The 243,793-nt window shown below is 36.3% G+C and overlaps 2 protein-coding genes across 3 annotated transcripts; one reads left to right on the forward strand and one right to left on the reverse strand.

Moving 5' to 3' along the window:
* Window positions 1–33,990: 33,990 nt before the first annotated feature.
* On the reverse strand, window positions 33,991–182,976 carry LOC145683797 (uncharacterized). The gene is made up of 8 exons (XM_081755382.1): window positions 182,867–182,976; window positions 82,215–98,463; window positions 77,400–77,592; window positions 73,767–73,950; window positions 69,910–70,046; window positions 55,425–55,865; window positions 46,752–46,844; window positions 33,991–41,692 (listed from the first exon to the last, which is right to left on the reverse strand). The coding sequence occupies exons 2-8, from the start codon at window positions 98,183–98,185 to the stop codon at window positions 41,480–41,482; spliced, it is 17,232 nt and encodes a 5,743-aa protein (XP_081611508.1). The 5' UTR covers window positions 98,186–98,463; window positions 182,867–182,976; the 3' UTR covers window positions 33,991–41,479.
* Window positions 182,881–238,889, forward strand: LOC145683803 (lipid scramblase CLPTM1L). 2 transcript variants are annotated; one of them, XM_081755395.1, is made up of 12 exons: window positions 182,881–183,036; window positions 188,805–188,982; window positions 193,840–193,940; window positions 201,178–201,379; window positions 207,110–207,246; window positions 208,163–208,306; window positions 213,657–213,798; window positions 217,209–217,397; window positions 223,186–223,382; window positions 226,281–226,416; window positions 228,220–228,335; window positions 233,237–238,889. In XM_081755395.1, exons 2-12 carry the CDS (start codon window positions 188,827–188,829, stop codon window positions 233,379–233,381), a joined length of 1,665 nt encoding a protein of 554 aa, XP_081611521.1. In that variant the 5' UTR covers window positions 182,881–183,036; window positions 188,805–188,826; the 3' UTR covers window positions 233,382–238,889. The 2 variants fall into 2 exon arrangements, with proteins under 2 accessions (XP_081611521.1, XP_081611529.1); XM_081755403.1 differs by lacking the exon at window positions 182,881–183,036 and adding an exon at window positions 183,123–183,254.
* Window positions 238,890–243,793: the final 4,904 nt, after the last annotated feature.

The raw sequence follows: 243,793 nt of genomic DNA on the forward strand, positions 1-243,793 counted from the left end.
AAATGCACATATTATTCTGATGCATGGAACTCTAGAGCACATTTAGTAATAACATTTTAGTGATAATTGTAAGATTTGTAGAATAAATCGATAAAATGTAGTGGTCGGACAATTACTTATGAAATATTCTTTGTTAACTAGTGCTCGACCACAGGATGGTCGAACACTGAAAAATTGTAGAAACGTCAATAACGATTAACTTTCGATTCGTTTGCATGAAATGAGTTCCTAGTTGTCAATTCTGAAGTTATAATGATGTACAAAAACACTTTCTAGTGTTCGGCCACTACTTTTCGTAATATATTTGTAATGATCAAGGATTAACTTTTTTTTTTTCAGTGTCTGACCATGCTTTGCGTTTGTATTTTCTTACAGAATTCCTTGATTCAAGTATTAATTCAGTGATCAATTTACATTTGTATAAGCATCTGCTGAATGTTACTGTTAGTAACTCAATATTTACCGAATGGCCGAGGCTTAATGATAGTGGTCTCGGGGGTCAGGCTACAATCCTGAGGCGACAATCCACTTGGGGTTCGAATCCCTTTGAAGAGCAAGGTCGTTTCTAACTGTCCTCGATATTTCTGTATTCGTGTCCCTGTCGTGATTGGATTACGCCAAATTGGCGCGAGGAGCCTTGAGGCTGAATGTCCCGGTTGAGATGAAATTTAAAAGAAAATTGTAGAGCGTTTGCTTAGCATTCGGGAGGTCCTGGGTTTGATCCCAACGGCCGACTATCCTGATTAAGGTTTTTCCTCAGTTACACCAAGCCCTCCTCAGTTACAACTGCTGGCATGGTACCTACAAAATAAGCCCTGGCCGTCTATCTTCCAACATCTTCTCCCCCATTCTATCCCGGCCGCAACCTTAGATATCTAAAGACCATGAAATAAATTCAAATTCAAGTAATTGAATATTCATGCAGTTTCCCAAGATTTTCTTGCAAAATTATGGGCACTGTTAGAGTATGACATTTCATTTGAATAATAAATAATACTATATTTGGTGGCTCAGTGGTAGAGCGTTCACTTCTGGTGCTTGGGGTCCCGGGTTCGATCCCAGCCCCCGCCAAGTGAACTTTGTGGTGGACAAACACCGTGTGCGTGAGTGTTCTCGGGGTTCTCCCGTTTCCTCCCACTTTCTTCATTCCACCATTTCATTCATCACTCATCATCACCGTCTCCTTTAGCCTAACCGGCATATGAGAGCAATTAGGTATTTTTGGCTTACGGAGGACGACTAGTGTGGCTGACCACACATTCTCGCCTGTACGTTATTTAAACTTGGGTAATAAGAGGCGTAATAATTTTTACTTTTAGTACCTATCCTGGCTGTTTCCCTATGTGCATGTTATACTATGTTCGCCGACGGTGTTAAACGGTGCGCTGACCACACTTCAAGAGGATCAGAGCTGTTTTTTTTGGGGGGGGGGTTCTGGCCTAACTGAACCACGCTAGGAGGCAACAAGAAGGCGTGCTAATTCGCACGGATATATGAGTACAAACTTAAGGGATTTTGAACCGATATGGGTTTTAGTGGAATGATCACGTAGGAAGAGTCCTCGCTTTAGATCCAGAATCGTAAAAGAATTGGCGGTTGGTGATGTAAAACGACTCGGCACTTGGTTACTCTACTAGACAAATATACGCGTTCTTCTTAACTCAATGGAGGGACAAAGGGGCAGTGGAGCTTTCATTGAACAAAGGGGCATTTGTAACCCAATAAGCAGGCAAGTATTGAAGTAAAAAGTACGGTAGGTAAGGAGTTGTAGATAGACAAATTTCTTATTGAGGGGTTTGGCTATATGGGTCTCGGGCTTCAGTTTGAGAATTAGTTCGACGAGTGTTTTATAACTCACAGGAAGACTTCAACCGAGTTATATAACTGCAATCCTTTAGATGATAGAAGCGCGTCACACCACTTCCGGTAAGTAGCGATAAACTGCTTCAGGTTTGGCATTTGTCACTACGCGTGTATGCTTTTCTCTCCGTTACGGAATCGGGAGGCGTTGAGTTCTTCTCATTAGGGATGGCCACATTTTTTCGAAAAATACTTTTTCGAAAACGAAAAACGAAAAATTTTTCGGAAAACGAAAAACGAACAATTTTTCGAAAAAAACGAAAAATTTTTCGAAAAACGAAAAACGGAAAATTTTTCGAAAAAGCGAAAAATGAAATTTCCGAAAAACGAAAAACAGATTTTTCGAAAAAGGCCATCCCTACTTCTCATTACAGCTGATGCTTTCGCTTCACTGTGGCTTAGTCAGCGACCGATTGCGGGAAGGGAGGGAGAACCTTCATCCTTTAGATAAGCGTTATCTTTTAACTTCATATAAGTTGCTATTGTTCTGGGATTTAAATCTCTTCGTTATTTTTATGAGGTTAGTCTAGTCATTCCTAATAGAGAGAAAGAGAACACAACAAAAAACTATTCTGTCCTCTTCCTTCTTTTTATAATTTGGATTGCTAATATTGCTTGTTTTGTTCATTCGCGTAATTTGCATCTCAAATTGCCAACTTAGGAAAACATATGCTAACATCTACCAGAATTTTCCATAGTAGTTTATTTTATAATACCAATTCCAATAATCTTATAATCGGTTTTCAATTACTCTAAAATTTGCTTGCTAGACGCTCTTTAATCAAGATGAAACACAATAAGAGTGTGATGATCAACTATCGAAATGTAATCTTGCCAATACACTTTCTTCTTTGCAATCGAAGGATTTCTGCTATTTTTACTCTATATGAAGTATGTTAAAAATTTTTTTACCACTTACTTTAACCAAAAAGAACAAACAAAGAAAAGGGAATGATACATTATACTTAAGCGTGCTTTCCTGGATTCTTTCGCTTCTTCTTCTTCTTCTTCTTCTTCTTCTTCACGGCGTCGGCTTCTCAGCGTAGATCGCTCTTCCTCTTAAGTTGCGGGTGGTTTTTCTCAGCAGCCATGAGCTATTTCCCTATAAAGACACTTACCAACTAGGAGGTTTCTTATTCTATACCGAATATTAATAGGATTCCTGATTCTTAGGGTATGTTTTAACACTTTTGTTTGGATATGTGCCAACTGGAGAGTGTGATGATGATTGAGTTTCCATACTTTTGAATTATTCTATAAGTAGTTTAAGAGAACACGTCAGAGTCATTAGCTTTCCCTATGAGACTATTATATCATTCGTTCATTTTATTTTCCATCATACTGGTCCGTTGTCTCTTACTAGTGCACAGGAAGTATATCTCCGTATTACAACTAATTATCAGCTAAGTGGTTACATAGCAGAGGCTATAATATTATATATATCTATATATATAAAAGAGAACGTACAAAATCCTTTGTCCGCTCATCACGCTAATACGGCTGAACCAATTTCTTTCATTTTTGGGGGGTTATTAGGATTTGGACCCTAGATGGTTTTTATCATATCACTTTAATTTTTAATTACCAGTGTCTTGAGATAATTGACCATTCAAGTGTCCATAACGTACAAATCCTTTGTTATTAGTTCATCATAGGTAAAAATAAACGTATTTATATGCAACCCGCATGACCGTGTCACTCGGCGGGTTAACATAAATGACAGGCGATATACAGCGGAAAATAGCTTGAATCTTCTGTTTAAAATTTTTTAATTGATTTGCTTATTTTTACAGACACTTTTACAATATGCCAGCACCGGGATGACCGCAGCGAAGCGGGGCGGGTTAACATAAATGACAGGCGATATAATGTTAAGATTTACTGCAATCTTCTATGGTTTTTATCATATCACTTGAAAGCGAAAAAGTAAAAATTATCTAAGTAACAAAGTTTATTGCGTTCCGGGGTGACCGCAGCGAAGCGGGGTGAACGCTGCTAGTATATATATATATATATATATATATATATATATATATATATATATATATATATATATATATATATATATATATATATATATATAGTGCTCATGGGTTAGAAATATGTACAATAGAGATTGAGTAGTACACACATGAAACAAAATATGTATAATGACGATTATAAAGGTAGCAAATAAGCAATCGTATCAATAAGCAGTATTAGCGACTAGAGAGAGAGAGACAGCGCAGGAAGTGACTGGAGAAAAAAACAGGGGGTCTAAATATTTACTATTGTGCTGCCAAAATGTTTTGAGCCGTGGCAAAAATGCGAACTAAAGCTCACACCCTCACACACCCACGCGTTGAGCCAATAAGGGTTCAGCTGTTGCTAATGGGGCGTTTACACTTAGTCGATTTGCGTTCGATTCAGTTGAATTGACGTCACTTTCAACTTAATCGACCGTGTAAACGGGACTTCAATTTAATCGCTTGTTGATCGAAGGCGACTAATCGACTGGCAACTGAATTGAAATACGTTCTATTTTCTTCTGCTATAACACCGCAAATTGTACCAATTACTGCTTGCTTGGACATCTTTAAAATTGCCAGTCGATTTCGAATCGACCAGAGGAGAGTGAATCGACAAGCAGCATTCAATTTCGGTTGAAACAATTGATACATCCATCGATCTGATTCGGCCTAGTTGCTTCGATTTAGTCGCAAATGCAACGAGTCGATTTAGCCGTGCGACTAAATCGACCAAGTGTAAACGCCCCATAAGCGATAGAAAGCGAGTGGAATTCCTTCAGCCGATAGCAGCGCTTGCAACGGAAGACTAGGGATCAAGTCAATGTGGCATTAGTATAAAGAATTATGTAGACGCTTCTTTAATTTGTACAGTTTTCAGCACATGTTTTACCACATCTTTTAGAGAATGGCTCTGTATTCGGTGCTCAATTCCACAAGGATAATTGCATAGTTTATATTATTTTTTTCTCCACGGTGCCAATTAGTCTAATGTATTTGCATATTATTCTCTTGGTTCAAGTAATCGCGTAGGATCACGCATGATCTATCTTTGCATCAAGTACTATGAGGATCGGTCAGCCTCCCCTTCTTTTAAAGGTAATCTATCTCTTCCGTAGGCATTATACAACATATATCATTCCCAATACACAGTATTCCGCCCGAGGTTCCCCGCAAAAAAATATCGAACGGCAACCATATTGGACTAGATAGGAGAAGGGAACTAGTAAGGAGTGAGCTCTTGAGCGCTCGGCGGAAAAACGAGATTACGTAAAAAAATAAAGTAATACCATGACTGCCAAGGATGATTGATCTTACAATAGGATGCATAATATGCCAGCAATAAAAAAAATCATGTCCTCATGAATTCCCTGCTTGCAGCGTCAGAATAGAAGTTGCGAAAAGAGGGTCGGAAAAACGGACGTGCTCTTAAAGAAACAGGATGTGGGGAAGATCTTATATCCGGCTGGATAAGAACTAACGTTACTTATGCTATAGTTTAGTTAGAAATTCAGTGAGCAAGCAATGTATGTAATACAAGCCCGCCGACAAAGACAGTTAGAATTATTTGCAGATTGCTGGTGGCGCGGCAACACCACGGATTGTGTCGGGTGGCGCCCGACACAGCAGAACGGTTCCGACGCGATTGTTGCGCTTCGGTTTTGTATCTATGACGGGTTTCTCGCCGTCTGGCGGGAATTAGGTGTGTGGCTGCGGAACTTCCAGGAGTGGTTCCGGGTGACGCGACCACTCCTGGACAGATGGAGAGTCCGGCTCCCTCTAGAGGAGGGAGGCCCACCTTTACAGTGGCGCTTGGAGTAAGGTAGGATATACCAATACTTTTAGTATCTTTTCTTCCTTTGTTATTTGATTCGAAACTCACTACAGGTATAACTGACGGCGCTGGACCACGAAGGATGTGCGACCGGAGACCCAAGTCTCCGTCGTTTTAGTTAAGTGCATTGATTGCATTAGCAGCACATCCGTCGTGAAGGATGAATGAAATAGATTGTTGGGACGAAGAGATCTCACGAGCGGAGTACCGCTCTATTATCTACCATACAAGAACGACACGTGGTTCCTTGTAGTGGAGGAAAGGATAGTACGAGATGAGATCACATTCTTGTCCGGACACATTCATTCAACAGAGATTTCGAACACTACAAGGGAAGCATGTCTGAGTCTATTTCCAGGCTCGACTTATTAGGCGCTGGTGATGCTGGTCTCAGTGGGTTGCGCACCCCCACTGGGGTTAGTCCATCAACAAAAAAAGTAATAAACGTCCCTATACTCATTCTATTGAATCAATGGTCCAGCACCCATAGGTGGTTGCTGGCATGTTTTTTCTTTTTCATTCTTTCTTTTTTTTAGCCACTGGTGACTACAGCACATTGTTCTACTCAACCATGTTCGTTAGAACTTCAACCTATTCACTAGCTATTTTGACAGACAGCATTGTATACATACGTAAACAACATTTGTCGCACATAGCAGAAACAGTGTATGGAGCATAGCGTTTTATCACATATTATACAATAGGATGTCCTTACCACACCCGGTAATGATTGACGACCATTATTTCCATCTTAAAAAAAAGAATTAAAACGAAAGTAAAATGACATAATAAGAAAAATAACTTAACATGCAACTAACGGAATTGAGTCTTTGTGCTGAAACATTTTATTCTCTGTCACGGTTTACTATCCACCCCAGCTTACAGGGCGGCTGAGCGCATTTCTGAATGGCTTCAACGAGTGTAGGATGTAATTATTTTCCCGCATGCTTCGTTTGTCCCTCATCTCTGGAAAGTGTTGAGCTAATAATAAATCAAAGTATTTGTCAAGTACTTTGTTAGATGATAACTGGGCGATCGGCGTAGTTTCCACAGGTCGTAATTTTACACAACCCGCAAATTCCTGCTTTACATCCGAATCAGCTATCGGGCAATCTATTTCAGATTCAGAGTATTCTGATAGGGTATCCCATTCATCAGAACTATTAAAAAATTCCGAAAGAGAAGGAGGAGTAACGGGGCTCGGTATATCAACCGAGTCGAACTGTTCTGGTTCTATTGATGGGTCTTTTATTACTGTATTATTTACTTCTGGCAATAATAATTTAGGGCGTTTCATCCCTGTTTGATCTGGGTATCTAGGAACGGAGTCTGACATTGAGGATCCCGAGGGAATGGGAACATCTTGCTTGTCCCTATAATCATCCGTAGCGGGGTCCTCTCTCGGAGACGGAATCAGTCGGCCAAACACCAGGCCTGCTGGTAAAAACTGACCGGTATCTTTTGAACCTATGCTTAATAGCGGTATGCTAATTTGTCTGGTAGGATTTGTAACTGTTAATTTCGGGAATTCGCAACGGTACCACGTTTGTATGCCACTCGAAGGTTGAAAGTCCCAGTAATATATATATCCTGCCGAGGGATGTCAATTTTCATTGTACATTCGGTGTTATAACCTAGCTGAACACTATATGGTAATGCAATATCGAAGATTGGCAGACCATCTACTGCATGCTTGGTTACCACTGTGTACTGCTCCACTAAAGTGAACCTGTACAGTTGTCATCATCATTATAAATCTGCACAGTTGTTATGTCAGTACGATTTCATATTTATGTTGATATTTAAGTTTATTTTATTTATTTACTTTCATGTTTTAGTTGTTTCAAGTTTTGTTGTAATATTAATCCAGTTTATAGTAATGAACTTCTAATTTGTTTTCTAGTTATAATAGTGTTTTCAAACATTAGGTGATATGTGTATAAATTCTGCACCTGAATACGAAAAAGAGAAAAGCAAGTTAAAAATTTAAATAATATGCGTATAAAAATGGTTCGTAATGTATGAAGTTTGAGTGTTCTTAGTGAAACGTCGATTTTTAAGTAACTTCGTACATTCTGTGGTTTTGTTATTGGAAGGAGAAATATAATTCCAAAAAAAAATATAAAATTCAAGTTAGATGGAAATTTGATGGACTTTGTGAGTACCAAAAATGGAATTATAGCTACGAAGCAAAACCATCGGTAACTTGTATTTTTTTTCATATTATATTTAAAGCTATTTGAAGGGGAACATTACAAAATGATGTTTAGCTAAGCAGTTTAATCTTGTCCAGGAGGTGAAGCCTCCTGAATACATAATCTTTCCCCAAAATGAATCTGTACTAAATTTAATGAAGTTATAAGACTAACTGGAATTCTCAACTTTAGGTCTAACAGCTAAATCAACAGTTTTTTTTCCGATAGAACATGTTTTCATTTCATATCATATTCAGTATCCCAGGATAATACAGCAACTTAGGTAGATATAAACAATCCATTGACAATATGATATATTTTACTGTACGTTGAATACTATGGAACTAAATATCGCCGTATTTTAAAATAAACAGCAGTAAATAATTATATGTAGTTTATAATATATATATCGTCATTTCATCATCTATCATATACATGACGTAATTGCTATTTAAAATCAAAAAAGATACTACGAAATGAATAATAAATAAAGCAACAAGGAATTTATGATGTATGGAATAATAAGTAAAATGCATTATACGTAAATGAGTAATTGTAGAAGAAGTATATAAAGAAGTATATATATAAAGTAAATAAATGGAAGGGAGCTATTTGATAATAATAAACAAATAGTAATTGAATAGTTTGGTGATTATGACGATTGAATTTCCATCATAAACTATGACCATAGTTATGGATGTGATAATTTAGTTCCATTGTTTATTATACTTTAATCTAACGAATTATCAGGTTAAGTTGCGTACATGGGAATATGGTTTGCTTACCTATACTTTCTTATATAACCTATTATGTATGTTCTTTACTTATTTGTTTGAGATTCTGTAATATATATATCAAATTTGATTTTGTATGATGTCTGCTAATACGTTTCATTGCAGCAATAATTTTCGAAATCCATGTTACATATGTATTGTGATGTAATTATTACATCGATAACATAATTTCGATAAAGTAATCTTACAAATCCACATTGTGAAATTCTGAATATTTATTATTCGTTAATACATGCCTCTGATAAAATTTTTGTTTACATTTTGTTTACTGATAAGCTGTATTTTCAATTCTGATGAGTCGTACATGACTTCTAAAACTAATATCTTGTTCGTCCACCATCCGATGGACTCAAGATAAACTTCTTTCCGGAGAACAATCCGGTGGCGATCTATGGGCCGTGTTTGATGTTCCTAGTTCCAACAATTGTGTACAGAGGGCGTCGAACAGAAAATCGCCGTTGCGCAACAACTGCCACCTTCAGTCCGATGTAATGTCACACGTCTGTCAACGGTAAGGATGTTTTCGGGGCTGCAGACCTGGACATCGGAGCCAGCGCTTGCGTGACCGGCATTACGGGCAGTGGGGTAGGACAGAAAATGGCGACCCAGCCAGGATGTTCAGTATCGTTAATTTGGAGCTAAGAATTTGTAAGAAGTCCGTCGAGAAGTTACGACAACATTAGTACGCTCTGAAGAAAGTTCAGTAAGCAAATGCCGTTTAAATTAAAATAAATTTATTTGTAATGAAAATAGATTTACGTGATTAAAGGGGAAGATTGTATTCAGAGGAATAGCCAACTGGAGAAGATTTTTTAAGAAAAAGTGTATAATGGCGTTATGTTCGAAAAGTAAGGACAATGTGGACAGTGAATTAGTGTATACATGTTGTAATATTAGTATGTCAGCCGAACAGATAAATATGTCGGAAGATGCAAAAGCCATTCAATGTGATGAATGCCAAGGCTGGTTTCATTTTTCGTGTGTAGGAATTCCTGATGATGAATATGATCATCTTAGTGAAGAAGGTGTTAGATGGTTTTGTCCGAAATGTAGAGTAACTGATGTTGCAGAAGGAGATAGTTTGAAGTTAGGAACAGAGAAAGAAACACATGTAATCAGTACGGAAGTTGACAATTCTATGGAGAACCAGAATGTTGTTGTTGTTGCGCACAAAACTGGGAATGAAAATGAAGAATTGGATGACAATCTAATTATATTAGATGAGAGAGGAAGTGGTTATACAAATGATAATAATGGAAAACCAAAGGAAGCTTTGAACTCAAATCCAGACGACATCCTTAAGTTGATATTGCAACAGTTTACTGAACTGAAGTGTGAAGTTACCTCGAAGTTCAACAAAGTAGTGGATATAAACAATGACTTGAAAAGAGAATTGAAAGATGATATTAGGAAACTGAGGGAAGAGATTCGAGGAGATATGGACCAGACAGTACAACGATTGGATGGAGAAATCCGAGATATTAAGCAGAGAGAAGAAGAACGCACTCATCGTATTGAGAACATTGAAACGAAGCTGGAAGATATCGTAGAGTGTCAGGAAGTCTCCGAGTCAAGATTGGAGAATCTAATAAAGGAAAACGAAGACGTAAAGAAACTAGTTACTCAGAATTCAGATGATTTGAGGAAATTAGAGGATGAAATGAAGACAAGGTTGCAAGAGGTTGAGAAAAAAGTGAATGTACTCACAAATGATCATGCTTCAATTGTAGTTCAACCGAGTGTCACAACCACTAACACAATAGTTCAACCGAGTGTCACAACCACTAAAACAATAGTTACTACTACAATTACTAATACTGTGAGTACGCTTAAACCCATTGTCAGCCCAACGTTGTGGCCAAATGTAAACACCGTTCCCAGCTATCAAACGATAAATTATATTAATGCTACTTCACCACCAATTAGTAATGAAGATACGCCAGTCCCTAATACGTCAAATTCAGAGCACGTGCCGGAAAACATGTTGATATCAAGTAAAAATCAAAATAATCCCGGAATTAATACCTCATCTGCTTGCTTAAATAAGATCAAATATAAAGATTTACGTGATTTTCCACGATTTAATGGACAGAATTCCGGAGCTGCGAAATCATTTCTAGAGGAGTTAACAGAAACAATTGAATTGTTTGAGCTACATGAGAAAGAGAAGCTAGTCATAACCCAACGATGCCTAACAAAAGGTGCAGGCGCTTGGTTTAGAAGCTTACGCCAGGAATTTAATACTTACGAGGATTTTGTCAAAGCATTTAGGCGTCAATATTTATCACCTCGCCTAGAACGCGCCCATAAAAGACAACTTCAACACATGCGTTATGATAAGTCAAGATATGCCTCAGTTTCTGATTTCGCATGGGATCTTGTTGAGCGATATCAGAGTATTTCGAGTACCCCTGATGATGATGAGCTTATGGACCTAGTTTTAAACAGCATTCCACCAGCTGATGCGAAAATTTTACGAGCTACACCAAGTAAGAATTTGGACGACTTAATGCTGAGATTAACTGATATAGAAGAAGTAGATGATAATACTTTCAACTCGTTTAGTAGGTACAGTCACAACCGAGACAACAAAAGACCTTTCCTTCGATCTCCAAAGGTAAATTATGTTAAGAGATTTCGAATTGATTCCTCAGTACAAACGGATATTGCTGGAAATGAGCTTAATGTAAAGCCGCCAAGTCCCACGTTGGCTTCAGATTATAATCGTCAAGGAAATGATAATTGGAGATATGGTAATAGAAGAGGACACTACCGAGGAAGCTATGGATTTAGGCCATGGAAAAGGCCATACGGGAAAACTAGCGCTACACAGACATGTAGTGTAAACGAACCAAAGACTTCCTCAGGAAATGGAAATACGGAACAGCATTCTACCATATCGCCTGCGTTAAACAACACTACCAGTCAGGTAAACAATTAGCGCAACCAATTGTAAAGGGGGAAATCGGTTGCGTAAATGAACATATACCCCTTACTAAACAAGATACGTGTGCTATTAGCTCTAAATATGACACAGAACTATACTATCAGGTATACTTTGTAATTGATGAAGATACAAATAGAACTATGAACCCTGAAGATTATTGTTTTCCGTCTCCATCTGTTAAAGGCAGTATTGGAGGTATTCCGTTAACTTGTCTTTTCGATTCAGGAGCTGAACTCAATTTATTGTCAGAAAGAATTTGGAAACAAGTAACAAATAAATTTCCATCTGCTAAACTTAAACCGTATTCTAACGTATTTTTGGGAACGTTTGCGGGTAAAGAAAATTTCCAAGTTCAAGGATTACAAATAATTAATGTTAAAATTCAAAATAATCTGTTTGAAGTTCCAGTGTTTGTAGTTAAAAATATGAAACCGGATCTATTACTTGGTAGTCCTTTTCTTAAAAAGTTCAAATGTATAATTAATAATGGAAATCAGAAGATTATTCTTGAAGATAACGTAGGTCAATCCGTAACCATCGATGTTTCGCAACCAACGTTTATGCAGCTGTCATTATCAAATACGAATTCCACATATGATAGTTGTTATTCTTATATAGTCTCGGAACCATCTATAAATGATGAGCATGTACGAATACCGGAACCCAATGTAACAGAAGAAGAATTGAAGAACTTCGTGAACGACAGAGCGGATTTAGGAGAAGATACGAAGTCACGATTACTATGTTTGTTGTTAAAATACCGGCACATGTTCACCGAATACCCTCGGAGGATTCGAACGGAACCTTACAAGATACAATTGACTGACGAAGAACCAGTAGTTGGGAAATTGTACAGCGTTCCTCAGGCAATGAGAAAAGAATTCGAAGAAGAGCTTGGAAAATGGGTGCAACATGGTATCGCGGAAGAGATATCCTCTCCTTACCGAAACCCCATGCACTGTGTGCGAAAATCTTCAGGAGGTGTTCGTCCAGTCCTCGATTTGCGGGGATTGAACAAGAAAGTAATTGCACCTAAAGTTCAAGTAGAGCCCATTTACGAAATATTGGCACGTCTGTCAGGTGCAAATATATTTTCATCTTTTGATTGTACATCGGGATATTACGGTCTGGCGTTGCATCCATCATCCTATATGTACACTAGTTTCGTCTATTTAGGCCGTCAGTACTGTATGAAAGTACTTCCTATGGGTCTGCGTTCCTCTCCTGCTGTATTCCAACAAACGATGAACAAATTCTTTAATATGAACACGAGGTCATTTGTTACTGTCTATCTAGACGACGTGTTATGTTTTTCTTCTAGTTTGGACGAACATTTCGCTCATTTGGAAAGAGTATTTGATATCTTCGATCGAGCTAACTTTTCCTTAAATTTCAGGAAGTGCAAGTTTGTGCTTAATGAAATAAAGTTTCTAGGACACATCGTCAGTGGTGATAAAATACAAGTTGACCCAAAGTCCAATGAGGCTATTAGAAATTTTCCAGTGCCCAAGACCCGAAAACACTTAAAATCCTTTCTGGGAATATTAGGTTGGAGACATCGCCATATTGAGAAATTTTCTGAATTGACAGCACCTTTATATGCTTTGTTGAGAAAGGATGTTCCTTTTAAATTTACACCTGAATTGTTTGAAAAGTTCGATAAACTACGACAGCTGGCAAGTGAACCACCAGCATTAGGACAACCAAACTTTGACCTTGATTGGCATCTTTTTAGTGATGCATGTAATGAAAATTTAGCAGGTTATCTCGCTCAATATCAAGACAATTCTGCTGATCCTACCATAATAGCTTATGCTAGCAGACGTGTAAAAGTCCATGAACTGTCTATGTCAATATTTCAATTGGAATTGCTAGCAGTCTTGTTCCTTTGTGAACGATTTTCCAGTTTTATTCTTGGACGAAGAACGATTGTTCACTGTGACAATCATGCTGCAACATATGCTTTCTCTCTCAAGAACTTAGATGCTAGAACTACGAAGATAATATTGAAACTTCAGAGGTTCGACTTAACTTTTGTGCACATAGCAGGGAAAGAAAATTTCGTAGCGGACACCTTAAGTCGATTCTCGCCAGAATTATCGAATTCCGTAACGCAATATTATGTCAATAGAATGGACGAAATAGCAGCCTTTACGGATAATTCTGTGGAAACCCAACATCTTTATCATCCATCTAAAGATATTTTCCTATACTATGGAAATTTTATTTTTAAAGAGAACCCTATATTATTAAACTATAAAGAACTTCAGGAAGCGCAACAAAAAGATCTTTATTGTCAAACCTTGAGAAAGAAATTGGAAAACTCTCCTAACAATACGTACATCAGATTACATCATTCTGTACTTTTTGTGCGAAATGTCAAAACAGGAGGTTGGTTGCTTTTGGTACCAAAAAGTTTGACTGAAATGATAGTGACGCGAATACATGATAAAGGTCATTTTGGACAGGCTAAATGTTTAGCATTCTGTAAATCCTTATTTTTCTGGAAAACTATGAAATCTGACATGGTTAGATGTATAAGAAATTGCTTGCAATGTGCGAAAACGAAATATAACAATCTAAAGGTTACTAGTAAGGAATATCACTTGACTGCTAATTATGCTCATCAGCGATTATGTCTTGACTTGGAAGGTAAGCTCCCTATCAGTCGTGGTTATCAGTACATTCTATCTGTTGTCGACATTTATTCACGCTTTGTTTGTTTCTACCCAATTAAGAAGTCGCATACACCAGAAATAATAAAAACATTGGAGAGAAATTACTTCTTTGTCTTCCCATACCCAGAGAGTATTATCACTGATCAGGGACCTCAATTTTTGTCTCGTACTTGGAAAAAGTACTGCGAGGATCACCATATCAAACATCGACAGACATCTCCATATACACCTCAAGCTAATGGTATTGTTGAAAGGCGCCATAGGGAGTTGAACAGATTGATGAGACTTTATTGCGCACAACACCAATCCAACTGGAGTCTAATGTTAAAGCAAGTCCAGGAACTGTTGAACAACACTGTCAACACAGTAACTAAACAAATACCAGCAGAACTCTTCCTGTCATATTCTGCTGTAGAAACATTTAAAAGGCAATATCAGTGGCCAAAAGAGTTGTATCCGCTAGATTTAAATGACCGCCTCTTAGCAGTACAAAATCCAATACTCGAGAAGGACCACCAATCTTCAAACTCTAAAGAAGTAACCTTCAAAACTGGAGACTGGGTAATGCGAAGAACTCATTATCTATCATCTGCACTTAAGAAAGAAACAGCAAAGTATATGCCTTGTTATGTGGGACCATATATAATCGATAAAATCCTGAGAAATTGTGCCACACTAAAAACTTTAGACCAACAAGCTGCAGGAACACAGAACTTTCGTAACTTAAAACTGTACAATTTATCTGATGACACGAAAGCTGCTTTATTGGAGAAATATCTAACAAAATAAAATACATCTTAAATTATGAAAAATCTTTACATAAATATAACATTTTTCATTTTTCAGCAGGGGGAAAACTGTACTGCTCCACTAAAGTGAACCTGTACAGTTGTCATCATCATTATAAATCTGCACAGTTGTTATGTCAGTACGATTTCATATTTATGTTGATATTTAAGTTTATTTTATTTATTTACTTTCATGTTTTAGTTGTTTCAAGTTTTGTTGTAATATTAATCCAGTTTATAGTAATGAACTTCTAATTTGTTTTCTAGTTATAATAGTGTTTTCAAACATTAGGTGATATGTGTATAAATTCTGCACCTGAATACGAAAAAGAGAAAAGCAAGTTAAAAATTTAAATAATATGCGTATAAAAATGGTTCGTAATGTATGAAGTTTGAGTGTTCTTAGTGAAACGTCGATTTTTAAGTAACTTCGTACATTCTGTGGTTTTGTTATTGGAAGGAGAAATATAATTCCAAAAAAAAATATAAAATTCAAGTTAGATGGAAATTTGATGGACTTTGTGAGTACCAAAAATGGAATTATAGCTACGAAGCAAAACCATCGGTAACTTGTATTTTTTTTCATATTATATTTAAAGCTATTTGAAGGGGAACATTACAAAATGATGTTTAGCTAAGCAGTTTAATCTTGTCCAGGAGGTGAAGCCTCCTGAATACATAATCTTTCCCCAAAATGAATCTGTACTAAATTTAATGAAGTTATAAGACTAACTGGAATTCTCAACTTTAGGTCTAACAGCTAAATCAACAGTTTTTTTTCCGATAGAACATGTTTTCATTTCATATCATATTCAGTATCCCAGGATAATACAGCAACTTAGGTAGATATAAACAATCCATTGACAATATGATATATTTTACTGTACGTTGAATACTATGGAACTAAATATCGCCGTATTTTAAAATAAACAGCAGTAAATAATTATATGGAGTTTATAATATATATATCGTCATTTCATCATCTATCATATACATGACGTAATTGCTATTTAAAATCAAAAAAGATACTACGAAATGAATAATAAATAAAGCAACAAGGAATTTATGATGTATGGAATAATAAGTAAAATGCATTATACGTAAATGAGTAATTGTAGAAGAAGTATATAAAGAAGTATATATATAAAGTAAATAAATGGAAGGGAGCTATTTGATAATAATAAACAAATAGTAATTGAATAGTTTGGTGATTATGACGATTGAATTTCCATCATAAACTATGACCATAGTTATGGATGTGATAATTTAGTTCCATTGTTTATTATACTTTAATCTAACGAATTATCAGGTTAAGTTGCGTACATGGGAATATGGTTTGCTTACCTATACTTTCTTATATAACCTATTATGTATGTTCTTTACTTATTTGTTTGAGATTCTGTAATATATATATCAAATTTGATTTTGTATGATGTCTGCTAATACGTTTCATTGCAGCAATAATTTTCGAAATCCATGTTACATATGTATTGTGATGTAATTATTACATCGATAACATAATTTCGATAAAGTAATCTTACAAATCCACATTGTGAAATTCTGAATATTTATTATTCGTTAATACATGCCTCTGATAAAATTTTTGTTTACATTTTGTTTACTGATAAGCTGTATTTTCAATTCTGATGAGTCGTACATGACTTCTAAAACTAATATCTTGTTCGTCCACCATCCGATGGACTCAAGATAAACTTCTTTCCGGAGAACAATCCGGTGGCGATCTATGGGCCGTGTTTGATGTTCCTAGTTCCAACAATTGTGTACAGAGGGCGTCGAACAGAAAATCGCCGTTGCGCAACAACTGCCACCTTCAGTCCGATGTAATGTCACACGTCTGTCAACGGTAAGGATGTTTTCGGGGCTGCAGACCTGGACATCGGAGCCAGCGCTTGCGTGACCGGCATTACGGGCAGTGGGGTAGGACAACTGTCAGGTGTTTCTGTTTGAGATCTTTTAATGCAGAACTAGAAGATTTCTTAGTAATTTGTAGTTGCCCTAAAGAGTTAGTTATCTTAACCGAGTCAGCTTGTTCTTTAGTTCGCGCTGCGTGAAGATTATTATTGATTTCCTTGGAGGAAGACGGTCGTGAAAACCTTTCCTTTGTAGGCAGATTTTGAGTAGTAGCTTGTGTCACTTCCGTGTGTGTGTCATTCTTACGAGTTATAGTAATGGTCCCTTGACTATTCAACTCATGTGCGTTGGTTTTACCAAGTGGTAAAGTGGTACAAGGGTGATTAGGTGTGTGAGGTCCAAATTGGTGGGGGGTAAGTATTGTTTTATCGTCCTCTTCAGGACTCACAGTGACCTCTGTTGGGATGGTCCCAGTAAAATTCACACTCTCAACCTGCTCCTTACCGTCTGTGGTGTCCTGCCTCTTTAGTGGCACCGACAGTTCACCAGGAGCTGGCTGCAAAGTGGAGGAGGTCACGGGGGAGAATTTCGGGAAGTTGTCCTTCCAAATTCTGGGGTTCGTCCATATTGGTGCATTCCCCTCAGGAGATGCCGTGATCCTCTTTACAGTCAGTTCAAAGGATTGAGCCCCCAAAGAAGTCAGCTGAAGTATCCCCACCGGGGATGCTCGCTTTCCCCCTCAAACTATGCTTAGTATAACTCCAAATTTCACTGATTTTTGTTATTTCTTGTAAATTTAATCTTCTAGCTGTATTTCGAAATGATCGATGTAAACTGTTCAGTTTTGGTCATTTCTACTTACCACCTAATTACCCACTATTTTCAACGTTGTTTAGTAGAACTATATTATTATGACTACGGTTGTTACTTGCAACTGTACCTTCGTACCCTTCAGTTCGTCATCGTTTGTGAATTTGAATGTACTAATTGCGTATAACAAAGCCACATATAGATTTATAAATGTTCTTAGCGGTTGGCCAAGAAGAAGTAAACAAATAGCTTCTTCTACCATACTTGGCGAAGTTCGGATATGTCATATTCATCCTCTATATTTGTATCGATTATCATCTTATTTTAATTTTTGTTAAAACATGTTATTTCATTTTCCAGTGTACTCTTTGTTAGCACATGGTCTTCATTCCCTAGTAGGTTGTGTGTATGCAACTCAAAAGTTGCATTTAATTTGTGATAATTAGCATAGTAATCACTGCTTTTACAGTTTACGGAAATGAACTTTTGAAACTGTACTCAAAATCTGAGATATAGGTATTCTCTCGTAAGTATACACGCTGGGGGATACGCTCCTAGTGAGCAGACATGTTAATGAAGGTGATTTTTAGGTGAATAAGCGAATAATTCAAGATTTGTTTCAGCATTTGTTAATACGACTGGTTCTCCGTGTCTGTATAAGCATTTCAACTGGAGCGGTTTTTTTTTTAAAGTTAACCCTTCATTTTTCCATCTTTTCGCTGTACAGTTTGCTGTCCACGCAATTAATGTTGTCTCTCTAAATAAACCTTAGAGAGCTACGGGGACAAGAATGAGTACAACATTAAAACACGTTCAGAAAGGTTTAGTGGGGTGTGTGTATGTCAGACAATATATATGTGCATAGTTATTGTCGGTAGATTTATTAAATTAATAAATCTCTTCTTTATTACAGATGTCACACACACACACACACACACACACACACATATATATATATATATATATATATATATATATATATATGGGGGGGTAAGGCATTTATTGTCTCATTTTGAAATTTGAACCTTCAGTTTATGTCCTTTGGCCTAATTTTATCCCCCCCAATATAGATTATCTAATTCGCACACTGGAAATGGGGATGGAAGCTGTCGGGCAATCTGTTCAAGATCGACAGCAGTAAAGACGTCATGACGCGTAAGGTAGATACAACAAAAAGTAACAGATTGTCTTAAGAAGACACGAACAGCTATAAGCTGGAAAACACTATTCACATGGATGAGAGCAGAATGGTAAGCATCAGAGACCCCGATTGCTACACCACCTGCTGCACGACCTGTTGGCAGTAAGCTGATCATGACGATATACAGTGTAACCAGAGAGAACTGAGTTGCTAGTAGAGGTAAAATGCGTTTCCTGAAGACAGAATATGGTAGGATGAAACAATGTCAATAACTGCTTAAATTCCTCGTAGTGAGTGGAATAGCCATTTAAATTCCATTGAAGAAGAGACATGTTCAACGAGCATCGAGAACAAGAAGCGAGGTACTGCGCTTGCCTTTTTCACGGCCTTCCACAAGGGTAAAATTATCGAGCTCCTCCATCATATCATCCATAAGAGACTCGTCATCACTAGGTGGACTACGTGACGTATGCTTCTGTTTCTTCGCCCCAGGTGGGCTAGAAGACTGGGTGCGTGAAGATTTCTTCGATGCCTTGGTAGAAGAAGCTGTGGAGGAGGGAGAGGCAGCCTTGGAAGCTTGAGCCTGGAGCTGTTTTTTCCGTTCCTTCTTAGTGAGGGGTTTGGTAGGAGGCTGGCTGTTTGCTTCAAAAACTGGGTTATGGAGTGATTAGGGGCAGACGAGATAGAGCCAGCTGCCGGAGCGGCAGGAGGCTGAGAAGCAGGAATTGGCTTAACGATTCGTGGAGGCGAATGATCATTCAATGGAAGCTTAGGCTGCGAAGCGGATGATGATCGGTGCTTCGTGCGGGATAGTCCTGGGTTCACAGAAGAAGCAGTGGTACGGGACGCCTTGGAAGAGACTGGCGCACTGGGAACCTCAACGTCAGTCTGGGTAGCAGAATTAACTGTCTGAGTAGCTTGTGATCTGCTGGTCTTTAGAAGGGAAGAGAAACTGGTACCGAAGGTAACTTTTGGCTGTAGCCTTCGTTTAGCCTCAGCTGCGGAGATCTTCTCGATTACCATCAGTTCACGGATCTTCTTCTCAGCCATAAAATTAGGACAGTCACGTGACCAAGCTGGGTGACCACTTTTACAATTAGCGCACTTCGATGGGGCCGCACATGGGGCCGGACCATGAGCTGCGGAACTACAATTGCCACAGATGGCAGAGGCATGACAAGAAGGGACTGAGTGGCCAAAATGTTGGCAGTTAAAGCACCGTAAGGGTAGTGGTATGTACGGGTGGACCTTCAAACGGTGGTAAGCAACGTTCAAATGCGTTGGAAGGTCAGATAGAGCGAAAGTAATGATATAGGAATCTGTGGGCTGTACTGTAACATTTCTCTTCGTAGTAATTCGATGGACGTTTGTCACATGGCTATCCGTAAGTTCGGCACATATTTCCACCTCTGGTAACTCTCTCAAATCGAAGCATGTGATGACTCCTTTGCTAGTATTTAACTGCCGATGAGGCTCAACCAGAATAGGAACAGGTCCTAACTGAGTACTAGCTAAAAGTAATTGAGATTGTTTTTCTGGTGTCGTTTGAACAAGTAGCGTCCCATTTCGTAATTTACGAATATGTCCAGGAGGAAACGTTCCTGTGGCTATATGATGAAGCTGACGATGAACTATAAAGGGTGACAATTTACTTAAGGCTCCAACTGTGTCAGTTGATCTGTCTTTGATAATTAAATATCTTGGTGCAAGACCAAGCTTTTCCCCTCTCTCTCTATCCTGGGTGGGTGGTTGATGCGAAGCCATAACTGAAGAAAGCCCAAAATCCTCTCAGCTTCCCCGTCGTGGTTCGAAGCGGCCAACGAGGCTGGCAGGTCCTACCTGCATGACCCTTGTCAGCAAGCTAAGCTGTGACACCAAGTCAAAATGACAAGGAGGCAGAGCCACTTGCACCGGCAACTGATAGGTACTTTTGAGAGGACCCACGTCCCACCGTGTAAGGGGAGGGACCAATGGTTCATTGGAGATTCCCGCACCGCAGACTCGCAGCATTCCCTTTCAGGGCATCACTCCTTCCGGTCCTGCTGGGTGCGCATGCGCTGCACTCCTCCGTCCCACGGCTCCGGGTCCAGCGTCGTCCAAGAAAATCCAAAAGCAAAATCAGTCCATAGCAAGGTTGTCTTCTAGAAAGAGCAGTTCATATCCGAGGCTTATATTTTAACGACGCTCGATCGCAGGTTTTAAAGGCCGGGTGATCGGCCCGGCACAACCCCCAACCTGGAGGACCAGTGGCTGATTGCAGTTCCGAAGAACTGGGTGATGGGGGCACCACATCCAACATTAGCACTTGAGTTCTTTGGTTAACGGTTTTAATTATTGACAACGAATTCACATTTCTTTAACAACCATGTACTTGGAACATTATTGATATTTCAATAACAATGGCCGCCTATGAAGGATTTGCCCTGTAAAACCAAAGTGACAGTTTTTTGAGAACAAACTGATGTTAAAGGATCGGGCAACAATGATTTGTTCGCAAAAGTTATGGATGTTAGGTTATAATGAATTAAAATGTAATTAACACATCCGATTTTTCGGATCATATGCATTAATGGGATAATGCGGTCTCCAATGTTGCACTACCTTCACACGAAAGCCTGTTATTTTGTGTACCGGAATTACTTGCCTTTTCATCCTCAGGATCGTTTCTTTTATTAAAATATAGTCTAATGTCCATTTCCTTATAACGTGCTTGTTAACGAAGAAGCTACCAATTAACAACTGCAGTGACTGTTCACTGATAACTGAAAATGTTTATTGTTATTATTATTATTACTGTGCTACTCAGATGAAGAATGATAAGCAATGGTATCAGCTGCAAGATTTTCCTTCTAGAAACAATTCTATAAACAAGACCAACATAGTTCGCGACAATAAACATACTAAAAAAGTTTAAAAAAAAACATGAAGTTGAATCATTGTACTTTAAAACAGATTGTATAGCCTAAGAAAGGTGGAAAATGTCTTCCCAGGCTGGGAAGACTAAATTAAACGTAGAGACAGGGAAACCAAAACTTAGAACGGGGGAAATTCCCAGGCTTCAAATAAATCCCTGCTCTGACTTGTTTGTGGGGGGTTCGATTTCTGCCGAGAGCGTCGCAGAATCTGACCTTCTTACAACCCTACTCGGTGATGGTGATTCTGAACTTTGTTCTGGTCTAACCCCTGTATTTTCCAACTTTGGTACCACTATCTGTGGGCGAGCCTGCACTACTAGGTGGAGAGACAAACGCTATTTTCAGGGGGTCACACTGCCCGATTTCCTGATACTTCCCCATTTCTTAGTAGCTGGTGAATCGCTAATACTATGTTCTGAACTGATATAAGGTGCACAGAATAAACTACTACTGGGTCTGGCACTATTTTTGGTCTGAACTGTATTTTGCGAAAAAGAAGGGGGTGAAGAAAATTTTGGTTTTTCAATCTCTTTTAAAGATACAATTGATGGCGCGTATTCGGCATATTCAAATATTTTTCCAACATTCTTGATTCCGACCATGATTCGTTATTGTTTGCATGCATTTCTTCCTCTTCGTGGTTGGGTGATTGAGCGGAAGAAAGGTCCTCATTTTCCTTATCTTCAACGACTGAAGGCCTCGTTCCAGTGTTGAGGTTAACTTCTTCCTCTTCTTCGCTATTCCTACTGGACACAAGATCTCTGGAGCGTTGATGCTACCAGGGGGTCCCAATTAGAATACGTGAGGTCATCTCTTGGGCTCCACGGAGGTAGGGAGGTGCCTTCATTACTGAACGAGGTAGGAGCTAACTCTAGGTTTCTTCTGTGGGAATGCTCTTTTTCTTCCTCGGAGAGGGATTCTTCCTCAGCTTGCAGCCTATTCAATTCGTATTCTAACCAAGATTCCCGTAGGATATCGTCGTCTCCGGATTCGGAAGTACTAACGTTTCCATCCGACCATCTAACCTGTTTAACTACATCGAGCAGATTGTCTATACTATCTAGGTACGCCAGTTTCTCTTCCAAAGACATATTTGGGTTAAACATTACAGGATTAGTTTGAGTAGTAATGCTTCGTAAAAATTTTAGGTCAGGATTAGTTTCAATTCTAATCATTTTCGGAAATCTAAAATCCGTCTGAACACTAGCGTCTGTTCTTCGCATGGGAGAATCAGTTTGAATCTCAATATCAAACTTCCCTATTATATGATCTGTGGGTAATAAGTCCTCGTTGGGAATAATCAGGTCTGTCTGAAAAAGCAATCCAATCCTTTCTACACCCGGGTCCGAGCAACGAACCACGGTGGTCTGTACCTTTTTATTTTTCCTTCCTTTAATCAGTGGTTGTATTAGGGCTCCTATCACTGGCGATAGGTCAGTTTGTAATTATGTTCTGAGCTGTTCTATCATCTCATCCTCCTGACTTATTTGAGCAATGCTTTTCTTCCTGATCTGTTCTTTGTGTGCTTCCTGATCAGAGGCTCTGGGTTCGGTACCTGTTTCAGCCAAATAAGACTGAACAGCTACACCCGCGTCTTTAACTACATTCTTAATAACAGTCTCAGGAGGCTCCAAATCAAACTGTTTTGACACAGATTGAGATGGAATCTCAGATGGCTCATATTTCACTGGAAAATAAATCGCTTCCGGACTGACAGGTGTATGCGAAGAGAGTAAGTTGTCGTTCTTACTATCATCTTCGATTTAATGAGTTTCAGTGTTTGTAATTTCAGTTTCGGTTTCTTTGATATGAAGGGACATAGAAGTCTGCTTGACCCAGGCTATGTGCAGGGCGAGGCCGGTCACCAATTCTAAGTTCGAAAACTACATCTTACAGAAACACTCAGCGCAGCGGCTAAGTCCACACATACCTAACTGGTATCGGAGACTACCAGAGCACGTCTGATCGTCTTGGAAGTCGAAGAAGAAATGAAGACCGAAAATGATCAAGGCCGTTTCCGACTCCTTATATAATACCTGTCCAAGGTCGATCTTGAACAGAAAACGGTGGGGTGGGAAGCCACAAAAAAGAATGGAAGGAGGGAGGTGGGGTGTGCTTCGAGCAAGCTACACTAGCGCCATGTTTCAACCTGGTGGGTAAACGGCTAATCCAACCGACTTTATTGGCTACAGAAATGCTTCACCAAGGATATTTTTGATATTACGCATTTTTTTTTAAATTTTTTATTTGTTTTCTCATTTTTTTCTTCACTTCCTTGTTTGTAACCATTGTGTTACACAAGGTACAGTACGATTTATTTTAATTATTTATGCATAATTTCCTCAGCCCTGAAGCCCCTTCTGTCGGCTTCAGCCGGCTGGAGGCCTATGCAACCAGGTTAACAGAAGCAAATAACTCGTTCCCCGATACAGTCATCCCGAACTTCCTCCGTCCCATCAATGCCTCCACGTTCCCCACAAGGAGCGCGGAGATCACAATCCAGGAATCGAAAGCCGGCCATCAGGCTTACGCGCCTTATGTAACAATATATAGACATCATCAAAATTACTAATTAATTATCAATCATTAAGTTTCTGTAAAACTGCACATCGTAGATAGACAAATACTAGAATAATTGTGATAGCTCGAACTGATTTTACATACCTACTCATCGAATTATTAATTTTTAGGTCTAAACACAAATACAATTTACAGTTGTTTTTAGCTTTCGAAGTTTGATCCGAGGTTTTACTCGTTTACAGATGCATATTTCTAATATATATATATAATTAGTCAAAATCACAAATATCTTTGCCATATTCATTAACATGCCATCTTTCCGTTTCAATAGTTTGTTTACTAATTTCGATACGAAAAAGTTGATTTCATTTAGCATTTTAAATTTTTTAGATCATCCGATACAAATCGGTTTCCTCCTCAATATCTTCCAAAATGTTATGTAATACGACGGTTCAGCTATATTATAGCGGCGCATTACACATCATTGCTACGAGAAAGGCCAAGGTATATTATTTCTTCCACTTGCAATTTCTCCTCTACTCTGTCTCAGTTTTTATAGAACTCTGCGTCGCTTCCTTGTTTCGTATTTTCCATCACGGCTGAGTGTCTTGTCTTCTCAAACTAGTACCATCGTTTCAAAGCTACATCCAACACCCTGATATTGCAGCCCTTTTCAGGATTTTACCCTGTGAAAAGCAGACGTTCAAGTATGAGATTGGGAAATGTAATGAAAGAAAAGAAACACTTAAGCACTTCAAAATTAACTTCTATATTTCCATCCAAAGTGCATTGTTTATTTATATAGTATTTGTAAATATATATCTATAGATAGTTCTTAAAAATGTTCAACCATTCTGCCATAGTTATATGTACAAAAGAATTTTTAACGCTGACCTGTCAACAGTTTTTTTTTATTTGTTTTTGCATAGTTACATATTTTCATTTTAATTCATACAGAACTTACATTGAACAGACAATAATAATCAAGAAGCAAGTACACCTACCCTGTTTGCAATTGTAATTTTTTTTTAAATATACATATATTTTCATTATCACAGAACACTTTGGTGAGGAATTACATAACCAGACCAAAAGCAAGTGCAGTTTCCCTTATTCAAATAGAACATTCAACACATTTCAGAAATTGATAATCAAAACTTTTCTTTTAAAAAAGTAAATAAACAAAAATGAAACAAAGAAGAAAGCATTCACCACATTTGTTACACTTAATACACGAGGGTTCGTTCATTCTTTTTTGTGAAGTTCGAGGTTGGTTTGGCCATTTTCTTTGAAGTTTCTGTATATTCACCTAGCAGGCACAAAAGTAAAATACATGTTACACTTGAAGAGGGTGATATATGCACTAAAGTAACTTTTATGACTGAAACTGTATTGTGCTGCACTTTAACAGCATTGAGGTTATATAAAAACTCAACTTATATGTAACTCTACGGTATTGGCTACCTAGGAATTATGCTAGACGATACAAATATGACTACTACACTTCGAAATCATGGCATTACTTAATCAATGAATCGCAAAACAACGTTACTGGTACACGCATATTATAGTCAGTTCTCAAAGTTACAATTTCATTTCAGTATCAAACTGAAATTCAAAGTATTTTTTGTTTCTCAAATTTCCTATTTTTTCTTCAAAATATCTCATCTTTCTTCTTAAAAAAATTGAGATAAGATTATTGTCGCCAAAGGTTGTTGAAAGGGCATAATTGTACAGTCGGCACCAATAATGGATACCTACTTCAAAAATGCTCTTTGGACAATAAACGTTTTTGAAATTGTAACTTTATTAGTTACCAAAAACTGTACCTGAATTGTTAATTTGTTCTGGACATTGTATCGTTGCCTTGGAGAGTGTATCCATGATCAATAGGCATACACTTTTACTTACAGTTTGAGTTTTGACTAGAGCAATTTATTTTATTTACTTTTTGTACTATTTCGCGTCTAGATAATGAGTTACATCGTAACGAATTAAAACAAAATACAGAAACAGAAATTTGTGTTAAGATGCAATATCTTGATTAACACGAATCTAGGAAAAAAAAAAAAAACTTAAAAAATCTAAACTACGCAAAAAAGAAATGTAATGAACACTCGTGTATTATTACATAAACCACAAATGAAGTGCAAAAACACACCACCACATACAACACATTTTTAGATAAAATTCTTCAAATATTTAGGTATATTATTCCATGTATCAGAATCGATTTATGTCCCCTTCCTTTTTTTTTTTTTTAAAAAAAAAGCTTTTACAATTTTTTTCTGATAAGGAACATTATACAGACGTTTTCTAGGAAACCAGTTACAGAAAAGGCTAGCTCTGTTGGTTTTAAACTAGTTTATTTCAAAGAAAACTGCAAATACTAGATTTATGTTTGATAGCAGAGTAATATAAAGAAGGACGTGTCTGTTTCAATGCATACTTTATTTCTTTAAAAGAAAACTCGCTAAGCTTTCCTTGTTTTTAAGGCACAGTTCAAAATAAAGATTTTTAATTTGCCAACTATGTAAATTACTACGTATCTTTCAAACTGTATACTGTACAGTAAGGATCCTACAATGTCTTGGTGAAAATATCCCTTTGAATTTCTAACACGGGAAAACATGATAAACTTTTAATTTTTTTTTTTTTTTTCGCACAAGTGTTAAAATTTTACTTTCAAAACTTCTTTTTACATGTTGGGGAGGAAAAATTTTCAACTATAAATATAAGTACTGAAAAAAGTTATCTTCTTATAAATATGTCATGAACAAACTTTGATTATCATTGTAGGCAACAACATTTTTATTATTCTTGAAGTCATGAAATTACAGTTCTTTATTTAATGAACACAACTAGATTACTTTTTTTTATGTTTGTTGGATTTTCATCAAAATTAAATTTATTCTAACACAGAAATGTCAATGAAAGTTTTATCTATGTTAACGTCTAGTTTTTCAGGCTGGATTAGGTATCAGCGTCAACTGAACTCCAGATTGTCTTATCCAAAGATATTACAAATAAAAGAAGAGAAAGTCGCTCCATTTATTATTATTATTATTATTTTTAAAAACCCTGAAAAATTTTATCAAATATACTAGTAAAAAGAGTTGTGAAGCTTGAAAACGCATCAAGCCAACGCTGCGATTTTACAATCTCTATCACTGTATTTTCTACTTTCTGAGCTGTAGGATGCAATGTTCTTGTACTTTAGTTATTTTGAAGAAAGAAAAATAAAACTTGGAAATAACAGTTAACATTAATATCGATTTTGTCGGAACTACACGTACCAGAAGTGAGCGTGTAGTCAATATAATTATATATTGACTAAGTATATAACATTTGTACAGAATTTGATTATTTTCAGTCATTGCTTCCCCTAGATCTTCTTGCCTTACTCACACGGGAGTTAACTCTTCAATACAATGAAATTCCTGATTAATTATGCCTATTAGTCGCACAGAAATGTATAACCACCTGTCGTGAAACCACTTTGGGTTCATTCGTAAGAAGAATTGTATATAAAACATTTTCTTTAACTATATATAATAAAGTAAATTTAATTTTAAAGTTTGAAATCATTGGTACACTCATAATACCGTTTCCAATATGATTTTTATTTATAATAATAATAGTTATTAAAAAAAAGGTTTTATTTTAGAATTGGAATCTAATTGAATTGCAGAATAATTTTAATTTTTCTTTAAATGGATCATTGGATGACAGCTTTACGTTTAGTAAGATTTAAGTCATTAAAAATATTGAACCTATCATTACGCAGTTTACTTGGATTCAAATGAAACTGAATTTAGATAACATTTAAGCTGGATTAGGCACTGAATTGGGTACATTAAACTGTGTTGTTAGAGGAAGTTTTCCGAACACTCGAATCCTTTTTCGTAAGTTGAAATCTGTACGGTTGTTTGGTGGAACTATTCTTACCAAACTGTTTAATTATAGATAACTTAATTACCTATTACTGTAGTATTATTAACCTCTTGCGTATCAGAGACATTCATGAGGATGTCATGAAAATGTATTCCTTATTAAGGGTCATATTAATCCTGGAGATGATGAAATTTGTTAGTGGATGACTTAGTTCTACTATTTCCCCTTAGGTGACAGCACCTTACTGACTGAAAAGACAAAAAATGTTCTGTCTCAGTAGATGGGATGCCTAAGAGAGTAATTCAATTACAACACACACGTGTTTGTTTTGACGATAAACAATTAGCAACTTCGAGATCTATTTCAAGATTGGGAAAGGTAAAACTCTGTCTTTGATCTCCGGTCAGTGTTGTCAATCTGAAGCAGCATAAATCCCTTCAGAACATCAGAATCTCCCTTTTTCAGTCCAAATGTTCCATAATGCAAATAATTGTTTTTATCTGTAATGTGAATGCTCTCCTCACATGCGCACAAAAGCTGTCCTAAATAACGGTCTAAACAGTCTTCTAACATAAATGAAACCGGTATTACAACACGTACATATGAAAATGACACCTGGAACGCAAGAGGTTAATTAATTAATAATAGTAATTATAGATAATTAATCTATAATTAAGCAATTATATATAAATTATAGATTTTTTTAGGATTAAACCATACAGCATTTAGCTACCATAAAACTAACTAACTGTTTACATTGAATTTTAGAACAAACTGCTCCAAATAAGCATGACTCATATTTCATAATGTTATATTTTGCAAACCAATTAATGTAAAACTTTCACTATATATATTTATATATACATCTGTGAAGTCTATATATACATCAGTAATATATATATAAACATAGTTTCTTTCTTTATATCTCTATATATACAGACATGTAGATACAGTTTAATTGCAATATACATAAACTTTTGAAAATAAAACGAAATACATAAATATATCTACCTAGTTATAACATACAATAAACTATCTTCGCTAGGCGATTGCCTCAACATCAATAGATTTTCCTTATAAACTTCTTTGAAACAGTTAACAAACAACTAAAATAAAATCCACAACATTTTCTCTATAGATCACAAGCACTAAATCCATGCGGTGTTTCTTCTGCTTTATGTTTGAATCACGAAAGAATTAGAATACATTTTTAGACCGGTGTTTATGAAGACTTGAAGTAAATAGAGATCTAAGTGCCATACGCAAACTTTACACGAAAATTAATTTTCTTTTCCTTTAAAACATATGAATACGCTATTTATGCATATCTAACGTAAGGACCAACAACTACATTTATACTTCGATTCTCCTGCGCATTATCAAGTATTATGTTGTTTTACTGTCAACAGCCCAAATCACAAAATGGCATTTACACCTATACTTACTCCAATTCTTTACATAATGTTATTTTTAAAGTATATCAGGTACCTATTGACAACTTGTTGCATTACAACCTTTGCTGTATAAATATGATTCAGATTTCATACCAAAATAAAGTAACTTTTATAGTTCTGCATGTAAGCTCTCTATTAGAATTTCATTATAGAAACGAACTGTTGAATTCATTTACTATGATTTGGACTTGTTATTATAAAAGTAGCGTAGAAAACATGTTATTAATTTCAATCTTATAAAAATACACATTGTTTCTGCAACTTTTTTTTTTTTTTTTTTTAAATAACAGAAACATTTAAACTAATTTTGATACGCTACTCAAGTTACATTTTGATTATTTGACTTGCATAGGAATATTACTGTATCAATTAACGTGAGAACAAGTTTTTAAAAATCTAGAACTATAGAATACTCAAAGAAATGTAAATATAAACAATTTTCTAATGATTTTTTTTTTTTTTTTTTTGTTTTTACAGAAATACGCATCATAAGCAATACTGATTTGTTAAGAATGCATTACAAATTTCAATGGACGTTACATAATTACATTTTCGACATACCTTGAATTACTTTTAGAAATTTAGTTTACAAATATACGATTTTCCATTACGGTTCTATAAAAAATATAGAATTCTTACAAACGGTAAAATTATGAGACAGTTTCATCTGAGGTAGGTAGGATACGGATTACACAGATTACAAAAATTATGTATGCTGAAAAGCTTTCAATGCATTCAATTTTTCTATAGGCACAAAAAAGAAAGGAAGTTATCATTGGACGGCTGTTAAGCTTAGAGAGTAGTAGAATCATAAAGTTGCTAGAAAACACAGCGTTAATACAAGTAAAAGATGAGAAGATAGTTCTATGAAAATTGTCATTGTTGGGAAAATATGTGTGATATAAAATAGCTATCCTGCGTGTAACCCCTAAACAAATGATTGTTACTGATTAATAGGGAAATTTTATATATGTATAAACCCTGGTTTACATAGAATGTTATTCTTTCAAAAAACGTTAATTTTGATAATGGGATTTGTAATACTTAAACAACTGCCTGCTCTCTTAGGTATCCATCAGAAAGGAACAATTACAAACTTCATAATGCGTAAATATTTACCCCATTTCTTCTTAAAAGCCTCTTGTTGATTTACATTTAACTCATACGTAATCCATACTCTTTACGCATAGTCTGTTACTTCAAGTGCACATTATAGATATACAATCCAGTTTTCCATGTGGTAATGAGTAGTTCTACCTACTCCGATTTTCTCAGTTCTCACAAAGCACTTCCACAACCAAGTGTATCAGCTGCACCACTATTACAGTTCAATATACAGGTAAAAACCACTTTACTACTAATTATTTAAAAAAAAAAAAAAAAAAAGTCACGCGCACACAAAAACAAAACACTATGGTCTCAGTTCCATTAATACATTTCTGTTATGATAAAAAAAAAAAAAAAAAAAAAATCTTCGATTCATCTCTCAGAATAATGAAACCATTTCTGATTCGTTAGATCCTTTCAGTTTTATTTAGAAATGTCCAGGATGGTATGATTTGTCTTGTTTGAGACATTTCTCGAAGAATAACCACACAACAGATGCCACACACAACACTGCAGTTTTCAATAGAAAGCTAATATATTTTCGCTGGCCACTGTATGTTCTGGTGAAAAGAAGTCAGCTTACAACAGTGACCATTTGGCAGAGAAATAGATATATTTTTTTCTCCGTACTTCCAGAAAAATATGGAAAATTATGTAAGTAATCACGTAATGAGGGTTGCCGACATAGCAGGTTGTTCTGTACTAGAAAAAAAAAAATCAATGCTATCTGTATTTTAAAACACGCTTCAAGAATTAGTACTGGATAGCTTGAGTTTGAAGGATAGCTGTTTTATTCTCACATATTTCACATATACACTTTAAATATATATTTTTTTCAAAATAGCCACACGAGATAAGCCAATCATATATTTGTCCATATACTGACGAGTACTTAAGATATACAAAAAATATATATATTGTAGGATTTTACTTAAGTCAAATACAGAACAAGTGCTGAAAAAACAAGTGTGCTACTGTTACTATTTTAGCTAAATTTATAATAACTTCATGAATCATATTTTGTGAAAAGAACAAAACACATCAAATAATACGGAAATGCTAAGAAACAAAACTATATACAACAGAGAGAAGTTTCAGACTTTACAACAAAAGTAATATTTTTAATTTGCTTTAATTTTCAATGTAATACTACGATCTCCTGTCAAAAGTTTCATTGTTATTTTCCACAACGTAAAACTAAATTATTATTATTATTATCCATCAAAGAATTGATCCGGCATTGCTAGTCAAATTATTATGTATTTGCCGCTAGCAGAAATCTGTAAATTCTAAATGTTTTTAACGTTCTCTTATAGTTGTAAAAGTTAAAACTGGTCTAATCTTTGCTAATGCGGATGCATGTAAGTGATTCCGAGATTTGAATGATACTGTCACTAACAGACGTTAATATTTCCTTACAAAATCTTTTATGAGTAACTTCGGACAAAGTAAACAAAACTGAGTAGTTCTCGGCAACATGGAGAGAATTATTGTAGATCCTTCTCACGTCAAAAGAAAATTGTACCCAAGTTCGCCGTCAATTTATTCCCAAGTTATTGACAAACGAACAACTCAGAAGACAAAATTTATTTTTGCTAACGACTGTACTTCTAGAACAGATTCATAATCGTTTTTCTTACTCATTAACTGCTAATTGTGATCTCAAAAGTAAACTTATCTGAATTAGTATGTAGTACATTAGCACCTTGACAAATATCTTTCATGAATAGAAGCCAGCCATTGGTAAACATTTTTAAGGTTCTATAGTAACTTGTAAATGCTCTAGGATGCATATTTAACATAGACAAGGAACTTATTGCATCTGGTACTTTTTTCTTTATCCTTGTTAAAACTTAACATTTGATGCTTTAGCCTGCGCTAGGATCATGATCGTTAACACATCTACCGTAAACTGGAAAAAATCAGTGACACATAATGAAGTTTTCAATTCTGTACTAATGAAACACTCCAAGTGTTTACAAAGCACTAAAAAGTATTTAACACTTAACAGTCCGAAGTATGTCCATTCAGTTTTAAGGTGTAAAATGTATTCCAGAGAAGATTTGTTTTGTTTAATATTTTTACTTCTCACTATTTGTTTCACTATGTGCACTATTTCCTTAGAATTCTGTTCCATTCAAGTCTGTTCATCTGTCTACAAAATTTATATTTGGTTATGAAAATGTTAATTATGTACTTACAGTGTAACTAAAAATTTTGTTAAGTGCAGAATACTGTTGCTAGAAGAAGGTGATTTATGCCTTTTTATGAATTAAATAAAAGTCTATTTACGTATGTACTAATGAAGAATAAAATTTATTTTGTTGTTGATAAGTCAACCTTAAAAATGAACGGACAAAATTCGAATTGTTAAGCGTTAATACTTTTTTTTTTTAAGTGTTTTGTGGAGACCTACAGTGTTTCATTAGTACAGGATTAAACACTTTATTGTATCTCAGGTGTTTTCTTCCAGTTGGCGGTAGAAATATTCCGTGATCATAGTCCCAGCGCGGGCTGGAATATCGAATACTAAGTGTTAACAGGGATACAAAAACACCAAATAAAGGTGACTTCATTTTTTACCTTTAAGGTTGGCTCATGATTACATTCAAAATCAAAATATATCTTACTGATCCTTTTTCTTTTATATATGTATTGTAGTTGAACATTACCACTTAAATGAACACGAACCATACGGACACATTCTTAGATGCATTCAAATCTCTCAGTTCTCATTGCTGTAACAGAATGCTTTTAACTTCAAAGGAACGTGCTTAATTTACCAGTTAATTGTAATTTTCCTGCAAGAAATCATAGTAACTTCTTAGTTTCTTAATGTATATTATACAAATGTTACTCTTCAAATGCACTTAATTATCCGAAAATTAAGCTACTTACGAACATTATTAGCTACGACGTTAATACACTGAACATTATAACTAATCAATGCTAATACGAAGCACAATTTTCGGACAAAAATTATAATAATAAAAAAAAACTGTTTTGTCAACACAATAGAATTTTAGTCTTTAACATTAACTAAAAATACAAATAACTTTAAACTGCAAAAAAATTCTTATATACACAAATTTCATTACAAGGAATGTTAAAATAATTAAAGAATTTATATATATATATATATATATATATATATATATATATATATATATACCAAGTTCAAATTATTACGTGTGGATAATTAATTATTCTTTCATAGTGTAAAACAAAACATTACACACAAAATAACGTAAATTACAGAGAAACAAAACAAAATAAACACTTGCTGTAAAATTTTGTCATTTTATAATACCATGTTTGTTTTCTCTCTAATTAATTGCAATTTATTTACACAAATATCTTTAACTTTTACCTTTTTAATATTTTGTTTCTCTTCTGCTTAAAAAAAAGTCTGTTCTGTCAGTAAGAATAAAGCATGACATTTTCTCTAGCCAAAAGCAGAGAGTTTTACCCGAAAGCTATTCTAATTTCTAGGATATGATTTTCGGAATCATTATATTATTTACTATGACTTCTGAACAATAAAAGGCTAAATTACGTTATTTCATATCTTGTATCTACCTAACCGAAACTGCTCTAACATCTCTTTCTACTTCTTCCTGCTGCTCTAAATGTTTTAATGAAATAATCAAATTTGTACCGAACAAATGATAAGTTATGAATGAACACTTGTTGGTAGAGAGAGAGAAAAAAAAAAAAAATCGTCAAGGCAAAAAATTCAGAATTCCAGGTGGACTCTTCCCGAGGACATAGGATGAGGTAAAAGTCCAAGGCACTTCATTAAGAAAAAACCCTACACATTACAGATCCAACATTTTCTCGCGTGAAATTTGATTATTTTAAAGTTCTAAATTTAATCTACATCAAGGATAATTTCATAAAATGTCTCACAAGTATCATATTAATCTACCTATCTTTTTTCTTATGACAAAGTAAAAAAAAAAAAAAAGTTATGTTTAGAGATATCATTTTCACTTCTTAAACAGCAATACATGGAACTATTATTTCAGTTAAGAGTTAATTTGATTTTAGGTTTTCTACTTTAGAAAATCATTTTACGAATAATCAGGTACTTGACGTGAAACTAATTCAAAAGTATAGTCATCTGCAAAAAGAATATGCCAATCCCTTAAGCTATCTTCCGAAAATATGTACGAATATGTGTACAGCTTTCGATAACGTGCAAAAGAATTACATTCTTTATACATAAAAAGAAATTGTACTTAGTCTCATTTCAGTTAAAATTTACGGAGATCTCTCTTAGATAAGACACGGTACCGTCAAAAACTCTTTAAAATGGCAACTTTTGAGGGTGCTATACACATTAATAACGTTTTCTATAGAATCAGGGAAAGGTACACAGGTAAGATGCATGTCTGACTAAGAGGATTTCCATGCACTAATAATAGAAAAAGTTTGGTATTGGTATATTCTTATATTGTGTACTGATTTACTAAGATGTTCTACTACGTATTTTCAATTTTTTTCTTCTTTATCAGTTTGAAGTTACAAGGTATTAACCACGGTTACAGAGACTAAATTGACTACATGCGTAAATAACATGAAAGAATACTTTCACATTGAAACTTGAGTATCCATGATTTAGCTGATCGCTTGATCATGTGTGTGAAGCATTAAATTCCATTATTAAATTTATATGTTGTTTTCAATAATACTCCATAACACGTATTAGAAAAACACTTGCCAAATGGTCATACGACAACACCACGGAGTATTTGACGAATTACTTTTCCTACAATTTACGTTGTGTATCATGTGGATTTTCTATATTTAATTCACAAATTAAGTATGCGGGATATCAGAAAAAAGAACAAATCTAAAGGTTTCTAAGAAATGTAGTATTATTTAAAAATCGATACTAAAATTATTTAAATGTCAGGGCTCGATACAAGCTGTCTGTAACTTTCAAATTTGCTGCGTGAAGTGTTACGATCTGGCATATACCTGAAAATGTCACAGAAGAATATTCAACATGTTACTATACAAAGGAAAATGAAGCAAACGCGAACTGATTTAAATAACCACAGAAAGACGTATTTTCACAACTACCAGACTCCGTATCATTCAGTTCTAGCGAATTACGAGATGTCAAACCTCATCGGTCACCTTTAGGCAATAACGCTCCTCCAAAAAATATTAACGATTTTAACGTAATATGAATAATTTTGGTAACATGAATTTATGTTTTTTTTTCTTCTTTTATTCCGAAGAATACATATTACTAATAAAGGAACGATAAAACGATCTGCCAAATATATTTTTCAAAAATAAACAATACTAAGTATTGCGAAAATCATGATGTACAAGGAAATAAAATGTAAGTTTATTTTCTGAATTCTGGACACGGATATAAATAGAAGATGGCTTTTGACAGTATTCACCCTACAGTCTACAATTGTTTAACTTCAAAAAATCTGGCGAATTTAACTTCAGTTTATTTGTAAAACTTCTTTACTAAGAAATATAATTTTCGACGCCACACCTAATATAAGATATAAAAGTAATATCTTAATTTTATTTATTTATTTAAAAAAAAGATACTTTCAATATATAGCATGTCCATAAAAATACTATCATAGTTTAACGTGATATTAGGTCGCTTTGGATAATAGTATTTAAATGAAATGCCTCACATTTGAAAGAAAAATTCGAATATTTTTATGCATGGCAATAATGTACAACACTGCCAATAATGGACAGCATCAAACAGAAAAAGTAAATTCACTCATGATTACTTTGTGATTAGTGGATATGGATTCATTGTTGGATATTTAGCAGGCAGTTGCTGTTTCTGTTGGAGGTCACTTGGGAAACTTTTATGTTTCTGTATTGTTTTGCCTTAATGTGCTAAAGTAAATTTATTTCCTTCTGTTGTGTTGTTATTAAAGAATAAGTATTAAGGAGTTATGACGACCCCATGAGAACGAAGTTGATGTGTTTTGGAATATCAGTGCACGCAGAGCCTGATGCAGGTTCAGCGTGCTTTTAGGTGAAGGTTTCAACATCAGGCTCCTACACAGACGTCAATTTTGAAGTGGTACCGTGATTTTGTGGATCGTGGCTGCATATGTCATCAAAGGAAAGACCATTCAGGGAGAAAATCTGTCAATGCGGGGAATTATGGAACAAGTGCGAGAGGCCACTCGTAGGGCTCATATTCAATGTCTATGAGGTATAGTAAAAATATTTGAGTTTTTCTTTGAAGTGTGACCAATTTCATTTAAATACGATTACCCAAGGCAACGTAATACCACTTTAAAGTAGGATTAGTATTTTATGGACACGCTGTATATATCTGTAAATTTTAATGTAGTTTTCATTTTAACGATACTTGTCCTAAATTCAGAGATGATGAGATTTACTTTTTAGATTGTAATACTTATTAATTAAATGATGAAATCTTGTCAATATGTATTTCTGATGTATATTTCATGTTAAAGAGTTAATATTTTTAAACTGACACATTCAAAGTAATCCTTAAACAGTTAAGCCTGTTACGCAATGAACAATTTTAAGCCGCACTTTTTACTACCGTAAAGAATATGTGATTTGTGTTTGTATGTATGTATGTGTGTGTGTGTGTGTATGCGTGCTGGTGTTACTTCATGATCAAACCGTTTGTAACGAATCAAAAATATGGAATCATTGTTTTTGCTTCACAATTTTTTAAAATCAATTATCAAACCACCACCAATACCAGAAAATCACAGTTAAAAAACAAATTGCTTTAAACTAAAACAAACCTTAAGAGTAGAAAATCCAGTAAAAAAGAGGTGTAATTTCAACAAAGTATATATTGATAAGAAGTACGTTCAACAAGTCAAGTCTTATAAATCATGTTTCTATTTTAGTAAAACCATGAAAGTTTTTAATAGGTTGCACAGACTCCCAACGACATGAGACTTAAAAGTTTTTTTCTTTTTTAATTTGAACTGTCATATAGATATATTATTATTCTATCTAAAGGAAAGACATTTAAATAGCGAAACAATGCAAGTTTTTGTACCAATGTTACAGAGATTCAATGAATTTAAAATCAACAATTAATGAAGTCAAATTCTATGTAATTAACACTATATACATAATTAATTCTATCTATCAGTATAATGTCAATATAAATAGATATTGACATTAGATATACACTGCAAACTGTACATAGAACTTTGTTTATATGTTATTACAGGAAATGCAGTGGTTTGTATTTTGCATAATTTAAATGTTTATTAAAGTTGGTTATACATTTTGAAGTGAAATCTTTAGTTTTACGTCCCACAGTTATGCCGGCTAGGCTAAAGAAGACGGTGATGATGAGAAATGAATGAAATGCTGGAATGAAGAAAGTGGGAGGAAACGGCAGAACCCCGAGAAAACCCACGAGCACGATAGCTCACTTGGCGCGAGCTGGGATCGAATCAGGGACCCGAAGCACCAGAGGTGAACGCTCGACCATTGAGCCACCACGGCCGAAAGTTACACATTTTATATTTGGCTTTATATGTATCGATCATTACTACAATTTTATTTCTAGTGACATCTAAATAAGTTTATTACAGTTATTATCAATATTTTCTTGGTAAAAGGTACGTATTTAAATCTGAAATAATTACTATATTTAAATCTGAAACTATTTGGCATTGATGGGAAAATAAACATTACTCAGCTACAAAATGTAGTAATTTTCAAATAAAATCTTTGAACAACATATACGTAATATTTCGAGCTCAAAATGAGGGTAATTTACAACATATTGCAAAAGTAATGATTTAATTTTCGATGAAACTAATTTTAAAAAATGCTACTGAACTTTCTGGGGTTAAAACCATTTACGAAAGACAAATACTTAATAGGAATTTGTATTTAACTTACTTAGTGAGGTTTATTTAGAACGTATGATTAAAGCTTACATATAGGTCTCCGTATCCTCATGTGTAATGCGCTAACATTATAACAACATTCAAGTCCAATTAAGATTATTTTCCTTTCCTCAAGAGAGAACGTTCGTCAGTTACATTAAGTATTAATATTAAACAATACTTTGAAAGTTTCAAGGAGTCCAGTAAACTTATTTGAGAATGTCTCGGGAGACAAGTTTGATGCAACGGAATTGTTAATTAATTTTTTCATACGAATGGATTTTTAGTTTAAATACAATAGTACTGTCAAAACTACTTCGTTTACATTTTAAAAGAAATTCTGGTTTTCCTTTTAAGCCTTAATACACCAAAATAGTGAAAAAATAGTTCATAGTTCACAGCTTCTCACGATATTCATTTTCTTTCTTCACAAATAGTAGAAACACGTATACATGTACAATAGCTTAGCGACTTGACTCGTTGAGAACATTATATCTTATCAAGATTTCGACACATTTACATATATATAAGCAATACAGAGAAACAGTACTGGCTCAGCGCTTCAAATTATATGATAAAAAAAAAAAAAAGTGTTCTAGTCAACAATAACAAAAATTTATGTGTAGCAGAGACTCAAAACCAAACTCTCTTATGTTCGTTTCTCAGTGAAATTGCAACACTGAAAAAAAAAAAAATAATTGCGAAACCATTTAGATTAAAAAATAAAATTACATTTAAAAGATCCCCTCTCTATGTACGCTACTTTGTGAGCAGAAAGTAATAATAATAATAATAATTAAAACAAGAACACAAGTTGCTTGTAAGCGACTTAAAAATTCAGGCACATTACATAATGTAAGACTTATATTTGTATGTACAGAATGGTAACGCACGGCACATAATCTACTCTAAACAATCAGTTATTGCAATAACAAACAAAAATGCTTTTATTTATATATATATCTAAATAATTAACTAACTATGTATATATATATATGTTTATGTATATACATATACATATATATAAATTTGAAACAATATTTTTCACAATTGCATATAAATCTCACGAAATCTTTCAGTGTTCAACAAACGAAAAAAAAAAATATTACATATATTCTTACACAATGGAACATACATACACACGTCCGCATACATACATACATATAAAAAACAAAAGAAAAGCTCATTTTGCATACAAAGTATACGCAAACGCACATACAACGCATATATGCATCTTTTAAATATAAAAACAAACTTAAAAAAATGAAGGGAATAAAATCTCATATCCACTGGAAAACAATTCTTTTTATCACTTTCTTTTTCAAAAAAATGACCACAACTGCGAAAAGCCAGAAGCAATGTTCTCCGCTTGTAGTCTCAAATACTGCTACTCAATTTTACAAGTGGTCAAGCCTTAGTTCATCCTTGCAATTTGTGCCCTTGAAGACAAAACTTCACACACATTTTAAATTTTTTTCTTCTTTCTTTTTTTTTTTGTACTTTGAAAAACAACTAAACCGAAACACCAAAAAAAAGCTAACATCTTCATACACACACATACAAGGCACAGTTCCTTGCCTCCATTTCTTCTGACAAATTTCTATACTTCTGCATATACATGTACGAAAAAAAAATCTCTCGTTTGTAGGTTCACACTGCACTCCAACTGACAATTCTATCTATTGCACTTGTGAAATTTCTCACAACTTTACTTTGTATAGATACATATATATATTTACAAGATATTCCTACGTACCCATATGCCAGTTCTCGAAAGAAACCTTAGTGCCATGTTACAGAAATGTTCATCACGTACACCAATTAACAAGATAATAGTTAACATTTTTCATTCTTGTTTTCAATACAAACTTGTTTTCCTTTCTTCGCAAGTCACACGCAGCTCAAACTACACGGTGGAGACAAAAAATATGTGGCTATGAAGTGGTTTTTTTTTGTATTTTTTTTTTTTTTTTTTGTAGTGAGACAAGAAGAACATGTGACCAATATAAAAGTCAACAATCAGCAAAATATAGCTTCTCCGCTAGCGAAACATCTATACATATCTAGTATATTGAAAATAAATTGCTTATTTAGTTTAAAAAAAAAAAAGTTCTATAGACTGAATTGGTCCGCAAGGAACAATAGGAACTTACTACTTTTTAAATCATCATTATTATTATCATTATAGAACATTTTATCGCAATGTACCAGTCAAGAAAACAAAATATGGTCCCACACATTGAGCATTTGTCTTTGGTAATCAAATTTGTATATTGTTAAAATAATTTTCTACATAAAAACTATTTTCTTTATCGATGGAAATATATTTTAATATTTTGTTTTCTTTCTACGGTAGTTTACTGGAATTTTAACAAAGCTTTGGTTTTATTTTATCTATTCATAACCTTCTATGAGGAACAATAGGAATGGTAACTTTAGTAATACATATGTATTTCTTTTTTTTAAAAAAAAAAAAAATTCCTGATACTATGTATTTAATGCCCCTTTGTTTCAACCAGCTTTGCTGATTGTCTGTTAAAAAAACCTATACCACTAACATTGTGTAAAAAAGTGAATTCACACTCATATATATACATATTCAATAAACATCTGATAATTACATAACAACAATAGCGAATACATATATACATACACACCCGCATTCATTCATATACATATATATATATATAATAACTCTAAAACGGAAAACAGTTCAATAACATTATTTTCTAACTGTGCAACAAAAACAGATTAAGAAATCTGCACTTAATCCTACCGTGTGACTCTCACACTGTTAGTTAAGTCTAAAAGATCTAAGGAAGGATCCCTATATGAAACTGCAGACACAGGTGGGTCCACGGGGTGAGCCTGGGGTCCAATTGGATCAAGTCCTAGGCCAGAACTGCAGTCATCTGTCTGTGCCATTAATAATCTTGGCCACAAGTCTGTTGTAGAACTATACGTATTCACGTGTTGATCATTTTCCTGAAAAAAACAACACAATGTATTATTTTATGGGTTTACGGTTATACATACATATTCATTTAAAAATACACTTTTCTGCAATCTGATTATCACAAGCAAATATAATTATCTATAACCAGGAGAGGGAGGGACAAACGTATGGTCAGAGGAAGAGAAAATCGAAGACGTTAAGACGTTCCCCTATTTAGGAAGTGTAATATCCTCGGACGGAAGAAGTGAAGAAGACTAAGTTCCAAAATAGCGCAGGCTAAACAAGCATTCAATAGGAAAAGAGGGTTGCTGACATCAACAAATGTATCGTTGGATGCTCAAAAACGATTTATTAAGGCCCTGATATGGAGCGTGGCGCTATACGGATCAGAGACATGGGCACTGAGAAAAAACTGAAATATCCAAGCTGGAAGCATTTGAAATGTGGTGTTGGCGCAGGATGCTGCGCATAACGTGTACCGAAAGGAAAAGGAATGAAGACACACTAAAGGAAGCTAATGAAGAACGACAGGTCATGAAGGCAATAGGTAAAAGAAGAAACAACATGCCTGTTCATTTTATTCGGTACTTCGACTGGAAGGCAGAAGGAAAACCAGGAAGAGGAAGACCAAGGATAGAATATCTAGATGCAGTTACGAAGAAGAGGTCTTATCAAAGTATAAAACAGCTCTCCCAAGGGAGAGAAAAGTTTTAAAATTTCCATGCTGCCCACCAATCTATGGTTGAGGAAAGAAAGAAGATATTGTACCAGATTATATACAAAAACGGGTGTCAAGACACCTTAACGACTAGCGATGTGTCTTGTAACGAAGCTCTTGGAGCTCTTTAGTGTGGTGGGGAATGCCTATACTGTGACGATTGATCTTGCATGATGGTCTGTGCACCCGCCAACTGCATCGGTCATGGTTCGAAACCCATGTTAATTATACGAACGTAATTTTTAAAATCGGATCAGTCGTTTGGGCTGTACACTCTCTTTGCGCCCAATGTTAAATGAAAATGCAACGTTGCCATTTATCTGGACCCGCAACATAAGTAAATGAAGTTACTGTCTTTTACGCTAATTTGTCCATGGCCAGCCCTCACCTACTTGATGTTGTAGTTCCAAGTTAATACCAACGTTGCATTTTCATTCAATATTAGGCGCATAAAGAGTGTACAACCCAAACGGCTCGTCTGATTAAAAAACTTCACTCATATTTGGAGACGGTTTCCCCTCTTACATTTTATTGTAACTCTGATAATAAAAGAATTACCCTATGTCAGGAGACTTTTGAGACACCTTGTATATTAGCTACAAATACATACACATATACATGATAAAAGGGAGACAATATATATGTTAAATGTAACTCGATTTGTGTTTCTACTTTACACATACGGTTCTGTTTTGCCGTCTCAAAACAGTGGTGGAGATCCTCATTAGTACCTTATTTATAATCCTCTAGTAAGTAGCATGTTTAGGTGCATATTTTCTATATTAGCAACATTGATAATTTATGATGTACTTTGAGCTACTATTACCAATCGGGAATTATTCCAAGTACTCTACATTGGATAAGGCTACATTCAAACTTAATTTTACAGGAGTTATAATCCAGATTGACAATATTATGGAAATATGCTTTCAGGTCTCTTTAAATGTGTTTTGCCTTATGCTTAAATTGCACTTGGTGTGATATAACATCGGTTATTTTCTCGGTTTATCATATAAAATATCTACCTCATGGAATAATTAATTTTCCGAAAGTAAAGATCAGACAAATTTGAGGTAGAAACCAGTAAAACAAAATCTGTAAAACCCCGTTTAATATAAATGAAAGAAACAATGAAGAATAAAGAGAATATTTTCTAATATACCGGGTATCCGGGCTGAATTTAACAGTTACTGATGACAGGCGATAACAGGGAATATCTGCATCAACACGCTCAGCATCCACAACTGCCTCGAGAAGACTACGAAATCTGGCATGCAGCACGCACGGTTTCCCGAGTGACAACCTCAAACGTTGCCCGAATCCTGTAGATCAGCTGGCTCTTGATGTTACAGGCATTGTGGTTGGTTACTCTCTCAACCACGCTACAAACATAATAACCCATAGGATTGTAATCAGTAGAGTTAAGGGGCCACATAGTTCGACTGGTGAAATCGTAAAAAAATTGTGACAACCTCTGCTGAATTTGCAATGGTGTGACAGGGAGCTGAGTCTTGATGTCACACATAGGATCTTTCGGCAACCATCTTCCCCATCCAAAGGCTTAATCCCGGTGTTTAGCAACTCCACAAATTTACTAGTACTTCCGGTTTAACGTTTTTTTTTCCACAGAGCAAACCCGGTAAGAGATATCGAGAAGCGATGTTTTGACACAGATTGAACATCCCAGGAATGAGTTTATCTTGACTTTTATCAACCTGTTCAAACCGGATGTGGTGAAAATCTACGATTTCCGGTCACAACACGAATCGCATAATGGATAAAACGGAAATAAATATCAACAAGCAGCTTTTCTTTTCTTTTTGATACGAATTTAGTACCGCAAAAATACTTCCGTTTATTCCTCTACTGCAATTGAAAGCGATAGACATCCAAATCCACTATCAATTAGCACTTTCAATTTAAATATTAATCTCCATACCAGGGTTCCCCACAAGAAAAGTAAAGATCGATTTCCCTGACACAAATTCTTGATTTCCCTGACAAATTCTTGAATATAAATGGGAAGATATGGGGCAAATTTCATCATACATTTTATTAACGGCCTCCTCCATCCCCATACCCGTCCAACACGCTTCTTTAATTACTATTTACATATTTGTTATGTTACATATGAGTAATTGTTATTTCCACAAAATTTATCATGTAAATATATAATAATATATGTATGATACACTACCACATACCTCAACATTGCAAATCAGACTTTTTTTGCTTGAAAAAATAATAAAAAGTAAAAAAAAAAGAAAAAAAATGCACTCAAGAATATATTGCCAACTCTATCTGAGACCTATTACTATCAGTCCTAAAATGAAATGAAATGGAATGAAATCTTTTTAAGTTTTACATACCATGACTATGCCGTCTAGGCTAAAGGAGACGGTGATGATGTGAAATGTATGAAATGGCGGAATGAAGAAAATGGGAGAACCTCGAGAAAACTCACACACCCGGTGTTTATCCACCACAAAGCTCATATGTCGCAAGCTAGGATCGAACCAAGGAACCCATGAACCGGAGGTGAACGCTCTGCCACTAAGCCACCGTGGCCCACTATCAGTCCTAATATTACCAACTCTGAAACATGTTCATCCTCATATTTACGTTTTTTTTTTTTTTAATTTTGTTTTGCTTTCGGTTCTTGAATTTGTTCTACGAGAGCGTCTTGTTCTTGTTCGTAACATAATTCCATTTGTTTCTTCTTTGCTTCCAATTTCTTAGTTTCAGTATTCAGCTTTCTTTTCTCACCTTTGATTTTAATTTCCTCTGCACTTTTGATTCGTTTCTGTTTAAAGTATTCATCATAGCGTCTTCGAGCTGAACGAACTGAGAGAAGCATTCTTCGATCAACATCAACAGATTCTACACCTCCATAGTACAGGGTGATCCGGAAGTGGGCGTACCCCCCTTCAGTTTCAACAGTATAGTGTTAGTTATGGTAGAATCTCTGTACACAGTTACTTCAAAGTCTTAAAAGTCATAAACATCGATATGATCACCATCCATGTCATAACACAGCTAAATACTGCGCCAAGTTCTCGCAGATGTTTTGCGGAGATACTCCGGAGTCACGAGGGTGAAGGCTTGTTCCACAGCCGCTCGTAATTCCTGTGTGATATCGAGTGTTTCTTACTTGTTGCTTTATGAAACCCAGAGAGCATTGTCTGGTGTCGTCAGATCGGGACTTCTTGGGGGCCAGGCAAAGGAAGCAATGCTATATGGACTTTGATCACACACTGTTGATTACTCCAACTTCACTACAAATAACAGTTACCAAGCAGGAAACAGCAGAAAACAAATGAACATGGATAGCAATGTTACCAGACAAAGCCAAGCAATGTTACCAAACAAATGTGGGTAAAACCTAGAATCGTCAGAAAACACCAATTAGGGGTACGCCCACTTCCGGACCACCCTGTACATAACTGCATCATGCACCCGCCTCTGTGCTGCCAGAGAATCTTCGATTTGGTTTTCTACAATCCTCCACCGATACATTGTAGTGGGATGACATTAAACATTTTCACAACATTAAACAAATCAGAATATTCTTGTTTCTTGGACATTACCTTTGCAAAGAAAACATCTAATCTGATGTTGCCCATCTTCCCTTCGTATTCTCTGAACTCATGAGACCCCTGAATTTCAGTACAGAAAGACATAAATTGACACTTTGCTATCTCAGCTACGGAATCAGATATTCTGTTATGCTCATGCAGAGTTTATAGAATGCGTTTCATCCTAGTCTGAGCAAGTTCTGGATTGTTCTTTTGTGACCTGAAATCCAGAGTTGACAGAGCACGTACCAGTTTGTATTTCAGAGGGCTCTTTTCCACAATCTTCTTGATCGTGCCCAGCAAAAAGTTTTGACAGTCAAGCCTGAAAGCTAGTTTGTCTTTATCTAATGCTTTCAGTGCTTTCAGTAGTTTTTCTGTCTTAAAACCGATGTCCACGAAGATGACAAGTCATATTTCGATTTTTGCTTTCACATAATCAATTATTCCCCTTCTGTCTCTCACACAAATATATATATATACATCAGTATCTCACTCCCTCAGCATGAAATAGCAATATTGCATCATTGTCATCATGGGAATGCTGTAACATTGTGGTCCCCTTCACGTGCCAATCTGTACAACTGATAAAGAGGAAACTATGCTAGATTGAAAACAAGGAATGCTACATTTGCACATTTAAGTTCCCTAACTTTCCATGACATTTTACGCAAATTAATTGGTTTTAAGTAGAATTAAAACGTTAGATATTGGTTTTAGACTCATGCTCTCTATTGTAATAAGCAAAAGAAGCTCAACTAATATGACATAAAAAATATATTCCTTTTATTTACTTACGGAGAGGGTTTTCTCAACAGACGTAATAAACTTATCCATGAGATCTGTGGCTCGCTTTTTGACGGAGTTCTGAGTTGAAACATTAGTAGATGTCTGTAATTGGAATAAGAACATTAATTATATTTATTCGTAGAAGAAGGAAAACTTCTGCAAAAAAACATCAGTTACAGTGATACTTTATAATAAGCTGGAATTAACTCTATAATGGAATTAATATTCTCATGTTTTGAACAATTCCTCAACGAGTTAAAGAAGTATGGAATCATTGTACATCTAACGTTTAATCGTCGATTTATGATTATAACAACACCCTTCACAGTGTCTGTTACAAATGGACAAAGACTTCTACAAACAACCACAAAATCGTTAAGTCTTCATAAAAATCTTCAGCATACATCTTTCAAAGCAATACTTTCAGAAGAAAGGGTTTCTAGTGTAAAGATCTCACATTACCATATTAACAAGTTTTCTGATGTCTCCATTATTTACTATATATATATATATATATATATATATATATATATATATATATATATATATATATATACAAAAAAGTGAAAGATAACATTTTAAGAAGTAAGAGGAGTTATACGTGAGTTGCCAAGATTTACTGAGGAAGGTGTGAGGGACACCGAATAGCAGTTAGTAGTACATTAACCGCTTAACTTATAATTTTCTTCTCAAAAGTCGTTCCAAATTTTATATTTTTTTTATTGGTTATTTTTTTTTTGTACGTTGAAGGTAGAGGTATGTGGAAGTAAACATTACTAAAACTGTCTAAAATTTAAGCTCGAATTAGGCACTTGAAAATCACCGATTTTAAAACCACTAGTATATTCGTTCGTAATAAAAGCAGATGTATCTTATTGTGAGTTTTACTTTTTTGAACACTTTTTGTGTACATGAAGCGACAACGAATCTTTTAAAATGTTTTATTCAGTTCGTTCAATTTATTTGAACTACAAGCTGATCAAAATTGAGATTTAAATTTTTCCGCAAGAAATACTAAAATCCCGAATATGTATGTTCCACAATAAACATTACCAAATTACACTAGCATCTTGAGAAAACGAAACAGTGGGGAAAATAAGTACAGTATACGTATATATTCCATTCAATCTACTACGAATTTTTGTATTCTTTTTGCAAAACAATACCATCATTTCAAAGAGAAATAACAGACAAATGATTTCTCGGTACAATGTAGATATGCTATTTCAGTTCCGTCATTTCGTCAATAAGCATTGGCCTCCAATGCAAAATATTAGCCGAAAATAGTTAAATGAATCTTACCCAAGGGCGCCGATCCTGGGGGGCGCGCCCCCTCCCCTCAAAGCTCATGTGGGCTCCCCTAGTGTATTTCTAAATATACAATATTTGGCATAATTTGAATGCAATTTGTGTTAACATCCTTATATATACACCTTCTGCGTCTGAGTGCCCCCCCCCCTCCAAATTTACAGAGAAATCGGTGCCCTTGATCTTACCCACATCTAGCGGACACCCATATACTCAGGCCAACGTAAGGAATCGCCGTTTAAATCTATACTCACATCTTTTTTCTTTGCACGAATATATTCGTGATCATAGTTTTAGAAAAAAAACTGTAATAATTAGTATGTTTTAAGTTAAGCTGTTAAACATTTGACGCAGAAAAAAAAATCCTATATACTTACGATTGGTGACAATAGTTCTGGAAATAACCTCGGAAATTATATCAATATGAGCATTCTTATCAAACTAATGCTATATGAGTGAAAACTTCCACGTCCATTTGTACGTAACGTATTACTTTTTCGTCTTTTTACAATGATTTTAAGATAGAAGCACCTGTATTGAGCTTTAGAAACAACAGCTGGTGAAAGCGTACGACCGATAATCTCATCTTGATGTTAAAATCAAGACCTGAACAATATACATATAGCATGCTTCAGTGTACGTTCCACTAAGTCCAGACTTAATGCTTTTATTGTATCTGTAATATTTGAAACTAAGCGAAACTCACATTTAATGTTTAATAAAAATTTAAAATAGACCCTGTCCCTGAAAAATTTAATCTTTCAGAGATGGGCGTGGCATATAAACACAGTGCCGATCATTCTGTTCAAGGATGTGGTTTATAAGCCTCATTTGTTCCATTTCTCAAATAAGTCATTCAATAACCCATAATAGGCTTAGATGGCTTTCAGCGAGTCCATTTCTCTATTTTTGAAGAAAGACGGATACTTGTCCTTAAAGAAACCCTTTAGAAACGGGCGTGGCATATAAACACAGTCGATCGTTTTATTGAGAACGTGTGGTGTATAAACATAGCATCTGGATCGAGAGGACGGCTGTGGTTGATAAGACTCATTTGCGTTATATTTGTCAAATAAATTATTCAATTACCCAATCATAAGCTTGAATGGCATTTAGGGCGTCCATTTTTTCATCTGTGAAGAAAGACTGATAGTCGTCCTTAAAGAAACTCTCTAAGAGACGGACGTGGCATATAAACACACATTCGATCGTTTCATTGAGGACGTGTGAAGTATAAACACAGTATGTGGGTGGGGGAGGACGGCTGTGGTTGATAAGATTTATTTGCGTTATATTTGTCAAATAAATTATTCAATGCCCAATCATAGGCATAATGTCATTTAGGGCGTCAATTTTCTTGTGGCTCGGGAGAAAGACTGTTATCTATTCTCAAAGGGTTAATCTATAATTTTCGTCCGTCATTTGATTTCTTTCTCTATGAATGAACTGATAAATATAGATATCGTTTTGGATAACTTCTCCTAAGATAAAATAAAGTTTCTCGCTCTTCTTAAAAATTAAAATATGAATGCAAGTGCCGTAAACACTTAATGGCTTTCTATCTAGTTTAACAGCATTACTGTTGAATAATAAATTAAAGAATGGAATGAAATTTCAAGTGTTTCTCAAGTACCAAAAATTTCTTGAATACGCATCGGAATTTACAAGTAGTAGGTGCATAATTGTAAGGAGTATTTGTGTCACTGTTAGGAACATTTGTGAGAAAAAGATAAACAACAATACACTCTGCTACTTAACAGCATTTTTTATACATATACAGTGCATACCTATTCTATCAGGCCTTGTTTCAATATTGTCAAACTAAACATAACAACAACACACTAAGCAAGGCATGTGATAAAAATATACAGGGTATTTCAAAACAACACCGACAACGTTTGGGAGGTAATTCCTGACACCAAGATAAGACAAAAAGTATAGACCAACCTGGGTGCACAAATGCTTCCTTTCGGAGTTATAGGCTGCTGAAAACATGAAAAAATGAACTTTAAAGGCCCATAGGAAACTATGGGGCCTACTGTAGTCGGGTCAAGACTTTACTAAGGAACTAATATGTGCTCTATCCAAAAATACATGCTTCAGAATCCTGCACTACTTCCGCAACAATGTTTATAGAGGTAGTTAGTGAGTACTTCAGATTATATTCCCGTAACCAAACTGCCTGTACAAAAATTGTGGCGTGAGTACCTTAGGATTATACACACTCCATTCCAAAAGAAACCGAACGTTTTAAAAAAACAAAAAAGCAATGTACATTTTGGAACAAATCATTTTTATTAATCAATGTATTCCCCTTCTGCATCGATACACATATTTGCACGCTCCAACAAGTTGTCAAACGACTTCTCCATGTCCTGTATTGGAATGGTCTTTAGGACGGCGGTCGTCGCCTTCTCAATGGCATCAATCGATGCGTGTCACTTTCCTTTCATCGCCAAATGCAGTTTCGGAAACAGATAGAAATCGCACGGAGCGAGATCTGGTGAATAGGGCGGATGATGCGACCGAATAATGTGATTTTTGACCAAAAATTCAGTTACAAGTCGCGAACGATGTGATGGTGCATTATCGTCCAAAAGAGTCCAACTGCCGATTTCGCGATATTCGGGCCGAATACGACGAATTCTTGCCAGCAAACGCTTCATGACGCCCAAGTAAAACTCTCCAGTGACTGTCTGGCCGGGCTGAACAAATTCTTTGTGGATAATTCCTTTTGAATCGTAAAAACAAATCAGCATCACCTTAACTTTTGACTTCACCAAGCGACTTTTTTTGGGTGTTCCTTCATCCGGCTCTCCATTCAGCACTTTGCCGCTTTGTTTCGGGCTCATATTCAAAACACCACGTCTCGTCACCAGTTACAATCGATTTCAAGAAGTTTCGATCCTGCCGAGCACTTTTAACGATGTCTTTGCAATGCGCAATTCGATCAACTTTTTGGTCTTCGGTGAGTTTGTGTGGTACAAACCGCGAATTAACCTTCTTAAGGCCCAAAACTTCGGTCAAAATGCGGTATGCGGTTGTTTGAGGAATGCCTAATTCCATTTCAATAACTATCACCGACGATTTTTTGTTATGTTTGATGAATTCACGCACTTTTTCGATGTTTTCTTCCGATAATCCGGTTCTGGGACGGCCTGATCTTTCGTCATCATCCAGCGTCTCTCTACCCGATTTGAATCGCCTGAACCACTCGTAAACTTGCGTACGGGATAGACACTCATCACCATATGCATTTTGTAGCATTTGGTGCGTTTCAGTAAAAGTTTTACCCAGTTTAACACAAAACTCAATTGCAGCTCGTTGTTTGAAACTCATTTTCCGACCGATGTACACAACACACTGACAGTTGAAACGCAATAACTTTGTTGCCGTGCATCCAAATGTCATGACATTTATACCAGTTGTCAATGAGGGACTACGCCATCTACCGGTAAAATATTACAACAGATGGCACTAGTGGTACTATTTGTTTTCAAAAGTTCGGTTTCTTTTGGAATGGAGGGTGTATTTTTGGATAGAGCACATATTAATTCCTAAGTCAAGTCTTGACCCGACTAAGGTAGGTCCCATAGTTTTGGAGCTATGGACCTTTAAATTTAATTTTTTCGTGTTTTCGGCAGCCTATAGTTCAGAAAGGAAGCAGTTTTGCACCCAGATTGGTCTATACTTTTCGTCTTATTTTGGTGTCAGGAATCATCTTCCAAACGCTGTCGGTGTTGTTTTGAAACACCCCGTATAAATATGTAACAGTAGCTGTGTCTTCATTAGACTTCCACTCCTGGCTACTTGGGAGTTGGTCACCTCTTATATACTTTCCGGAGATCAACTTTTAATTAGACTCCGCCCCTTCATTAAAAATCAAACTTATGTTTTTTTCCACTTTCACTTGTTCAGGTATACAGAAAGAGGCAAACCGCAGGATACACTGGGAAAGAGCAGAGGTCCCAGAAACAAAGAACAGGACACTGGTGAGAAAATGGAAAGAAGTCAGGGAAATCATGAAGGCAGGAGACAAGGTTATGAATTAGAATGGACGATTTCCTATAAATAAAGAACGGGAGAGGATTTTAGTTAAAGAAGAAATGAAAAGGAAGAAGAAAGAACGAGGACAAATTAATAAGGAAACACAAACAAGAATAATTAAAGGACAAGAATGTATCCAGCAAAAAGGTTTATTTTTAATTGGTGAAGTGTGCAGCTGAACAAGTGAAGGTGGAAAAAACATAAGTTTGATTTTTAATGAAGGGGTAGAGCCTAATTAAAAGTTGATCTCCGGAAAGTATATAAGAGGTGATCAACTCGCGTGTAGCCAGAAGGAGTGGAAGTCTGATGAAGACACAACTAGTATGTTGAAACTTACATGACTGTGCTTTTATATATTTTTAATACATAGGCTTACTCAGTGTGTTGTTGTGTTTAGTCTGACAATATAGAAACAACGCCTGATATAGTAGTTATAGGACATTTTATACTCATGTATATCGTTCTATTTAACTTAATGAGATCAATCCAATGGTATATATATATATATATATATATATATATATATATCTTCTCTTTGGACATCCCCCGGCCATACAGTAATAATATTGAAGAACTTTAAAATTGAATTAACGATACTCACTGGTGAGAAACCAAGTAATTTTTGGATTTCGTACAACTAAATTCTCTGACGCTACAGTCCATAAGATGCACCGGCCGGTAAAATAACACACATTCAACCACCATATGATGCGTACTCAATACCATCTATCGCCTCTCAGTACCACTCTTTCCGGATTTTTAGACTTGAGTTCGCTACCATTTGACGTAAGTTGCTTCTCAATTACTTTACGAAGCTGGTCTGAATCAAAAGAAAACTCCGTATTCCTAACGGAAATGAAACCCGCGTACTGACTACTAAGGACACGAAAGCACTAGTTTGCCTACATTCATATTGAAACAAGAATTCTCTGGCTTTTAAAGCACAGAACATTCACTGATCAAAAGTAAAATACTGAGACTGAATGTACTTTACACGATACATGTTCGTTCACAGGATATAGAGGATCTGTCTGTGTTCATGGAGAATTTCTTTAAAACATTACTTTTGGAAGTGGAATGAAAATACTGACTTCACTTATTAACAAGACCTACCTGAGTACAAAATGGCCAAGTGAGTTTGTTGATGTTACAGTGATTGTATTGCCCAAGAAAAAGCAAGCAAAGAAGTGAAGCGATTACAGAACCATTAGCCTTATTCCTCACACAGAAAGATTATTGCGCGTATACTGAACAGGCGGCTGAAAAGTAAGATACAAGAGATATTGGAGGAAGATCAATTTGGAATCCGGAAAGGAAAAGACAGCAGAGATGCTATTGGGTTGATAAGAATTATACCAGAACGAATTCTTGATGTAAAGGAAGAGTTGTCTTTGTGCTTCAACGACTGGCAAAAAGCTTTCGACCGGGTCAATTGAACCAAACTTTTGAAAACTTAAAAGAAATTGAGGTCAACTGGAGAGACCTACGAGTCATTTACAACCTGTACATAGGATAACGAGTGAAGTTGTGCTTGCATGAAGGAGGAACCAACAGTGTAGAGATTGGGAAAGCAGTAGACAAGGATGTAATATGTCGCCCGAATTATTCAACATTTACAGTGAATGTTTAATGAAGAAAGTATTAACGGGAATTGAAGATTTCAAGATTGGGGGGCAGAGTATTAACACGATTAGGTACACAGATGATACGGTTATTATACCAAGAACCGAAGAAGAACTACAGGAGATGATTGACAAAATTGACACGGGAAAACTACATGTAATTGAAATTAACATAGAAAAATTGAAAGTTGCGAGAATATTCGGTGGAAACGCGCCCTTACAGGTTAGGGTAGAACAAAGAGAACTTGAAGAGGTTGATAATTTCAAATATATGTTTTTTTTTTTTCTTTTTAACGGAAGATGTTTATTGCACCAAAAATATCAGATCCAGAATTGCCATAGCCAAAGAAGCATTCAACAAGAAGAGATCGCTCTTAACTAGCAGGCTTTAATACTGGACTAAGGAAGAGGTTGGTCAAGTGCTATATATGGAAAAAATGAAATGAAATCTTTGAGTTTTACGTCCCACGGTTATGCCGGTGAGGCTAAAGGAGACGGTGATGATGAGTAATGAATGAAATGGTGGAATGAAGAAAGTGGGAGGAAACGGAAGAACCCCGAGAAAACCCACGCACACGGTGTTTGTCCACCACAAAGTTCACTTGGCGGGGGCTGGGATCGAACCCGGGACCCCAAGCACCAGAGGTGAACGGCTCTACCACTGAGCCACCGCGGCCCTTGCTATATATGGAGTATTGAACTTTATGGTTCAGAGACTTGGACATTGCGGAAGTTAGACAACATAAAATGGATAGAGAGAGCAACAAACGATGTTTAAAAGGGATAGGAGAGAAGAGGATACTTTTAGGCAACATCCTTCGTAGGAAGGTCAATTGGATTGGACGCATCTTGCGAAGAAATTATCTTCTTCATACTGCCATACAAAAGATGGAAGGAAAAGTGAGGAAGAAGAACACAAGTGATCGATGATTTGAAAAATAGAAGAAAATATTCGGAGTTAAAAGAGGAAGCTGAAGATCGAGAAACGTGGAAGAAACATTTCTAGGCCCAAAACTTAAATAAATAAATAAATAAATAAATAAATAAATAAATAAATAAAAAAGTCCCATTAGTTCCTGAATCTGCCGAAAGGCAGGATACTTAATAATACTAATAATAATAACTTACTGTATGATAACGGTCAATGAACAGCGACGTAGTTCGTATAGGAACATTAACTTCCTGGAAAGTTTTATGCTGAGAAAGGCAATAACTCTTTGCTGAAACGCTCACTGTGTGATCTGTAACTTTGGTAAGTAAAAGTTTTAGTACTTCATATGCCCCTTATTAAATCATTTAGCAATTTCAGTTAACTCATTGCGTCCCCTTGGCAACTTAAGTTGCCACGGCAATTTGTCGTCATAGTGCAGAAACTCATGGATTGGCATTGCTGGTTTTAACCGTGAAGTAACTTTGGAGTGTGTTCCGTCATAACATTGTTGCATTTTCCTTGTATGATATATTGGCTTGAGGTTAGCACTGTTTTCTGGATATGTGTTTTGAGGAGAAAGGCTCAACTGGATTGATTTGAAAGACTCCAGAAGGAAGAATTGAAGGTCTGTAAAGGAAGGACTGATTCGATTTTAATAGTTATGTTTCTGCAGTGTATTTTCTCCCTCAAAATTGTAACTTTTCAAAATGTTCCATTTTTTTGAATATGTGTGTGGGGAATTCTGGGCACTAATGGGTTAATGAATCTACTTACCGTTCCATCACTAAAACTCGTTACTCCTGGAGAGGTATACGGAATATCCTTCGTAACTGCGGGTGAACAACTGGTAACAGATGAGCAACTAAAACTATCCTTTGTCCGGGAAGGGGAAGGTGAAGCGGTCACTGTCAACGGGGGAAGCATCACTGAACAACCAGAAGAAGGGACAACACTCGCTACCTGAGGCACTGAAACATCACTACTTGTGTCCATGTGGATGGATGCAACGTCTTCGTTCCCAGACGTGTCGGGAGAGAAGGAATGGCTGGACACCGAGCAATTGCTGTTGGTGTTTTCGGACGATGTGCCCGTTGCCGTGGAGTATACAGGTGTATCTGTCATGGCTCTTTCTACCGGAAACCTTATCGACGGCTCTCCAAATCTTCTGTGTTTCACTCCCAAGCCACCACACTGAGCTCGCCTCCATATGAGATCCTTCAAAGAGAAAGAATTACATTAATTTCATCTGGGACTTTCAACTCAACATAAACTACCACAATTTTCTGGAAATCTGCTTCTATCGCAACTTCAGGCATTCCACTACTGATTCTCTAGTAAATGCTTTGACAACAATGAGATTTAAGTACCCGCAAATACAACTATTAAGTATTCTCTAATTAACTTATTTGCTGATTACTATATAACGGTCCTCTTTTCAGGAACGAGAGATTAATGAATACATATCAGGCAAATCCTGGATTGGATCGCCAATTATAACGGTCCGATTTTACGGTATCAAAAAAAATCAAGGTTATATTAGATTTAATGTTCAGGTTGCATTAACTTTAGCAAAAGAAAAGAAAGACACAACGATAAAGCTATTATTTATCATCAGAAGTTTCCAGATTCTTGTTTTGTGGCCAACCAAGAATAAGAGTCAACATTGTCCAGATTAATTAGTATATATATATAAAGAACATAAACAATTAGAACCGTCTAAGTTCAAGTTTATGAATTGCATTTGAAATCATAAAGTCAAGTTCTCAAGACTAATTTATTTGTGCCATTAGTTAACGATTACATAATAACAGATTTAAAAGAAATTTGTGTCATTAAACATTTGCCTCTATCATGATATCTCAAAGACACTCTATCAACATCTTATATGGAAATATGTTATCATAGTGGTTTAACATATTCATATTATCAACATGTTTCTCAACATTGATACATATAGGAAACTCTTAATACTAAAACAAAATCGGCGATCCATCCTCTCTACTTCTATATTTCTAAATAAACATCTTAATCAAGCGTTCATTCTTTATAGTATCCCTGTCGTATATCAAATGAAATACAAACATAGGCCATATCATTACTACTACAACGTCATTCTTTTAACTTAAAGTGAATAAGTAGCATTTTCATACTTCACATTAGCCTATTCATCATTTTTATAATACATATAACGTGGAAAAACACTGCTATTAATGAAGAATGAAATATTTACAAATGTGTAGTGAGTGAAAGAAAAAAAAAAAAATTAATCTACTCGACAGGTTCAAATATTGAAACGCCTTTCCAACTATTATCATTTTAACTTATTATTGTTTCTGTTCATAATCAGTTAAGCTTGAAGAGGGATGGATACGCGTAAGGAATCATATTCTAGTTGGGTGAAGCAAGTTGAGACATATTCCAAAGTTATTGGTTTCGATGAGGCAAAATATATATGTTTAATGAACAGGCACATAACTATAATCATGGCACGTTCAAAGTAAACATCAACGTTACACGAAGTGATAGTTTTAGAAATAATGATATTAAATCCGAAAATATGTCCAAATAAAATTTCACCGGATCAGCACAGGCCGATATCAACATCAAAGAAGCTAATTTAAAATATATGTTGCGAAACAACGAGTATATTACTAGATACTATGAAAAGGGCACATCACTAAATAATAAAACACGTTCAAAGCACAATTTTCCCGATTTCACACGTATTGCGCATGCAGAAATGTATTACTAATCAGTATAAAAAAAAAACACACGATGAAATATGGAAAGCGCACATACAAAATATATTACGAAATGATATCAAAAGAACACACGATATGGAAGAACACGTTCAAAGTACAATTATCACCGGCAATACACTTACGATATACTTTTCCCTAACCTACACAAATGTATTTTTAAAAACAAAACAGTAGTATATAAATGAAGGCACTCCCAAAGAAATTTCATCATCATTAACATTTATCAATGGCATACGTTACAGAGCATTTAATATTCTAACATAAACCGTCAAGTTATCACGAGTGCGTTCAAAGTGAAGTTCACCCCGAAAAAAAATAAAATATATCACATGGCAAAACGAAAGGCACATATTAGATTTGAAATCACAGGCAAAATTACATTCTCTAACCTAACCAAAATATTATGGGACACATCTTTCAGATTTAACCTACCTACAGACACATATTAAATTCGAAAGCACGGACAAAATTTAATTTCCTAACCTAGCCGACATAAATAACCTACAGCAAATATTTCACGAAACAAAACACTATTATGGGACATAATGTATCAATGTATTTAGACTAAGCCTACCTAACCTAAACATTCAAAAAAAAAAATCTCAAAGCACATTACTATGGAGGAGTGCGTGCAAAGTAAAGTTTATCATGTCAACACACAAAATTTTCAGGTTCACGTATCAAGTACATAAGATTTAATACTTCGATCATACATGCTTATGGCATGCAATTATAAGTACATGAGTGGACTATGACAATGAGCTTGAAAGACGCGTAACGTTTTCTATTTAACTACGCATGGTGATCTTGAAGCACTTCATAACTGAACAAGAAAACAAAGAAAAGATGTTACCAGTTAGGAAAGTTCCACAGATTATGCGAGTCCAATCCTTCCCACTTCTTACACTCCAAAATTGATTCCACTGGATCACCAGTTCGGTACCCTACAAACGCAGGAGACCGTCCGTGTGGCCCATTGTCTTCAACTTCGAAAAATTACATCCCCCTTGCCATCACTATACTTCACCAGTAATGGCGGAGATGGTACTTGGCGGCCTTGGGCCTAACGGTGTTTAAATTAATTTTGAAGTCAGGCTCCTCGGTTAATTTCTTCACTTTCTAATTGTCTCGGTTCACCAAAAGATTAAAATTTAGATAAGGTTAACTTCCCGAATATATACTTTAGCTATCAAATTTCCAAATTTAAAGGAGCCTAACTCAGACCGCCTTCTATGTTCTTTACTTCATGGTGGTCAACTACGTCATCTTAGTCGCGTCACCGGACCTTAATAAGCGCGATTTTAATATCACATATTCAACTACGAACTAAAATAAATTTATATGTCTTCTGTTACTATACAAAACTCTATTCAAATAAGCAGCCGTTCTATCTATTAAATGACATTTCATAGTTACCGGAAATAACCACATAACATAAATTTTCAAACTCACCTAGCCACGTCTTGAAAACATTTCCCGTTGCCGTGACGACCGCTGTTCTCACTGTTCCAGCAGGTCGCCATTTGCAAAGTAAATGCCCGCATAGCGATTCAAACGCCCTCTTGTAGTGATAGCCAGAATGAGTAACAAATAAACATCAGAATGAGTAACAAATGAACATCAGGGCGCATAACAAATGAAACACGAGTAGTATCACGTGAATAATTGACAGACATACGTATATGAGGTAAGGTAAAATATAAAATAAATTTGTACTATATTAAACTATGAATGGAATCATTACAATAACGCGAAACAGTTGTAGAAAGAAACAGTTCGAAGTTTTAGTGGTAAATTATTGTTGCGTTTGCGTATCTCATATAAAACTGATCACTTTTCGTGTCCTTTATTTCATCTGCAACAAACCAATTAACGTCAAAACGAATCTGAAACGAATCTTTGGAAACACTAGGGTGCAGTATTACAATACACGAACCAACTTTAACGCTGCCTCAAACAACCGGTAAACATTGCAATACGGGTAAACATTACAATCCGGGAGCCAATTCAAATAGAATGTAAACAACCGTTAATCGGTCTGTTACATTTTTCCCGGCGGCTTTAAGAAAAAAAAAATTTTTTTTTTAACTACTTAAAACATCAACATTATATTTTTCTCTTTTTTTTTTTTATTTTTTTTTTCAATTTTTTTTTTTATTTTTTTATATGACTACTTAAAGTCTTTTAACAACTCTTCTCTCTTCTCTGGAGAGCAATTGAACAATTTTACATTCGATAGATTTTGAGTTGGCACTTCTCTCCCCTCCAAATCTTTTAAATAAACTGAGTTGTGATGCACTCGAGTCGCAACAAAAGGCCCTGTGAATACAGGCATATACTTATGCGTGATCTTTTTAAACGCATCCGATTGAAAATGGGTTTTAACCATAACCAAATCCATTTCCTTAATTTCAATCACATTATTTTGCTACTTTCGTTTTCTTTTTGATAACAAACGGGGTTCCACCTGAATATGCCGTTTAGAATTTTCTACTGTTTTCAATTCAGAAGGCCATGGAAATTTTTCTCGAAATCTATCAGCAGCCGAAAAAGAAATGAACACCTCAGCAGGCGTACATCCAATGGTGCTATTATAAGAATAGTTTAACAGATCTTGTGCCGTCTTTAGCACTGTTTTCCACTTAGTGTGGTTATGGCTGCACAATAATCGAATAATTCGATTGAGTTCCCGGTGCGAACGTTCAACGACGCCATTCCCAGAAGGGTTGTATGGCGAGACCAAAATATGCTGAATTTGGTGATCATTGCAGTAATTCTTCCACGTGTTCGAGAGGAACTGTGGGCCCTGGTCGGATATGATAAAATTCGGGTAAGGGAAGAGATAGAAATATTCCTTTTCTAGAGTCCGAACAATCTCAGCAGCCGTTGCAGTCCTCAACGGTAAATAACATAGAAACCGTGAATAGACATCAACAATTGAGAGAATGTAATAAAATCCATAACTACATGGCAATTTTCCCACGAGATCTATGCACAGCTTGATATGTGGCTTATCTGATTCAATATGTAGATCCTCACGAGCAATAATTCTGTTGGAGAACTTCGTTCGGGCACACAATTCGCAATTATTGATGAACTTTTGGAACGTACCTTTTTGTCCCTTCCAGAAAAACAATTCTTGAACTAATTTCAAACATTTACTAACACCAAAATGCCCCGTTTCATGAACCTTCCTAATCGTTCTCTCAATCAATAACTCTGGGATTACTAGCAGCCAACGCTTTGTTTTTGAATTTTGAATATAAACCAAATTGTTCACTAGCCGAATTCGAGAATCGGTACTGTCTGACATTTTCGCCTTTAATTCGTTACAGTACCTATCACCCTCTTGCATTTGCATTAACTCATCTACAGTGAACCACGTACTATCATAAGAAACAAAATTAACAAAATTAACAGAATTAACATGGTATTCTTCAGGTTCGGCAGGGAGTTCCGGAGTATTGCGACTCAATATGTCGGCTATTTTATTGTCCACTCCCTTAATGTGCTCGAACCGAAGATCGAACCTCTGTAACTTCAGCAAAATTTTTGTGGTTCGGGGATCTAGGTTCTGTAACGTAAAAGCGTATGTCACTGCGCTGTTGTCACAATGGACCGTGATTTTTCTACCTAAAATATAATATGAGAAATGTTCGCACAGAAACAATACCGCCAGCAACTCCAGTTGAAAAATCGAATAGGAAACTTCATATAACTTTAATTTTCTACTTGCGTATCCGATAACGAGAAGTTCTCCAGTGTCATCATACTGAGCCAGATAACCAGCCAAATTTTCTAGAGACGCATCTGAAAATAGGTGAAACGGTTGGTCGAAATTAGGTTGACTGAGCGCTGGAGGCTCACTCAACAATTCCCTCAATTGTTGGAATCTATTCAGCAATTCCTCAGTTAGACAATATTTCTTGTCTTTCTTTAACAAATCGAAAAACGGCGCTGTTAGAGCGGCGAACTGAGGAATGAATTTTCTCCGCCAAGAAAGAATGCCCAAGAAGGATCTAAGTTTCTTCTTGGTTTTCGGTATCGGAAAGTACTTTATCGCTTCGTTATGTTTGGGATTCGGCTTTAATTCCTTCCCATTCACAATGTGTCCCAAAAACAAAATTTCAGACTTGATGAACTGACATTTCTTGAAATTTAGCGCAAAATTTCCAAAGGTTAAAAATTTTCAAAGTGACTTCCAAATAATAATATGTTCGTCCAAGGTAGAACTAAAGCACATCACAAATCATAAAAAGAAGTAAACCTATCAATAGTTCAGCCTTCATTCCTAACTATAAGTACTGGTATACTAGAGGAAGACTATCTTTTTCCCGAAACCGCATTTTAAATATATACTGGGCACAGGTCAATCTTAACCGAACGAAAAGAAATTTAGAAAGTTTGCCAAATATTATAATTTAGGTATATCCAGTTCAGCTCCTATGCTCAGAATACATTTTATTTATATTTCGATTTGCTATACTTCCTTTTTCTTCCTTCAGAATAAAGTACGTCGATAATTCTTAAGGAAGGCAATACAAACACACTTCATCTCGAAACGAATTCATTTACTTTCAAAATATTGTTTTGAGGAGAGAAGTTCAGTCGAGCTACCATCGCTTTCTTTTAATGACGCCTGCTCAATCTGTTTTCACGAATTAAGACCGAAATGGCTAACAAAATGGGAGACTTTATTGTTATTATTGTTAATGTTATCAACCAATTCTGTTGCGACCAAAGAATGTGGCGATACAACGGAGTGGTACGTTTGAAGAAGACAGAGGAATGATTATTGGACCCGAACGGAATTAACTAACAGGTAGGTTTATACTGTTAAACCATACATTTCCGGTACCGCATACTATACCGGTACGTAAACTTCTGAATATTCTGAATTAGTCCTAACAATCCCTTTTAAACAGAACTTATTCCGCGGATTTAGCCAAACCGGAGGATTTATTCATTTATTTTCTTTAAGCTGAAATTATTATGCCCACTGATCGAAAGAACATGACTCAACTTGCCACTCCTTTACAAAATTTCAGTTCTTCAGTTAAATAAAACCACTAAAAGAGAAGTTTACAAATCAAGATTCTAAATCCCCATTTTGTTAATGCATGTCTATTTATAATATTTTACCTCCTACGTTATTTATAAAACATCATGAACATAACTTAAACCAATAGAAACACAACAAAAGAAAAGGAAAACAAAATTCAAGGTTACAAGTTCCGTTGTAGGAGGAGCTAATACAGGCGGTGAGACTTTTGCCTGTCCTATCCTATGGAGTGCTTCTAGCCACTTCCAACAATATTTTCCAATTAGCTTATGTCTCCGCCCCTGGCTAGAGCAATTTCCAACTAACCACATAAACATTTTAGATCTATTTACTTTAACATCCATAAATAATATCAAGTTAGGTTTTCCTATCTCCTTTCTCCCTTTTCGAGATCTACCTACTCTTTTGTCATCAATGCAGAAAGAAATATCAACGTCATCACGTATATAAAACTTTATAGTCTTTGCTCGACTACCATTCGCTACCCTATCATATGGATTCTTTTTATAACCTGTATACATCCAAGAGCTATGCTTTACGTTATCATGCATTGTCTGGGGTTCACATAACAAGTATTTATTGACACATATACAATATCTACTACTAAACACTAAATCTAAACCTACATCTACATCTACTTCATCATTAGAACAATCATCAGTCTCATCATTTAAATTATCATTACTAATATTTGAATGAGACCTAAGTTCAGGCGCTTCTAACGCAGCCGTATCATTTTGCACATTATTATCTATCTTATCTAAGACATCACAAGAATTATTATTTGCTAATTGTAAATCTGTGCCCTCAACATTATCAGTTTCACATAACCCCACAGCTCTGATTTCTAGTTTGTGATTAGCGATTATAGTTTCAACTTCTTTTCCAGAAGTCAATGTTGATGACGTTATAGATGACCCTTTAGATGCTACATTATTTTCCAGTTCTTGTTTAACAGTGGATAAATCCGACTGTACACTGGAGAGAGACTCTTTAATTGTACCAATGTCTACCTTCAAGTCCTTATTATTAGCATCTATTTTATTATTTAGCTTGTTTATATCAGATTTTAAATCATTGTTACCAGCATCCATTTTACCGCTCATGACAGACATTTCTGTTCGCAAGTCTGTAATGATATCAATCAATGTTTTAAGCAATGGTTCCCCATTAAATTCAGTTTCAGGGTTCTCAACGGGTTGTTCAATTTCTGCAGCTAACACACTATCCAGTTTGCAATCAAAACAAACCCATTTATTATCCGTGGTGCGTAAAATGTCCTGTTCTTCCTCAGGAATATTGAGGCACCGGATATGGAACCATAGGCTACAAGTTTCACAGCATATGGATACACTGTCACTGTACTTGTTTTCACAATATTTAAAATGTTCGGTAGAACCATCTACACTAAGACTTTCTTCACTCATTTTTGCATTAATTGGGTCACGCGTCTACTAGCTCATTGTCATCAATCCACTCATTACTTCACATACTTATCTCAGTTTGGCACACAAAACAATAATTATAAAAATATTAATACATATCCTAACACAAATTATCAACTAAACAAATATCCTTAAAGCTGAGGTCGCCAATTATAACGGTCCTCTTTTCAGGAACGAGAGATTAATGAATACATATCAGGCAAATCCTGGATTGGATCGCCAATTATAACGGTCCGATTTTACGGTATCAAAAAAAATCAAGGTTATATTAGATTTAATGTTCAGGTTGCATTAACTTTAGCAAAAGAAAAGAAAGACACAACGATAAAGCTATTATTTATCATCAGAAGTTTCCAGATTCTTGTTTTGTGGCCAACCAAGAATAAGAGTCAACATTGTCCAGATTAATTAGTATATATATATAAAGAACATAAACAATTAGAACCGTCTAAGTTCAAGTTTATGAATTGCATTTGAAATCATAAAGTCAAGTTCTCAAGACTAATTTATTTGTGCCATTAGTTAACGATTACATAATAACAGATTTAAAAGAAATTTGTGTCATTAAACATTTGCCTCTATCATGATATCTCAAAGACACTCTATCAACATCTTATATGGAAATATGTTATCATAGTGGTTTAACATATTCATATTATCAACATGTTTCTCAACATTGATACATATAGGAAACTCTTAATACTAAAACAAAATCGGCGATCCATCCTCTCTACTTCTATATTTCTAAATAAACATCTTAATCAAGCGTTCATTCTTTATAGTATCCCTGTCGTATATCAAATGAAATACAAACATAGGCCATATCATTACTACTACAACGTCATTCTTTTAACTTAAAGTGAATAAGTAGCATTTTCATACTTCACATTAGCCTATTCATCATTTTTATAATACATATAACGTGGAAAAACACTGCTATTAATGAAGAATGAAATATTTACAAATGTGTAGTGAGTGAAAGAAAAAAAAAAAAATTAATCTACTCGACAGGTTCAAATATTGAAACGCCTTTCCAACTATTATCATTTTAACTTATTATTGTTTCTGTTCATAATCAGTTAAGCTTGAAGAGGGATGGATACGCGTAAGGAATCATATTCTAGTTGGGTGAAGCAAGTTGAGACATATTCCAAAGTTATTGGTTTCGATGAGGCAAAATATATATGTTTAATGAACAGGCACATAACTATAATCATGGCACGTTCAAAGTAAACATCAACGTTACACGAAGTGATAGTTTTAGAAATAATGATATTAAATCCGAAAATATGTCCAAATAAAATTTCACCGGATCAGCACAGGCCGATATCAACATCAAAGAAGCTAATTTAAAATATATGTTGCGAAACAACGAGTATATTACTAGATACTATGAAAAGGGCACATCACTAAATAATAAAACACGTTCAAAGCACAATTTTCCCGATTTCACACGTATTGCGCATGCAGAAATGTATTACTAATCAGTATAAAAAAAAAAACACACGATGAAATATGGAAAGCGCACATACAAAATATATTACGAAATGATATCAAAAGAACACACGATATGGAAGAACACGTTCAAAGTACAATTATCACCGGCAATACACTTACGATATACTTTTCCCTAACCTACACAAATGTATTTTTAAAAACAAAACAGTAGTATATAAATGAAGGCACTCCCAAAGAAATTTCATCATCATTAACATTTATCAATGGCATACGTTACAGAGCATTTAATATTCTAACATAAACCGTCAAGTTATCACGAGTGCGTTCAAAGTGAAGTTCACCCCGAAAAAAAATAAAATATATCACATGGCAAAACGAAAGGCACATATTAGATTTGAAATCACAGGCAAAATTACATTCTCTAACCTAACCAAAATATTATGGGACACATCTTTCAGATTTAACCTACCTACAGACACATATTAAATTCGAAAGCACGGACAAAATTTAATTTCCTAACCTAGCCGACATAAATAACCTACAGCAAATATTTCACGAAACAAAACACTATTATGGGACATAATGTATCAATGTATTTAGACTAAGCCTACCTAACCTAAACATTCAAAAAAAAAAATCTCAAAGCACATTACTATGGAGGAGTGCGTGCAAAGTAAAGTTTATCATGTCAACACACAAAATTTTCAGGTTCACGTATCAAGTACATAAGATTTAATACTTCGATCATACATGCTTATGGCATGCAATTATAAGTACATGAGTGGACTATGACAATGAGCTTGAAAGACGCGTAACGTTTTCTATTTAACTACGCATGGTGATCTTGAAGCACTTCATAACTGAACAAGAAAACAAAGAAAAGATGTTACCAGTTAGGAAAGTTCCACAGATTATGCGAGTCCAATCCTTCCCACTTCTTACACTCCAAAATTGATTCCACTGGATCACCAGTTCGGTACCCTACAAACGCAGGAGACCGTCCGTGTGGCCCATTGTCTTCAACTTCGAAAAATTACATCCCCCTTGCCATCACTATACTTCACCAGTAATGGCGGAGATGGTACTTGGCGGCCTTGGGCCTAACGGTGTTTAAATTAATTTTGAAGTCAGGCTCCTCGGTTAATTTCTTCACTTTCTAATTGTCTCGGTTCACCAAAAGATTAAAATTTAGATAAGGTTAACTTCCCGAATATATACTTTAGCTATCAAATTTCCAAATTTAAAGGAGCCTAACTCAGACCGCCTTCTATGTTCTTTACTTCATGGTGGTCAACTACGTCATCTTAGTCGCGTCACCGGACCTTAATAAGCGCGATTTTAATATCACATATTCAACTACGAACTAAAATAAATTTATATGTCTTCTGTTACTATACAAAACTCTATTCAAATAAGCAGCCGTTCTATCTATTAAATGACATTTCATAGTTACCGGAAATAACCACATAACATAAATTTTCAAACTCACCTAGCCACGTCTTGAAAACATTTCCCGTTGCCGTGACGACCGCTGTTCTCACTGTTCCAGCAGGTCGCCATTTGCAAAGTAAATGCCCGCATAGCGATTCAAACGCCCTCTTGTAGTGATAGCCAGAATGAGTAACAAATAAACATCAGAATGAGTAACAAATGAACATCAGGGCGCATAACAAATGAAACACGAGTAGTATCACGTGAATAATTGACAGACATACGTATATGAGGTAAGGTAAAATATAAAATAAATTTGTACTATATTAAACTATGAATGGAATCATTACAATAACGCGAAACAGTTGTAGAAAGAAACAGTTCGAAGTTTTAGTGGTAAATTATTGTTGCGTTTGCGTATCTCATATAAAACTGATCACTTTTCGTGTCCTTTATTTCATCTGCAACAAACCAATTAACGTCAAAACGAATCTGAAACGAATCTTTGGAAACACTAGGGTGCAGTATTACAATACACGAACCAACTTTAACGCTGCCTCAAACAACCGGTAAACATTGCAATACGGGTAAACATTACAATCCGGGAGCCAATTCAAATAGAATGTAAACAACCGTTAATCGGTCTGTTACAACTATTGTACAGGAGGAAAAATCATTTTTGTTGATTTTTTCGATTTTTTAAAATTTAAATCAAATCTTTCTCCTCGTAAAATATGTCATGAACTGAAGAAAAACATTAGAAATTAGTATTAAATGCTAATTATGCCATTTAAGTGAAAGTATTGGGGTTGAATTTTGAATTAATCCTCAATCGTTAGTATATTTCAATCCCAAACAATATTTCTTAAGCATTAAGGAAAAAGTACAACAACGTTCATCAACATGATCTTTTTTCTCCCCCCACAAACGTTACTGATATTTGGCAAGGGCATATTTTTAAAAATCGGAACTACCTTGCGGCGTAAAATACATATGAAATACATAAATTTCGCCTAAAGTTATAAAATCTTAGAAAAAAATTAAGTTTCGGAGGAGGCATTGGACCCCTTTAAATATGCCCCTATTATCTGGGAACAAACAGACGCGCACAGAAAAGAATTTTCGTTTCAAATGTCGATGGTGATTTCTCCGTTGGAATAGTTAACGATTTGCAAACCGTATGTTACGAAACCGTCTATGTCCCGTTACCGTTCAAAACGGAATTTTCCCTAATCATCCACTGCAAGAAACATTTGTTTTCATACTGTGCTGTACATACATTTCAGTCTCATTGTATTATGATTATTATCTTCCATAATCGAAATAACAGACAGAAACGGGATTTTACTTATTTTCACTTTAAATTTATTTATTCCGAAATTTGATTTAAATCAACGATTTTTATTTAAAAAATCAAGTGATTTAAATCAGACTGATTTAAATCAATCCACCCTGCTATTTTACTAGAAAAATCTAAATTTTAACTTTCAAAAAGTTCTTACTTAGGCTATAACTACGGCTTCACTCATATTGTCATCTCACTATCACTGTTTATCAATTGTGTGAGAATTTATTGATCTCAAAAACTATTATTTATGTTAAATGTACGAAAGTTATATTGTAAAATATTAAAATAAAATTAAAAAAAAAAAAAACAAAAGATGATAAAGACCGGTAATGATTAAGTACACTAAATGAAAGATACTAACATTAATAATTAATACTCACGTTGATAATTATGTTTAATGTACTTATTGTTCTGAGATTATTACAATAATGATTTTATTACAAATTTGTTAAATGTAATATATCGTGTAAAACATTAAAATGTAAAAGAAACGTTACTGAGTAGGACAATTACTTAGATTAACTGCTTCATTGGACATCATTGCTGCACTTATCGGCTTCTCTCAATAAATAAGCAAAACGGGGTCAAAAATTCCCATTTCCTACGTAAAATCCGCATTCTTCTTTGGATATTCCAGGTTAAGTATAATTTTTCCTGACATTTTCATATCATTTTTTGTCCCTAACTTTACAAGGATTTCCCTGCTTTCCAGATTTTTAATAATCCTATCACTGATTAATAGGGAGTTACTTTTCTCTGTTCCCTTGGAAATCAACGAGAATTTTAAGGATTTGATTTTACTGGTTTCTTCATCAAATCTGTTCAAATTTCCCTTTGTCGTGAAGCATGTAGTAGAAAGTTCGCTCCATATCCCGTTAATTTCCCCTTTGTCCGCTCCATATCCCACTCAATCCAGATTAAATGCAGGAATTTATGAATGTAAAGAATCCTTAATTTTACGATGCCGCATTTGAATAGAAAGAAGAATAACAACAGTGAACAGTGACTAGCATTGCAGTGATCAATGAGGGTTCATTTATCATAATGTTCGGTGATCTGAAAAATCTTTGAGTTTTACGTCCCACGGTTATGCCGGCTAGGCTAAAGGAGACGGGATGATGAGAAATAAATGAAATGGTGGAATGGAGAAAGTGGGAGGAAACAGGAGAACCCCGAGGAAACTCACGCACGTCGGTGATCTGAAGTGGCGTATTTGTTTCTAATTGCGATTTTTATATCCCTTTATGTTTTCCTTTTTTTTTTTTTTTTTGCCGTTTTTTAAAATCCTTTTCAGACTTACAGAAGCTGATGATGAGGACCATGAATCTCGAAAATATTCTTTAGTTTTAGGTCATTGCAGTGGGTATGAAGATTTTTTTTTTTAAATTTTCTATTGTGACTATCATCATTGCTCGCAATCTATTCTATTGAAAATGAAATGTCTCAGTTTATTATCCTACGATCATGCCCTTTAGGCTAAGGGAGACGGATGATTAAGGCAAGTGAATGATGATGGAAGAATTGGTGGAATGAAATGTGGGAGGAAACGAAAGTATCCCGAGAAAACTTACAGACACGATGTTGTCCACCACAAACTTCTTTGGCTGGGGAACGAACCAGGGACCCAACGCACCAGAGGACTCTAGACTGTTATATGTTGACAAGTATTTGAGATAGTAAATGAAACAAACGTAAGTCATAATCGTGGTATTGTCAAAGCAGTAAGAATAGTAACAGATATTTTTTCACTAACCTGAACAGCTAGTTGTAGAGGCGTTGCTTGGTGATAGACTTGAGAATTCGGCGCACTAGAAATAGGATTGTATTGGTATTGATTTATTAAGGCCAACTCCTCTTCTGTCAATGGCTTCAAAGAAGGACACTCCTCACCTAGAAACAAATCAAAGGAACATACATTAGCAAAGAGCACAGGATATAGTTACTTAACCATGATATAAATTATACATAGTATACAGCGCACAAGTCCTCTCTAGAAGGCCGAGAATCTGTATTTTATTTCTAATTAGTATATTAGGAATGAACAATTGGAGTACTCTTCTTGAATGTTTAATTTCTGACTTTTTTTTTAAAAAAAATAATAATACGTTTTTTTATTGGTATCAGGAAATTACAGACACAATTGCAATTTCGAACAGGTAATACTATATATATATATCAGGGCCGGGTCCAGGATTCTCTGAGGGAAGTGCACCAATAACTACCAGTACATTTTAATTAAATTTGAGTTTTTAAATGCCTTTAGGTATCTGTGATATGAATGAGGAATTCCTTTGGAAATGTTAAGTGTTTGCTCTCGATGAATTCTTTTCCTTCAACCTTCAGAAAATTTACTTAAACTACTGATTTTGCAAAACTCACTGCTAGCTTCTCACTTTAGGTAGTGTAAATTTACAACGAAGATGTGTGTGCACGTGTACCCCCCCTAAATCCGTCCCTGATGAATATATATATATATATGAACATAAAGATACATTAAGTAACATACAGAATAGACATAATTAAAATATAAAATACAGCAATAATAATGAATCATACACAGACGACAATAAAATAACATAAAATAAAAAACGAATCAATGCAAAACAATACATTATAACAAGTGATAGGTTATGAATTGTCTCTGAATAGAAAGAAAATCAGCAGTAAAAATATTAATATGTGAGTAGTTGTTAGCATTCGTCAAACATTTATATACTGAGACATCTCTAAGAATAGGATTACATTTAAAAATTTTGAAATTTCTTATTGATATGTTAGGAACATAAATATTTACAACCTCAATTAATGGTAAGTTGCCCATCAAAACAAGACAAAGAAGTTCAATATCAAATAAGGTTCTTTGTTCTGATAATTTAAGTAAGCCAAGTAGGTTCCCAATTTCGTCAAAGAGTTTCTCTGATACGAATTTAAATTTAAATCGTAACCATGAGAGAAACAAATTTTGAACTACTTCGGTGTCTTTTTTTTTTTTTTTTTTTTTTTTTTTTGAAAATATTGGACACCTTTATTACAAATACTCGTTTAGTATTTCACATGGCTTCTTACATTGGCATAAGATAGTATTAAATAGGTTTTCAAAGACGAGAAATCTTTAGAGATCCATTATATAATTCCTAAGCTAAAGCTTTCGAGACTATACATTCAAGATATATGTTAAAAAACAATTTAGAGTCGAAGGTAATACCCAGATCCTTGATAGACACAACCTTCTTAACAGGAATACTATCAATGCCATAAATGTAATGTACCGAATTAGTTTTAGAAGTAAAGGATATACAGAGTGTATTTATTAAGATTCAAAGGTAAAGTATTAATTTTTCAGCAGGTGACAACAGAATTCTTCTTCTTCTTCTTCATCTTCTTCTTCTTATTATTATTGGAGAACAAGATCCTGAGACCATTCGGACCCGAGACAAACGGGAATGGGAATGGCAGAAAGTTCGTAACGAGGAACTACATAATTTATACCAAACACTGTTAGGGTTATCAAGTCTGAAAGGCTCAGATGGACAGGTCATGTAGCCAGGATGGAAGAAAGTAGGAACGCTTTCGAAGTCTTAACTGGAAGACCAATCCGAAAACGACCATTAGGAAGGCCTAGGCGCAGATGGGAAGACAACAAATATTAAGATGGATCTAGCAGAAATAGGAATACAAAGTACAGTGCGCGCGGAAAGTATTGACGCGACACAAGTGAAAGCTAGAACCACAAATAAAAAGACGCCGAACACAACACAAAATAAAATTTAGTCAGTATTTTGTTAACCTTCTTTCCTCTTGTATGCTTTTAGTCATTCTGGAAGACTCAAGGCGACATTTTGGCAGGTAACTAGTGGTAAATTGTCCCAAACCTCTCTGACCTTCCAGCAGAGACAATGTAGAGATGTCCATACCCTGTAAACGTCTCTTTATGATATACCATAGCTTTTCTATGGGGTTTAAGTTTAAGTCTGGACTTTGCCCTCGGAAATCTTCAAAAAACGTGTCACAAGCATCTTTAAGCCAAGATATCACACTTTTGGCTGTATGACAAGGAGCCTCATCTTGCACAAAAATGACGCTTCACTTTTTGCAAAGGACGATTTCAATGCATCGTTTCATAGCTCGAAATAGAGAAACTGATTCATAGTCTGCTTTCTGGGGTGGATAACTAACTCTTCTACACCACCATAACTAAAGGAACAACAGATCTGATACTGGCATGGTTTTACAGATGGACAAGTGCACTGAAGAAAGGTGTGATCAGGATTATGATGACAGTACATTCGTTGGCAATCAGTGCCACTAACAAAAAACGTGGCTTCATCCATCCACAACACTTTTTATCAGTCATTAACAGTCCAGGTACCATATTTATTACAGAAAGCCAGTCTTTTCTTACGATGATTCTCTGCAAGAAGGGGTTTTCGGCGAGCTCTGTAACTTCGTCGCCCTAAGTCGTCATGAATTTTCTACTGCATTGTCCGAAGGGACACATTCCCAAGCAATGCAGGATTGTTTTCATTTAATTCACTAGCTGTTAAAGAAGGTTGCTCCTTCAGCTGCCTTTTCATGATCTTTAGCGTTCTTTGAGACAGTTTCCTAGGTCTATAAAACTTTGGTCTTGGGTGGGGCATTTTGACTTCTCCTTAGTCCTTAAAGCGTTTCACCGAACGTTTATACTGTTTTCAGCTTCAAACCCGTTTACCTAGAGATATCTTTGGATTTTTACTAGCATTAAACAGGGCAATCACCGCTTCACTTTCATTAGACTTCAACGCGTAGTAAGGCATCTTGTCACAAAGAAATGATATCACAACACACACACACATTGCAGCAACAAAATTACACGAAATACCAAGAGCACGTGCACACGTCAAGTAATCCCATCGATCCACCAAAGCAAGATGAAAGTTGTTACTACACAGAAAGAAACACTACAGGTGGGTCTTTCCTGCCAGCGAACAACAATACTTTCCACGGTGTCACTAAAGGAATACGCGGATGGTGTGTAAAAACGCGAAAAATATTGACGCTAAGCTTTAGGCGTCAATACTTTCCGTGCGAACTGTAGAAACTGGAATTAGTTGGCTAAGAATAGAAGTCAGTGGAGAGCTTTTGCGAAAGCGACATTGAACCTCCGGGTTCCATAGGCCATACAGTTAGTTAGTTATTATTACTATTATTTGTAATTTTACACTATCATGAACATTGTTAATAGTACAATTAAATCTTCAGATCATCCGCGTACATAAGAAACTGACGGTTAATAATTTCTTTTAAGTCATTAACAAACAAGAGAAACAAGAGTGGATCCAAGTTAGAGCCCCATGGAACACCATTATGTGTATTATAAACGCATTTATATTTTACAATATATTTCCTACAGGTTACATACAAAATAAACCATCTAATAAAATCTAGCGATAAATCACGCAATTTTAATTTGTTAATTAGTATATCAAGAGGAAGTTTGTCAAAAGCCTTAGAAAAATCAAAGTATATTACATCAACTTGTCCTTGAGTCTTTATTCGAGGAAGAATATCATACATAAATAATAATAGTGACTTAATCATGTTATTTGACAAATAATAATATTCGTTACTTACCCGTAAAAACCATGAAGAGGGTTTGAATTGTTCGTCTTTGAGTCTTTTCGAGCTGAAGATGTTCTCGACTTTGCAAATGCCTCTGAAACCACTGAGCAGATGAGAAACTTCGTTCACACAGCACGCAATAGTGTTGTTCTTTAGTACGAGGGTGATACATGGACAGATGAGCGCTCATTTCATCCTACGAGAGAAGAAAGAAATCAACACATTGTTTATTGACATTTGACAGACTTTAATAATAATAATAATAATAATAATAATAACAACAATAATAAAACAACAAAAAAAGAGTACTAATATAAAACACAGTGTAGATATAAGTCAGTTAAGCAGAAATAATTCCTCGTCAACGATGTAAAAATTATCAAGTTCTCCATCTACCTAAAACAACGACAAGCTAAGAACAGCAGTTTTAAAATTACATTTTAGCTCAATGTCTTTGAACGTCGTTGGCTAAAAACTATCAGTCAGATGTCATAAAATTTTCACTTGCTTAATACAGGAAGTCTAAAACGAGCTTAAAGAGTCTGTCAATCTTTTTAAAAATTTCACATTTCCAATTCAGAGGGACTAGAATCGTGCTATTTCTTATGTTATGTTTGGGTACTTCAAAAACTATATTTTGTAAACAATATTCACTGATATAAACATTATCCAGTATTTTTTGCATGCATACTCTGTCGAAATTTTTCTTCTATTCATAAGAGTTTCCCAACCCCAATCATTATTCCAATATTCATAGCTATGTGAATAGCAGCTCAATTTTATCTTAAACCATAGCAGTCAAATAAAACATTTTTGCACAGATTCTATCTTGTTTTTCAAAGTTTTAGAAATGCTATTCTAAATTACCGAACAAAATTCTAGCTTTGGTTTCACGAGTATTTTATACAGATATACATATGTTTAATCTCTTTGAAATACAGGACACTATTTAACCCTTTAACGCACCATTTTCCGACCAGACTGATATATATATATATATAAATATATATATATATATATATATATATATATATATATATATATATATATTAATTTGGAGTGGTTTCGGTGTAGGAAACACGGGATTTAAAAAAAAAAATAATGCAAATAATATGGGGTCTATGGGATATTTTATGGGGTTTGCATATAGGGTCTATGCAAAGTTGCGCGTTGATATCTGCAAAGTCCACTAAAACCAGATAGAACCAATAAAACACGACGAATATCAGCGTACAGCGGACTCATTACACTTCTGTCTAACACAGAAAAAATCAACAGTTCAAAACCTGTCCATCTAAACGAGCAAAGAACGCTGAGAGATGACAAGATGACAACTCCTCGTGCAGCAAGTAAGACAAAGAGTAAAACGTTGGCTTACTATGACATCTAGCGGTAAATTCAGAACTTCATTAGTGAAAGGGCATCTTAGCTGATACGCAAAGCTGCTCTTCTATGTCCGAACTAGAAACTACATGGTGCAATACAATTTCAAAGTAAACTTTGCATATATGCAAAGCTGCACGTTAAAGGGTTAAAATTAAAACCTATTATCCTTCTGGCACTTTGTACAGTTCGCAGCAAAAAACCTGCAACATGAGCAAGTAAGTTTATTGTGAAATGACGAAGTCTTTTGCTCCAAAATAAGTGTGCAGGGGAGGACGAAAAGGTTTCTCCTGGCGTGATTCGTGCCACTTAGACGTTATGTTGATTCCCTACGCTGTTAGACGTAGTTTCACAATAAACTTACATGCTCATGTTGCAGGTTTTTTGCTGCGTACTGTACACTGCAATTTGTCTGGTAAGAAGACTTTAACTGACCGTCAAATGTGATACCTAGGTCTTTAATAATGCTTACTTTCTCCACTTGTACACCATTAACCTCATATTTACTTACATAATATTGAGTGTATGTATAATAATAATACATAAATTATATTACATTTAGCATAACTTTAGTAATGCTGTAAATTCAAAATTTTACATGAACCTACAGAAGTGCTCTTCCGTAAAAAATTAATACAATCTTTCAAGGGCTATTCTGTCTCTTTTCTCCGGACTTAGATTTGTATCTAAAACATTTATTAATAAATAAATAAATACACTGTTAATTAAACTGAACTATCTGTATGCAACTGTGTAAGCATACACTTCTACTAATAATATCCATTCATTAAACATTAGAAAAACTATTGTTATTTATCAATTAAACAGTTATTATTATTTACACTTAAAAAATATACATTTATTAAAACGCACTAAAGCAAAAAATAAAACACTAATTTGTTATATATACAAATTCATATCAATTTAACGGAAACACATCACAAGTCTGGAATGGCAACGGTCAGGCGGAAACAGCAGCACCGGACTACTGGTAGTGATTAATAACACTACAATCTTATAAGGCTCATTAACATGACACTAATAATATTACAATATTACAAGTACTACGCGCTTGATTCTAATAAGTAATGAAACTCCTACTACAGTGTATTTTCTCATACTAACATAATATTCCATAAAGTAAAGTTCCTCAGTCTACCTTATTAAAAAAAAAAAAAAAAAAAAAAAAAAAAAAAAAAAGTTAGTATATTTGCAAGTATAATTCCATCGATCTAATAAAATCGAAAACAATAAACAGCAATGAATATACGTCAAGCCACGACAAACCTAAAAAATCGAATAGGTTACAGAGAGCAGGAACTTTGTTTTTATAGGTACAATTCTGATATATATCATTGAAGAGTTTCAGTTAACTAATTATCCATAAATTAACCTAATCCCTTTTCTTAACTAACTAGGCTCTAAAAAGAAGAAATTTTGCAAGAAAAACCGATCCAGATATGAGGAAGGTTCAGAAACTAAAGTTACAAGGCCGATATTTCTGGAGTTTCGTCTCTTATAGAGGAATGAAGAGTGTGCGATAATTTTAATACATGGAGTTGGCAACTATGCAGTTTGAGCCACCTACGGCGCTAGCTGTAAGTAAACACAAATGGCGACTCGTTTGGAAAACTGATCTCGCGAGAAAATCCGCTTAGTTATTCGATTTCTGTCAGCGAAACATGTATCTGCGACTGAAATTTACAGGAAGCTGGTAGAGGTTTACGGAGAGACTGTAATGTCTCGTCAGCCATGTCGCAGAATGGTGCCTAAAGTTTGCGGCTGGTAGAATAAACGTCACCAATGAGGAGCGCAGTGGCTGATTTAGGACAACACGAGGATAACGTTACAGCATCTGATGGCAGAGTTGGGAAGCCGTCGCTTTGCTTCAGACAAGGAGGTGAAACACTTCGTAACAACGTGGCTAAACACGCAAGGACAGGAGTTTTACCAGGGGGAACTCTTCAAACTCATCCCACGATTCAACAAGTGCATCAACTGATATAGAAACTATGCCGAAAAATAACCTAATATATGTATTATCTGTTGGCTGTATTGGTTGTATGAAATAATATATACACGTTTCACTGCAGGCTTTGTAACCTTACTTTTTGATTACTCCTCGTACATTACATTTTTTTTTTTTTTTTTTTGGCAATAATGTATCCTATGGCAAGTATTTCAAAATATGGTCAGTGTTTCTAATGTTCTGAGGTCTATTATTTCAAGCATTATGATTAGCTAAAATTGATCCCTACTTACATGAGAATGGAAGGCAACGACGCACCGTTGGCAGTGGAACTGATGTTGCCTTATATGCATCATCTTCTCCGTCTTATTCGAGATAAGATACGGACACTCTTCACACATTTCACCCGACGATGACGTTGACGCTGCTCGACGCTCTTCATATTGTTCTTGCCATCTTCTTGTCCAATCGAAATTTCGATGAATTCTGGGCAAAGAACATTCTTATAAGGAAGGACAATAAGTACTTATACATTACGTACATTATTAACTTCATACATAATTTATATATTACATTCTCCCGAGAGAAAGTAAGTTAATTACTCTTGATTTTCTCCATAAATTTTATGATCAATATTTTCATTTATGGAATTCAACGTATGGCTGAATACATTCAGAGAATTTATGATCAATATTTTCTCTTTATTTATTGCACTCAACATATGACTGAATACATTCAGAGAATTTATGATCAATATTTTCTCTTTATTTATTGCATTCAACATATGACTGAATAAATTTAGAGAATTTATGATCAATATTTTCCCTTTATTTACTTAACACGACTGAATACATTCAGAGAATTTATGATCAATATTTTCTTTTTATTTATTACACTCAGCATATTACTGAATACATTCAGAGAATCTGTGGTCAATATTTCTTTTCATTTATTGCACTCAATGTATGACTGAATACATTTAGAGAATTTATGATCAATATTTTCTTTTTATTTATTGTATTAAACAAATGACTGAACACATTCAAAGAATTTATTATCAATATTTTCTCTTTATTTATTGCACAACATGTGACTGAATAAATTTAGAGAATTTATGATCAGTATTTGCTCTTTATTTACTTAACAGGACTGAATACATTTATTTCCAATAGCGTATTCCATATTTAGTTATTGAATAATTACTGAGTTTAATAAATAAATAAATAAATAAATAAATAAAACGAATCTGTGTCAGTTATTGAATCAAACTTGCAAATGAGGTTGGGATGAACTCCCCAATAAGTATTGTCGTGTAAATAAACGCCACAGATCTCTCTTTAAGGTCATATTCTCAAACCCTGTGTACAATAATTGCGTATTTTGGTTTGAAATAAAGATTTAAAAAGAAAGTTAATACAAGATTCGTATTTCCCTGATTTAATTCCGTTTTTATCAGTGTTAGAATAGAGGAAGAAAGGACAGAGAAAAGTGCAATTGGAAGGGGAGTTCGACAGGGATGCTGTCTTCCGAAAACATTATTTAATATCTATCTAAAAGAGATAGTGAATAAGGACCTACAAAATGAAGACGCCTTTTCAGTAGAGTTAGAATGAATAGGTGTATTCGGTTTACAGATGATATGGCACTTGTTGCAGAATCTGAAGAGAAAATCAATAAGATGCAGGAAAACTTGAGGAAAAGCTCTGAAGAATATGGGATGAAAATAAATGTTAGAAAAACAAAAGCCATGGTGATTGGAACGAAGGGGTCGGTGTCAAATATTGAAGTAGGAGGGGAGAAAATAGAACAGGTGACTAGTTTGCGATACCTGGTTGGTATTATTAGTAATGATATGAAATGCGAACGTGAAATAAAAGCAAGGGTAGGAATGGCGAGAAAAGCCTTTAGAAGGTGGAGTATTGTACTGTATGGGTCAGAAACATGGACATTATACAAAGATGATGGAAAACGACTGGAAGCTTTCGAAATGTGGGTGTGGGAAGGAATGGATAAAATTGGCTCGGTGAAGCGGAAAACGAATGAGAGGATGTTAGAAGTGGTGGGGAAAAAACCCACCAATTTTAATTATTATTAAGAAGAGGAACTGGTTTTAGACATTGGCTGAGAAGAAACTGTCATGAGAGACGTGCTAGAGGGTATGGTGGCAGGAAAGAAAGGGAGGGGGCGAAGGAGACTACAGTTAATGAACGACATCAAAATAGAGAAATCGTACGTGAAGATGAAGAGGTCAACGGAAAACTGAGTCAGTTGCAGTAAGTGACCTACTGCAGTAATAATGTCAGAATATCTATTATTATTATTATTATTATTATTATTATTATTATGGATGTTTCTAACCACAAAGGGGTGTTCAGATTTTTTTTTACGAACAAGATTATTTTACACATTCGTTCCCCATTCATTTCAACTAAACGATTTTACTGAATGGTTACACACTGAAAATCAGGCATCGGGTCAGTGTTTTCTAATACTCGATTTCGTCTGCTTGTCTCGCTCCAAGCAGACGAGCACCACATATTTTGCTTAGAAACCTAAAATCCTGTGCACAATTATATGAAATTAATGAATGGTTATCAAAGAAACGTCCTATTAATTTTTTTTTTTTCAGACTTAAATCTGATTTAAACTACTCGTCGAGCAAAACAATACGTTTATCGTAAAAAAAATATTAACGTGTAACAGTTTCGCCAATCTTCCACTTTGGCTTCATCAGACACTATGAATACACAGGTAGTGAGATTTAATATATACGAAACCGAAAAATTCCCTGATTGGTTACCATAGGCTACGGGGATTGGCTGTAGCAGCCTATGGTAGCCAATCAGGAATCTGGAAATCTTCTGCTGTCTCTTTTTATCATATTAAATCTGTCACTACCTGTGTATTCACAGTGTCTGATGAAGCCAAAGTAGAAAATTGGCGAAACTGTTACACGTCAAAATTACGTCAAACTGTTACACAATAAACGTATTATTTTACTGAGCGAGTAGTTTAAATCAGACTTTTTCAGACGTATTGTAATTTCAATGTTCTCCGATCACAATATCGTAAACAATTCTTCTCTATACTATTTCCTTATTATGAACCTTAGTTCGTTTCAAACAGGCAGCCTTTACAATTATAAACCATGAACCTTTATTATTCTACTACCATAAGTCACATATATACTTAAACATCAAAATTTCTTTATTAATCTACACGAACATTATGTAATTCCACTATTTACAAACCAATATTCAAAACCAATCAACTACAACCAGAGAATAACATAAAAACCCCGAATTTTCTTTTCTTCTTTTGGGACATGGGGACTTTTATTAACATTCACTTACTACAAGACTATGTTAACCACTTAAGAGCGTGACATACTAAAAATGATACAAAATTTACCATTTTCCTTTTGTTTCTTTTTTCGTAAGTGAAAGGATATAATGAAACGCAATTTACCACAATCATAGGTAATGTTATTCTACAACAGAAAATATGAACCTGAAGAATCTTCAGTGTTGTCATCCATAGAAATTATAGTGTTGCCAGAATAACATGTCCCCCAAAAATCTAAGTTAAGGCAGTAACTAGAGGAACGAACTCAACTGCATTTGATTACGTATTATATGTTGGTTTTGGTATCCTATGAACTACTTTTTTAAATAACATTATTTAATTTTAATAGCTGTATGTTAAAACTATTTTGTTTATTACAAACTAAATACAACTATTGTTTAAAAAGTAGTTCACAGGATGCCAAGACAACATGATATGTAATCAAATGCAGTTGAGTTCGTTTCTCTAGTCGCTGCGTTAACTTAGATTTTGGGGGACATGTTATTCTGGACACACTGTAATTTCTATGGATGGCAACACTGAAGATTCTTCAGGATCATATTTTCTGTTGTAGAATAACATTATCTATGATTGTGGTAAGTTGCATTTCATTATCTCCTTTCACTTATGAATAAACAAGCAAAAGGAAAATGGTAAATTTTGTATTATTTTTAGTACGTCAGGCCCTTAAAGAGCAACATTACCAATAAACTCAACAGGACTCATCTCGATCTTTTAAACTATTATAGATTATTAAAATAAAGCTTCCATAAGGCTATATCTTCAGCGTACGCGTCATCGGCGCGGAAGACCAGAATTCGATTTCCGGCATGAGCTCATGTAACTCAAATCCCACAATAAACCTGTAATCTCATAGAACCTCAGTGCTGAAAGAGACGATAAATTCTATCCTATCCTATCCAATCCAATTTTTAACATTATTATTATTTTACAATCTCTAATAGTTTAGAAGAGCAAATTGTGTATCTTTTGACTTTATTAAACCCAAAATGATTATGGAAAAAAAGTACTTGGGGCACGGAGAAACACAGAAAAAAATTTCACACAGTGTTTCGCCACACAATATATATATATATATATATATCGTGAAATATGAATACCAGAGAATACTTTCAACGAGACGAAAAAAAAAAAAAACCTTCCACGGTGATTTGAACAAGCGCTTAGTCTACGAAAAACTTTCAAGTTTAAGTACATGGCCTCTTTTTGGAAAAAATTCAATCTCAAAATATTAAATTAAATACTTTTTAAATGTCAATTTATAGATTTCTTTTTTCCGCATCACAAGGTAGTATTAAGCTTCTGTTTAACAAATGTAGGGGAATATTTTAACTGCGCTCGTTGTAACGATCTGAAAAAGGGCAAAATGCGTGTTTAAAATTCAGCTTGTAGAAGAAATACAGCTCTTTTAAAAGAGAAGTGAGTAACCAGGTTCTATAAAAATACGGCTGTACATATTTATCTGCTCTGATTTTCACTGCACTGCCTGTGCAAGGAGTGAGGAAAAGCTACTTTTTATTTAGTCTCTACTGACATGTTCTATATGCAATTTTATCCAAGATAAATTAAACCAATGAAAACGTTAATCAGTTTCGGAATCGATCTTCTGGTAACAAGACTTACGTCAGTATTACGCAAAAAGACCTCAGAATGAACACAAGATATCTGCATATAATCATATTTAGTTTTAACGATCAGGGATCAAATTTATCAATGCGAAAGAAGAGAAAGTATGTACTCACCGATATTTGTATACGTCCCACGGCATCTCCTGCTTATTTCGGTGGAACTTCATTTTCAAGCGTCCATGTTTTCTGTGTTTTGTCCTTATCCGCTCGGCTTCCGCTTCCTCGAACATGTAATCCATTATCTTCTGTCTCTTGTGCGCCATTCTTGAAGCCAGCTCATCAATCTTTATATTTCTCTGAATACGTACCACAGGCTGCCACTTGGGACTCTTCACGTCTCCGAACGGGGAGACGATCTCTGGTTTGTAACTACTTGCATTTGAGATCTCACCTTCCGCCTGGCCATACGCCACTGCTGTGGAGGAATCAATGTTGTAGTCATGCTCGCTTTCAAGGTTTTCTACTTCCATGTTATAATCTTGATCCGAAGAGCACGAGTCTCGTAAGAAGCTTCGGTAGTTCGTACCATTAGTTTTTCGTATAATCACCCGTGGCAATATTTTCTTGGCTTCCTCAGGACAGTCAGGAACCTCTGTATGACTTAAATGCTGTATGCCTAAATTCCATTCAGGGTCTCTATACTGATGCATTTCATCCATAGAACTCTCACTGACATCGGTGCTAGCCTCTGAAATTAGAGGCATTCGTCTATCACTACAAGAGTTAACTGACTGCATCCATTCGTTCACAGATGCTGATGTTCCTTGAAGGTGACCTGCACTCCCACTGAAATTAGATCGAGGCACGTCGGTAAATCCTACTCCCAAACCTGCATCATACGGTTTCTCACCAACGTAACGTAACCCGAGATGACGTATGATAGCATCGTCTTTAGGATAATCCACTTGAGATCTTGGAATATTTGATTCCTTCGGGCGTAACTCCTCATAAACTGGAGCGCTGTCTGTATCTACACTTTGATTAAAGCCTGTATCGCTTCCGCTATATACGAAGTCTGGTTTCGTACCTACAACGGTTTCTGCTAAAGGCAACACTGGTGTTGGCTCATTCAGAGTTTCTGTAATAATCTGTCTGCTGAGCTTCTCGTAACTGTTCACATCTAAATCAGGATCAAAAATACTTCTTTTGGATCCGAACTTTTCCCAGCCACCCACAACGCTGTACTGGTCTTGAGTTTTGCTTCGATTTTCTTTTGGCTGATTGGTCGGAATATCAGGTAAGTTCGTAGAAGCTTCATGAACATTGCTTTCTATATGTGATTCAGTGTTCTTTTGAGGTACCTTCTCTACTATCGTGTTATTACAGCTGAACTTTTCCTTAACAAGATTTATTTCTATCTCTTTGGTATCGGTATCTTGCACGGCTACATTTGTAATATCGTTTGATGCTATGTTTTCCTCTACAACATCTGAAGTTTTCACGGTGTTATCGGTTAAGTCTTCCCCACACTCAACAACACCTGTATTGTCAACTTCTACTGCAATTTCTTTTGGTGACGTTACACTTTCCTCTGAATACTTAGTGCTTTCAATAGTGTCACGGTTCTCTTCCTTGTTAACACCAGGTTCACAAACATTAATTTCTAAGGCTCTATCGGTGGAGGTCTTTGTATCACTTTCTATGTCGGCGCTAAATTTCGCAGTATCATCTTCTTCGTTATCTAACGAAGTACTGCTTGTGATTATGGCTTCCTTAACTGTACCTACTGTTTCCACCTCATTTACATCACCTTCAGAATGGCTAATATCAATTACTTCAATTTCAGTAGGCCTATCTTCATTATCACGTGACGTAAGAATTTCTGGTGGGGAAGTGGTTACTTCTATATCTTGCACTTCGACTTCCCTTTCAGCGGATATGGCTTCCGCTTTTTCGTCATTGGTCAACGAGGTACTATTCTCTTCATTCAAGCTTTCATCAACTATTGGGTCACAACTTTCACTAATGGTCACTTTCTCCGATTCTACTTCATGCTGCAGACAACTTTGTTGATCTTCACTCGAAAGAACATTCGAAACCTCATTATTTTGATCGATTCTTGATTCGTAAATGGAATCTTCAGGCGTTTCAAGATCTACCTGGTTTTCCTGTTCCACTAAACTATCGGAAGTATCTTTAGTATTTTGGAGATCTAAATTCTCTTCTTGCGTTTCTAATTTTGCAGAATCAGTCATTTCAATGTACGTATCATCTTGTGCACAGCTTTCTGGATTCATAGTACTGGTTACCTCAGATCTTTCTATATTTATACCATAGCTTTCATACTCGGTAGGGCTTCCCATTGCTAGAGCTTGTGAACTATCTCGAATTCGATTCATTATGTTATTTGGCGATGAGTAACCGATTATCTGAACCTCATCATCATCATCATCATCATCTTCATTATCGTTATCATTTGTCTCTAGATGAGACCCTGATACTTCTTCCGTAGTTGTTTCAAGGTCAATTATTTCGATATCATCATTTTCCTGTGATTCACATATTTCCTGTTCTGAGATTGTATTACTATGTGGAATGTTTTGAACAAGATTTTCTTCGTTCGTTACTTGTTGCACAATTGTGTCTTCATTGTCACTTTCAAGCTCTATTACCGTCTCTTCTTCATTTGCTGAGAAAGCATTAGAACATTCTTCGATTTCTTCCACAAGATCGAACTGGCCTACTTCATTCAATATCTCATCTTCTATGATTTCATTATTTTTTTGGTTCATTTCGCTGTCTACAACAGTTGATGAAATTTCTTGTTCAGCAAGTTTCTGTGAGCTATGGAAATCGTCACTATTGCCTAGTTTTACTCTTTTGGGCTCGATTTCATCTTCTTCAGTATCATTACTTGACTTTCTTTTCCTTTCTGCAAATTCAGAGGGATTTTTCAATCTTTCAATATCTCTATTGTTAAACGATGATTCCTCGCTTAGGTTATCAATTTTAGGCTCCGCTACATTTTCTTGAACGGTTTCTAAATTTTCTGATTGATCACTCTTTTTATCTTCTGTAATATCATCAGTTGTCTTCACTGCTACAAATTCAATATCTGTTGGTATTTCATCAAGGCGTGAATCATGAAAATTTTGAGAACTTGAATTTCGTGCTGAATGTAGAAATTTTGCTGGTTTTTCATTATCATCATCAGAATCTGTGGAATATTTTCGTTTTAGTTGCTTTTGTGAATTCTTTTTTCTATCAACAGTTTCACTTTCAACCAGCACTTTTTCTTGTTCTTCACACTTAGTGATATCATGTGCTTCAGTTAATACAACTAAGTTCACTTCTTCCGATGGGGCTGAAGATGCTGACAGACTTTCTATTTCTTTATGTTCTTCCTGCCGATCTTTATAATCCTGCTTTTCATTTTCATTCTGTTTCACAGATTCTTCTTTGCTAGAAATTTCATTACTTTTAATGTATATTTGAGAAGTTAATGTAGCATTTTCTAAAGAATTCCGTTCTAAGATATCAATACCTTTTTCCATAACACAAGTTTCATGATCTGGTTTTGATTCTGGGTTTATAGAAGATGAATTCTCTTGGACTGGTTCTTTCTCGTTTAGTTTCTCAGCCGTATTCGATTCAAACGTTGTCACTTCTGACTCGGAGATTGAACACAATTTTGTATCTTTAGAGACATGAGAGGATTTTCCTTGGACTATATCTTTTTCATTAAGTTCCGTTACTGTGCTCGATTCAAAAGGTGTCACTTTTGATTCAGAGCCTGAACACAATATTGTATCTTTAGAGACATCATGGGAATTCCCTTGCACTGTTCCTTTTTCATTAAGTTCCATCACTGTACTCGATTCAAACGTTGTCACTTCTGACTCGGAGATTGAACACAATTTTGTATCTTTAGAGACATGAGAGGATTTTCCTTGGACTATATCTTTTTCATTAAGTTCCGTTACTGTGCTCGATTCAAAAGGTGTCACTTTTGATTCAGAGCTTGAACACAATTTTGTATCTTTAGAGACATCATGGGAATTCCCTTGGACTGTTTCTTTTTCATTAAGTTCCGTCATTGTACTCGATTCAAAAGTTGTCACTTCTGTCTCCGAGATTAAACACAATTTTGTATCTTTTGAGACATCATGGGAATTCCCTTGGACTGTTTCTTTTTCATTAAGTTCCGTCATTGTACTCGATTCAAAAGTTGTCACTTCTGTCTCCGAGATTGAACACAATTTTGTATCTTTAGAGACATCACGGGAATTCCCTTGGGTTGTTTCCTTTTCATTAAGTTCCGTCACTGCACTCGATTCAAAAGTTGTCACTTCTGTCTCCGAGATTGAACACAATTTTGTATCTTTACAGACATGAGGGAAACTTTCTTGGACTGTTTCTTTTTCACTAAGTTCCGTTACTGCACTCGATTCAAAAGTTGTCACTTCTGACTCCGAGATTGAACACAATTTTGTATCTTTAGAGACATCACGGGAATTCCCTTGGGTTGTTTCCTTTTCATTAAGTTCCGTCACTGTACTCGATTCAAAAGTTGTCACTTCTGTCTCCGAGATTGAACACAATTTTGTATCTTTAGAGACATCATGGGAATTCCCTTGGACTGTTTCTTTTTCACTAAGTTCCGTCACTGTACTCGATTCAAAAGTTGTCACTTCTGATTCAGAGCTTGAGCACAATTTTGTATCTTTAGAGACAGCAATGGCATTTCCTTGGATTGTTTCTTTTTCATTAAGTTCCGTCATTGCACTTGATTCAAAAGCTGATACGTCTGAATCAGAATTTGAACATAATTGTGTATTTTTAGGGATATCACAGGAATTTCTTTGGACTGATTCTTTCTCCACTGTACTAGATTCGAAAGTTACCTCTTCTGATTCAGAGCCTGTAAGTAATTTTGTATCTTTAGAGGTATTACAGGAGATTTCTTGGACTGGTTCTTTATCACTCAATTTCTCTACTGTATTTGATTCAAAATCTGTCACTTCTGATTCAGAGCCTGAAAACAATTTTGTATCTTTAGAGGTATTACAGGAGTTTTCTTGGACTGGTTCTTTCTCGTTCAATTCCTCTATTCTATTAGATTCAAAAGATGTCACTTCTGATTCAGGGCTTGAAAATTTTGTATCTTTAGAGACATCATAGGAATTGCTTTGGAATGATTTCTTTTCATTGAGTTCCTTCATTGTACTCGATTCAAGAGCTGTCACTTCTGATTCGGAGCTCGAAAATAATTGTGTATCTTTAGAGACATCATGAAAATTATTACCTACTATTTCAAGAGAGTCTTTGATATTAGCACTAGGCTCTTCAATCGTTGCAAAATCTTTCTCATCTTCAGATTGCTTTCTTTCTTTTCTGCTGATTGATAAATTAACATCCGAAACTTCTGCATTTTCCCGCTTCCTTTTTGATGAAGGTCCTCCTACACTGACCCATGTCTTCTCAGTATCTGTCCTAGTTTCTCCTAATGGTACATTGGATAATATTTTTGTTTGACATTCGTCTGCTCTTTTAATTTCAATTTCATCATGTACTGAGGATTTGTGCTCATTTAATTCTGTTTTGTCAGCAATATTCTCAATTTGTTCAGAATGTGTTCCATACCGATCCATCGTAACGTTTTCAGTTTCGTCATCAACCTTTCCGTTAGTGGAATCGTTTCCAGTTTCTTTGTCTCTAGTTTTTCTAGCTAAAGGTTTATCAATTAGTGAGGATCTTTCAGGCGAAAGCTTACTAAGCGACGAGATCATTTGCTTCTTTTTTATGCTAATTGACCAACTGTCAACCGATGGTACCTGAGATAGGATTTTGAAAACGGTGCTATTTGGATCACTCGACTGAATAGATGCTTGAACACGTTTCTGGAGAGATTTTATATCAGAAAGAGATTTACTATCTATTTTCTTAAATTTGTTGCAATTTGGACATTTATAAAACGTTAATTGTTTCTTGAGAGTTTGTGCCAATTCTCTTGCTGTCTTTAATCTTTCTGAATTGGTTCCATTTAAACATAACCTTAATATGCGTTCACTTTCTTTCATTGCATCGTTTGAATAGCCCGGTTTGTGAGAACTTTGTGTTTGTTGTCCTTCCTTCTGACACAATTTCGAAATTTCTGAGACGCTCATATCTGATTTCTCTTCTTTGTTAATTGCAGATATAGTCTCGTCAGTTTCTTTTGGCTGTATTGTATCAATTGGCACTTGTTCTATGGTTTTACTTTCAGCACTGGATATTTTATGCTGAATAGTAATCGGTTTTGCAGCATTTTCACTGGGTGGATCTTTTGGAATAACAGCTTTTAAATCTTCTAAGGATAGCTGTTTCCTGGATGTTACATGACTCGGAAGAAGTATCTCATGTGGATTCTCATTAGTTGGTGACAAATCTTCTTTGTGAGTTTGTTCGAGAGAGGTATCAATATTCTGTGTTGAGCTACCTGAGAATCTTTCTTCAGTTTTATTCAGTTCTTGGAGATTATTGACTACAAGTAGGGTATGATATTTCTTTGAGGAAGACGTATCAATTCTCCTTCGCGTGAAATACTTTCTTACTACGTTTACGAAGTTTCGAGGAATTTTACATTTCTTAGATTTAAGCTCTTTTAATTTCCTGCTCAGTGATAATCTCTGTTTACTTTGAAACCATTTTTTACTAAATGGTTTAACATATTTTAGATTTAGTGCCTGCCTTTCGTGCTTGCTTCTCTTCTTATAGCAGTAGACATTGCATGACTTCAAGTTTACTGGAATCACTGGATTAGTTTTATTATCAGAAGAACGTGTTTCAGTTATGTCAACCTCTTCAAACTTAATAGACTTTTGTGCAGCTACTTCTCTACAAATGGTGTCTATAGGTTCCATTGTTTCATCCTCATTCTGAGTCTTGATATGGGAGTTATCTTCGGGAGAATGACGTTCAAGCTTAGGTAGGTTAAATGATTCACTGCGTTCCGTTTCTGTATTTGATCTACGGCGTTCATCAATTATTAATGGATAAGGTTGGTGAGTGACTTTTATATCCTCAAATTGTTGAGAACTTTGCGCCAATTTAATGTTTTCACGCCAATCTTGAATTTCTACTTGTACATTGTTAGTATTTTCACCTAATGTAGAAGACACTTCATTAGTAACATAGCCGCTAACGCTTTCAATTTCGTCCATTTCGTCAGGAAAACACTCTATCAATGGAGGCGGACGATCAATGATATAATCTTCGATGTTATCTCCATTTTCATCCAACAATTTAACGCTCGATAACTCATTGTTTTCCGCTTTTTCTGTTGGGCGTTCCAAGTCCGTCTTCTCAACTGTCTTGATGTCGGTTGTGTCGTGGCTTTTAGTTTCTATTTTTACTAACGATATTTCCGAAGAGATTACAGGTGTAGGCAAATGTAATTTATCGCTTTCTAACGATACTTCCGAAGAAACTTCAGATGAAAGCGAATGTAATTTATTGCTTTCTTGAGGCATATTTACTGAAACAACTCTGGAATGAAGTTCGTCTGTGTTCGATTTGGTAACACTTAAGTTTAAAGCTTGTATACTCGTATTGGAATCAATGTTAATTGCAGCTTCCATCTCAGATTTGTTTTCGCCATCTTCAACCTGGATGGGACAATTTTCGGACGAACTCTCTCCGTCAGGTGCTTCAACTATTTCTTCATTTGGTTGCTGTTGAACCGTCGAGTTCCCATCAGTGTCTTCAATTTTACACGATAATGTTTTATCGAAACTATAACTTTCTAATTCTTGCTTCTCTGTTTTCACCTCCTTTTCTTGATCGCAAAGGGTTACGTTACGCCGAACTTTTTCATTATCTCTTATTTGAATTATTGTGCTTTCACCACATGCGTCTTTACCCACTTCTACAGATCCGTCTTCGGGTAGTTGTGGACTAAGCACTTTCTCATGATAATCTTCGATTATATTTGGTGGAGCTTGCTCTTGTGTTTGTGATTTGATTTCATTACTATCATCTGTTAATGGGTTGTCATGACAACGGGTATGTTCATCTGGCGATATACGATGACTTGCGGATAATGCCGGTGTCACTTCTGTGTTCTCGGTTCTCTTCTCACCATCTTGATTTGATTGAAGCATCTGCTCTTCGCATTTGTTTTCTGTGAGTGTTGCGTCACTCGTCTCATTAAAATTAGAAGTATTATTCCCATCATTTTCTACAGAGTTATCTATGGAGTCATTTGATTCTTCAGATGTTCTGGTCCTTTCATTTTCCGAAAGAATATTTCGATTACCTATTGAATGGGGTTCTGTAAGAGCATCCTTGTTTTCAAATTCATCATTGAGCTTTTCAGATTCCTTATCACTGACTCTTTCTGTAATATTTATTTCCGTTTGGTTATTTGAATGCGATTCCAACGTAATTTCAGCACTTCTATTGGTGCTTTCGAGAATACCTTCCGTAACTGTGTCTTCGCTTGTATTATTTTCCTCTGATACAATGTGATTATAATCGTCAGTGTTTGTCTCAATATCTTCTTGAAGTTTAGTTATTGGTACTTCTATAATCTGATCCTGTTCTTTGACTGAAGCAATTTCTGTAAAACTATGGGGAGTAGTTGCTTCATTCAATTCCAAAGACTGACTGCTGCTTTCTGTAACTTCCATATTGTCATTGGGAAGATGTTTTTCTTCCATGGGCCCTTCATCTGTGTTACTTTCAGTTAACATATATTCAAAATCTACTTCATGAATTTCTTCAGAGAGAGACTTGATTGTATCGGAAAGCCTTCTTGATTCCACTTTTAATCTATCTGTTCTGACAGCAATATTTTCTTCCACTTTATCAATTGCTCTGTCTTCAGAATCATCATTGCTTTTCAGCACTTGAGTCTCTGTATCACTTTTGTCCGATTCTTCACTCTTTTCTGACAGGTCAACTGCATGTGGGCTCAGGAACGTATGAGAACGTTTAGGTGAAAAGTATATTTCGCCGTCTGATTCAGTTTCAGATTTTGAGGACTCTTTACTTCCTTCTTCGAGGGAGTACATACTTCGATTTTCTTCGATGGTAGATGCAACTGATTGATCATCATCTAGAGTTTCAGATGATAAACTAGCGTTTCCTTCATCGCCTACAACAACATGAGTATTTTCATTTTCCTTCACAAGCATGAGCGTTGGTTTTAGTTGAATAGTTCTTGTCTCGTCATGAGTTGCTAAATCGGAAGTCCCTTCCTGATCAAGCTCTTCAACAGTTTCCTCTGACTGTTCTTCAGATGATTGTTCTGCTTCTTTGTCATCGGTATCCAATGAAGAAACGCTAGGATCCTCTTCGTTTTCACTTTCTTTAAGTTGTTTCTCATCCGATTTAGCCTGTTCCTCTTCACTGTCGTCTGATTGATACTCACTTATGAGGTCCATAGCATTACTTTTCACTGATTGATAAGCATTGGTCTGGTAATCTTTACTAGTAGATGCTACCATACTAGATTGAACTGAACTTGAATTATTAGTTGAAATTTCACGAATAGGCTTTGGTGGTTTATTTTTTAACCATTTCCAACTTTCTCCCTCATCTGATGTAGACGACTGGGAATCCTCGTCGCTTATCGTTTGAATAACTAACTTCTTCTTCTGATCCACTTGCTTCCGAGTTTCCGTAGTGGGTTCTCTATTCATAGATTCCCCTAATTTATTTTGTGATTCAGTAGTCTTTCCTATAACTTGCTTAGGATTAAACCATTTACTTGATTTCGGATTTTTCTTAAGATCTAGAATTAACTTACTTTCACCACGGACAGTATCGTTAATTTTTTTACCATTACTACTATCAAGGGTGGTACTTGCACTGCTAGATATTGGCAGAGTTTTCAAATTACTCGCTTCTTTATTAAGATGCTCTTTTGGGTTTCTAGGTAGAGGAATTTCTTCCATAATGGTACTTTTGTACACGCCTCCTTCATTTTTTATCTTAATTTTACATCCATATGATTCATTTTTATTTAGTTTCTTATCAGTTGATGAGTTTGAGTTCAATTTGTCAATCTTTTTCTCATTTTGAGTTCTCCTCTCATCATTTTGCCTCACTAATTCCTCTTTTTTGCAACTTATTTTTTCCTTCGTATTTGGTTTATTTGAGTTTGTACTCTGTTTTGGAACATTTATAGGTTTAGACGAATCGACTTTTTCTTCTTGACCGTCCGATTTTTTGGTTAATTCAGCTGACTGTGGTTGAGTCGTTTGTGAACACTCGTTGGACTGAGAATTTCTTTCTATTTGAACTTTTATTTTAATTGCTGCGATTGGTTTTCTTTCTCTCGCAGAGACACGTCCTCGTCGTGGGAATTTGAAAGACCCAAGGGAACGTTCACGATCTGCTTTTGTATTCATTACTTCTCTTAGCTGACTCTTCAACTTCTCTTCATTGACCGTTGTAGAATTTGGCCCAGACATAGGACTAGATATGTAATTTCTTATTTCAGCTGCAATTGTTCCTGCGAGTTTGTCTGGTTGAAGATCAACGGATTTTGGAAATTTGGCCACTGGAAACTTCTTGCTTTTGTATGAATTTGGTTTATTCTCTCCGAACTCAGATTCTTCCTCAAGTGACGACTCCTCACTGTCTCCTTTACCTACTGTTAAACCTGTGTCTATACTATCTGAAACAACTTTATCTTTGATAGGATATTCTGAAAATGTTTCTGTTTTATCATCACTGCAGACTTCCTTGTCTTTACCAATAGGCACAGGCACGGGAAATGAAGTAATATCAGAAAAATCATGTAATAATATTTCACTGCCTATTTCTGGGACATACTCATCAACATACGTACGGAATGAATCATTGCTTTCACGATCGCTATCCTGAATAGATGGAATTGTAATTTCATCTGAGATGTTGCTACTGCTTTCATCTGCGGTGGGTAAATATTTATCGGCTATAATTTGTGAAACCTCTTGAGTATATGAATCATCTACAAACGGAGCAGATGCCTTGTCACTTAAATCGTCATATGTAGTGGGATTATACTCTTGATCATTGATCTCATCTGCTATACTTTCTTCAAAATTTGATTTCATCTCTTCATCGTCACTGTGGGGTTGGTCCTCGTTAAAATCGCTCAGTTTGATCTCTAAGGAACTGGTCTCTCGCAAGTCCAGTGATGATGGACTAACTGCAAGAAATATATTTCCTTCCTCACCATCTTCGGTGTCATTTGCTTGCAATTGTAGCATAGTTTCTGAATCTACATAAATAGCTATCTGTGTCTCCTCATCGTCATTAACGTTATGAACTTCTAAGTTATTTATATCAGACGTGTCCTCTTTCAGGTAATTTTCATCTTCAGACATAGGTTGTACAACGATTTTTTCGGATGTTACTTCGACTCCTGATTCTTCTTCTTCTTCTTTCACAACTGAACCAGGTTCACTTTCGACGATCTCTTCAGTCACAACTTCTGTTTCTACAGGATTTAGTTCCGATTCTCTCTCCGCTACAGCAACGCTATTTTCAACGTCTTTACTTTCCATTAACTCTGGACGAATGACTTCACTTCTTGTCTCTTCTGGCTCAGGTTTAAGGTTTTCTTCTACATTTAGTACATTTTCATTACCCTTCGATTGCGGAATACTGGATTTATTGCTATCAATATCACTCACTACCGAATAATCTACACTTTCCTCTTTCTTAGTATCACTACCTATTACTACTGTATCATCTGTACTGTTCTTACTCGACTGATCTGTCGTTTCATTCGAGCCATTATCATTGATTACTGAATCAGAAAAAGTTGAGTCTATGAAGCTCTTTAGAGCTGGGACACCTCGCTCAGTTGTCTCATCATCATCATGGTACGTCATTGGCTGTTCCTCATCTGATCTATCTGCCTCACTAGAAACAGACAGAACACCATCCTGCGGAAAGCCGACTGTATTCCCATTGCTCTCTTGAAGGTGTGAAAGAGGGGTTAACAAAAATTTAGGTTTCATGTCAGCAGAGGGATTGCCGTTCTTAATCTTTTTAAAAATCAAAGCATCCTTCATACTTCTATAGGTTTTACATTGTTCTGCTGGATTTTTGCATATACTGTTTGTAACTACTGTTCTCACTGCTGGAGTCTTCTTTTTGATCTGCAGAGTTCTTGGTATGAAATTTGCAGTGCTCATTGGAATTTTGACTTTGGGTTCGTTATACAGAGACGTAAATGATAACGAGGAATTATTTTCCGTTGTGTAACTATGTTTCTCGCAATGTGCTTCATCGAATCGACTGTTACAAATATTAGTATTGTGATCAAGCTCCTTATCAATAGATTCACTTGTTAGTTTAAGCTCGGAATCAGATATCCCTTCTGTTTTAGGACTCTTAGGTTGTGTGCTATTCAAACTTTCCGAAGCAACTTCAACAATTGATGCTGGTAAGGATTCTTTTTCAGACATTGAAGTTTCAGTTATATCCGAATCAGTAAAAGGAGATTCAATATTTATCTCAGATTTCATTTCTCTTATCTCATTGCTTAGTGTATCTTGTTCGATATTCCCCATTGGTAAACAGTCGCTTGAATCTTGAGAATCTTCTGAAGAAGAAGTGAAGTCATAGCTTACTACTTGATTTATTGGAATGCTATCTATTTTATTAGATTTCAAAGACTTTGTTTTACTCGTACTGACGCGGCGAGAACTTTTCACTAGATTGCACTGATCATCTGATACCGACAAACTCTCTGAAGTTTTCAAGCTTTGTGTCTTTTGTTCCTCAGTAGTCTGCTTTTCACTTTCTGCTTCATTGAATGTTGTCGAGGTTTTTGTCTCCATAGCACTGATAGAAGTATGAGCTATATCTGACAATGTTTGTAAGACCTCTTTAGAAACAGTATTATCTTCGCTATTCTCTTCATATTGCATGGTATTCTTCAGCGAATCCCCATCATCATCCCGAGTTATCAACTTCAGAGGTTCGTCCTCCTGTATATTCATTGGAGATAATTTCCCTTCATCCCTGATATCCTCCTTTGAGGGCACACACTTTCTTTCAGAACAAGCCTCGACGTCCAATTTTGAGCTGCGACCACTCCCGTGCTCAGCGTAGATTTTTGCATACGATGTTGAATTGCTTAGATTATCTGTCCGATTGGTTTTATGATCGGAAAGTTCCATTCGAGAGCCTTTCTTCTGATCACTATCATTTGAATTATTTGTGATAGTACCTGTACCTGACGCTGAATAATCAAATATTCCGAATGAAGGTACTTCGTCCTCTGTTCCTGTTTCTATGTCATCATCTAAAGGAGTAATGATTGGCATATCCTTCGCACATGACTGTGAAGGTGAACTTCCTGTAGTCGCGCTCTCATTTCTCGACAGATCCTCTGCCACTTCATCACTTAAGGACAAAATATCGGATTTTTGGTCTCGTGTTGTTAATTTATCTTTGTTGCTTAACAGCGACTTTTCCTTTGATTTCTCCATCCGTGAAATTTTGTTCTCATTTCCTATCAAATTTGAAATTCGCAACAAATTAGAATTTTCATTTCTGTTGTACTCAGAAGACGTAAGTTTATTATTGAGAATATCTAAAGACTTTCTAATATCGTTGACAGAATGCTTATGTGAGTTATCTAATGCTGAAGATTTGTCAAGATTGGTCTTATCTTTTATATGGTCATTTCGAGTTATTTTTCTAGTCCGCTCAACGTCAGAATGCCCAACTGATTTATCTGTTTCTAAAACATCTCTCGATTCAGTTGTTAATTTGGACACAATGACGCTTGTTCTATTAACCGCTGGTGTACGTATTTCTTCGTCTTCTTTTTCTTTCATAGTATCACGTCCATCGTTCTTCATAGCAGATACTTTCTTTTCACCCTCTTCTTTTTGTCTATTTGACTGATCAGCGAGTATCAGCTCAGACTGACTTGAGTGGCTACTTCTACTTCCGGTTTGTTGTTTATCAGAGTTACCCATTACTATAGGACACTCAATATTGCTGCTGTTAACTTCGGCTTGCACATTATTACTATTTTCCTCCGCTCTCAATTCTTGATAGAACTGAATGACAGCCGACTCAGTAGAATTTTGATTGACTGATTTCTCACATATATTATCAAGTATATTCTCATCTTTCGCCACCACACCACTAATCAGGAATATTGGTCCATTTGCGTCATCAATTATGATTTTCCCAGCCTGTGTTACATCCCTATTTGAGGACTCACTCGCAACAATGTCAGGTGTACCTTCTCTGCCTTCATCCCAAGTTGCTATGAATTGTCGCAAGTCTTGCACTGCGCATTGATCTTGCCTTGGTCCCCCCGTACAACTTTTGTTGGAGTTCATTTGACAATTCGTTCCAGTAAGCATTGAGTTATTGTCCGGATGAAGCATTCCTGATGGAATAGAACTTTTCGGCACAGATGACGCACTATCGCCTGCCATTCTCTCCCGCAGTGACATATTCGGGACTTGCGTATGGTGACTACCATAAAACAAATTGTCATTGTCGTTTCTACCAGGAGGATAGGAGTTCACAGACGCCATAAGTTGTGTTTCCATGCACATACTCCCCTCTGCATGCTCGTACGTTCTTACTTCTGAACGTCTTCTTGCCATGAAACACGCTCCACTCCCTGCATCACTGTATTGTTCCTGCATTGTATAACTCCTATTGACATTCATTGGTGGAACTGAGGGACGAGAGCCATGGACGGTTTCTGTCAACTTTTTGCACGTATTATACTCAGACGGTGGGGGTGGAGGAGGCGGTGGTGGCGGAGGAGGTGGTGGAGGTAGAGGGGGATGATTTAACACATTCATGGCTGAGTCTGTAGATCCATACAAGGAGTTAGAAGATTTTCCCAAATGCATAGGATTTTTATACATATCTGTGTATCTATTACACGCATACGTCCCACTGGGAATGTCTGCACCGACTCCGAAGTTGTTGTAGTATCCAAAGTCGGATGGATAACTTGGAACGTTCATGGGGTGAGATGTTTCCCCTTGCGGATTAGGAACAGGTTGCGTATCTGCACTTCTCATGTAATTACTAACATGCTGACTCTTCCTTTGCACCCAAATTGCATGCATCATCACTTCACTATGGCTTGAATCATGAACTACCATATGATTGACTTCGGTGCTTGTAGGCTTTGGAGCTTTGAGACTCATTTCTGCAGTTGGCATGTTAGGATGCATCATTCCAGGATGTGGAGGAAAACTCTTAACTTGTGGTCCCGGGGCTTCTTCCATCCATCGACATGAATTCGGCGCACCATTAATGCAGTGTCCAGTCATGTGTCTTTTACCAGTTTTCATAAAATCCATTCTCGCTGGATGTGACATCATTGACGATCCCATTGGTCGAAAGGTGTTATGAACCTGGGAATATCTCTCCTGTAGATGTGAGTTACAATGTGGCCACTGAAATGGATATGTTGGCGCTGCTGCAGGTACTTGGGTCTCATCCGGTTGTTGATGTCCGTTCGTATAGTCTCTCCAATGCGGAAAGCCTGTCATGTTTTCTTTGGTTGAATTACTAAACTCCGATGCCGATTGCATTGTACTTCCAGGAATGTTAGTAGCTAAAGACGACGGATACCTAAAATTTGATGGCGGATGATACATATTTGAGGTATGATTTTCCGAATGACAGCCTCCGTACGAGTTTAACATGGAATTCGAGACACTCTGTATGTGATGTGAATTCGGATACGAGATAGGCACATTAGCCCCTGAATGAGCATGAGAACTACCAGTAAACGCTTTGCAGTCTTGCATAGTAGTATTGTATGGTTGTGGCAGTTTATTGGACGCTGAGGTTCGATTGGGTGGAAGAGGATACGATGGCACATTGCTGTTGTACGGTGGTAACATATCAGAACTGTTCTGAGAATTCCACATATTAGGCTTGGTCCCTTCCGACGGAATGTTTCCTGGAATATACGCAGCTGTGGAATGATTACCTGACATATCGTATGAGGGGAACATCTCCCTGCACTGTTCATCCCCCCTCTCTTGCTGTGGTCCCGTATCGGGAAGATACGGACCGGGCCTCCTTGGTGTGTAGGCATCCTGACAGGAAGGCATTCGGGGTTGGTTCCTGCCATAGTGTTGGGGCATCATGTCTGTATAACCATACATGATCAATTACACTGACCCTAAAGAATACTCACTTTCTTCCATTTTCTTGGATTAAATCTTACGTTTGTTTTTATGTCAGGTTGTTAGTAGTTACACGCACTATCACAATAAGTATCACATTTTGAAGATTTTACTCCAGAAGTTAACGAGTTCAAGTAATTGACGCACATATATATATTTACACACGCATACGAAATATCTTGGCTTAAACTTAATCAAAGTAGTGTCTGAGTCCTGTCACGAGAGATCAAAAGCCACTCCATCTGCTCACCAATAACCTACAACGGAAAAAAAACAACAATCAGTTATAAATAAATTATAGTAATTTGTCATTAACGGTAAACATCTTCTGAACAGACTGTACAAATAAAGTATATATATCCCTACACTGACCCTTACAAAAAGAAATGAGTAAATACACTAGAATTCGATGATTTGCACCCTAAAGTAAAATATATAGGATTATTAAGGAGGCGTTTCTGGTAGTAAGGGCGAACTCAAATACAAGCAATTTTTATACTTATCTAAAGGAATAATTGACAAAGGAAGGTTTTGTTGAATTTGCCCAAACAAAGGCAATTTAAATGCATATTTTTTTAAACAAGACTTTGCTGACTTCGCCCTTACTTATCCGGAACACCTCATATGCATATTATATATATACACAGGGTGTTAATGAACTATACCGACAAACTGTAAGAGGTGATTCCTCATATCAAAATCAGTCAAAAAGTTCCCATGGACCTGTGGGGAGAAGTGCATAGTTTCAGAACTAGGGATGTCCAAAATCGCGAAAAAGCCAAATTTCAAGAGGCCCTATTTCGAATTCGAGAAATCGTGGAATAGTGGTCCTTATCAGCGTAAAGGAAGTCACGCATACACAATCCAAAAAAATATATTTCATTAATGTTCAATGGATGTGCGGAGTATTCCCTGCAAGGTGAAATTCCCAGGCATGTCATCAACCGAATTTTGAGATATGCGCTGACTTTATGATTGGTCCAAAGTAGGCAAACGATAAGCCTTGACAGCAGTGAAGACGGAATCCTTTGGCGCGATGTCGGAAGTGTGAAGGATCGTCAACAGCACGGTCTCTCGTATTCGGGAAAAGGCATGCTGCGATGTTTTCTTTCATGCTTGTAAGTGAAGAAAACGTGAAATATACTGTGATGAAATACATCGCATCACACGTTATTCCGAACAGAAAAGAAAACATGGAGCTGCCGGTTCCTAACACTTCCTATTGCCCTCCAAAGTCCTGGATGTCGATTGTAGTCAAGGCTTACCACCTGCCTACTTTGGACCCTCCTTGAAATCAGGGTATATCTGAAAACTCTATTAAGAGCATATTTGAGAATTATACCCTGCACATCCAGTGAAAATTGATGTAATATGCATTTTTGGATTGTGTATGCGTGTCTTCCTTTAAGCTGATAAGGACCACCGTCCACAGTTTCTGAAATTCGAAATAGGGCCTGTTGAAATTTAACTTTTTCGCGATTTTGGACAGCGCTAGCTCTGAAATTTTGCACTTTACGCAATAGGTCCATATGAACTTTTTGCTTATTTTGATGTGAGGAATCACGTCCTACAGTTTGCCGGTATAGTTCATTAACACCCTGTATATATACACACCCATTCATTAATTTATGAACACCCCTGAAGTTGTTTTTGTCAAACAAATTATGTTATTTGCTATAACATTTAAAAAAATCTGTGTTTCCCTTGCATTTTCTGAAAAAAAATTCAAATCATAACACTTTTTTTTTTTTTTTCGACACACGATTAAATTTCTATTTCATCAAAATATCTAGTACAAGCTTTGATCACCGCCTTGGAAACTTAAAAGCTCATGTTGAGATACAATTATTGTGACAGCGCTTGATGGCACTAATGTCGTTTCTCATACGCGAGAAACGATAGGTCTCACTTCCGCAGTCACCCTACTCATCAGATATGGCTCCTTTGGAAATCATGCGCGAAATCGCTCAAAGTGAATTACACACTTATGCAAGATGATTTCGGAGACAAGTTTAGGAGTGACAGAGACCCTGGAAAGACTGGACTGCTGCGTAAGGCGATTAGTTTGAAGGTGATAAATTGTAAACATAGATAAAGTACTTTTTTATAAACGGAACTAATTTTGAAACTGTTTTTGATGCTCCCTCGTAAATGCAATCATTTTTATTACCTTTTTGAAATGCTCCTTAAACATCTAATGCTGATGCTCTATAATAAAACAAGTATGAGTGACACGAAATGACAATTAGCAAAATTATCCAACATTGCATTTCCAGTTGAGAAAATAGTTGAAAATTATTATTTTTTTTTAAGCTACTGAATATTACTGATTTATCATTTTCTTTCATTAGAATATGTGTTCTTAACTTGCTGATTCATATAGTAATAAAAAAATGTACTCTTCTCGTAGTGATAACGAACTGCTCACACATATCAATGACACCAAAGCCAGAGCTTTATTCGGTCTCCTAGATTTCGGGAAGAATCTAAAGCTCTAGGTGGGAGAAAATATTCATCTCCTACAAGCTACACTTAGATCTTGAATTTTTTTTTCGAAAAGGAAATGAATTCCCCTAACATCTGGATATAAAACTGCTGAAACTAACAACGTTTAGAAGTTAACATTAAAAGCCTTAAAATGTTCTTACGCGTATTTATACATTTTCATCTGTAAATTTGCAAAATTAAGTTGGCAACCCTACTACAAGTTGTCTCCCAGGCGGACGGACATGGTACATACAAGGTGTTTCAAAACACCGACAACGTTTGGGAGGTGATTCCTGACACCAAGATAAGATTAAAAAAAAAAAAAAAAAAAAAAGTATAGACCACAAATGCTTCCTTTAGGAGCTATACGCTGCTGAAGCCATGAAAAAAAAAAAAAGAACTTTAAAGGTTCATAGCTCCAAAACTATAGGACCTACCGTAGTCGGGTCAAGCTTTTACTTCGAAACTAATATGTGCCCTTTCCAATAATACATGTTTCAGAATCCTAAGGTACTCACGCAACAATTTTTATACAGGAAGTTTGGCTATGGGCATATAATTTGAAGTGCTCACCAACTACTCTATAAAAATTGTTGCGGAAGTACCGCAGGATTCTGAAACTTGGATATTTGGATAAGGCGCATACTTGTTCCTAAGTGAAGTCTTGACGCGACTACGGTAGATCCCATAGTTTTGGAGCTATGCACCTTTAAATTTCATTTTTTCATATTTTCGGCAGCCTATAACTCCAAAAGGAAGCATTTGCACCCAGGTTGGTCTATACTTTTTTGTCTGATCTTGATGTCAGGAATCACCTCCCAAACGTTGTCGATGTTGTTTTGAAACACTCTGTATATATAAGAGTCTTGATACACAGAACTCTTTAAAATCTTGTTCTTTTTTATCATACAAAAAGTGCTTATACTAATTTATTTCTCTATTTAGAGCTATAATATTAACTTTTCAGGATATTCGTCTCATCTTAACATGGAAAATGCTCCTACCTTCAAAAATATGTTAGGAGTCACAAACAGAAATGCTAACTGCACAAACACCTTGAGAAGATTTTATGGAGCTGACGGGAACGCCAATCGAACCCAGAACCGTCTTACCAGGACAACCATCCTTCAATTAAAAGACCCATTTTAGTTAAGCTACCAAGTGCATATCAATAACCATGACCCGGTTGTCACAGGTCCCCCTGCGAGCTAATGTATCCTAGCAACGGACAGTGAAAGGTATTTATAAAAGACCCGTTGTTTTCTTTATTGACTATACTCATGTGGTAGAAACATGGATCATCTATCGTCCAATCACTTAGTTTTTCGCATGCTTAATTTTAAATGTAACTTGTGGCATTTATCTGCCTATCCGACTGTACGATTTAAGATGGAATAAATGTATCACTTAGCAATCATTGAAGTATGAAACAAACCGGGAGAAATGAAGGCGTGGTAGGGTCATATGGCACATTAGATAAAACCAAGAATTGACATAATTTAAGTTACGTTGAGACATATTATAGCTTCCGTCATTTATCTTTAACTGTTAAGAAAAAAACTATTATTAGCACTTTCAGTAGGGTGCACGGTAACATATTTATACCGTAACAGAAGGTCAGGATCCGACTCCACGAATTATGTATACTATGGAGTTTTCGTAAAAAGTGAATTTTCCAAGTCCCTGTAGGGTTACCACCCGTCCGGGTTTGACCCGGACATTCCGGGAATTAAACAATTCGTCCGGAGCAATATCTACTCCGGACGCCAAATGTCCGGGAATATGAAAATTTATAAATCTACATTTCATATCTACAAGCAATTACTAAATTAAATTTGACCACACAGACAAATGTGGATGCGCTGTACTCTGAATTTGTTTCGGTTATAAAAGGTCTCGCTAAAACCATCTGCAGGAAAAGAGATAGGCCATGTGAAACGAAGTGAAATCTCTTGTTTCAGAAATGTGGAAATGAAAATCTGCCAAACTTGTACAAGTTGGTTCGGTTTGTAATTTGTATTCCCGTACGTAATGCTTTTACCGAATGTGTCTTTTCTATTATGGGAAATATTTGGTCCGATAGTTGCAATCGCCTAGATGTTAAGAGTTGTAAAAGCAGAGATACAGTGTAAGTTAATTTTTCTTAAAACTGCTCAGAGTTTTATGACTATTTAATGAAAAAAACCTAGCTTCTTGAAACTACGAAAAGTAACAGAAAATATTCATTTTAAGTATAAGCAAACTTAAACGGCATTTAACTTTATATATACTAATATGAGCTTTGAGATCATATTTGAAGTTACTAGGTAAGCATTTTAGTAATGTTTCATATAATGTGTATGTCTAACGTAACTGAATTTCATCCTATTTACATGTTTAATTTCGATAAACTAGAGTCACAAAGGAGAAAACGTAAAACCTTTTAAAGCAAATGCAGAGGATTGTTCTCTTTAAAAAGTATAATTTCTCACTTACTCTCTTTTACCTTGTCACGCTAATAACAAATAATATGTTTTTAATATTGAGAGTCTACCCTTGCGTGTGGGTGTGTAAAAGGGATGCATTATTTTGCATGACTATCTTTTTAACTTAACTTCAACTCTCGATATGTCCGGGATTTCTTCAGATGAAAGGAGGTAATCCTAAGTTCCTGAGACTTGTAATACTCCCCTGTGAGCCAGCAGCTCTAAGTGCATGGTCCGGGATTCAATTTGGGTGTTAAAAAAAATGCAAACCCAAATAGTGGTTCGGACCCCTTTTTGCATTGGCCCTGTGCTGTAGAAGGAAGTTAACCAAGCTCCCACACCAAAAAACGCAAATAATAATAATAATAATAATAATAATAATAATAATAATAATAATAATAATAATAATAATAATATAGTGATACATCTTTAATATTTCCTAGATTTGAATAAAGAGAAACACGGGTAAATATGAATAAGGGTTGCACTGTAAAGAAAAAAATTTTGGCCAGCAGAACTAAGTTTCCTTTAATATAAACCTGATCGAAATACACACTGTCAGTGGCGTATTTAGGGAAGTGGCTATCGTGATCAAGCCCCCTGAAACAAATTTGGAATATCCTATGCACAACTTCATTAAAATGTATCGGCACCCAAAAGGAAAAATATAAGTGTTCATTCACGTGTTGTGCATAGCCCTCCCTGAAACAAAATCCTAAATACGTCACTGCACACTGTTCAGAATAACACTGCATACATCACTGCAGTACAAACTGACAAATTCGAATCCAGTTAATGTAACGTAACTCTGTACGATACATCACTGAGGAACACACTGACAAATTCGAATCTAGTTTTCTGTAACTTAACTCAGTACGATACATCACTGTGGAACACGCTGACAAATTCGAATCCAGTTTATGGTAACGTCTGTACGATACATAACTGCGGAACACATTGACAAATTCGAATCCAGTTTTCGGTAATGTAACTCTGTACGATACATCACTGTGGAACACACTGACAAATTCGTATTCAGTTTTCGGTAACGTAACTCTGTACGATACATCACTCTGGAACACACTGACAAATTCGAATCCAGTTTTCGGTAACGTAACTCTGTACGATACATCACTGTGGAACACACTGACAAATTCGAATCCAGTTTACGGTAACGTAACTCTGTACGATACATCACTGTGGAAATACTGACAAATTCGAATCCAGTTTTCGGTAACGTAACTCTGTACGATACATCACTGTGGAAATACTGACAAATTCGAATCCAGTTTTCGGTAACGTAACTCTGTACGATACATCACTGTGGAACACACTGACAAATTCGAATCCAGTTTTCGGTAACGTAACTCTGTACGATACATCACTGTGGAACACACTGACAAATTCGAATCCAGTTTTCGGTAACGTAACTCTGTACGATACATCACTGTGGAACACACTGACAAATTCGAATCCAGTTTTCGGTAACGTAACTCTGTACGATACATCACTGTGGAACACACTGACAAATTCGAATCCAGTTTTCAGTAACGTAACTCTGTATGATACAGCAAACTACGTAAAGATTGCAGACACTCTATATTTTCTCTCAAACTACTGGACTGAATGGATATTTAGTTTGTTCATGATGGCTTGCAAGCTGAAAAAAGAATATATATATGTGAAATCTTTAATCGAATATTCCACGTTATGCCCTGTAGGCTAAATGAATCAATTTGAGATTAAAGATTGACGAAAGATTCTGATTACGAAGGAACTGGTGGAATGACAATGTGAGAGGAAACGGAATAATCCACGAATACGCCACCACAAGCTCACATTCTCGCTGAAGATGAAATGGAAATCATCATCATAGATATTCGGCCATTATTGGCAGGTCATTTGCTGCAACTGAGAAGCTTTCAACCTCCATGGTCTTCAGCTAACCTCTTCAACTTCTCTGTTTTGATACCGTCCATTAAGGGTCTTCACTACAGCAAAATTAAACTACCGCTAATATTAGTGTTTTTCCTTAATATCTTCAAAATAAATAAAAATATTGGAAAAGCAGGAACGTAGTGAACTGGACAATACGATTTTGCATGTGATACTGTTATCACAACTCATCTATCTGCTTTCGATTTGCAACTGTAGATAGATTTAGCACTTTCTGCGGGTTCTGTAAATAGCGACATAGCAAAAGTAGATAGGTGAACTGTGTAACGGTATCACATGCAAAATCGTATTGTCTAGTTCACTACGTTTCTGCTTTTCCAATATTTTTTATTTGTTTTGAAGATATTACAGAAAAACTCTAAAATTAGCGGTAGTTTAATTTCGCTGTGGTGAAGACCCTTAACTGTTGCCTCCTTCTCCCCCTCCCTCTTTCCTGCCACATACCCTCTAGCATGTCCTTCATAGTACATTTCCTTCTTAGCCAATGTCCCAATCAGTTTGTTCCTTTTCCTAATAATATCTAAAATTGTTCTCTTCTCCTCCATTTCCAACACACTTTCATTCCGCTTGAGTCAGCTAATTATTTCCATTCTTCTCCACGCCTACATTTTGAAAGCTTCCAGTCGCTTTTCACCACTTTTGCGTAATGTCCATGTTTCTGACCCATACAATACAATACTACACACAAAGCATTTTATGAGTCTTTTTCTCAACTCTTTATTCAAGGTACTACAAAATAGTATTTTCTTTCTTCTAAAGACTTCTTTCGCCATTCCTATGTTTGCTTTTATTTCACGTTCGAAGGACAGAAAAACAATTTGCGGAATGAAGTGTAGGAGTACTTCGACGAATTTCATGGAAACATTGTCGTTCATCATAACCTCACATGGCCTGGGTCGAACCAGGAACTTGTATTCCCTACTTCAAAATTGATCATTAGGGGAAGATTGTATGAACGTAATCGAAGAGAATGATGTTGAGTCAAATTCCACCTATCAAATAATCAACCCACTTCCATCTAATATATGCAGAATTGGCTCCATGTAAAGATTTGTTTACGACTATATGTAGCTGTTAAGCATAATATACAGGGTTAGCATAAATGATTCGTTTTGAAAAGGCTATATTTTCAAAAGTATTACACATACACACATGAAAGATATGAAAAGAACCACAAACTCACAAAGTTTATACGCCCTCTACAAATGTTCAATATGTGTCTCTTTGGTGACACGACACACGTTCAGACGATACTCGAGCTCATTCCATACATTTTGTAGCATAGTCCTGTCAATCGTCTGGAATGCAGCGCTGATGCGTTCTTTCAGCTCGACTAAGGATTGCGGTAGTGAGGGTACGTAAACTAGGTCCTTAACGTACCCCCACAGGAAGAAGCCGCAGGACCGTTAAATCAGGAGATCTGGGAGGCCAGGAGAACAAAGCTAGGTCATTCTCACAAGTACGCCCGATTCAGCGATGCGGTATGTGCCAATGAGGGGGTGCCCCGTATTGTGCCCACCCTCGTGCTGCCACTTAGAATACACAATACAAACCTGGTGAGTTTGTGGTTCTATTCAGATATCTTTTATGTGTGTACGTGTAACACTTTTCAAAATATAGTCTTTTCAAAACGAATAAATCATTTATGTTAACCCTGTACATATAGACGGAGGTGGGAGGGAGAAGAAGAAAAACTTATCACGGATCTGACGGATAATCAAAACTCATATATCATATATAGCATAGATCGGAAACAGATCCTCCACAGACAGGATTATATGATGTGAATATATCTTAATTTAATTTCTGGAAGGTTAGTTTATCAACATTTGTTTCTATTTTTTATTTTCCAAATATAGATACAATACTAGTATTATAACTTCTATAAAATCTAAAAAAAAAAAAAATCTTTATCAGGGTATCGAATTTCTGAGCTTCAAATCTTCTTGTTGTTGAAAGTGCAATCTCAAATCACATCAACAAGATTCTTTCGCTTTCTTACTAAAGTAGTCTGGATATTCATCAATAAAAGTCAATACCAATTACCAAATTGATTCCTTTATAATTTCCGGTTATTTGACAACTTGTCACATTTCAGGTTGACGAATAATTTGTTGTATTTCTGTTCATGTTGCGATTTGTCACTACACGACAGAATAACTCTGAGGATTATTTAGTATTACCAAACTGACTTTTTGGGCCCAAAATCATGAGCTGTAATCATAGACTCACACACGTTGTATTTATAAACTTCTTTTACAATCAGAACTTTCTGAACAGAGAAGATGAACAGTCTCTCTGCAAATCACTTTATCAATTAAAATGTGACAATAAATTTTATGTTGCACAATACTTTTATTTTTCACGCTCGTGGCCGAGAGTGCGATGCAAGAAGGATCAGCAAATGATATTGCAGTTGACCGGAGATACGTCCAATTAGAATGCATAAGTAGCGTAACTGAAGGTAAATAGAGATTTGCGATTCTTTTTTTTTTTCAATCTAACATTTTGTAAACAATAATTCCTACTTGAAACCAGAACACACAAAAATACTTTCAATAAGAACTTAAATTCTTTACAATTAAAATTTACTGAAAACCAAAGTTCTTTATTTCTCTCGGCCAACAGTATGGGAAACACTACGAAAACGTATTGACAATGGATTAAAAAATATATATATTAAAGAAATTTAATGTATTATAGTTCCAGTTTTTCAAGGAACCATCTATCAGAATGCTATACAGTACTTGTTAATGTTATCTTTTGTCGATCTTTGGTGAGTTGCTTTCTCGGCCATGAGCAGGAAAAATAATTCACATGTCATTTTTAAAGTAGAGACTAGGAATGGCCACATTTTCCGGAAAAACGGAAAATATATTTTCCTGAAAAACTGAAAACGGAAGACGGAAAATTTTCCGGAAATGCGGAAGACGGAAATTTTTTCACAAAAGCGGAAAATGTGATTTCCGGAAACCCGAAAATCATTTTTCCGGAAATGGCCATCCGTAGTAGAGACATTACAGTGAGATAGTGATAAGGAAAACTTGCTCTTGACACCTTGATTCGATCCCTGGTAAAATGAGTTTAAGTGGACCAAACCGTGTGCGTGAGTTTCTCGGAGGTCTTCCGTTTCCTTCCACATTATTATTTCAACAATTAGTTCACGATCATTTAATTTCAATAATCATCCATCCTCTTTCGGACTGAACGGCACAAGCATAGGACGTACACTAGAATTTTCATTTAATTTTACTTTTTAGTTTTAATGCATCGAGTCTATCGTAGACTTCCTAAAGTGGATTACGTTTACTAGCTGAGTTTGCAGTACGAAAAATGGTCCACTATTCCTTCTGGAAAGCGTTCACAAGTTATATGCTTCAAATCCGCTGCGAACACAAACTACAGTCGGATAAAAGTGGTCCAATGACGTATTAAATCAGCTAAGTTACATTCTGTTGGTGGTTTCCATTATTTTGGTAACTATCTGTATGTCATGTATTCGACTCATAGGACGAGACAACAGTTAAGAGTTAGTCCAATAAGATAAATTTGAATAAGTGTATAAAGCAGCATAATAATTTTTAGGAGATACACAGACTGTGTCACGAGTGGCAAAAGCTTCATTAAGAGCAAATAATGAAAAAAAAAAAGCGAAAAGAAGAAAGAAAGAAAAAGGGAAATCGATTTATACGACGAAAGGTGGTTATTTTTTCTCATTACGAACCATGTATTTACTGTTAATTAATCTCTTGAATCGATTCTCCCTGCTTCTTTCCCATACAAAAACAGTAGCGACAGATGATTTGCGACGAATAATGTCAAAGTCTTTTGATAGTTATATTAAGACAAGATGGCTTCCCTCTTTCATCTTCGTTATTTGTACACTGTTCAAACATGAAACGCGCCATACATCTTGGAAACTAAATTTGTCGTTGATTCAATTTTGAGGGCAGGGTTAGTTCAGTGGCTGGATGTTCGTTTCTGACATCAAGGGCCTCTGATTCAGATCCTGGTCATGTAAGCTTATCATATTATTTCTTGTATCAGAAATTTAAATGAAGAAACCATATTCTATACCACAAAAGAAAAAGTAAACTTCCAAATTATTTTATTTTGGAGCGTAGAAAGATGTGTTAATTAGACAAAAAATAGGTCATTCCACAGAGAAAAAAGGCCAAACCTGAAAGCGGCAATTCTCTAATTCCATTAAATGATATACAGGGTGTTTCAAAACATTTCGGAGATGATTCCTGACACCAAGATAACAAAAAATATAGACCAATCTGGGCGAACAAATGCTTCTTCTCGGAATTATAGGCTGCCGAAAACATGAAAAAATGAATTTTAAAGGTCCACAGCTCCAAAACTATGGGAGCTACCGTAGTCGGGTCAAGACTTCACTTAGAAATTAATATGTGCGCTATCCAAAAATACATGTTTCAGAATCCTATGGTACTCACGCACCAATTTTTATAGAGGAAGTTTTGCTACGGGCATATAATTTGAAGTACTCACCAACTACACATAGCAAATAGTTCTTCTTGTCCTTAATCCTTATAGAAACTAAAAATATTCACTTTTAGCAATTTAACCAAACTTCGTCATTGTAGTTCTACCGGAAGTTTTTAATAATTATGGGATGTAGGAGATTCTTTTGCTCTTCATAAAACCTCATCAACGTTGGAAAGTTTTATTTTTGGCGATTTACCTAGATAATACTACACAAACCTACAAGCAAACCAAACTTGTACATTTCATGCTACAGATTTTATTCCAATTTCAATTACCTAAAACAAGAGATTTAGTGTTAAAAAAAAGGCCATTAAAATAACACGGACATTTTTTTCATTTTCTCTTTCTACATTGAAAATATAAAAAATATACTTTTAAGAATTTACTGGTGGATTCTCCCTTAAGAGTCTTCATCCCGGTGAAATTAAAATACCGCTAATTTTACAGTAATTATGTGATATCTTTAAATAGATAAAAGATAATCGAAATGTGGAACAAGAGCGCCCTACACAATATTATTTTACATGAGATACCGTTATCACGACTCACTTATCTGCTTTCGATTTCGAGCCATTTTGAATATTTATTTTCGCGTTTCTAAGCAGCTGAAAACGGAAAGCCACTAGGTGACTTTTGATAACGGTACCTCACGCAAAATAATATTGTCTAGGGCGCTCTTGTTCCATATTTCAATTATCTTTTATCTATTTGAAGATATCACATAATTACTGTAAAATTAGCGGTATTTTAATTTCGCCGGGATGAAGACTCTTAAAGTTATAAGCATGCAAAATATTCAAAGTATCACATCAACCGTGATTTTATGTCAGTAAGGGGATTTAAATATGGATGACCATACAATAGAAAGAACATGAAAGTATCTTGGCACGACAATCACTGAAAACAATAAAACAACAGAGAAGATACAAGAAAGAATAACAAACGGAAGTAAATGCTATTACGCATTACAGAATGTATTCAAATTTAGGAACGTCAGGAGAAAAACAAAATTAAGCCGGTACAATACGATACTAAAACCAATAGTCATTTATGGTTCGAAAAGTTGGGTAATAACCACGAGAGAGGGCAAATGTTTAGTGAGATGGGAAAGAAAAATAATGCGAAAAATATATGGACCAATAACAGAGAAATGCGAAAAATATATGGACCAATAACAGAGAATAACACACGGTGCATTAAGACAAATTTAGAATTACAAGATATATACGTCCAGCTAAATAGAACTATAACAATCAAACAAGGAAGATTAAGATGAGAAGGATATGTGCTGCGTATGCACGAAAGTAGAACGGCTAAGAAAGTGTTCATAGGGAAACCAGACGGTTAAAAGAGAAGAGGCAGACCCAGAAAAACATGAATAGACGACCTAGAAGAGGACGTAAAGAAATTAGTAGGTGAAGAAGAAAAGCAGAGAACCGAGAAGAATGGAGGAGAGTGGTTAGGGAGGTCGAGGCTCTTCAAGGGCTGTAGCGACGACCAGTAAGTGCGTCAGTTTATGTAGCTTTATACACTTCAGATAAGTACGATTTGCTTTCTAATAGGACTTACATTACATTATTAAGAGAGAGAGAGAGAGAGAGAGAGAGAGAGAGAGAGAGAGAGAGAGAGAGAGAGAGAGAAAACGCTAGTACGCTTCTTTCCGAATAAGCTGATGCGTGTCTCTACATTTTGCTTTGGAAAGCTGAAATGAAATAAAATTTCTAGTATAGCGTCCCACGATTATGCACCGAGTTTAAGGGAGATGGTGATGATGAGAATGAATAAAATGATGGAATAAAAACGTGGAAGGAAACGGGAGTGCTCTTGGAAACTTGCTTGACCGTGGATCGAACCATGGACCCCACGCACAAGAAGTAAGCGCTCTGCTACTGAGCTATCGCGTCCTCCCCCCTTTTTAGTCGTAAGACTCATAGTATCAGCATTAATTGTGCCGAAAGTGTAACAATCTATATTCTGTTGAACGAAATTATCATTGATGAATTTTGCCATTATGAACTAGAACTTCCCTCTCCGGTTGACACTACTTTCACGAAGTCACGTTTAGGTGTCAAATAAGGTTTTTCACGAGACAACACATTCGTAATCTCGTCGCCCAAACGACACGAAGTCCACATAAGAAGTATGTTTTTAAATTCGAGACGAGAAGAGACATTTCGCGAGTCTCTTAAGTAGAGATGCAAAAAAAAAAAAAAAAAAAACAGCTTTTTTGAATCGATGGTTTTTTGCACATAAAAAGCCGGCTTTTTTGGAAAAAAAACGAAAATTTTGGAAATTTTGTTTTTTTTTTTTTTTCATTTTCATGATTTTTCTATCTAAATAGCTTTCTTATAGTATATTCTATAGTTAGATAAGAATCCCATGACCTAAATGCCATATTTCGATCTGAAATTCACTATCAAGATGGATGGAGCACATGTTTTACGAATTAAAGCTAACATGAAGAATGTAGTATTTGAGGGCAATTTTAGAAGCTATTTAACTTTATTTTAACTTTCGAGTTATCGACTTTTTTCTTCTCTAGATAATTTTAGTTTGTCATCCGTGTTTCATTTCTAAGAGGTTAGTACTTCAGCTTCTAGCGCAAAAGTTAAACTTACGTTTTTCTATATATCCGTCAAAGCGTACATCTTAACTATATATAAAACTACATGAGCTGACATAAATTATTGAGCACTTCCTGTAGGGCGACAATGAATAAATTTGGCATGATTGTAGCTTTCAGGAACTAACCCACAAGAAAATTACCAAAAGTGAATATTTTTAATTTTTAGGGGGTCGAAAGAGGGGATGAAAAATTTCCCCATGTTATTTAAATGGGCCTTTTTTTTTACCTATAATCTCATGTTTTAGGTACTTAGAATTGGAATTAAAATTTGAAATTCGGTATGCTTGTACGTTTTCGTTAGCGTTACCAAAATGAATCATCAGAAATAAAAATTTTCAATCGTAGAGTGGTTTAATGGAGAACTGAAAAATCTTTCACATTATATTTATATGGAACGTCTTCTACACCCCAAAATGTTTAGGTACTTCCGGCAGAATTAGAATGATGAAATTTGGCATGATTTTAGCCTTCCGGGACTAACCCACAGTAAAATTGTCAAAAGTTATTTTTTTTTTAATTTTTTAGGGGTCTAAAAAGGGGATGAAAAAATTCCCATGCTATTTAAATGGGCGTTTTCTTGGGATACAAAATCTTATCTTTTAGATAGTTGAAAATAGGAAAAGAAACAATAGAATTGTGGGTTCAAGAGGTGGGAGGCCGTAGGCAGACTAAACTCGGGAGTCTGGGGGCGGAGCCCACAGCTAGCCAAAGGCTAGTTTTTCAATATATCCTTTAAACCATACTTCCACATTTCTGTTATACCGGTACTGTAGCTGTGCAATGATTTAGCAATAATTTTCCGGATACAACCTTGAATACCAATTTATACAAATAATCAGTAGCGGATTTAGAAAAGTACTTTGGGAGGGGTTTCTCTGATTGTTTCGTTTTCAAAAAAGACAATAAACCCTTTTACTTTTAGGGGTGCTTGAAGTTTATGAGTACAGGCATAACTAATATTACGTTTCGTTTATATGTTTAGCAATAATCTTCCGGATACAACCTTGAAGATCATTTTATACTGAGAATTAGTGGCGGATTTAGAAAAGTATTTTGGGAGGGTTTTTCCTTATTAATGTTTAGTTTTTCTAAACATTCGTAATTTTTATTTGACGGGATCTTAAAGTTTATCAGTAAAGACATATCTAATAAATATTTCGTTTGTTTTAGACATTCCGTAACTTTGGGGAACAGGCTTCAATTCGAAAGACCGCCCCCCTAACCTTCGCAAAACCGTCAATGCTGGTAATTAGTAATAATAATAATAACGATTTAAAAACAATAAGAAAGGAAGTCGACTAACTCACAGTACACACACTATTTCTACATTCACAGATGGAATGAAGAAAATCTTTGTCAGGATGGTCGAATGCTGGGTTGAATCCCGGACTTCCCGATAGAGGCGCAAAAGCTAACCACGCAGTCATGTTTGTTGTGCAGTTGTATTTAGCTTAACTTAAATATAATGTAGTCCTTTTTTTTTGGGGGGGGGGGGTCCGTAATGATATGTGGAATCCCTCTTGTTAAAAATTCAGAAAACTTGAGGATTGGGTAAACCGTAATGGTGGTTATATAAAACTTAACTGTAGAATGTCAAGAATATACAGAACCCAAAGATCTAGATGTGCAGCCTTTAAGTGTATCATATAAGTATTTCTCTTGTGTTTTATTTTAATTTTATTTTGTTTCAAAAAGAGGGTATGGAATATTTTGAAGTATTTTTCTTAAAGAAGTGCTTATTTTTAGGGTTGGCTGGTTTACACTAGCTGTTTTTTTTAAATATCTGGTTTAAACCAAAAAAAAAAAATAATAAAATAAAAAAAATAAATAAAATAAAAAGAACGAAAAATGCGAATCGTATGAACTTCATGGTGACGTTTTCACATATCAAACCATCTGCATTAGTTTTATTTCCTTTTGACCTTTTACTCAAGGTGTCCCATGTTCAATTCTCGGTCGAACCACAACCCTCCTTTCATGCGTAAACCAAGTAGCGGTTCGGATGTCACTTTAAGCGAAAGTCTTCTCTTTGATAACCTCGGTATTACGTAAGGATGTTAAGCCTAAACATACGAAATAAAGCCAAGGTTGCTTAAATATATTGATAAAAATTGGCAAAATTTATCGATTGCCTAAGTAGCTTCCAACATTAGCTTGGATTGCACTTTCAATGATATCTGCATACTAAATTTGTAATTTAATACCTCAGTTTTAATGTACTGATTATGATACGTTGACCTTTAAATTTTACATGCAAAGCAATAACAGGATTTTCTCGTTATTGTTTTACATTTAAAATAATGACGAGGTTTTCCCAATGGCTAGGGCGGGAGTTTCTCAATTTAAGAAATTTACTGACCGGGCTTCTTTAAGCTTATGGGGCCTCTTCCAGCATAACCCCGTTGTTGCATAATAACCAAGGCGAAACAAACCTATTTCTGTGAATATGGAATATAAGTACATAAAGCAAAATATCTAAATCAAAAAACCTGGTTTAAACTTCCCCCCAAAAAACGGTTTTTTGGCATTTTCAAAAACAATCATGGTTCTTGCCAACCCTGCTTACTTTTGTATATAGGAGGTTAAAAAATTCTTATTATATACATTAGTTAATCCTTTGGGATTCACAATGTAAATATGTTGAAGAAAAATTACTTGAAATATCTTTTCGAAATTCATGGTTTATTTTCGAGGTTTTATATTATTATCGGCATCAACCAGTAATTAAATGACTTTTTGAGTTATAAAGAAACGAAACAAAGTCTGCTTTATCAATTTAAAGCAGAATTTTGAAAAAAGCCCAAAATTTCCCAAGCAAAAAAGCAAAGCAGAAAAAACCGTTTTTTTTTTTCCCCAAAACAGCCGGTTTTTTTCCGAGCCCTTGCATCTCTACTCTTAAGTAATACTAATTAATCCAAGTCTTAGATCTCCATCATTATTTTAGCGTTACACGATTCGTAATATTAAAAAAAAATGTAACTTGATAAAGTAACTGTACGAACACAATGAAGAGTGTTTATCAATGTTTTAAAATATATCAAGTTGTTACACAATATGCTCCTATAAGCGTCCACCCAGAAACTTTGGTTGAAAGGGTCCAAGCTTTGGAGGGAAGGGTCCAATACTACAAGGCACTTGGTTGGAAGGGGTCCAAGCTTTGGAGGGAAGGGTCCAATACTACAAGGCACTTGGTTGGAATGGGTCCAAGCTTTGGAGGGAAGGGTCCAATACTACAAGGCACTTGGTTGGAAGGGGTCCAAGCTTTGGAGGGAAGGGTCCAATACTACAAGGCACTTGGTTGAAGGGGTTCAAGCTTTGGAGGGAAGGGTCCAATACTACAAGGCACTTGGTTGGAAGGGGTCCAATCTTTGGAGGGAAGGGTCCAATACTACAAGGCACTTGGTTGGAAGGGGTCCAAGCTTTGGAGGGAAGGGTCCAATACTACAAGGCACTTGGTTGAAGGGGTCCAAGCTTTGGAGGGAAGGGTCCAATACTACAAGGCACTTGGTTGGAAGGGGTCCAAGCTTTGCAGGGAAGGGTCCAATACTACAAGGCACTTGGTTGGAAGGGGTCCAAGCTTTGGAGGGAAGGGTCCAATACTACAAGGCACTTGGTTGGAAGGGGTCCAAGCTTTGGAGGGAAGGGCCCAATACTACAAGGCACTTGGTTGGAAGGGGTCCAATCTTTGGAGGGAAGGGTCCAATACTACAAGGCACTTGGTTGAAGGGGTCCAAAGCTTTGGAGGGAAGGGTCCAATACTACAAGGCACTTGGTTGGAAGGGGTCCAAACTTTGGAGGGAAGGTCCAATACTACAAGGCACTTCGTCTATGTAGTACCGAACGGGTATTATTCTCCACCCGAAAGACGGTAAGTAATTGTAAAATACTTCCACCTATATTATCAGAAAAAATGATAGAACTAGATTTTTCTTGTAAGATCAAATTTTCATGCTACATCAATCATTTCATTGTTAAACAAGTATAGTTTTATTGAAAAAGTGCACAAATTTGTTGGGTTAGGAAGTGTTGGGGGAGAGTCCGGTCCCGGTGGAATCCCGTACGTACAGTCTACAGTAAAGAACCTGCAACATGAGCATCATAAGTTTATTGTGAAACTACGCTTAACAGCGCAGGGAATCGCAATAGCGTCTAAGTGGCACGAATCACGCCAGGAGAAACCTCGGCGTCCTCTCCTGCACATTTATTTTGGAACAAGATTTCGTCGTTTCACAATAAAGTTACATGCTCATGTTGCAGTCTTTTTGCTGCGGACTGTACAACCCTGTGCACCAATAATAAATCAAATTTTGTTGAAATGTTGCTGTATCACACTGTTCATGGATTTCTCGTGACGCAGAATAATTTTGATATATTCTAGATGAAATTAAGAAAATAAATATGGGCATTTTTGTACATAAATTTACAAAAACGAGACGAGACAAGACGAGAAAAACATTATTTTTTGTCTCGTGCGCAAATACTACGTGTCGAGTGTGGACAATTACGTCCTCCAGGGATTGGCAGTAGTTTACCACAAGACGGTACGATGTGGTATTGAAAATCAATAACGACAAAATATGGAAACTTGATTAGTAATCGAAATATCAAACACAAATAAACAAACACACAAACACACAAACACACACACACACACAGAGAAACTACATATTACACAATATAAATCCAATACCACAAAGTCCAATACAAAAAATATTAAAATATTGGATCAGCGGAAACTTCATAACGAGGAACTGCATAATTTATACTGTTTACCAAACATTATTAATGCCATCAATCCAGGAGGCTCTGGTGAGCAGATCATGTAGATAGAATGGAAGAAAGTAGGAACGCTTTCAAAGTCTTGACTGGAAGACCAATCGGAAAACGACCATTAAGAAGACCTAGGCGCAGATGGGAGGATAATATTAAGACGGATCTTGCATAAATAGGAATGCAAAAATGAAAATGAAATCTTTGAGTTTTACGTCCCACGGTTATGCCGGTTAGGCTAAAGGAGACGGTGATGACGAGTAATGAATTAAATGGTGAAATGAAGAAAGTGGGAGGAAACAGGAGAACCCCGAGAAAACCCACGCACATGGCGTTTGTCCACCACAAAGTTCACTTAAGTAGGAATACAAAGTAGAGACTGGATCCAGCTGGCTAAGGATTGAAGTCAGTGGATAGCTTTGGTGAACGCGGCACTGAACTTCCGGTTCCATAGACCATAGAGTTAGTACAGGATATCGCAAAATATCAATGAGTAATATGTTTTAAATATCTACATTTTTTATATTTTGAAAATATGGATTGACTGATCGATATATTAAACAGGTTTGGGGCTTTTCAAGGCTTTTCTGTTACCTCCCACTTTCTTCATTCCGTTACTTCGTTCATTATCACTGTCTCCCTTAGTCTTGGAGCATAACTGTGGTTAAATTGAATAAAGCAGTTACACGGGAAGTGTCCTAGGGGCCGGAAGCATTTTTTCCAGTGGTCAAGCTGGCGGATATTATAGTGATTACTACGGATAAGTCCCAAGCGTTGTCAGAGTGACTTTAATAGTTACAACACTGCGATGAGGAAAGCAATGGAAAACTACTACATACATTTCCGTAATTTATAGCAAACGTACAGAAGAAAATACATACAAAATCGCGCACAAGGCAAAATAAAGCTTCAGTTACTGAAATCTCGTGAGTATGATGTCTTTGGAAAGATTGGATTGGACAAGAGCATAAAGAGGGAAATGGTAAGTCAGACCACATAAGGATAAAACGTGGAAAACATAAACATGGAATATATGTGTTATATTACAAGAAAGGAACTCAGAAAATCTCAAAGAAAGAAAGAAAAAATAGATTTGATACGAATATGCGAACTTAAATGGGAAGGTGGTTGGGAAAGTACGAAGCGGAAACTACGCAAAATATTTCATAGTACATATATGCTATTTATATAAAATTCTACAGTTTTCATATAAAAAAAATAAGTCATTTCCTCCCATTCTATTTGATGGATAAACGTTGTAGTTTTTGAGAAAGGACACAATGACGAGAGTACCGAAGTTATTACACATTACGTGCTGAAAGAAATTTTTCTTAAGAAGACGATTCTGGTTGGAACTGAAGAAAAGTGTCGCCCCGCCTTCTTGTTTCAATTATCGTAATTGTGTTTGCGTATGTCACTCTTTTTTTTACAAATGTAAACGACATTGAGGTTTTATAAATGTTAATCTGCTCTCATTCATCGGCGACAATGAAATTCATCAATATTTTCCCTTCGTTCACTTATACAAGTTTTCTCTGAGAGGAGTGTGGAGTTCAACATTGCCACTAAATAAAATAAACTTTAAAGAAGAACTTATATACACACTGATCTATATATAATATGATGATGTTTTACTGTATCACTCACTAACAGGCGTTGAATATAATTCTTTTAGCGTTATGTAAAACGTTTTGTAATATTGTTTTTAGCTCAACTTCTTTAATATCTTGATTTGAACATGTAATCCAATGTTAAAGAGATACGATTATTAAGGCCAGTACTTTTGATAATTTATAAACTCAAAATCCTCAAACAAAAATGTTTGACTTTTTTTTTTTTTTTTTTTGGCTGTTTATATTACATATTTACAAATTTTATAATTTTAAGTCTGCGTGCTTTGATGAAATGTTAATGATGGATAATTTTAAAATTTACTTGAATATTGCCCACTCTAGCTTATGAAATACATATATTTTACACAAAAATAAAATCTGACCGAAGACAACATCTATATTTTCATAGCCTGTGTGACAGTTTCATCAATACATTATCGCTTTCGTCAAATAATATGTCTGGTGAAGGAAGTGAAGCTTATTAACATAATGGTATTTACTTTGCCCAAATCTTGTTTAAATTTTATGCAGCATGCTGTTCACGGATGATTTCGTTGTACGCAAGGTTTGCCCAAGTGGGCCCAGTCCGAAAAAAGACACCGGGTTTTTTCGGATTGGAACCACCTGAAAAAACCCACTTTAAAACCCATCTGGGTTTTTGAGCTTTTTGTTACTATATTATTGGTACAACTATGGTGACCACTTTGCAAGTGATTTTTATCAGATGTTGGACTTCCTATGAGCAAATTAGATGCTTTCGTGTTAAGGTATACAAAATTCAACATTAAAGCATGCAATTTTATATTTAAAAAAATACTTTCTGTGAATCGTGTGCTCGCCGACGTTATCCTTCATACGTTTGACGAATTTAAGGCCATAGTCACCAGTACTACCAGTAAATATTTAAATACATTAGTAAAACTATTAGTATTATTTCCTATCTTTGATGATAATACAAGTATTCTTCAGTAAAATTTGGTTTTCCAACAACAACAGTTAAGTTCAGACATTTGTTGCTACTCTTCAAATAAGCAATCTGTAGAACCAACACCAGCAACATGATAAAAATTCTTGTCAAATTTAAGAAGCTTAATGCTCGGAGTTCCGAAGACTGTGTAACGCTTACTATTTCAAGTGCTGAATCCAAACTTCCGTACTAGTGGAAATTTCGATGTACAGTAAAGAAAGCTGCATTTTCGGGAAAAACCCGTCGTGAAAGAAGTGCTCGGGAAATTTCCGCAATTGAACACAAAAAGCATCGGAAATGAATACTTCAACAATAAGACTATTTATTTTACGCTGGAAGATATTTAATTTCATTTTAAGACATTTTGAAACATTTATTTTATAAAATATGAATTATGAATTATATCTTCATTAATTGCTTTAAATTAATTTTCGGGAAAGAACCGTCTTGCAAGAAATGCTCGGGAAATTCCCGTAATTGAACGCACAAACCATCGGAAGTGAACTTCAACAATAACACCATTTATTTTACGCTGGAAAATATTTGTTTCATATAAGACATTTTGAAACATATATTTGATATTCTTACTTGTCGAAAAAATGAAATGAAATTAAATCTTTAAGTTTTACGTCCCACGGTTATGCCGGTTAGGCTAAAGGAGACGGTCTTACTTGTCGAACGTTACATCTACATTTGTTCGTTCGTTTGTCTGCCTGTACCACACACACACACACACACACTACAACTTTCGGGCTTGTAAGTTTAAATTTTTAGGGGAGAAGCACGAGACACTCAAAATTTCCTGTATAGATTTTGGCGACGTACGAACATAAAATTTCAAAATGGCGGTTATTTTTTTTTTTTTTTCAAAATAGTGGGTATCTACACTACAAAGTGCAATTTTCGGTCTTTTAAGTTTAAATTTTCCGAGTAGAAGCACCTGTCACTTTAAATCAGCCATATATATTTTGGAGGCAATCCAAATTAAAATTTCAAAATGGCGGCCATTTTTCAAAATATCGGGTATCCACTTTACAGGGTACTATTTTCGAATTTTTAAGTTGAAATATTGAGGATAGAAGCACGAGACATTCGAAATTTGCTATATAGATTTTCTCGACTATCCAATGTAAAACTTTAAAATGGTGGCCAGGGTGAATGTGCCAGTACTCAGCCTCCTAACTCAAATTTTAAGTTCGAATGTCATTTTTGATTTTAATTGTGAACAGAATGAGACTTCTTCATGATATATGTATTCATTATTTAGTCTAGTTTACAATGAAAGGAGTGTTTTTAATGTCATTATTAGGATTTTAACAATATTTATAAATTTCCTAAAAATGCCGAAAAATACCAGTACTCAGCCACTACATTCTAGAACTCAGCCATTAACGAACCTAAAGTCAGCCAGCAAAATTTGAAACTAATGATAAAAACAGATGTAATATCATGGAGCGTTTTTTATTTTGCTACATGACACTACAAATATAACAGATTACATTATAATTGTCTAACAAAAAAACACATTATTTTTTTCTCGGAAAAACAGTAACAAAATTGTATTGAGCGGACCCTTCGTAAAAATATAAGCAACCATGAAGCTAAAACATTTCAAATAGAACTAAAGTTGTTAGATCATAGCTAAATTTCATGACCAGTATATCGCAATATCATTTGATCACTCCAGTTAAAAGTTAGAAAACGCCAAAAGAAAAGAAAAAAAAACCCACAAAAATATGAAATAAAATCGAATTATGTCTTCATAAAAATTCTACGAAGTTAGGAATATTTCTCATAGAACTAGAGTAGAAATATGTCACAGCCATCACTTTATCAACCATGTTTGAACACCTTTATTAAGTTAGAAAACGCAAATAAAACATTTACTTCTCACAAATAATAAAATTGTAGTAGTTGTCTTTTCACAAAAATTCCAGGAATTTGGAATTTTCTTTTTGTTCTTTCTTTCTTTTCTTTTTTTTTTTTTTGTTTGGCTTTAATTGCTTTCTTCCGTTCTAAGATCTTGGCTATCATTATATTTCTCCATTCATCTGACGATATGGCACTTGATAATTTATTTTGCTTCGTTGCCTCTTTGAAATCTTCGCAATTGGTTCTGGCCAAAATAAATTATTTTCAAAATTTGGTGAGACTTGTCTACTGTTATTTGAACTTTTTTCGGGAGCTTTATTTATGACTGTCTATGACTTCTTAATATTATCGTTGCCGCTTTGAACTTGAAGTAATGTGCCATCTTTCAAAACACCGTACCATCTTCCATTACATTATGGACCAATATTTCAGTACGATCTGCTTGACAAGGAAATAGAGAAGGAATATGCGAGGAAATCAGTCAGCCGATACACTGCAATCTTTTTCCAAACGTCTTTTCACTAAGCTATTTTTAATGTATTTAGAGTAGTCTACAGTATTTGCATTGAAAGGACACAAGCCACATTTCCTGAAACCATTTCTAATTGAATCGGGGAGAAAAGAACGGTTTACTGCTGTTGACAAGAGTGAAGAGAAATGAGATTTTGTTACACATTTATGTTTTTGGGTTGGCTTTGCCAGTCATGAACTGTCTTCTTCCATTCTATCTTGAGGGGTTTGAAGACACTAACATCTGCTGGCTGAAGAATGTGTATTGTATTAGCTGGTAAGGCATATAGAATTATTTAGTTTTCGATGCAAAACACATTAAGTTCCATAGTTGGATGTATGCGATGCCCTTCAGCAAATAAAATTATTGGTCTTTTAACGTTATTTCTTCCAGCCATTTGTTTATACCATTTACAATATACCAGTACTCATAAAAAGTATCAATCCTCATTCAGGCCTGTTTCTGATCTTCCCCAAAACCAGACCTTTGGCATACTTTCTATGATGTCAGGCGATGGTTTAACATATTTGGTCTAGGAATTAATTCGTGCGGTTGGTACGCACACTTTGAAGCTGTAGTACAAACACAAAATACATAAATACCTTAAGAAAAATATTGTCCATCGCTAGCCACCACTTTCGCCCATCTGTCAGGTAATGCATGGATTCCGTGGCGAAAGAAGTCCTCATCCTTGGAAGCGATCCAGTCAGAGACCCATGTTTCGATATCTTCTGAAGAAGTAAACCGCTGTCCAATCAAATCGTTGTTCATGCAATCGAACAAGTAGTAGTCCGAAGGAGCAACGTCTGGTGAATACGGCGGTGGGGTAAAACTTCCCATCCGACATTTTCTAAATAGGTTTTGACCGGTTTTGCGACATGTGGGCGAGCGTTATCATGTTGAACAATAAGTTTATCATGTCTGTTCTCCCATTCTGGTCGTGTTCTGGCCAGAGCTTGCTTCAAACGCATTAATTGTCGTCGATAACGTTCTCCATTCATAGTTTCACCCGGTTGCAGCAGCTCATAGTACACCACACCTTTCATATCCCACCATATGCACAGCATAACCTTTGCACAGTGAATATCTCGTTTTGGTTGTGATGGACCTGGTTCACCTGGTTTCACCCAGGCCTTTTTTCGTTTAGGGTTCTCGTAATGGATCCACTTCTCATCACCCGTAATAATTCGATGCAGAAACCCCTTTCTGCTCTGTCGTTGAAGCAGCAATTCGCAAATGGTTTTTCGTCTTTCAACGTCTGTGTCTTTCAATTCATGTGGAACCCAATGTGACATCTTTTGAATCATTCCCATGGCTTTCAAGCGTTTGGAGACTGTTGTTTGATCAACGCCTAATGCTGCTGCAAGTTGTTCCTGCGTTTGACACGAATCCTGCTCGAGCAATGCTGTCAATTCTTCGTCTTGAAATTTTTTTGGCTGCCCAGCTCGCTCTTGGTCTGCCAAGCCGAAATCACCACTTCTAAACCGTGCAAACCACTTCTGACACGTTCGCTCAGCTAGAGCATGGTCACCATGCACTTCCACCAAAATACGATGACTTTCAGTCGCACTTTTCTGCATGTTAAAGTAATGCAGCAGGACACCCCACAAAAGCACTTTATCAGGCACAAATTGCGCCATGTTCACTTAACTACAAACTGGTGTTGTTGACGCTTTAATCCACTGCCCTATACTACGAACGATACGCGATGACAGGGGTTTGCAACACATGTGTGGATACACGGAACTGTGGGACGCTCCGTTCGTTGCGCCATCTCTTGTCCACCCGCACGAATTAATTCCTAGACCAAATACCTGAAAATAACCATTGGAAATACAGTTTCGCCGTTTGCCAGAGAAAACTAGAAGAACAGTGATTGTTTGTCAATTGCACGTCGGACTTCATAAACATTTTTCAAACCTTTCGATACGATAACTTTACCAGTTTCGAGACAAAGGCTAAAGCTAGTTTCATCACCATTAAAGATTCGGGTGGGATCTTGCAGAATATCGGATGCATTAATGCTTTGGAGGTACCCCGAGTTCTTTAAACCACTTCCGAATAAATTCTTCCGTGACTGTTGCTCTTGCCTTCGGGAACTCTGCAAACTAATTCTGGGTTTCCTCGTAAGAACAATTTATACCATTTCTCTCCTAGATAGCTCTCTTTGAAAAGTTTCTTTCTATTGTCACTTTTTACAATATTTTATACTGTATTCAATATATCCATTTTATTTTGCCCAAATCCAACTTTGGCTATTTTAGTGTGTTGCGAGAAACATTGAATGTTCTGCTAGCTTCACGTATAGTCATTCCATTTTCTACAGCCCTCAGTGCATTGCAGAGAGACTCTTTTAAGTACTGGTGAATTGACCACCGTTTTCATTTCTTAACTTCCATTTTTCTTCCTTTTTCATTCATTTATATTTACTTCCATGAAATGAGTAACTGGGAACCTGGTTTTTTGCAAATTTGGATATTGATATTTAAAATTGCATTAAAATTCCAGCAGGGCTGACTTTTGGCTTTCGAGGCACCAATACTCGGCCTTTGCATTTTTACCGGGGCTGACTACTGGAAAAACAAAGATTTGTGAGTCATGCTGTATGTTATTAACAAAAGGGAAGTGAATACTTGGTCTGGGCATGTGATGGACGAAATTGCACACATATGCGATAATTCCAGTACTCAGCCCCGGGGGCTCACTATTAGAAAATAACTCATTTTTCAATTCCAGTACTCGGCCCCCCCTATACAAACGAAATGCTCAAAATCTACAAAAAAAAATCTGTGTTCATTTCCTTAATATATACAAACTAAAAAATAAAAAGAATATTTATTGTTTTTACATTAGATAACAAATACACACTTGTAACAAAAAGTCTCGTCTGTTATTTTTTACGTAGCAGATTCACGCATTACAACATAGTGTCTTCTTTGTCCACCTATTGCTGCGACACTAGGTGACATTTCGGTGTGGCATGTGATCGGCTGTGTAGAGGATGAATGTCTAAAAGCTAAGCTTCATATTGATAAGGGTCAAAACGTAACGTTTTCTTATTTTTGTTTCGAAAATGCGTAAGTGGCCGACTACTGGTGAGGGGCTGACTAGTGGCACATTCACCCCATTTTTTTTCTAAAACAGCAGTGAATAGAAAATTGTTGCAAGTTGAGACAATGACAATCTTGAAATATAAATCACATTTTAATATATTTACCCCAAAGACATTGAAATATTTCGAAAAAAAAAAACAATTAAACCCGAAAATACCCAGGGGGGTTGGGTTTTTTCAAACCATGTTGTACGCGAAACATTCAAAGATAAAGCGGAGAAGAAACCTGAAAAAACAGAGAGGGTTATTAAAAGAGACATGAAGATAAATGGAACAAAGCCAATCAACGAAGAAGACGGGAGCTTCCAACGGCTACTGCCTATCTGGAAATTTAAGTATCTTCGATGTGCATTACATATAGAAACTTAACACAGAACACAATCTGGCTGGTTAAACTTGAGAAAAATGAGCGGGATACTGTATGACAAGGAAGTAAGTTGATATAGTCCAGATCAATTCAGGCAGGCAAAGAAAAATCTTACCTTGATATTATGAGATGTTACTGAATTCAACAGATATTAATAATACTAATATCCTGGCCCGAGATACAGGCCGCGAAAGATGGCACCTCGAGCGCTATTTCTCACGTATAAATTTTAGCAAAATATTAAAATGCTCTATATCTGGAATGGTTTAATATATTTTGTTACTTCGTTTTATTTGAAGGATAATAATTTATTGATTAAAATTATATCCTCCGTTTTGAAATATGTATCAAATTCTCGTGCAACAGCCTTCTGATTTATCTTTGAAAAATTAAAAATTGAATAAATAAATCTATATATATAAAAGAGAACGTACAAATCCTTTGTTCCCTCATCACGCTAATACGGCTGAACCAATTTCTTTCATTTTTGGGGGGTTATTAGGATTTGGACCCTAGATGGTTTTTATCATATCACTTTAATTTTCAATTACCAGTGTCTTGAGATAATTGACCATTCAAGTGTCCATACGTACAAATCCTTTGTTATTAGTTCATCATAGGTATAAAAATAAACGTATTTATATGCAACCCGCATGACCGTGTCACTCGGCGGGTTAACATAAATGACAGGCGCTATAATGTTAACATTTACTGCAATTTGAAAGCGAAAAAGTAAAAATTATCTAAGTAACAAAGTTTATTGCGTTCCGGGGTGACCGCAGCGAAGCGGGTCACTCGGCGGGTTAACATAAATGACAGGCGCTATAATGTTAACATTTACTGCAATCTTCTATGGTTTTTATCATATCACTTGAAAGCGAAAAAGTAAAAATTATCTAAGTAAGAACGTTTATTGCGTTCCGGGGTGACCGCAGCGAAGCGGGGTGAACGCTGCTAGTAAATAAATAAAAATAAAAAATGACAATCCGCAAAACTTTGATTTGTGTCTGTTGATCAGTATCATACGATACTATGTATTCTGGAAAGGAGAACTTCCACTTTTGAGTTGAACTGGATTTATATATATATATATATATATATATATATATATATATATATATATATATATATATATAAAAGAAAATTTTGCTAAACTCGTTTCGATAATGGTAACCAGTTTCCTTACCACTTTCTCACTTACTGGTTGCATGAAATCAAAATTTATTCTTATTTGACATACATAAAGATAAGTAATAGATAAAAGTTTAGAACATATTAAAGCTTCCAAAATATATGTGCAAACTCCAGGTCCCAAAGCATACTTCTGTGCACTCTGCTTAGAACCGGAATTACAACAATTGCATTTGTATCTTGTTTTTGATATTGAGTAATGCCTTCCTGCAGAACTAGGAACTAGGGCAGCCGCAATCTTTAAAACATCACTGGAATTGGAAGTGAGTACTGATGGTGGAAATCTATATCCAGCAGCCGGTCCACGTGGTAGCACAAAGTTCATGACGATTTCATTTAACTCAATACTCATATCTATAACCTCTGCAGTCCATCAGTCACAGTTATACACACAGGGCACAAACATCCCTCTCTGTAGGTTGTAAATACGAATATTATCCTGCCAGTTCTGAGATCTTTGTTTGAGAAATGAAATTTCTTCTTTCTTCTCACTCCTAAAGTTCGCGATTGACGTTCCTGAGACACTTTTTGCGATTGACGTTCCTGAGACACTGCAATCAAGACATTATCCACGGAAGCTAAAACATAATCACTGTTTATAAAACGAAACTGGAAGTTCTCATTTTCAGAGAAAGTAGTACTGTATGATTCTGATCAACATCCAAAAATAAAAGCTTTTGGGATTTATATTTTTGAAATTATTATTATTATTATTAATAATAATAAAAATAATAATAATAAATTCAGAAGGCTGCACACGAGAACTTGGATATATATATTTCCAAATGGTGAATACCATTTGAATCAGTAAATTATAATCTTTCAAATAATAATAAAAAAAAAATCTCGAACCATTCAGAACTAGAGCATTTTAATATTTTGCCGAAAATCGCACGTCAGAAATGGCGCCCAAAGTGCCATTTTTAGCAGCTTGTATCTGGGGCCAAGAATTTTTTTTTGGACATTAAATTTACATATGGATGATTTCTCACTTTGTCCTGAGTTTTAACATATTCCTAAAGCAATACGAGATTAATCTGTTACATTGGCAAGATCTGAGATTCATCAAGGTAACCCTCTTGCTTGAACTGATATGGACTATGCCAGTTATAGGTTAAAAGATCCTACATATAAAACGATATTAGGACCACCAGTAATGTACAGCAGTGAAACATGGTCATAAGGGCCAGGAGAAGAAGATGTAAGTGGTATAGATGAGAATGTTACTATGGATGTGTAGTGTGGCGAGGAAGTGTAGAAGAAGAAATTATACAGCGTGAGGCATCTAAAAGTACTACCTGAAATACCGAAGAAACGAGAAACGCTTGCTATATATGGTTTGCAGTAAACAGCAATATCAAATGAGGCTCATGAAACGGAGGTCTGGTGTGGTAGGAAAAATATCGACAAATGGCATATCTTGAACGAGGTAAATATTTTGTAACGGAAATATACAAAAAAAAACATGAATAACGCTAAATCGAACAACAATTACTCAATATCTCTTACTCTTACTAGCTTGCACTATGAAAACTGATATTGAAACCGGAAGTGCTGTTGTCTATCATTTCCGGTTTCAATAGACAAATAAAATCAGAGGTGAACCATATTTCTGCGCTACTGAATCCAAATAAACAAAAACTGCTAGTCGATATCTATTTCCGATTGATCCATTATGCGATCAGTGCTGAAACCGGAAATCGTAATTTCCACTTCCGGTTTGATCAGATATATAAAAGTTCGAGACAATTTTGGGACGCTAATTACATGCAAAAACACCACTTTTCGATATCGTTTACCGTTTTTGCTGTATGGAAATAAGTACTGAAAGCGCAAATAGTAGTAAATTTCAACTACTTCCGGTTTCGATGGTATTCTGCGGGTGGTGGTGGTATGTTATCTAGAGGCAGTTAATCGATTGCAAGAAACCGCTTTTCGCTATTATCATTTTTATTCTATGGCGATCAACGTTGAATCAATAAATGATTGATTTTTACAATTTTCAGTTTGAACAGAGGGTTAACACAGGAGATAAAACATATTCTTGGGACGATGAATCGATTAAAAAAAACAAAAAAAAAAAAAAACGCTTCTCGACATCTTTTACCGTTTTTGTTTGACACCTGTCCACAGACGGACACACCAGTTCTGTAAGACTTCCGACACTTCGGCATGGCATAGTTTAAAAGTCTAATAAGGCAAGAAATGATTCTGATTGGATTTATTTGTTCCCAGAGCAGAATTACGGTAGCGGGTTTTTGGTTATGCAACGATGAATTGGCGTTTCGTTAAATCCTAGAGCTGATTCATAGTTTTTAAAACATCTCCACTTGTCTGGTCTTTACACTTGTTCTTTTACTTTCTTCAGCTAAAGAATACGAAGAAAAGCAAACTAAAAAAAAAAAAAAAAATGACGCTTAGTATTACGAATATAACCTGCAAACTCACGATCACCAAGTAACTTCGCTGCCGTTTCATCTACCTCGCTCGACAGAATGTTGGATTTCTGGACGGCTGATTGTGCTTCTTGTTTGCAATAATAAGTGTTAACACGATTGTTGATTATACGAGACCAAGTCTACCCAATGGAAAACTCGGTCATGGTGGGTCGCGAGCAACGGTTGATGTAACAGATGCATGTTTTTACTTGCTTTATAGAAGACAATCATTACATTGTAACTTATATACAAGGAAGAAAACGACTCTCAACCTGCACTGAATTATCTTCTCCACAAGATCAAGTTATGGTTGGAAAATACTAGTAAACGCCATAAATTCTTTGGTGCAACATTGGTTCTTGAAACAGCATGTTATTCAAGCAAAAGCACTTCTACAATGTGAGAGCCTTGAGCTGAGCTCAAAGGTGAATTTCGAGTATGTGTTATCTTTCAGGAAAAATCTGTTTCAATTGTAGCAGCTACAAACGCTTTTGAATGGAACAAAACCAGAAGTCCACACATATTAAGTACTAAATGAATTTATTATCAACGTTATCACGAAAATAATGCGCCGTATGGTTAGCGTGTGTGTCCTTGGTGTACATCCTGCGTTTTACTTCCCCCGTACGAACTCAGAAATTTCGGTGATGACCCAATATCGTAAGCCAATTGAATATATTGGCTCACTTAACAGACAGCTATTTCCACTCTTACAAAGGCAGTAATAGCTGTCAGTAGAAGCCAATGTACTCTCTACGTTATTCAATTACAAGACAATCTGGCAGAGTATAGATCTTCAAATAGTTGTGAAAGCACACAATTTCAGAACCAAAACAATACTATCTTTAATTGCGAAGACTAATTGTGTATTCCAGCTCTTTATAATTGTTTTTAATACCGGAACAATAGCTGTGTAATAGGACATTATATTCCTTGTAGTACGAACTTTAATCTAACGAAATGAGGTAAACACACTGTCATGCTTCGAACTGATGAATTTCTTATTCGCAAGTACGCATTGATTAGGTTTGACTTTGTATCTGCAGTTCTCTCCGTTACAAAGCCCGCATCAGTATTTCGACCTCAGCTAGTGATCTTTCTTTTCCATTTTTTTTCTTTGACCCGGTGATGACTTCAACGTTGGACAACTAAAATAAAAATCTTTGAAGAACTACATGCAGCTACGAAACCTGAGGCTTCAGGTATGATATGCATTTTTTTTTTTTTTATCTTAAGGGACTTCCCTACGCTTAAGATATTAGACAGTTTCAAAAATTTTAAAACTAAGACAGATGGTAGCTATAAAATTCTATTAAACAATCTAAGAATTGCTTCCATTTATATATAGGGTGACCCAAAAGTAGGTATACACCCCTGCATTGATCAAATATAATATTCTATTTTATGGATTTATTTGCTTCGACTGTTCCGGGCTTAAATTATAAGCAGAAAGACGTTAAGATCAAATAATAAAGAAACTAGGTCTACCTGTTTGATAACAGTAACAAATGATATAAAATACGAGAAGGGATTGTATACCTACTTTTGGGACGCCCTGTATATTGCTCACCACTCTCTTGCCGTTTTCAGTCGTCATTATGGTTTGGTCAGGAGCTCTTCGTGCTTACGAAGTCGAAATATATATTTTTTTAAAAGCAGCTGTTCTGTGATTACAAAAAATGAAATCTTTCAATTTAACGTCCCACGCTTTTGCTCTTTAGGCTAACGGAAACGGATAATTAAGCCCAGTGAATGATTATGGATGAACTAGTGGAATGATAATATGGGAGGAAACCGAAGTACCCCGATAAAACCCACGGATACCATGTTGTCCACCACAAATTTGCTTGGTCGGGAATCGAACCAGGGACCCCCATGCAGCGCAGGTAACCGCTCTACCACTGAGCCATTGTGCTCTTCTTCTGTGATTACAGTGCAAGGAGCTCTTCGCCTAAAATTAGCTACTTCACGAAATAAAAATGTTCATGAAACGAAAACCATTTTGCAGTGGATTGAGAATTCCCAAACAATGGGCTGAGTGTTGAAATCAAAAATCACTTGGTCACCCTAACATTGCTCGTACGCCTGAGAGAGAATATTGAGGATGTGAGGCAGTTGCTTTGGAGTCCTCACATCCACTAACTTTCTGCAACAGGGATGGCCACAAAGTTTCGGTTCCGGTTCTTGGAGATTCGGTTTTTAGAACCGGTTCCAGACCTGGACCCAAAATCCGGTTCCGGAACCGGATTCCTTCAGAGCCCAAAACCGGTTTGCAAGGAACTATGCTGCAACTGTTGGGTTTCATAGGGAGGGTGTAAGAAAAATTTGCAAGAAGACCTGCACTTCCACCCTCATTACTAACTGTTTACAATACTATTTTTTATGTTCCGGAAAAAACAATATGCAATATAGATTTTTTAAAAATTAACCTTTAAATACATATGTAAATCATATGACTGTGCAGTTCATGATGTCATGTGTATTTTTGTCGAAACATTCTCCCTGAAGGCACGTTCTTAACCCATTTAACCCTATGTAGCTAGGTAAGACCACTACGCCATTTAGGGAGCGATAGGGTGGCCGGTTCCTTTCCCCCATGTTTCAAAAAGGGATATGGTGAAATGGTAATTATGGGCTGGAGTAGAGGAACAGGTGGAGAATTAGGAGTAAGGATACACGTATAGGAGTTTGAAAGATAAGCGAAAAACCTCGGTCTACGCATAAACGAGGCGAAAACAAAGTATATGTTAACAACGAGAAGAAGCGCTGGAGAACTAAAGAACAAAAATGTGCTGAATTATACATTCGAGCAAACGCGTCAGTTTAAGTATCTTGGTACAATAGTGACGGAAGCAAAATGACATAACAACTTATATTGAAGCAAGAGTACCAGCTGGAAATAAGTGCTAGTACGCGTTACAGAAAGTCATCAATTTAAAAAAAAATATCAAGACAGACAAAGGATACATAAAATAATCCTAAGGCCAATAGTAACATATGCTAGTGAAGCAGGGACCCTAACTAAAGGAAAAGAAACATTATTGTGCTGGGAGAGAAAAAACAAATGAGAAAAATATACGGACCAAAAAAGATAAGAGGAATCATTGAGGATAGGAACAAATGAAGAACTCTACCAAACAAAATAAAGGTTTAGATATACTAGCACGCATTAACCCTTTAACTACCAACGGGATACGTGTCCCATGCGAATAATTCAAACATCGTTGGAATTTTTTTTAGAGAATTCTAAAAAAAAAAAAAAAATACATGTTGTTCTCCCATCGGTTCAGCTGTGCTCAGGAGACTGTTTAGTTTCTAAAACTGTGTACAGTGTCAGGAATATCCCACATTATGGTATATGTACATATAAAAGAATATTCACATTTAAAAAAATAAAATTGGTAGTCAAAAGGTTAAACAACGAAGAATAAAGTGGGTAGGCCACGTTCAACGTATGGTCGAGGACCGACTACCGAAAACGATGCGAGATAGAAGACCAGGGGGAAGAAGATTGACGGAAGACCTAGGCTGAATTTGTTACAAGACCTGAGAGAAACGGAAATACAACGTTGCAGAACCACAGCAATGCAAAGAGAAGAATGGAGGCGTGCAGTTGAGGAGGCCTGAGTCCTACATGGACTGTAGCGCCGAGGAGTAAGTAAGTAATATTCACGTATACAAGAACAGTGTAACTGCCTTCATTACACAGATGGTCGATTAATATTCCTCCGATACAAAGCACTCTGACTTCCTATAGTTAGGATTAGGAATTAGATTTCTGGGCTTTCAGTATTTATGGCCATGTTAGCCTGTCACACATAATAATGACGTCCCTAGGCGATCACACTGACCAGGGAATTGGAGAGGAAGGAAAGAAGGAAGCGGTCTCGGACCATTATGCTGGGTACCATCCCAGCATTTGCTGGTGTGAATGAGGAAAACCACGGAAAAAACTCACTCAGGATGGTATGCCTGAAAAAGCTGTTATATCTTCCCGAGTGTGTCCCCATCGAGAATCGAACTCGGGACCGCTCACACCAAAGGCGGATGCGTTAGCTACTACGCTACTACGCGGGCTCACTGGCTTCCTATAGTGTCTAGGATAACATTGCTGAAGGTTATCATAGGTGCTAGCTACTAACATTTCTGCACTTTACGAAAGATTTTCAAAACGAAAAAGTATTAGTTCCTTTAATAGAATAATAGAACTCATTTCAAAATGAATGCTATGTGACATCATAGTTTGATGATGCTCCCATTCTCAGCAACCTCGCCTAGAAAACAAGCAGTAAACAAAACAAAACAATAAAAAAAGCGTTAATATTGGCAGTAATGCCACGGAAATAAAAGCACCGATGGCTATTGCAGATAGTTTTTGCAGAAAGAAACAATTCTCGTGAATCCATATCTTCTCGTCCACTGGCAATACTGGTTTATTTTATTCTCCTGCCTCGTCCCTTACCTTCCTTTGAATCCGGAATGGCGGAATGCAACTAATATCCGGAAAGAGCCAGTCCCAATGAAGATGCGTAAGGATTCCCAGCGTCAATCAGCACAAATTGGTTCGGAAGACATGGGCCTGTAAAGTTAACATAGGAATCCATAGGAAATAGTCTAGGTCAGTAATTCTCAAACTTGTTGTTACTGCGACCCACCTTAAATAATAAAAGTACACTGTGACCCACGAACATTTATTCAAATACATATAGACATTCTTTCTCAATAACTGTATCATATGAAACTGTACGCATGCGTAAAGAGAGTTAGTGTTCCCATAGAAAGGTACCACAAAGCTGACACTACTCCCGACGCAATACCCTACCCCGTGACAGATTTTGACTCACACATTCTTCATTCTAACCCAGCATCTCCACTAACTGCACAACAGGGCCAGGTTCTGAGTAACCACTTAACCTACTCTTTATCTCATTAACAAACGCTTCCAATTTTCATTTTCTAAGTACCGGTAGTACTTCATAACATATGGTACTGCATCAAAATAAAATTTTCATAATTAAAAGGAAAAACTTCTCGCGACCCACCAAAAACAGCCGAGACCCACCAATGGGTCACGACCCACACTTTGAAAAACACTGGTCTCGGTATTTCCTTGACGTCTCACCAGTTACTTTAACAAAATTTATCACGGATCTGACGCGCTGTTAGAAGCCGTTTCGAAAACAGGAGACGTGTAAGTTTACCACATACCTTCATGCTCAAAACATTAAATACTAGATCTTGACAAATTTATTTATTATCATTTGCCTTCTCTTTTTACTTTATTTTCCAGTACATAACACATATTATCTAAATAGCAATTATCCTTCCGAACCAAATTCTTTCATTTAAACATTTTTATTTCCTAATTTTTCTTCCCTCTCTATCTTTTCCATATGCAGTCGGAAGTAACTCCTATATATATTCCAGCCAAATTCTTGGCATCATCCTGGGACTCTTGCGGTGTGTCTTCTCCCACAGTGTTACACTATATTCAGGTTAGCAGAAAGAGACGGCAAGGAAATGCCCAGACATTGCATTCATATGCATTCCTATGTTAACTTTACAGGCCCGTACCTCCGAAACACATTGTGCTGACTGACGTTGGGAATCCACATATATCTTCATTAGGACTAGCTCTTTCCGGATACGTGTCGCATTCCGCCATTTCGAATTCAAAAGAGCGAAGTGTTACTTGTTAGTGATTTTTTCGATCGTAGAAGCATGCTTCTACATCACACATTCGTCAACTGTAAATTATCGATTTAATAACATCTAACGAGTATGCAGTGGTCAACTTTCAAAAATTCTCGTACTGTACACTGTTACTGAGTTATTTGCCCAAATAACAATTGGTAAGGAGAGAATAAAGATCATTCAAATTACCTGGTTAAAAAAAAAAAAAAAAAAAACTTTTTAGACAAATAACGTGTTGACAGCGTGTAACTCCTACTCCAGTTATTTATGGCTTTCTACACCACTTTTCAATTCCAACAGCTCCCCAACTCCCTCACAATGCTGGTCAACTCGTACCGGAAATCGTATACAGGACTGTGTGCACTACAGCCATCACACGAAAACTATACATAGCTACACGCGAGCACTTTCTCCTTTCTAAACATACATGTTTATGAAATAATTGTTGATTTCACAATGATGAAAATGACTCCCTTATAGATAAATATTGGCTACGAAAGACTCGCGTTCAATCCTTGGTGGCAGTATATGTAGATAGGATCCTATGTTAAACTGTCGACCCATGTGCCATATACCTTGGTAACGAAAAAGTGATATATATACACATGGGGTGTTTCAAAACAACACCGACAACGTTTGGGAGGTGATTCATGACACCAAGATAAGACAAAAACTACCGACCATCTTGGGTGCACAAATGCTTCCTTTCGGAGTTATAGGCTGCCGAAAACATGAAAAAATGATTTTTAAAAGTCCATAGCTCCAAAGTTATGGGACCTACAGTAGTCGGGTCAAGACTTCTCTTAGAAACTAGTATGTGCCCTATCCAAATATCCAAGTTTCAGGATCGTGCAGTACTTCCGTAACAATTTTTATGGAGGTAGTTCTAGAGTACTACAAATTATATGCCCGTAGCTAAACTCCGTCTATAAAAATTGCTTCGTGTGTACCTTAGGATTCTGAAACATGTATTTTTTTGGATAGCCCACATATTAGATTTCAAGTGAAGTCTTGACCCAACCACGGTAGATCTCAGGTTTGGAGCATGTTTTCGGCAGCCTGTAACTCCGAAAAGAAGCATTTGTACATCCAGCTTGGTCTATTATTAAATAATAATAATAATTCATGTTGTAAGGGCCGACCTGACAGCACCCTTGATCGTAGGTGCTACCCACTTTTGTTTCACCCAAAACTCCTTTCATTTGTTTTTATATCGAAAACTTGTGTTATTTTTTAAAATGTTACTTTTCTCCTTTATGTAAACACTTGGGCTTTCATAGACGTTGTCGAATGTTAGTTATAACACTGGTTTTCTGCATTATTTATATAAGAAATCTGATATCATATATAAGCAATTTTACGCACTGTATTTAGATTTTTTTTTAAATAAAAAGTACAATTCCTTGAAAAGTTTCTTTTTTGAAATTTAGTTCAACACTTTAACTCAAATTGAATATACTCTGAAAGCTACTTAAAACCAGCGCAGGCAAGTAGCAGATGCGAACGCGGACTTTCTAGGGTTAAAAGATTTACGTACGGGCTGCATAACCATCTAGGCGAAAATGTCCTTATTACAGTATAAACAGAAGACGCTTCAGTTTGTCGGTCACGCTAATTCCCAGCAGTAGACAGTAGCAGTAGACAGTCAGGTAATAGTTGTCGCTAGTTACACGCCTTCTACCAGACATCGAGAGATGTCGCTAGCGCGCAGGCAACTTGCAAAAATTCGAAGGTTTGGAACAACTAGTTACTATAAAATTACTTTTTCCAGGGGCGACTGGTACTACGCATATATTGCATGATTGTGAAACCGAATATTTTTTTCACATTAATTTTTTTTTAAGTACTAGCAGCGTTCACCCCGCTTCGCTGCGGTCACCCCGGAACGCAATAAACTTTGTTACTTAGATAATTTTTACTTTTTCGCTTTCAAGTGATATGATAAAAACCATAGAAGATTGCAGTAAATGTTAACATTATATCGCCTGTCATTTATGTTAACCCGCCCCGCTTCGCTGCGGTCACCCCCGAACGCAATAAACTTTGTTACTTAGATAATTTTTACTTTTTCGCTTTCAAGTGATATGATAAAAACCATTATAACGCCTGTCATTTATGTTAACCCGCCGAGTGACACGGTCATGCGGGTTGCATATACATACGTTTATTTTTATACCTATGATGAACTAACAAAGGATTTGTACGTAATGGACACCTGAATGGTCAATTATCTCAAGACACTGGTAATTGAAAATTAAAGTGATATGATAAAAACCATCTAGGGTCCAAATCCTAATAACCCCCCAAAAATAAAAGAAATTGGTTCAGCCGTATTAGCGTGATGAGCGGACAAAGGATTTGTACGTTCTCTTTTATATATATAGATTATAATGTTTCAGTAAAAATAAAATTTTGCTCTTGAGCACAATACATTATTCTCTGTACCCCTTGAAAACTACATTACACACAATGGCAAAAGATTGCAGATAAACAGAACTTTTCAATCTCTTGTTTGCATAATTCGAAGAAATTTAATACAAAAAATATTTATAGTGTAGGACTGATTGTAAACAGAATAATGCAGTTACAATTCGTCTCCAGTTATCCAGAAGTCGCCGTGTGGAACATGGACACAAAAACACAATCTAGAGAAGATAAAAACGAGATCGGCAATGAATTTAGAAACAGAGTGTATCAACCTCATCAGAAGTTTCCGAAATGGTTGAAAAATTTTCAATGTGACTATTTATTGTTACGATGATCTACTGAATCTCATCCAAATGTTACTCATAACATATTATACGAATAAATGAAACTGAAGGTTTTGTTGGTAATGTGAAAAGAATTAATTGAAACCAAATGAAGATCACGAATTTCTTTAAGTGAAAACAAATAATTACGGTTATTACTCGTCTTTGTAGGTTTGTGTGTTAATTCAGTGCACGTAGTGCTGTACTTTCGCATGGTACGTGTGTCTTTAATTTATGTACGAGTAAATAAATGTTGCTTCTTTGTTTGCGATATTGTTTCACGCAAATAACATGCTCTCTTAAAGCTAAAGTTCGCTGCATATTACTTTTTGTCATATAGATACAATAATTTTGTTCCCTTAGGTTAGGGATGTACTGATATATCGGTATCGGTAACTGGATACCGATATTTACCGATACATTTTTCGAATTATTTTCAATTTGTTGAATACTAATAGTAACACTTACAAGCCTATTTCATCGATTTCTTTTAGACTCATAGTTAATCTAAATTATTATCATCAATTGTACTCATCGATTTCTTTATGCATATGTACGCCTTGGATTTGCACTACTCGTAATCAACTGATATTTTTAGTCCCTCCATGCCAAAATAGTGGTGAAGAAAAGCCCATGGTTCTCAGTCAGGATAGCAGGCCCAAGACATGATGAATATGATTCTATATCGTGATGAAAACATGACAAATAGGTTTCCTTTACTTGTACAACTCATGAAGAAATATTCAGTGCTGTCCTCATCATCAGTTGAAAGTGAACGTCTCTTTAGTATTGGTGGACACATATACGATAATTCAAGAAGTAAAATGAAACCTGAAACAGTCGAAGTACTTATGTTTCTTCATTGGGATTTGCATTTACTGAATTTCAACTACTAAAAAATTGAGTGAGTGTAACAAGTGATGTCGCAAATTACTAAATTGCGTTCAAATATTTCTAAACTATTTACAAATGAATGGCATTTTGTAAATACCCTTTTTTCAGTCTGTATTTTTACTAACTTTTTACAAAATTTGAATAGAATATGGAATTTACTTCTTATTATTTTTTAATGTTACTTTTTCAAAGTTATACAATTACAATCAAGTATTTACACTTTGCATTTACAAAAAAAAAAAAAAAAAAAAAAAAAAAAAAAAAAAAAAAAAAAAACATTAATTTCAGAATTGGAAGAAAGTTTCTACCAGGTTTTTTGTATGTCATTTTTTTCAATGATACAGTTTTTATGCGAGACGGATGTATTAGATATTTCCTTAGTGGGATGAACAATCCTTTAGTAAAAACTATGAATTTCGAAAAGCGAACTGGAGGTTAAGAATTAGTTCATAACAATGCATATAACTGTTGAAAATATCTTGTAGAAAATTTTCACTGGTTAAAAACAATTAGTTCTTAAGTTAATTGTTTTAGCGCTCTCGACTTCGCCTAAATAACCCTCTTATTAATGATACATATAGCAAGACCTGGTTCAGCACACACAATTTTGTAAACAATAAAAATTTGTAACGGTAGTATCCATTTGCATTATATGTATGTAATAGAGCCTAGCAAATATAATGTAACCATCAAAGTACATTATCACTCTAAATATCAATCACTGACTCTTAGAATTAAGTTTGCACTACATAAGTATTTGCTGCATTTTAATTCATTTTATGTGAGCTGGATTAAGTTTAGAGGAAATATATTTTGTGTGTGGAACCTAATATGATATTCTGCTTTTTGCCTTTGTATGTCAAATTTTGGCCTTACATCTAATATACCCTATTACAATGTTGATCATTTCATTATTCTGGAAATTTCTGAAGAAATGTGTCCAAAAGTATCGGTATCGGGAGTATCGGCCGTATCAGTCGGTGAAAAAGTGGTATTGATACATCCCTATCTTAGGTATTTAGCAATGTATACTTTTTGATAATTCGAACTTCTTTAGTGTCCCCTTGGATTTCAAAATTAAAAAAAAAAGCGTCAATTACCCGCTTCGCCGGGTTAAAATAAGAAAAATCAATAATATGTTACGTCGGTCAGTTATATTTTACTATTACTGAAGCACTCTCGAATTGATAGAAACAAAAACAAAACCAAAAAAATTAGAAAATAATGAATAATCTATATAAATTTAAAAAAATACTATTGTGGGCTGAATTTGGATTTATTTATTTATTTAACAATTACCAGATACAGCTCTGAAGCCATTTTATACTGGTTATATAACAATAACAATAATAACAACAATGGAAAAGATTTGGGAAGGTATCGGCCAGAGCCTGTTTTAGTAGGTACCATCCCGGCGTTTGCCTGGTAGGATTAAAGGAAACCCTGGAAAACCCCAATCAGGATGGTCGGCAGCGGGAATCAAACCCGCGACCTCCCGAATGCGAAGCCAACGCTCTACCACTTGAGCTACTTCGCTCGGTAAAATGGCTTTAACCGACATCGGAAATGTCACTGTTCATCTGCCATGGCATCGGAAATGACACTTTTCAGCGGCCCCGAAAATTATGGATTCGACACTAATATTGGTCATTTTCGATCATTTTTACATATCTGCCCATTCTACTTTCCCAAGTTGCGGGGCTGAATTTGGATTTGAACGGCATTGGAAGTGTCACTGTTCATCACAGGGGTTCCGAAAACTCTGGATTCGCCACTAAATATCGGTCATTTTCGATCATTTTTATATCTCCCCTTCTTTACACTGCTGGCCTGAATTGTCACTGTTCATTTCAGTGACCCCGAAAACTATAAATTCAACAGCATTATCGGTCATTTTGGATCATTTTTATATATCTCTCCGCTCGCCCTCCCCTCAACTGCACCGTTAAAGTGAAATGATAAAGAATATCATCCCGAACCTCATCTATGCTCAAAATTTGATCGAGATAGCTCAGGTGTTTCAAGAGTTATTAAGTCACAAACATAAACACTTTCTTATATATATATAAAATATGTTAACAGCATATTGCATCACTTTATTCTTTTAGGATGTATAACTTCAATCGACTCTACATACATCGTCCAGAAAGAGATCCGCACCTCCCAAATGACCCTTATGTCCCCAACTTCCATCTTAATGTTTACTCCAAGTCACGTTTTATACGTATATACCAACACAGAAATACAGTCCTTAATGATAAAATGGCTATCTGGAGATAAAATATTGATTGCATGGTTATCTGATATAGATTTAACTTCTTCAGTTAAGAATAGCATCTAAAACAAAAATCACTGTGATTTCTTTTCGTTTATTTTACACGGAAAATAAACAAAACACACGAACGATATATACATAAGTGATATAACTTTAAAAATGTTCATAGCTAATGACTAGATGTCCCATTTTTAATGGGACTCACTGCTTTTTCAGAAAGTTGGTCCATGTATCGAGAGAAATGTAAACGGAAAGAGTCCTGTTTTCTTCCTCGCTGTCTATTTCTTTTATTATTATTATTATTATTATTATTATTATTATTATTATTATTCCTTTTGGCAGGTCCAAGACTAATGATATTTCTATTATTATTATTTTATTTAATTCTAGGTTTGGGCCTGGAAATGTTTTTTCCATGTTTCTCGATCTTCAGTTCCCTATATTTAATTTTATTTTTCAAATGATCGATCAGTTCCTCTTCTTCTTCCTATTCCTCGCTTTCCTTCCATCTTTCCTTCTATGGCAGTTTTCGAAACGATAGCACAACAGAAAATTCTGTTTCGAAATTCGATCGTTTTACTTGGGGCTTCTAATTCTGAAAATTAGATTCGATAGTCCACTTCGAGACTCATTGGCATAGCATTCGCCATCATAATAATATTGAGAAACGAGTCGAGACGAGACATTTTTAAAATTCGAGACGAGACAAGAAATATTCTAGAACCTCGTGGTTAACACTAGTTCACTGAAGTGTTAACTGTTTCAGTGTTACGTAATTGTAACGGCACAATGACGACAATTTATTAACGTTTAAAGATACGCAAGTTGTAGCACGATATACTTCAGCAATAAATATGGTTTAGGTGTTACATCACACCCTTCGTGGTCTTTCTGTGATGCGAAAGGATTCTGGTAACATCTACATGAAATTCAAAAATTTCGAGACGAGGCTTTTTACAAAATTTACAAGAGGAGACAGCTTTATTTCTCGTCTCGTCTCGTCTCATACGCAACGATAGATGTTTATAGAAAGAATATCCCTCATATGCCAGTTTATCGTGAACAGGGAGACAGGAGGGGAGACAGGCTATTTCAATAGAAACCAGGGTTGGCTGGTTTAAACCAAGGTGGTTTAAACCAAGGTTTAAACCAGCTGGTTTTTTCAAAAAAACCAACTGGTTTAAACCAAAAAACAAAAAAATGTTCGTAAAAGTGTAAGTGTTTGTAAAATCTTGATGAACACACATTTGTGGGTTATCACGTTTCACTCTCGTGTATTATTCGTATTATATTCAGACCTGAATTCCCCATTAATTACTCAAAAAGATTATAATACAAAAGCAACTTTTTTTATGCGTTTATAAATGTTTATTTTGTGATCTTTTTGTAGTTATTATTGTTATGTAATTGCAATCGAAGAAAAATTCTAAATATTGTTTCGTTTCAATGTTTACTATTGATAAAATACATCGAAAATGCCGTACTTTTTGTGTGTGTGAGGGGGGGGGGGTCATACAGACCCCACGAGAGGCATTTAGTGAAATAAGTATCTTTGGTATCTATTTATGTATAAATGAGTCTGAGCCAAAGTGGACTGAAATAATTCGTATCTTTATTTACTTTTCTTATTGATATGCAGATTAAGTCGGTGTATTTCTTTAATTTGGACCAATAAAAGTCGTTGTTAACTAACTTGATCTAAATTAGTTCTTTTGTACTCCGTAGTACTTTAAAATTGTTCATATGTAATTCTGTGTAATGGTTTCATATGTGCAACCGTTTATCTTTTTGTCCTTCTGAAATGACTCTTGACAGTTATATTAAGAAGCATGTAAAGATCAGTACAACGTTTTTTTTTTTTTTTTTTTTTTTTTTTTAAATCAGGATTCCTTTCTGAGTGAGTCGGCAGACGTATCGCATTTGTGGCCAATTACTCCTGGTTCCGAGTTCAAATGGAGGACAATTTCTCTCGGATGTAACTCGAGAAGCGGTTTTTATTCCGCTTTAAGCTTATGTGACCCCTTCCAGCATAACCCGGTTGTTGCATAATAACATCAAGGCGAAAGAAACTTATTTCTGTCCATATATGATATGAATATATAGAGCAAATTATTTAAACCATAAAAACCTGGTTTAAACCAAAAAAACCTGGTTTTTTTGGTTTTTTTAATAAAAACCATGGTTTTTGCCAACCCTGATAGAAACAGATAATTTTCCGAGACAAGACGTTTTCATGACACCTTTTCGAGATAAGGTAACCTCAACTCTTTGTCTCGTAAGTAACCCTACTATGAGTGTCCCGTTTTTCTCTGTAGCCTACACTCTTTGTCTCGTAAGCAACCCTACCGTGAGTGTCCTGTTTTTTTTCTTATTTTCTGTAGCCTTAACTCTTGTCTCGTAAGCAGCCCTACTGTGAATGTCCCATTTTTTATTTTCTGTAGCCTTAACTCTTTGTCTCGTAAGCAGCCCTACTGTGAATGTCCCATTTTTTATTTTCTATAGCCTCAACCAGGGCGTCTACTAAATTTCCAAAATGAAATTTCGTGACTTTATCGTGACCTTGTCTTTCCCAAATCATGAAATTTAGTAACATTCTCAAGAATGAATTGGGCCGAATTTTCACGCATACGACAGAAACGTGTTTTGCTTGCGATTTTGGAGCGCCTAAAGCCGACCATAGACATTTTTGGAGGTGAATTTTGACGGTTTATAAAACAAAATTTTTCAGTCTATACTTATATTTGTACACATAAGAAAAAATCGTGACCCAAAAACTAAATTTCGTGACTTTTTCTTGACTTTCGTGACCGATAGACACCCTGCCAACTCTTGTTTTGTAAGCAACCCTACAGTGAGTGTCCCGTTTTGTCTATTTCTGTAGCCTCAACTCTTGTCATGTAAGCAACCTTACCATAAGTGTTCCGTTTTTTTTTTTATTTTCTGTAGCCTCAACTCTTGTCTCATCAGCAACTTTACAGTGAGTGTCCCGTTTTTTTCTATTTTCTGTAGCCTCAACTCTTGTCTCGTAAGTAACCCTACCATGAGTGTCCCGTTTTTCTCCGTAGCCTCAACTCTTTGTCTCGTAAGCAACCCTACCGTGTGTGTCCCGTTTTTTTTTTTTATTTTCTGTAGCCTTAACTCTTGTCTCGTAAGCATCCCTACTGTGAGTCTCCCATTTTTTTTATTTTCTGTAGCCTCAACTCTTGTCTCGTAAGTAACCCTACCTTGAGTGTCCCGTTTTTCTTGAAGTGAATTCTTGAAAACTGTTAGCACTTGGAGTGACATAAATTTTTACCATTTCTTTTATTGAAATGTATATTGTAAGAGAGAAAGAGATTTAAATTTTTCGCAAAGAATAATCTCACAAATGTATTCTTGCAGTGCGAGGGTGGAGTCCCCAGCTAACCGAAGAACAATATTAAAGAGTTGCTGTGTACTCAGTAAAACCTATATGTAACAAAACTTGTCCTACGCGTAAACACGTGCTCCACGGTTTCATCATATTTCTATATAATTCCCACAAATTAAACCTGGATCAGGGCGACCCTGTTAAAGATAAGGAAAAAAAATCGTGAACCTACTACTTAACATAAAATTCGAACATACATTTCTATTGAGAATCGAATCCGGATTTCCTGTACTGAACACGGGAATCCTGATCACTTAGTCACGACGATTTCAAACAACGATTAACGCAGGGTAGTCTAAAAGATAGTGAGCCTTCTATCCACGAGATGACGTTAGTTTCCCAAATCTCACGGAATATAAATCGCAGTGGGGCAAGTCTGACGTCAGCTGAGAGCTGTAGCTAGTAGATTTGCAGAAAGTTCTGGAATTCTTACAATTAAATGTAAGGTATTACACCATGACGATGAATGAACTTTACGTAAAGCAGTGGTGCTCACCCCCCCTTATGTCCATGACGCACCCTCCCCCCGCAATTGTCTATCCATAGGTATTCTTCCATGAAAAAAATCTTTTCGATTAATTTTTACCCCCCCCCCCGTCAAACATATTTATATAGATTTTTAACCCCCCCCAAATATTTCAATGACGCAGTTTGCGTCATAGCCCCCCCTTGTGGGCACCCCTGCGTAAAGCTGCACTGGATCTTAACTAGTCTTACAATTAATAATGTCCCAACTTTTGAGGCTGGCTGTATTTCGTCCGTACAAGCGAGCAACGTCAAGAGTGATATCGTAAGCGTGAATCATCGCTGGATGAGAAGAAGAAGTATAAAGATGTCAGTTGTAAGTGTACAGGACGGAATGGGGCGAACATGAAAATCGTGTGGTCGTGATAGCCTTGCACAAGGTAGACAAATCACCAGGGGAGATTTTCAAAACCCTCCAGAAGCTGCAACTTAGTAACAAATAAATAAATAAATAATGTATTATTTATCGTACTATCTAGCGCTTTGTTAAGCTGGAACTGTGAAAGGTCGCCTACGGTATGGAACACCACGTACAGTACGAATACCGGAACTTGTGAAAGCAATGGTGGTGCGCATCCGACGGAATAAATTTAGGAAATAGTCAGCTATGTCTCGTGAGCTAAAGATATCGAAAATATCTATGTCTTGCACGTTAAGCAGTGACGTAGGACTCCATGCTTACAAACAACCCAAAGGACATCTGACAAATGAACTCATGCACCAGAAGCTCCTAAAAGCAAAGCGCTTACTTAAGCGTTACGCAGCAAATGGGCACCGTTGAATCCTTTTCACTGATGGAAAGATTTTCAGTGTTGAGAAGACTTTCAATGCCTAAAATGACAGGATATTTGCTACATTCTCTAAAGAACTGGTGAAAAGGCTCCAAGGATCAAGAGAGGGCAGCATCCTGCCTCAGTCATGGTGTTGTAGGGTGTAAGCTTCTGAGGTGCGAGGGCACAACGGAGGTCCATTTCTGTGAAAAGAGGATCAAAACTGCAGCCAAAATGTTAGCACGAGACAGTGCTTGAGGGACTAGTAAAGAATCTCACAAACACCCTCCTCCATGGAAGAACTGGAGCTTCCAGCAGGACTCAGCCCCAGCACACAAGTCATGGACAACCCAGCAGTGACTGGAGGCAAATGTTCCGGACTTCATTTCCACTTCAGATTGGCCCTCTGAAACTGACCTAAACTTTTGGACTACAAATTGTGATCCAAGCTTCAAGATGAGATATCCCAATATTGAAAGTTTAAAGCAGTCTCTTCGGAAGACAGCTGAAGATTTTCCAGTTGATGTATTGCATAATGCAATTGATGAGTAGTAGCCACAAAGAATTAAGGACTGTATGCATGCTAATGGTGGTCATTTTCAATAATTATTTGTGATTTTGGTTCATACTGCACCCACGTAACTCATGTTATTAGGATATTAAAATAACTCTAACCTTATTGTACTAATGTACTTAGAACTTTGGGACAGTATTTAGGGTAAGACTAGGTATCTTGATAAAGACACAAACGCTGTGCTGGGCGAGGAAGAAATGTAGCTGTTATGGGCAAGATACATTATCAAAAAGCACCAGTAAAAAGGGGGTTCAGTCGCTTGGTCTAAAATTAAGGACGGTCTAATCCAAGATCATCATTTACTAATCCAGGATGTTAAAGAGTCTAGTCATCTCTTTGCTGGTATTTGAAAAGTGAAATGAAATCTCTAGTTTCATGCCCCACGATTATGCCTTATAGGCTAAAGGAGATGGATGATCAATAAAAGTGAAAACGAAAGAATTAGTGGAATGTGAGAGGGAAGGGGAAATCACAAGAACATCTACGAACATGATGCTGTCAGCCGCAACCTCATTTTGGCCTGGGGTCGAAGTAGGGACTCCTAGTACCTAGAGTCGAGTGCTACCCCCTCCAATTCCGGCATTTGAGCCATACCATTGTTCATATATAGAAACCATAGTAACGTATCAAAGGTACGGTAATTGTTTCAAAGAAAAATGAAATGAAATCTTTTTAAGTTTTGCATCCCACAGTTATGCTGGCTAGGTTACAGGAGACGCTGATGATGACAAAGGAAATGACATGGTGGAATGAAGAAAGTGGGAGGAAAGAGAAGAACCTCGAGAAAACTCACGCACACGGTGTTTGTCCACCACAAAGCTCACTTGGCGTGAGCTCGGATCGAACCAAGAACTCCATGCACCCGAGATGAACGCTCTACCACTAAACCACAGCGGCCCTCTCAAAAAAAGAAGAAAATAAATATTAAACACATTTTAAAGTCTATTTACTTCCCACAGTCTAAGAGGCATGACTAAGTGATAGAGCTTTCAACTCTGGTGCGTGGGGTCCCTGGTTCGATCCCAGTTCGTACCAAGTGAGCTTTGTAGAGGACAAACAGTGTAGAGGTAAACCTTCAAAAATATATAAATAATAGTTTTAATTATATGTCCACAAAAAACTGAGGGGCCTCAGGCCCCTGGCCCCAGCTTAATACGTCTCTGCGCTGTATACAGCATTTTTTGTGTACCCAAGTATCTTGTAAACAAATTTTCTTAATTATGAATGTAATCAAAAAGAGTTTGTGTTTTTAGTTTGGACAATATTTGTTGGAAGACTACCTTTTATACGTAAAAAGATCATGTGTTTTTGATTACGACAAAGTGATTGACGATCCTGTTTCTAACTCTAAAGAATTAATCAGATATTTGAAACTATAAGTAACTTAGTATTGAAAACGAAAAAAGTACAGAAGAAATGCAACTGAAGTCCATGCTCCATTACTAATCACATGAAAATACTAATATTACGTTAGATTTATGGTTTACATGTATGTACACTCATCTCCAAAATTATTGTCGCATGTCTATAAATATGTGATTGTAGGAATGTAATTTGATAACGAATTCGCCCGTTATTTCCTATAATGTTAGTATGTGTATAATCGGCAAAGACACGTATGTGGAAAACTTCATGTCAAAAGAGCAGTAAATAAGAACAATAAAACGAATATAAAATTTTCTTGTCTATTTAGCAACATTTTGTTTTACTCATTCTAATTTTCGTATAGATGTTTTTTCGGGGATTTTTCGGGTTCTCGCGTTCCCCTTCACTGTATTCATTCCATCACTGCATGCATTTCTCATCATCACCATCTCCTATAGCGTAGCCGGCATAACTATGGGACGTAAAACTCAAAGTTTTCATTTTCCCCATTGTCTACTGAAAACATCAAATACATTTCTTAAAAAAAAAAAAAAAAAAAAAAAAAAAAAAAAAAAAAAATCATGATAGCTGAATAAATCAAAATATGCGCACTGATAATAAATAACTGCGATCTCAGGAAACATGGGTACCTTTCATCCGGATCTGAATTTCAGATCTATACTTAAATCACTGAACACGAATTTCGATTTAAGATACACAATATGGACACGGATTCAAGTTCGGATCCAGATCTAACCAGATCCGGATCTTCTCCAGCGAAATGTTTCGGCCATTCGTATTTTAAATATGAATACCACTACAAAGCTGCTTTCCCAGCACTAATCTGACACTGATTTCCACCTAGAGAGTAAAAGTAATGTGGAAATATGTTTATATAAAAATGCATGAATAATTACATATTTCCCATATAATGACCTTGAGAATGACGAAAGTAAATGATAATAATAATTAAAGACGTAAGATCGGAAACCTTGACTGTATACGCTCTTCTTCAGATTTTGCATATAGATGTTTGAGAAATATGTTAAATGTTTTGTTAATGATGTACTATATGGAAGCGGCATAACAAGTTCACAAAAGCAAAAACCAGCAGTACACGGAGTGAATGATATATATTAATAGAAAAAAAAATTCTCCCACACACACACGTCATAGCGAAGATAATGCAATTATACTTAGCCTTTGTGCGAAAATATACACGATAACTTCCTCCGCAACAAACTAATGAGACATATTCTTGTAAATATTTCGTGTTTGCCGTTACGGAGATTAAGTCCTGTAGTGTGGTGTTTTTGAACACCGATTACCTAATTTATTTTTGGTGGTCCTGATATTGTAGTTCCGCTAAAGTAAACCCATACTTAATTTTTCCTATTGTTCGTTGACTATTACAGACGGGGATGGTCTTCATCCATAGACAACTGAAATTCACAAACAGCGTCACTAAATTGCTTCAGAATCCACATATGACGTTAATATACCTTTTCTCCCAAACCGTCGGCTCGCTGTATGCTATAAGTTAAAATCGTGATTAATGGTAAGTTGTAACTGCTTACCTCTTTATTATTATTATTTTAGTTTGTCCAACCAACTTACGGTTACAGAAATATTACTGTTAAAATCTAAATATGGCTACGATATGCCAAAGATAGTATTCTTTATGTACGTTGGCGGTAAAGCTCGTTAAATATTGCACTGTCCTAAAGGTAAACGGTAACAACTGTCTATAGTTTATATACCGTGTTCATGTTAGTTATGTCCTACAGCCAAACAGCAACTCGTGTTTACTGTTACTGGGTTCATCTTGCTGATGTTCTAAAGGCAAAAAGTAACAACTGTCTGTAGTTAATATACTATTTTCATCTTGCTTAGTTCATAAATTATATTGTGCTTGGCAAGGAAAAAATACTTGTGGATTTACTATAATGTATTGAATGGTTGCAAAACGTGGTCGCTTACTGAGGGAAGAACACACACTGAAAGCATTTGAGAAAAAAATCCTGAAACGAATATTCGGATCCAAGAGGAACGGGAATAGGGAATGGCAGAAACTTCTAGCGAGGAACTACATAATTTATACCACTTACCAAACATTATTAGAGTCATCAAGTCTAAGAGGCATAGGTGGACAGATAAAGTTTTAATTGGAAATTCAAACGAAAAACGACCATTCAGAAGATCTAGGCACAGATGGGACAACAATATTAAGATGGATCTCACAGAAGTAGGAATACAAACTAGAAATCGGATCCAGTTGGCTAAGGATAGAAGTCAGTGGAGAGCTGTAAACGCGTTATTGAACCTCCGGATTCCGAATAAAGTATTATAATTAATTACAACCTCATTTACATTTAATACGGTTCTTGTTTTCATAATAGGTAGCAACGCATGTTTGCGTTCAGCTTCATCATTATCCATTTTCAAACAAAGGCAGGCAGCGGGCGTAGGGGAGCGACAATTGTTAACTATTAGGAATTAGCGTTACTCACAGACTAAGACGATTTTATATTATAAATAGATTCTTCGGTTTGGAGTGTAAACAACAGAATATTCACTCGAAGCCAGACGGAACTCACTGTTGATGTTCATCCTCTAAGATCGTGCGGGCTTTACTTGCTTTGCTGGTTTTTTTTTTTCCGACCCATTATTCCCTTCCGCAACAATCATTTGCCCATCTACGAATATTAAAAGGCTGATACAGGGGCGTCATTTAGGGGGGGCAGGGAGGGGCATTTGCACCCCCCTGAGTTTGAGATGTATATAGATTTTATCAATATAATAATAGTAAATCAGTGAAAAACGCGAATTTTTACTTATATCAAGGGGTCTTGCCCCCCCCCCCAAGCAAAATCTGAAATGACGCTCCTGGGCTCATACCCTACTCACGAAGTCAGTGTGAGTTCTAAATCATGATGTGAGCATCGTGTCAAAATGAAGAGTGTGATACTAAGTGAGTGTGATGTCGGATTGATGGCGTGTTCATAAAGTTAGTCCAAATGGGAGCTTTCACCGGTGATCGAACTCGGGAGTACATGTGGTGCTAAAGAGGAAAAGTGTGCACTTTAGACTAACCTCACCCTCACATCATCAATCCAACATTACGTTCACATCCTGATTTGGAACTCGTGTTCACTTCATGAAGGTAAGATTGATTGAACGAGTTCTGAACTCGTCAACGCCGACTTCAGAGTTCGGGCACCTTTGATCATCGGTGTCTCAATGCTAAAAATAAATAATAATAAAGCACATCATCTCCAAACGAATACTGTGAAGGGAAGGATATCTCTGCCTACACTGCAAAAATTACAGCGACACTTTAAACACTTCCAGATGACACAAATTAACCCCTTGTAGATACTATGTTGTCCAAGTATGTCTCAGACATATGTACAAATGTGCGAAATATATGTCATCACTTTGTTTTCGAGCTATTTGCCGAGAAGTGTTTTAAATATGTCATACCAGATACTGTTTTTAAAGAAGTAACGCTTTTGGACACGCCACGCACACTTTATGAACACTATTACATCAAGTTTCCTCTAGACATCTGTACTAAAAGTGTTCCAATGGTGTTTTATTTTTACAGTGTACTTCCGTTTCGTCCTTTCACATTACTATCAATTGCACTCGTCTTCTATAACGTACAGAATGGCCATGGAGTGTTAAAGTTAAAATTATACTTTCTTATTCTTTAACCTTCAGCCTGCTCCTGTTTTAACGAATTACGTCAGTAGAACATTTTTCCGGTTACAGGAAATGTAGCTGCATTTGTTGAACATTCATGTCACACCTCAGTGCTGATGCCATACATGAAATGGGTCTACAAGAGAGCCAAACCTTGGGTCTTCGGTGCCCTTAAGTCTCTTCATCCCGGCGAAACTAAAATACCGCTAATTTTATAGTAATTATGTGATATCTTCAAATAGATAAAAGATAATCGAAATGTGGAACAAGAGCACCCTAGACAATATTATTTTACATGAGAAACCGTTATGACGACTCACTTAAAGTACGGGACAAGAATAAACAACCAAAAACACCATTAGTTTTAATGGTATTTTTGGTCGTTTATTCTTGTCCCGCACTTTACCTGCTTTCGATTTCGAGGCATTTTGAAAATCGGCATTTATTTTCGCGTTTCTAAACAGCTGAAAACGGAAAGCCACTAAGTGACTTGTGATAACGGTACCTTACGCAAAATAATATTGTGTAGGGCGCTCTTGTTCCATATTTCAATTATCTTTTATCTATTTGAAGATATCACATAATTACTGTAAAATTAGCGGTATTTTAATTTCGCCGGGATTAAGACTCTTAAAGACATACGTACGAGCAGGGTCGAATTAAGGGGGCTACAGCCCCGGGCTCCAGGTGAACAGGGACCTCCACTGTGATCAAAATCTCAAATAGCTATCTAAAAAGAATCATGAAAATACAATCATTATCTTAGAATAAAATATGACCAAAAATATGAAATATATTCCCTTAACTTTCCTACTGTACTTCCATAGAAATGTATTAGGTGAAGTCAGCAGGGGTCACATTTTTTCTAGCTCCGGGCCTTCAGATGGGTTAATCCAACCCTGCGTAGTACTGTATGTGTATTAAGAAGACATTTTCAACTAAAACACATCCACAGAAAACACATTATATCTCGTGGCTAGCGCGCGCGTCTTTGCTACAGGGGGTTCTGGATTGAATTCCTGGTGGCAGGATCCATTACGGTGATTCGGATCCAACCTTAAACTGGAGGCCCATATTTCATAAAACGCCGGTGCTCAAAGGGATAATTAACTCCAACTAATGAAGCTGATGACAGCAAACAACATAACCATAGAAATGAAAAGAGGAAGACAACATGGGTGAGGAATATGAATGGATATACAAAGCTGGAAAACAGTGTAAAGTGTGTCTACCTTGTACACTTCAGTTGGTTCACGAATTTAAATCTATATAGTCCAACATATCTCGGTGTATCAACGGCGGTTCTAGAAGGTAAAAACTGAGAAGGGGGGGGGGGTAGCCAGAACCCTGCCTATGATAAGTATATCATGAGTTTACAACTTTTCATGGGTTCTACAGAACTTTCCAACTTAACTCTTTCCCGAAGGATATTATGCCTAGATTAGATGTTGACATTGTGGACCTCAATCATTGTTTTACACATTGCACAACCGAAAAACTGCAACTGAAACCATATCCAATGTTTCAAAAAATTTCCAATAAATAATAACAGGTAACGCTTATTATAAACTTTCAAAAATATATAAATAATAGTTTTAATTAAGAGTCACACAAAAAACTGAGGGGCCTTAGGCCCCTGGCCCCAGCTTAATCCGTCTCTGCGCTGTATACAGCATTTTTTGTGTACCCAAGTATCTTGAAAACAAACTTTCTTAATTATGAATGTAATCAAAAAGAGTTTGTATTTTTAGTTTGGGACAATATTTGTTGGAAGACTACCTTTTATACGTAAAAAGATCATGTGTTTTTGATTACGACAAAGTGATTGACGATCCTGTTTCTAACTCTAAAGAATTAATCAGATATTTGAAACTATAAGTAACTTAGTATTGAAAACGAAAAAAAAAAAAAAAAAAAAAAAAGCACAGTAGAAATTCAACTGAAGTTCATGCTCCTTTACTAATCACATGAAAATACTAATATTACCTTAGATTTATGTTTCGCATGTATGTATAAATTTTAATCTTTTGAGATAAGATCTGATTTACAAAGAAAGAAACTTAAACTATTAACTGAAGTGTTTTAATTATTTATTCTTGTTTCAAAGTTGTGTCCAGATTAGGTTTTACTTAAAGATAATGAGTACTAATGACACTAATCTTTGGTTTTTTTAAAGTGTTAGAGTCTTTTGTTTAAAAAAAAAAGTGCTTAAATACGTTACATAAATAACTAAAAGCACCAATTAAAGCGTAGTGTGCATTTACAATTAAAAATGATAATGTCAATTATACACTGAACGCGAACGCGTTAGTATAAAAATGTCCTTTTTAAAGTTTTTAAAAAAAATTTTTGTAATTATAATAATACTAGCAGAATATTCGTTCTTCGCAAGGGGGGAATATGTTTCATTTTGGACACAAAGGGCTCAATTTGGATTTAAACGGCATCGGAAGTGCAATTGCTCGTTTTAGCAACCTCGAACACTATAGATTCAGCACTAATATCTGTTATTTTCGACCATATATATATATATATATATATCCAGGGGCGGATCCAGGATATGATCAAGGGAGCGGCTAAACCATATTTTGCCATTTTATCCAGTGTAAAGCAGGATTGAAGCCAATTTTATCCAGTGTATACCTGAGCGTCAAGGGGGGTTATAGCCCTCCTCTTGGATCCGCCACTGTATATATATTCCCTTCTCCTAAGTTCTACCATCACAGTGAAATGATAAAAACCATCCCAGGCCCGAAAACGGTCGGGGATGGTTGAAGCGTTATTGTCACAAACATAGTGATTTTCGTTTATATTTATTGATAGAGAGATGAGGGTGCTTTTATATTAATGTATATGATAATATTTATAGGTTAGAACATAATTTACATTTGATAAAGCATATGAATGTTGTCAAATACATTTTAAGACGTTAATAAATTAGGCCCTGATTCCAGTCTAGTAGGGTGAGCTCTATGGTTGCCAGCCCACCCCTACTGATAGCAAGTGTCAGATCTGTGCAGTTTCTTTTCCGGTTCCAACAGACGGAGAACCCATAGAGCTAAAACTTCGCTGCCACTTTAATAATCCCACAGGATCTTACGAACCTTCTAATTGTGGTAAGTTGCGAATAGTTTTTTTTTTTTTCATTTATCTTACCGCGAAAGACGAATATAATATACAACAGCAGTGTTAACATCATTCACCACGGTGTGATCGAGCGTACTGAACGGGGATTGTCTCTGCAAGCTTTAAGTATATTTACTTATGGATAAATTGAACTTCTACACACTCGATGAATACTCCTTGAATTCCAGATGTTTTAACGCCTTCTTTATGTAGAATAAAATTACTAGCTCTTTAGAGAATTAACAATGTTTTCCATATTATCAAAATTCAACATTTAAAGAAACACGTCTATATTCGCAAAAAGTTTAAATTGTAAAGCCTGGTGTTGAAATACGAGGGGGGTTAGATAAGTTTCCGGCCTAATAAATAAATAAACTTATATTTCAAAATACTTATAGTATGTTAAGTAGTTATATTTTAGAGGATGTTTAGCAGGAAAACTGCTAATGTATTTCAAATACTTCTCTTCTGTTGCAGGTTTCAAGTAACCATGGCGGAGCACATTGTGACTTTACCAAATGTGTGAAGAGAGTAGTCATCAAATACCTCTTCTCAAAGAATATGGGAGCGAAGGCATTTTATGAATTGACACAGACAACGGTCAATGATAGTCCTTGATATAGCACAGTGAAATCGTGGGTAGCAGAATTCTGGAGAGGCAGGAAGAGGCCGAAGGTGAGGAGAGGTATGGAAGACTAAAAACAGTGATGACCGTAGAAACTGTGGATTACGTACACGACATGATCCTTGAAGACAGGTGAACTAGTCTGTCATGCATTGCAGAGACCTTAGGGATCAGTGTGGAGCGTGTGCATTGCATAATGCATGAAGAACTTAATATGAAAAATTTGTCGGCAAAGCGGGTGTCCAATCCTCACAGCTGATCAGAAGCAGAGAAGACGGGACTATGCACAGAATGTGTTGGGCCGTTTCTGAGCGAGTGCTTCCAACTTTATTAAATAAATTGTTACAGTTGATAAAATGCAATTATATGTGTATGATCACGAGACCAAAACTCGGTCTATGCAGTGGTGCCATAGTGGGTCATGAAGACCAAAAAATGTCGCAGATAAAAATCCGCTGGGAAAATGATGGGAGTCATTTTATGGGATTGTGATGAAGGGGTAATACTGAGCGAATATATGAAAAAAGACACATTGAAGATGATGATATGTGAAGGTGCTGGGAAAATTGCATACCGCATTGAAGGAAAAGAGCCGAGGTACACTGTCAAAACGCATCGCCTTCTTGCAAGACAATGCTCCTTGCTACAAAACAGCCATCGCAATGCATACACTGTGTGGACTGAAGTTCGATATCATTGACCATCCTCCTATTCTCCAGATCTGGCACCCTCAGATTATCATCTTTTCCCGAAACTTAAGATGCACCTGAAAGGAAATGAATTTAGATACACTAATTACGTCATAGCAGCTGCAGAGGCACGGTTTTTAGAACAAGACAAAATGTTTTATTATCATGGGACAGAACTGCTATAAGATTGTTATATTAAGCGTGTCAACCTACAAGGCAACTACGTTGAATAAAATGCTATCACTGAGTATCTGGCGTTTTTTTTTTTTTTTTCACTCCGAGGCCAGAAACTTATCTAACTCCCTCGTAATATCGCTGCACAATTATGCAACGGTTGACATTCGAATATCACTGAACCATTATGTCAAGCTTGTTTGCACACGAAAGTGTGACTTTTCAGTCCTACTCTCGAAGGTCCCCAGATTTTGCAATTCCTATAATTTAGGAAACATTCCTCGTACAATTATCCCTATGCAATTCGAACTTTATAGAAAAAAAAAAAAAGAATAATAATGAACTTAACAAATACATACGCAAAAGAAAAGTGTTTAAAGTATCGGATTTTTAAGGGTTTTGTTTCAAATATATCCGATTCTGGCTGCAGTGCCTCCCAATAAAGACGACCGTAACATTAAATGCAGTTCCAGAAGTGTTATTTTCAGAAGTACCTAGCTTGTAAGATGAAAACAAAAGGATGCAAACACAACATGCAAACGAAGTAAACATTGTGATGCATTTAGCAAATTTCGTCGCCATCAGGCAAAAACCATTCAGGCGATAACAACTGGATAATGATTATTGTGTCTTAATTATTATAGGTTTTTAACAACACGCTTTCAGTTTAATTGATAGCTAGCGGCAAAGTAAATTGTTAACTGACAAAGTCATTAGAGACAAGTATAATAGGCTATCTTCTTCTGCTACTGGCTCAACGATAGCTTATTTGTTATGACCGTCACTTTAGTATGTAAAGTGGATGACAAAAACGAAAATTTGAACCTCGCTGTTGCAGCAAAAATACACTTCCAACGCTATACATGCACTTACAGACATGGTATGGCAAGTCACTTTACGTTCGAAAGACTACTGGTTCAACGCCAGGTAAAAGCGATCCTGATAAAGAATCCACTTTTTATATTTTCTTGTTGTATTGTATGGTTGTAAAAGTTCGCCTTTAAGTTGCTACTGAGACAAGCAGATGTTCATTTGTTTCCAAAAATAACACTGTGATGAAAATAAAACAATAACAATAACACAACAAACAGTAAGACCGTTCCCATAAGCTTTTTTTCTTTTCTTTTCTTTTCTCTCTCTTTTTTTTTAACTATGTTCAAAGTATTTCTGAAGTTGAAAAACAATGCTGTAGAGGATCAGGGAAGCAGAATTATCTTCAACATTGGTAGGCGGACAGATTTGAGGCTTATTCTGGGTAGACATCAATTTCATCCCACTTTTCTTTGTGGCAATCGGACACAAATCACCAGATCCCTCCCCCCCCAAAAAAAACACATTTCAAATTGGATTATTGGGGAACAGTCCCCCCAGTTCCAAGAGGAGGGGACATGTCCCCCTCAGCCCTCCCGGGATTTGCACCAGTGATTAGCGCCATACTAAAGGCCTGACTACTGCAGGAAACACGTTAGTCGAACTCTTTAGTGTGGCACTAATCACGCGTCACAGCGCCTCTGCATAAGACCCTCAGTCTAAAATTTGGTATGCACACAGTGCTTAAAGAAAAGGACGGATTCTTTCTCCCATTTTCTTCTAGCTGGATAACTAAGCTTCTTAGTAAAAATAATAAAAAAAAAAGGGCCATGGACAATCGGATACGCTAGCTCTCCAACTGTCCCACGTTCCTGGGTTAATACTAGATTTAAAAAAAAAAAAAAGATTTTTGGGGGTGAAGGTTTTATTTCCATAAAAGGCAACGTAAAAAAAAAAAACTCATTTAAATTTGTTGATGATGTTGCTATTTAGAATATTCTTATTAAGTACCACCTTTGTTTTCCTCTAGTACATTCTACAATTAAGAAGTACCTTTATAATATAATCAGTATTTGTGAGCTCTATGCTCAGGTGTCGTTTTGGATGCCAGCAAGTGTAACTTTGGCAACCCAACAAATCTCATGTGCCGTTTTGGTTGTCAGTAAGTGTAAGTTTGGCAACCCAACAAATCCCAGGTGCCGTTTTGGATGCCTGTAAGTGTAAGTTTGGCAACCCAACAAATCCCAGGTGCCGCTTTGGTTGCCGGTAAGTGTACGTTTGGCAACACCAAAAAATCCAAGGTGCCATTTTGGTTGTCAGCAAGTGTAAGTTTATCAAGCCAACAAATCCCAGGTGCCGTTTTGGATGCCTCTAAGTGTAAGCTTGTCAAGCCAACAAATCCCAGGTGCCGTTTCGGATGCCTGTAAGTGTAAGTAAGTTTGGCAACCCAACAAATCCCAGGTGCCGCTTTGGTTGCCGGTAAGTGTAAGTCTGGCAACACCAACAAACTCAAGGTGCCGTTTTGGTTGCCAGCAAGTGTAAGTTTGGCAAACCAACAAATTCCAGGTGCGGTTTTAATAGCCAGCAACATTAAGTTTCGCAACCCAACAAATCCTAGGTGCCTGAAACTTATTCATCTTGTCATGTGTGTTTTCTAGGTTTCTAAATTCACTGCAGGGAAGAAAAAAAATACTATAAAGCAAAGAAAAAAGATATAAAAAATATATTTGGTTTAGAATAAACTTTCGCTTACACCTTTGTTGTCCGTTCGAGAACTACTGTTGGTTTTGTGTATTATATTAGAACATAATATAGTTCAAATTAGGAAATTAAAACCATAAATGGCCATTTTGGTCATGATTCATTTCGTTTCAAATTTAAAATTGTAGTTCTTGTCCTGTGAACAGCACTAATTAAAATCTTCCGTAATATATTTTTAAAGCCTCTTATCTATTATCCATCTTACTACTTAAAAATAAACTTCTGATTTACATGAATTATTTTTAAATTTTTTATACGGTGCTCCTTAGATATATTAACTTCATTAATTACAGTAATTGTACGAGGTTCCGGTGGGTTAATGGTACTTTGCCCATCTTTAATATCCCTAGTTCGACTCCAAACATGGTAGGGGCACGGTGGCTTACCTCTAATGCAGCGTTTGCAAATATTTTTCAACTTGTGGCACACTATGCGTGTAACTTGAATTCTCGCGGCACACTCATAGATATTATTATTTGTAAATATAAAATACCGTGGTATTTTTTTCTGATTAATGATCTTCTCACAGAGGAGAAAGTTCGATCACTGGTTTTCCCCCGTGGTTAATCATTATGCTTACTTTTCATTCTAATTTAAAAATAGAAAACAATTCAATGAAATGTTGGACTCTAGTTTTAAAAACTACGCTTTCTTTTTCGAAAACTATATCCAACCTTTCACTCAGGGTGGAAAAAAATCATGATTTTTTTAAAAAAATCATTTTTGTTGATTTTTTTGATTTAAATCGATTTTTTTGATTTAAATCAAATCTTTTTCTTTGTATGATACAAGTCGCGAACTGAAGAAAAAACATTAGGAATTAGTATTAAATGTTAATTATGTCATTTAAGTGAAAGTATTGGGTTTTAATTTTGAATTAAATCCCAATCGTTAACCTATTTCAATCCCAAACAATGTTTCTTAAGCATTAAGGAAAAAGTACAGCAATGTATATCAACATGACACTTTTCTTTTCACGAAAGTTACTGATATTTGGCAGGGGCATATTTTTAAACAATTGGAACTAGCTAGCGGCACGAAATACATATAAAGTACATAAATTTCGCCTAAAATTAACTAACTCACTCTATGACCTATGGAACCCGGAGGTTCAATGCCATGTTCACAAAAGCTCTCCTGACTTCTATCCTTAGTCAACTAAATCCAGTTTCTATTTTGTATTCTTATTTCTGCGAGATCCATCTTAATATTGCCCTCCCATGTGCGACTAGGTCTTCCTAATGGTCGTTTTCCGATTGGACTTCCAGTTAAAACTTTGAAAGCGTTCCTACTTTCTTCCATTCTCGCTACAGTCCTGCCCACCTTAACCTCCAAGATTTGATGACCCTAACAATGTTTGGTGAATGGTATAAATTATGCAGTTTCTCATCATGAAGTTTTCGCCATTTCTCATTTCCGTTCCTTTTGGTTCCGAATATTCGTTTCAGGATTTTATTCTCAAATACTTTCAGTCTGCGTTCTTCCCTCAGCGTAAGCGACCATGTTTCACAACCATACAGCACAACAGGCATAATTATCGTTTTATATATTTTAAAGCTTCAAATTCCTCGACACAATTCGCGATGATAAGAGGTTTTGAACTGAATAATAACACGAATTCCCTGCAGGAATTCCAAAATAAAAAAAAATCAAGATGATCAGTTCCAGAAGAAGAAACACTTGTGATTGTTAAAAATATGCTTTATGTGACGTGAAAACCAGTTCAAATGCGAGTTGTCCGTGCATTTAAGACATCTATACATAGCAGGCACGTTTTTATACTTTTCTGTTGGCTATGTTATTTCCTCTTACAATTTTTCCTGCACAGGCGCGGCAAATTTTCTGCGATCACATCGCAGATCGCGGTATGTTCTGCAATGGGGTCAAGTATCCACTTTATCAAAAGTATTATTCGATATTTTAACGCATTACGATCCCGAGGAACTTCTATGTATTTAGTACATAAATTTCGCCCAAAATTTTAAAATCAGATTTTTTTTTTTTTTTGTTTCGGAGAGGGGATCGAACCCTCTAAATACGCCCCTATTATCTGGAAACAAACAAATAGACATGAATACAAAAGAGCTTTCATCTTAAATGTCCATGGTGATTTTCCCGTTGGAACAGAAATTTTAAAACCCTGTGTTACAAAAAGAAAGCAGGGTTCACCCGTAACCCGTTCAAACGGGATTTTCCCTGATAGTTCCGACATGATACTCGTTTCATGCTGTGCTTACATACATTTGAGTCTCACTGTATTATGATTATTATCTTCCATAATCGGAATAACAGAAGAGAAACGGGATTTTACTTACTTTCACTTCAAATTAATTCATTTCGGAATTTGATTTAAATCAACGATTTTTATTAAAAAAATCAAGTGATTTAAATCTTGATTAAAATCGTGATTTAAATCAATCCACCCTGCTTTCACTAAGAAGATATATCAGTAAATAACGAACGGAAAAACAAATGTCTTTTACTTTTAAAACACAAATGTAGGTAATTTGTATGCACGTTTGCTTTGTCGAAAGTATTGAATGATATTTTAAAATTTCAAGTTACGAAATAGTCTGCAACAATAAAGGAGCAACAATAGTCACAACAATAATAACAAATACTTTTTTCAACATTAAAATTGTACACAAGAGTAACAGGGTATGCAACTTAAAATTGTAGATTCATAGTAGAGGTTCATAGTAATGTGAAATACAAATGTACATTTTCCCTTATGTGTTGCAATTTGATTTTTATAGAATTAATAATTTTGTTTCGATTTCCCCGCGGCACACCGGTTGGGAAACGCTGCCCTAATGCGTCGGGTCCCTGGATCAATTTACTGTCAAGTAAGTTTGTGGTGTACAACATCGTGTCCGTGAGTTTTCTCGGGGTAGTGTCGTTTCCTCCCACTTCCTTATTTCCCCCATTTTTCCATCACCACTGACTTGCTTGAATCATCGTCTCCCTTTAACCTAAAGGGAATAGTCGTGGGACATTAAACTTAAAGATTTCATTTCATTTTTTTCCAGAACATCTTACTTTGCGGTTGGGAACTAGTACTCTTACATAGGTTTTCTCTGGGTTTTTTCGTTTCCTCCTACATTTTCGCTTCATTAATTACAACACATGATTATTTACTTGCAATTACTATCCATCTACTTCCATCTAAGGAACCATCATCATGATACGTTAAAACTACACCTCAAAGTAAAACTCGCCAAATCTGATACGCCGGGACCAATGGCGTTGTCCTTGGAGGCAAGACAGCAGTGGCAAACGGGTTTTAATATTAGGACTAGTTAAGGAGAGTAATACTCCCGGAAGTATTACTCCAGTACAGTTGATTGGTTGCCGTTATCCGTTTCTTGTCACGTAGCATACATCTAGCAGAAATCAAACGCTTGCTGCTGTGGGTCCCCGTGGCCAAGCGTGCGAGCGCAACGGGCTAGTAACGGAAATTGCTTTTGGCGTGGGTTCAAACCCGGCCCACGGAAAGTTTATTTATTATTATTATTATTTAACATTTTAATAACACTTTTTCCATTAAAATAAGACGAAATTAAACTCACAAAAAGTGATTTACTTACTTTTGTGCAGAGAAGAAGAAGCAGAAGTAGTAGTTGTAGGAGAAGAAGAAGTAGGAACAGGTTAGAAGCCCCGCAGAGCTCGTTTTGTTTCACCTTGACCCCCATGATATAAATTTTGTGACTAACTTAAAACAGCTGGCTAAGGTAGAGCGCGAAAATACTTCCGGGAGTATTACTCTCCAGAACGGGTTGTGTAACGTTTTATCTTGAAAAGAGGATCTGTACACCTGCCAACTGTACCGGAACCAAGTTCTCTGGTCATGGTTCAGAGCCCACGTTAATAAGTCCTGTCTTTTATAAAAATGAAATGAAATATTTCAGTTTAACGTCCCAGGTTATGCCTGTTACACTAAGGCAGACAGACGATTTAGGCAAGTAAATGATAATGGATGAAATGGTGGAATAAGAAAGTGCGAGGAAATGGTGTACTCTGAGAAAACCCACGGACAAGCTGTTGTCCACCATTCTGGACCGGGGATCAGAGCCGGCTCTACCATATGGGCAACACATGTATTTGCACGGAACGGCAAAATCTGTCGTAGCTATATTATTTAAATTAAATATTTCTTGTTGGAAACAGATTTCATGATGATGGTAGTTAAATTTACTAAATTCCCGGCAGGAAAGCTCAAGTTGTTCGGATTCCATGTGAAGCTGTAAGTCCACGTCTCACATAGCTTCGCTGCTGAAACGGACGCAAAAGTGAAAATCAATCAAATCAATATGAAAACTGTCTTGTCTTTGTCACAAACAAGTTCCTTATTATTCATTAACATGTGTAGAAGGAAAATCAAGAAATGAAGATAAAAGAGCTAGTTGCACTGGAATTGCAGACTGATATATTGAGACTGAAGCTCGATACTGAATTCTGTAAAAAGGATTACCATCTTTCTTCTGCAGGTGTTTGCTTTATCTTTCACTAACATACTATATTATTATTTGAAGAAAAAATACACACAAAGAGATTGTATTTCCAGTCTTTAGGCCCTTCTGAGTGCGAGTGCTCTTTCCCTCCCTTTCGCTGTTCATTATGGGGTAGCATGCTTAAAATAGTGGCTTTTAAGATTTGTTCTTTCTGGAGAAAGTGGGCGAAAAATAATGCCATTGCAGGTGCATACATTGCCCAGGGCCGGCCCTGTCGGGGATCGAACCAAGGACCCCATATAACAGAGATAAACACTCTACCAATGAGCCATCGTGTCCGCTCCTATCTTTCATAACTTCGAAGTTGCCTCAAATCGAATTTGATGGGAAAACCGTGCACTAGTACCTTGACACCAGTGGCCAAGAATGACAATTCTTTTCTCCCTCCTTTTGCGTATCTCCAAACAACCAGACACAGAGTTTGAAACCAGGAAATAAGTGAATACACAGAAACTGTAATCAATACAGGCAGATAAATATCAGTAAAGTCTGTCATCCGATACATGACTGGAGAAGAGTTTCGAGGGATATTTAACGATCCAGAGAGGCTAGTCATGTTACTTCATTGATAATTTATGCTGATCGATATGCCTAAGTATTTCAAAATCAGCCTAATCGTGCGACAAACCAAACAGTTAACGCTTTGGGATAATAAAATAAAAGTTTATAGGAATAAACTGATTTCCATACATGGCCTGAAATGCTGTTTTTGTCCGTGATCGTACAAGGAAATTTGACACCATATTTTGTTTTACAATACCGACAGAACTAAATAGGTCAGATGCTCTGGAACTTATCTGTGTCAGTGTTACTCTTCGATCCTAGAACTCGAGCGGGCATTGGCATAGATATATAGAGTACAGGTTATCCGCATATCTGAATTAAATTTATCCGCGAATATAAGACCCACCAGGCATAGCTACAGTTGCTAATACTTGAAAGTGCTGGTGCACGTTCGATTCGTGGCGTGTGAGCTTTGCAGTGGACAAACATGAATGTGCTGAAAGGGAGAGGGAGAAAGAGAGACGTAACGTGACCTATTAAGTTCAATGTTCCCGTATTTAATACCTCTTTAGCTTCACGAAAACGAAGCTTACGCAAGTGATGATGTGTGATAAAGTCCATAATAGCGATGGAAGTTTTAGTTTAATGCCCTGTAGGTTAAAGACAAGAAAGAATACAGTCAAATGTGATGGGAATGTTGGAGATGCCTTCTTCCCTACTAAAATGAAACTATTTTTTTTTTTTTTTTTTTTTTAACGTTTCATGCTTATGCACTTTATTCTACGGGAGATGGATGATTAATGATAGTAAATGATCATGAAAAATTTAAGAATATGTGAGGAAACGAGAACCACGACACGATGTACGAATACGATGTTGTCTATCACAAACTTGTGTTGCCGACGACCGAACCAGGGGTCCCTCACATTAGAAAAATGAAATGAAATCTTTGAGTTTTACGTCCCACGTTTATGCCGGTTAGGCTAAAGGAGACGGTGATTATGAGAAATGAGTGAAATGATGGAATGAAGAAAGTGGGAGGAAACGGGAGAACCCCGAGAAAACCCACGCACACGGTGTTTGTCCACCACAAAGTTCACTTGGCGGGAGCAGGGTTTGAACCCGGGACCCTCCCTCACATTAGAATAAGAGCTCTACCACTTAACCTTCCTCCCTAATCTAATGTCTATAGCGCATGACATTTTGTGCACAAGGTTCCGGGTTTGATCCTCTGCAGAGATCATAGAATCCATTACATATTAGGTATGAAAAAAAAACGGTTTCTCAAAACAAAACATTTGGGCAAGACGGTTTTTCTAAATAAACATTTCGGTTTTTTTCAAAGCCGGTTCAGTTTTCGACTGAAACTAGTTGTTGATAGAAAACCGAACCGGTTTTGAAAACCGGATTTTGAGTTTTCATAAACCGGTTTAAAGACTGAAAATCGATAAACCAATTTTTGTCCCCAACAACGTTACACATCCCTCTTTAAACAAAGATTCGTCCTATATGGCCTCGCGAAGAATGTAAATACACAACAATAACACATTTGGAATGAGCAAATGGAAGAATCAAAAAAACATGGAGATTATTTTCACCCGAACTCTCATAACCAGGAATCCAATCAGAGATCCTTCTTATGGGAGGTGAGCTCTCTACTAGTATACTTCCGTATCTTCAGCTTGCAGCGGAATGTGTCGGGGAAATCCCTGTAATCAATAAGCAGTGCACCAATCGTTGGTGCAACATGACCTCGGGTTCTTATAGGATGTCTAATTTCCGGTAGCATGCAGAGCAGAGCCAGCGAAACGCAGGACCAAAGTACATGAATAAATACCATGAACATTTGTTTTTTTCCGAAGGATACTATCTGAACTCTAGTTTCTGATTAGAAATATCTTTGGTTCGATCTCGGCTCACATGAGTTTATGGTGGAAAACAATGTGCTCGTGGATTTTCTCGGAGTTTTCCCACTTCTTTCCACCCAGTAATGACGACCCTAATTCTCTAAAGATAAATTCTTCAACGAATACAAAGCTAGAAATCCACAAGTTCAAATATGAACTCAATTGTAACTACTGATGCTGTTTATTATAGAAGCCAGCAACCCTTCCCTTTTCCCCCCTCTTACTAATTTCAAACCTGAATTACACGAGTAAGCCTCTAATGTCAAGCACAATTATGTTTTACAAATATCAGGGACAGACTTTTTTTAACTCCTCAAATTTGATTTATTATTATTATTTTGGTGAAAAACCAGTCCAGCATCACAGAAGATAAATATGTGACACAAAAAGTAAGGCATTAAGCATTCAGATTAACAAAAAATATGTATTTTGGGTAATTTTCAATAATTTAATTAAAGCCAGGGATATACTGGGGTGGATCCTCAGGTCAGGACCGCCAAGTCTTGACTAGTTTAGCTTAATTTTAGGGGAGATTTTACAAATTTAATGTATCCTTATGTTGAATTTGGACCCCCCTCCCAAAAAAAAAGGTTTGTATCCAACCCGAAATATTCCTGCATACGTGTCTGATTAAAAGCATTTTAAAAAGTAATCGATTTTCGACCGGTTTTACCTTTGACATTCTTGCACTACCTGTGGTATTATTGTTAACTATTAATGATTTTAGTATTAATTAGTGTTGCAGGCTGTAAGTGGAAGTTGTACGAACTTAATTAAGCATACGGTAAATTTCTTCAGACTATTGAGGTATAAGTTAATGTAAGGAGAGAGTTTTCAGTAAGGCCTACGCATGTGAGAACGAAGTTTAGTCACTTGACCCTACCGGTTGCTGCACCTTGAATACTACTAACCAAGGTAAAGAAAATATTTATTTCTCATCGATCGTGTTGCATTCATGAACAGAGATGTAAAGATTGATCTTATTTCTCATTACAGTACTCCTCCCACTTCGTATACTTTCCGTGTTGTCAGCATTTCAGTTGAAACCCTGGGAAGCTCATTGTGGATAAACGGTAAGCACTTCCCATCTTTCATTCAAAACACCTGGCTCCCGTTTCCGATAGAACAACATATAGCGCGAATCCAGTGTTAACTTCTAAGGTCACATCTCTCAGACTTGGTGCTAAAAAGCAACGTTACGATATTTGTTTATTTATTTACAAACATAATTCTGGACGCTAGTTTACACTGGAATATCTAAGAGATGATAATTTAAAATAATAATAATCAGGCACATAGCCAGGGAAGGGCTAGTGGGGGCACTGTGCCCCCTATATTAATTTTTGCACACTCTAAAAATAACTCTGAACAGAATTTTCAAACTGATTCAAAACCAATGAAATTCTTGCAATTATATTTACCAAATTAAATTCAAGTTTGCGAATTCCACTGACTTCCGTATAAAAGTATGTGTTTCTTGCTACATGCACCAAACATCTTCCATTACATTTACCCATCTCAAGAATTTCAAACCGTGCCCTATTATTGGAACCATGACAAGCATCCAAGGATAGCAGGTGCACTTCGAAACAGTGGTATCATAGTCTACAACGTTAGTAGTGAATATTAATAAACTCAGGGGCGGACCAAAGGTCGGGCAACCCAGGAGGGGGACGCCAAAACGAACCTTAAGAAATAAATTTTATAACGTGTTTTCTACTGACTTTTTTGGCTTATATTCTTGTAAAGCAGCATTAATTACACCATGTTTTTCCACTCCACCATGGAAGAAGAGAATTTCATAGTACTAGGGGAGTTGTATCGACAAATGAAGACAAGGAGTGGAGGGTGGGTTAGTATTGTTTATAGTGGGTCATGTTCTTTGTAAACTTTCCCCAGGCAATGAATGTAATTGGATTTTATATATGTTACTCTTTTAAAGTAATAGTGGAGAGAGAAACAGTATATACAGCACTTATTTTAGGTTTTTAATACTTGATAAAACCTGTTAAAAAGCTTTAGTCTTGTAAAAGTGTTCAGATTTTGTACAATTTTATGAGATACGTTTTATGAATGCTATGGACTTCAACTACTAGGACTTACATAAAAAGGATTGTTTATATTCCTGTACGTAAAACACGTTCAACATATGTGAAATAAAATCTTTTAACCAAGATTTATATCGAAGAAGGCCAACCACGACTTTCTCGCAAGGTTGTCCAAACACCTTAGGAGAAATCAAATTGAGTCCTTTTCACTCTCATGTTGATTTATCCTACTGTACTTGGACAACCCTGAAAAAATCGAGATCAACGTTGTTCGACTCCTGGCGGGAGCTCATGTGGTTCGGATTCCACGTTGGTTAGTAGGTCCCGTCTCATACAGCCTCGCTGCTGAAAGGGACGTTAAACTCAAAATCAACTCAACTCAACGAAAGTTACGTATCATCACGTGTTTAGTCAAGCTAAAAACGACTCTGCATGTGTCAAATCGACTAGCTGACGAGAGAGATATTGATCCACTTCTTAGGTACTAAATAACGAGTTAAACTTCGCACTACTGAAGCATTAATTCCTATCATCAATTGCTTTAGGAGCAGTGGTAGAGTGCTCACCTCTGGTGCGAAGGGTTCCTAGTTTGATGCCACGGCATGTGAATTTGTGGTGGAAAACACCGTCTTTTATGGGTTTTCTCGGAGTTTTTCCATTTCTTTCCACATGTTTATTTCACCAAATTATTTCATAACAATCTACTTCTATTAATCACCAATCTTCTTTAACCACAAGGGAAAACGTGGGACATAAAACTAGATACCCCTAACCATATGTGGTAGTCCCACTCAACATCCCTTGTGCCAAGTAGGTATAATGTTGTGGTCATTTGCTAAGAAAAATATTAGCGTGTATAGCATTCGAAAATATAAAATCTTATAGCATCAATCAAAAGACAAGTTCTAGAACTTATTCCATCGTGTACAGTGGTTATTAGTAGTGAAACTGCTCAGAATTGTTGAATTCTGCAGGAGAAATTTAAACTGGTTTTAAAAGGGGAAAATACATCTCACTCAAACTTGGTACAAGTTAGGAATCAGTAGAAGTTGACAGTTGCTGTTTGAGTTAAATAAATAATACGGAATGGTGAGTTATGGTTAGAGAGTGCCCTTTATATATATATACAGGGTGCTAGGTAACTCCACCGACAAACTTTGGGAGGCGATTCCTTGTACGAAATGAAAGAAAAAAGTTCTAATAAACGTGGGCCGAAAAATGCCTCCTTTCAGAGTTATGATCCATTGAAAATTCGAAAAATCATTTTCCAAAACTCCCTAACTTAGAAACTATAGGACCTATCCCAAGCGGTTTAAGGAATTACACAGGAACTGGTATACGCTCTATCTAAATATCGATGTTTCAGAATTCACCGGTACTAGCGAAACGAACGTACCACTAGTACTTAAAGGAGTATTCCTATACTTCAACTTCCTTTTTACAGTTCCTTTCACCGATAACGGAAGATGGTAAAACGGATATTTAGATAGAGAACACACTAGTTCCTGTGTAATTCCTTAAACCGCTTGGGATAGGTCCTATAGTTGCTAAGTTAGAGAGGTTTGAAAAATTATTTTTCGAATTTTCAATGGATCTTAACTCTGAAAGGAGGCATTTTTTGGCCCATGTTTATTAGAACTTTCTTCTTTCATTTCGTATAAGGAATCGCCTCCCAAAGTTTGTCGGTGGAGTTACCTACCACCCTGTATATATTTATTTATTCTGATAGAGCAAGTGTTTACATTCATGGAGGAATGTACAACTTCTATCCAGAAAGTTCGGTAGATGACGTCATTCACACTGCTCACAGTAGTAAGAGCGCGCCATCATCACATCCGCGCCGGACAGGTCGAATTTTTGCCGATCCCAAACGTTTCAGTATTCGCGCGTTATCTTGTATTTTGTTTTCGCGCGCTACCCTAGCTAGCTGTTTTAAGTTGGTCATGTAAAATGCACAGAAAAATTTGGACAGGTCTTTAATTTGGCCATTTGATATCGAGAAAGAACTTAACCACCCCGGCGGGACTTCTAACCCGTTGTTACTACTATTACTACTACTCGGTAAATCACTTTTTTGAGTATTATTTTCGATGTTACTTTAATGAAAAAAGTGTTATGAAAATTTAACAGAATAAGAAAAACTTTCCTTGGGCCAGGTTTGAACCCACGTCAAAAGTGACATTCGTTAGTAGCCCGCTCGGCTACGAGAGGTAATAGCATCTGGCGTTTTGTTTTCTGTTATACGTATGATATGACTCTGCATGTCCTATCTGTATCGGCCAATAAGATCAGAGGATACCTGAAACGTTTGGGATCTGCAAATATGCGGACAGGTCACGACATAAATGAACAAATTCTCGAGCGGAGGCGCTGCGATTATGCGTGGTCAAAACAAAAAGTGGAAACCAAAATATATCAGCGAATGAATATGTTGTTCTGTTTCAAACTTGAAAAATCAGCGAAAGAGACTCATGCAATATTGGCAACAGTTTACGAAGAACATATTGTTACCTTGACGTGTGCTTATGCGTGATTTAAAAGTTTTCGAGCAGGGTGGAACACTGTGGAAGACGGTCTCCGAACTGGCCGCCCTGCAACTCCACGCACCCCAGACAACGTACAGAAAGTTAAGGAACTTTTGGCTCAGGATCGTCGTGTGACTGTGCGAATGATAGTGGAGGAAGTGGTTATTGGTCACAACCCAGGATTTCGGTAGACGCAAGCTTTGCTCCCGACTCATGTCCCACACTTTCACGCCGGAACAAAAGCAAGTTTGGTTTGACGAATGTGGAGACGTCATCGACAAGGTGGATCGAGACCCAAATTTCCCGAAAATCATCGTCACGGACTACGAGACCTGGTACCTGAGGTACGACCCCGAAGGCAAGCGTCAAAGTATGGAGTGGCGGAGTCCAGGGTCGCCGAAAAGCAAGAAAGCGCAAACTGAGAGATCCCGCATCAAGACAATGCTCGTCGCGTTCTTCGACTCTGAGCGTCTCTCATCCATTAAAAAATCCACGTTAAATGTCGCTACATACGTGGAAATACTGAAATACCTGCTGCAACGGATCTAGCGGATACACCCGAATATGCCAAGCAAGGCTACTGGACCTTGCTCCATGACAATGTCCGGTCACACACTACCTTTCTGGTGCAGCAGTTTCTGGCCAACAGAGGAGCTGTGTCACTCAATCACCCACCCTATTTCTCAGACTTATCTCCCCGGGACTTTCTCTTGTTCACGAAATTGAAATCATCCCTGAAGGGTAAGAGGTTTTCGGACATACAACGTAATGCTACGACTCAGCTGAAAGCATCCCTAAAGACGAGTATGCCAGGAGTTTCCAGGACTTGTATACTCGTTACCAGAAGTGCATTAACAAGAACGGGGATTACTTCGAAGGCCAGTAACTGCTATTTCAGGTAAGACAACAATCCGTTCGAACTATACACACATTCACCGAACTTTCTGGAAAGAAATATACGTATTTAGGGATGGCCTTCAACTGTTTCGTAACATTACGTTGGATGTCCAAAAACCTCTGGCCTTTAATGTTTTTTTTTTCTTTAATTTGGGGAACAAGAAAAAGTCCGGCGGAGACAAACCTGGGGAGTAGGGAGGGTTGCCGAAATGTAACACTCACGATGGTGTGAGCTGGGGCGCGGAAAGAAGTGGAGAAAAATACAATGTTCAAAATGACCGAAATTAGAGTTGACTCTATAGTTTTCGAGGTCACTACGCTGATTGGGGACATATCGATAACACTTAATACCAAATTTAGTCAAGCGTGTCACTACCCTTACCTGTAGTTCGGTTATTATAGTAACTAATTTCTTTAATGTTTGATTGCTGTTTCTGGAGTTTTCGAAAATTCTGATTTTAAGAGGAGGGAATTTCTGTTTATTACTTTCACAACACTGAAACCGATGTTGTCTGTTGTTTATGATTGCATCACAGGAAAATGGCTGAATTGTTTTGAATGGAAAAAATGAAATGAAATGAAATTTTTGAGTTTTACGTCCCATGGTTATGCCGGTTAGGCTAAAGGAGACGGTGATGATGACTAATGAATGAAATGGTGGAATGAAGAAAGTGGGAGGAAACGGGAGAACCCCGAGAAAACCCACGCACACGGTGTTTGTCCACCACAAAGTTCACTTGGCGGGGGCTGGGATCGAACCCGAGACCCCAAGCACCAGAGGTGAACGCTCTACCACTGAGCCACCGCGGCCTCCTGTTTTGAATGGTTTTTGGAGCTTAAGTTTGCACTTATTCAACCTGGATTTTTTATCATGTCACTTTGACTAAATGGCGCATCAAAATGAAATAGAGGTATACAAAATTATCCACCGAAAAGATTAACATATGGTTATTATGATTACAACTTCAACGAAAAAATGAAATGAAATGAAATCTTTGAGTTTTACGTCCCACGGTTATGCCGGTTAGACTAAAGGAGACGGTGATGATGAGTAATGAATGAAATGGTGGAATGAAGATAGTGGGAGGAAACGGGAGAACCCCGAGAAAACCACGCACACGGTGTTTGTCCACCACAAAGTTCACTTGGCGGGGTCTGGGATCGAACCCGGGACCCCATGCACCAGAGGTGAACGCTCTACCACTGAGCCACCGCGGCCCCTACAACTTCAACGAAGTGCGAATCCACAGGGGGAGCGAGTTCAAAATATTTTCCATAACCAATTTTTCCCATACGAAGAACGGCCATTTTAGCTACTTTGCCATAATAATTATACTTTTACATATTATGCAAATAAATGTAAGATTCAAATCAAATTGAATTACTGCCATAAATAGCAGCGTTAGATGTATATTGCATGTATATGTATATAGGCAAGCAATATAAATATTAATACTTGTCATAATTAACGTGTGATTTAATCCGTCTTGCGTTGAAGATTTCTCATGGATATATATATAGTTCGCGATTTCTCACGATATATATTTTTTCTGAAGACTATACGGTATTTATTCCTAATGTACTAATGTACAGTCCAAGGACATAAGCCACACTATATAGCATGCAATGTTGGTGTAAAGTACAAAATCGGTTATATTATAAATAACCTCTCTTTTTATGAATCTTGTTCGAAACACTACGAAATTTTAACAAGTTGTATAATATTATTTTTTAAACTTAATTAAAGTTGATGAGACAAGCTTTACACTATGAAAAACAATGCACTTTGAGTTATCATATAGCCTCAACATGATTGTCCGAATTAGTAGAATAAGTGTAGTTGTTGCCATAGCAACTCATACGAAGTGGCGGATGAGTTAGCCCTTTTAAATTATGGCCATTTTAAGTAAATTATAGACTTGCAGTCAAGCAGCTACAGCATCATCCCTACTTTTCTTAGGATCACGTCATTCTCTTCAGAATAGAACAGCCTTTCAAACGGCTCCATTCATATTTCCCTATCATGGGAAATTTTGAGATAAATAGGGATTTTTCTGATTTTTTTTTTTTTTTTTTTTCAAATTTTGATTCCCTGTAGACCCCCCTGTGCTAATGAACAACTCTTAAAATCAGCTGAAAAATACTAAGGGATGTAATAAATATGTGTACAAATCTTCAAGCTTCATCTTGTATAGTAAAAAATATTTACCAATGAGCTAAGAGCATCCCCACAATGTCCCAGATGACCCGGATGTATATAAAAATTTTGAGACATCTCTATTTATCCTAGGATCATGATTGGTACATCATTCTCTCCAAATAGAAATGATTTTCAAACGGTACCATTCACACATCATGTATCTGTAGCGGAAAAATCTTTAAAAAAAAAGACTTTTGTTAAAAATATTCCCTTTTTTAACCTTTTTGCCCCTCTGGACCGTCCTGTTTTAACGCAGAGATCTGAAACAAACCAAGCGGGTGCACTGAATGTGTGTACACATTTCAATCTTCTAGGTGCAAAAGTAAGCCTGCCAAAAATTAATAAAAATAGGCATAACAAAAATATTTTTTTAGTTATGACGTCATCACATCCTATGTCTCGACGCAGAAAAACGTGAAAGCATATGTAACGTGTTTACAATGCCTCCAGGCTTGAAAAAACAAACCTCAGTAAAAAGCTTTATTGGTACTTTTTAAATCGAATAATGAAGATTCTACCGTAAAAATAAACGCTACAATTTAAAAGGGTTTTAAACAGTCTATTTTAACGTTCTAAGTTGTGGTAGAATCTTCTTCATTCACAATTTGCTAGTTTTTATTATTTATTTATTTTTATCCATAATTCTTTTTCTTGAAGATTTTGTTTAGAAATCACATCTAGTTGTGTTAGAGTACAATCTTTTAATTCAATAGCAAACAGGAAAATTTATACGTTTAGAGATTGTTATTCTTAATATTCTCGGGGAACAGTTAGCTGAATCGAACGGAAAACAACTGAGGTGTAATGAAAGATTTGAAGAGACGAAGAGTAACTTCCTTGAACATTGGTTGTGAACGAACTGTATCATGAGGGACGTGCTACAAGGTACGGTAGACGGAAAAGAAAGAGGCGGAAAACTGATAAATAGTATTACAGCCCAAAATTCGTACGTGAAGACGAAGAGGTTAGCCGAAGACATGTTTCTCTGCTGCGGCATTTGATCTGTCAATAATGGCAGAATACCAATGATGATATTGGCCCAACTACAAGAAAAGTTTTCGCTAGAAGTAGTATCTATCTCCCTGAACTAATCCAATTCTTATTTTCTGATTAATTTTTGTTTTTGTGTACACTGGGTTAGCGAAACCCTAGAATACCCACCTAATATCAACTCGAGCCCGTTCTGGCCCTGCGGGGCACAGCGATGTGGCATGGAACTGAGTCTGCAAGTTTCTGGTACGTTTCTGAGGACAGTTGACACCACACAGTCAACATGGCGTCAGTCAACTGCGGCATATTCGTGAGTCGAGGATCCAATGCACTGAGCCTGAGTTCACTGCCATCCCAGATATGCTCGAGAGATCATATATCAGGGCTCCAGGATGATCACTTCAGTCGTGTTATCTCCCCTGCATGCTCGTCGAATCATTCACGGATGACATTGGAATGATATTGCGGCTCATAGTCCTGTTGAAATACCTCAATGTCGTCAGTGTGTTGAAAGTCCGCAAACGAGTGGAGATTGTCTTCGAGCAGCTGACGTTACCGCGGACTAACCAATGTGTCTTCCAGAGCAACCAAAGAGATCATTCCATGCTACGAAAACGCGCCCCACATATGACTTATACCCCAACGCCCTGGATCACGAACTCTTGGCTTGTGGTATCCATCGCTTCATGCAGTCTGCGCCACACACGATACTTGTCATCGCCATGGTATCGTTGATACTGTGACTCGACGGACCATATGATGTTACGTCACCGCTGCAGTCCATCCGCGGATTGCGGATGCACTCAGGATGCCCCATGGCGCGGGGTTAGCAGTGACACTCACGTAGTGCGAGCGCACTCATATTCCGAAGGACTATCCATTGGGAGACGTTACTAGCGCGTCCAGTGTTTAATTGGGCTGTGATTTGTTATATTGTTACTCTCCTGTCTCTGTTGACCATTCGTCCCAGGTGTCGCCGGTCTCGGTCATCGAGGGTGACGGGATGCCCGGTATGTTGTCTGTTGGCCTTTGACCTTTCATCCACTCATTCTCGGTAAACCTTGGATACGGTTGCACATGGGAAGCTGAATTCCTGCACCATTTCTGAAATTGAATGTCTCACGCGTTTGGCATCTACCACGACGTCCCGTTCCAATGCTGTCAATTCACACAGCCATTTCCCACAATGCCCCACACACAACTGCAGCCGTCACAGAGTCCAGCAGGGGCGTGGAACATGCGAGATGTCGGTCCACGAATCAGTGACCTACTATCTCCTGAGTTTCTGCATAGTTAGTGTATTACAAGAACGTCTAAGCGGGTCTAAATTAGCCACATCAACGGTATCCAAACTATCCTTTGTACCTCTATATAAAACATCTTTATTTAGCAATTGTCGTTAACTTTTATATCCTCCCACCAAAATAAATAAATGTTTTTAAAACAATTCTAATAAATAGTTAAACAAACATAATAAGCTTAAACATTTAGCCATCTTTAGTTAGGTGAGTTGTGTAACATTATTTTTAATTGAAGACTAAGGATAAACTTTTTACTGGGCAAACAATGCACTTTCAGTTTGATCGTACAGCTCAACGTGATTACCCCGAGTCAGTAGAATTAGAGCGCGAGACTTTCCATAACAATTCGCAGAAAAATGGTGGCTCCAGAGTTCTACAAGACTGAAGTCACATCGACAATGGCGGCGAAACCAGCTTTATGATCCTCCCTTACAAAAATCAATTCCCGCGTTCGAAGTCTCGAGATTTTTCACTTTCAAAGTGTATTTTAAATTCTGTAATATTTTCTATTCTACAAGCTTTGCTTTCAGTAGACTTAAATCTGATTCAAACTACTCCTGAGCAAAACAATACGTTTATTGCAAAAATTATTAACGTGTAACAGTTTCGCCAACTACTGATGCTGTCCGATGAAGCCAAGTAGATATTTGGCGAAACTGTAACACGTTAACAATTTTCTCGCAAAATAGTTTTGTCTCTCTATTATTATAATTAAGTGCTTTGTCTGTTACTTGTAAGTAATATCTGACTTTCAGTTAAAAAAAAAAAGAAAAAACTGTACTATCATTAGTACTAGCAATTATCTTTGTCGCTTTTCGAAATACTACATACTATAGTGCAGCCAAAATGTCTTGAGCCGTGGCAAAAATATGAACTAAAGCTCACACCGTCGCGTTGAGCCAATAAGGGTTCAGCTGTTGCTAAGCGAGAAAGCCTTGCAGTCGTCTACGTCAAACGGAGTGGAATTCTTTCAGCCGATAGCAGCGCTTGGAATGGAAGACTAGGTGTCAAGTCAATGGGGTATATCTTTAGAAGTTCAATTTCTCGTAGTTAATATGGCATGACAATGTGACAGGAACCGCTTTTTACAATACTCCAAATAAATGTGTCTGTCATCGATTTTCGCATACAAAAGAAAGACCTATAGAGATACCAAATGTTATACACGAATAAACGTTTACCAGATCTAATCACGAACCAAGCCTCTTTTTTTCGGTTTTCTCGAGGGACGGGGGAGTGAAAAGGTATGCATAAAAAGACAGGATAGAAACCCGGGTAGACGGATTAGGAATTAGATTTCTGGGCTTTCAGCATCTATGGTCATCGTAGCCCGTCAAATATGAGGGATGGCGTCTCTCGGCGATCACACTGTCCGAGGAAAGGGAAGGAAGGAAGCAGCCTGGGATTGTATGTTACGTACCATCCCGGCATTTTGTCTGGTGTGAATGACCACTCAGGATGAATCAGGAAAAACCTCACTCAGGATGGCTATCCTACAAAAGCTTTTACACTTTTTCAACTGAGTGTCCCCACCAGGAATCGAACCCGGAGCCACCGAGACGACGGATATTAGTGGTGGTAGACTAGAGTTTAGCTTTCCTTCCACCAGCAAGGCTATATGAGATGTTGACTACAGCTTAACAGAGGATTCGAGCCACAAAACCCATATCTCGTGGTGTACGCTGACTATATACCCCCGACGGAACTACAGACAAATATTAATACTATAGCCACAGTTTTCGGGGTCGCTGAGATGAATAGCGACATTCCTCGATGCCGTTCACATGTAACTTTAGCCCCCATCATCACTGGAGGAGATAGGTGATAGTACAGTCGAGTCCATAATTTTAAGGATCGCCAAGCTGATTGGTGTCAGTCCTTATGACATTTAAGACCAAGTTTAGACAAAAGGCGACATGTTAGTTGGCCTGGATATTGATAGGGATCAACGCAGAAGGGAACGCTTTCATAAACCTTATCTTCTCCATGCGAAGAACGGGTATTTCAGCTGGTTTTTTAAATATAATAAAATAAGGTGTGTATCTGTGGACAGCTTTAAGCATAGAAATGAGTGACCGAGAGCCCTATCTCCCCACATTTTGTAGACAAGCAGACCTTTAGCACATCTAATCACATACAAAGCCATTTTCGGCTCGGAGGGGGAGACAAAATATATGCATGCATCTCGCGATTTCTAAGAACGTCTTGCATGTATGCAGCCCACAATACGTCTTGTCTGTGCGGGTTTACGTAACAACAGCGGATAAACAACCGGCCAATGGATTTCCTTCCTTTTCATTCAGGTCCTGAAGTAAGACAATGGATGCTTACGGTTTAGTGAATAATTAGTGTAGATTTGAAGCATTTCTTGAGGACAGTTTAATCGAACAGGAAATATTTGACTTCAATGGAAGTGTCAAGTATAATTTGCTTCCGGTGGATTCTAGAGACATGACCTACAAATGGAACTTACAACGGTTATACAGCAATAAAAACATCCTGAAGCAAATCCAGAGATTAAGAACACATGAATATGCAAATTGTGAGATTTCCGAAATACTGTTGAAAAGTAATTCCCCCAAACTCACTCCACATGTAACACAACTGTTACGTTTACATTGACATAAATTTACATTATAACGAAACAGAGAACTACAATTTTTGTGTAAATTTTCAAAGGAAGGAACTTTAAAAGGGGAAAGTGGATGAAAGGTAAAAGTGGCAAGGAAATGTACTTACACGAAAATAAAGTGAACATCGACGACGAACCTATCCTATTTTTCAATTTGCAGTCGCATTGCTTGAAACAAGGAAATGGGAATTATAGAACTTTGCACTTACGTGGAAAGCGGAAATAACCAAATTCCATCACCAGTCTATTTACAATGGTTATATTTTGTGCTAATCTCAAAACACTATAATAAATGAAAGAACTATAGATTTTAAGCAATGCTCTGACTTACGAAATTTCTTTATATACCTACTCTGTCTATTCGTGTGTTAGTCCGGCAAGGTTTTTTTTATTTTTTTTTAAGCATCAATTTTGGCCAACATGTAAAAGGGTCCAAAGATTCAGTTCGTTGATGGAAGCGATATTCAATCCAGAAATCCTTTATAACTTCAGATTTCATATTACTGCATACAACAAAAACGATACAAGATACCGAGAATCGACTTAGCATTCTAAGAATACGCACTACCCTCACTTAACCCTTTACTAAATCTACCACCACTTCAATATTAACTGGTAAACTATTACGCCACACAAACGAAACTTCTACAGGGTGTGTACACGTGACGCTGTTACTTGTTGGGACTTTGGACTTGCGACACCGGAAAGGAAGGAATTACTTGACTTATTCATTACCGGGGATGCAACGGTTCATTTCAATCTTAATATACATAAAAAATATCAAGGGTGTAGTTTAGAGTTACCAGCAAAGTTTGTCTTGTTAATATTCTGCCCGGAATAGAGTCTACACACTATTTGTAAGGATAAAATGGCCATTTTGTTTTTTTTCTTGTGAGCTAAAAACGTATGGATAATGAAAATCAAGGAATTCGACTGAAAAGATAAGCCAAAAATAGGATCAGAGACATCAGGTATATAATCGCTAATGTAATCATGCTTTGATTACGCAGGAACCAATCGTACACATTAATTAATAATTTTCCGATATAGCCTCAGTCATTCTGAGTTCGTACAGTAACAAGAAGTCAGGTTTAGTTTAAAATCAATTATTCTCTATTTTCTTGTACTTTCTATACATATACAGGGTCTTTCAAAAGAACACCGACAACTTTGGGAGATGATTCCTAACATCAAGATAAGATAAAAAATATATAAACCAACCTGGGTGCACAAATACTTCCTTTCGGAGTTATAGGCTGCCGAAAACATGAACAAATGAAATTTAAAGATGCATAGCTTGAAATTTATGGAACCTGCCGTAGTCGGGTCAAGACTTCACTTAGGAACGAATATGTGCACTATCCAAAAATGCATGTTTAAGAATCCTAAGGTACTCACGCAACGGTTTTTCTAGAGAGAGTTTGGCTACGGACATTTTTTTTAAAGTTAAATACTTTCATCTTGTAGATCAATTTCAGGATTGACTTTACATTGCACGCTCTAATTCACCTTCATGTGCATCGAAAAGGAATACTGGATTATAAGTGTTTTGAGACATATAGTTTATATTCTTAACAGAGAAAACATGGTCGATGCAATTGTGTGAAAAACAAACATCAACCTGTATTAGGTGGTCACTACAAGCGAGTATTACATGTAATTCGCGTCAGGGCACGCCAAGCAGAAGCACATTTAAGCGAGCAGCCGCGTCTGCGACGGTGGGCATGCGCATAAAAGACTTTGTTTGTTTCATCATTTCCTACTACGACTGTTCTCATAGTTATAAAAGTAACAGTGTTTGTATGTACGTACGCCTAAAATGCGGAGCAGGCGATATAAGGCTGACCTCAATCTCATATCGCAGAAGATTTTTACTGGCTAAGTTATTCTTAATGATAATACGACACTTTTGAACGAAGAGTATTTCAACTACTCTACCACATACATAACTATCTATTGTTTTAACGACAACAGCCGTTACATAACAATACAACTATTAGAATAAAATAGGAACTAACCTAACTTTGGACCACTTAAGTTTAGCACCGACAGCAACGATATCATATGAAGCAACTCTAAATGTTTTACTTCTGTTGGAGTCGATGGCGACATTATTAGAGCTTAGATTATTACAGAGAATATAATAGATTTATTTTACTTTTTCTAAATTTATTTCGAACATTATCTACAACTTTTATCACAAAATATTTATAATTTCAACCGTTCATTATGAAAAGATCACAAAATTCCCAACGAAAAGGAAGCCTCATCACTGGAAAGCTTGACAACTAATGTTCTAAACTGACACGTTTAGAAGTTACTTGAACACAGATGCAGTATTGCCAACGTCAGCAGTTCCCCATTAAATCTGGAAATTTCAAAAACTAATCGCAATGTATTTCAAAGACAAAAAGCAAATGGCACTCTGAGAGCACATGCTTCTGTGCATTTTTTCGACCAATTAGAGAGAACTGGTAAGTGTTAACGTCGCATGACTTTTCTTGTTCACTATGAACTTGTCATTTATTTGTTGTTTAACAGCGCTTTTTTTTAAAAGGTGTATTAGCAAATCTTGTTCGTGTTTTACTGTTCTCTAAATCCACTTGTGATTCAAATGGTCAAATGAAATATATACACACACACACATATATATATATATATATTACAATAACATTTACATTTACAATATTACATATTACATTTACAATAACAAGAATAGGTTAAGTGTTACAGAAGGACTACAAAAGAAAAGAACCTAACACGCCTCTACTAGTTTTTAACTCATTGGTAAAAAGTAAAAATTTAACACTGTATAGATGGACCTGTTCTGTAACATAATAACCCCAAGTGCAACTTGTTCCACTTCACAAGCTGGAAATGTCGACTCTGACGATGAATTAACACCGATTAAGCATCAGTAATTACTAAGCACTCCTGATTTTTTCAAATTATGTACAAAAAAACTTAATCAGAGTAAGAGCGCTGCAGGGGGCGGGTACGTCGGCAGGGAGAAGGCGCGTCAGCGACGGGGAGTACGCATAAACGAGGATAGCGGAAGAGCACAGTTTCATATACAATACCTTCACAATCATTCAGAATTAATTTCAATATGCTGTGTACTGACAGTAACTACTTGTATTCATAATCCCATTCCTTTACAAAAAATGTTTCACAACGTATTTTGCCTATAAATTTTCTACTTGGTAGAACCGTCTGCTTGAGTGAACCCAAATTATTATTCACCATTCTTCGTAATAGCGGGATTCTGTAAATATTTTAAAATCGCCATTTTTTCTGGTTGGATTCTAGTGATATTTTGAATAGTCTCGTTGATAATACTACTCAGATGTAGCCAACTTTGGTACAGAAGGAAAATAACAGCGTCGATAGGACCCTATGAGCTTACCACACATTATCCAGTTAAGGCTTTAACCTTTCCTGCGTAGTATGTCAGGTAGTTTAATTTACCGTACATTCTTGCATAGTTGTCCGCTTAAAATAATAATTTTAAAAAATCACGAATTCATACAGATTGTGTATTTTTTATCATAGTGTTAAGGTAGCCAATATATTAAATATTCCGATGTACAGCACACTAAATCGTTAAACTAACTGGTATAACGCTTTATGTATTCAATAGGTCTTACGATTTTTATTCTTTTATTGTTTGTTCCTATTTGTTTTCGTAAAAACAAAACTTAGCTTCCACTTAAGTGTTTTTGGGTATTTGTTCTCATATTTATAGTAAATTTTCCAGTTACTACCGCCGGTATAATTTAATTACATGGCAAATGGATACAGTGTAGGAAATATCATCGGACTTAATAAATACGATGGCTTTTAGGGTTAAATTTCAAAGTTGGTTGTCCGTTTCTAGTAAAATTTTGAAAATTTACCGGGAACAAATGGATAATTTGCTTATTTGTGTGCTTAATAATGTATAAGGAGAGCGAAAATTGTGTTTATTTTCTTATATGAAAGGTTTCAAACATGGAACTATTTGACAAGCGGAGGGAACTACTTGCCGCTAGGTTACTTTATGGTAGGATTATAGGAATAATGAGCATTTGTTTTGTAAACATGGCTGGTGGTAATGAAGAAAATCTATTAAAGTAAGTAAAAGTCATGGCTTAATAAATATAAAAACAAATTTGTAAAAACTGCGGTAAGCAAATAACTGTAAAGAAACGTGGAGAAAATTATACTTTTCAATGTAACGGTAACATAACTAATATAACGGCAAGGTTCTAGAATACAGGTCCCCCTTTCCATTTAGCTGTAATAAAGACAAAAACCAACGTGCCCTGTGGTGCTCTAACCCGCCTTCACTTGCTGACGCTCGCTTGGCAATACTATGAGAATTAATTATTAAACTTTGGTACAGGAAGGAAGCAGTAATTACACTTTTTGCCATAAATTAGGCGGAAGACTAACTTTGGAATAAATGCTGGCTTTTAAATCATAACACAATAGATGCTTCAATTTTTCTATGTAATGCCATTACCAGTTTTGCTTACCACACTTGCCCTATGTGCCACAATGAATTCTGCTTAGCCACAAATTGCATTTTCAATAGTTGTAAACGCTCTCTAATTCGATGATTTCAGAATACCCGTTATTCTATATTATTAAATTTATTTTACATCAAAAGCAAGTATAAAAAATAGATAGTTCAGTATTCCTTTCTCGGTGCATTAGTTTGTCATACGTTCAATTATTTCATTACCACTTGTTTCATTGCATTCGTAACAAGTGTATGGACTTCTCGTTACATAGCTTTCGGATCATGACATCGCACTTGACATTACATATACAAAAAGGTGTTAAGTTCACTTATGTCAGCACTTTCCCCGTGTGATATATCGTTGCTTAACCGCTAAAATGTTAAACAAGCGGAGAACTACTATACCTGTTATTGATAATCATTGATACCCAGCAGTCTACGTATCAGACTAAACACTAACAAGCTTATCTTCCGTTGATTGTTTACGTTTTAAGATACATCACCAGATTAAAACTATTTGGTAAACAGCTAAATTCAAATTCAAATAAAAAATTGGCACTGTTAACTACTGGAAAAAGAGACAGATTCTTTTTTTTGCGTTTACTTACGATGACTAGGTTTCTTCCTCGTCTACTACTTGCGGCCATTTTTGAAACAAACGACGAATGTAAACAGGTGATGTGGCGTGCGCTGCGAGAGGTTGTGTGGCATGACGGCAGTAAGCCGGGCAGGAAATATAGCGAATAATTAAAGCTAAGTGTTGAAAATGTAAAATTGGGTGAGTATTTAAAAATAATACTGTTTTGAAATTAAGTATTTCGTACAAAAGATGTTTACTCAGTGTGTTTATTTAACTGTAAATATCTGAAACAATAAGTCGATGACAGTGGAAGGCTCATTACAAAACTTGTTTTCCTCTAATTTCGACAAGAGTTTTTCAATTTCGTTCTAATGTTATGATTATTATGTATCAACGTTGACATTTCATACAAGAAGGTAATGTTTCAGTGTTGTATCTCAACTATTGTAACGATTTATGCTCGTGCTGTACAGTCTTAAGTCATCACATGCAATGTGAAAATTGCTGTGCCTGTTTGTTTATGGTACTTTTTTTTTTTTTTTTTTTTTTTAAATGAGAATTCTCCAGATTTATAACTACAGGTACTGTATTTATATATATGTGTGGATAGAATAAACCCCATAACGCTTTCAAAATCTCTGTTGTATTAGTGCTTTCCGTTTTTACTATTATGCTAGCGCCAGATTCTTACTAACACACTGGAAATCGTAAAGGGGCTTTGGGAGCAAATGTTAGCGAATAGCACCAAAAGTTAGAGAAATGCATATAAGAACTGAATGTAGTGTTCTTACGGAGAACTAAATTACATTATATATCTATTCCTTCATTATTACATTAGTTACAGATAATCCACGTGTGTATATAGGCCAAAATTCAAGTCTTGGAGCAACTGGAAATAATTTCACAAATAGATAGAATATACAGCCTGCCTTTTCAATAAGATCGACTGGTGCTATCCGCAGCAATCGCGTTTTAGGATATAGTATACATGAAGCTGCATCAGTTCCCGAAGGAGCAGGACGCTCATACTTTTAGGGATTATTCGTTGAGTATGTACGAACTTACAAAGGGGGCAACAAATCGACTTTTATTTACTTATCGACTGATACGAAAATAAAAAAGAACGTACCTGTACTTTATATCTGCATGTGTAGTGCCCTTGTCCTTTATCTATGACTATGTGTGTGTGTATGTGGGGGGGGGGGATTTAACGCATGTCTTGTGCACATGGATACTTCTTACTATTGCACTACGTAGGAAATTTATGGTATTTCATGTAGAAGTGGTAATAGAACACAGAAGGAACGCAGATCAGGTGGTTCTTATGTATACTATACCGCGTTTTATTAGTGTTAATTCCGCGCAGATTTAGTTAATGAGACTATAAGAGTTTTGGCTATAGTGCAGCTTTTTCTGGACAAAATCCCATGTTACCCGATTTTATGGGTTTGGGTGCATACTTACATTCATGAAATATTCATGTCTCTTAAGAGGAAATGTTCTCTTACTGCCTTAGAAAGTGTTTCTTAAAGAAGTTCCGTTGATGGGTTCAGACTTATTCTAGAAGGGCTAGATATAAATAAAGCCTGTAGTCATATCCCATAAAAACAACAGTGCTGAAAACCAACCAACTTTTGCTGTGTGGTCACTAAAAGCGAAGTATTCTATCTAAACAAGTCAGGTTAAGGGTGCAGCAGAAGCAAGTGCCACTTGGAGTGCGTTCGTAGAGCTGGCACGTCAACAACGGTGAGTGTATAGATAAACATGTATAACGGGAAAACACTTTTTACGGTATAAAAACACCTGCCTTGCGTGTGTCAGCTTCGCGACACATCTATGATGACTATACATTGCCTTCACATATCACTTCACTGCATCAGGAGTTCCTTGTGACGTTAAGAGGACACTGTATTTGCTGATAGTTGATAAGGTAATGCGAGGCAAGTGGTTACAACTTGTGTTATTCAGTCAAAAGAAGTAGAGGACAAAAGTGGAAGCGCCATAACAATATTTTCGGAAAGACAAACAATGTGGGTGGATCAAAATTGAAGTAACACGTGGGCGTAGTGGACAGCTATGTTTTCGGGAACTTCGTGTATAAATCTACAAATTTATGCACCCATAAAATAGTATAGAACCCAAAATTTGACTTAAACTATATTTAAAACATTTTCTTTTACTGGAACCTTTCCACAAGGTGATTTTTTTTTCCCTGATCCAGTTAAAAGTGTGCAAGTCTGAGGGTGTTTTGGCAGGCGCTTTTTACTATCACAATTACAACACACACTATTCCTTCCTTTTCTGGTTTCCCACAAATAAAAATTTTGGATCAGTTTTATTTGACTAACTACAAAATGTGCACATTTCACAGTATAGGGCTACCCGGCTTTTTTTTTTTTTTTTTTTTTTTTAACATACGTACGTTTCCACTTTACGAGTAGCACTTCCATTTTGCATACTCTGGACAATGCTTTGTTTGTAAGACTTAATCCGTGTTACACACCAGAAGTATATATAATCTGTGTGTATGCGTAGGGTTTTGTGTAATGCTGCCACAAACCACTATCACTTTATTTGTTTATGATTTCTGTTAAACAACAGTATATCTTTAACATATCATTAACAACAAAACATTAAAGGAAGACATATACTTTCTGAAAACCTGTATACTCGAAGGTAGTTTGTTCAGGGGTTCACGGGAGAAGTTAGCAGAGTGGACTAATACTTAAAATTTCATTATTGTGACAGTTCTGAAGGTGGTGATAGTTAAGAGTGATCACTGAACTCGGGCTATATATTTATAGGCTATATTAAAAAAAAAAAAAAAAAGTCAGACTAACGTAAACGGCATAAGAAGGTAAGCTAGGGAAATCAGGTAGTTCTGAAATTTTGAAAACTTTCAATGTTTAATTTTCAGTTCGTTTCACACGGAGCGTCTCGTAGCCTATTCCAACTTTACCACATGAAGATTGGGAGTAGGGAAGGGTTAGTTTTCTATCGCATTAGCTTTTTTTACAATTACAATAATAATAGTAATGAATAAACATAGGAAACATGTTCGTCATATACTTATTTCGTTATTTTAAACGATGATCTTTGCGTTACGTTGTGATATTTAGGAAGAAAGTTTAATTAATAGGCTCATAACTCAGTTGAAAAAAAAAAAAAGTTGGGAGTAGGTTGAGAAAATCACCAGAAAGGATCAACCTCGTTGACACGGTGGTAGAGCGTTCCCCTCTGGTGTATGGGGTCCCTCGTTTGAGTCCCTACTCGCGCCAAGGGAACTTTGTGGTAGACAAACACCATGTGCGTAGGCTTTCCTGGCGTTCTCCCGTTTCCTCCCACTTTCTTCATTCCACCATTTCATTCATTTCTCATCATCACTGTCTCCTTTAGCCTAGCCATCATGATCATGGGACATAAAATTCAAAGATTTCGTTTTTTTTTTTTTTTAAATTTTTCAGATAAGTTACCCGAATGTTTTTCCTCAAGATGTTTAATTAAGCTAAATTGTGAAGATGTTGGTTATTCTTATTATAGGGTATAGCGCTCCAGTAACAAAAATTTAATAGTAAGAGTCAATGGACTTCATCTACTACATCATATATATTACCTTAAAAGTACACTTATTAAGCCAATATACTAAAATTAATGGTATTTGTATCAGGTTAATATTATCATAAAATCAGCAATAATACGTTCTATACAACGCCAAAATAATTTACTATCTTTACGACAAGTTGTCAATTCAGAGCAAACAAACCGTGAGCTCTACAATTCTTGAAGAGTGTGGACGCATATTTCATTTCAGGCGGTAAACATTTGGTGCAAAATGCAATGACTGATTCGGTTCACCTTAAACAATCACTTGCATTTGTGAATCCTCAGGCAAGAAAAATCACAAAAATAGCTACAGATACGTCAGAACTGTGGCAAAAGCACTATCTGTGGCCATTCCAGATGATCAACTTTGTGATGAGTGGAAATTTCTGCAGATTCTGAGGATACACTTGCTGGAAATGAAATCACTCTTTGACGTATTGACAACTATAGGACTTCTTTCATGAGACAGAAAGGGGAAGATGGTTCACCAAAGTTTTCACTGATGTTTAAAGTGATGAAAGCTCAACTCTGCCTGTTTGATGGCAATGCTTACATTGAAAGAAGATTATCTTTATAATAATAATAATAATAATAAAAACTGTCACAGAGGAAAAGGCACACATGTCTTATAGAACCTTAGACAATATTCTGATGGTGAAAGATGCTTCGAAGTTTTGCTGTGTAACAACATATGTTATCTCATTCTAGTTTCTAAGAAAATGATTACCTTGGGTCATAATGCATAGGTATTACCAGCGGTTTCTGAAGGAATAGCGACTAGCGCAGGAAAGAAGTTGTCACGCAAGTGAAGTTAAGAAAAGCAGAAGAAGGGAGTTGGGAAATGCTAAAAGTACTAAGAAGAACATGGAAGAACTTGAAAGCAAGTGTAATGAAAGGAATAGGAAGTACAATGACACAAGATATTCTGTAAATTCTCTGCTTGGTGAAGCCACAAATCAAATCCTAAAGGCTCTTAAAAAGGGGGCTTAAAGGAGGCACAAATTGCTCAAGAGATATTGGGAGGTGTCTTGTCTTTGAAAGAAAAGGAATGCACACAGCACAAGTGTTGAAGAGGATCTATGTTGTTTTCAAATATGATGTTTTCAGTCTAAAGCGAAGGTGTTTTTTAAATCGGGCGAGTCGTTTGTCCTATACACTCTTTTTTTATGCGCCCAATGACAAATGAAAATGTCATGAATCTGGACCAACAACATAAGTGAATGAAATTACTATCTTTTATGATAACGTGTCGATGGCCAGCCTCCATTTCAAACATGTCCCCATTCGCCATACTCTTACGTTAGCGTGAAAGACAGTAAATTTATTCATTTATGTTGTGGATCCAGGTAAATTGCAACTTTGCATTTTCATTTAACATTGGGCACATAAAGAGTGTACAGCCCAAATGGCTCTTTAAAAAAATCCTTTACTTTAGATTGAAAACATCATATTCGGAAACGGTTTCCCCTTTTACATTTTGTTGTAACTCTGATAATAACAGGGTTACCCAATGTCAGGGGACTTTTGAGACACTCTGTATATGAAAAAATCCATCGCCGTACAAGGCCAGAAATAAAGGTTATGTACAACTGGAGACCATGCAACTAACTTGTCACTTGTCACTCAGCTTTCTTTACAGATATATTTTAAAAAAACCGCGGTGTCTCAGTGGTAGAGCGTTCACGACTGGTGCATGGGGTCCTTGATTCGATTCCAGCTCGCGCCAAGTGTACCTTGTGATAAACAGACAGTGTGTGCGTGGGTTTTCTCGGGGTTCTCCCACTTTCTTCATTCCACCATTTCATTCATTTCTCATCATCACCGTCTCCTTTATCCTAGCCGACATAAACGTGGGACGTAAAAGAAATATTTCATTAAAAAAGCAACTTTAATCATTTGTCAAAAATTGGAAGAGTAAATCACTAAAAATAAATAAATAAATAAAAATGTTACATTAAACGTACTCATCTCTATGGTCGTAATAGCTAATCTAGTGGAAGCCGTTTCAGATATTAAAATTCAAAATCTTGGATTATAATCAATATGGAGGTGAGTAAATTTAAATAAGTATAATTATTAAAAAAAAAAAAAAAAAAAAAAAAAAAAAAAAAAAAAAAAAAAAAAAACAATGGTGGATAGACTGAGAGCTTTAGTGAGTAAAAACTCTTTTAATTATTCGATATGCATCATATTGATTTATTATCAAGTAATTGCTACTTATTACTTTTAAAATATACTTAAAAAGGGTCTTATTTAAAAAAAATAAAAGTAAGTAGTATAGTTAATTTTAATTATGTCTTGAATTTTCTTTATAACATGAAATACAAATTATTTCCTCGCGTGTTCTCTTTGTACATTTTCAGTTGGAATCAACGGATCGCAGCGATGCAGCGGCCCTCAATAGCAGTTATTTTGAGTGGCCTGTTCTTAGGTTACATTTTCCATTCTTTGTATGTTATCTATCAACTGTTTGTACCTCCACCATGCTCTCAAAGCAGTAAGTGTATATCGTCGTATCTTCTGAAGGAGCCAAAATTACAGGTAAGCAAGTGTAGTGATATATTTATATTGTCGTGTACTATTTTATACTAAAATTTTTTATACCTTCTTTGGTAATACAAATATTAGTCTGATTCATGATTAAGATTGTAGACCAATTGCTCAAACTGTGGTTCTCGAAATACTCCTTTGTTCTCGTAGATTTAAACATTAGTCCAGAAAATGCAGAAAAATAAATAAATTTAAGCGAATTGAGTACCACACAATATAATTAGCTTTAAAATAGAGCGAATGGAATACGTATTACCAATATCTCTGGGTTTGCAGAGAGCTGGGCATACATTACAATGTTTCAAAATTTACGGAAGGCCAAAACACTTACTGAAAGGGAAAAGTTTTGAAGCATTTGTCATTAAGGCAAAATTAAACATCGAAAAAGGGAATCCGGATAATGAATGGGATGCCATCGTCTCGAATTACATTTTTTTTTTTTTAAATGAATGAATAATAAATAAATAAATAGTTGAATTTTGTTTGCAGATTTATTTATTTTAATTGATAGAATTGTGTAAAATACAATCAATAATGGTTACACCGATTTTTTTATGTAGAGTCAGTGAGAGTAATTATGAGATACCCGTCACTAATCTTCAAGCACTGTAGGTAAATACAAATTAAGAGCACAGACATTTAGTAACATCCTTCACAATGCTCTGTCTACATTTTTAAGTTTCAGTTTACAAAAGTTAGGATGTACCAATTTTTTTTTAACAATCTCATTCAAAAAAAGAAAAAAAAAAAGTTTTGAAATTTGAAATCCTATCATTAACTTTTTTTTTATCGATTTGTTCAGTAATATCACTATTGTGAAACCAATTGGTGTTGATGGAAACCTGGTAGGTCAGCAGTTACAGGTTAAGCTGAATTTGTTCTCCGTGGGCTTTTGTTTCAGAGTTACAAATATTTTTGTTGCTGTACCTCATTTTGCTTATGTGGAGGGTAATTATGAGACGCATGTTGAAACCTGTCTCTGTATCGTAGTATGCTAAGTTTCAAAAAAAGCTGTATTCTGTATTTTATGTAGTCCTATAATCTTGTTTCTTAAAAACTTTCAAAGTTGCAGACGTACATTATTTGCTGAAAATAGCCTAGGCTGTATATCAACACACTAAAACATAAAGAAATAGAAGTAGCGTAAGTTGTTCTTTAGTGTACAACCTAGAATTTGATCTAATATAGCCTATAGACATATCACAGTCAACTCACAAAAATGTTAGAATAACATCATTAGCTGTTTCCACCTTCTTTTTTAGTTATTATCTTGTAACAGCCAAATATTTGTATATCTTTATGTAATAAATACAAAATAATGAAGACCTCTTTCTCTCACAACTGGACTCCTTCATACCTTAGTATCACAAACATAAAGCTGGGGACAACAGGTGTCGCATAATTACCCTTTTGGAGGGAAATTATGAGACAGCACAAATTTGACATTTACTCATCAACTTGTGAGATAATAGGAAATTTCTTGGCAGCAAATTGTTACTCTATTGGCATCATAAACTGCTGCCTAGGTTAACTGCTTTCAAAACTAATGTAAGCTGAGTAATATGGAAAAGTTGTGAAATCTGTCTCATAATTACTTGCACTGATCCTACAAGTTTTAGGGAAGTCTGATTGCTACTAAAATTTATAATTATAAATGCTTAGGGATTTAAAAAAAAAAAAAAAAAAATGCAACATTGTAGTTTGAGTTCATAGTGCATGAGGTGGGAGATGGAAGAAAGTGGAAAGAACTGGACTAAATATTTATATCTAGCTGCAATAGAAAATAAATTGTAATATGTTTATTCATTAGTGTTAAAATACACTAACCTGGTCCCTCAAAAATACATTGATTTGTCAGAAGAACTTGCCAGATTTTAAGCATGTGGAAATCTCTGTGTTAAATACGTTATATAAGCCTGTACGGTCCTTGACAATGGGAACTCGATAAGTTTTCCGAAATATTGAATATTACTTTCCTCAGCAAAATAGAAACGTTTGTATTTGTACTACATAATATAGTAGAGAAACTCAAATAGGTATTGTATAAATAATAGATTATACCAGGTAAAGATAAAGAAGTGTAAATAGTGGTGGGCATAGAAAACATTTTTCGGTTTTTAGAGTAACCGAAACCAACCGGTGTTTTTGAAAATCGGTTCGTTTTCTATTGAAAACATGTTTTGGTTTTAAAACCGGTTCAGATTTTTTAAAATCAAAAAACAGTTTTGTTTTAAAACCGGTTCAGTTTTGTATCAAAAACCAGTTTTGTTTTTAAAACCGGTTCAATGTTCTATCAAAACCGGTTTAAGTTTTTATATAAACCGGTTTTGCCCATCCTTAATTCTAGTAGATTGTATAGATATGTTTATAAAGTAAAATATTCTTTATAGCATTCAATTTCTTTGAAGAAAAATCCAATATGCATTTTATTCTGTTAATACCAATGGAAAAATTAAGAGAATTTTGTGAAACAGTGTTTTAAAAAATACAGTGTACTGATTTGATGCACGCTTAGAGCTTTTTTTTTTTTTTTTTTTTTTTTTTTTTTTTTTTTTTTTTTTTTAAAGTAATAATTTTGTTTCCAAGGGCACAAGAGTAGCGTTGTCCGTAGAACATTGTGATAGATAAAAGTTTTTTCCCCACGTGAGAAGCGTTTGAGGAACGCTGGTGCAGAAATGTATACTAGCTTGATGGAGCTTTTCGAGTTAATTAGCTGATGGTAAATTAAAGAGAAAATTCTTTAAAAAATATTGAACGAATTATTCTTCTTCGCGCGACATCTCGAGATTATTTGTGAGTGATTAATTCCAAAGGTTAAAGGGAAAGTGACTTCGAGAATCCAATAATTAGTCTAATTGAAACTTCTCTTCTATCAGCGTAGTCGACCTTTGTAACTGACATTAAGTGAGCATCAGACAGGTGTCTCCGGGTGTCCTTTTATTCATTCCTTTCAAAACAGAAGTTGATACACAATGAAGGGAATTTGCTCCTGCATGAGGAAAGAACTTCAGAAATCCGAAAGCGAACTTTTCCTGTTCGAAAGAACTAGGAAAAGTCTGTTCACTCTGCGTGTGGTTTGTATCACGGATTTATTTGAATAGTGATAATAAAAATTTGCCAAAATCTTTTCGTGAGACACCCCATAAATGAGGGTATACAACATTCTGTACATGACATGTGGTACTTGTAGTGTTTTGCAAATGTGTTGTGGTTTACATTTAAACTAGAAAATGAAATCAGTCTTTATGATGCGTTGCTGGTTTTGTTTCTGTGTTCATAAATATTTGGATTTCGTAAGATACACAGCCAGTTAACCTAGAAAGATATTTTTCTAAGAAGTACTTAAATATTTACTGGTATATTTTATGACTAAAATGTATTATTTCGAAAAATACTTTGTTTACTTTGATTTCGGGCTTCATCTAATTAGAAGGGGCCAAGGGGGCGCAGTGGTAGAGGGCTCACCTCTGGTGAATGTGAGGTTCCTGGTTCAACCCCTGACCAAGAAAGTTTGTGGTGGACTGCATTAAGTCCGTGGAGTTTCTCGGGGTACTCCCATTTTCTTCCACTTTCTCATTCCACCAATTCTTCCATCAGCATTCACTTGCTTTAAACATCGTTTCCCTTAACCTAAAGGGAATAATCGTGGGACGTAAAACTGAAAGATCTCATTTCATTTTCATTTCACGTAATTAAAATGAATCAAGATTGAATTTTATGAACTTTTTTTTTGACAAGTAATTTCAATTGACAAGTAATTTAACAAGTAATTTCGTTTTAAGTAAAATGTAAAGAAGAAATAAATCGAAATTCTTATAGTATCATTCTTTGTAGCTGTAGTTGTTAAAAAGATATCCAACAGATGCCTGAAATTAGATACAGAAATAAAAAGCTGTTAGTGGTAATCTAAGGATACCGTATAGCTATGTAAACGACTTTTTGTTCACATAATTTTGCATTCTAGTCAAAATTGAATAAATACCATCGTTTTCCACCCTTATTTGGGGAAGTTTTCATGCGTAAACATTATGAGTTACCGGATAATGGAGACCCATATTTATGGGTGAATTGAAGGTATTAAAATCCAATACGTGAGACCACAGAATTTTCAGCATTAACCCAACACCATGGAAATGCCAACGGTTTGCCCACTCTGAGACAACCATTCACCAGAAATAAGCTGAACCTAGTTGACACCTCACCAACAGGGTGCCGACTCGAGCCGAATAGGGGGCCGCAGTGGTAGAGCGTTCACCTCTGGTGTGTGGGATCCTTGGTTCGATCCCAGCTCTCGTCATGTAAACTGGTGGACAAATACCGTGTGCGTGGGTTTCCTCGGGGTTCTCCCGTTTCCTCCCACTTTCTTCATTCCACAATTTCATCCATTTCTCATCATCACCGTCTCCTTTAGCCTCGCTGGCATAACCATTGGACGTAAATCGTAAAGATTTCATTTCGAGCCGAATAGATTGATATCCCTACACCATTATGAGCAATTTCAGTTAACAGGTAGTGAACTGTGCCCTGAAAGGCCAGAAATATCAACTACGGCAGTTTTACATCGTCCAGTTTAAAACCGTCTGGGCGTAAATAAACCTTTATAGCTGTGTAGGAATTTGTAGATTTTGCGTGTTTGTGTGTGTGAAGAATAGTGTACTTATATTTGTTTCAAAATAAAATATACATTATATTTTATTTACATACAATATTTGTGTTTAACGTGGTTCTGTGATTCAGTTTATACTAGTCTGATTATCAAAATACTTCAAGGCAAAGGAAGCAGTTAATAATATTAAAATTGTTTAGAAGACAGGATTAGAGAATAACTCTTTATTTATTTATTTTCAGCTTACCCTGTACACTTCATTATACGGAAGACCACAGTATTCTAGTGAAGTTGAGCTAGTTGATCATGTAGAAGCATTTAACTATACGAAGACATTTCAAAGGTAATGAAAAGAAATCTTTATTCTCTTCTTGCCACTTGGCTTAGGTTAGCCTGTGTCACTTACACATTTAATGTTTTCCATTGTCTGGGCATGTTGTGTTACGTCAATTCTTAATACAGCATTGTGCCCGGGGTTTCTCCTGTTTCCTTCTACATTCCCAATATACCAATTATTTCATTTTCATTCACTTCCATTAATCATACAGGGTTATTACAAATGATTGATCTGATTTCATAAATTCACGGTAGCTTTATTATTGAACATATTGTCAAAACTTTGCAGACGTATTGAAAAACTCAAAAAGTTTGTTTGTTTATGTTTCTGTTTTTGCAAGTTTGCTTTTGATTTCTGCCGCGAGAGCGCAGCAGTGAAAATTTATTGAGTATGAGCGACAGGCGCAGAGAAAGCTTGTTGAGGAGCACTGTTGATGCAAGCTTTCAATTCTGTTAGGTTTGTTGGTAGAGGAGGCATAAATACTGTATCTTTCACATAACCCCACAATAATAATAATAATATTCGCGTGGGGTTAGATTTGGAGAACGTGGAGGCTATGACAGAAATTGCTTATCAACCCGACCAAGAGCGATCCGTAGGTTTTTCAATCTGTTAAGGAAATCACGAACGTCGAGATGATCCAGAAGCTGTAAACTGTGCATACCATCGCCGAATGGTGAATCTTTGTTGAACTTCGTTCAGAAGTGTCGTTGCACTGTTAGGACAGACTGATGTGAATGAAACTCGAACACAACATAAGCTTTCTGTGAGTCTGTGGCCATAGTCTTCTCTCTCGTGGCAGAAATCAGCAGTGAATCTGCAACACAGAAAAACTTCTTGAGGATTTCAATATGTCTTTCAAAGTTTTGTAACAACATGCCCAATAATAAAGGTACACTGACTTTATGAAATCGGGTCAATCATTTGTAAAAACCTGTACGTCTCCTTCCGCCTACAGGACATAACCCTGGGATTTAAGTTAGATTTCATAACAGTGAAAAATAGTGTTCAGTACATGAAATGACTATCTCCGTTATTTCTCACTGGCGAAAATAGTTTCAGTTGTTTTATTCTGGGTTTTATAAATGGTTACCGGATGTGTTTTTGGTATGCTTCCGGGGGCGCGGTGGCTCAGTGGTAGAGCGTTCACCTCTGGTGCTTGGGGTCCCGGGTTCGATCCCAGCCTCCGCCAAGTGAACTTTGTGGTGGACAAACACCGTGCTCGTGGGTTTTCTCGGGGTTCTCCCGTTTCCTCCCACTTTCTTCATTCCACCATTTCACTCATCTCTCATAATCATCGTCTCCTTTAGCCTAACCGGCATAACCGTGGGACGTAAAACTTATAGATTTCATTTCATTTTTCATTTTGGTATGCTTCCGCTAGTTCTCTTTCCCGTTAAGTTTAAGAACTGTAGCTGTTGATCAACCATCATAAGGTAGTTAACTAACTTACTGCATTACATTGCTATCTATCATCAAGTTAAACATACAGCAACCGCCAGAGTCCTTCATGAGCTAAAACCCCAAAATTGAAGCATCAGCGGAGTATGCTTGTGACTGGGGCTTACCTCTACTTTGAACATGGAAAAATGTGGGAGTAGAAAGAGTTTTGTTTTTTTTAGTTTAACATCTCACGATTATGCTTCAAGACAAAGGGAGACGGTGATGATAAAACAAGTGACAATGGTGGAATAAAGTAAGTGAGAGGAAACAGAAGGACGCCGAGAAAACCCACATTCAAAGTGTTGGTCCACCATAGAGCTGGAATCGAACCAGGGACACCACACACCAGAGGCGGAAACTAATTAAAATTACTGAATTGTTAAATGGTTTTAATTTAGTGTCTTGATAAACACGGACACTTTGTGAAATTTGAACCTACAGCTTTTACGTGTAATCCGGAGCCTTGGTTCAGAGTGTAGCACAAATTTGAATAGTTGCAAATCCCTTGCTGTTGAGCACCCAAATATAGTAAGTGATCAGAGTTAACTTCTTTCTTTCACCGAGGACATACAAGACAGAATCTAGCGCTTAAAAGTACGATGCGAACCATTGCTTGGATTTGTATCAAAGGGAAGCAGCCTACCGGGAATATGTGAGTTAGCCCATAGTTAGATACTGAATACTATAGCTGCTTACTATGGGGAAAAATAAAGTTGAAGAAATCAAGTTATAACTGAAAATTACAGGGTCGGCCTGCTGACTTTTGTGATCGACTTCGTGCTCACAAAAAAGGAATTATACGGAGAAAAAACAGCAAGTTAGAAAATACAGGGTTCCTACTGTCAGGGAAGTTCAGGGAAAAAGACTGGAAATCAGGGAAATTTTATAAAATATATATTTTCTAACATTAATTGTAGACCAACTTTAGCTTAGCTAACCATTATAATGGACGTTGTTCAAATTTTTTATGGAAAATAAGTGAAATTACGTATGAGCAATTGTTTACTATTTGTCTCTATAGAATAAATGTTCTCATCTATAATTATTCACCGTTATTTATTCCTTATTTATATGTCAACGTCATCCTACACCTGTCATGAGAGTCAGGGAATTTCTCGTCAAAGGTCAGGGAAAGTCAGGGAAATAGATTTCTCCAGATCAATAGGAACCCTGAAATATTATCTTCAGTAATTAGGCTGATATTAAAACAATAACAATTCTCTGTAACGTACAGGATGATGACAGTTTCTTTAAAAGATTTCGAAAATTTTGAATCGTATTAAGACTCGAGTTTAACATTTTGCTTCTAAGTCTTATATCGTATCGTTTAAAGACAGCACACCAAATTTGAATTGATTTCCGCTCTGTATAATGTCAAACGCGCTCAGTGCATTTGTATCTTTGTGGATTTTTTTCCAGAAAATGACTGGTTTTTGAACTCCCGAGGTGCGGTAGATGAAACACTTTTTGCTATCAAACTTTTCATTTGCACCGCTTTTTATTTATTTATTTTTTTTTAATTTTTGTTATAGCAAACTGCGAGGTACTACCACTTTAGAAAAAAATAAACAAAACAATAATAAAAAATAAAAAGATGAAATAATTAAAACTCACAATTATGCCCTTTAGGCTAAAGGAAGAAAATGATTAATAAAACCAAATGGTTATCAAGATATTGATGGGATAAGAATGTGGAAGGAAAGGGAAGAACCGTGAAAACCCCCAGTAACTCAGTGATAGAGCACTCATCTCTGGTGCTAGAAATCCCAATCCAGGTGACTTTGTTGTGTAATACATCCTGTCGGTGGAATTTCTCGTGGTTCTCATCGATTTCACAGTTACATTTCACCAATTCTATTATAACCATTCATTTTGTTTCTCACCCGTCTCCTTTAACCTACAGGGCATAATCGTGAAGCGTAAAACTAGAAATATAATTTTATTTAATTTGAATGCTTCGTACAGTAAAGGAGAAGATTTTTGAGCACTCCTCTAACTTCCATTCCGCATAGATTGTATCATTTGAAGAGTGAGTTGATTGTATCAGTTAAAGCGTCATCAATTCAGTGTGTTTGTCCCCCCAAACATACTGTTTTGAATTGGCGTTAACAATCTCAAACCTGAATGTTTGAAAAATGGTGTGTGTTGAAATGTAGTTATATACCTAACTGTATTGTGGAGGGTCTTTGAGAAAAAAATGGTGGAATTTTGTGGGGTTGTTGTGTAGAAGTCATGACACTTGAGAAAATAGTGCAGTTTTATGAGGCTTGCTGTGCAGGAGTGATGACATTTATGTGAAAATGGTGGAGTTTTGTGCGGGTCCGGTACAGGAATGATGACACTTGTGTGAGAATGGTGGAGTCTTGTTGGGCTGCTGTGCAGGAGTAATGATACTTGTGTGAGAATGGTTGAGTTTTGTGGGACTACTGAGCAGGAATGATAACACTTGTGAGAGAATGATGGAGTTTTGTGGGTCTGTTGTGCAGGAATGTTAACACTTGTGTGAGAATGGTGGAGTTTTGTTGGGTTGCTGTGCAGGAGTGATAACACTTGTGTGAGAATGATTGAGTTTCGTGGGGCTGCTGTGCAGGAGTAATGACACATGCAAACGCACTTTAACAAGATTTTTATCACAGTATTAGTGTATTGTGTTAGATCCGCATTTCTTTGTTTTTGGTTTTGGTTTTTGGGGGGATCGCGGTGGATTAGTGATAAAAGCGCACACCTCTGGTGCATAGAATCCCTGGTTTAATCTTAGCTCTCTCCAAATTAGTTTTGTGGTGGACAAACACCGTATATGTGGGTTTTATTGGAATTTTCCCGTTTTTTAACCATGCCGTTATCATCATCGTCTACTTTAGCCTTAGATCATAATCATGAGATGCTAATAAATATATATATATATATAATCATTGTAGTATTTATTATGCGTTATCTTCCACGATCCCGAATTTTACATGTATACAATGTGTCAATTAATTAAATTTTTCTCGTGATTACGCTTTGTGGGCCAAAAAAGGTGATAAATGCAAATAAAAGATGACAAATACCTGATGGACAGCAAAAGAAAAAGAGAAAGTAGGAACATAATAAATTTTACCACCATACAACAACGCGCATCATGACTGGGATTTACCAATCAATCATTATGCCACACTCTCACAGTTTAACTGCGTGATGCGGGATCAGCGCATCCATTGTCGGTACAATTATTTAAATTTTTTTGGTTGTCGCAACCAGAGTTCAATGCTTTTTTTATTTGAAGTAGCTCTTCATATTACTGATGGATACATATTCAATATTTAAAATATGACTGCATCCTTGCAATAAATTATAAAACTTACGGTATTTCGCTTCTCTTTCTTAGTCTGATTTATTCTGCTGTACGGCTAAACTTCTAACATGATTTTTTTTTTCTGTGGAAAACCCCATAGCCCCAATAAAATAAACACTAGTTAAATATGTTGATTATTTTAGGAAGATAGATCTGAAAGTTGAAGCATTAATACTTGCTTTTCCTGGAAACCATTTCTCAACTTACAGAACAAATGAAATATTAATGTCGAACATTTGAAGTACACCAAACGTTTGTAAAATACTTTTCTTCCGTGTTTCTGTTCCTCAAGAGGAGCAGTTTACGAATTTCGTTCATCGTAACTTGGAAATGTGGAATGAATTGATACATGTTTCCATTTTAGAGGTACTTTATTACAGTTACGATATTTTCTAGAGTAAAAAATCCATCATGTCATAAGTGCTGCAGCAGCCCAGCTGAATAAATTACATCGAGGAAGAGGCAAGGGAAGCCTTGAATGAAACAATGTGTTTCACAACTCAAATATTCAGTCTTACCCTGTGTAACGAAGAAATTATATTTTATTCAAAACGTATCAGTGTGCACTGAAGCCCTTATCGATGACTTATGAAAATTGTAAAACTAAATATATGTGAAAATACCTGCCTACCTGTGAAATTTTTGGGAAAGGAAAGTAAAATAACCTCACGTTCTCGAAACTGTAGTGAACTTAGAAAAAGTGCGATGCACAGTCTTATCAGTGATAGTAATTCGTTGTCTTTCCTAAAGAACTCTGTTTCTTGGACAACAACGATGCACAGATAAGGTTATCACTTAAGCCTTAAATTTCTTGTTCGTCAATAGATTTTGAATGAATTTTTAGACAATTATAATTCGCTTTTCATCTGGTTCTAGAATCGAACTATAAAAATATTCAAAAAAATTTTCAGCTCCAATACAAACGTTCTTGTAATTCCTTTATCACAAATGCATTGCTTAAATCTTTATCCAACATACCAATAAAAGTAACTAATTTTGATTTCTTGTCCTTCCGTGAGTAAATTTGGAATGCATTTTAGATTTTCAGTTGTTGCATCAGCTCGTAACGCGTATGCCGTTTTCCACACTGGAATATAAAGGAGACTGTGATGTTTAGTTATCTCACTGATGTTAATTCGATTACGAAAGTAAAATGGTAAAAACTGTCTATGGTCTGAATAAAAAAATTACAGCCAGTTCAAGGGACTTAGTATAACGCTATCAGATTTGCTCTAATTTATTTACAGTCACGTTGACACTCAAAAATCCAGCCGTCGATAGTTCGGTTCCTTCAGTTCTTTGAGATTTTTGGCATAGATTTCGGAGCTCAGTTTCAAATTTACCGCGTTGTACTTTTCTTGTACGCCAAACATTTTTTTTTTTTTAAGAATATTTCCTACATAAAACGAATTCATTACGCTGTTGTTTTTTACTAAAACACAAAAATTCTGTTTTCTTTGACACACGCAAACACACACTCACAATCATTTCTGTAGAAAGAAAAGAGTAACTGACATCATTTTCAATCCTACATCCTTGTCTACAAGCTAACACAAAAGTATTTTATATTTTTTCATATTTTAGGACTTTTTGTTTTTCTTCTTCTGCGAATAGAGCGGGAATTGCACAAACGTTACATCATTGGAATCGTTTTCCATAAGCTTTCCAACTTTTTATCAATCATGGCTTGGTGATAATTAGGGGAGGTCACCGGGGCCGCCAACGCGAAGGTCTGCAACAGTCTTTCCAAAATGACATACAGAGCGTTTTTATAGAAATTTTGCTCTGAATTTTTATCTCACGCATTGCAGTATTGCAGCAATCTTTACCATTTTTTTAAAAAAATATTATTGTTACAAGTATTTTGCCTACACATTAGCATCATTTTGTCGGCGTAGTGTGACTGGAAGACTTTTCAGGGCCCCCAAATTCTGTTTTTTTTTTTTCATATTTTTTTAAAGGACTTTTTGTTTCTTTTTCTTCTTCTACAAAAGGATGGGAATTCCACAAATGACACCTCGTTGGAATTTGTGTTCCATAAACTTCCGGATGATGTATCAATGACTATGATAATTAGGAGCTCACCAGGGCTCCCAAGGTGAGAGTCTACGATTTCATTCAGATACTTGGTGGGCATAGAAAAGTTAAATATATACAACAAATACAACCATCCAAAATACCGCGTTTTCAAAAATCCTATACTTTTCAGGACCAGAGATTTTCAAACTTCTGAATGATAATCTGTGTACAGATCCATTGTCACATATTTTGATTCGCTTTGGTAGAATTGAAGCAATAGACATCGCTTTATTAATACGATCCAGAGAAACGGATCCGGCACGACCATGCGGTAAATTACGATCTACAAGGCTTTCGACTCAGGATTATAGAACTTACAATAGTGATAAATAAGTTTGTTATATTTCTGTTATTTATGTTTTATTAATCCATCTTATGTAATTTCAGAGATCTTACAATCCCATTACCTGAGAGGACAAGACGGAATGGTACATTATTTCTTCATGCGTGTGTTTCACCAAAATCGACATCAGCAAGAAATTGGGCGGAGTTAATGAAGGATCCCTATACAGCCTGTTCGAGAATTAGACTTACTAAGTATCACATTCCTGAAGCAGCGACTTTCAACTTGTTAGGCAGTGAAAAAGAAGTAAGTTTTCTTGCGCTGGAACACACAGCTTTTTAAAGAAAATAATATACTGTCTGTTATTAGAATTACATGTAGGGATGGAAGTCAGAGAGCACCAGATTCAGGGTGTATGGTAGGTGAAAGACCAGCACAATTCGCAGATCGCCTGTGATGTAGCGAAACCTTTCCAGTGTCGTCATGAATGTAGATGTCTTAAAAATTTTTGCCTTATTGTCTCTTCCTAATGGGTTTCTGTAAGATTTCTAAGTGTCGGAAGGTACCTCTACGTGGATAAGCACTGTGCGTGGGTTTTCTCGGAGATCCCCCATTTTCCTCCCAGTTTCTTCATTCCATCATTTCGTTCATAATCATAATTACCGCCCCCTTTAGCATCGGAACATAATTCTGGATTTGATTTCTTGGGTGTTGGAGATGATGTGTGACGCCGCTCTCAAGGATTGAGCTTTATTTTGTGGACCATACACATAAAACTGCTTTTCCGCTGTTATCGTATTGGAAAATGAGAAAAGTATTTATTAGCTTCAAAAACTTGCAGAAGTTAAGAACATACTTCTGCCAACCTCCTCCTAGAATCTGGTGTCAGCTGCCTACTTGATACCATAAATATCAGTAATCATCGTTTGTAAGCGTTATAACCACAGGTGTGCTCTACAGCTTTTTGATTGTTTGTCGTGTGTTCGCACAAATCTATTCATCAAGCCTCGTAAGATTTGCTTCTGTTGTTCACAGTTGTGTTGGAAAATTAGATGACCAGAAAGGTCATGAAAGATTGTATATACCATTCAGTGGTTGTAGATAGAGATACTCAATGCAAAGAGAGATTATTAAGAAAATGTAGTTGAAGCCTAGGAATGAGGTAAAAGCTTATTATAGTTGTATTACTGAAAACTAGATAGATCTTTAAAGGTATTCAATATCGTAAGATATTTGGGAAATAGTTTAATAAAAGAGAAACGAGGTAATAGTGGCGTTTACGTTTAATAAGAGTTTGTCGTAGTGTGTATATATACACCAGTTCATATTCGCTCTCTCATTGAAGCCTTTTCTCATATTTTCTTGTTTGCACAGAATATCTCTGTCTACAATCACTTTCGATCGTATATATACGATTTTTCGTTGCACTTCGTGCCCATTTAGTATTTCAGTACGTGATTATTCTTCAATATACTGGATTCTCCTGCTTCAAACTTAATCATTCATATTTGCACATTACTCTTGTCGTGTTTCCTGTCCGTACATATTTTCCTCCTGTGGATCTTGTGGATCTCAACTAGGTCAACCCTTCTTAATCGGAAACATGACAGCACGTGTTTATACTTAACATCCAGCATTTATCTGCAGTGCAGGGGGAAAAAACCCTGTAATATCTGAAGAGGGAATCCTTATTCTATCACAATATGGGCTGTGTTATGCAACAACCATTCAACCCACAATGAGTCAGTTTTGGGGAAATCGCAGTTATAGATTTCTCGACCCCATAAAATATTACCGTATGTGGGTTGCCTTTTCTCTTCATAGATGGCAGACCGATTGCAAATGCGTTACAGGATTTTTTTTAGTATGTTCCTTACATATGTTCGAAGCCCCCCAGCAGGGTTAACTCATTTTTTTAAATTTTGTGGGTTGACTGGTTATTGCATAACACCGCCCATATATAGTTAGAATTATTTATGTTTATTAATAAAACTGTAAGGGTTGTTGAACAATGTTCAGTATAGTCCCCGTAATTTTGTACAGACATTTGTGAGAACGTAACCTTTTTCCCAGTTTTCAATGCTTTTGATTGCGGTCTTTTGCGCATTCAACGTTAGCAACTATGCAGAGTTACTAACAGTAAATACTTCTTGTGGAATACTCAAACAGTCTCTTCAGTATATCAGAGTTCATTTTTTAACATGTTAATGTAATATATATATATATATATATATATATATATATATATATATATATATATATATATTTAGAGAATTGTCGTTTCGCAAATTTTTATTGACATAATATTTATAACAGTAAACTATTTGAATGAATAAAACTTTACCTTTAGTGTTCGATTCACCTATTCACTTATCCAAAAATAAGGTAAGAAAAAAAAATCAATATGCATCCGATAGCATCCATACATAAATATATTAGTTCTTACAATCATATAATGGAGATTTTTCTCTTTGACACAGAATACAACGGATGCAGTAGTCTATGGAAGCTTTCTCAGTATATATACACTTGTCTTGCAATCAAATCCAAATGTGGATACGGTATATAGTTCTTAACTTTTGGAAAAGTAATTTTGGTGTTCTAGAAATTGTCATTGAATGGGGCGGCGAATACATACCATTTTCGGCCATTTTGTGACAAGACGATTAGACACTGTTTTGACTTTCGGGAAATTCATTTAGGTGTGACTTGGTGTACGTGTGTGGAAGGGAAGTAACGAGTCCAGTGACTTTAAACTTATCGAGTTTCAAGTATTTTTCATTAATCTTATCCCTTACTTTCGAAAAACTAGAGTAAACTTGCCTGGAAGTGTTCTGGCATCAGAATACGCCAAGTTTTTAGGCTATACTTAGAAGCCAAATATAAGGGAAAAAAATCAGTATTTATTTTTTAGTATTGTTTTCTTCTTTTAAAAAACTAATAAATTAAGATTGTTAGTCGTATTTAACCATTTTCTTTTTTCTGTAAAGATGTTAAAAAGTAGCTTTCGGCTCTTCCCTTTAGCCTTAGACATGGATAATAAAATTTGACATTAAAAAAAAAAGCCATTAAAGAGGGAAAAAAGAAATACTTTTCATCCTAATTTCTTCAGCCGTGACGAAGACTTCAAAGGAAAGGCGGAGGCCATGAATATTGTAAACTTTTATATACAAACTTGAATGAATAGTAAAACTCGTTGAATGTCCTTGAATTCAATATATATTAATTTATGCAAAACAATGTATTGTTGGTAGTAAAATGCCGATTAGATGACTAGTATTGGGATGTCAAACTTAGCATGAAGTAGCAAGAATAAGCAAGATAGAAGAAGAAGTAATTTTGTAGTTGCTGTTTATCGGAATATTTTAGAAATAAAGATTTTTTTAAAAAAATTATATGGTTGAGTGTTGTAATACTCATGTATATATATATATAAGGAAGATTTATTGGATAAATGGTATTATTTTGTGTGGTAATTAATTTCAATAATGGCGTGACTATGTATCTCGAATCTACGTAAATTGGGAAGTGTTGATATTTAAAGAACCAAAAAATCCTGTTTGGATGTTGGAGCTTAGTGCTGAAAGCAAAACTTTGATGTTCGTAAGAGAAGCTAAGTGCTTTGTGTTGAGTTTCAGTATGATCTGTGTGCTCAGAGATAGATCCTCCTGCTCAATAGTGAAGCTTAGTGCTCAGGAGAAGAGCTCTAACCTAATTTGAGGAGCTTAATTCTCAATTGGGGAGCTCAGTGCTCAGTTGGATAACTTGTGCTTAGAGTTATATAGGGGAGAGTCCAGTTGTCAAGGACAGCCCAGAGGATGATAATGGCGGACAGGCCTATCTATATATATTAAGGTGGGTTGATAACCATGATGAAATTGTGCTCCGTGGCATCCTGATAGTGAGAAATAAAAGAATTGTGCATTTAGGAAATAAAAGAATTTACGTACGGCCTTGGGGGGGGGGGCACTTTACTATGAACAGATGGATTTCATGTTAATTAAGCCAGATATGGAGTACATATTGTATACGCATTCTAAACTGCTACCTCCAGTAGTATAGTGGTACAGATTGCAGACAACGTCAGAGCGGAACTCTATCCAGTTACAAACTAAAATGTGTTAAAAGTAATTCATTCCAGATTCATTTGCAGATGACAACGTTAGCTTGCTTTTGTTGTGTTTTCAGTTACAACCACAGTGTAGAGTGAAGAGGTAATATTCTCAAATTCTTACATGCTAAAGCAACTGGCAGCACAAACTCATACAAAATTGGACTTCGTCTGTACAAAAGGTATTTCTGTTCGAAAGTGTTTGGTTTGTAATATTACACTATGTCGAGAAGAATGACCAAGGACCCTAGTACGAACAGCGGATACATCTTTGACATTACATTCAAATCGACCGAATGACACGGATACTTTGGTAGAATAATTTGTTGATTACGAACCAGAATGCCACTGCTTATGTCATCAAGTAAAGGTGTGAAGGGGGTGATGGGAATACTCTCCCAGTCTATTAGTTCCGTGTAGGTAGTAGCATTGTGATTGATTTTTAACTGCTTTTTTATCAAAGCAGCAGACTTACACACTGCTGGGAGTCTTCTTCCTTGCTTGAAGAATGTGCCGACAAGAAAATATTCTTATGCTTTCTTGTTCATCAGCAAAGGCTTCAGGATTGCAAAAAACAGGAGTTATTTAAGAGGACGGGGAGAATTATGATCTGGTCCTCAGGAGGAAGTTCTTTTGATACAGTGATACCATGAAGTAATAATTCTTTGCACCGTCTTGACAGTATAGATGGGAGTGGCTATAGAATCATATAGGAGCAAAGAAGTTTAGTACGATCGTACCAAACACTTCACTTCCTCTGATGGAGATTCATCTGAAATGTACAATCGAAGTAGTCGGTTAGCATTAGTTAGCTATCGTGCATGGCTTCAAGCACCTAGCTGTGCAGTTTTCAAGTATTGCAGAATACTAGAATCTGAATTTTGTGCCCTTTGTTGAATTAATACGCATATTCTTAGTAAATACAGCTGACCAGAACTTAGACGTTTCGTTAATAGCTCAGGAACATCAATTACAGAGCCTGAAATAGGTTGAAACATAGTAATGGGCATGGTCATGCTTTGCTGGGCCAATTGTTCTTCCATCAAGCACACTGAATACTTTCCTGAGAGTCAATTCATTATAATGTAACATGCATACGAGCCACTGCAGAGAGCTTTTAAGGTATGGCTCCAGCGTAGAGATTATTACATTTTTGTTACTCGTATTCACAGGAGTTCCATCACAAATCACCGCTCGTAAAGTCTCTGTAGATCCTGTGCGTTCAATAACACCCTTAATTTCATGAAACACACTCGAAAACACAACAAAAGCAAGCTAACGTTGTCATCTGTAAATGAATCTGGCATGAACTACTTTTAACACATTTTAGTTGTAACTGGATAGAGCTCCGATTTAACGTTGTCCGCAATCTGTACCACTATACTACTGCAGGTAGCAGTTCAAAATGCTTATACATTATATACTCCATATCTGGCTATAATTGACATAAAATCCATCTGTTCAAAGTTGGCCCCCTAGACAATACTTAAATGCACAATTCTTTTATTTCCCACTATTAGAACGCCACGGAGGACAATTTCACCATGTTTGGTTACTCCACCAAAATGTTACCCGCATTCAACCCACCTTAATATATATATAAAGAAAAAGGGGGAGGATGTTGATAGATAAAATGATATTTGAATTAATGTTGGCATGCCAAGTGTAGAGTGAAGTGCTAAGAATAGACGAAATAGAAGTAATTTTGTCGTTTGTGCTCCTCAGAACATTAGAAATAAAGGTTTTATATATTGTCCTTATATATATTTATATATATATCTGAGTGTTGTAATACTTGTGTTTGGCAGAATTAATGTGGTCTCCGTATATGAAAAAGGTTTATTGGATAATTACCGTTATTTTTTGTAGTAATTAATTTCAACATATATTAAGTATATTTATTTATTATTACTTCTTTTTTTAAGCAAAAGAAGGGAAAACGAGTAGCCCGTTCTCAAGTCCCCGTGTCACATTTTAGGAAGTCCGTCACAGTGACCATAATGACAGATAAAGTCAAGCTCCCAAGGGACAATATACCCATGGAAATCATGAGCGTGCTCAGGTAATAATAATAATAATAATATATTGTTATTTTTATCAACACACATTAACATTCTGTTTAACGTAAATCAATGCGAGAGGACGTTAAATATTACTTACCCCGTCGTTTATATTCGGAATGTAATATTCCTTAGAATACTTCTGTTTTTTATTACTCTACCCTCTGTATATTTTTCATCCCTTTATTATATTTAAATTTATTGTTTGTTCTATTATATAAATTCTTACATGGGTATTGTCTGTTGTTTTTTTTATATATAACTTTATTCAGGGTATCTACCGGTCAGGAAATTTCATTTTGGGCCAGGACTTTTATATTGGGGATGCTGTGAGTGATTTTATAGCAGATCCTATCATCAAATACCCTTAATCTTGTAAGTTGATTAGGCAATGTTGATCAAGATCCTTAAAATTATGGTTCGAATATTGTGTCTTTTTAAATTTTATTTCATTTTTTTAATTTATTTTTTTAAATTCTATTTTTGTTTGTTGTGGGTGGGTGGTGGCATTTTCCTGCTCTCCGGTTGGGATAGTGGTAGGCCTAGCTAAAGACCTGGCATACATATTGGCAGTAGGTAAAAATGGTAGTCTGTTTAATTTGGAAATTATTTTTTGTAATCAAAGTCAAATCATGGTGTAAAGTGGGAGACGAGCGTTCGAATCTCGACCAGAGCTCATGGTTCGGATCCCACATTAAGATGCAGGCCCACACTCGTATAACCTCGCTGCTGAAAGGGATGGTAAACTTCCAGTCCAACCAACCAACAAATCAACTAATTAATTGTCTTTAATTAATCCTAAGAAGATTGAATTCACGATATGTTAATTCTTGTATAAAAACTTTTTCTTTTATTATCAATTTACGTGTGTAACGCAAGTATTGCATTATTATTTTCTTTACTTTCTTTCCTTCTCAGACTATCTCCAAAGGGCGATTTTTTACCCATAGTCCAACATGATACGCTAAATGACCGAATTCGTGATTTGGTTGAAATCAAACAAGACACCAAAGAGATTGATATGACATTCAGTTATACGCCAATATCGTTTGGAAAATTAAGGTAAGAAACATGTAAAATAGTTTTATAACTTTTTTTTTTTTTTATTATTATTTAACCTGACGTAACTCCTGTGTGTATTTCTCATTATGACTACTTTCCTGTACATCTGGTAGGTAACATTACAGTGATTAATAAGACATTAGAATGTATGTGAGAACGCTATTTCCATCTTCTTTGCAGGTCTTGGTCTTGGTCTTGTCACATTTATTAAAGAGAAGCTGGTGAAAAGAGGGAAATACAATGAAATAGGGAAAGAAAAAAGAATACAAAATGTGAAAGAATGCTTTGTTATCCATGATTAAGATCATACATTTTTTTTAAAAGTGAAATGGAGGTTATTTAAAAACAGAAATAGTAGCTAATCGTATTCCATCCGTGCGCATCTTTAAGATTTTTTTTTTCAATTATATTGTATTTTTCGTACGTAATTCTTTACCTTTTCTTCTTTAAGTGACAAGACCAAGCTTTCCACACGACATCGAAAATTTGATTTGAAAGTGAATTGTGGAGGGTAAATTTTTTTTTTTTTTTTTTTTTTTTTCAAGTTCTCAAGTTGATTATATCGTTAGCACTCAGTTCCATGTACCCTGGAGACAGATATTCGTGATTAATCATCTGCTATAGTGGGATGAAATGGAAATAATTCACAATCTTTTGCTGCCAGAAGCACAAGACTGATTAGCTTTTGAAATGCATATATCGGATATGATTATTCACAAATATCTGTCCTTAGAGAGCGTGGAGGTGAGTTTTTAAAAATATAAATAAATGTTCCTTGCGTAGTTAATTTCTAGGGCCGAAGACCAATAATCCCATCGTTTACAAATCATTCAGATCATGCGTAGAAAAATATATACAGGGTGTTTCAAAACAATACCGACACGTTTGGGAGGTGATTCCTGACACCAAGATAAGACAAAAAGTATAGATCCACCTGGGTGCAGAAATCAGTCATTTCGGAGTTATAGGTTGCCGAACTTTCGGAGTTATAGGTTGCCGAAAACATGAAAAAATAAACTTTAAAGGTCAGTAGCTCCAATACCATGGGACCTACCACAGTCGGGTCAAAACTTGACTTAGAAACTAGTATGTGCCTATCCAAAAATACATGTTTCAGAAACTTGCGGTACACACGCAACAATTTTGATAAGAGTTTGGCTACGGACATGTAATTTGAAATGCTCACCAACTGCCTCTATAAAAAATGTTGCGGAAGTACCGCCCGATTCTGAGACGGATATTTGGATAGGGCACATGCTAGTTTCTAAGTGAAGTTCGACCCGACTACGATAGGTCCCATAGTTTTGGAGGTGTGGACCTTTACAGTTCATTTTTTTTTTCATGTTTTCGGCAGCCTATAACTCCGAAATAACGGATTTCTGCACCCAGGTTTGTCTGTACTGTTTGTGTTATCTTGGTGTCAAGAGACATCCCAAACGTTGTCGCTGTTTTTTGAAACACCCCATATATATATATATATATATATATATATATATATATATATATATATAAATCACTTAAATTTCGTATACCTGCAAATATTGACAGGGAAACATCATCTGACATACTCTACAATATCATTAGATTAACGGTGTTGTCAACCCAGCATTTCCCTTCCCCCCCCCCCTTTCTCCCTCAATTGGCAGTACGTCAGGTAATTATAAATTTCAAATTTACATATTAAAAAGAACTTGCAATACCACATTTATTTTTAAATAGTATGTTCTGAAAGGCTCGAGTTGGGGCGTTGTTATGTTTGGCATCCCGAATATGTTCTGTCAACCTAGTGAGTGTGTTCTACTTTGTCATGCTTATATAAGTGTCTTTGCATGTGCATGAAATTTCATAGATACTTGCGGACTCGAGCGGATTGCTGAAGGAACTTTTATAACCTGTTAATGCTGTATCAGAATTATGCTTCCTGAAATCTTAGGAAGCATAATTTTAATACAGCATTAGTGCTCCCATCGAGAATAACTTAATACAGCATTAGTGCTCCCATCGAAAATAACAATACAGCATTAGTGCTCCCATCGAAAATAATAATACAGCATTAGTGCTCCCATCGAGAACTTAATACAGCATTAGTGCTCCCATCGAGAATAACTTAATACAGCATTTAGTGCTCCCATCGAGAATAACTTAATACAGCATTAGTGCTCCCATCGAGAATAACTTAATACAGCATTAGTTCTCCCATCGAGAATAACTTAATACAGCATTAGTTCTCCCATCGAGAACTTAATACAGCACTTAGTGCTTCCATCGAGAGGAACTTAACAGGTTATAAAAGTTTCTTCACCAGTCCGCTCGAGCGCACATGTATCTATGAAATTTCATGCAGATGCCAAGACGCTTATATAGGCATGACAAAGTGTAACACACACACACACTAGCTATACAACTTCGAAAAGTGGGCCTCGCAAAACCTAAAAGTAAAATCGGTCAAGTGAAATTGATCAAAAAATCTTGAGCATTCGTAGAGAGAGACAGACATGCAAGACGTCTTTCATTCGAACGGGGAATCCAAAATTAAGTTTTGGTCTTTGGCGCTCTGTACAGAAGGTCGAATAACATCACTGACACTTTCACCATCGCCACCAACCACTGAAGAAGAAGAAGAAAGGCTTCAGATTTGTATTCTGTGGAGCAACGAGACATTTTATTCATGAGTGTAAACATTTAGTTTCTATATTCTCCATTCCTACCAGAATACTGCTGTTTATCTAAGTTTTGAAAATGCTGACAGTTATCAGCGAAAATTAGACTTTTATTGTAATGCTTTGAAAGAGTTAAATGTATTTGGCAAAACTCATTACCTCTGATTGTATTGAAGCTTTTTTTTTTCCTTCTGTAGGAACAATGTGACTTTTATTACTTTATACAATTTAACTTTATTTTGCTTATTATTCTTGTATACATACCGAGTTAAATCTATGATAATGTATCTGTAAAAATACTACACGAATGTTAGGTTTCGGCAATATCAACATCTTCATCATATCTATGTTGCTATCATGTTTGGAAGATCACTTGTCTCAAATTGAGATGCTTCCATGTGTTATGATCTTCAGCGTACCTTATCTGTTTTTATAAGGTTTGTCCAAATGAAAAGGAGATTACGGTTATATCTTTAAAAATAGTTTGTTACAGAATATGTGAAGTACAGTTAATCTGTAAATTTACACTTACAAATAATTGCCTTTGATATTTGTGCACTGATCCCAGCATGTGAGAAAGGAGTGAATGGCTTCATTGTAGAAACTTCTGGGTTGGTGATGAATCTATTGTTCACGGTGTTCAGCACTTGCTTGTCACAGGTGAACCGGTGACCATTCTATGACTTTTTCTTAAGAAGTTAAATATATGGGTATCACATGGGGAGACGTCGGGGCTGTACGGCAGATGTTTGATAAATTTCTATCGAAATGTTTTCAGCAGGTTGGAGGATCAATTCATCTGAAGGAATCCATAATGCACTCGACCGCACTAAACAATTTGCCTCAACTGAGAAAACAGCATGCGGCACCGTTCGCTACAAGTGCAAACTGGGAATCACAGAGTACCATCTATTGGCAAACATATTTTTCAAGGGGGGCGCGGTGGCTCAGTGGTAGAGCGTTCACCTCCGGTGCTAGGATCCCTGGTTCGATCCCAGCTCGCGCCGTGTGAATTTTGTGGTGGACAAACACCGTGCTCGTGGGTTTTCTCGGGGTTCTCCCGTTTCCTTCCACTTTCTTCATTCCACCATTTCATTTATTTCTCATAATCACCGTCTCCTTTAGCCTAACCGACATAAGCGTGGGACGTAAAACTTAAAGATTTCTTTTTTTTTTTTCATTTTTCATATTTTCCTACTTCTGATTAGGTACAACGCCGCTACAGTCAAAATCTCTTTTTCACGTGGTCAATCCATATACATTGACTGTTGCAGACTTTTTTCTTTTCTCTGTATCTTTTTGTGATAGCCCATGAGGGTACTTCTTCTGAGACAGTTCCTCAGCCAGTTTCTCTTTCCATTGATATCCAACATCGTTCGTTTTCCTTTTATTGTCTCTAGCGCTTCCTCATTGCTTTTCCGTTCGATCGAGCTGCTGTTCTCTTCCTTCAGTATATTAGTCTGTTTTCAGATCATCTTTTCTTCTTTCGAATGTACTAGCGTTAAGTACTCGCTTCGCTGGGTTAAAATAAAAGAAATTAGTAATATGCTCCGTTATTCAGTCAGTTTTTTACTATTACTAAAGCGTTCTTTGATATCGGTCATTTTCGATCGTTTTTATATATTCCCTCCTCCCCATCCCAAGTTGCGGGCTGAATTTGGATTTAAACGGCATCGGAAGTGTCACTGTTCATCTCAGCGACCTCGAAAACTATGGATTCAACAGTAATATTGGTCATTTTCGATCATTTTTGTATATACTGTATATATATCCCCCTTCCCTTCCCAAGTTCCGACTCTGAATTTGGATTTAAATGGCATCGAAAGTGTCACTGTTCATCTCAATGACCCCGAAAACTATGGATTCGGCAACTAATATCGGTCATTTTCGATCATTTGTAAATATCTCCCCCTGCTCCTCCCGTAAGTTGCACCGTCAAAGCGGAATGATAAAAACCATCCCATTCTCAAACCTTATCCATGTTGAAAATTTTATCGAGATCGATCGGATGGTTCAAGAGGTATAAGGCACAAACATAATTACTTTCATTTATATATATATATATAGATTAAAATTCAGTGGCATACTTCCTGTATAGTGGATATGTATTTGATGCAAGTAATTCCAAGTGAAATATGAATAAGAATTTCCATCCTTGGCGTAGCATTGTGAGATAACGGAGGTAACTGGGAATGTACTACCGGGTGTTCAGAAAGTAACTATGCAGTGCCTTGTTATGGTATGCTAAGTGATGACTGATATAATTGTCATTTAGTGATACGTTTTCCATTGTTTAACATATTTGATCACTTCTAGCAAGGGGATCACTTGCAGCATCTCTTATAACTTCCATGACATTAAAGTTTAGCTTCCAGTTAATTCCAGTTGTTTAAAGTGGTTTATGGAAAATAAAATACGGCGTTATGAACTGCATAGTTACTTTCTGAACACCCTGTAGAATTAAGATGGAGATGCGAAATTCAGTTTAGGAAGTCAGAAATAATGACGTCGGAAGTCTGTGCACTAACTGCGCGCCGCATAATTAAACGTGCTCGTGGGCGGTTTTAACACTTTGCGTGCCGAAGTATGTTCGTAACTTTACTGAAATATTTTTATATTATTGATTTAATGTATAGCATAAGAGTTTAGTCATATTACGATGCAAAACTAACTCCTCCGTCTTTTTCCAGGCTATGGTTGCATGTTGATAACTCTCTCTCGTCGATGCATTCCTTTGGTTTTACAGAGAAGGATACAGATGAAGTGAAAGGAATATTTGCTGACACCAATCTGTACTTCTTATTCGTGACTATTATTGTTGCAGCATTACATGTAAGTACAGTTTTTGTCCACTCCTACACACTGTAAATCAAGACACTGGTTTTCCTAACGGAGAAAAAACGAAACTACTTTAATTCGCTGCGCTATTCTAGAAAATCTTGATGAATTTTAGTAACTAATAATTTGCTTCGTTCTGCTGTGTCTGTCTTGGTTGCTTAATAATAATAATAATAATAACTGTTGCAACTGTCCTTCGGCATCCGCCTTGAGGCACTCATAGTTGTGGGGTGAAGTATTCTCAGCAGATCTCCTCCCCTCGCCGTTAATGCTGGCTTGCAGACTGGAATTTGCTAATTCTTCCTTTCAAGTGGCTTCTCAATTATCCTCACTACGCTGGCTCCCCTGCCGTTAATGTTGTCTTCCAGACTGGAATTTACTACTTCTTCCTTTCAAGTAGCTTCTTATTTGTCCACACAACGTTACGTGGACGCCAAAATGCTGAACGCCATCCGATGACTACGAACGGTTATTCATTGACCCGACCTTGCACTCCATTAACTGCACTAATCTCACGAGAAACGGTATTCGAGTGCAGCTAGGGCGTTGGTTGGTGTTTTTTTTATTTTTAAATTGCGTCCGAAGGGAATCATAATACACGCTGTACATAAATTTGGACATCACCCCGAAAGCTACGTGTATCACGAGTCGGCTGATAGGCCATGGTCCCTGAAGGACAGTTGCTCCAGGAGGTTTGTTAATTAATTAATTAATTACAGAATTAATTAATTAATTAGTGTGTTTGTATTGTAGGAGTCGGTTGTGTTATCATTAACATAAATGAGAAAATGTGAAATCTCACAGTGTATTTTAAAAGACGAGATTGTCAATTTGAAGATCTGCAAATATAACTCTGTAGAGGACAACAACTTCCTTATTTCAGTATGCATATACGGGTATATATATCTTCTTTGTAAATTTTTATACAAAGAAGAGATGTTTATATTATTGAATAAAACACTCACAGACAAGTTTATTGGTACAGTGTTGCCAGATAAGTGGCAACTTTTAGTGTCAGTGTTATTTATTTATTTATGTTATTATTATTTAATGATAATACTACTGTTCTTGAAGGAGTGAGCCGCAATAATGGAATGTATTGAACTAACTAACAAACTAAACTAACTAGCTCTATGGAACCCGGAGGTTCAATGCCGCGTTCACAAGAGCTCTCCACTGACTTCTATCCTTAGCTAACTGCATCCAGTTTCTACTTTGTATTCCAATCTCTGCGAAATCCATCTTAATATTGTCCTCCTATCTGCGCCTAGGTCTTCCTAATGGCCGTTTTCCGATTGGTCTTCCAGTCAAGACTTTGAAAGCGTTTCTACTTTCTTACATTCTAGCTACATGACCCGCCCATCTAAGCCTCCTAGACTTGACGACCCTAATAATGTTGGGTAAACCGTATAAATTATGTAGTTCCTCGTTATGAAGTTTCCGCCATTCCCCATTTCCGTTCCTCTTGGGTCCGAATATTCGTCTCAGGATCTTGTTCTCAAATACTTTCAGTCTGTGTTCTTCCTTTAGAGTAAGCGACCATGTTTCGCAACCATACAGAACAACAGGCAAGATTATTGTTTTGTATATTTTAAGCTTCAGATTCCTCGACAGAATTCGCGACAACAAGAGATTTTGAACCGAATAGTAACACGAATTCCCTACTTTTAGTCGACATTTCTTCGTGAATATGATTTTCGTCTGTTAATACTGATCCTAGATATTTGAAACTATCCACTTTATCAAAAGTATTATTTAATATTTTAACGCATCCATAATTTGCTGTATTACGGTCCCGACGCACTTCCATGTATTTAGTTTTTTCTGCATTTACTTCTAAACCCATGTCCCTGCAAGCGTTTAATAAGATCTCTGCATTTCTTTCTATTGTTCTATCATCCCCTACAGCAATTTTTATTAAGAAAGAAAGAGCTCGGAACATTGAACTTGATATTCGTTGGTTTGTCTATAGCAAGCGTTCATCAATAGTTTTCTGTAACGTTTTTGGATTCGGAGAGCTCTCTTATTCTCCTCTTTTGATAATTTGAAAGTTAAAAACAGTTTCCTCTTCTTTCCATGAGATGTACTTATCTCTGTTTGTGTAATAGATGTTTGCCTTTGTTATTGAAAACAATTTATCTTTACACCGTGTGATGCTTTTGATGCTCCCGCCAGAAGAAAATAATAACTAATTAACTAACTGTATGGCCTATGGAACCCGAAGGTTCAATGCCGCGTTCACAAAAGCTCTCCATGGACTTCCATCCTTAGCCAACTGGATCCAGTTTCTACTTTGTACTCCTAATTTCTGTGAGATCCATCTTAATATTCTTCCATTTGCGCCTAGGTCTTCCTAATTGACGTTTTCCGATTGGATTTGCAGTCAAAACTCTGAAAGCGTTACTACCTTCTTCCATTCTGGCTGCATGACCTACCCACCGAAACCTTCTAGATTTGATGACCCGAACAGTGTTAGGTATACGGTATAAATTATGCAGCTCTTCGTTATGAGGTGTCCGTCACTTCCCATTCCCGTTCTTCCTCTTGGGTCCGAATATTCGTCTCTTGATTTTATTCTCAAATATTTTCAGTTTGTGTTCTTTCCTCAGAGTAAGCGACTATGTTTCACAACTATACAGCACAAAAGGGATGATTATCGTTTGGATATTTTAAGCTTCAAATTCCTCGACAGAATTCATGACGACAAAAGTTTTTGAGTGAATAATCACACGAATTCCCTGCTTTCAGTCTGCATTTAATTTCTTCATGGGTATGGTTTTGGGTTGTTAATATTGATCGTAGACATTTGAAAGTATCCACTTTGTCGAAAGTAGTATTTAATATTTTGACTCATCGAAATTTGGAGTATTACGATCCCGGTGACTTTCCATGCATTTAGTTTTTTTTTCTTTCTTTGTTTCTGCATTTGCTTCTACACCCGAAAGAAAATAATACTGTCAGAAAGCATTGGTTCATATAAATTAGAAAGTTATATTAACCAATAGCTTTTGACATAGTTTCCTGCTCGGCAAGGTGGTGTTTCAAGCGCGGGAACAGCAAAAAAGTCGTATTTTATGGAGAGATTTGTTTTTCAATAATAAGGAGAAACATTCGTTTACAAGCAAAATCAGGTGCACCTCACTGAAACAAGAGTTCTCCACTTTTAAATTAACCAGCCGAAGAAGATAAGTTGGGTCACTGATTATAATAAGAAATTGTTTTATATATATATATATATATAACAAAGAGATCAGTCAGAAATTCTTTTAATTATCATAATGTGTACTGGTGTTAACTAACATATAAGAATGATATCAGTTGAAATTAGTGGCTTTCTTGTTCCTCTTTATTCTGTCAAAGAAGTGAATCATCTATTCTATATAATATTTTCTATTTCGTTTCAGATGTTATTTGATTTTCTGGCCTTTAAGAATGACATAGTATTTTGGAAGCGACGAAAAAATTTAGTTGGGTTGTCATCTCGTACTGTCCTATGGCGTGCCTTTAGCCAGTTTGTAATCTTCTTGTTCCTTGTAGATGAAGAGACGTCCTTACTTGTTTTAGTGCCGAGTGGAATTGGAACACTCATAGAGGTAAGTTTGAGAGGTGTTTTCTACTTTAAGAAATTCACTGTTCCAGAACCATCTTCATGTTTGTATTCTACGAAATAATTAAAAATGAATTCGCCGTCTCCACTGGTCTAATGGCTAGTGTGTGTGCCTTTGGTGCACATGGTCCTGGGTTCGATTTCCGGTGGGAAAGCACGAAAAATTTAATTTCATGATCATTCATTTTCATTAATCATCCGTCTCCTTTAACCTACAGGGCGTAACAATGGGACATTAAATTAGCATTTCATTTCAATTAATTGAGTTTTACGTCCTGCAGTTGTGTTGTGTATGGGATAAAGAAGACGGTGATGAAAAAAGAATGAAATTGTGGAATGAAGAAAGTGGGAAGGAAACGGGAGAACCTCGAGAAAATCCACGCATACGGGGTTTATCCACCACAAAACCCACTTACAAGGAGAAAGCAGACTTTGGTAAATGAATTTCGGGACCATCTTTCGCGAGGTAGTAGTGCACATTTAAAGAGTTAATATTACAAACTGGGAGAGCGCAATAGCCCAAAATAGCGTCTTAAAGTTTCCGAATCGCCTTATACATGATACCACGCGCAAAGTTACCAAGTCACGGCGTGACAGAGTAAGAGGTATCTACGGCTCACGTGTAAGGGGTCCCGGGTTCGATTTCCCTCGAGTTACTTTTTTTTTTTTTGCTTTAACCAATAAAGTAGCAATTTGTAACTACAAGTAAAATATTAATTCACCATACGTTTATAATGCATAAAACAATAGAAATGTTCAAATCAGTTGTAAAATCTTTCAGTGTTCCTTGTTAACGAGCAACAGCATGTAACCTACTCCGTAAATATTTTGGTACCACGAGTTATATTGTTGTTACCACAGACGCTGTGTAAAAAATGTTCTTGACGCTTCATGTCTACATCTGTGGACAGTGTGCGAATTACAAGGTTGATGAGGGGGGGGGGGGAAACCCTTTTGTAATAATAGATGTAATCTATAACCAAATCTGAATTATGGGTCAGCACCACCGACCTCGGTAGTACCGTGCTTTATTCCTTTACCGGGAACTTCTTTTTTTGCCATCGACATTGTCTTTGATTGCATTGAATTAGTCCTAAGTCCTTAAGTTCCTTGGCTCTGGTTACATTGAATTAGCCCTATTTCTTGGCTCTGATTACATTAAATCCGTAAGAAGTCCGTAAGTTTCTTGGCTCAAATTGCATTGAATTAGCCCAAAATCCTTAAGTTCCTAGCTCTGGTTACATTGAATTAGCTATAAGTCCTTAAGTCGCTTGGTTCTGATTACATTGTATCAGCCCTAAGTCCTCAAGTTGCTTGACTCTGGTTACATTGAATTAGCCCTAAGTTCCTTGTCTCTGATTAGATTGAATTATCCCTGAGTCCTTGAGTTCCTTGGCTCTTATTACATTGAATTAGCTCTAAATACTTAAGTACCTTGATTCTGATTACCTTGAATCTGGTTGAATCTTCTCTATTTTCGTGAAAATGTAAAAGTTACTATGAATTAACTCTCGGATGAGTAATTAATAACATCATGAAGAAAATTACTTTACTGAGCGTTATAACGGAAATTCCGGAACATTCTACAGCCATTGTTCCAAGTGTGTGAAGAAAACAGTAAACACGTTTTAGAATGAACTGTAGCAAAGTTCCATGAGGAAATATAAGAACTTGATACAATCTACGATAAATATATCGAAAAAATAGCGTAAAGTTTGTACGTATAAAATAATAACTTTTAAAAAAATAAATATTTGATACTGGATTTTAACAACAAATTAGATTGTGCTTTCTGGGTACTTCTAACTCCAGTGACCAGATAACACTCACTCGCCACTGAACCACCATAAGGAAATAGAACTTCATTAGTGTGCTGTATTCGTCGCCAATTAAGACGAATCCCATTTTCTATATTCAATTTGAGAAATATTTCCACTGCGTATTATTAAGTTTTTTTTTAAAAAAAAATCAAGGACTACATGATGAAGTATCATCAAATTTAGTGAGAATGTAAAGGGGTCGGAAGTTAAGAATCGAGTTCCTTTTATGGAGCCAATATTCATCCCGGAAATGGTTTAAAAAAAAAACGGTTTTAAAGTTGATAGCTGTAGATCAAAAATGGTAATAGATAGAGAGAAGCGTTCCTTTGCAATCAATTAAGCGTCCCAAGAATATATTATACTCCATATTTTTAACTCTCTGCTAAAACCGGAAGTGGTAGAAATCAACTTCAACTTCTGGTGTCAATGTTGATTTATATAGAGCTAAAACGTTAACAGATAGCAAGAAGTGGTTTATTGGTTTATAGCATTGTAAGGATAGGTACCATCTTCTCCCTTAACTCTCTATTGAAGCCGGAAGTGACAGAAATCAACTACTTCCGGTTTTAATGTTGGTCGTTGTAGAGTGCAAATGGTAACAAGTAGCAACATCTCAAGAATATATTCCATCTCTAATCTCTCTACTAAAACTGGAAGTGGTATAAATGTACTATCACTTCCGGTTTCAATGATAATTTAAAAAATCACGCCATAAAAACCGAACTCTTTTACTTGGTGTATACATACACGTGACACTGCTAGTTTTATGTATATTACAAAGTAATAGTTTAGCTAGATACATGCAGTGGTGTTATTCTAACTTTTTAACAACCGGTTCTACAGCATATAAATATATTTACGGGCCGCGTAGGCTCAGTGGTCGAGCGTTCACCTCTGGTGCATGGGGTCCCTAGTATAAACCCTGCTCCCGCTAAGTGAACTTTGTGGTGGACAAACACCGTGTGTGTGGGTTTCCTCGGGGTTCTTCCGTTTCGTCCCACTTTCTTCATTCCACCATTTCATTCATTGCTCATCATCTTCGTCTCCTTTAGCCTAATCGGCATAACCGTGGGCCGTAAAACTCATTATATATATATATATATATATATATATATATATATATATATATATATATATATATATATATATATATATACAGGGTCTGATCCAGGATTTTCTGAGGGGGTTGCACCAACAACTACCAATCACACAAACTGTTCAGAGTGATATGTGACAATATTCTTTGTTCCTGACAACACTAGTATAAAGAGCGGGGGAGGGGGAGTATCTTAAAGAGGGTCGGAAGTGATATGCAGGAAAAAAAGTTCTCTCTTTCTGGCTTATGTTTTCTCTACTTGACAAATGTTATATTGTTTTGTTTGATAAATCTTTTTCCTTTAACCTTCAGAAAATCGACTTAAACTATTGTCTTGTCTTTGCAAAGCTCTGCTTCCTTTTAAGCCCCAAACGGAAATATGACGGCAGAAAGTTACGAAAAGTGTTGCTATTTTTACTGGTAGCTTCTCATTTTAGATAGTCTATATTTACAACGAAGGGGGGTGCACGTTCACTGGTGCACCCCCTCTAAATCCGGCCCTATATATATATATATAGAGAGAGAGAGAGAGAGGAGAGAGGAGATAGTAAATGGATAGATCTAACTCTTAGGAAACAATTCATACAAGGTAGACAAAAGCAAACTTTTTACTGGGTACCTTAAGTGACAAGTAGAGATAGGGTGACCATAATTTTAACAGCTAAAAATGGGGCAACTAAAAAAAAAAATGTAGACCACTGTCTGTATATACCTAGGTATATATTCTGAAAACAGGCACATTCATATATATATAATATCTGCAAACATATTTAGTGGAAACGAAATTTTTCACTAAATTCGAAGTGTAAACGAACATAACACTAAAATCATAAATCATATTCGTACGCAAGATTTCCAGATAGGAATAAAACTATATAGGCGTAATAAACTACCAAAATTTGTAAAACAGATACCAAATTTGTAGTTTAAAATTCAGTTTAAATTATTGTAACATGATTACCTATTTTGTAGTTTAATCAGACTTTTTTTTTTTTATTAGACAAAAATTAAAATTTACTTTTTGTGTCGAGCAAACAACGTATATTACGTACAAATGGCAGTTATTGAAACGTTTTGTATTGTATGACGAAGATATGAACTCAAGAGTTTCTAAGACGGATAATTAATTGAGTACGTAAATTACTCCAATCGTACTTGCTTGAAGTTCCTATTGCATTCAGTAATCAGGTTTACTATCTTAAGAGGTTCAGTGTTGCCATCTCGTCAGGGTGCTCATTGTGTGTGGTTGAAGGGGAGATGAGTCAATTAATTCCGTGTGTACTAAGCATAAATTATTTATCAGAGTGTAGGGATAGCCATAGCTAAGGATCACTAATTTTAAAATATCTGGATGTTGCCATTCGTCCACACGTCTGGAAACAAGAGCTCCTTCGTGGCTAAACGGCTAGCGTAGACGCCTTTGGCGTGGGAGACCAGGGTTCGATTCCCGGCGGGAGCTCATGTGGTTCGGATTCCACGTTAATCAGTAGGTCCACGTCTCATATAGCCTTGCTGCTGAAAGGAACGTTAAATTCAAAATCAACTCAACTCAACGTTTGGAAACAAATACACGATTCCTGTTTCCGCACTTAAATTGCACAACAGACTGCTAGGGGCATACACGATAAAAATAAATAAATAAATAAATAAAAGCCCTTCTGTATACAACGAACATCTTGCGTTTTACGGACTTTTTCAGTGTTGCCAAAATCCAACCAATACTCTCGCCCACCAGATGCCAAGCTACCTGTATCTCTCACCATGCTCGTAAGGTCTGGGTTTGTTATTTACTTCTTTCACTTGCATAAAACGGAACAAATACTACTTTTTTCCACCTAGTGACAGGACGGCCGGACACGCCCCGAAAACGGGACTGTCCCGGTCAAAACAGGACGTATGGTCACCCTAAGTAGAGACCTACACAGCACCCTAATACAGGGTGGTGTGGCGAAATAAGATAGCACTGCGAATACCTTGGAAACGAATTGTCCAAGATAGATGGTTGTCAAAAAGTATGAGAAAGACCTTAATCCAGCAATGTATTGACAATTGTTGATAATGGTATTATGCGTTTCACATATAAATATCCCTCACCACTATACTCATGTGAACCTTGTCCTCATTCTTAATACCATTGAGCATGTGAGATTAAGAAATACAAACTTATACCTTATTCTAAGAGATCATATGTTTAACCCAATAGCTGTAAGAAATTCTGAAAACAAAGATAATTAAACTAAAATTTATGGTTGCTGGGTATAACTGGGTAAAGTTTACAGTTATGTCTGGGTATAACAAATAGTTCCGCAGACTCGAAACATTTCAACAACCGGTTCTAGAAAACCGGTGCTAACCGGCTGAATAGCACCACTGAATACATGTATAGTTAACTAAATGTAGAATCCCACGTTCATCTGGAAATATCTAAAGCGCGTGTACGTCCAGGAAAAAAGCATACATAGTATGAAATTGTAAATAAAGCGATTGTGCCTAAACTACATTTACTAAGTTATTGAGCTGTACTTAACTAGAATGCCATTGCACACCGTAGAAGCCTTCAAAGAACAAAGAATCGGGAATACTTATTGACACTGAAATCATGGATATCTCTGTAACTGCATATAAAACACACACAAATTTTGGACTTAATCTCAAAGTTTAAGAAATGTGTCTTAGACATTGACAAACACGGTCATTCTGAACGTTTGGTCTTAATTCTCCCCATTCCTGTTTTTTACTTACCCGTCCGAGATTGTTTACAAGATCGAACATGTTTGTAAATTTTTCTTTTGTTCATTAGTATAGTAGTATCATGAAAAGTTAGCTTTTAAAATATTTTCTTTTTCGATCTCTTTCAGTGTTGGAAAGTGAAGAAAGTGCTTCGTATCCAGATAAATTTCAAAGGGAGGAAATTCATAGAATATGGCACTGCGACGAAGGATGAAGCGAGGACAGAAGAATTTGATGCTGAGTCCATGAAATATCTAACGTACATCCTGTATCCGCTGTGTATTGGTGGAGCCATATACTCGTTACTGTACTTGCCACATCGAAGGTATTTTATTTGCTCTTTATGCAGGAACATCGTATTTACTCAAATAGAAACGCGTTTTTATCCTTAAAATTGTAGAGGTAAAATTTTAGAGTGGTTATACTTGGTTAATACGTTTTTAGACAAGTGGTAGAAATACCAGTAGATGATATTTAATTCCCCCCTTCCCTTTAACTTAGAATTTTTAACTTAACTGCTTTTTAACTTAGAATTTTATTTTTATCATAAATATGTTCACGAAATCGTAGCCACCTTCCTTACTTGGAAAGCTCTGTACTCGCATTCATAGAAGAATTTGAACGAAACAAAAGCGTGTTATCTTCAGCTATCGCAGACACACTTAGCAAGCTACATTAGTAAAATGTGGCTATGGTTTTGAGTAAACATTGACGTGGAGAAAGGTAGAGACCAGGATTTCTTTTGAACAGAACTGTACGTAGCTTCTTTAACAAGTAACTGGGTTTGCAACTAATGATGAACCATTAGTTTGATAGTTGCATGAGTTTTTCTGTAGTGATCTTATAGGGGGTGCTTGTATCCACATAATGGATTCTTGTATCCACATAATGGATTCTCAAAACCAACACAAATGTTTAGAGGGGGCCGCGGTGGCTCAGTGGTAGAGTGTTCACCTCTGGTGCATTGGGTCCCGGGTTCGATCCCAGCCCCGCCAAGTGAACTTTGTGGTGGACAAACACCGTGTGTGTGGGTTTTCTCGGGGTTCTCCCGTTTCCTCCCACTTTCTTCATTCCACCATTTCATTTATTACTCATCATCACCGTCTCCTTTAGCCTAACCGGCATAATCGTGGGACGTAAAACTCAAAGATTTCATTTCACTTTTTTTCAAATGTTTAGAGGGGCCGCAAACCCGTTGTATTCGAGTACTAATACGTAAACAGCCAAGAAGTCACACGAATGAAGTCACCACTGATACACGACTTCAGTATGCAGTAGACAACCTTTACGTATAAAATTAAAATTAACATGAATGAATAGAAGCAGATACAGTGAAACTTGTGCATAGTGTCCACCATTGTTTCTATTGAAAATTGGCTAACTTAGACACGTGGCTAACTTATGGACAATAAATATTTTGAAGGGTGATACATTATGGATTGTAATATCCATATTTTCAACACAGTAACTAATTCTTGCCTACACGTTAGTTTGTATTTCATAAGTAATATTATTGCTACAATATCATTATCGTATGTAATAAATATCAAGGTTTGCTGTGTGAGATTTAAATATAATTTCTATATTCCAACTACGTACAAAACACTGCAGCACACTCTTTATTGATTGTTTTATTTGTTGTGCATGTGACGATAGATGCAGGTAATATCGTAAGTTCAAAAAAATACTCGAAACATCTATAAAGTCTTATCTGTCTAAGTAGCTGGGAGCACGGAGGCTCAGAGTGGGATCCCTGTCCCAGTAAGTTTGTGTTGGACAACACTGTGCCCGTGGGTTTTCTCGGTGGTATTCCTGTTTCCTCCCACTTTCTCATTCCACCAATTCTTTCATTATCATTCACTTGCTTTAATCATCATCTCCCTTAGCCTGAAAGGAATAATCATGGGATGTTAAAGATTTCATTTCATTTCCGTCTTAGTAGCGAAATCCCAAAAGTTACCCTTGATTGCGGAGACGGTACATTAACCTAGTTATCTTTTCTTGTGCTTTGCAATATGAATCTGATAATCCTTTGTTACAAATTTCCTACGTGTTTCTCAGAGGGTAAAAGGTTCTAACACGTGACTAAAACAAAGCCGTTCATTGCTCAATAAAACTGTGAATTAGAGTAACATTGACAGTGTAGAATGTGAATATGAGATTCATCCGTCCTTACATTTACGGATGATACACATGAAATACGAGGCGCATCCAGAAAGTAAGTTTCCCACGCGTCTCATAGCTATGAAACGGTATGTTGCGCGAAGCGACTACGTGTACGTGAGAGAGTAAGGTCCTAGCATGGCACATGCACTAGTGGAACTTTCCTAGTGCTCTCAGTAGCGTCGTGGCAGTGGTTGAAGGTGGACGTTACTATTCCAGCTCCCGCTGCGTGTGAAGTGCAAGCAGTGATAAAGTTTTTGAATGCACAGGGCATGGAACCATCGTCAGCTGTATCTTGCAAAAATGTCAATGCTGACCCTATGCGCCTTGCTTTGTGCTCTAGGGTCAGTTGCTTCAACACAAAACTTCTTGATCAACAGGCACTCCGTGACAGTGGTGTGCAATAAGAAGCGGAAAATCTGCAGGAACTGCTTGCTCATGCCGTTAGGCCCATGAACCTGGCACAGCTAACGATGGATTTCGATTGGTGCTATGCCCTGTGCATTCAAAAACTTTATCACTGCTCGCACTTCACACGCGGTGGGAGCTGGAATAGGAACGTCCATCTTTAACCACTGCCACGACGCTACTGAGAGCACTAGGGAAGTTCCGCTACTGCATGTGCTATGCTAGGACCTTACTTCTTCACGTACACGTAGTCGCTTCACGCAACATACCGTTTCCTAGCCATGGGACGCGTGGGAAACTTACTTTCTGGATGCGCCTCGTAATAAACAGTGTTTGTCGAGAGTTTGCTTTTTATAAAAGGTTATTCCCTTGGTTTCACTGATCTTCCTAGCTTAACAAAAGTGGAAGATGTTCTTGCAAGGGTTTCCAATAAATATATATAATCACTTAAATGGTGTTGAAGTGTTCAGCATGCAAAGGTAAATTTAACCTTGAATGAAATGTTGTTTTTCAATACACAAATTAACAAGTAATACATACCTTATGAGAAAATTGCAGGTTTCACAAACTTAGAACAAGTTAGACAAGTGGCCAATTTCGAAAGGTGGCCAAAAGTTAACAGAGTTCATTGTACATATTGTTTCTTTTTCAGTTGGTACTCATGGACTATAAACAGCCTAGCAAACGGAGTGTATGCATTTGGGTTTCTGTTTATGCTACCTCAACTTTTTGTGAATTATAGATTGAAGTCAGTAGCCCACTTGCCATGGAAAGCCTTCATGTATAAGGTAAGTTTGTGGAAGACTCTTCAGCAATTTGCTATAAATCTGAAGGCGTTATTTTAAAATAAACTATAATTTAGTTTTTATTAAGGTAAAACTACCATTATTGCTGTAAATGCATTATAATGGTTGAGTGCATGGGAGCTCAGTAAAAGAGCGCTTTTCTCAAATGCGTGTGCTACGCGGCTAACGATTCATACATTTAAAGAAACGTCAGTTAACTTACCTCAAATTTGGATAGTTCATCTGTGTAATGCGCAAGTTAGTTATAAGACATGTAGCGTTGTTAGTTGTAAAATTCTGTAGGATAGTAAATAGCTGTTGTTTACCAAAGGAAACTACTATTCTGATTAGAGCGAAGCTCCATTTTTCCTCAAAAAATGCATTTTGCTTTTGCATCTTCTTCTAAATGATTCCAGTGATCTTTAACAAAGTTTGTTTGGCCTTCAGAGCTATAGGTGGATAGGCTTAGAAAAAAGGAATAAATCGAGTAGCATATGCGCCAGAGGAATAATGACCGGAGAAACACTTGTCGTATAGAAGTCAATGGATCGAAGCGTCGCCTAAATATACGCAACCATCTATCTATGTGCGTTGTTAGTGTGATATAATTTGTAGGAGTAAGATGTTGAACAGTTTCCAGTGATCACTCTTCCAGTGATCTCTCTGATTTCAGATGTTGAAAATCTACCTACTATTGCATGATCAATAACAGAAAGAATTTCAGTCATTAACTTAGGTCTCCCCTAATTTTAATATTCCAATCGTTGAACGTGTGTATCCTCACCTCATCTCATTCGTGTTGTTTGGTTGGCTTTCTATAATGTGTGAAGAATATGTTCTCTTAACGCAAGGCCAAACTGTACTAACCGTTCGTGTATGGTGTCTAAAATTATTGACAAAAGAGCGTGTGGGGCTATTGTAGTATTGCACTTTTCTCCAGTTCTCTTAAAGGTGAGTTAGTGTGGTGGGGAACGGCTGTACTGAGATGTGATTGTGCCTGATAGTCTATATTAGGGATGGGCAAAACCGGATTTTATAAAAACCGGAAACCGGTTTCTAGGAAAACTGAAATCCGAAAAGCCGACATTTCGGTTTTCTCCAAAACCAGTTCGGTTTTTCACTGAAACCAGTTTCGGTTTTCTCCAAAATCCGGTTCGGTTTCTCACCAGAAAAGAGTTTTGTAGTTCTCCGAAAACCGGATCTTTTTATGAGAATTTACACGTTTTTGAGCTTTTCTCATATGTGTTTTCGACGTATGTTACAATGTCGTAAAATCAATGTACCAAAACCGGAGAAAACCGCAACCGGTGTCGGTAAAAATCCGAACTGGTGTTTGGAGAAAATCGGAACAGGTTTTGAAGAAAACCGAAAACGGTTTTGGAGAAAACTGAAACCTGTTTTTTGAAAATATTCATAAACCGGTTTTTGTGCTCACCACTAGTCTATATACCCGACAACTGCACCGGATTCAATATTGGATCATGGCTGGGAGCCTACATTAATATTATGTCCGGTCTTTCATAACCTTTTTGTTGCATAAGAAGGCAAAACGCAAAAATTCTTTTTGATTAGAATGTACAGTGTAGTTTTTGAACTATGTATGTAATCTCTTTTTTAAATTTTTTTTTTCAGAATTTTAAAACAATCTATTTTCGACATGTTTGAAACAATTTATTTAGAATATGATATAGGATTCATCTAGTTTTTAAAACTAAAATAGTACTTTATTTTTTTTTTAAAGTGAACTTAACTTGTGTTTGTCAATATTTGTCCTTACTGAAAACACTTATTGTTTTTCTCTCGCAGGCGTTCAACACGTTCATAGACGATCTATTTGCATTTATAATTACGATGCCGACAGCTCACAGGGTAGCATGTTTCCGTGATGATATAGTGTTCCTCATTTATCTTTACCAGAGGTGGTAAGTACACAATTACACATTTTGTATGTCTCAGTAAAATAAATTGGTATTGAATACTTCGTGGCGTCGAGTAATTGTCTTAACAACGCTGCTCACCAATATGTCATAATTGTAGACTTACAAACTGTGCTACATATCAAAAATAAGGTGTTAACTCAAAATGACTACCACTATAGCGTGTTTCTTGTGTGCACCAAGGCCGACATCATCTTCTCAGTATATCATAAATAACTATTAACTGGCAGTGAGAATTTGCATTGGTTTTATTGTGCAGTATATTTGGTATTTATACCAAGTAACGAATAACGTACTATGTTTTTTTATAATCAGTCACGAAAATAGTTTTGTAAGACAACATTTACATAGCTAGCAGTGCTGCCATCTGTTGTTCTTATGTGCTAAGAACTTATTGCAGTAATACGTTGATCGTTATTTTTAGTGCAATAATATCAAGTAACGAACAACATGTTATTGTACTAAGTGTGTAGCACATAAGACCAACAGATGGCAGCACTGCTATTCATGTAAATGTTGTCTTACAAATTATTTTCGCGACTAATCACAGAAAACATAGTACATTATTCTTTACTTTGTACAAATGCCAAATATACTGCGTAAAGCTTTGCTAATAGCAAACAATAAAAACCAATGCAAATTCTCACTATTAGTTACGAGTTATTTATAATATGCTCAGAAGCCGATGTCCTTGGTTTTGAAATAACACACCAGTAACTCGGTACAGTGGTAGTCATTTTGAGTTGTTTAAACACCGCATTTATTGCTGTGTATACTTAAGTTCGGGGAGTCCTGCAGAACGGGTTTTGTCCATCCGTGCGTCTACAAGTATCAGCGAAAACGTTGATAGATATCGAGAAATGGTTTTCTATAGCATCCTAAGATTATTTTCCGCTTCCGTCCTTTTGTGTGTTTTTCAACCGGAAGTGTTAGAAATCTACCATTTCCATAACAGCGCAAAAATAGCTAAGAGACTGCATGAAATGATTTTTGATGTGAATTCAACATCTTAAGAATATAGATCTTTCTGTTTTTCTCTGCCTCTATCAGTCTACTAAAACCGGAAATACTTGAAACCCACTACCACTTCCGGTTTCAATATTAATTCCCATAGAGCAAAAATGGTAAATGAAATGCTTTTTTTATATGCATTTCCTGTCCGAGAAATAGGTTCAATCTTGGCTGTGACTTCTGTTGAAACCGAAAATAGTAAAAATGTGCCACTTCGGGTTTTAACATTGAATACCGGAAGTACAATTTATACATCTTATGAAAAATTGGATGTTTTTAGAAAAAGTGAGGCTAGGTTAGCCGAGTAATCATGTTTTAGTAGTTAACATTTTTTTCTGTGCATTAATAATTGTGAATTAGGTTTAGTAATAGTGAAATCATTAACGCCACTTTTACTTTTATAACTGAAGGAAGTCCTTAGGAAAACCATAAAGAAAATAGTTGGTCTTCCTGGGATTGAATCCATGGCCTTTGGAATGTGAGCTATCAACAGCGCTCTGGTGTTGGTTGTGGTGATGAGTACAGTTAAGCCCCGATTATCAGCGGAATTGGGTGGTAAGGGCACTGCAGATACTTAAAATCGCAGATAACCCCTAAAAAGACTAAAAATGAGGTGCACCCCCCCCCCCAAACACACACACACACACAAAAAAAAAACAGTATTTCAGCATTTTATGTTTTATTGTTTGTATTGCTCAGGTCATCAAGGTCAGTGATCAGAAAATGTGAAAGCTATGACGAAAACAAAAGAGCAAGAGTCTGCCACTCAGTCACAAATTCTGAGAAGGCCTATAAGATTACGATTTACAATAAAATTGTCAGTAATTCTCGATCCTCGCACTGTAGGACCTATTATGTTTTCCCGATTGTTGGCTTGGGTTATTTTTTTTTCTAGGTTCATAATTAATCCTTCCAGTGGTCGCTCGCGAACTCGCACCCCGCAGTGAACAATAGATGTAATTTACTATCACACAAATCACTGCCGGGTGTGTATCGGTTACGAAAGTCACGAATGTCACGAAAAAGTCACGAAATCAGAAAATGGTCATGAAAGTCACGAAATTTAGCTTTTGGGTCACTTTTTTTTCCCTTTCTTTCTTAACTGTTCAAATGTAAGTACAAGTTGGAAAATTTTGTTCTATAAAACGTCAAAGTTCACCACCAAAAATGTCTATGGTTGGCTTTAGACGCTATCAAATCCCAAGCAAAGTACGTTTTAATCGCATGGATGAAAATTCGGCCTAATTTGCACCCAAATTCGCTCTTGAAAATATTAGGAAATTTTATGATATGGTAAAGAAAAGGTCACGAAATTTGATTTTGGAATTTTAGTAGACACCCTGCTCTGTTTTTCATGCCTTACAACAATCGGCTTCTGCTTATCAGAGTAAAGTTGCACTTCGAGACGTGCAACATTGTTGAAAATAACTGATTTTTACAATGCAGTTTATATGTATATTTTAGAACCTATACTTATTTGCATGCGAGTGAGCGTTCACCTCCGGTGCTTGGGGTCCCTGGTTCGATCCCAGCTCGCGCCGTGTGGACTTTGTGGTGGACAAACTACGCTCTCGTGGGTTTTCTCGGGGTTCTCCCGTTTCCTCCCACTTTCTTCATTTCATCATTTCATTCATTTCTCATCATCACCGTCTCCTTTAGCCTAATCGGTATAATCGTGGGACGTAAAACTCAAAGGTTTCATTTCATTTTTTTTGCATGCGGAGTGTCAGTTCGCAGTGACTACCTATGAAAAATATTATAATCCGACTGCAGCATGATTAAAAATATTTTTCGCGGAAAATCGGGGCTTTTCTGTATTATTACTTTTACGAGAGTTATTTTTTTAAATCTTCCGTTAAGTCATCAAGCAGAACTATGTGAGGTGACAAAACAAGGATCAAACAGAACTTGTTCATTGGATATCGCTCCCCCTGTAATGATAGATAGACTAGAGGGCCTCGGTGGCTCAGTGGTAGAGCGTTCACCTCTGGTGCATGGGGTCTCGAGTTCAAACCCTGCTTCCGCCAAGTGAACTTTGTGGTAGACAAACACCATGTGCGTGGGTTTCCTCGGGGTTCTCCCGTTTCCTCCCACTTTCTTCATTCCACCATTTCACTCATTTCTCATCTTCACCGTCTCCTTTAGCCTAGCCGGCATAACCGTGTTACGTAAAACTCAAAAATTTCATTTCATTTTTGATAGACGACTGCCGTTCAGTCACTGTGGAACAGCGTGGAATCGAAGGACCTCCAAATGATTTAATTCAATTTCTCCAGATGAAAGGGCTAGATAGAGCTGCAATTCATCGTCAAAAGCAGTAAGGATTGCGGCGGGGAACCTCATATAAATGATGGTTGTGTGCTAGACTGCTACTGAGAGTTCAAAGCAGAGTTCCGCTACCTTTTAATACTCGCGACACAACATAAATTGTCTATGACTCAAAACGGCACACCAAAACGTGATTCCCCGCAGAAACATATCAAACGACAGTATTAATATAAACACCTATTGCAATGAACGTATTATTATATTATTAAAGAAATCGAATCGTGCGTTTGTTAATAGTTTATGGACATAATTTAAAATTCATTATGGCAGATAAGTGCAATGGATTTGAGTAAGCTCCATATAAGAAGCTGTTCTGCTGTAGAAATTATGAGAAAATGCATTTTCTTTTACTATTACAGCAAATAATTACACTCCTACCTTAAATTTGACAGTTATGCATGTAACTGGTTCGTAGAGGAATGTTGACAATGCAAGTGTCATTTCTTCATCGATGAATTTGAATCTCTCTGTCTTTGAATCTTTAATTTCAGTCTAAGTAAAAATCTCAGTTCGCATAAATATACAGTTGAAAATAAACTCGGCGACTGATTGTATCAGCAGAGAGACGAATTTAATCATTTCTGTGCAAACAGCATTTACAACGCTTTACCTCTTGTGTAGTTTCTTGACATTTACTTTATAATTAGATACTAGTACTTCTCCCTTCCCCCCCCCCTCAAAAAAAAAAAAACACTGTGCAAGTTATAACCCTTTTTTTTTAACTACTGTACAGAGAATAAAATGCTGCACAAGCATATGAGACAAAGTAACAATACAAATTTGACAATTTATTTCTCACAATGGGTAAAAAATTCACATCATACGTTTTACCTTGCAACGGTACACCGGTTGCAGAACAGTGGTTTAAAGCACGTCTTTCCGACGTACTCGACGATGCAGCAAGGGATGGAAATCCATGGCGGGAGGTAACGAACGTGAGAATAATGTAGTTCGTGAAAAATGTAGATTACTATTTCAGAACTGTGTACTAACTTCTCTGAAATGTCAAGATTAGCGCCTGGAGAAATCGAATTCCATCACATACTTGACGAACACTTCAACTCCATTACATATGTTTTGAAGCTAGCTGCCCCACAACGATTCAGCAGCATAGTTTGTCTGTCGGTGTGTGTAAGTGGGGGGGGGGGGAAGTAAGGGACGCTCGATAATCAACTTTGTCTTATCCCTGTTTCGTTAATTTCACGTGAGAGCTTCTTCGTGGCCAAGTGGTTAACATACGCGCCTTTGGCGTGGGAGATCCGGGTTCGATTCCCGTCGAGAGCTCATGTGGTTCGGATCCGCGTTAAGTTGTAGGTCCACGTTTCACATAGCTTCCCTGCTAAAAGGGACGCTAAACTGAAATCAAATGGATTCAAAGTTATTTCAGGTGAATCTCCCTGGTGACTAAGCGGAGGTTTTTTTTTTTTAAAAAAAAAGTGTCCTTTGTTTTCTATTTAAGTGAAAATTCCCGCTTTTTGAATTATGAAATTCGGTAGTTCTGGTCTAGCGAAATTTTACGTTGTTTTTATTTCTTTCGTATCTCGTAGGTTATACCCTGTGGACAAAAATCGTTTAGACGAACTAGCTGCGTCACAGGGTGAGGTCACAGCAGATGAAATCAACGAGCGACGTAGCGATGCAAATGAAACTCAAGCAAACGAAGCGAACGAGGAGGATAAGAAGAAACGTTAATGTGATGAAATCGGACTCTCATAGATAGAGGGAGATCAGTGAATGCATTTGTAAATATAGAGTATTCAGAATTAGATCAGATGTTAATTTTGCACGGAGTTGTCATCTGTTTTCGCTGGGTGACAGAAGGGTGATATTTTTGTAGTTTTGTTTGTTTGTTATAAGGGCAATGTACAATATATGTATATATGAATATATACACATAAATATTTATAATTGTTACTGTTGGAAAAGAATGAAATATAAATAAGAAATCAAGCATAAAATTTGTGACTAAATGACAAAATTGTTTTATTGTGGTACGCAAGCCCTTCTGGGCTTTCAGAGTATTTATTGTTGATGGTTGATGTAAGCATCGTGTGTATTGAATTTGTTGTTAATATTTTTTTAAATGTAAAATTGCGTGAAGTTTGTGTAAAGTATTGCACTTGTTTGTGTTACGGCAAGTCTGTTGTATACTGTTTGCATAATTGTGTCGAATTGGTTTCGGAAGGTTACATGTGATTGTTTTTCGTCTGTTGATTGTTCGTAACTTTGGAGATTGTACTCAATTTGTTATGTTCTTTGAATAACAGGATGTAGAAGAGTGAGTGGTGGTACATAACGCCCTCTTTCGAGCACAATAAATACATAGGAAATAGAAGATCCGAATTACATGTATTTCCGTTAAAGGAGCAGTTCGACTTAGAACTGCCTTTCTTACAAATTATTTTTATTTGTAGAGTTCAAAATTCTAAAAGGAATGGTGTTTGTTTTATTGCGATACGTTCAATCGTTAGCGAGTAACAGAGGAAAAAGAGATTTTGTGATGACGTCATATGTGGTCAAGCGCTAGAGCAGGTTTCAATACACAGTGCCAAGCATTTCGTTTGTGAGAGGTGCGGTGGCACGTTTTAAAGTGCTATTTCTTTTCCGAGAACTGATTGCAAAGACTTAGAAATGTCATCTGCATGTAGAAAATAATATGTGATGGTGGGCTGCACAAAAATTTTTATAATATTATAAAACGTAGTTTTCCGTACAAAACATAAGTTCATTGTTTCACAAAAGAAACTAAAATTTCGAAACCAATACCATGTAAATAGATGGCGGACGAGATTGCTACAACGCCTAAGTACTTTTTCTTTAATCATGTTTCCGATTCCCAAACATAAGTATGTTCATTTTCACGTTTTGTTGCAATTTTTAACGCTGATCCTATAATTTTGTGCTTCAAGGTATGTACAGAAGCGTGACATATATGGCAAAAATGAAACAACATCTGTAAAGTTTGTCAGAATACGAAAAATATTTTACTAGTTAAATTTGTTTCATTCGCATCGCTCTCCACGGAACAGCTCTCGTCACCCATTTCATCATTGTCACTTGGAACAGAAAAATTAAACGAAATCAATGTCCTAAGGAACACTGTCATTGTAACTGATTCCTTCTACGAGCCGATATATTTCACTCCCCAATTCCCATTGTATAGCAGTTGTATGTACATTTATTTCTAAAGCAATACCATCACAATCATGAGTGACACCGTTGCTATTACCCTCTAATACCTCGTCTCGACTACAATCGTCAATTGCGTCTTGTACGATATTTTTACGTTGGTAACTGGACATAGATTGGCGCTTATTAAATGGCTCGAATTCTAATCCTTTCAATAATAAACATGGAACAGCATTCTGTCTCAGTTTGCGTGTAAATAATTCTCCTGGCATTAGCTTTTCTTTCAGTAAACATAACTGCTCGAAGTCGGACTCTTCAAGATGTTTGGAACAAACACGAGTGTTTTCATCTGGCACAAATTTTTTCCTATTGATTTTCTTGAACCATAATTTATATCGATTGGTGATTTCTCACGACTTGGAAACGTGTTCTCAGCTTTAATTGCATAAGAATTACAATTGAAAACAGCACGTGTTACGCATTTCTCTCTCAATTCACAGACATAGCACGCGCTGTTCGAACACGTGTTTTCTACTTCGCACTGTTTCTTTCAGAAAAAAATGTTCCAGGGGGGCACACTTAGTATTCAGAGGGGCACATTAGTTTCACTCAGTATTTATTGTATTTATTATATTATAGACGTATTATTTTGGTATCTTCCAGGGGGGCACTCTCAGAGCTCCGGAAGACAGTGCTACCACCAAAAACATGTCTGGAAGAAACACTGCTTCGCAGAACACTACGTAATCACTGCTTTTTTTTTTTTTTTTTTTTTTTTTTTTTTTTTTTTTTTTTAATCGTAATGCTGTAGGAAAAACAATTAGCAAAAACGTCCTTCAAGAATTCAACACAAAGCAAGATTGCTAACGAACCCAAAACACAATCTATTAAATCCACTGCACTGTTAAAGGTTTATCAGCTGCGTACAAGGGAGCGGTTGCTGACTGACATTGAGTTCCTCGCGATTCTTCAAAAACAAATGCTTATAGAAGCTGAACGAGACGGCTTATCAACATTTAAAAAGTACGGATCTCTTTATTTTTTGTTACTATTTCTATTGCACCAAACTTGTTTTTAACTCGAACTGTTCCTTTAAGAATCGAACCCAGATTTTCCGAACAAAAGAAGAGAACGCGAAAAATGGATTAATGAGATTATTGTAAGTCCTGATGGAGAGTGGTATCTTGAAAAATATTTACAGGGTTACATAAATGTGTCAAAATATTTGGGAACAAATTTCTCACATCAAAATAAGGGGAGGAGAGGAACGTTCATATCGATCTGTGCTCAAAAATTATTAATTTCAGAGTTACAGGGTGCCGAAAACGTGAAATAAGTGAATAGCTCCATAGTGAATAAGTGAATAAGTTTATAGCTCCACTATTATGGAACTTATCGTAGTCGGGTCAAGACATCACTGGTATGTGAACTATCTAAATTATCCATGTTTAAGAATGCTCCAGTACTTCCACACCAATTTTTAGAGAGGTAAGTGGAGAGTGATCAAGTACTCCCAAACAGCCTCTAAAATGATTGTACAATCCGCGGCAAAAAACCTGCAACATGAGGATGTAAGTTTATTGTGAAACTACGCCTAACAGCACAGGGAATGAACATAACATCTAAGTGGAACGAATCACGCTAGGATAAACCTCGGCTTCCTCCCGTGCACACTTATTTTGGAGCAAAAGACTTCGTCATTTCACAATAAACTTATATGCTCATGTTGCAGGTTTTTTGCCGCGGATTGTACAAGTACTGAAGGTTCTGAAAGATGGATATTTGGATATTTCACATGTCAGCTCCTTAGTGATGTATTGACTCGACTACGATAGGTCCCATATTAATGGAGCTATGGACTTCTGAAAAGTTCACGTTTTTGGCACCCTATAACTCCGAAACTATCATTTTTGAGCACAGGTCCATATGAACGTTTTTTTTTTTTTTCTCCTTATTTTGATGTGATAAATCTGTTCTCAAAATATCGTGACACATTTATCTAAGACCCTGTATTGTCCGAAGCGTAATTGTTTCTAAAAGTTAATTAAATTTCCTGTTTGTGATGTTCTCGCTCCAAATAATCTTGCTAAATAATATATGGCAACTTAATTTTTAGTCAGTCCTGTGTAAATGAGGCTAATAAAAACAATGAATATAGGCGTACAACTCTCACAAATAAATGAAAAAAGTAGCGGGAAAGCCGATGAATTCAAACAAACAAAGGAACTACGCAAAGAAAGTTTTTAATAATAGCTGGATCGATTTTAATTGATAACACTGATATATGTGTGTGTGTTCGATGAATGTGTGAATATCAAGTGTGTTTTAAAATACAATGATATTAGAATATAATGATGTTTTTAATCTGTTTATTATTTTTGCTAAGTAATTTCCAGTATAAATTATATATATATATATATATATATATATATATATATATATATATAAAATAACAATCAAAAACATATTTGACACAAATCTATTCGGCAAAAATACTTCAGTACATTGTATAAACAGGGATGGAATGAGTGGGTGTTATGACGCAAGCTAAAAATTATAGGGGGATGATGTCCAGAGAAAACTAATTAAACGCTGAAACCAGCCAGCACTTAAACAAAATAATATGTAGTATATGCAAAAACCACTGGTTTTAATCAAAGCGATATGGGGGTTTGGGGGGTGGGGTGGAAATGAGAACCATTAAATAAGTTTTAAGAAGGTAATGCTTTTCTCGACGGATATAACCTCGAATTTAGGGGATTTGGGAGTCCTAGATTATGGTGGGGGGATGGGCATCTCTGGTATAGGTACACAATTTTATCTACTTTCTTCGCTAATCATTTATAAAATTTGACATTCCTCTTGAGGTTGGCTAGGAGAAACAGAACGTTTCTGTGTGTTAAATTGCGATTTATCACGTGCAATATGTTCGGCTTAACAAACTGTTAGTCAAACAATTTGTTAAATTTGTGAATTTAATTATTATTATTGGTAAAACAGACTGTAAATATTTTAGGACATTAACAATAATTACTGCATAATATATTTGCTTTCTTAATAATGATGCTGAGAAAGGTATAGGTATTTCTTAAAAACTTTTGTACAGTATATCCATTATTTAGAGTTTAATTGTTTCAGTTACACTTGTTCTAAAGTAAGATTGAAATGGTTTTAGTCGAGATAGTGCCGTGGAAAATCAGCGGCCAGGGCGAGAGTATGCAACCGCGCTCCTGTACATATGAATAAAGTCGACAGACCAGTTGCGAAGCGCCACTATGGTTGGCGCGAAACGTAAGAAAATTTTAAAAAATAACCCCTACTTTTCCTTGATTTTGATCACTTTTTATTATTGTTTTCCTTCAATTTTATATATGTGCACATGCATTTTCCTGGCATAAATAACATTATAAGACCTCTTCCTAAAGCAGGAAGAGGATTTAAGTACGTACTAATAACATTCCAAATAATTCTCCTCTTTTTTTCTTTCCTTCTTTTCTTTTCTGTTTTCTTCCCGACTTTTTCACCCTGTTACTTCGGCTCCCGGGACCGTCGTCCCGCTCACTCCCCTACGGCACGGCACGGCACTAAGTCGAGATTATGAACTGCTACATACGTGTAATAATGTTGATGCAACTTTATGTTTCTTGATCTCCGTGATTTATTGTAATTTGTATTCTATTGTTAATATACCTGGAACATGTAAATTGATTTATTTTCTTCAAGTTAATAAGTTGTTAAATTTTTAAATTTAATCTGTATGTTTCTGTCTATATGACTTTGATTTAAGGTGATTAGCAAAAGAAACAAACAGAACACGTGTGTTCTTTCGTGTAAAGTTTGGTTGTTCGACTTACAAAATTTATGGAGATGTCTGGATATTGAATATATATATATTGGGATATTTTGTACTTCGTATATAAAAGGTGAGCACATTTTTTTTTTAACAAACGTAAATAATAATCTGGGGTTGAGTGTTCTAAATGTTCTGAAATTCCCATCAGTATTTGTTATATTAAGATCAAATGTACATATTAACATCACCAGTTTCAATAAAAATTCATATACATATTAGATACTAGATGTTTATATTCGTTTAGCACAACAAATCCGAAGGTAAATGTTCCTGTATTTTAGCATTTTGTAAATGGTGAAGGTGTACTGAGATGTGGTTGTACACTTAACATGGGATCCGATCAAGTTTGTAGCTTACAAGGGATGTATGCGAACCGTGGCAGATAGAAATTTATGAAAATTGGTACCCTGACTAATTGTGGATTGCTAATCATCGTAGTGATAGTGACTCGGTGCGGAAATGCCTTGTTTACCCGCTATGTATAATACATATACCAAACAGTGACCGGGTGAGGCTGTGCCGTTGTCTCTGTGGTTTGGAAAGCATGCAGGATTTTATGCAGTGTTTTGTAACCCTAAGACAGTTCGTTTTATAGCTCTCGGGAACGGTTCGAGATATCGATTCCACACAAACGTCATTGGAATTAGTAAGTACGCTACAGGAAGAGTTGCTGTTCTCATTTCTACATTGTTACATGGGACTACTTCTTTCTACGACTACTGTAACATGTGCCCTCTTTGGGTGAATCCTGTATTAAGCCTGTTAGTCACTGGATGTTGTGCATGCTGTAGTTTACTCCCTACTGTACTTTTGTTCCTTCTGCATTCTTGTTGTACATTTGTTCGTGTCATTGTACGGACCCATAATTTCTCAACTTTAGAGTTGGCAACACTGATAACCCACCAGTTGTTTATTTTTCTTTCGCGTTTTATGCCAGTTGTTTTGATGCTATTTGAAAAACTGTAAGTTTGTGTTGGGATAGCAACACTGCTTGTATGACACTACTGTCATGTTCTTGGTCGTCACATGCCCTCTCCAATATGTATCAGGTTATCTGCACACATTTTTCATTTTCTGCCTTTTTCTGGCTTTTTAAGGGTATAACTCGGCACAGCCTCCTCCGGTCACTGCTTGGTATATGTATATGTAGGGGGTAAACAAGGCATTTCCGCACTGAGTGACTATCACCACGATAATTAACGATCCACAGTTTGTCAGGATATTAATTTTCAAAAATATTTAGCTATCACGGTTCGCATACGTCCCGTGTTAGAAGAAAGAATAAAGAAAATCCATTGCCTTAAAGAATTAACCTGACTAGCTACAATAAAGAAGAGATACATTCGGCCTCCCTTAATTTCGATTTTTGTGCGTGTAAATTTGATAACTTCAGGAGACAGTTTTGACTTAATATCTTGAATATAAACGTGGGTCTATACGTGTGCTGGGAATCGAAGCTGGGCTTTCACAAGGAATGTTTGTATACGGGACCTATTGTTTATAAATTTTAATTTGAATCCGTACTCTGGCGTGTGTTCGAGGCAAGAAACCCCACCAGAGATTGAACGCAAGACCACAGAAACGTTAGACTCATAGGCATGCTACTACACTGAATAAAGGTTGTGGAATTCGACACGTATTAATTATGGCGTCTCGATCGGCAAATTATTCAGTAATAATGATCCAAAGGCATGAATACTTTATTTTATACTAGTTTCCAAGTACCACACTTGGTCTGCTAGATGTGTTCCCTAGGTATCGTGTCAATTAAATTAGAGTTGTCAGACTTAGGAACTGTGCACCAGTTAGTAAAGGGAAAATTTACTGATTTTGAATGCTTTGCATATTTTTACGAGTACTTCGGCAGCAAGATATCTACGTCACGCAAATCTAGTGGCGCGATACCGTAGGTCTCTCAGTATAGATGCTTTGAAGGGGAATTGATAACACTAGATTACCCGCTAGGCATTTCATATTGTTTATTTAAAAATTGCGAATTATGACTTTTCCTCTCAATTTTAGAATGGTAAGAGTGGGTTACGCTTCGAATCACTTTTGCTGGTCTGGTAGCTAGCGCGCGAATTTTGAGTGCATGAGGTCCTGAGTTTGATTTCCGGCGGAAGAGCATTGCAACTTGAACATATTCCACGTTAAACTGTAGATCTAAGCCTCTTGGCCTTGGTGCTAAAAACACGTTAAACTTCAAACCGTAGAACGCTTCGAAATGCTGTTCAGAAATTTCGAGCCACCGTTCGTTATTTGTTCAAATAGAGCGACACAATAGATGGCAGCAGTGACTGACATTGCTAGTTATCTGTGAAGCAGCGTTAAATACCTCCGTAATACGGATTATTTAACAAGCAAAATATTTATATAAATGAATTCGTTTTACGTACACAAACAGCTGGGTGCTTTAATTTAGTTAAACAGCAATGTGAATTATATTAACTCGTAATTCTTGTAGCGTATCTACTACATGTGCCAATGCCCTAGTTGCACTGGAGCACTTTTTCTGAGATCAGTGAAGACAAGACAAGCAGAGGCGGGGTTGTTCCGAGAAAAGATGAATGACTGTTTTTACCCAACAAATAGTGTTGGCATTACGGCGGCGTACACTCAGCGTCGTGAGGACATTTGGGGAACTACTTGAAAAATAAGTAAATAACTCGGGTCTAGGAAGCCAGCATTAACAACGAGGAAGCCGGTGTGCTGACCACACATCATCTGAATGACATGAGTGCCACAATCTGGCTGTTACACCCTAGCTAGGAGGTTAGTTTATATCTGTACATCCTTCGCCAATATAGGGAAGGAAATTCCTACATTAGTTGCTGATTTGTGTGTTGTATCATAAGATTCTTTTGCACGTATTTCATGTCATTTTGTGTCAAAAACTCTATTTATTAAACTCGATAAAATAAATTGCGATAATCCTCTGTTTTCTACGCATCTGGAGAAATTTTAACCAAACTTGGTGCAGGTATTACTTACAGCCTGGAGTGTACTGTCGGGGTAAGACCTTTCTAGTACACCTGGGGAAAGTAGAAGGGAAGGCATAAGTGTCGAATTCATAGTTTCGGGATTCATGAGGTGATTGGTGACAGTTCCCATTCCATTTAAGTCAAGTTTAACCCCGTATTGAGGGTAATATCCCCTAGCTTAGGGAGACATAAAATGATCGAAAACGGCCGATATTATTGTCGAATCCTTAGTTTTCGGGGTCGCTGAGATGAATAGTGATACTTCCGACGCCGTTTCAATCCAAATTCAGCCCCATTAGTATTCCTAAAGGGAAAGGGAGAAATGGTGACGTAAAAATAATTGAAAATGACCGATATTTGTGTCGGTTCCATAGTTTTTGGGGTCCCTAAGTTGATTTCTAACAGAAGTCCAAGGTCAGTTTTCAGTTGGAGGAAGACCCCGAGATCACTAGTATAAACCTCTAACACTCACGGTTATCAAGCCGCTGTCGATGTCGTCTTCGAAAATCGTATTAATTCCTTCTCTAGTTTTTCTCCTTTATAAACCTTCACGATCCCATACGTAGTAATGGAGCAGCTCCGCAAGCATATGTACTGTTGTCAACAATCATCATCGAAACTTCAAGATTATTTTATGATGTAATCCTGAAAAATACTGTGCTGTAAGATTTTTTTTTTAATTTTCGTTTTGTAGTTCTAAGTTTCGATTTAAACTAGAAAAATTAAACGTTCTGTACATCAATTAATATAGGATATTTAGTTCCATATCTCACGTGTTTACTACTGTACGGACAGTATTGCCTTCATTTTGCAGGAAGTCTATATTATCGGAGTCCTTAGTTATCGGATGAGTCAGGCTCACATTAGCTCGGATAGTAGGGGTTCTACTGTATGTATATTAGTTTGCGAAAAGTCCTTCTGCATGGATCCCCATCTTGCAGTGTGAGCACATGTTATTCAAACAACGCCTGCTATTGTTTATAAACATCAAAGCAGCAGACGATACACAAAACTAGGAAAACACGAAGAATAGCACGCCGGGAACCGAAGAGGAACGAGCCACCCAGAAATGGCCTATAAAAGTGGACCCAAAGAATACGGAGGCATCAATTAACCACTGATCGCTTAATCTACACCTGCTCCTGAGGTCGACCTGGACAAGGAATCCTACCTTGCCTGGACGAAGGACGCTGCCATGAGCAAAGGAATTCCCAACCACAAACCGAACCTCTAGAGGCTGCCATAAACTAAAGGGGATACCAAAAGTACCGCATCCTGAAGTCGCTGTAAGACTCCCTGGAGGCTGTTATGAGCTAAAAGGGTTTCGTATAAAACATTTTCTTTCTTCACCTCTCGGTCATAAGGAAGATTTAAGATATTCACTTCGTAGGCACAAAGACTATTTTGTAATATTTTGTAAAATAAATTAGATGAAGGGCTAGAATCCCGGACTGTCATTGTCTCTACCCATACAATATGCATCATTATCATGTTCTTGTAAGTTCTTGTAAATACAAGGTAACCAAAATAGTTCTTGGCGCTCTAGAGCAGTGATAAACGAAGAGAAATACAGTGGACGGTACGTACTTTTAGGTTATGAAGTAATCTCCATCAGCATCCAACATCTTTTGCCAACGTTCCTTCAGCTGCACAATACCCTGCTGATAAAACTCGGGAGTCATGGATGTAAAGAAGAGCGCGAGTGTGTTACGCAGATCTTCATTTGCGAAGGATCTCTCACGGAGGTGGTTGTCGAGGGAATGAAACAGGTGGTAACCTGTTGGCACAAGGTCCGGTGAATATGACGCACGGCAGTCTTCCAACCAATTGCTGAAGGGTCGCCCGGGTTCTCTTGGTCACATATGGCTTGGCATTGACGTGCATGAACAACACACCCTTGCGATTCACTAATGCCGGCTCCTCCTGCCACAATGAACAGTGCATTATTTGCAACTGTGGATAGTAGAGATCAGTAGTGATGGCTTGACCAGCTGGAAGGAGCTCGTAATGCCGACAATTCCACCATACAGTGAGCATAACCCTTCCTGGGTGCAGAGGTGATCTTGAGGTACGAGGAACAGGGTCACGTGGTGACAACCAATGTCTAGTACTCTAGAGAGTGTCATAGAGGACCGACACAC

This window comes from Thermobia domestica, chromosome 1 (genome assembly GCF_964235325.1).
Source record: "Thermobia domestica chromosome 1, izTheDome1.hap1.1, whole genome shotgun sequence".
In the NCBI taxonomy this organism is placed as follows: domain Eukaryota; kingdom Metazoa; phylum Arthropoda; class Insecta; order Zygentoma; family Lepismatidae; genus Thermobia; species Thermobia domestica.

Coding starts and splice junctions, on each gene's coding strand:
- LOC145683797 (XM_081755382.1), bottom strand. CDS start 98,185: ATGTATGGTTATACAGACATGATGCCCCAACACTATGGCAGGAACCAA. Junction 73,951..77,399: donor TCGTTGCCTTCCATTCTCAT/GTAAGTAGGGAT, acceptor CTTCTCTCGTAG/GATGAAATGAGCGCTCATCT. Junction 55,866..69,909: donor CTCTACAACTAGCTGTTCAG/GTTAGTGAAAAA, acceptor TTCTCTTTGAAG/GATCTCATATGGAGGCGAGC.
- LOC145683803 (XM_081755395.1), top strand. CDS start 188,827: ATGCAGCGGCCCTCAATAGCAGTTATTTTGAGTGGCCTGTTCTTAGGT. Junction 208,307..213,656: donor ATATCGTTTGGAAAATTAAG/GTAAGAAACATG, acceptor GTCTTTTTCCAG/GCTATGGTTGCATGTTGATA. Junction 213,799..217,208: donor TTATTGTTGCAGCATTACAT/GTAAGTACAGTT, acceptor ATTTCGTTTCAG/ATGTTATTTGATTTTCTGGC.